Source organism: Dromiciops gliroides, chromosome 5, assembly GCF_019393635.1.
Source record: "Dromiciops gliroides isolate mDroGli1 chromosome 5, mDroGli1.pri, whole genome shotgun sequence".
Taxonomy (NCBI): Eukaryota; Metazoa; Chordata; class Mammalia; order Microbiotheria; family Microbiotheriidae; genus Dromiciops; species Dromiciops gliroides.
Window position 1 is genome coordinate 279,844,419 of NC_057865.1, and position 274,088 is coordinate 280,118,506.

Here is a 274,088-nt window from a genome sequence, read left to right on the forward strand (position 1 = left end):
ATCTAAAATAATAAACTGTAGAGAGGCAGAGTGGAAAAGTGAATGGTGAACAGGCCTTGAAATTAGGAAGACACAATTTGAAATCTCTCCTCTGACACTATCTATGTTGCTGTGGATGAGTCACTCAACCAATCAGGGCTCTAGGTCATTCTCTGCTCTCAGGAAGCTTGCATTCTAATGGATAAAATAGCATATATCGAGTAATACTCACAAGATCAAGATAAAATAGAAGGAAGGTAGCTTCAGTGGTGAAGGCACCAGCAGCCTGAGGCCCTGGGAAAAACCTCATGAAGGAGGTGGTCCTTCGGCTGATCCTGGAAGGATATTAGGGATTCTCAATAATCAGAAGGAGGGAGGGAGAGGATTCCAGGCACGGGAGATAGAGGCATCCCTGAGTCAAACTGGCCAATTAGAGGAGTAATCTCCTCTCTGTTGGAGGCTGTCAGACACAGGTTGGATAACCACTTGTCAGAGACAGATATGAGTCAGAAGTGTGATGTTTCAGCCAGAAATTCTAATGAGGCTTTGGGCTGTACTGAGAGGCAGAACTTCCAGGAACTGGGATCCGATCCTCCCTCTGGACTCGGCTCTGATCAGACCCCATCTGGAGGATTGTGTTCAGCCAGAGCCTCAGGATTTCAGGAGGATGTTGATAAGTTGGAAGGTATCCCAACAAGCAGAAAAGGGCAAGCAGGGTGTCACAGGAAGATCGCTTAAAGGGGCTGGTCATGTTAAGCCTGGGGAAGAGAAGACTTGTGAATGACCCGATAGCTTTTACTCAATTATTTGAAGGTTTGACATATAGAGGAAGGAATGGTGATCTTTTCATTCCTCATTCTGACTTGCTCCTGAAGGCAAAATTAGGAACAGCGGGCAGAAGTTGTAAAGAGGCATGTCGAGCCTTGGTAACAGGAAAACCTTCCAAATCCTTAAAGCTGTCCCAAAGTTGGATGGATTATCTCAAGAGATGTTGCCTGTCTCTGTTTTCTATCATTGTTTCTAAAGTTGCAGAGCTTCAGAGTAGGAAGGAACTTCAGCATGTCATTGTTGGTGGTGGTGGTGGTCCTTTTTTGTGTTTTTGTTTGGTTGGTTGGTTTTTGCAGGGCAATGAGTGTTAGTTGACTTGCCCAGGGTCACACAGCTAGTAAGTGTCAAGTTTCTGAGGCCGAATTTGAACTCAGGTCCTCTTGAATTCAGGGCCAGTGCTTTATCCACTGTGCCACCTAGCGGCCCTTGGTCCTTTGTTTTTGCAGAGGATCACCAGCAAGCTAATCAAATCTAGACTTAGAAGTTATATTCTTTACAACATATACCACAGGTCATCATTTAGTCTTTTTAGTCCCCTCCAAGTGAAAGGGAACCCACCACCTCTCAAGGCAGCCAACTTGGGGACAGCTCTAATCATTGGTTAGCTTTTTTTTTTTTTGTACTCTGAGTCAAAACTTATCTTCTTCAGCAATTATTCCTATTTCTGCACTCTAGGGACAAGCAGAGAAAATTTATCTCTTCTTCTATACAGGAGAGCTTCATGAACTCGAAGATAGCACTTACATTTCCCTCAAACTTCTTTTACCCCAGGCTACTGGTTTCTTCAACAAATCCTTATATGACAGCATGATCCAAAGATGCTTCTCTATCCTGGTCATCCTTATCTGGATTTACCCATATCCTTCCTCAAATGGGATACCTAATACTGAACACATGACTTCATATGCAATCTGTTTAGAGAAGAGTCCAGGAGGATGGTTCATCTTATCATTCCTAGAAGGTATATCTTTCTTAATTCAGCCTAAGATCACATGAGATTTTGGTTACAATATCACACTGTTGAGTAACATTGGGCTTGCAGTCCGCTAAGAACCACAGATCTTTTTTTAGGTAAAAGGTTCTCTAGCCAAGTCTCCCCAATCCTGTATTTGTGAAATTAGCATTTAAAAAATCCAAATGCAAAATTTCACATTCATCCCTATTAAATGTCATCTGTTATCCACATAGTGACCCACTTGTAAATGGTGGAAGGAAGGAAGAAAGGAATAAAAGAGGAAAAGAAGGAAGGAAAGAAGGAAGGAGAGAAAGAAGCAGTATCTATTATGTACAAGGTACTGTACTAAGCACTTTAGAAACATTAGCTTATTTGATCCTCACAACAACCCTGGTAGGTAGATGATATTATTATCCCATTTTACAGTTGAATAAAATGAGGCAGACAGCAGTTAAGTGCCTTGCCTAAGGTCCCATGGCATGTATGTATGTGACATTGGATTTGAACTCGTCTTCCTGACTCCAAGACCCCAGTTTCTATTTGAGTTTGACACCACTAGCTTGAAACTCAAAGAACAAATACAATTAAACATAACACATCCTTTGCCTTGAAAACAGCCTGAGACTTGAACAGGGGGTTATGCGAATACACCTTTTGACTTTTCAAACTATCTTCTTTTTTTTTTTTTTTTTGGTGAGGCAATTGGGGTTAAGTGACTTGCCTAGGGTCACACAGCTATCAAACTATCTTCTAAACACTTAGACTTGGCCCTCAGGAAAATCCCAGAGGGAGCCACCTAAGTAATGAACAGGACTGTGTTAGACTGGGTGGGGTTCCAGTGAGAGCTTAAGCCACTCTCTCCAAGGCATGACAAAGATGTTCCAGGTCTGCTTTCACTTGGTGGAGTGCCATCTTGACTTGCTGGACTGAGTCGAGAATGTTTACACAGCAAGTGAAAGGATCATAGTGGACCAAGAATGGTTTCTGGATCTTCCGAACATATTTCCTACCAGGAAAAAAAAAAAAAAGGGAAGCACAAGGTCGCCCCCACCACCACCACCATGGGCAAACAGAGACTGAAAACACAGAAAATCATAGGTCCATCTGCATATGATATTCGAAAGAAGGAAACAAGCTTTTACTAAATGTATACTATGTGTCAGGCACAGTGCTAAAGTGCTTATACAAATATTATCTCATATAATAATCCTGAGAAGTAGGTACTATTTTTATGTATATTTTATAGTTGAAGAAACTGAGGCAGACAGAGGTTAAGTGTTTTGCCCGGGGTCATACAGTTAGGAAGTGTCTGAGGCTGGATATGTACTCAGGTCTTCCTGACTCCAATTACAGGGCTCCCTCCACTGCTCCATGTGGCTTTTGCAGGGCAAAGACTAGTGGAGCTAGAGTCAGGAAAAATGAATTTAAATCCTGTTTCTGACACTTAATGGTGGTGTAACCTTGGACAAATCACTTAACTGGAACTTTTAATTTTCTCAACTGTAAAATGGAGATGATGGTGGTGGTGGTGGTGGTGGTGATACCTATAATACCCACTTCCAGGGTTATGGGGTATCATATAAAGTTTAAATCTCTGCATAAATGTCAACTCTGATCATCAGGAAATACAGTGGACCTGGGCCTAATCATGACTGTATAAGTAATATCTGGCCTTCTCACTCCATTGGGTTACTACCCTTTGGGGGAGAATGGCTCAGTACATTGACTCTCTATGTTCTTCTACTCTGACCCTAACTCCCTGGTGTGTCCTACAAACCTACTTCTGGCCCACCCAAAAGCCTCTACTCACCGGAGCTTGTCCTTGGCATCTTCCAGACTTTCAGACACAAAATAAGTGGGTTGGAAGACCTGGTCTTGATAGGGCTGGATGGCAGCAACTTCAGGGTCAAACGGCTTGCGTTCTGGCTTGCTTGATAAAGCAGGCTTAAAATCAAAATAAGGAGCAGAGAGAATTGATGAATATGCATTCCAGAGCATGTAGGTCTTGTTTGGTCTCAGGAAGGCTTGGGCTAGAAAGCTCCTTCCTAGATTTACAGCTAGAGGGGACTTTAGAGGTCATTCCATCAATCCCTCCATTTTAAGGCGGAAACTGAAACAAAAATAAGAAAGAGCAAGTGATTTGCCTGTTATCAGACAGGTAACCTTTGATTCCAAATCCACCAATCTTTCCAATGTCCCCCATTCACCAGCTTTCTGGAGGATTTTATGCTGGGTACTATCAGGACTCAACTCTCTCAATCAATCTATTGATCCGAAAGTATTTCCTATGCACTTGTTGTATGCCAGACTCTGTGCTAAACCAGGAAAGGGTTTCTGCCTTTAGTTCTTAGGTTTGTTTTGGTTTCCTATCCCCCTTTAGCAGCCAGTCCGCTGAAGGCACCCAATCCTTTCTAGGAATCAGGTTTCAAAATGTATAAAATAAAACACACGGGAGTACAAAAAAAACCCATTTCTCCAAAATATTGTTTAGAATGTTCATTGACCCCAGGATAACATTTGTCTTGCTTCCCTCTCCCTTGGTATCCTTTTCCTTCTGAATGGAGGGCTGGAGGCTGGATTGCCAAATTCCTCCCAATGCCTTCCTGGACTCTCAGATCACCTGGCTTCATCAGAACAAGATGGCCCTCCCACCTTCTCTCCCCCCCCACCCCTACCCCCACTGGGAACCCCCTGCTATCTCATCCCTCCTCCCCCCACTTTCTTGTCTCCTTTTGTATGCTGTCTTTCCCCAAAGATACACACTAGCTGTGTGACCCTTGGCAAGTCTCATAACCCTGTTTGCCTCAGTTTCCTCATGTGTAAAATGAGCTACAGAAAGAAATGGTGAACTGTTCCAATATCTCTGCCAAGAAAATCCCAAATGGGGTCATGAAGAGTTGGACAGGATGGGAAAAACTACTGAATACCAACTCCCTCTTTAGATTGTAAGCTCGTTGAGGGTAGGGACTGTCTTTTAAATTGTATCACCAATGCTTAATGCCATCATAGGCACTTAATAACCATTTATTGGGTTGAATGTATTAGTATCTAACACAGCAGATGCTGAATAAGTGCTGGTGGATTGATTGATGGACATGGGAGGGGGCTATTTTGTCTTTTGAGGGTAACGTTCTAAGTTGCAGAGATGGTACCTACTTGTGCTGAAAAAGGGAGTTTTCTCCTCTAGGAACTCCTTGCGCCAATGAAATTACATGTGCATTCCCCATCACCTATCCTTATCCTTGGTATTGCCAGTGTTGAGAATAGCACCTTGCATAGCATAGGTGTTTAATGGATACTTATTAAACAGAAATGAATATATGCTCAATACATTTCTTGATAGATTGACATTAGCTTCTCTTTTGGTCACTGGTCACTCTTCTATGGAAAAATCTAGGACCATAATCAAGCTATTCACTCAACAAGCATTTATTACTGTGTCCAGTCACTATGCTAGGACTGGAGACAGAAAAAATGTGAACCAAACCCTGACATCAAAGTGCTTCCATTCTATTCAAAGAATTTGCATTCTCTACTCCATATTCAATAAATGTTTGCTAAGGGGAAAATGGGAAGTATTCAAGTAAGTAGAATTTTTATCTTTTAATTTAAAAAATCCCACTTTAAAAAATTTTAATTAATTTTGAAAAAAAGTTTTCTGGAATGTGTCATATGCAAGAATACTGGAAAACTGTTCAGTGGGGCAACTGTGCTCAGAAATGATTCGGCGGGGGGGGGGGGGGGGCGGGGGGGGGGGCGGGGGGAAGCCATGGAATTTCTTGGCAGTCTCATGGTCTGCTGACCATTTCCCACAAGGAATGACTATATGCATGATAAACCACTAAAGGTCAAAGCCAACCTTCAAAAAAGAGATGGGGCTCCCTCCGTGGACTGCATTTGAACAGAAAAAAAAATCTTTTGGCCTTTTCCATTAATTTTGGGCCAGAGAGAGAGGCACCACTTATCTTTGGACTGGTTCCCATTTGATGCTCAGGGCATTTTGATAATGATAAATAGAATTGAAGCTTCTTGAGGATTGGGACTCCTGCCGCCATCATCATTATCTTTATATTTCCAGCATATTAAGTACCTAGAGAATGATACATAGTAGACACAGCAGATGCTTGGTGAATTGAATTGAATAGCCAGCATAGGGAATGCAGTTGAGGCGACCAAATTGTCTATTTAGCACCACAGTGTTCAGTAGTTTTTATTTAATTCAGAATATAATAATGATGATGATAGATAATAGTAAGTCTTCACATAGTACTTCAAAGGTTCCAAAGGGCTTTACAAATATTATGTTATATGATCCTCACAGCAAACCTCATTGTTATTATTACTATTACCATTATTATCCTCATTTTACAGTTGAGAGAACTGAGGCAAACAGAGGTTAAGTGACTTGCCCAAGGCCACACAGCCAGACAGTATCTGAGGCCAAATTCTTGTGATTGTGGACATAGCTGTTTCTGACTTTGTCACCCAGAGCCATGAGGTTGCAGCTGCTCGGTATATTCTAGGTCTGAGATGTCATTCAGTTTGTCTCAAAGCTCAATAAACAGTTGTCCCAGGGACACACGAAGTACAAGGGAGCAAAAACAGAGACTGGAATGGGAAGCTTCCCTTGCTACTCACTTGCCATGATGCCTCCTCCCCCAGCTCTCTTGCTCTTCCCCTTTCAATGTGTCCATTCACAGCCCTTGCAGAAGGTCTTAGTGACCTTACCCCCTGACCCCAGAGCTCTCTCTGTTTCATCTGCTGTTGATAGGCAGCTTCTGAATGACAGATGAGCTGATGGCCACGTTGGCTGGAGTTGCTGCCTTCATGTCTCTAAAGTGCCAGTGGTGATAACCCCAATATGGTGACATGAACTAAAAAAATAATAATAATAGTGATGTGCTTCAAAATGCCCTATGATATGCGGAGGGCATGGCTGGTCCTCACCTTAAAAGTCCCAAATATGCTTTTCTAATTTCCATTTCTTATGTTTCTTGGCTCTATAATACATCCAACAATCCTGAAATAAGCTGCAAGGGATCATTAAAGAAGGTAGTGTAATCTAGTGGAAAGAGCAACAGCCTTGAGCCCTGAGTTTGAATCCTGTCTTTATCACTTCCTGTTTGCGTGACCTTGGACAAGTCTTTTTACTTTCAGGTGACTTGGTTTTCTGGTATTTAAAAGGATGGATTTGGACTGCCTCGAATCCTTTCTACCTCTAAATATATGATCCTATGATCACAGGTCATTTCCTCCAAGTCCACTGTTTTACCTACAAATAATGAAACTCATGCCCAGCAAGGTGATTTTGTCCAAGGTCAGACAGTGATTAAAGAACAGAGGCAAGTTTTGAACCCAGGACCTTGCCTTCAAACTTGAAGGGCTCCATAGGAAAAGACACACTGTTGTGTCATGAGACTTTGGGTTTCCTTTTCTTCCTTCCATATCCTCATCTCTGTTCTCTGTTATCTTTCTCCTCCTGGTCTTTCCTGACTTTTCTACTCTTTATCTTTCTTTTTGTTACTTGTCAGATTCCTTGATCTCTGGCTTCTCCTTGGCTGAACAAAAGTGTTTCACTGCCTGTCTGCTCTAAATGTCTCCAGCCAATGAGAGGACTGCTTCCTTCTGGACACAAGCTTGACCAATCCCAACTTGTCTTTAACTCTTCTCTGTTTTTCTGCTCTTCTGTCTCTCCCATCCCAACCTCATCAGTTTTTTTTCTTGGTAGATAGTTGTTCAGAATTATTTTGTTCTTGTTAACTCTTTTTGACCCCATTTGGGGTTTTCTTGGCAGAGATACTGGAGCATTTTGCCATTGCCTTCTCTAGCTCATTTTACAGATAAGGAAACTGAGGCAGACAGGGTTAAGTGACTTGTCCAAGGTCACAAAGCTAATATGGGTCTGAGTCCAGATTTGAACTCGGGTCCTCCTGACTACAGGCCTGGTGTTCTATCCACTGCACCACCTAGCTTCACTCAGAATGATTTAGATTTCTGATGCCAAATAAGTGAGAAGTGACTGTTATATTTCTATCAAGACACTTCAGGGGACCATAGTGGAGATGGAAAAGACCCCAGATGCCATCCACTTCAATCTTTTCATTTTACACATGAGAAAAGTGAGTTTCAGGGAGGTTCAATAACTTACCCTAGGTCACAAATGCTGTAAGTGTCAAGGGAGGAGTTAGATTTAGGTCCTTTAAATCCAGAGCTGATGCTCTCTATCTGTAAGGGGAAAGGAAATGCCAGGTGACACAGTGCTCAGCCTGGAGTCAGGAAGACTGGAATTCAAATCTAACCTTACATATTTCTTAGCTGTGTGACCCTGAGCAAGTCATCTTTGTCTGCCTCAGTTTCCTCATCTGTAAAATGAGAATAATAACAGGACCTACCTCCCAGGGTTGTGGTGATGATCAAATGAGATAATATTTGTAAAATGCCTGGCACATAGGAGGCATTATTGAATGCTGCTTCCTTTCCCTTCTTAGGATCAGAGAATTAAAGCTAGAAGGAATCTTCTAGATCTTCTGGCCTAACCTTCTCATATGAATGAGGGAGCTGAGTCCCAGAGAGGGTGACTTGTTCAAGGTCACATAAGTAGTAAGTGGAAGAAGCAAGATTCAAACCCAGTAAAATTTGAAAATAGTTTTTTTTTTCCCCCTTGTGATGAACTTTTGGCCTAAATTGCTTGCTTTCCTTAGGAATTTGATATCAAGACCCTTCAGAATCAAATATATCCAGTTGCTAAATATCTTGTCCTCCTGCTCCTCTCTCTCTCTCTCTCTCTCTCTCTCTCTCTCTCTCTCTCTCTCTCTCTCTCTCTCTCTCTCTGTCTCTCTGTCTCTCTGTGTCTCTTTCTTTGCTTTTCTGTCTCTGTCTCACTCTTTCTGTGTCTCTTTTAATTCCATGAAAGAAACTCAGAGTGACATGGACTCCTGAATAAAACCTTCCATAGCCTTCCCTAATCTCTTTGGGGTCCAAGTAGGGAGACCATGCTATGGGTAAAACTGTATTAGAATGAGGTCCATTAGGTCTTTCCAGTGATCAGCCCCCACTGGATGTGGCCCAGCTCCCCAGCTGCTTTGTACTAAGATCTGCTCAATGGGATCTGTTTATCTCAAGGCTCTAGTGTATTAATAATCCTGTAGAAAGCACTGATCACAGTGATGGTATTTAAAGACCCATGAAGCCCTGGAGGCAGCATTGGGTGACTCACCCAACTATAGGTTCCAAGGCTCTCCTCTGCTCCAAACAGAGCATGGCTGTGGCTAAAGCCTGCCAAGACTGAACTACAGGTCATTAGTTTTTACTCTATGGAGACATGAGACCAGGCTGAGTGTTAAAAGGACATGATAAAGAGGATTTGACAGCAATGGCTAAAATAAAATAAAATAAAGGAGAAAACAGAGAATCTCCCTGGGACTTTGCACATGCAGTTGAAACATGAAAAGGAGGGGGAAAAAATCTCAGGCTCTTGGTTGAGTTGCACTGGAATCTGACATGGACTTATTGCTTTAGAAACATTTTCTAGAGGTTTGGTTACATTGCTTAGATTCTCCCAGTGTGGTGATGAATCTTTCCTGGACATTTTCTGATCCTATTTGCATTTGCATGTGGCTTACATTACTCTGTGAAAGTATGTGTGTGTGCGTCTGTGTCTGTGTGTTAGAAAGAGAGACACACACAGAGTCAGAGACACAGAGTAAAATAGACAGACACATAAAATGGTGGGGGGAACAAACTACAGATGCAAAAATATAGGAAGAGCAGGAAAAGGGAAGGGGAAAAGAAAAGAGAGGGACAGGGACTGGTGTGGAGAGAAAGAAAGTGAATGTGGAGAGAGGGCTTATGTCAGGGAGTGGAAGAAATATAGAGAGATATTTTTCACGATTTTTCAGTATGTGGGTTACACCCTTTTGTTTTTTGTTTTGTTTTGGTTTGGTTTTTTGTGTGAGGCAATTGGGGTTAAGTGACTTGCCCAGGATCACACAGCTAGTAATTGTTAAGTGTCTGAGGCCGGATTTGAACTCAGGTCCTTCTGAATCCAGGGCTGGTGCTCTATCTACTGTGCCACCTAGCTGCCCTGGTACACCCTTTTGTATGTGGGTCCTCAGGAAACTACTCTATGTTAAAGGCACTTTGTGGGGCTTCATCCACTCAAAACAATAATTCACGAATTCCCACTGGCATGTCCCTTTTTAACAGAGGATGCTAGTAGCTCAAAGTAAGGCCATTTAATGGGTTAGTATAATACAAAAAAGTTTCTTCCATAAACTTGGGGAACTCTCTCCCACAGATTCACATGCCATCTGTGAGAGGAGTAAAGATGCATAGGCATTACATATTGGAGATATACATGAGTCCAGGGCAAATAACATGGAGAAACAATTTACACCTCTGACAATGCAGGGCTGTTAATATCTCCTAATAATCTCATCATGCTGCTTTTGAGGGAGCCTTGGAATTGGTCTTTGGGGGGGCTGCTCCCCCACTGAGTGTTACTATATCTATGGTGCTCCCCACCTTCAGCTTTTGTTGTCGCTACTATTAATAGGGCTTCCACTAGAGTACCCATCAGTTGAGGAGTGAGATCTGCTATTTATTTTTCTTCTGGTTTAAAGCCCAGAGACAATGCTAGTCACATTCTTTCTCCATAAGATTTTGCAAATAATTTAATCCTCCTATTTGATGTAGCTTTTGGCTGCCATGCCTCTCAATATGGGAAGGAGGTCAACTAGTTATTGGCTAAGATGATTTCTAATTTCTTTTGGTTTCCAGTTATAAGAATTGATTTATAGTCTAGGAAATGGTAGTATTGTCAGTGTCTGTTGTTTTATCCATTTCCTATGTATCAGAATCAACATCTTATTTAAATGGTCAGGTTAAGGTTGATCCAACTGCAGACTATATTTTGTTAGTTGTGTTCTTTCTTTTAATTTGGCATTTCTTTTTCTTTTTTGTGAGGCAATTGGGGTTAAGTGACTTGCCCAGGATCACACAGCTAGTAAGTGTCTGAGACTGGATTTGAACTCAGGTCCTCCTGAATCCAGGGCCAGTGCTCTATCCACTGTGCCACCTAAGCTGCCCCAAGCATTTCTTTTTCTTTAATAAGTAGTTTAGTGCAGCTCACTATATGCAGATTGCTGATTTGGCCATCAACGACTAGTCATTTTGTATCTCCTAAAATATAATCAACTTTCCTTCTTGTGAAGTTATTTGGTGACTACCATGCCCAGTACCTTCTGACTTTCTTCTTTTTGTTTTGGTTTTGTTTTACAGGGCAATGAGGGTTAAGTGACTTGCCCAGGGTCACACAGCTAGTAAGAGTCAAGTGTCTGAGGCCGGACTTGAACTCAGGTCCTCCTGACTCCAGGGCCAGTGCTCTATCCACTGCGCCACCTAGCTGCCCCCATACATGTTGATTTAATGTTTACACTTCTTTCTACCACCCCATTCTTTGTAATAGATGTTGGTGCTTAGGCTGCAGTTTATCTTCATGGTAGGTTTGTTTTGCTCTTATTTGTTTGTTTTAGCAAATGCCTGTTGTGAGCTCTGCAATTTGAGCTGATCAGCCTCCAGTGAAATGCTGCTTCTTGTTCTATTTGGATGCACAATAAAACCAACACTGCCAAATCTTTTATTGAACCATCCTTCCATTTAGCTGAAACTTCTTAGGGTCCTCCAGTGTCATTTGTAGCAAGGATTTCAAGGTTAGTAAGATTCATTTTCTCCAGTTGATTTTCCCCTTGTTGGTCTCTGCACAAGAACTTCACATTTACAGCATCAGTGGTTCAGATAATGATTATAATAGTCTCGAAACTATCCATATCTTAGCATCCTCTACTCCCACTTTCAAATGATTTGCCATCATTACTGAAGAAACACAGGACTAAGGGATATTTTGTATTTGTCTTTGTTTTGTGAGTGGCTTTGGCCAAAGAATTCATCTTCACCAAATATCCAGCCTCATGGGGATGATCATTTTCATACTTAGTTCTCTTGGACTCCAGGAAGCTTAGATAGTCTGTTACCATGACTGTAGCTGAAGTACTTCCAGCTTGGTAAAGGTGGTCTGAGCTTATATTTGAGGATAGCCTTTTAGGACCAGGCTTACATACTCTCCATGATGAGAAATTGGCATAGAACTCTGGGAGAGGGGCAGCTAGGTGGCGCAGTGGATAGAGCACTGGCCCTGGATTCAGGAAGACCTGAGTTCAAATCAGGCCTCAGACACTTGAGACTTACTAGCTGTGTGACCTTGGGTGAGTCACTTAACCACAATTGACCTACAAAAAAAAAAGAAAGAAAAAAAAAAAGAACTCTGGGAGAGAATTCTGCTTTAAGTATGTAGGATCAATGGATCACAGGATTAGAACTGGAAAGGACGTCAAAGTCCATCTAGTTCACTGCCTCCTCCCCCATTTCACAGCTGAACAAACAAGTTCAGAGAGATTTGCCTAGGGTGACATAGCTAGTAAGTATCTGTGGCAGGATTCAAATTCAGATCTTTCTGACTCCAAGTGTAGCTTCCATTTGGGCAGTAACCCTTACTCATTTGCACATTTTCTCCAGTAGCAAATACTGTACTGGGCTTTGCACATACTTTAACTCTCCAATGGTTCTATGATTTCAATAAATGGGGATACCCTCTCCATTGCTAGAGATTGTGACTAATACATACTTTATGGGGGATCTTCCCCTGATTTGCATTGTGGTAGATGCTATTTGGAATACTGAGAAGTATAAGGTTTGGTTGGCTTTTGCTCTTATGTTGGGCAAATCATCTAAGTGTCACGGGCCTCAGTTTCCCCATCTGTAAAGTGAGAGGGTTGAATCTGATGGCCTCTAACGTCCTTCCCTGATATAAATACATGGTCCTAGGTCATTTGACCTTCTTGGGCCTCAGTTTCCCCTTCTGTCAAATAAGGGGAGGTTGGACTAGATGGCCTCTGAGGTTGCTTGCAACTTTAGATGAAGGATCTTATGAATGGAAGCTCAGAGAAAGGAACCATGGATAAGTCATTTCCTCTCCTTCAACCTGTTTTCTCATCTGTAAAGGGAGGGGATTAGAGTAGATTGTCCCTGAGATCCCTTCCAGATCTAGAGCCATGAGCCAGTAACTTTTAGCTTTAATTGAGTTAGAGATAGTTAATCAGTGAAACATTATCAGTCAATTAACATTCATTTCACATATACTATGTGCCCATCACTAACTGTGACCTCGTTCAAGTCATGAAATTTAAGCCTCAGTCTCCCTATATGGGCAATGGATGTAATAATACTTTTTACTTCCTACCTCACATTATAAAGCACACTTCCATTTTAAGAAAGGCTCTTTGACTTCAATTTATACCCTCAGCATTGATTCTCATATTCCATTGGTTCAAGGGGTTGTGGTCTTGAGCTATTTTTATTCAAAATATAAAACTCCTTTCAGTTAACTGAAGTTCTTTTTAGAAGGAATTAGAGTGATCCCTCAGTAAAAACTGTGATGGAGGCAGCCAGGAGTTCCAGACCCCACTTCTTGGCCCTTCTTGGGCGTACAAAGTCAATGGAGTGCTGGTAAAGGTTTTAACACCTGGCCCTCTAGGGGGAAAATGTATGCCTGACACATGCAGTTTAACCTGAATTACTAACATTTTCTCTATCTCTTTCTTAAGTCTAGACAATCAGCAAGGTAATAAATCAACCCCTGGTTTGTAGCAGTTGCCTATTCCTGAGATATAAATGCTCACACTGAAAATTTAATAATCCATTCTGGCCAGTATGCCCACCTTCAGCTTTAGGTAGCTAATGTTCTCATCATTTATAAAATCTGCCCACTGGAAAGCTTTTATAGCAATCATTTACACTTTAGTATGAATTTAAGCGATGGTATGGAGAGTCTTCACTGGGAACTCCTTGCACCAGTAAAATTATGGGTCCTGCCCTGATCCCTATTGTCATCACTTTTTCCAATTCCTAAATGATGAGTATTATTTCTAAAGTTTTGGATAGGAGAGGGAGAGTAGGCTAAATGGCCTTCTGGAAACTCAACAGGGCTCTGAAAGGCTTCACCCTTATCCCTGACATATTAATATATTATCGATAGGCATAATCTCCTTGGCAATTTCACATGGGATAACCATGGGATATCACAAATTCTGGAAAATCAGAATTAGAAGTGAACCAATGCAATAGAAAGATGACCAGTGGGTACAAGTGGGCACATATCCCCAACAATGCCTCTTGGGCATGAGGCAGCATGAAATATGTCAGCGCAGAAATGTATGATGTAAAAAGGAAGTAGTCTCTTGCTCCATTCCACTTAACTCAATTCAACAAACATTTGCTATACTATGCAACCACAGTGAGTTAAACCCTGGGGATCCAAGGGCAAAAACAAACAAACAGCTCCTGCTTTGAAGGAGCCTTCCCCAGGGAAGCTGTATGTCTCACTCTCTGCTGCACTGGCACCTACAGAATATTAAAAGACCCAGCCCTAGGCCTCCCATTGCTTGGGTCAGTCCTCTGTTGAGAGTTTATGGAAGGACATGAATAAAAATCACATTGGGAAGGAAAACATGGGTGGATTACATTGTGCAACAGCAGTGGGTACCAAGACCTGTAGGAGTATCTCTCACCCTTCACCTCCTTCAGTCTTCATTTCATCATTTTCAAAATGAAAGATTTGGATGAGGTGAAAGAAAAACACATCCCCCTTTAGGAAGCTGTGTGGTTTAGTTTTATTGAAATTCTTGCCCTGGATTTAAAAAATATTCTTTGTTATAAGGGGTTAAAGGCAATACCATTTGGTATAGAGGTATCAAATTCAAATAGAAATGGGGAGCTAAATCATCCATAAGGATCCGTGAGGGATTTATATTGACTTAGAAAATCATATATTAATATTGCCTGTGTTTTACTGTATATTTACTTATTTTGGTAAATATTTCCTAATTACATTTTAGTCTAGGAACTGCAGCATGGTTGACACCTCTGCTGTAATGCATAGAGAGCTGCTCTTAAAGCCAGGAAGACCTGGGTTCAAATCTCATCCCTGATACATTCTTGGTTGCATGAGTCTGGACAAGTGATTTAACCTCTAACTCTTCTAGTCAACTCACTATAAGCTGCAGAAAATGTTCCAAGCTACATTGATAAAGTGAGTTCCCTATGTCAATGAAATCTCAAGTCTAGTTTTTATAATAATCATCATAATAATGGCAATGAGAACAATAACAGATAGCATTTATAGTATTTTAAACTTTGGAACTAGGATAGCTAGGTGGCACCACAGTGCACAGAGTGCCATGCCTGAAGTCACGAATAACCATCATGTTGAATGCAAATATGGTCTCAGACACTTCCTAGCTCTGTGTTCCTGGGCAAGTCACTTAACCCGCTTTGCTTCAGTTTCCTCATCTGTCAAATGAGCTGGAGAAGGAAATGGCACTCCAATTTCCTGGCTAAGAAAACCCCAAATTGGGTCACAAAGACTCAGACAGGACTGAAAATGACTGAATAATAACAACAAAGGTTGACAAAGCTCTTTAAATATATAGAGTTTATCCTTCCAACAGCATTATAGGTACTGTCATCCCCATTTCACAGAAAAATAAAATAAGGCTGGGAGGGTGGGGATCAGCCAGCTGCTAAGTGTCTCAGGCAAGATTCAAACTCACCTCTTCCCAACTCCAAGCTTAGCACTCCATCTACTTATGCTACCTATAAGGGATGGCTCTCTGGGAGAGTCAGGGGAGGGATACATTTTGAAATGGAGGTGATATAGAAAGAAAAGCTAGTAATACAAAATAATATTTTTTACAAAAGAAAAACATCCACTCTTGGGCTTTCTGGGACCTCCTCTGATTGGGCTTGGCTAAGTGGTTAGCTTCATTCCCAGTACAGTAATTCTAATGGGAAAGATTGCAAACATCCCCTTGTATTTTCTGATCCTCTCCATTCTCTTGTACACAATGCCAAGGCCTTGAGAAATAAGATAAGGGGCCTCAGGGAAATCCAGTCCTTCACCAGCAAGAGAATAAACACAGACATTCCAGATTAGAATTGGTCTGTGGCTTTCCAGAACTTTTGATTTCAGAGATTTTTGGACAAAATCATTTGCTATTCAGTGACATTTTTTAAAAAACAGTAATGAGGGCAGCTGCTTGGAGCTTTCTCTTCCCTGACATGTAAAAATGAAAGTCCACTTTAGCACACTTCTCACCACTACCCCCATCTAGTTTCCAAAATGGCAGTTTTTAGCAGGCTCCACACTGCCCTCTAGTGGAAAACCTGAGCAGTTTGAAGGGGTTGGGGAGTTCTCTAGGACAGGAAGGGTTGAAAAGAAACTGGAGAAGGGAAGAAGAGCAATTCCTTCTAGTCACTGATGAATAAATGAGTGATGACTATGGAATGAATGAATGATGAATGAATGAATGAATGAAGCATTTATTGATAATGAATGATGGGAGCAGCTAAGAGTGGGAATGATGAAGGACTCCGACAAGAGAGAGAACACACTTACCATCAGCTCCCCATAAGATGAAAGGAGGCCAGCTCCATAAGCTTTGATAGTCCCATTCTGTTTGCAGAGACCAAACTCCACAGTAAACCAATAGAGCTGATCATGCAAAAGAGAAAAAGAAAATTGTCAGGACCAAGTCTTTCAGGAATAGCATTAAAGAATGCGAAGATACCATGAAATTTTGGAAGATAATTCCAGTGGGAAATGACTCTTTCCATTTCCCTGTGTACTTCTCCCCTTTTGTTTCTACTCTCCTATATACACATCAAATTATAGAGACAGTGTGGCATAGTGGATAAAGTGCCAGACTTGAAGCCAGGAAGACCTGGTGAATTCAAATCCTACTTCAGACTCTTCCCAGTTATGTGACCTTGGCTAAGTCACTTGATCTTACTCTGAGTCTCAATTTCCTTTTCTCTAAAAGGAGGGGATTGAATTAAATGACCCTATTAGGTCCCTTTTAGGTCCAAAACTATGATCTGGACTCATTATTTCATTGGTGGAGGGAAACTTCCAAATTAGGAACCTCCCTTTACATATTCAGCTTGGTACCTTGTCTGAAATTTATAGTCTTAGTTCCCTAGAAGGTGGATCACTCAGAAGTCAGGTGACTTGTCCAGAAGCACACAGCTGATATGTATCAAAGATGGAAATGTCTTGTGCATAATAAATACCTGACAAATGTTTATGAAGTCAAACTGAATAGAATCAAATTCACCCCCATCTGCCTCTAGAGCAGCATGCTTTCTCATGTTTTCTTTACTGTTCGCATGTTTACCTAGCCTCCAGAGTTGGGCTTATTCTTCAGTCCTTTTTTCTCAAGCCCTTTCATTCTTCAAGGACTGGCCTAAATCCTGCTTCTGATGTGGGATGGAATTTGGGGTCAAATTGATTGTGAGTCATCCCAAAAGAATTACAAGACTCAGTGACTCAGTTTCCCATCTGTAAAAAGGATTTGGGGAAGGAAATGACAAAGCATTCTAGAGCCTTTCCCAAAAAATCCCAAAATGGGATCATGAAGGGTCAGACACAACTGAAAAAGCAATGAAAAAACAAATTTATCCTGTATATAGCTTACTTTGTATATATTTGTTTGTGCATTGTCTCCCCCATTAGATTATAAGCACCTTGAGGGCAGGGACTATCTGTTGCCTCTTTTTCTGTCCCCAATGCTTAGCACAGTGTGTGGTACATATTAGGCTCTAAATAAATGTTTACAGAATTGAACTGAAAGATTGAATGTCTTGCCCAATGCCACGCAGGTGGCAAAAGCTGTGGTTCATAAGTTTTTAGATCTAGAGCCAGAATAAACTTTATAAGTCATCTAACCAACTCACTCATTTTAATAGACAAAGAAACAGAGTGAGATGAAGTAACTTGTTCAGCATCACACAGTGGACAAAACCATGCTAGGTAGCTAAGCAGGGCATGTCTGGGCTAAGAGTCAGGAGGACCTGAGTTCAAATCATCATTTGGACACTAGATGTGTGACTCTGAGTGACGGTTACTTAACCTATCGGTCTATTTGTATGTCAACACACTTACGGGGAATTGTGGCGATGTGGTGTTATGCACGGTCTCTGAGTTGAGACTGACTTAGTAACTTCAAAGAATCCATTCAATGTTTTGGTGACCCCAAACAACTTGCTCTGATTGTAAAATGCAGAGATGTCACCCGTCTGCATTGGTAGAGGTAGTTTACTTAACTGGAAGTTTCCTATGTCGATGATATTGTAGGTTTGATCCCTATCCCTATATATTTATATTTGTTCCCCTCTCAAACACATACCCCCACACTTACACACATACACATGATTTTAAATGCCTCATGGCCAGGGACGACTTTATTTTTGCCTTTTCTACTTCTAGATTCCAGCACCATGCCTGGCATATAGTAGGCAGTTAATAATTGCTTGCTGATCAATCACTTTCTCCCCTTGGCTAGACTGTGCCAGGGCCCTGAAGGCCTCTGGCCTCTGCCTATTGCTAACCATAACCTCATTTCTCTGAGTTAAAGTTCACTGCCTGCAAATTCATTTGGGAGCTTCAAGACTCAGGTCACACAGGATGCATTGTACTTGATGGAATGGGCGGCCCAGCAGCAGGCTCACATTTCTTGCCTCTAGTCCTGAGCCAGACTCATGGCTCTAGAGAGAGGGCAGCAAGGTTTTTCCGGTTGGAAGTTGTCTTTTCTGGGTGCCAAGAAAACAGAGTACCACGGAGTCACTACATCCAGGCAACCTCCCCATCTCCCGCAGGGAGTCCTCTGTTGTGGCAGAGTTGTGAGTTGCTAGGCCGGGGATGACCCCATGGAAGTGGGAAGCCAATGGCCCCTGATTGGCCTGGGGAGGAGCTGGGGTGTGTGTGTGTGTGTGTGTGTGTGTGTGTGTGTGTGTGTGTGTGTGTGTGTGTGTTTGTGTGTAGAAGTCCATCTCTCCAGACTTTTCTACAGGGTCTGGCAAAGCTTCTGCAAAGGCTTCCACAGCACAGACCTCATACAAGGTAGGTCCAGCTGCAAACATGGAATGGCTTGGTCAGAACAGATGGCTGAGCTGTGTGGGAGAGAGCAAGTCATCAAATAGCACTTACTGAAGGTAATCTAGTGTTTCTTAATAACAACTAGAAAAAAAAAAAAAGCCTTCTCCACCTGCCTCCAAGCAGAAGGAATGCCAAGTCCGTGTAACTAGGGAGGCATCCATTACACTGGAAACTTATCTGATACTTCTCACTTGCATTCCAGGTCCTAAAATTTTGGTCCCTAGTGAAAGTTGGCTGGGATATCCCAGCATGCACTTGACCAGTGATGTCAGTGACACCTTGGATCCCCAGTAGAATTTAAACCTTATTTGGCCCATAGTGTACATCATTTACACTCCCTAGCTGTGTGACCTTGAAAAAGTAATTTCACCTCCTTAGACCTCAGTTTCTTTCTCTGCAGAGCAAAGGGGGTGCACTTCCTGGCCTTTGAGGTGCATTCCAATTTTAAACATCTGATCCTATAATCCTAAATCACTTCACTTCACCTTATCTGTATTTTGGGTTTTTGTTTGTTTTGTGGTTTTTTGCTGGGCAATGGGGGTTAAGTGACTTGCCCAGGGTCACACAGCTAGTAAGTGTCAAGTGTCTGAGGTCATATTTGAACTCAAGTCCTCCTGAATCCAGGGCTGGTACTCTATCCACTGTGCCACCTCGCTGCCCCCACCTTATCTGTAAAATAAAAAATTGGGGGGAGAGTGGTTGGACTGAATGATCTCTGAGGTCCCAGTCAGTTCTAAATCTCTGGTCCTTTAGTCCTGCTTATTTTCTAGAACAAAATAAAAGGTCTTTTGATAAAAGATATAGCTCAAAGAAAGGGCCAGGGGTGTTTCTTTGGGCCTCAGTTTCGTCATCTGTAAAATGAAAGGTTTGAACTAGATGCCATCTGAAGTCGCTTCTTGTTCTAGCCCCTATGATCTTGTGGTCTCCATAGGTTTCTCCCAACACTAATATTCCTTTGTTCTAATGTGCTTCCCAGCTCTGGTATTCTATGTTCTGTCAGGATGCTGAGATTAAGACTAAGAAATGGGTACATATATGGACCAAATTGCTTGGTTCTCCTCTCGTCTCCAGGCAGCTCCTTTTAGCCCAGTGATCTGTGGGTTCATTGCTCATCAGTCAGATTGATGGAGAAAGTGTGGCTGAATCAGCCAATATCCATCACTTTCTGAGAAGCAACTCAAGCATGTCTCCTGCTTAGAGTGAGTCAGTGGCATTATCAATCAATCTACAAGTGTGTACTGAGCACCTAGCTTCCTGGAGCACAGATCTGGTCCTGGAAGGGACCTGAGAGTTCATGTATCCAACTCTCTCATTTTTCAGAGTCACACAGCTAGCAAATGTCTGAGCTGGGATTTGAATTCAATCTTCCTGACTCCAGGCCCAGTGTTCTATTCATCCCCATTAGACCATTGGATGGGGGTAGGAGGGAGGTAAGGAGGGTGAATTTATTAATTATGAATTTTTAAATCCTTAACAAACACAAACATTTCAATATGCCAAAATTGATAATACTTGAAGAACGAAAGTATATGACAGTGTGTGTGTATGTATGTATCTATATATGTATGTATGCATGTATATATGCCAAAAAGAAGATAGTATAAGAAACTGTGAACTTTTCTTACCCACAACCCTTTTCTAATAGTATATATTAAATTTAACAAATAAAACAGTATACTTTTTTGTCTTCTTTTCTTCCTTCCTCCCTCCCTCCCTCCCTTCCTTTCTTCTTCTTCTCTTCCTTCTTCTTCTTCTTCTTCTTCTTCTTCTTCTTCTTCTTCTTCTTCTTCTTCATCTTCTCTCTCTCTCTCTCTCTCTCTCTCTCTCTCTCTCTCTCTCTCTCTCTCTCTCTCTCTCTTTCTCCCATTCCTGCCTTCCATTTCTATCACCACCCACTAAGTCACCACCCCTGCCTCCAAAACCCTTCATTGTGAGAGAAGATGTACACAGGTTTCTTAAGATGTCATCTTAAGATATGTATTGGCGGGTTGGAAGTTCCTCTCACTTTGAGATTCAATGATTTATATGGCCACAGACACTGCCCACAAGATAAACCAAAGAATCAAAGATGGATGTTTCTTTCTGATTTCCCTTTCCATAGGGAAGGAATCTCAGAAGAGCCCAAAAGTCAATTTGTGTGCCCATTATCTAACACTTGGCTATACACACAGGGGAGTGTAAACAAACATGGTACCTGCTCTTTGACCTTCATGAGGTTACATGGGCATGGGAAGAGGATGCAGCCATTCTGCATCCCTTTTAGGTGATCCCACATGTGACTGTATACTTCATTCCACTGTTCTGCCTCTTGCAAAGTCCTAGTCTCTCATACACCAGCTACTGTTGTCTTGTCTCCCTGTGTGACTATACCCCCAAAGTTACTAAACTGGGCACACTTTTTGACCCATTGATACTTTCACTAGGTCTATACCTGAAAGAAATCAAAGAAATCAGAAAAGGACCCATTTGTACCAAAAGAAAAAATCATAGCATCTCTTTTCATAGTAACAAAAAACTAGAAAGTAAGGGGATACCCATCTATTCCAGAATAGCTAAATAATATATAAATGTGGATTATAATTGTTCTATAAGGAATGTCCAAATGGATAGTTTCAGAGAAAGCTGAGAAGAACTGCATGAACTGATGCAGAGTGATGTGAGCAGAATTAGAACAATTTATATAATAATGACATTATAAGGACGAGTTTGGAAGGTCTGATCGGTGCAATGGTAAATCATGGTTGCAAAATAACTGGATACAAAATGTGCCACCCACCTCCTGATTGAGAGGTGACAGATTTAAGAGGCAGGATGAGGCATGCATTTTGGCCAAGGCCAATGAAGAAATTTGCTTGCTTGGTGAGGTTTTCTGGTTTTCTTAAAAATTTTTTTGTTCTTGTCCATTTGTGGGAGGAGATGATGGGAGGCAGAAAATATAAATGCTTGTTAATGGAAAATAATAATTAAATTAAATTTTAAAAATAAACATATTGGCTACATATAGTCTTAGCAGAGGCAGAAATAGTAAAACACTCCCCCCTGACAAAAATGACTCTATTTATTCCTCTATTATACTAATGGTATTCAGGAAAGGACAACACAGAAAAAATTAATTCTATTTGTCATAAGCCAATGAACAATGAGACTGTGTGATATACTGGATAGAGTACTAGGCTTAGAATGAAGAAGAACTGAGTTCAAATCTTACTTCAGACACTTACTACCAGTATGACCCTGGAAAACTTCTTGGGGCCTTAGTTTTCTCATCTATAAATGAGCTCATTGACCTGTAAGGTTCTTTTCAGCTCTCAATCTATTGTCCTGTGAGTTCTTTCTTTCTATACATAGGTGAATCAACTAGAAATTGGTAATGCCTACTTACTGCGGCCAGTTTCTCAATGTCAATGTCACATGATCCAAGTGATGCAAGTCCAATATCCTGGAGAGGGCAAAAAAGAAAAAGTTATCTTCTTTTTTTAAAAGGATCTTTTCATAAGGCCTTTCTGTTCTAAATTTTCAGTTGTCACTTCAATTCTGAGTTTCCTTTAATCCACATCCCTAAATTATAACTCCTCTGGTCTGTTCTGGTTAGTGTCGACTAGGTCCGGGTGGGAGCAGGAAGTGTGGAAGGTGTCCTGAAGAGTCTGGTAATACAAAGAAAGTGCTACCTAGCAATATGTCATGCCTAATCAGTGTTATTCTGATTATCGAAATGAAGGTTGAGGGAATATATATGACCCAAATGCATGTTCAGAACTGAAATCACAATAATTTAACTCAATATCCCTATCTATAAAATAAAAGACTAGATGAATTCTAAAGTCCCTTCTAAGTTATAACATTTTTTTCCTTTAAAGTCCCTTTCATTTATGACACAATGTCCCAAAGGCCATGCCAGTTTTGACATTCACCAGTTTAAATTCCCTCCTAGGTCTGACATTTTATGTTCTAAGGTCCTTCCCAGGTCTGAAATTCCTAGGTCTAAGTTTGTTCCCAACTCTGACATTCTATGGTCTAAGTTCATTTTCTTTATTCTAACATAAGGACTGAGATATGACAGATTTAAGAGGCAGGATGAGGCATGCATTTTGGCCAAGGCCAATAGGGGAATTTGCCCTTCCTCCTCTCACATCATATGATTCTCCATTTGATTCTCCCAATGTTTGCTATTGAAGTTAACACTCATTTCTAACTGGATATATAAGAACCAACATGGGTTGTAGAGGTGAGGGGGAGGAATATTATTACCTGTGAGAACTGGGCAAATTCTTTGTCTGCTAGCATTGGAATGTGCCCCAACAATTCATGGCAGCAATCTCTGGAGTAATCAAATACCACATGATATATGTGATTTAAATACACAAAAAGATGACCATATAATCAGGTCCTAGAAACATTCTTTAAAATGCAACATACAGAGTAATTAGCCTGTATTTCAATGCCCAAGTGGATCTGTGATCTCATCCTTGTGTATATGTGTTTGTGTGTGTGTGTGTGTGTGTCTGTACTTTCATTGGGGCTGACCCCTTCCCAGCCAGGCCTCTTTATTCTGTGCAAGGGCACAGAGCTACCCATTCTTCTGTAAGCCTTGAAAAAATCTGTGGGTACCAACACTGTACTTTAGTTCTCCATCGTTATCTTGTGTCCTTATGGTGTGAGTGGCTCACTTTTATTTATTATAGAATGTTTCTTGTTTACTATCCTTCATGATATTTGGTGGAAATGATATTGTGTAACTAACACTATTCTAAATTATATTATAGTTATTTGGGCTGTTTTATACACCAAGAGATACATATCTTTGTATTCTAAGGTCTAGTAAAATGCCTCCTACACAGAAGGTGCTTAAGGGAAAATCAGGATAGGAGAGAGAATAAGCGTCCAGCTCTGGAGTCAGGAAGATCCAGGTATAAGTCCCATTTCTGACATCTATAGGATGTGTGAAACTGACTTAGCCATTTAACCTCTTATTGGCCCAGGCAACCCTTTAAGAGAGTGAGTTGTAGAATAATTTGGTAGAGATAGATTAGATAGAGGAAGATGACACAATAGGAGTTTCCCAAGGTAAAGAATCCCAGGTCAGAAGCAGATATAATTATTATGCACAACACAAACATGCATTCATACACACCATACATCTATCTATACATACATCTACCAACAGACCAACCAACATCTATCTACATACAATTAAACAATGAATGAAATTTACTTGTTCTTTTCATTTCATCCATCCAATTATATCATGGTTCTAAAAAGGTAGCTACTATTAAAAGCCCATTTAAATTTAGATAGTTATCGAAAGAAAATCTCTAAACAACCCAAATTATGGATATTTTTAGAATTCTTAAGTTGGTTAGAATTTACTCTTATCATTCTTTCCCTAAGCTACAGCCTGGAGCACAAATGACTGCTCTTGAAAAAAAGCATCCCCCCATATCCCACCTTTCTATTGTTCGTTTGATTTTAAACACCTCTTGCTCTACCCTCTACCACTGTGTGAAATATATATTTCACTTCTTAAGCCAGATGTTTTTTAAGTTGCCAGTTTCCCAACATCCCTTGGGCCAATCAGAGGCCCCCTGGGGTTTCACAGAAGGAGGATTGGGAATGGGAACTCTAGACAGCAGGTCTAGAAGGCTCAGTGATCAACTAGCAACCTCATGGCCAAGGACAGAAGGGTGACTCCTCTCTTGAACCACAGTGTACAGTATCTGTACACATGTGGCCTTGGAGTATAGGCTGTGGTTTGCTTCCCTGCCAGAGGGAGTCTGAAAGAATGCAGAGAAGAGGAAATGAGTCCTTGGTGTCTTCAATCTGACTGCCCTTGGAGAGCTTCCTTCTCCCTGTGGGAGCATCTGCCTTCTAGGTTCCCAGTGTCCTCCTGGTTACTAAAGCCTATTCTTAGGAAAGGAACTGAAATGATTATAAATTTAAGTGAATTTGTTACTTTCTAGAGGTCAATTTCCATCTTATTTGGAAAATAAAAAGCATTGTCCTCAATTTTAAGCACCAGGAAATTTATAATCTTGTATAGGGGAAGAGAGAAGGGAGGTATATGGGATGATGGTAGAGGAATATCCTTGAGCCTTTGAAATAAAACTGTGTAGGTGGTCACCTAGTCTGCCTGTGTGTAAAGAAGACCATCCAGTCACCATCTTACAAACAGCTGCCATTGTGTTTTTCCTAAAGGGTAGATCTGATCATGTCATACTCACACACCCTACTCAATAAATTCCAGTGGCTCCCTCTAACATCAAATAAAAACTCTTCTGTTCTACATTAATGCCCATTACAACCTGATATCTTCCTACCTTTCTAGTATTCTTACACATTACTTCCCTCCACACAGGGCAGCCATAAATTAGATGCCATTTCCCACTTCCATGACTTTGTACTGCTTGTCTCCCATGTCCGTTATGCTCTCCCTATTCACCCCTACCTCTTGGAATTCTTGGGAGCTCTGTCCTGGTTCTCCCAGGTATAAGTGCCTTCCCCTGTAAAATTACCTCTATACTTTGCATAGACAGGTTCCATATAGGCAGATGTAGTATTGTCCTATTAGAATGCAAATATTTTAAGGGTAATCCCTGTTTTTCTTCTGTCTTTATAGTACCAGTCCCTGGCACATGGTAGTTGCTTAATAAATACTTGTTAACTGGATGAAAAAATACCAACTTCTGTACTCTGAATAAGGGAAGACAGGAGGGACATATTCAGAAACAGATGCAATGTAAAAACCAAAGGCATCAATTAAAAAAAATACCAGCTTCTTATGAGAGATTCCATAAACAATGTGTACAGGGACTGGTCCACAGGGAAAACAAGACAACAAAAGCCATTGCATCAGGCAAACCACAAAGCACCACAGGAAGATGACGCCCAGAGAAGATCTTATGGTTCTGGAGAATGCATGGGGGAGGAGGAATGTCTGATGTACTGGGTACTCTGGAATACATGGAAGGCCAGGCTGGCAAGGAAGTCCTGAGCAGACAGTAGTCCTGCAGCTGGTCTTAGTTGAAAGCCAGTTTTCTCTAAGGGCCAGAAAAAAGGAAGAATGAGATTTTTGAGAGGCTACCAGTCAGGGCAGCTAGGTGGCGCCATAGTGGATAATGTGTTTGACTTGGAGTCAGGAAGACTCATCTTCCTGAGTTCAAATCCATCTTCGGACAACTTACAAGTTTGTGACCCTGGGCAAGTCACTTCACTCTGTTTGCCTCTGTTTTCTCATCTGTAAAATGAGGTAGAGAAGTAAATGGAAAACCACTCCAGTATCTCTGTCAGGAAAACCCCAAAGAGTCAAACTTGACTAAAAAATGACTGAGCAACAAAAAACCAGTCAATAGCAGGACTCTGAGCCAACCTCTTGGAAATTCTTTGATAACCTGGCACAGAACCAACTTTGCATCCTGAAAACAGTGATTGAACAAGAAGCAGATAAATGTCAAAATACATAATACTTAGAGTCAGGAAGACCTGAGTTCAAATCTCATCTCTAGGCTAATCATTTAATATCTCTCAGCTTCAGTTCCTTATCTGTAAAATCGGGACAATAAGAGCACCTATTTCACAGTGCTGTTGTGAGGTTCAAATGAGATAATATTTGTAAAGTGCTTTGGAAGACTTAAAGTGCTATATAAATGCTAGCTATTTTTATACAACCAAAGCAAGATGAGAAGCCAAATCTAATCAGGATAAATGTCAGGTTTTATACTAGGGTTCAAAAAATCAGCCACACAAACCCAAGATAAGATAGGTATAGCTAGATGAGTTTATGTAAAAAAGATTTGGATGGGTACATTTTTTTTCTCCATCAGATAGTGAGGATTAAACTTAAAAGTATATTATTCATATATCTCCCTTCCCCTCCAGAGATGTTAAATAAACATCTACCAGCACACCCTGTGTGTATGAATGCAGGCACAATCTATACCTTGGGATATCATCATCTTTGGATTTCTACACCTTGAGGAACAAAGGAGATTACTGTCTTTTTTGTTTAGTAACAAAACTTTCCATACTGTTGAAAAGGCCTATTATTGTTGACAGAAAGAATAAATATATAAGTGGATGTTCATTTGAAAATAGCAGGAGGATGGATCTGGGAAAGAAAGAGAGAGGCAAGGTGGTGATCGGGTCAGTAGGAGGGTGGGGAATGATGGGAAGACGGGCATGGGTAGAGTGATGGTTGCTGGACAAGACTAAAAAAAAGGACTTAACTGGTCCAACCACATTGTCCGTGTGTCCACAAGGCGCCTCTCTCTCTCTCTCTCTCTCTCTCTCTCTCTCTCTCTCTCTCTCTCTCTCTCTCTCTCTCTCTCGGCCTAAGAAAACCTTTGCAGAGAGGACTAAATAAAACAGACTTTTTTTAATGTAAAAAACTTTGCTGGTAATGAGTTCCAGGTGGGTTGCAGAGCAAATTCCCAAATTCAAATAGTTTCCCTAGAAAGAAACAATTGTGTCTGCTTGGACTTCTGTTAACCCCTGAAAGAGAAACTCATAGATGAACCTTCCTGGAATGTCTTGTGGACCAAATGGGTGCATATTCAGTTTGGGGCAGTTCCCAGAATCATGTCTTCCTTACTCCGGAGTCATTTCCAAGGGCTGTTCCAAATGTTGAGCTGGGTTTTAAATTTATTTTTTTGACCTAATTATCTCAGAGATCGCTAATCTCTCTATACATGTTGAGGGCAGTGGAGGCCCACTGGGAGGATCTTGCCCATGACTTATCCTTCTGATATTTCATAATATCCATTTAATGAGAGAATAATTAGTTGGCTCATGAACCAATGTTATGGTCCTGTGCTTTCCATATGCAATGGTAAAATTCAGGCATCGCAGTGGAGTTTATTTTAGGAAATTGTGCTAAGAGATTCATGACTCTGCCTAGAGAAATGATGGGGAGGTTGATTTAAAAAAAAAACTTCCCACATTGACTCTTTGGGCAATTAGTTCATATGCCAATGGTTGAATTTTCTGGCCCAAGGGCTGAGGCTATCAAAAACATGATGAGGAAAAATACAATCAAATTTCCATTTTTATTTAATCTTTCTTCCAGAAAATCACTATAGTATAATGGAAAACATGGTGGATTTGCTCATAAGACCTGAGTTTGAAGGATATTGGTTAGTTTCATTGAAATATCTTAATTTTTTTTTTTGCCTTTCCTTATTGTTGTTTTTTGTTCATTGTTATAAAGGATGACTAGGGAGAGAGAAGCAGGTGGGATATATTTAGATATGAAAGTGATATGAAAATAAAAGTATTAATTTAAAACAAAAACATAGCAGTTCAAATTCTAATTCTAATACTTATTAGATTGTGAACTTTGGGTATATTGCTGGGGTCTTGTAGAGAGAATAGTATATTTATATTGAGAAAGATCTGTGTTTGAATCCTACCCCTGATTCTTACTGTCTGTATGAATTGGGTTAAACATAACTTTTTTTTTTTTTTTGCGGGGCAATGGGGGTTAAGTGACTTGCCCAGGGTCACACAGCTAGTAAGTGTTAGGTGTCTGAGGCCGGATTTGAACTCAGGTACTCCTGAATCCAGGGCCGGTGCTTTAACCACTGTGCCATCTAGCTGCCCCCTAAACATAACTTTTCAAAGCCTCAGTTTCTTCATCTGCAAAAACGCAAATGGTGGGGGATAATATTTGCAACATTATTGTGAGATTTAAATGAGATAATGCATGGGAAAACACTTCATAAACTTTAAAGCATAATGCAAAAGCCAGTTGTTCTCATTATTTTTATGAACTTATTTTTATTACCTTGTTATTTTTATGAACTTAGTTTCCTCATCTGTAAAATGAGAGGGTGGACTATTTGGCCTCTGAGATTCCTTCTAGTTCTAAGTCTGGGAAAGAATGAAGGAAGGAAGAAAGGAAAGAGAGAAAAAGAAAAAAGAAAGAGAAAGTAAGAAAGAGAGGGATGAAGAAAGATGAGAGAGGGAGAAAGAAGGAAGAAAAGGGAAAAATAAAGGGAAGGAGGAAGAAAAGGGAAGAAAGGAAAGAGGGAAGGAGAGAGGGAGGGAGAGAAGGAAAGAATAAAGGGGAAGAAAGAAAGGGAGGGAGGGAAAAAGAGAAGGAAGAAAGGAAGGAGGAAAGGAAAGGGAAGGAAGGAGGGGAAAGAAAGAGAGGGAAGAAGAAAATGGACAGAGGGAAGGAAGGAAGAGGGGGAAAGCTAAAAACAAGAAAGCAAGAAAGAGAACTTAACTTCCAGCATACCTCTGGATCCATTATGCGCAAAGACAGTATTAACTCAGGAAGATTGACCTGGGTCCTGAATTGGGGATGGGAAGGACAGGTAGGGAAAGGGGCATGATCTGGCAGTGACTCAGAGAGGCAGCCAGCAGAGAATGTGGCAACTCCACCATTTGGGACTAGAAAGATGACTCCACAGAGGGTTTGCATCTATGGCCATCACCAACATCTTTAAGCTTACTTGGGTACCTGTTGCTTAAAGTACCTGGGGACAAGCATAATGCCTTGTTTGTTGTGGCATCCCTCTTACCACAGAGCACCCAAATCTGTTTGCTGAATGTATAAGCAGGTATCACAGAATACCAAGCACTGGAAAGCCCAACCAGTCAGGGACACATAAATCCCCAACAAATGGTCCCTACACTTTCCAGTGAGGACTTCCAAATACTGAGAGACTCCTACCTCCCATAGTATCTCATTTCATGTCTGGATGTTTCCAGTTATTAGGAAGTCTTAAAAAAAAACATCAAACCAAAACCAGTCTTTCTGCAATCTCCATCCATTGCTCCAAAGTCTGATCTCTGGAGCCAAGGAGTACAAGGCATTAATCCCTTTCCAAAACACAGTCTTTCCTATATAGGGGTTGGGTTAGATCAGTGGTCTTCAAACACCCATATCAGAAACTTTTGTTTTCGGGGTGGGTATGTTCTAGCTGTGTGCTCACACATTGGGATGGTGGTGGCCATAGATGGAAGCAAGGCTGTGGTCATGGGTTTTTCCCTCTGGTACCTGAGTAGCTGGAGCCTAGATCAGAGTTCTGTTATTTATTCATTCATTTATTTATTCATTTATTCATTCATCCATCCACCTATTATTTATTTCATTAGTTATTCATTCATTTGTTCATTCGTTTATTGATTTATTCATCTATCTATTCATTTATTTATCTGTTTATATATCTTTTAATATTTTTATCCATTTATTTATTTGTTTGTTTGTCTGTTTATTTGTTTGTTTTTTTGGCAGGGCAATGAGAGTTGCCCAGGGCCACACAGCTAGTAAGTTTCAAGTATCAGAGGCTAAATTTGAACTCAGGCCCTCCTGAATCCAGAGCCAGTGTTTTATCCACTGTACCACCTAGCTGCTCCCCCAGAGTTCTGTTATAACTGCCCTGAGGAGCCAAAAACTGGCTCAGGTGAGGGAAGGTTAGATTGGATGGCCTCTAAGCTCCTGTCTATCTCTCTATGATCCAACTCTTCCCTTCTCCAGACTAAACCTCCTTCAATAGCTTTTCACATGACATGGTTTCTAATCCCCTCACCACCATAACCATGCTTTCTGGATCCCTTCCACTTTGTCAGTATCCTTCCTAAATGTTCTTTCTGAAATCTGGTCATCAGAATTTAACAATGAGTCCTCTGGGTGTAGAGGCACACCCTGCTAAGAAAGGATATTTCACCTCCATTTGTGATTTCTGATGTTTTTAGTCGGAGAAAGGCAGGTGCTAGCTGAACCCCTCCCTGTCTCTGTTTCTAAGGAGTATGTTCCCTTCATTCCAACCAAGACTTGCCTCAGGACAAGAGGTTGTGGTCCCCTCTAGCCTCTATGTGAGCTCAGCTCGAGTTTGTTGGTTTCGCAGGTGGATGACTGGCTATGTATTGGAATCAGTTCAGAATTTGCTTTCAACCTAATTTCTTTTTACTCTTTTGAAATCAGCCATGGGTTATTTATTTTTCACTTAGCCAAATTTAGCAACAGCCTCAGGCTCCATCTGGCACCTTCCACTTAAGCTTCTGCAGGACTAGGAGGGAGTTTCCTCTCTAGTTTTTCCTCCTTTAGAAGGGTACATAGGGGCAGCTAGGTGGCGCAGTGGATAGAGCACCGGCCCTGGAGTCAGGAGTACCTGAGTTCAAATCTGGCCTCAGACACTTAACACTTACTAGCTGTGTGACCCTGAGCAAGTCACTTAACCCCAATTGCCTCACTAAAAAAACAACAACAACAAACAAACAAAAAGAAGGCTACATAAACCTATAAGCACTTGGGTAGAGGGGAAAGTTGGGCCCCCACCTTGTAACTTGATGGGGCCCAAGGAGTGTCTCAAAGTGTCATCCTATCCACCTGGCAGCCCCCAGAGTCAGTCCTATTTGCCCACTGGCATAGTACCTTTTATTAACGCCAAATTAATGTCACTATGATTTTTGGAGTTTCTACTCTCAGGTTGGTGTATTAGGCAGAGCATTCCATCCTCCAAGTTACCTGTAATGAATGCCCAGTTCATGCAGGTGTCAAGACATCACCCCATGAAGTCATTGGTCCTGTTCAAAAATGAAGGACAAATAACAGCAATGAATTTCTAAACCAGACATAGCCCTGGGAGCTATCATAACATTTCTTCTGGGGATTTAACTCCTATATGTTTGGTAGCTCCATCTCTGCCACCTTCATTCCTTGTCCTTCTATCCCTGATATGTAGCACAGTGCCTAGCACATAGTAGGCATTTCATTCATGCTTGTCAATCGATTGATCCATTAGGCAAAACTTATGTAAATATATCAGGTGTGGTTTACAATCAAAGCAAAGGAGTGGCCATTATTTTGGTTAAATGTTCTTAATGAACTAGAATCATATTTGTCTGAGTTTCTTTAACTGGTTCTTTGATTTCATTTATGTAGGGAAGTTCCTTTAACAATCAAGGTCAGGGTCAAGGTCAAGCTAGGTGGTGCAGTGGATAATGCATTGGCCCTGGATTCAGGAGGACCTGAGTTCAAATCCAGTCTCAGACACTTGACACTAGCTGTGTGAACGTGGGCAAGTCACTTAACCCCCATTGCCCTACAAAAAAACAAACAAAAAAAAAGCAAAACAAAAAAAACAATCAAGGTCAGTAACTGCTCTACAAGTAAAGTCTTAGACACTTGGGTAGGGTACACAGCCTAGTAAAGTAACATGCCCAGGTCCCTCAGGCAATTCGTGTAAGAATTAGGATGTAAACTTAGGTCTTTCTGATTCCAAGGCTGGTTCTCTAATCACTAGAGGTGTCAGACATAAGGCTAGAAACACTCTCAACTATGGCCCAAGTAAAATTAAGATGTAATTGGGAAATATTTAACAAAATATAATATGACATAGATGATGTTAATATGTGGTTTTCTAAGTCAATATGTCCTGCAGGGATCCTTATGTATGGGCTCAGTGGCTCCATTTCTATTTGAATATGACATCACTGCCATCTATCATGCTTGCCTCTCACTTGCTGTAGTGCTACTCCACTGTGATAGATACATGAATATAATACTTTTATATAATTATATGTGTATATATATATGTATTATATATATTTGTATAATCATATATACTATGTGTGCACACTATATATGTATATATGTATGCATCTATCTATATATCTATCCATCTCTATCTATCCATTCATCCTTCCATCCATCCATCTATCTATCTATCTATCTATCTATCTATCTATCTATCTATCTATCTATCTCACATGAGAAGGACCATCTGTCTTTGCATTGGAATTTGATCTCCCAGAGGGCAAGAGGTTTCAGAATTGTGATGGAGCCTCAAATGATGTAGGAAAGAATGACTTGCCTTTTAAAAATCTGGATACATCCTTGAGTTGAGGTAATTGGTCTTCTGCATAGCCACAATATTCCTCCAATTGCTGAAAAGAATCCAGGTACTCTTTGCAGGCAGAGGTGGGATCGAGAGTACGGAGTTTCCTATAGATTTCTTTCCTGAAAAGAATATTTTTCCTATTACTGGACTATTTATGGTATTTTATCTAACGATAATGATGGCCTGAGTTCAAATCTGGTCTTAGACATACTTACTAGCTGTGCGACCCTGAGCAAGTTACATAACTGTTTGCCTCCGTTTCCCTATTTATAAAATGAGCTGGAGAAGGAAATAGCAAACCACTTCAATATCTTTGCCAAGAAAATGCCAAATGGGTTCATGAAGCATCAGACATAATTCAACAACAATAACGATGATGATGGTGATACATATGTAGACGATACTCACCATATTATCACATTTGGGTGGCTAGGTAGTGCAGTGAATAGAACTTTGGACCTGAGTTCAAATCTGTCCTCAAACACTTATTAGCTGTGTGACCCTGGGCAAGTCAACCCCAAATGCCTTAAACATCCGGGGTCATCTCCAGTCATTTGGATATGTATAGCTTGCCACTGACAAGTGGCTCTGGAGATGGTCCTGGAGGAGAGAGTGGAGTTGGTGGCCTTGCATAGCCTACCCTCACTGAACTTCAACTTAGTGCAAGTCATGACATCACCCTCATGCCATGGTTCTCTTTGAGAACAAAGGACAAACAACAACAATATTATCACATTTGATGGCCACAGGACTTTTTGAGGGAGGTACTGTAAATATGACTTTTACCCCTAGCTCGTTCAACCCTGTCATTTTAAAGATGAGGAAACTAAGGCATAGAAGGTCAGAATAGCTTGTCTGAGATCAAAGGTGAGATTTGAAACCAGGTACCCTGACACTAAAGCCATCTGTCTTTCTCCACAACATCACTGAAAGACTGATAGCTTTGAAGGCAAGCATAAAACCAAGGATGATTTCCATAGTTGATTGCCCATGGATCCAAGGCTCAAACATGATTATCTTTTTTTTATTTTATTATTTTGGTGAGGCAATTGGGGTTAAGTGACTTGCCCAGGGTCACACAGCTAGTAAGTGTCTGAGGCTGGATTTGAACTCAGGTCCTCCTGAATCCAGGGCCGATGCTTATCCACTGTGCCATCTAGCTGCCCCCATGATTATCTTTATACATAAGATATTCTCAAGGGGCAGCTAGGTGGCTCAGTGGATAAAGCACCAGCTCTGGATTCAGGAGGACCTGAGTTCAAATCCAGACTCAGACACTTGATACTTACTAGCTGTGTGACCTTGGGCAAGTCACTTAACCTTCATTGCCCTGCCAAAAAAACAAAACAAACAAAAGACAAACAAAAGATATTCTCATGGCTACATTGAGTGTTCAGATGAGAGAGTGTGGGCAAAGCCCTTTATAAACCATGAGAAAATGCTATGGAAATATTGCCTTTAATTTTGACCATCACCTTGGGGGCTGAGCCAATAACCTCCCCTGTAAAGTGAAGTGGCTGGGTTAGATGACCTGGGATAGGCAGGGAAAATGAGCATAGGGATGGTTTCATTTTTGTCTTTATATGCCCAGCACCTGGCACAGTCCTCGGCACATAGTAACAACTTAGAGATTTAGAGAGGGAAGGAACACATTCAGAGTGATCTCTTCCAAACCTGTCATTTTAGGGTTGGGGAAACTGAGGCCCAGAGAAGATGAAGTAACTTGCCCATGGTCACACACAGCAAATAAATGAGGGGACTAGAGCATGACAGAATGAAGAGAGGGCTGAGTTTGAAGTCAGAGAACCTGGGATTGCATCTCAGCTCGGCTATTTTATTACCCGCATGATGTAGAGAAAGGAACCTAGCATTTCTGGGCCTCAGTTTCCTAATCTGTAAAATGAAAAAGTTAGGGTTGTAGGACTCTAAAGTCCCTTCCAGCTCTAGATCTATGATCTCATTATTTGTAAGAGAATGGTGCTAGACTAAATGAGCTCTAAGGCCTTTTTCATAGCTGACTCTATTCTCCTTTGAGGATTCATTTGTATTTATAGAATGTTGTGGGCAACAAGGGAGGTCATGGGTACCCTGGGAGAGAAGGGTGTGGAAAGAGGAGGCATGGGATAGAAAGCACATAAAGTATAAAGGAGGAAAAACTTCAATGAGTTTCACAGTTTTGCCTCAAGTTGCCCCTGCCTGCAGCCAGCAGTCAGTCCATGCCCACCCAGAATGACTCCTTTAGACATCCCAAAGCTAAAGGAACCCAGCATTCCTTTCTGCTCAAGGGCATCTGGCTAGAGACTCTTGAGCAAGCTCACAGCTGCATTTGGAAGGTTCCCACTGCACACACCGTGTTTCTCTAATTCAAAGGAAACAGGCAATAATGAAATGGCAGGAAGCCTTGTAAAAATGGCTATCCCTCTTCATGCACGGCTCTGGGGTTCTAACTAATTTATAAACATTGTTTTATGAAAAATTGAGATCACTCTTGGAAATGGCTGCAGAAAATGACCTTCTGCTTGTTTTGCTGGTGTATTTTCCCCCCTTCTACAGCTATTGTTGCTAAGGAGGAGATGGCCAGTGTTGGGGAATGACTATCTTTCCATCCTATGTATTTCTTTTGTTACCCTCCCCCCTCTTCCCCTCCACAAAGAAAGAAACTGAGTCAGTCAATGGCTATCTTTAACAGACTAATCCATGTGTGGAGGAGACTGGCTCTCACCCATGGTGCAATTAGGAAAATCACAGAAGGACAAATTCCATTGACCCTTCCAGTCTCTTTTCAGCCTAGAAATCTTTGGGTAAATGTTCCAGCCATGTTTTTCCATGGCTCTTCCTTTTGGTTTTTATAGTGAACTCAAAGGCAAGGTTTCAGTAACAGGGGACTTAGTATCCCAGGGGAGGTTCCTCTTATCAAAGAGACTTGGACACATAGTGTCCAAGGAGGGTCAATACCCTTTTGTTAAGCTAAAGGACACAAGTTCCTGCTCCCAATACCTGGGCAGACATGTACAGGAAAGGAAAGCGCAACAACCCAACAGGAAGTAGGGCTGATTCAGGGAAAAGGTTATTTTCTTGAATTCCTCAGGCCAAGTTATACTTGAAAACTCTTAGGCCATGATTGTCAAGTTTGGTTTGGACTGTGGTCTAGTAAAACGGACAAAGGAAGGAGTAGGGTACAGTAGTGCTGAAACAATATTGCATCTGACATCAGAAGACCCTGGTTGGAATCTTGGTCTCCCTCCTTATAACTTGTGTTACCCAGGGACACTTATGTCACTGAAAACTCATTTTCCTATCTGTACAATTAGTGGTTTAGATGAGATGACCTTTCAGGTTCCTCCCAGACTTAAATCTTATGAAAGATATATTTTCTTTGCTATGAACCAACCAGTTCAAGAGTTAGGGTCACTTCAATGTTTGTGGGGATAGATGAAAACCAGCTAGTCTGTGCACCATGAAAATGGTGTACTGAGAGACAACTTGGCATAGAGGATTGAGAGCCAATGTCAGAGTCCCAGAAGACCTGGGTTCAAATCTTATCTCTGAGCTCATATCAGTTGCATATCTTTGAAAAATTGTTAAACTCTTCAGTGGGGAAAAACATTCTAACATAGATAAATTGCCCATCTGCATCTGGAAAGATTTTTCACACCAGTAATGCCCCACACTGATAGGTGGCAACAGTGTGCTAGGTGTTACAGTGGTAGCATAGAGTTCTGTGCTTGGAATCAGGAGGACCTAAGTCCAAATCTTGCCTCCACCATTTACTAGGAAGTCCTTTATCCCATCTGTGCCTGTTTCCTTACTTATAAAATGAGAGTGTTGGCCTCTATGATTTTTCAGCTCTAAATTTTTGATCCTATTAAATCACATGTGGGGATAGACCTACATATTAAATAACAAAATATTATTTCTCCAATATAATATCCTGTCTGTAACAAATGAAATTCTGATTGGTCTAAGGAGAGGATGTTGAGCTGATATTACAATGCAAGGAGAACTAGATCTCGAGTCAGAGAAGTTAGGTTCAAATATTATCTTAGCAACTTCCAGCCGGTTAGAACTTGGGCGAGTTGTTAAGCCCCTCTGCGTCTGTATCCATATCGGTAAAATGAGGTCATTGGAATTGATGGCTTTGGGGTCAATTTCAGCTCTAAATCTATGTTTCTAGTTCATCAAACCATCAAGGTTTGGAGTTGGAAAGGACTTAAGAAATTACTTAGTTCAACTCTCTTCATTTGCCATTTGGAGAAACTGAGACCAAATGAGAGGAAGTGCTAATGCAAGATCTTGGAATGGAATTTAGACTTGACTTTGGAATCCAAGACTTTTTCTCTATGCCACGTTGCCTCCAACATGTAAAGTGTTAGCCAAGCAGTAGGGTCCCTTTTTCCTATGGGGTCAACCCTTTTAATGGTGTGCCCCTCTCTACCACTGATGCTTAATGTTATTTATTTGTTGATTCATAAGGGATGGACTCAAATAGTCCCAGCCTTGGGGTTGTTTTGGAAGTCAGTTGTTCTGTTCTTCATTCCTTTTTATGGGCATGTTGCAATGCAAGACAGAAGAGTCCAAGGTCTTTCCATAAAGGCCCAAGGAGGGAATTTACACTATGTTACAAGTTCCCCAACCCCACCCCCGGGCTTTGCTGGGGCCATCTCAGGCCCTGATGTAATGTCCATGACCCTCTTCCACAGCCAGAGGATACTACGGTCATAAATTTGAGAGCTAATTTGGGGAAACAATTGATGTAATTGGTCTCTAGGGCTGCTGGGCTGGGCTGTGTAGAGAAGACAGACAGCTGCCTTTCTGAAAAGCCATTCCAGAGGCCATGTGGGGACTAGTTCTTAGTGGACAATAGCTTGTTGGTAGAGGGAAGTAGGAGAGAGCAACAGTGAATTATCCTTGCAGGTAGCTCCTCCAGCCATTTGGTGCCAGTGGGTATACCACATTACGTTGCTAATAGCAGCTCTCTTGTTGTTTTGCAAAGCCTGAGATCAATTGTCCCAAATACCCCCTGTTTTAATAACGAACCACATTTATTTCTATGGTGCTTCATGGCTTATGAAGCATTTTCCTTACAATAGCCCTTTAAAATACTAGAATAGAGAATGGCAATGGAGAGGCAGGATGGCCTGGTGGCTAGAGATCAGGCCTGTGAGTCAGGAAGACTTGGAGTGTGGGGCCTGTCTCTGACTTTAAGGATCCCTGTAATCACAGCTCTCACCTTATATACTGCAAAGTACTTTGGAATCTTGAGATCGCTATGGAAATGGATTATGGGCTCATAGATTTACAATTGACAGGGACTCGAGAGTCCATCTGATCCAAGCACTCTCAACTTTCAGATGAGGAAAGTGAGTAGCCCATGGTCACACAGATGTTAAGTGACTGAACTGGGATTTGAACCCAGAGACCAATTCTCTATCTGCTAAGCTATGCTACCTCGCCATTACTATTTTCTCTACAATTTCCATGACCCATTTCACAGGACTGTCATGAAGAACATGCTTTGTATGTCATAAAACCCTATAGGAATTAGAGTCATTGTTAACATGGCGTGTTTGGGACAGTGCTATAGGTGATAGAGCAATGGACTTTGAGTCCAAAAGACCAGAATTCAGATTCTCTTTTACATCAACTGGGTTCCTCAGTCACTTAATCTTTCTATGCCTCAGTTTCCTCTTCTGTAAAATGATAGGAATGGACTAAATTGCCTCTCAGGTCCTTCATAGCTTTAAATATATGATCCTATAACTCCAAACTCAATGCTCATTTCTATATACTCAGAAACATCTTAAAAGGAGAAAAAATCTACTTAAACTGGCCATATCTACATGATATCAAAAGAAACGGCTTTGATACGTTGCATATACAATTATCCTAATTGCTTGACTGAAGTAAGAGGTGGTTTGTGAACACCAGGTTAAGAACCCCTGATATAGAAGGTACTCTTCCACATTGCAACTTTCCCCATTGCACTTTTGATATATCATGAGTTGGCAAAAGAAATTAAATGGGAATTTGGAGGGAGTTTTGTGGAAGTTGAAGATGCCATATGAAGGCCAGCATATGACAAAGAAAAAGTTTAGAAACAGAAATGCATAATATATATGTATACATGTATGGATGGATGTGTATATGTATGTGTTGTGAGAAAATTATTAATAATAGAGTCAGGCTTGACTTTTCTTAAGGTCAGCCCAGAGTCAGGAAGTTACCTGATTCAAAACCACACCTACCTGAAAGCTTTGTTCCTGCCAGAGGATCTGAACTCTGACCTCAACACTCTTGGACTGCCCTCAAATCCAGTGAACCAATGGATTTCGGTGATGCTGGCCAATTAGCTTGAAGTGTTGTGTAGGGACCACCTCTCTTTCAGACCCGCAGGTAGCTTCCACTCTCACAGGCACAGGAACTTTCTCTTTTTTGGCCTGAGACTCAAATGGAGGTGGTAGGTGCACTCCTGGTTCTATATAGGGCTTCTGAACTTTCTGAACTCCACATGTTCTCTCTTTGCTAACATCTAATATACTTTAATAAATGCTTAATGCCCAAAACTGGTGCGGTAGCCTCTAATTTCTAAGTAACAAATATATTAGAAACCCCAGCTAATTTTCCCTATAATAGGGCCACCACATTTAATTTTACTCATCACATTTTGTGTTTGTGTGTATATTTTATATATATATATATATATATATATATATATATATATATATACATATACATATATATATACACATATATATAAAACTGTATAATATTAGCCCAGATTTTTCAATAAGGTACTGTAAACACCCCATATAATACTAAAAAAGAAAAACATCAGACTTCTCTGGTATGCAGTAAGGGTCAAAAATTTTCACGCACATTTTCTTGATCACCAGGGTGCTGTACCCCTAAGCCCCATGATGTGGAAGGCATAACTATAGTTCCTGATCTGGGTCTTGAAGAAATTATGAGATTTGTTAAGATAGAGGGGAAGATAGAGAGAGAGTACATTCCAGGCATGCAAAGGCACAAAGATACTGGTTGGCATAGAAGAGTAGTGTCACTTTTCAAAGGACCATAGATATTGGAAGGGAACATTGTAATCACCTAGTTTCCCTCCACCACACACACACACACACACACACACACACACACACACACACACACACACACACACACTTTATAGGTGAAGAAAGGGAAGCCCAGAGGGGACAGGGGCTTTGTTCAAGGACAAAGAAACAGGTCAAATACCTATGATTTTATTGATGTGGGAACACCCTTCATTTATGCAAATTACAACTTCTAAATAATGTATAGACTTAGGGAATTGCTTGAAAGGTAGCGAGGTTAAGGGACTTGTCCAGGATCACACAGCTATAATATGGCCAATGCAAGCTTTAATAATAGCTTGCATTTATATGGCATTTTGGGATTTGCAAAGTACTTTATTATGTTATCACATTCAATCCTTACGACAACCCTGTAAAGTGGATACCATTATTATTCCCACTTTACAGATGAGGAAACTGAGGCTGAGGGAGGTTAAGGGTCCTGCCCAGGGATATACAACTTGTGTCAGAGAAGGAGTCTGAAGCCAACTTCCTGACTCCAGGTCCAGTGATTTATACACTAAGTCAGGCTATCCCCATGTGCCCAAAGCCACAGAAGTAATACATTTCAGAGGGGAAGCTAGGTGATGAAGTAGATAAAGTGCCAACCCTGGAGTCAGGAAGACTTATTTTTTGTGAGTTCAAATATGGCCTCAGACACTTACTAGCTGTGTGACCCTGAGCAAATCACTTAGCCCTCTTTGCCTCAGTTTCCTCATTTGTAAAATGAGCAGGAAAAGGAAATGGCAAACCCCTCTAGTATCTTTGCCACAAGAGCCCCAAATGGCATCACAAAGAGTTGGACACGACTGAAAATGATTGAACAACAACAATAAATGTCAGAAGAGGATTCAAATCCAGATCCCCTAATTTTTAATCTAGTGTAATTTCTATTATACTTCAGTTCCTCATTTTGAAAATCAATGTTAAAAAGCCCATTTCAGGGCAGCTAGGTGGCATAGTGGATAGAGCACTGGCCCTGGAGTCAGGAGGACCTGAGTTCAAATCCAGCCTCAGACACTTAACACTTACTAGCTGTGTGACCCTAGGCAAGTCACTTAATCCCAATTGCCTCACACACACACACACACACACACAAACCAAACAAAAAAATATCTCTCTATTTTTTTAGGAGGGGATTATTTTGTTTGTTTGTTTGTTTGGGTTTTTTGCTGGGCAATGAGGGTTAAGTGACCTGCCCAGGGTCACACAGCTAGTAAGTGTCAAGTGTCTGAGGCCGGATTAGAACTCAGGTACTCCTGAATCCAGGGCCAGTGCTTTATCCACTGGGCCACCTAGCTGCCCCAGGGGATTACTTTTTAAAGACATGCAGAGAATCTGAAGCAAAATAGTAAAAAGATGATGGCACATTTACCAAGTAGAAATCTCTTAGGGTGTGTACTTAACACTTTGCAAAGGATCTCCACTTAGGAAACAAAAAGGCAAAGAAATTCCTTAAACAAATTCCCATTTTCTGTTTTGAATTGTTGGAACTGAGATTTTATATCAATAAAGTTCAAAGGACATCGGAATTGCTAGCTTATACAGGTCTCCCATAAGCTGTGACTTCCACGATAGGGATTTGAAGTTTCAAGACTGAGAGGGTTAATTCTTTCCAGTTAACAAAAGAAAAAAAAAAGAAAATCCTCATAACAAATATATAAACAAAACAAATTTTCACACTGGCCATTTAAAAAAAAAATCTGTCTCAATTTGCTTCTGCAATCCCTCATCTCTCTGTCAGGAGGTAGTTAATATATTTCAACATCAATCCTCTGATTAAATGTAAAGTGTGGAGCAGCTAGGTGGTGCAGTGGATAGAGTACCGGCCCTGGATTCAGGAGGACCTAAGTTCAAATCTGACCTCAGACACTTGACACTAGCTGTGTGACCCTGGGCAAGTCACTTAACCCTCATTGCCCTGACCCCCCCCCCAAATATAAAGTGCTTAGCATATTGTCTGGAATATAGAAGGTGCTTAATAAATGCTTGTACCCTTCCTCTTTCTCTGGAATCATGTTTGATCATTGAACCAACCATGATTCTTTAAGTTTTTCCAAGTTGTTTGTTGTGACATTGTTATTATCGCATACATTGTTTTCCTGGTTCAGCTCACTTCAGTCTGCATTAGTTTCTATAAATTTTCCTAGATTTTTTTTTGAGCCATGATCTCCATCATTTCTTACAGCAAAATTTTATGGCATTACATTAATATAACATAATTCATTCATCCATTCCCCAGTTGTTCTTTCACACACACACACACACACACACACAGAGCTGCTATAAATGATTTTGTACATATGAGTTCTTTTCTTTCTTTGATCTCTTTTGGGGCACGGTAGTGCATAGGCATGGTAGTGATATCATTAGGTCGAAGGTTATGCGAAGATGAATAAATTTGGTGATATCCTCATTCTAAATTGTTCTCCATAATGGCTGAATCAATTCACAACTCCAGGGGTTTATTAATGCACCTGCTTTCCCTCAGTCTCTCCACCTGTCATTTTAATTTTTTGTCAAATTTCCCAATATAACGGCTATAAGGTGAAGGCTCAGAGTTACTTTAATTTTCAGTTCTCCAATGATTAATGATTTGAAGCATTTGTCAGTACGGTTCGTTTTTTACCACTTGAGAACTTTCCTTACAGTTTCCTCATCAGGCCAGCAGGTGGAAACAAAGGAAAAACCATCACCAATGTAAGCATAGCAGGATCTTACAAATTGGAAGAGTTTCCCAAAACAGACTATTCACCTCTAAAGAAAGAACTGATATTGATGGAACAGACTGAAGCAGGCTGTTTTTCGCTTTCTTTCGTTTTTTTCTTTGAATCAAGTTTCCTCATACAAAATGACAAATGGGGTAATGTTTTGCATAATCATATATGTATAACCCATATCTGATTGTTTGCTACCTCAGGGAAGGGAGAGGGGAGGGAGGGAAAGAAGGATAAAAACTGGAACCCCAAACTATAAATAAAAATGTTTATTATTTTAAAAAAAGAATACTTTCCAAATAAACAGCTTTTTTTAGATGACCTGCTTAATTAGTAACGAGAACTTAAAATAGTTTAAATGTAACAGCAGACTCACAGATGATAATTCCTTAGAGCAACTTAAACAAATAGAAATCCATCCTAAAGTTTTTTGTTTGTTTGTTTGTTTTTGGTGAGGCAATGAGGGTTAAGTGACTTACCCAGGGTCACACAGCTAGTAAGTGCCAAGTGTCTGAGGCCGGATTTGAACTCAGGTCCTCCTGAATCCAGGGCCAGTGCTTTATCCATTGTTCCAGCTAGCTGCCCCCCAGTAATAAATTTTGGAGGCATCATCCTTTACAAGGAAAAATAAAAACATTACAAAATAGAAATAGGATTCCTTCCAAGTACTGTGTGAAGTATTTTTTTGTATCATTTGGCATGAGAACAGTATCTGATTCATAAAACAACTGAAAAAGAGAGGACTTAGTGATGTAGTACATTTCTTAGGCAGCAAGGTGAACTGCCCCTCCCTCCATTCACCAGTAATCAATCAATCAACATTTATTAAGCACGTACTATATGCCAGAAACTGTTCATTGAGGAAAGAGAGCTTTTAACCTAGCACCACTGGGGGACTGAAAATGGCAAGAACAGGCACATTGTCAACTGCAATCTGTCACCAAGTTCTTTTGTTCTGGCCTTCAAAATGCCTCTCAGGTTTTCTATTTCTTCCCCATTCCCCTTGCCATTAAATCAATCCAGGCCTCTATCACCTTGTTGGAATTCTTCTAATAGGCCCTAGCTAGCTCCTCTCCTTTTCAATCTATCTAACATATGTGTGTGGCACACTACTCTTCATATATGACACTTTCATCACATTGGTTCCTTGCTCAAGAACCTATAATGGTTCCCTATTGCTTTCCATATAAAGTCTCGTCTTATGCTTTGCTTTTAAGATTTTTCATAAATTGATTTTACCAGTCATTCATTTTTCACTACTCCTCAACATGTACCAGCCATAATGGGAAGCCCTGGAGTCCTAGGTTCAAATCCCCTCACAGGTTTATTAGTTGTGTGGCAACGTCATGTAACCCATCTTAGCCTCATTTTCCTCATCTGTGAAATAGGAATAACAAAATCTATAGAATTTGTTTCCTGGGGCCACATTGAAGATTGATTTATATGTGAATGAGAGAATATTTGCAAAGCACTCCAGAACTATCTAAATGCCATTATTATTATTATTATTATTATTATTTTCCACATCAACCAGAGTTTTTCTTGGCCCTGTGCCTTTGCTCAGACTGATTCCCTGGAATGACTTATCTCTTCTTCCCGACTGATCACAAACCATGCAATCAATATGCCACCCCCTGTACAACACCAGAATCCTTTGTCTTTCCTGTTCACCACTGCCCTCTCCCTTGACAAGCATACTGACTACTGCTTTGGAGATATTATCTTAATAAATAATTCAGTTTGACACTCAACATGATTCAATTTGATTCAGTCTGACTCAGAATAATACAACTAGAAAAAAATCTTAAGAGACCTCCAATTCCAACACATTTCACAAATGAGGAAACTGAGACTCAGGCAGGTACTTTGATTAGAACTAGAAGGAACCTTAGAAATAATCTAGTCCAATAATATCATTTTCCATTTGGGGGAAAAAACAAAGACCCAGGGAGATACCTAATACTTAGGCATGTAGAATTTGGAGCGAGAAGCCAATTATTTTTTTACAGGTAAGGGAACTGATTCTCAAAGGGATTTGCCCCAAATGAAATAAATGAATAAAAACTCAAACCCACATCCTTTGACTCCACAGGTCTAATGTTTCCCCCTCTAAATCATGTTGCCTCTCCATCTTCATTTAAATAAGATAGATTTAAAAAAAGATTGTGTGCTCTACTTACTCTCTGTAGTTGAAAGCAAGTTCCATGATTTCTGCCCTTCGTTTCTTGTATTGCAGGTCAGTGTAGCCCTAGAGAAAGAAACGTCTGTTAGAGTAGCCATTTACCAAAAAAAACCCAACCACTTATTGTACAGTGAAGGATGTTTTCCTTTATAGAAATATATCAAGGAGCTCTATAAGATAAGATTTTCAAATTGCTGGGAGTTTTTTGACTGTCAAGCAAGACATTTCCAAAGATCTCTGGATCTGGTGTCATAGTGAATCCTTTGGCACTAGCTAGCAACAACAATGACAAATTTAGTTTTTGATGAATCTACAGATGATCTGCTTCAATAGAATAAAAGCTCCCTGAGGGAAGGAACTCTTTCATATTAATCTTTGGATTACCTGTGCCTATCATAATGCCTGACCACCTGTCTTTTCCAATTCCAGATTATAGGGCATTAAACTTGCATAAAGCCCATAAGAGATAAGTCCCACCCCACCCCCCGAAAAAAAAATTCTAGAATTCGGAGCTAGAAGATACCTTGGAAATTACTTTTTCCAATAGAGGAAAATGTAATTCAGAAAATGTGGGAAGTTGTTCAAAGTTTATTAGAACCTAGATTCTTAAATTGTGGCTCATAACTGAATGTTCCCTATTGGGTTTTTTTGTTGTTTTTTGGGGGGTTTTTTGTGGGGCAATGGGGGTTAAGTGACTTGCCCAGGGTCACACAGCTAGTAAGTGTCAAGTGTCTGAGGCCGGATTTGAACTCAGGTACTCCTGAATCCAGGGCCGGTGCTTTATCCACTGTGCTATCTAGCCGCCCCTGTTCCCTATTATTTTGAATGTGGGGGTCGTGAAAAATTTAGCAACAGCAAAAGGTTATGTCTACCTATTTTATATACCTATATGCCTGGGGTCACATAAAAATTTCTCAGGTGAAACGAGGTCATGAGTGGAAGAAGTTTAAGAAACTCTGTCCTAGATAGCAAATTGCAGAGCAAGCTTTTAAATCCAAGTTCTCTGATTCCAAATTCAATTCTTTTCCTATTACATAATGTTGTCTCTCTTCATACTAAGGCAATGACTATGTAGGAGGACCATGGTGTTGAATGCTTTGACTGAAAAGATAAATCAATTAAGTAACACAACAAGCATGACTTTTTATTAACTAATGGAAGGACTAAGGGCAATGTTATATATCTGGGAATTTCAAACCACCAGTTTTCTAAAAAAGCACCATAAGTCAGTGATGCAAAATGAATTGAGAAATGGGTCCAGGGTACATGGTGGGTGTAAGGTAGCAATATTTGGGGCAGCTAGGTGGTGCAGTGGATAAAGGCCCAGACCTGGATTCAAGAGGACCTGAGTTCAAATCCAGCCTCAGACACTTGACCCTTACTAGCTATGTGACCCTGGGAAAGTCATTTAACCCTCATTGCCCTGCCCCCCCCCAAAAAAAAGCATGAAAAAACCCAAAGGTAACAATATTTGCAATAGTGACATATATTCAACAAGTGGCTTAGAATATATATCTGAGGAAATGGAAAAGGAAATGAGTTGGTCATACATCATCACTATATAGACATACAATCATAGGGTTACAGCATTTTCAGAGAGAGAAGGGACCTCAGAAGACATCTAGACCAACCAGCATTGGAATAAGAATCTTTCCTACGATATACACAGTAAGTAGCAATTCAGCCTTTCCTTGAAGGCCTGTGATGAATGGCAACCCATCACCTTCCAAGACAATCTATTCAACTTTGAAATTACTCTCATTATTTTAAAAGTTTTTCTGATATTTATTCTAACTTTGTCTTTTTGCAACTTCCATTCATCACTCCTATTATTATTTTCTGGGGCAAAACAGCAAGTCTAACCACTCATCTATGGGACATATATTCAAATATTTGAAGATAGCTATCATGTTTTATCTCCACCACAATTCCCAAGTCTTCTCCTAGATAAATATATCCCAATGTTTCAACTGATCCTCATTTAGAACAAACTCTAAGACTCCTTCAACTATAAAAAGAAAGGACAGATCATCCTTAAGTTTCCTTAAATCTTTAGATTGAAGATTCTGTGGTCATATGACTATCCTGCTTATTCTCTTCTGGTCACTTTCAAATTTGTCATTGTCCTCCCTAAACTCTGGAGTCTAAAACTGAAGCTTTAGTGATTCACTCATACCTGTAGAATATAAACAATACTTAGAGGAAGGCCTTTGACCATCATGGATAGACCCTCTGTGAAAGATCTATGCAAAAGCATAAACAATAATTGAACAGAATGAAAAAGCATAGATGAGTTGATATTGACACCATGCTATTAATGAGACACAGCTACATTTAAGAATGAAATTGTTGGGGGCAGCTAGGTGGCACAGTGGATAGAGCACTAGCCCGGGAGTCAGTAGGACCTGAGTTCAAATCTGGCCTCAGACACTTGGCACTTACTAGCTGTGTGACCTTGGGCAAGTCACTTAACCCTCATAGCCCAGAAAAAAAAATAATGAAATTGTTCATTGATTGGTTGTTGTCCTTCATTCTTGAATAGGAGCAAAATGACATCACTATGTTGGGGTCAAGGTACAGCATGTTCTACTGTGGCTGAACAGACCAATATGAGCTTAGAAGTCTTTACCATGGGGTGGGCACAAATAGTACATATGAACATTTAGACGGAGATGTCTCTAAATTGAATGACAGCCTCAAACAGTTCTTATCTATGATAGTACTGTTCAGTTGCAAAGCTCTTTGGAGTTTTGTTGCTGCTGATTTTGTTTTGTTTGTCTTTAAATTTTGTAGAGATAGATTTTATTTTTCTCTTGGTATGAGCTCATTACTTGGTTCTCTCCTGTAGGAAAACATGTGACTCGAGTACATTGTTCAGCACACAGGGTAGAAATGACTACAGAGAACACAAACAGCTATTATTAACAATTGTTGATTTTCCTTTGGAAAATGGAAACACCCAAATTTATTTTTCCTACCAAAATATCTTGCAGAGAATTGCTTTGTAATATACCAAGGAAACCGCTCCAGCAATGGTCAGTGAATTGCACAATGCTGCTAAGCACTGGACATGGAAATATTTTAGACTGATGTTGTCTCCCTCTTTTGGTCTGCCAAGGAAACAGCCTCTTCCTATTCAAATACTTCCTGAATGTTGATTCCTTCCAGCACAGAAACCTCTCTTCTTGGCTAGTTGCATCACCATAAAGTTTGCTGTAGAAAGTCATTTGCAAAATCCTGACTAGTCTCTTGTTGTGTTTTCTTCTAGGATACCCTGATGTGTTAATAGACAGTAAGACAATAGACTCATAGTAAGAAGCAGAATCCAAATTCTAGAAAGAGTTTCTAGAAATGAAACAGTAACCCTATGGATTGGTATTGCTGATGTTTTCTGTACACCAGACTCATACAGTGTTATTGCTAAAAGGGTCTTTAGAGCTGATTTATTCCGACTCCTTTATTTTATAAATGAGGAACTAGAACCCAGAGATATGGAGTGACTTGGCCAAGGTCATATTGTAAGGGGCTAAAATTCTAGCTATACTACCTAAAATCTAATGAGTGGTCGCCAATAAATTATAAGCTTTAGCAAGAGTATTTAAGTGTTTAAGTATTTATTAAAGAGCATTAGGATCAGAGAGAAAGGTAAAAATCTAACTATTTCTAAGAGACCCCATCATCTGACCCACCATGGCGAGGTCAGGAACCAAAAGAGACAGCAACCCTCTGCCAGCATCTACTTCCTACTTTGTGTCCTCCTCCCAGAAATGGGAGACACCTTAAGTTGATTGGCTGGTAGCCTTGATAGACAGTACCCACAAGCAAACATCACTTCCTGATGCCAGGGACCTTGACTGCATGGTATGCCCTCAGAGACCTTCTCCTCATGGCGGAGCTTTTCTACTGTAAGTCTCCAGCAGGTGGCATCATTCCAATCATTACAATATAGATAATTATTGGAAAATATGAGATTAGAACGTAAATAGCCTGTCTTTCATTTCCTATGGCCTTTTCACAGACATTTCAACTCTTTTCCTGAGAAGTTATGCTATTACCCCTTCTCCTCTCTAAAAGAGAGACAGTCTAGCACTTGGATATCTTGACTTTAGTTTGGATATTAATGAAGACGCAATATCATCAGTGTAGACACTGCTTTGATTGGGATAGATAGCCATTCATCCATGCTTTTTTGATTTGCACAATGCTTGTCAATATTCTATCCCAGATCCTCCACAGAGGGTCTATTCAACATGCTGATGGTCTTTATCTAGATCTTTTTACATTCTGTGGTTATTAGTGGACTATAGTGTAATGGTTAATAGAAGACAGCTTCATAATTAGTATAGTTTAAGTAATTCTGCATATGTGTTTTAGGAATGATATTGGTAAGCTGGAGAGTGGCCTTAGAAGACCAGATTGGTTGGCCACATGAACATAGGATAAAAATTTAGGGTTCAGCATGAATATTTATCGTGAATTTTAGACATAAGCTTATATTTCTCTGATGACTTGAAATGCTGTTTCTTTAGAATGCGGACTAGGAAGGATGTTGTTGCCCTTAACAGTATTATGAAAGTTAAGAGTGGGGAGGGTTTGGGGAGAAAGATAATGAGTTCAGTTTTGGACATATTAAGTTTGAGATGTCTACTGGATATCTAATTCAAAATGTCTGAAAGGTAGTTGGAGATATGAGTCTGGAGGTTGTAGCTGGATAAGTATATCTGAGAATCAGCAGCATAGAGATGCTAATTAAATCTATGGGAGCTGATGAGATCACTAAGTATAAAATTAGTATAAAGGGAGAAGAGAAGAGGGCCCAGATAAAACCCAATGGGATCTCTATGGTTAGAGGGCATGACCTGGATGAGGTTCCAGCCAAAGAAACTGAGAATGAACAATCTGATAAGTAGGAAGAGAACCAAGGGAGTGTAGGGTCCCAAAAATCTAAAGAGAAGAGAGTATCAAGGAGAATAGAGTGATCAACAGTATCGAAGGCTGAAGAGAGGTCAAGAAGAATGAGGATCTAGAATAGCCATTGGAGATGGTCTTAGTGGTAAAGGTAGAATCATCCATGATGCCCCAGGAGGTAAGATGCTGATTTAATTTATTGTGCTGTGTGTAGTGAAAAGGCAAGTCAACAAACATTTTTAATTGCTTATTCTATTCCAGGTACTGTGATGTGTGTGAAAAGAGCTTTGGGTTAGGATCATTGGATCACAGAATTAGAGCTATAATGGTCCTTAGAGGCCCTTGAGTTTGAACTCCCTTATTATATACATGAGGAAATTGATGCCTACAGAATTGGGCCTCTTCCTGTCTGTGTGACTTTGGGCAGATCTTTAATGATCTTGGTTATCTGTAAAATTAAGAGTGTTAGACCAGAATCAGGGACTCAGTACGGTTTTTGTATGTCATGGGCCCCTCTGAATATCTGGCTAAATCTATATATCCCTTCTCTGAATAATGTTTTAAATACATATAATAAAATATAGAGAGTTACAAAGGAAGCCAATTATTTTGGGATAAAAATGTATTTTTTCCCATCCAGGTTCAAATTCATGAACCTGCTGAAATCTATCCATGGATCCCTTGAAGATCCATGAACTTCAAGTTAAGAGCCCCTGGACTGGCTAATTTCTAAGGCCCCTTCCAATTCAAAGTTTTATGATTCTGTGGAAATTTATTTTGATTTGGGGACCCTACCTTTAGGCTGAGATTAGAAAGCCTTAGGCCCTCGGTCTCTCCCCCTCCTCCTCAGCTTCAGCTGAGTGAAAAATACCGGTGGGCTATACGAGACGCCAGGTCAGACAGCTGGGGGGGAAAAAAGCCCCCAGCTCCCTCCGACCTGAGCGGAGCTATCTGAAGGATCCCGGATAGCCTGTGTTGAGGCACGTGAAACTTGGAGCGCACCCCACCACCACCACCACCAGCCGTAGCCCTGGCTAGCTTGGTCTGTGGGGGCGAAGGAAGCCCCGAGATTTGAGTGGAGAGAAGAAAAGGCATATATAGACCTGGGAGTCAGACTAGGAGGAGAAGGGCTGACTAGGGGAGACAGACTGGAAGGAGACTCGAGGACGGACTAGATAGAGGGACTAGAGGGGAGCGCGGACAAGGACGGAGCAGAAGACAGACTGACCAGTAGGCAGTGGAGAGCACAGAAGCAGGTCAGCACAGGGTACAGGTTGGAGAAAGTGAAGATTAAGAGGAGTTAGAAGAAAATAGCTGACCAGGGAAAGTGTAACGTGCCCTGAGGCCGGAGGCAGCTAAGGCCCTTATTGTATTCAAGAAGTTCGAAGAAGCGCAGCAGGTGGGAAAGAGACCGCAGGAAAGCAGTCAGGTTGTATTTTATTTCCCTGTATTCCTAATTTGAAATAGTATCTCATAAATAAACTCTGCTTTGATTATTTGGTTAAAAAAAAAAGAAGAACGGGGAGACGGACTAGATGGAAAAGGAGCAAGGACGGACTAGAAAGAAGGGGGGCTGACTAGAAGAGGACAGACTAGAGGAGACTCGAGGACAGACTAGGAGAGAGACTGACTAGAGGGGAGCCCGGACAAGGACGGAGGAGAGTTCGGTTCGGAAAAGGAGAGACGGGTCTGACAAGGTTACAGGCCTTAATACAAACAAGGGAAAGTGTAATGTGCCCTGAGGCCGGAGGCGGCTAAGGCCCTTATTGTATTCAAGAAGTTCGAAGAGCAGCAGGTGCAAAAGAGACCGCAGGAAAGCAGTCAGGTTGTACACTTTATTTCCCTGTATTCCTAATTTGAAATAGTATCTCATAAATAAACTCTGCTTGGATTATTTACTTAAGAGGCTTTTTAATCTTTAGTTTATCAATTTGGGAGTGGAGCAGTGTGGTGGAACTTTATAAACGGCCCATATTAAATTAATGAAGTCAGATAGCCAAATAGTCAAAAGTTCCCAGTTTAGGCCTCCAGTCAGATTAGCCCCCCAAATTAGGCTAGTCATTTAAAATATTTTCACATTTGAATGGAGACCACGAAGGGATTTATGGCCCACTTATAATTTTTCTAAACCTATAATTTTTCATATAATCATAATTTTTCATAAGTCCAGTTATTATAATCTTTCCAGGTTAGTTATAGTTATCAACAATTAATTTTTTACAATTCCACCTTTGGAACTCGATTGTTTCAACATAGTAAACTCAGTTCATTTTAGTGAATCACAGATAATTTTTTTTTACCAGTACTACAGCAAAGATGAAGACATCTTTGTTCAGACCAATTACACTCTACAGAGTTGTGTAGTGGAAGGAGCACTGGACTTGGAACTGGGATACTTGGGTTTCAGACCTCAATGTCATTGACTAGTTTGTTACCTTGGATGAGTCATTTAATTTCTCCAAGCCTCTGTTTTCTCATCTTTAAAATGAATAAAGAAATAACAACAATATCTAGCATTTATATGGTGTTTTAAGGTTTGCTTTACACATGTTATCTAATTTAAACATCATAACAACACTGTGAGAAAGACATTCTTTTTTTCCTTCCCATTTCACAGATGATGAAACAGAGGCTAAAAAAAAATCAAAAGCTTTGCCCAGAAGCACACAGCTATTAAGTGTCTGGGGTGAAATTTCATTTCAGGATTTCTTGACCCTAAGTCCAACACTCTACTCCATCAAGCAGCTTTGATGCCAAATAAACTATGTACTACCTACCTCATGGTGTTGTGAGATGATATTTAAGACTTTGTATATTTTGGATAAAGTTTGGAACATGGAGTCAGTAAGACCTGGCTTCAAATCTCTGATACTTAGGGGCAACTAGGTGGTGCAGTGGATAAAGCACTGTCCTTGGATTCAGGAGGACCTGAGTTCAAATCTGGCCTCAGATACTTGACACTTACTAGCTGTGTGACCCTGGGCAAGTCACTTAACCCCAATTGCCTTGCCAAAAAAAAAAGAAAAAGAAAAAGAAAAAAAAAAGATAGTTAAAACAAATCTCTGATACTTAGTCATTTAACTTCTCTCTGCTTTAGCTGCCTCATTCATAAAATAGGGCAATTAATGCCTGTAATACCAATTTCAGAGTTGCTGTCAAGCTTGCATGAGCTAATGGATGTAAAGTGCCATATAATTCTTAAATCCAAGGACATTAAATCTAAAAGAAAAATTATAAGGTGATGAATTGTACCCAGACCATTTTACTCTGAGCCTCAGTGAAAAAAAGAAGAAATAAGATAAACACAAAACAATGACAATACAGATTCTAAAAGGGGTATTTGACTTACTGGATGATCACAGTTCAAGTTAGGTTCAAACTTGGTAATCAAATGATGGCATTTGTCAAGATCTAGAGTCTTCTTTGGAAACCAGGCGACTGTAAGGAGAAAAAAAAGTAAATGCGCTTTCATCAGAAAGAAAGGGGAGACTTTCTGAATATAGGAGAAAAAAGTCCCAGAAAATAGTAATCTGGATGTTCAAAGACCTAGTGATTATGAGTAATGTAAGGTTTATATGACCAGAATGTTATTTTATATGCTTCTAAATTGGCTATATAACTATCCTTTGGGACAGCAGACTTCTTATATTCAGGAAAATAACTTACACACACACACACACACACACACACACACATATGGAAAGAGAAAGAGACAGACAGACAGGGAGGGAGAGGGAGAGATGGAACTAATGAGCCTACTGGGCTCTTATTCTATTCCCATTCACTGCTTTTTAGCCTGGTCTTTTCCCTATATGTTTTCAACAGATAAAATCTCTTTAGGGATTCCCAAATGATACCTCCAAAGAGTGGTTGAATCTACCTGAGCCAGGAAGGTGAGATCTTTAACAAGAAACCCTCTCAGCATATTTTGGACTTCAACCATGTTTGATGGTGTTTCAGAAACTGATACACACAGAGAGAGACACACACACACACACACACTCTTGAAAAGCACTTTGTAAACTCTCTGTTTTGTATCTATGTTTACATTCAGGTTCCACAAACAGCGATTATTTCTAAACTTTGTGTCTCACCCTTTTTCTCTACCCCTCAGTACCTAGCAGGTATTCTGAGACCCATAAGTAGTAATGTTTTGCCTCAGGGAAATGTGGCACAAAAGAAGCCCCAGGGAAATGGCATTAAATGCCTTCAATTAAATGTTTTAAGACAAATTAATCTGAGGGAGGTCATAGAACATAATTGTGTGGGAAGCTTTGAGTGATGAAAGATATTGAAACAGGATAGGGCAGACTGGGGAAGAGCTCATCTGGAGTGTAGCTCTGTGGTGAGGGGAGCAATGTGCCGGCTGCTTATTCTGACTAATAATTCTTGCTGATAAGGCATTGTCAGTTGCCCCTACTCTGCTGAAGGGCTGCAAGTTTTATCAGTGACCTCTATATGTTGGTGCCCAGCAGGGGAGGGGACAGTAAGCCCTGGTTGCCAAATCCAAGTTATAAAAAATGAACACCTAATAAATGTTTTTAGAATGAAGGAAGGAAAAATATGGTGCTGTGGGAGGAGCCAAATTACAGGAGAGGTGGCCCAAAAAGAGCAGGGGTGGGAGAAAATCCTGGTACCTGTATCTCTAAGTCTGGCATTGCCTGCCTGTGCTGCTGAAGAAAAGTACAGAAACTCCACATACCTTTTTCTTCCCAGTGAATGTTTACATCCTCAGCCACTTTCCTCAAGGAACTGATGAGCAGACTGATGTCCAACTTAGGGATTTCACACCTCATAAAAACTTCCAGATGGTGCAAGGTGTTTTTAGCTTTGGAGGCAGGCCTGGTTTCTAGATGGTGGATGTTAGCCTCAAAGGACTGAAAAGAAGGGAGGAAAAACAGCTGAGAAATTCTGATAGCTGAAAAGAATGACATTTAATAAATATGCATTTACACTAGCCCGGAGAGGGTTGTTGATGATGAAGGTGATGGTGGTGGCAGCGGCGATGATGATACTATCTGTCTGGGTAAAGGTTGAAAGAATTTGAGCTTCTTGCCCATTCCCATGCTCCCTGCCAAGCTTCCTATACCTGCATTTCTATTTGAAAATAGAATATAATGAATAGAAGCAGTTTAAATCCTGTTTCTTTCTCAAGGAAAAGATTCACCTTCTCTCCCTTACCCAGGCTAGCTATATGAAAAAAGTAGATGGAAAAGGAGTCACCATGCATCCTACAGGATGCCAACAATACCTCTCCAGTAACCACTCCACTTCCAAACAGTTCAGGCAGTAGTGACACCTAAACTCAATGAATAGACTTCCATTTCTATGGACCAGAACCCTGCTGAATTTCTTTCATGGGTGAAACTGCTCCACATGGACATAAATGCAAAAGGGAAACTTCCAAGGTTTCTAGTCTCTGGAAGATGGCTCTCTTTCCTAATTGGAGGGAGTAAAGCATTTTCTTTGTTTTCTGCCTCCTCTTCCCCCAAAACACTCAGGTAGGATCATGGAACCCAGCAAAGGAATTTCCCATCCTGTTGAATTCCAACAGGAGGGGCCATGATTATGCTGTGGAAAACATATTCCCATAAGGAATCTCCTTAAAAAGTCCCATCCCCCAAAAAGACCAGAACATTCCAGACAAGCACCTTCCCCTGCCTCTTGAAGGCCTGGGAGCAGGTATTCTAGTTTTTGTGGTGTCTTTCGACCTAGATGCCTAGGAGACAGGAGGGAGCAAAAAGGATAACATAGAGAAGAGGTTCATGAGTGATGGTAGAGTTAACTGGAAAAGAAGATGATATATGGAAGATAGGAAAGGGAAGTGAAATGATACTATTAGAAACTTAATGATGAAAAGTAAGGGGAACTGGAAGACCTTCAAGAAGAGGAGAATGTAGGAGATCAAGAGCTTAACACTCTTCAAGACCTATGCTTATAAGTTTCTTTCTACAATCTAGGACCGTTGACCAAACTGCAGTGAGAATTTTGCAGTCCCTCTAGGTGGAAATAGGTAATATCTCAAAGACTTGGGCAGCCCTTGACAGACTGGCCTTCCCAAGGGAGAAGAGTAGGGTTATCTCAATTCCGCCTTCTTTTCCCTCCCACTTTGCAGCCTGGGGATGGGCACAAGGGTCCCCTGACTCCTCCATGCTGCCATCTTGTCCTTCACTGCCTTTCCTGGGTGGGAAGGAAGAGGAATGGGAGTGGGAAATTTCAGTCTTCATGGAACAGCAACACCTCAGAATTCACTCTGCAGACCCAACGGCTGATCTAGGAGGAGAAGAGAATCTGGTGAAAAGTAGCTCTCCCTGCTTTCTCTCCTCAGCCTGTTTGGGTTGGCTGGGCCCTTGTGGGAAGCTAGAAGGTGAGGACTGTCCTTGGTGCTGAAAGAGAACTGGTGGTGGCGAATGGAATTTATAAGGAGCTCGGCCCCCACACCCAACTACTCAGAGTCAGGCTATGGAGGAGGGAGGTGGGGCTGGGGCATAACTGCTCTGTAGATCTGAAAGTTTCTTTTCATGTTTGTCCCTGTTCCTAGCCTCCCTTTCAGATCCTGGGGCTCTTCAACTTAAAAGAGTTGGGTAATTTGGACTAATCCCCTAAGTCCCAATTATTATTTCTCTGAATCCTCCCCCAAGAGCAGGAATTCTTAACCTTTTTCTGTATCATTGGCCTTTTTCACAGTCTGGTAAAGCTTATGAGCACATTCTCATTATGATGTTTTTAAATACATAAAATTCATGACATGGTTATAAAATAAATCAATTAATTTAGAAAGGCCATCATAAAAATCTTAAAAAAAAACATTTTGCAGAACTAAAATTTTTAAAAAACCCTTTGCTGAATAGAGGGCTATTGAGTTGTTGGAATGGATTACTGTATTCAGTGTGATTCAAATCAATTCAACAATTAGTTGTTGAAATATCTACTACATACCAGATGCTGTGCTAGGTTCTGGTTGTGTGTGTGTGTGTATGGTGGGGGGTGGGGGGGGATGTGGAGAGGTACAAGCAATATAGTCCTTGTCCTCAACATAAATTTTGATCTGGAAGGACTCCTCATTTAGTCCAACCTTCTCCTACCCCACCCCCCATCAGGAAATTGAGCCCTAGGGGGTTTCAATGATTTGTCCAAGGTCAAACAGATAAAGGGGCAGAGACAGAATTCAAATCCATCTTCTCTGACTCTGAATCCAGTACCATATTTCCCCTGCCTCAGCCTTTAGGAGTGCATACCCCTTATGGCTTCTAAACCATAAGAACTAACCATCAGAAGATGTCTTTTGAACTTCTCTGAAGACCTACCCACAAGTTGGACTGCTTTGTCCTCAGGGAACAATTTGTAGCCATATAGCATCATAAAAAACGCATTATGAGCATGTGGAGTATTTGGTGATTGCTTGTGTTCCTAAAATGAAAAGCATTTTCTTAGAAACAAGGCCCTGTAAGTCAATCCAGACTTGCTCCTGAAAACCGACCAATATTGATTTGTATTCTATTGTTGTTGCAGTTTGGGTTTTCTTATGTCACCAGGCATTTGTAGTCAATGATTTCCTTTGACTTAACTTTGTGTGGGTACTTTCTACACCCCTGTCTACCTAAGAATCAGCACCTTGGGCAGCATTAAGCTAGGAAAGACAGTCTGACTGGTGTATCCCAGATTGAGGATTGAAAAACTGGCCCATCTGTCCCTGATGTGATTGAAAATAAATTTTTGAGGGTGTAGAGAGAGGCTAAAATGTGATTATGTTCACATTTGTTCATTTTCAATGCTCTAAGGTAGAGATTTTTAACGTGGGATTTGTGGATTTGTTTTTTTTCCCCAAATGTATTTGATAACTAATTTTCAATATAATTGGCTTCCTTTGTAATTCTGTATATTTTAGTTTATGCATTTAATGATATTATTCTGAGAAGGGGGTCCCTAGGCTTCACCATAATGATAAAGGGACACAAGACATTAAAAAATAGTGTGATTCCCTCCCCTAAGGTAATGTTGGCTTGGGAATTTTTTCAATTGTCACTGTCTAAATCTTTTCAATGCAAAGACAAAACCAAAAATGTTCACACACTGCATATTTACATTATACTAATTTTAGGATTAGGTTTAGAGCTGAAAGGTACCTGAGAGACTATTTAATTCAACCCCCTCATTTTACAGAGGAAACCCAGACTTTACAGACTGGCCCAAGGTCACAAAGCTAGTGGGAAGCAGAGGAGGTAGAATTCAAACCCAGGTTTTCTGACTTCAAATCCAGCACCCTTCCTGCTGTAATATACTGCCTCCCTAAGTAGATTGGCCCTTTCATTCAACTCATTCTTTTGTATTTCCCCTTTGCTTCCCCTTATCTCATTTGCTGAAATATCTTTGGTTTCATTTCTTTTCTTACTTGGTCACCTCGGGCAAAATGTCAGAGCTTTTGGCTCATGGGGCAGTTTGGGCTTAGCTATTTACAAATTGCCTCCTTGTGGTGGAGAATTTCCAGCCCCTTCCCTTACTTCTATTCCCCAGTCCCCACCACTACCTACCTTTCCCTTCCTTCACTGGTTCCTTATCCTGGAAGGTGGATGCGCTGTCCAACGTTCTGAGAGCTTTGTGGAGCCATGGAGATAACTTGAAATAATCATCCAAGCAAACTGGCAAAATTGTCCCCTCCCCAGCCCCCAACCCACCCCCCTCCCAAGCTCCAAGATAAGGATGGCTCCACTCTTCCAGGGGCATTTCAGCCTCTCATTTAGTCTCTTCTTTCTTACCAATGAATGGAGAGAATTGTGAGTCTTAAAGGGCTTCTTTCTAAGGAACTTGTCTCGAATCCTTCTCTCTAGCAGCATTTGAGGACCACTGGAAAGCTTAGCACTGAATGAGACTAATGCCTTTTGATCTCCTCTTACTTTCAGAAAACAGAGAACCTAGATAAAAAATAAAAGGAACTTATTAACCAGCCAGTTACCAGTATTCTCAAAAGGAGAGGATGTGAGAGAATTCAAGCAGGAGGGAATCCGTTAAAAAAATAAACAAGCAAACATTGTGTCTAGGCAAAAGGAAGTGTGTGATCCCTCCCATGCCCACCCCTTTGAATTTCAGAAGACAGAATGTCAGATGGGGAAGGGGTCTTAGTGATAGTCAAGTCCAGCACCCTGATGAAGAAACTGATGATCAGTAAGTTTGTGATTTGACCAAAATCACACAGGTGCTGTGGCAGAGCCAAGATTTCTTCCTAGGTTCTTTGACTTACACACTACTCCAAACCCTCACATTGCCATATATAATTTTTTTTTGGTTATGGAAATTCCCTGAAAGTCTGATCCCTTAGTAATCTTTGGACATTAAAATTGGTTCTCTGCATCTAGCATCATGGAGATGGCTGGAGCCAAAGAAGAAATTAAAAAAAATCAGTTTGGCTTTGCTTCCCTAGTGAGAAACCAAATCTTGTCTTTCAGTGAATCAGTATGTCTCATATGGTTTTTGGAAATTTGGGAATAAAGTAGGGGAAAGCATTCACAAGTGGAACTCAAAGGTTTACACTCCCAGTTATATAGAGCAAGGATTGAAAGATATAAAAAGTTCTGAGATTGTGTTCCCTACCAGGAGGTGAAGTACAAGATGTCTCTATTTATAAAATACCTGAAGTTGTTATAGTTGAAGCTAAGGATGATGCCAGATCGGACATAGGAAAGCTGAGAAGACCCTTGTGGATATCAATGGAGAATGCCAGATGTTCATTGGGAGAGTCCAGAAGCAAGGATATGGAGAGGGTGGAGCTGATTTCCAAAGCTCTCTGTATCACCATTAAGGCTGACATGAGAAGCAAGCAGATCACTGTAGTTGAAAACCCATGAGGTTGGAGTTGGAGTAGATGTCAGAGCACCTGGATTCAAGTTCCTGCTTCTGCTCCTTACTATTTGTAACCTTAGACAAATCACTTTCCTTTCTGAGTCTTAGAGAGTTGAACCATCTAGTCTCTAATGCCTCTTCCAGATCCAAATCTGGGATCTTAAACCGTGCTGGATCCAGTAAGGCTTAATTTCCTTCTGCTTTAATTTGCTTCTGAGAAGAAAAATCAACCCATCCCATTTAAACCTCTTCCTGGTCTATGGTGAAAGGTTAAACCAATTCCAAATTTAAATGAAGATGGGCAGGCACACTCTCTCCTTTTCTTAGAGTCTACCACCACTTGCGTTAGCAACATCCTTCCCTGGACTTAACCTGCAATGGACATTCATTTCCTATCATTCTATTAATTATTCAGTGGATCCTGGGAAGCAGAACTCACCATATTGCATTAATCTCCTTCCAGTGTCTGACATGGAACCTAGTACATGGTAGGTAGTTAATTAATGCCTGTAGATTGCTTATTGATTCAAGATTTATGCAATTCCTGGAATAAGGAACAAGGAACAAATGGCTTTTCATCCAAAGAACTCAAAGCACTTCCTACAATTCATATCACATATTTGTGTATGTATCTTTGTAAAGATTTTCCCCATTAGTCAACTTTAATAAATATAATGATCAGGTTGTTGGTATGATAGAAATTATTTAACATGGCATTTAAAATAAATTATATTAATGTTTCCATGTACACAGTATACTCCTATTTATGTTTATTATGTGATTTTTAAAAAAAGTTACCACCGATACAAAGGTTATATCGCAAGACTATTAAAATTAAGATCTGTCATCTGTGAGAGATTTTAAAAAATACTCCCCAAAACTTACAGATTTTTAATTATATGCATAGCCCAATTTAAATGCAGTCATTTTATGATGGCCCTGTTTAAATATCCGCGTGTGTGTGTGTATGTGTATATATATATATATATATATGGCATGTGTATATATGCGTGTGTATACATATATAACATCTATATGTATGTATATATGCTCTCTCAGAGTGTCCTTTTGATGCTCTGTTTATATATTCTCTTTTGACTGGATTAACTCCCTGTAGGGTGTTCCTCAGGCAGCTAAGTGATGACATGGATAGAGAACTGGGCCTGGAGTTGGGAAGACCAGAGTTCAAATTTCACTTCAGACAATCATTTTTGTATGACCCTAAGCAAGTCACTTAACCTTGCTTGACTCACTTTCCTCATCTGTCAAATGATCTGGAGAAGGAAATGGCAAACCACTCTAGTACCTTTGCCAAGAAAACCCCAAATGGAGTCATGAAGAGTTGGACAGAATTGAAACTCCTCAACAACAACAAGGGAGTTCCTTGTGAGAAACTTTCTCCATTAGTACCTAGAGGTTAAGTAATTTCCACAGAGTCACTCCACCAATAGCTGTCAAAGGGAGGAAGTAAACCCAGCTCTTCTTCAATCCAAGGCCACCTTTTTTACCCACCATTACCATACTGTTTCTAATGAGTATGTAATATGTAGTATATAGCATATAGCTCTTTTTATATAGCTATAGCTCTGTTTGTGTGTGTGTGTATGTATGTACATATATATACACATATCTAGTAAATATAAACTGTAGTTCACATTCCCTTGCAAAGGACATTTTCCTGCAGTTTCTTTATTTCTGTTAGTCTCCTTGCTGTTTTTTCTTCCTTTAAATGTTCAACTTCCTTTTAGGTATGCTTTTCAACCTGAATCATTTTGACCACGTTCAGGACACACCTTTTTTGGTAGTCAGTCTGAAGCTACTTCTTAACAACCTTCCATTTTTCTCTATGTTGTAGGAAATGGATTTGTAGAAGACTTTTATTCAAAAATGGGGCGAACAATCTGCGATCTATGTGCAACACTTGCCCAGCCAGATAAAATAAACAACACCTGCCCTTCTGGGTCAAATATGGAACACATGTTCAGCCAAATAGGAACCAAGGCTTTAACCCTGCTGGCCATCAGAGCTCCCTTAGTTTTAAGAACAGCCTACTTGAGCCATAAGACTCTCTGGGTTGCATTCTTCCAAGGGAACCTGGTGCATTTGGCTTAGTTAAGCTCTGATCCAGATTAAGCTGGTGATCCTTGAAGTTTCCCATAGAAGTTTCTGAGGGCTCTTTGCCCAGGTTTCTTTTTGCTGCTAGAAGCTTGATCTCCCCTGTTTAATACACACACACACACACACACACACACACACACACACACACACACTCACACTCACTGTAACTTTTAGTAAGACTTATTTTTGGTAACCCTTTATGGTTTTCTTTTCCCTGCTGTTCCCACAATTTGAACTCAAGACTTCCATGCACAATATGTATTGAATAGTGTATCAGGACACACTTGTCAAGGATAAGTGGGAAGTAGTGGTAAAGGGAGTGGATCCTACAGGCATTGGATGCAGTCACTGTGTCAATCTACTTCCCTTAATACATTTTTCCTATGTTAAAGGAGCGTTGAGTGTGTGTTATATGGGTGAGTTGAAGTAATAGTGGCAAATGACAATGGTTTCAAAAACGAACATTTTAAAATAATTTTTTAAAAAAGACACACTTTAAAGAATGCAAAGAAAAGATATCGATTCTCCCTGTTACTTTTTCTCTGGAAAATAGTTTATTTGCAAAATACAACCAGTATAGTAATCTCTGTACTTTGATATGACTGTTCTTTTCAACCAGGTTGAATTACAGACATAAAAAAATTACAAGTTGAATTCCCTGATCAACGACACTGTTGCTATCATACAGATACAAATTTTTATCATTTCATATATTTCTTCAGTTATAAAGAACATCCTCAAGTATCTAGGAACTGATTGCTACTGTTGCTAAAAGATCACTCATTTAAGACATTGCTGTAAAATTGAACTTCATACAGTGGGGAAAAACTGGGTACCATTGAAAAGACAGCCATAAGATTTGGATGAGGCTGTATGCCCCAGTGGAATGAGCACTGACTCTGAAGCCAGAGGACCCAGATTCAAATACTGTGCTGGTATTTACTCTGCCGTGGCTTTGGGCATGTTACTGCACATCCATCAGTCTCACTTTCCTCCTGTGTAAAGTGAGGGGGCATGGACTTGCCTGCCTCTGAAGTCCCTCTGGAATATATGACCTATGATCAGCCTACCAGAGAGAACCATGCACTCCATCAATGAGGATGTTCCCTCCAGTGATGTAAATTACACATTGAAAATTCAGAGAAGGCATCCCATCTAGTATGTAATGTTTGTCTATAAAAATTAGCAGTGTCAAAGACTAAAATTTAGTTTAAATTACCTAACAATCTTTTAAATGAAAGGCAAAAAGTCACTTCCTAATGAAGTAGTCTACAACAAAAAATAAAGATCCATAAAGTGCAACCAACTGAAGCTTAAAATTCATACTAATAAGGGCTGATATTTTTTATGAACAAGGTCATTAGAACCCCTAGCATGGGTATTACAAATATTGTTCTCTCTCTGCAGATGTGAGTTTCAGAGATGTTAAGCTATTTTTATGGGATTACATAGCATCAAAGATCAGATTCAGACCCAAATCCATTTGACTCCAACTCCAGCTTTTTCCAACAGCATAGAAAAGTATTGATACCCAATATGACTATATGGTCTTGATTATATGATCACCTTTCAGGTAGGCCAGTATTAAAAAAAATTTTATATAAAGGATTCATGTATCTGACAAGAGAATGGAAGAGATTAACTCTCAGATCCTTTCTAGTTCTGAGATTTGTTTTTGTTTGTTTGTTTTAGTGAGGCAATTGGGGTTAAGTGACTTGCCCAGGGTCACACAGCTAGTAAATGTTAAGTGTCTGAGGCCCGATTTGAACTCGGGTCCTCCTGACTCCAGGGCCAGTGCTCTATCCACTGAGGCACCTAGCTAGCCCGTAGTTCTGAGATTTGAAAGATAAATTCAGTTGATACATTCCGGGGATAAACTTTAATTTTACCTCTAGAACCTATGCCAGACTCTCAGGTCTACAAAAACACTGGAGGAGAAATAGAAAGATGGATAGGAGCATGGCAGTCCCACCTTATATACCATGTAGGATATCATCTTTTTTGGGGGAAGGTGGACAATGAGGGTTGAGTGACTTGCCCAGGGTCACACAGCTAGTAAGTGTCAAGTGTCTGAGTTTGGATTTGAACTCAAGTCCTCCTGAATCCAGGGCCGGTGCTTTATCCAATGTACCACCTAGTTGCCCTGATACCATCTTATATAATAAAGGCACCTTTAGGCCACATTTTAGGGTTCTGTCTCAGATTAATATCATTAGATTCTCCCAGTGTGGTGGAGGCAACTGCTTAAAGATTTGTATACATTTTTGAATCAATATTTTCCCCACACAATGAAACCATGAGGCTATCTAACAAAGGTGTGCCTGATTTCTGTCTTGACTGTTGCCACCATGGGGAGCAGACACCCATTGCAAGTTGTGGATGGTCCAGGACCAAAGCACACAGTGAACTGACTGCTCTAAAAAATGTTTTCAGTCCTTATTGGAAAATCATACTACATAAGGTAAAAGTCTCTCGATCTTCCACGGGAATATTGATCATAGGACAACAAAATGAGAGTGTGTCTATTACAGGGGACTCTCTGTAACAGCACATTTTTAACATGTCTTCATGGTCTTCTGGATTAAAGGAATCATGATCTGGAAGCGATGTTTATTTGAGTAGGAAATTGGGTCAGTTAAGATTCAAATCAGAGCCTGGAAGTTTGATTCTCATACATACATACATTCACACACACATATATGCATATATGTATGTGTGTGCCTGTGACATGTGATTCATCATATATATGCTTTTTATATGTGTATTTATATGCACATAAACATGTGTATACATTCTGTGTTATATGTGTGTGTGTTGTAGTACTTCACATCTGAGCAGAACAAATCTTTCAGGAGTTCATAATCAGGCTGACAAAGTAATAAATCACAGGCCGATAAAATAATAAAGAAGCTGATCTTTACATAAAATTTTAAGGGTTGCAAAGTACTTTGGATATCTTCTCTCAGTTGGACCATATACCAACACTATGAAATCTACATTGGAGAGACAGCCTAGCATATTGGTAAAACCATAGGCTCTAAAGTCAGAGGATTTGGATTCAAATCCCTGATTCTGCTACTTGTCCCTTAGACAAAGAACTTCATCTTTATGGTACTTGGTTTCGTCATCTGTAAAAATGAGCAGGTTAGATAAGATGACCTCTGAAGTCCTTGACAGTGCTAATTTTTTTTTTTTTTTTGGTGAGGCAATTGGGGTTAAGTGACTTACCCAGGGTCACACAGCTAGTAAGTGTTAAGTGTCTGAGGACGGATTTGAACTCAGGTCCTCCTGAATCCAGGGCCAGTGCTCTATTCACTGCGCCACCTAGCTGCCCCAACACTGCTCATTCTAAATTCCTAGGAGGTAAGTACCAATTCTTTCAATCCCATTTTTATGCTTTTCACTCTCCCTGAAATTGGGTGTATGTTTTATATTTCCTTATCTGTGTCCACTTATTTCCTTATCCTCTTGGTGCCTTAGGCAAATCTTCAGGACTTTAAATTTGAGAGTAGATGCTAACTTGCATTGATAGAGGAAGATTTCTCACCTGGGAGTTCCCTATACCAATTAAATTGCTGGTGCCGTCCCTCTCCCCTGCATCACACCTCCCCCCATTAGAATGTAAACTCCTTGGGACAAAGGACTGTTTGGGTTTTGTCCTATAATCTCCAACACCTGACATATGGTAGGTGCTTAATGAAATCATGTTGAATGAAGTTAAATCCAACATTCCTCCATGTGATAGATCAGGGAACTCAGGCCAAGAGGTCAGGGAGAAGTGACTACCACAGGCTTATACAACTATTGAGTGCAAGAGGGAAAATTTTAACCTGGGTCTTGATTAACAAAATCTGTTACTTTTTGCCACTTTGAATAATTGGTATCCTAAATGTATACTAACCTCACTATGAATATGGGAGATCACTAAGCCAAAACTAGACAGGAGAAAGAGGAATGATTTTTTCCCAATCAGAGGATTCAGAAAGGTCAATAGGACAGAATTGTGTGTGCTAGTATGCAGTCATTTCAAATGAAAGGAAATATGTCTAGCTTTTGACTACTTGTAAAAAAAAAATGGACAACTCTGAAGTTTCAAATAGGATAATTCAAGAACACTCTGGACTTCCATGCACATAGTCAGCAAGTTGACACTCCAGAATCTGGCACACATCTTCATTTTATTTTCTGAAGGGCACTGCAGAGGATTCCAAATTCACCTATAAAGCAAAAATACCATGAGCAAGTAAAAAAAATTAGTTATAGATCCCTCATTCAGTCCAACTCACAACTCCCAAACCAATAGAATTAACAAACATTCAGTTTGACTGGTCTCCTAAAAAGAAAGCTCAGTGTAGTTACTAGTTGGTAAACTGAGGCATACTGGACTTCAGATTTCCTGCCCACCTTCTTCCCCAAAGAGCCAATAGAATCATAGGTTTTTAGAATGTGAAGGAACTTTCCATCATTACCAGGAAGAATCAAAATCTGAGTTTGAAATATGGCTCTGTTATCTCATCAAAGCAGGGGGTCCTGCAAGAAATGATGTGTGTAACCCTTCCATTTATGCCCAACCTGCCCTGTCCATGCCTTTACAAATTGTTTCAATAAGGGATCCACCCAACTTGCTCAAGGGACTTCTTTGATTTCTCCTGACATTGGGAGGGCAACAATGGAGAATTCTGGCTGTCCTTCACTCTTGCCACAGCCCATCTTCTGCTCCTGTCAGGGAATTCCTTAATAACATCCTTTATTCTTGTTCTGCTTTGGAGTTCTACTTTAGTTAGAAATTAATAAGTGCTTGTTGACTTGACTTTGTAGCATGATCAACCCATCATGAGCTTCTCTATTGCCCTCTGTGGGATATTCATCTTTAGTTCTTTACAAGTGGTGGTGTTCCAGATGTCTCTGTCATACACCTACACTAACAAATGTCCTTATTGACAAGAGGGACCTTGGCTTTCATGGGAAACTTGGAGTCAGTAAAGGATCTCTATATAATTTTCCAAATGCTATCCAGTCTTCTTTTCCCCTCCCATTAAACTATGGACCCAACTTGTAGTCTGTCCACATGGTCTGTTCCAGATACAGATACTATTGGGCAAACTCTATAGGTATACATCTAAATGGACATTGAAATCTGGAAGCCTCATTCAGATGATTGTTCCAATATGTCAATGGAGGCAGTACTTACTTTAACCCATTTGTGTGTTTTCATCCAGTGTTATTAAGAAGGATGCTAGATTTGGAGCCAAAGTACTTATATTCAAACCTTATCTTTGCTGTTCACTGCTTATGTGACTATGGGCAAGTTATTTAACCTCTCTGGTTAAAGACTTATGATCTTATGATTTTTCCCATGTCTTCCCATAAATTCTCTATAGACAGTCTACTCAACAAACTGAAGAGCTTTATCTAGAGTATTCAAAGGGATCAGTGTAGCACCTGAGCTATCTGTCCGTTCTACCTCCTTCTCCCAATACACTTTTTGTTCCTATATTTTCTAGATGATGTAATTTACAGGAGGAGAGCGGCATGCTGTAGGGGACAAAGATCTGGCCTCACAGCCAACAATCCTGGATTGAGGACCTGCCTTTGACACATACTTGCTCTATGATCCTGAAGACATCAATCACTCAGTCCCTTTTCTCTCCCCCCCACCTTGAACCTTCCCCCCAAAGCATTCTTGGTTATAGAACTAATGCTGATTAGAGAGTTCCACACACTGATGAAATCACAAAAATATTTCATCTCACATCATCACTGGATATGTACTATGGGCCACTTACACCCACTCTTATATCTATCTGTTGCCCTTGGGCCCACCCAAAATTTGGATTCTTCAGAGATCCAGGTGTTATACCAATTGGAGCCAAACAGCATTACTGAGAGGATGCTAGCATCTGAAAGATGTGGCTTATGTAAGGCAGCACGTACGATCATTACCCTCCAGGTGAAATTTCCCAAGGGTAATAAAGCCAGGTTCCCATCTCTTATTCAGTTCTGGGTCCAGTTCATGACCCATTTCCAGAACTTGAATAGGATATATGTTACCCAAGGATTTGCCTATCCAATTCCATTTAGTCTGGACAATAGTATTTGTCATCTACTTGCTTGCTTTTGGTGAGGCCAATTATGTTGATCTCTTTTGAGGTGTCATAGATCATAGGACCATAGATTTTACTTCATATGGGGAAACTGAAGCCCAAGGAAGTTAAGTGACTTGATTGTGAAATCACAGATCCAAGGCTAGAAGGAACCTCACAGGCCATCTTGTTTAACCCCCTCATTTTATATTTGGAGATACTGGGGACTTGGGAGATTTCTTCTTACTGAGGGAAGAAACATTTACCGACATTGATCCAGAGAATTAAAACTTTGAGTTGTTTTCCAGTCATATCTGATTCTCCATGATAGCATTTGGAGTTTTTTAGGCAAAGATACTAGAGTGGCTTGCTACTTCCATCTCTGATTCATTTTACAGATGAAGAAACTGAGGCCAACAGGATTAAGTGACTTGCTTAGGGTCACACAGCTAGTAAGTGTCAAAGGCCAGATTTGAACTAAGGAATATGAGTCTTTATCATTACAGGCCCAACAATCTATATCACCCCATCTAGCTGTCCTCAGAGAACCAAGAGGGTCATTTGAATTTTCTGGTGGATTTCATATAAAATAGTGGAAGATGGGCCAGAGAGAGAAGAAACCCTTAAGTGTCTTCAGAGTTATTCCCAAGGTGGTCAGGCCCTTAATGAGATAGTGCTTGAGTTGGATACAAAAGCGAGGGTGGACAGAAGATAGTAAAGTGATCATGGGTTGGTGTTGGAGAGGAACATAGAGGTCATCAGGCGTCTCACTTTACAGAGGAGAAAACTGAGACCAGAAGTCAAAGCAACTTGCCCAGAATCCCACTGCTAGTAAGAGTCTGAAGTTGCATTTAAAGCCAGGTCTTCTTGAATTCACATCCAAGACTCTATCCACTGTACCACCCATTGCTTCTCAATCAAACTCTTCAGTCAAACTTAGCCGTCTTTCCTTTTTCTGTCTTTCCTAATTGCCCACAAATGGCAAACATCTCCCTGCCCCCTAAGACATGCCCCTTCAGCTGCCATCTAAAGAGAGAGAGAGTCCCAAGGCCACCATTGCTTACAGTTGATGGAGTCTGCCAGGATTTTGAGCTGGTTGGCATTATCCAAAACCTCGATCCTTTGGGTGTAGGGGTCGTAACGCACTGAGAAGGGTCGAGGAATTGTTGAGGCAAAGCTCCTGGAAGCAAAAACAGAAACTTGGGTGGAGGCCAACATTTGAGGGGGAGAATGACTTTAAAAAATAATTAGCGGGGAGAATTTCTTTTCTGTGTTTATTATATACCATCACACCACCTCAAGGACCGCCCAAAGTGACCTACACCTTGAGAGTAAGATCAATTTTATCACTGGAGATTCTAAACCTCCAAAGCCCACAAATCCTTCAGAGGGGCGTGTGTGCGGTCAGATTTCAGATGCTCTGGGAACTTGAATGTAAAAGAAACATATCTTCATTTTTACTACCCTCTAAATTGAAATTTAGTATTTCTTTCCATTATGAAATCAGTCAGCAAACAGTATTCTGAGGAGGGGTCCATAGGCTTCACTAGACTGCCAAGGATGGGGCGGGGGGGGGGGGGCTATGATACAAAAAGAGTTAAGAGCCCTCTTTAAACTGAGGTTGTTAGAAAGCAGACTTACCTCACTTTCTCTTTGGCATCACTGAAGCTCTCAGCCACAAAATACACAGGCTGGAATTCGGTGACAGGGTACTCCTGGATCGCTGTTGTTTCTAGCTCCAGGGGCAAAAGCTTGGGTTTATCAGATAAGCAGTACTGGAAGCCAGAAAGGGAGTTTTTCCTCAATTAATAGTCAATCAACAAACCTTTGCGAACTGCCTACTATATTCCAGGCACTGTACTGAGCAAGAGATGGAATTAGGAAGGGTTTTCCATAGGAGTTGATACATGAACTAAGCCTTCTTAAGCCCTCAGTTAAGCATTTGAAGAGACTGTTGTTGGTCATCCCTCCTTTTCGAAGAGAACCAATGACATCACAGGTTATGTCTTGACTTGGCATGAATTGAATTTTAAGTGAGGCTGAATTGCAAAATGTCATCAGCCTCAGTCTCTCTTCCTAAGCCATAGAAGTATGCTAAGAAAGAAACATATTCCAGCCCATGCAAAAGTCCAGAAGTAGAAGATGGAATTCTGAGTTCTGGAAACAGCAAATTGGCCAATGGGGTGGGAATGTAAAGGTCATGAAGCGGAGTAGCCTAAGACATCTCCCAACTTCCCAAAGTCATAATTACAAGAGAATCCACCCTTCCCTTCTCCATTGCTATCCTGCCCCACCCTCTCACTTCCCCTCTAGTAGGTGGGGGCCATGAAGAGAGCTATAAGTAACCCCCAATGCTTGAGTCTGTGGAATCTGTCATTGGTTCTTGTGGGGCCAAAATTACCCACCTGTAATTCTCCAAATGAGGACAGGAGCCCAGCACCATATGCCTTTATGGAATCACCTTGTTTGCAGAGTCCAAACTCCACAGTAAACCAATATATCTGGAATGGAGAGTTAGGTGAAGGTAATGCCTCATCTCCTCATTCACAAATACACACACAAACACACACACACACACACACACACACATACGACCCTCACAACAATCCTGTGAAGTAGGTGCTATTGTTATCCCTATTTTACATGTGGGGACACTGAGACCCAGAAAGATTAAGTGACTTGCTTATGGTCACCCAGTTAGCAAGTGGCAGCAGTAGTATTTGGTGGGGAGGGGGCAATGAGGGCAAAGTGCTTTATCCACTATGCCACCTAGCTGCTCAGCAGCAGCAGTGTTTGAACCAATATTCTTTTTTTTCTTTTCTTTTTTCTTTTTTTTGCAGAGCAATGAGGGTTAAGTGACTTGCCCAGGGTCACACAGCTAGTAAGTGTCAAGTGTCTGGGGCTAGATTTGAACTCAGGTCCTCCTGAATCCAGGCCTGGTGCTTTAACCACTGCACCACCTAGCTGCCCCTTGAACCAATATTCTTGACTCCAAATCCCAGTACTTTATCTACTATGCCATACTGATTCTTAAAAGTCTCCAAAACAGTCAAGTATTCAAAATTCAAGAGCCTAAGGACTCCTGCTTATGATACTTTAATTGTTTCCTAGTCCAGATGCTCATCTTAAGACCCCACAAAGCTCACATTACCGTTGCAAGTTTCTCGATGTATTCATCAGGGGCACCCAAAGAAGCCAGGCCAATTTCCTAGAATAATAATTTTAAAAGTATGTTATTAGATGCTACAGGTCCATCAGTCAGTTTAAAAAGTCTGTATTGTGTGCAGAGTATCACATTGGGTACAATTCAGGGTGATATAATACATCTCCTGTCTATCCCTTTCTCTTCACTCACCTAGCCCCCTCCCTAGTATAGGCTCCCATCACTTCTCCCCTAGACATTTTCCATAGTCTCCTAATGGATCTATCCAAATTCATTCTCTATCCTTTTCTTTCTTTTTTTGTGTGAGGCAAGTGGGGTTAAGTGACTTGCCCAGGGTCCCACAGCTAGTAAGTGTCAAGTGTCTGAGGTTGGATTTGAACTCAGTTTCTCCTGAGTCCAGGGCTCTCTATCCTTTTCAACCCATCCTCCCTACAGGTGCCAAATTGCTCTCCATAGAACATGAGTCTGATCATGCCTCCCAATTTCTAATTCTACTCCTTTAAGGCAGACTGCTTTATTCATGCTTGTATTATCCATAGCACCTAGCACAGTGCATTGTGTGCAATAGGCACTCAATAAGTGTTTGTTGAATGAATACAGAAATCTATTCCCTTACCTGGGAAAATTGAGCAAAACTCCGATCAGAAAACAATGGAACATGCCCTAACAGCTCATGGCAGATGTCACTGAAAGAAAACAGAGAAGTTATATGTAATTAATGAGCAGCATGGTTTCAGAAAAACCTGGAAAGACTTATATGAACTGATGCAAAGTGAAGTGAAAAGAACTGGGAGAACAATATATATAGTAACAGCAATATTATAATGATGATCAACTGTGAAAGACTTTAGCGACTCTTTTCAAGACAATTCCAAGGACCCATGATGTAAAATGTTACCAGCCTCCAGAGAAAAAGAATTGATAAGACTCTGGGAGCAGATTAAAGCATACTTTTTTCACTTTATGTTTCTTGCTTTTTTATTTTTATTATTTTTTGCAACAAGGTTAATATGTAAATACATTTTGCATGATTTCACATATATAATTGATAATCACATTGCTTGCCTTCTCAAGGAGTGGGGGAAGGGAGAGAGGAAGAGAAAGAATTTGGAACTCAAAATTTATAAAATGAACATTAAATAAATTAACTAAAAGTTAAAGGAATGAAGAAAAGAAGTTTTATGTCTCATTCACAGGCTTCATATGGGGGCAAGAAGAGAGTTGAAGAAAGTGTTCATGGGGCACCTAGGTGGCACAGTGGATAAAGCACCGGCCCTGGATTCAGGAGGACCTGAGTTCAAATCCAGCCTCAGACACTTGACACTTACTAGCTATGTGACCCTGGGCAAGTCACTTAACCCTCATTGCCCAACCAAAAAAAAATATTGAGGCCCAGATGCCTAAAGAAAAAAAGGTATTGGAGATAAGATATAGGTGGATCGGGTGTGTGGCAATAGGTAGGAGTGGGTAGGGTGACTCCCTATCATTCCTTCTGGCATTTAAAGGAAAGAGGCCAAGGGGAGAAGAGAAAAGGAAGCAAACAAACATCTATTAGTGATTACTATGTGCTAAGCACCTGTGCTAAGCACTTTACAAATATGATAGACTGTAAGGTCATAGTCAGCGAGGAAGGGGTGTAGAAACTGAAATTCTGAGATTTAATTTCTAAAGGATCAAAGAATTTAGGCCTAGAGGCCATCTTGGTTCAACTCCCTCACTTTATAGATGACAAAACTAAGGCCCATAGAAAGAAATTGACTTGCCCAAGGTCAAACAGGCAATAATTAGTATCAGAATTTTACACCTGGATCCTTTACCACCAAATCCAGTAAACATTCCACCAACCCAGAATTTATAGCAGTTGGTGGGTAGACTCCAAGATTCCATTCTACCTTGCCCCAGAAAGGAAGTTCAGTTGGCACCATGTAGGGGTCATGCCGAGGATAGAACAAGAACAGACTTGGATACATGTTATTATGGGTTCAATGTATGTACATGGCTTTTTGCATATTGTCTCCCCTACAAAAATGCAAGCTCTTTGAAGGCAGGCACTATGTTTTTGACTTTATAGCCCCTAGGGTTAGCACAGTATCTATCACACAGTAAGCTTTAATAAATGACTGTTGATTGAATGACTGTTCCCTAGGTAGCAAAAATGCCTAGGTACTTCTCAGAATCAGTACATTAATGATCTGGTATTTCCTTGGTGAAGAACCAGTGTACATATGCAGATAGGAACACACTTAGACGTAGGGAGTTGCCAGAGGCTCAGAGTTGAAGTAATTTGCCCAGAGTTGAGTAGCTAATTAAGTGTATAAGGCAAGATTTGAATACAGATCTTCCTGACTCCAAGCCTAGGGCTCCATTTGTTATGTTTGTTCCTCTATAACTTCTCTGAATCAAATAGAAACTTCAAAGTTGGTAGAATATAGCCTTTCTCGTGCCTACTACTTTGGCTGACGCTCATATCATTAGGCAAGTACAAAGTACTCATATATTTATAGTCTGGTCAATTCAATAAGTTACTGACCTGTGATTTTATGGAATAGAAGGACAAAGGGGGGAAGGAGGAAGAAAACACATTTATTAAGTAGCTGCCATGTACTACACTATGCTCAGTTCTTCACAAATATTGTCTCGAACTCACTTTACCAATCAAAGTTAGCACTTTTGCTACAACTCAGAGGGACAGACATGTCTCGGAGGTCTGAAAAGTTGTGATTTGTCCAGAGTCCCACAGACAGTCTCTCTTAGAGCCCTAGGCATCTGAGTGCACACATCAAGGACACCAACAGCTTAGCCATCAGCACGACCAGATCCACCCCAGATATTAATGCCATCAGAAACCACTGGAGAAAAATATAGACAGTGACTACAGTGATGTATATGAAAAGACCGTTCAAAGGAAACCAAACTCTAATTAGAATTGTAAAAAAAAACCAACGTTGGTCCCAGAGAAGAGATAATAAAATATACCTCCTTCCTCTTGGCCAAGAGATAGGACAGGAGTCTACCAAGGCAAGATGTTGCATGTATTGCCAGATCTGGTCACTGTATCCTTGTTTTGGGACAGCAAGGTGGCAAAATGGATAGAGTGCCAGCCCTGGAGTCCGGGGGACCTGAAGTTCAAATCTGGCCCTAGACACTTGCTAGTTATGTGACCCTAGGCAAGTTACTTCATACTGTTTGCCTTAGTTTCTTCAGCTATAAAAAGAGCTAGGGGAGAAAATGGCAAACCAGTCCAGTATCTTTTCCAAGAAAACCCCAAACCGGGATCATGGAGAGTCAGAATGGACTAATGGGGGAGGAGAGAATCATTGTTTACTTAACTGTTTTGTTGGTAGTGATGGTGGGAAGAGGGGAGGGTTCAATTCCCGGAGATGGATAGGGAGGGGTATATCCAGAAATGATTATAATGTAATAATAATGAAACAATAGCAACAACAATAGAAATCAAAGGCAAGAACTCCCAGTTCAGTTCTGTCTAATGGACTCAGGCTATTGCCACACCCGGTCTCCATGGGACTCGGGTCAACTACTCACGGTTCTGGTGTGTACATCGGCTTAGATCCATGTCGGATGTATTGTGTGCAGTGAAAGACCCGAAATGCCAGGCCACCCAGGAAGTCCCTAGAGGACAGCAGACCAGCCACAGGTCGCAGGCGAAATCCAGTGCAGCCTTCAGAAGTTAGAAAAGAAGGGGTGTGACACATAAAACAGAGCTGCTCTGAGCAGGCAAAGGAAGGCTTCCTCAGAGCAATGAATGCATACGTACACACACCCATATACATATATACACATGCATATATATGTGTGTCTATATATGCGCATGTATAGACATGCACATGCATATATATACACCTATGTACATGTGCACGTATACTTATATATGCATTGTGTGCATATACATGTATGCATATTTGCACACCTATGTACACATATACCTATGTGTGTGCACATATGCATAAATATATACTTACATGCATGTACACGTGCACGCACACACCTATCTTTGCTACTCAGTGCTCCTAACCAGGCCAGTCCTCTCAAGTCAGATGTTCAGTTATGTCCAATTCTTCATGATCCCATTTGATGTTTTCTTGGCAAGAGAACTGAGAGTAGTTTGCCATTTCCTTCTCAGCTTATTTTACAGATAAGGAAACTGAGGCAAACAGGGTGAAGTGTCACATTGCTAGTATGTGTCTAAGGCTGAATTTGAACTCGGAAAGAGGAGTCTTCCTGACTCCAGGCCCAGAGCTATATCCACTGTGCCACTTAGCTGCCCCAAGTCAGTATCTTTGCTCAAAACTTCCAAGTACCCTGAACAAATGCTTACACAAGGTCATAGAACTTGATTTGGGAGGGACCTCAGATGCTTTCTATATATTCCTCATTTTACAGATGAAGAAATTGAGCCTCAACCCTTCACATGGTTGTTAAATTAGCAAAGATGAGTAAATCATTCATACTAATATGCTAATCTGACTTAGTAAGACATAACCACTTAAAGTCACAATATCATAAATTTAGAAACAAAAGGGACCTTTGAGAGAGATCATTTAATCCAAACCCTTCAGATGACAAATGGGGAAAAGAAACCATCAAATTTATAAAACTTAATTATAAAACAATTAGCAGGACACATATACTATGTAAATAACAAGGTATGTAAATACCACATAGATAAAAGTAAATTATTAATGAACAAATGTGAACTATAAAGTTATATTAGAGATTTTGAGTTAGGAGCCAAGGGCTCCAAAACCCTCATTTTGCAGATAAGGAAACTGAAAACCAGAGAAATTAAGTGATTTGCCTAAGGCCAACAGGCAAATAAGAGACAGGATTTGAACTTAGGGCCTAAGACTCCCAAGTCACTGCTCTTTCCATTGCAACACATTTTCTCTCCCTTTCAAGATTTATCAAACACTGTCCTCAAAGCAGCCCTTTTAGAAAGATTGTATGTGTATGTATATATATATACACATATGTATCAGTATATACATATATACAATATGTATAAGTATGTTTATATTTATATAGTATTGCCCTCGTATTCATTCAGGTAGGGGATAGAGTGCCAGTCCTGGCATCAGAAAGACTTGAACTCAAATCCTACTTCAGATACTTACTAGCTATGCGACCCTGGGTAAGTCACGTCACCCTGTTTACCTCAGTTTCCTCATCTATAAAATGAGGTGGAGAAGGATATGACAAACCATTTTCTTTGCCAAGAAAACCCCAAATGGGATCACAGAGAGTTGGACACATCTAAACAAACTCTCATATTACAGATTTAAAAAAAAAAGACTCAGTGAGATTTAATAATTTTTCCAAGGTCACAGAAGTAATAAGTGGCAAATATATGATTTGAACCCAGGTTCTATGAGTTAAAATCCAGTATTCTTCCCATGTTTTTACCTTTCCTGGTATTCACATTTTAACAGGAAATTATATCTTAAATTAAAATAATTAAGCTCTAATAACAGAAATTCTGGTCTCAGCAGCAAAGGCAGATAAGAGATATACTTGGGGGTTGGGTAAGCCTTTCCTAGTGTCCCTCAAATTTTCTTCTTTATTAGTATTTATTATTTTAATGAGTTATTTATAAAAACCAATCAAACTTGTTTTGCAACTATTTACATTTAAATAAATGAATTTCAATGCACTAAATGTCTTGACAACTTTTGGGGCAATCCTTCTAGACTTCCATTGGGAACCTTTGATCATGTCTTCTTTATTATTCATTTTTGCTCTTGCATATTCAGTGTGTGTGTGTGTGTGTGTGTGTGTGTGTAAGAAATGTCTTAATCAGGGTATTAATAGGACAAGATCAAGAAACTCTGAAAAGAAAAAGAAGCAAGACATTGTTTCAAAATCATAGTTAGAGACCAGTAAAGTTTCTTTTACAGATTAGTTCAATGGCTTCAGACTATGATCATTTTTAATGCTTTATTAATATTTCCAAAAGAGGGAGGGAGGGTTAGTCTTGTCCCACATTTTTTCTTTGCATTATTTCATAAAGGCCTTTCCGTATGTCTTCATATTATTCATATTGACATAATGTGAGTATTATCACAACTTAACTATTCCTTTAGGGTGGCTTCCAAGTTTTTTTGTAATAGAAATAAGGTTGCCATGAAAAACATTGAGCAGATTTGTGTGTATAAGTGTTTTTGATAAACACTTTCATGTTATGTTCCTAAAAACTGGAATTATGTGGTCAAGAGAATGTTTATTTCTATAACTTTTATTGCATATTGCTCAATTCCTTTTTAATGATATTCCATTTGGCAATATCATCAACAATTAATAAAGTACCTTTTTCTGAGATTCATTGCTTTCATCATTTTTGCAAATGGACGGATGTCAGGTGGCACCTCAAATTTGTTTTCATTTGCATTTCTTTGATGATTACTGAGGTTGAGGCTTTTTGAAGTAATTATTGACAATTTGTGTTTCTTTTTTAATAAATTGCCCTTTCATATCCTTTGACCATGCATCCACTATGGCTGGCAATAATTTGCCTATTTAATAAAATACCAATATTTTAAAAATATTCTCAATTTCTTTTGTCTTTGTTGTGATCATTTCTTCTTCGCTATAATTTTGCTTATTTGTATTTCATCTTTTTATTATTTGCAAATGTTTTGTCACTTTTGTTGACACATATTTTTTTAAAAACCTCTTGCTTCTATTATCAATTATTGTGGTTTTAATTTTCTATTTTTTTCTCTTATTTTTTAAATATCTTTTTACTTTATTCTGTGCTATTGTTTTGCTCCTTTTCTTGTACCCTTAAAGATGGGGTTAATTCATTTATTTTCCCTTTTCTCTATAAATGTAGTCACTTAACAATACAACCTTTATTCTAAACACTGATTTGACTATATAGATATTGACATGGAATTTTTATAATTTTAAAATTAATTTTATTACTTCATTTAAAGTTAGGAAAGATCATGTTATTCCTATTTGAATATATAAAATTCATATCTATTATATTATTAGCAAAAGGAATGGTAGATTTTTTTTTTCTTAAGAGCTTATCCTTCCTACTATTTAGTTGAAATCTGCCCCACACAGAGGCAGAAAGTTTCCTCCTGCTCAGCCCTTACACCCCCCACTCCCTCATCTTACTGAAAGGGTACCTTGCAGGGTGTTGAAAGCATTGGGATATTTTCCCCTCACCCTATAGCTACACTAAAGTAGAGAGGATTCTTCACTTCTTAAAGCTGAGGGATTCTCAGCTTCCTCCCAACTTCTTACTTTTCCAACTGGACCTGGGGAGACATCTAGATCTGCTCACATACCTGAACCTGAGCAAATCTTTCTACCTGGTATACTCCCCTGCAGCAACAGCTCCAGCTTACACCCAAATCAGACTTGCTAGTCCTGCCCCTTCTAACATCTTAATTCCTTATCTGAATATCAAGTAATAAATGTTAAAATTATAACACAAAAGGTACATTTTTATAACATAAGAGACATAAGAGATAAAATTCCCTTAGTAATGAAAATGGAAACATTCATCGATAGGATTGAAGGTATCACAAAGGATAAATTAAATCATAAATTGAATTATATAATAAATACATAAGGTCATTAAAAAGAAATTCACAAAGGAACACACACCCAGATCAAAAAATTTTGAGAAATATTATATAATCATATCCGAAGAGTAAAAGGACAGCACAGGTCTAACCCTCCCCCCATCACTTTACAGTTTACAGAGCACTTCATTGAGAATTAGATGAGACCTTAGAGAGCAGGCCACTGAGTCCAATGCCCTATCTCTATAGTTAAGGAAATGGAAACAGAGAAAGCTTCGTTGGTTTGCTCAGGGGTTGTCCAGGCTCACATAACTGGCAAGCATCTGAGGTGGGATTTAAACTCAGGTCTTCCCATCTCTAAAACCAGGAGCCTGTCTACCAAATCATGATGCCTCTTCTATGGGCATTATCCCCTTCAGTCTGTGGGTACTTCGACCTTATAGAGAACATAGACCTTACAGAGAAAGTGGAATAAGTATATAATTCTCATTTAAGAGGTGAAGACATTGAGATCAAGGAAGTCTAAATGACTTATAGGGGTCACATGGTGAATAGGAAGCAGAGCTAAGATCTGAATCTATTTTCTTTCTCCTCCTCACTCCCTCCTTCCCTCTCTCCCTCCCTTCCTCTTTCTCTCCTCCTTCCTTCTCTTTTTCTTGTTCTCCTCCTTCCTTTTTTCTCACTCCTTCCTTCTCTCTGTCTCTCTCCTCTCTCCCCCTTTCTCTCTCCTCTGTCTCTCTCATTTCTGTCTCTTCCTCCTCTCTCTCCCTTCTCTCTCATTCCCTCTCCTGCCTCTCCTTCTCTCCTTCACTCTCTCTTTGTTTATCTTACACTCGCGCTCACACCCACACACACACACACCCTCAAGTATAGGATAAAGAGGGATATCAAAAGTAGGGATAATCATGAAATTCCAATAACCAAGATTATGCAAATGCACTGACTTTCCCAGAAGACAGTGTCCCACCAATACCTTAGGTAGTAGATAAACTTACTTTGTAGAAACTGAGAAACATCCTCCAGCTGTGGAATGTTGTCTTCTCGAAACCCACAATACTTTTCAGAAGAGGGAAGATGTGGTTGTGCTCATAGCAGCATGAGTTTATATAAAGACTTCAGGGTCTTGAATACCAATGCCCCATGTTTTCTTCTCTTCCTGAGTGTACTCTACTCTTGGGAAAGGCTGTCCACTGTAACAAAGATGTAGAAGATATAGGTATGGATCTGAGGATAATGACAGTCATCAGAAGATAATAGGATCATAGACTCCCATCTAATAGAGAAACTGAGGTCCAGAAAGGTTGTCACTCATTCAAGGTAACACAACTACTAAGTAGCAGAAGCCTGAACTTAGAATTTGAAACCAGTGCTAATGCTTTCCATCAGACCATGGTGGCATCACAGGATCACAGATAAAGTCTACCTCCAACCCATTTTACAGATGAAGAAACTTGAGGCAACACAAAAAGTTTAGTAATTTGTCCAGGGTCACACAAACTAGTAAGTGTCTGAGGAGAATTTGAACCCAGCTCCTCCTGATTCTAAGTCAAAAGCCTTTCCACTATACTATGCTTGTTGTGTGTGATAGCTACTTCATCAGGGAAGCTGTAGGGATTTAAAAGAATGCAGAAAATCTTTTTCTTAGAAAGGTGCTTTAAGCCTAAGGTGCTTCCATCTGGGCCTGGGTCCATGTCCCATGACTCTGACAAAGAATCTGGAAGGATGCTAGCAGCAATCATCTATCCATAGTCAGGTCTGAACTGTTCAATTTCTTTCTTTTTTTTTTAAAGAATGATTCCTATATGGGAAGATGATACATGTAAACTCCTAAGAAGTTGATCATTATTAAGGCAGTTAGAAGGAATCTGCATAAACAGAGGGCACAAGTTTGAGTCAATTATTGTTGGGATTATCTCCAAAAAAAAGAATGTAGAGGTGGGAAAGAGGGATGCACTGGAAGAAGGGAGAAGTAAAATGGGGTGAATTTATAAAGGAGGTATGCAAGGAAGAGCTTTTATAGTGGAGGGCAAAATGAGAGTGGTGGCAGGCAGTGCTTAAACCTCACTTTCATCAGAATTGGTTCAAAGAGGAAAGAACATACACACACACACACAATTGGGTATAGAAATCTATCTTATCCCATTTGGAAGACAAGAGGGGGGAAGAGATAAAAGATGCGGGGGGGGGGGTTGGAGATAAGGGAGAGGGCAGGCTGGGAGAGGCAGTAGTCAGAAGCATAAGAGACTTTTGAGGAGGGATAGGATAAAAAGAGAGCATAAACAAGAAAATGGGATGGAGGGATATACAGTTAGTGATCAAAAATGTGAATGTGAATAGGATGAGCTCATTCATATAATGGAACTGGATAGTAGAACAGATTAGAAACTAGAACCCAACAATATGTTGTGTAAAAGAGATATTCTTGTGGGACAGCAAGATACACACAGAGTTCAAATAAATGGCTGAAGCAAAGTCTATTGTGCTTCAGCTAAAATGAAGAGGGCAGGCAGTGGCAATCAGGATCTTGGACAAAGTAAAAGTAAAATTAGACCCAATTGAAATAGATAATTAGGGGGACTATGTTTTTCTAAAAGGTACCATATACGATGAAGTACTATCAACAAATTTAATAACAAATTTCTCTGATAAAGGTCTCATTTCTCAAATATACAGAGAACTAAGTCAAAATTATAAAAAAATAAGTGTCATTCTCTGATGTAATAGGGTCAAAGGATATGAACAGGCAATTTTCATAATAAGAAATCAAAAGCTATCTATAGTCCTATGAAGAAATATTCTAAATCAGTACTGATTAGAGGAAAAAATTTAACAATTCTGAGGTACCACCTTCACATCCATCAGAAATGACAAATGCTTCAGGGTCTGAGGGAAAATAGGTACACTAATGAAACTTTTGTTGTGAATGGATCCAACCATTTCTGGAGAGCAATTTGGAACTATGCCCAAAGGGCTATAAAAACTGTGTAATACCCTTTGATCCAGCACTACCACTACTAGGATTGTACCCCAAAAAGATCAAAGAAAAAGAAAAAGGGCTTCTATGTACACAAATAGTTATATCAGTTCTTTTGTGTGTGTGTGTGGTAGCAAAGAACTGGAAATTGAGGGGATGCTCATCAATTGGGGAATGGCTAAACAAGGTATAGTATGTGAATGTAATGGAGTACTATTGTGCTAAAAGAAATGACAAGTGGGTGATTTCAGAAAAACATGGCAAGACCTCTATGAACTGATACAAAGTAAAGTAAGAACTGGGATATCATTTTGCACAGTAATAGCAATGTTGTTATGGTGATCAACTGTGAAAAACTTGGCTACTGTGATGCATACAATCATCTAAGATGATTCCAAAGGCCCATGATGAAAAAAAAATGCAGTTCACCTCCAGAGAGAGAATTGATGGACTCTGCCTGCAAATTGAAGTACAATTCTCTCTCTCTCTCTCTCTCTCTCTCTCTCTCTCTCTCTCTCTCTCTCTCTCTCTCTCTCTCTCTCTCTCTCTTCCTCTCTCTCCTCTCTCCCCTCCCTCCCTTCCTCCTCCTTTTCTCTCTCTCTGCTTTTTGTGTATGATATAGCTAGTATGGAAATGTTTTGCATGATTACATGTATAATTGATATCATTGTTGCTTTCTCAATGGGTGGGGGAAGGATGGGAGGGAGAGAATCTTGAACTCAAAATTTGAAAAGAAAAGGAGTGTTTAAATAAATAAATAATGAATAGTATAATAATTATATAATATTAATTTATATTTATATATATATACCTATATATAATCCACCTTAGAAGAGGGGGGATTGAACCCAGGTTTCGGTCCAGAGGAGAAGAAGTGACACATAAAGCACAGAGCTGAGATTCAGAGCCAGGCCATCTGACTTCTGATCCAAACCTCTTTATAGTACCCTACTCTACCCAGACACACCAGCTTCTAGGGCATACCCTTAGGTTTATACCTTTAACCAATTTCCCTATGCTTTCTATATCTACAGGAGCTACTAGATGCCCAAATGGATGAGTGAAAACTCATTTGTTAAGCACCTAAAATGTGCCAAGAATTGTGCTAAGGATTGAGCAAAAACAAGACAATGCAACATCCTATGTTTCTCAAAGAAAGATGTCATATATTCTAGACAGTGTTTAATAACAATGACATATTAAGAAGGAAGTTTAATTATAAAATAAAACTCAAAGAGTTTCTTGGTGGTTCTAAGTTAAACCCCAAATAATCAATAACTCAGAACACCTTAGTTTTTTAAAATGGTTAACAGAAACAGAATCTCAGTGTTAAACTGGATCTCAGAGGTCATCACTCCAAGCTGTAGCTAAGGAGTAACCCCCTATCTTATAACATCCATGAGAAATGGTGTGGCAGCCTCTGTTTAAAGACCTCCAGTTATCAGTGACTTACTTAATTCCCCCAGAAGTTCATTCCCCTTCTAAAGGATTTTAATGGCTATGAATTCCCTCCTCAGATTGAGCCAAAATCAATTTCTCTAAGAATTCTTGACTATATGCTTAGTCTCCTTTTCAATGTCAAGGAAAGCAATCCTCAGCCCCTCTTCCTAATGACAGACTACCAATCTTTAGAAATCAATAACGATGTTCCCTGCCAGTGATGAATTACGATTTTTTTTGAGTTAAGAAATGTAATACAAAAGGCCCCAATTCTCCCAATTCCTCATAAAGCAGCAAATCAGATTTATAAATTCAGGTGGAGCAGAGATAAAGGGGATCCTTCCCACTGTGGTAAAATAATGGAATTTGGCAGATGCCCAGGGTCCGACTTGATGACTTAGTAGTGTTTGAATTGGGTGTGAATGAGAAACTACTAAGTACCCACTGAAAGATGATTCAAGTTTAGCCACACCTGGCCCACCCTGTTAGACCTAGCTTAACTTGGCCAACCCCGAGGAGTGTCCTCAGAGGCTTTGGACTTTGTCATCAACAGGGAACCAGTCTCAGCCACACCACTTGAAGAACCTCCCCTTTTCGGGGAAGGAGAAAAAGGCAGAAAAAGGAACCCCAAGAGGAAGTAGCTCACTCACTGTCTCTCTCTGGCCTTGGAGGAGCATTCGGAGTAGACTAGAGACTGGCTGCTGACTCCCATAGAAATTATGGACCCCTGATGGTGAGTTAATATAATCTAGCTCTTTGAATTAGCTGAGCTGAAAGTGAGTTGGGGTTTTGAGACAGCCTTTGCTAGAGCCAGGGAAATTATCTATTTTTCTCTTTCCCTATTCCCTTGTCTTTGACCTTATTAATTTCACCTTTGCTGTGTATTTAATTCCCATTAATAAAACCTGATTCATTTGTGGAAAAGAGACTGTTAAGCTCCTTTCTTATTGGCCTGGGAGAAATAACTAAAAAAGGCAGTTTGGAGGGGAGTAAGCCCTGAACCTAGAGGTCCCTCATTATTTTCTGAACCCCAATATTATGGCGAGCCATGCAATTAACTCTCCCCATATTAAATCTGGCCCCTACACCACCAAGGGGCTGTCAGATATTTGCCTGAAAGATGTCTGAGTGACCAGAATATTGTGATTCAGTAGAACCTGGGGGGAAAGGGTTGAAGCTTTGTCCAACCACTCTTAATTCTAGTACCTTCCCTCTGTTGATAATTTCCTATATATCCTATACATAGCTTGGTTGTTTATATGTTGATTTTCTTGTTGTTTCCCTCATTAAATTGTGAGCTCCTTGAGGACAAAGATTTCTCTTTTGCCTCTTTTTTTGTATCTCCAGAGCTTGGCACAATGCCTAGCACATAGTAGGTGCTTAATAAATGTTTACTTATTGAAGCATTATGAAATTCTAGAACCTTGGACCTAAAAGGGACCTCAGACCCAGGGTATGAATCCTACCCACAGTATCAGTGTATCACTGGAAAAGTGATTAGAAATATGACCTCAGTCAGGAATACTTGAGTCCAAATGTTGCCTTGAACACATATTCACTGTGAGACTATGGGAAAGTCACTTAATCTTTCAATGGAATGGCTTCGGGTGACTCTAAGTCTATTATAGACTTAGATGTGAATCTGTATCTGTGAAAGGAATTCCCTTGTGGGAAGTTCCCTACACAAATGAAATCATAGGGCTGCTGGTGGGGAGGGGGGTTCAGGGGGTGAATGAGGCAAAAATCTGCTTCATTTAATTAAGATTATAAATGGATTTAGAGGGACAGCTAGGTGGCGCAGTGGATAGAGCACCAGCCCTGGAGTTAGGAGTACCTGAGTTCAAATCCGGCCTCAGACACTTAACACTTACTAGCTGTGTGACCCTGGGCAAGTCACTTAACCCCAATTGCCTCACTAGAAAAAGAAAAAAGAAAAAAAATAAATGGATTTAGAGGTGTCCTTACAAGGGGCAGTTAGGTGGGGCAGTGGATAGAACACTGGACTAGGAATCAAGAAGACTCATCTTCCTGAGTTCAAATCTGGCCTCAGACACTTATTAGCTGTGTGACCCTGGGCAAGTCACTTAACCCTGTTTGCCTCAGTTTCCTCATCTGTCAAATGAAATGGAGAAAGAAATGACAAACCACTCCAATACACATTGCTCTTTCCCCTCCCTAAACTCTCTATAAGCAGTGATGCCAAACTCAAATATGCTGGATACATATTGACTCCTTGAGAGCAGAGACTGTCTCCTTGCATCCTCAATGCCCAGCTCAGAGGAGATGCTTCTGAGGCAATGTGATACAGTGGATACTGAGTTCAAGGTACTGGGTTCAGACTTTACCTCTTATTTACTATGATCTTGGAAAAAGTCAGTCAACCTCCTTGGGCCTCAACTGTAATGAGGGGGTTGGCCACAAAGGTCTCTTCTAGCCATAGAGTTATGATCCTAGTAGATAATTCTTGGATCAGGTAGGTAGGGGGCATATCCAGGGTTTGAAGTCAGGAAGATGAGCCCAAATCCATTCTCAGATACTTACTGGCTGTCTGACCCTGGGAAAGTCATTTAACCTCTCTGCCTCAGTTTCCTCATCTGTAAAATAAGGGGGGGGGCTGCATTTGATGACTTCTAAGTTCCCTTCTCGCTCTAAATCTGTCATTCTATGACCACCCACAATGAAATACTCAAGCTCCAAAATGTTTGCTTTTTCCTCCTCTACATTTTCTTTTAGCTGGAATGAGAAGCAAAGACAGGGGAAATCCCTCTCTTCCCCTCCATTCTCCCCCAAATAAGTCCTACTCTAAAATTTTGTGGGGCATCTGAGGTAGGTGGATGAAATTAGGGCACTGAGTCCCAGTTTACCCCAAGGCCACAAGGGATTCATTATTTGATGCCCAGAATAGAGACCCCCTCTTTTATGTAAATGATTCTCTCCCCTCCTAGATATTTCCCATTGAATGATGTGGAGGAGACCAGAGGGGACGGATTCAGGCTAGAGTCCTTTGTAGTTCGAGATGACAAAGCCTCTACAATTAGCCGACAAAGCAGAGAGGAGAGAGAGCAGGCAGGGGCGCAAGGGGCAATTTCTTTTTGTCTCCCAGCAATTTTTTGATAAATGCTAGTAGCCAAGGCTTGGGACACCCACACTGAAAAAAGGGAAAGGATCCAGTCTCTAGGCAACCATTTCTCAATCGAGGAAAATTAGAGAAGGGGAGGGAACCTTGGGGTTTGTTTTCCTTTATTGCCCAGCTGGGAGGTGATGGACCTACTTACTGTCTGTAGTTGTAGGCAATGCCGGCCAAATTGCTCCCTCCTGGTCGGTACCCGGGATCTTTAAACCCTACAGGAAAGATGCAGCATGTTCAGAATTATAGGATCCTCGTTCTAGACCTGCAAAGAACCTCAAAGGTCTTCTGCTACAACCCGGCATTTTTCAGATGAGGTAACAGAGGCCCAGAGAGAGATGAAGTGACTTGTCCAAGAACACAGGTACTGTGAAGAGCAGAGCTGAGATTTAAACCCAGGTGCTCTGATTCCATATTTCGGAAGAAACAGTATGATGAAGTGTCAAGTAGGAGAGAGAGAGAGAGGGAGGCAGAGAGAGCCAGAGAGACAGAGACAGAGAGACAGAGACAGAGAGAGACAGAGAGCAGAGAGAGACAGATACAGAGAGAGACAGAAAGAGACAGAGAGAGACAGAGAGACAGAGCGAGAGAGAGACAGAGACATACAGAGAGAGACAGAGAGAGAAGGAAAAAGACCGAAGGAAGAGTGAGAACAAGAGCAAGAGTGAGACGCGAGAGTGAGAGAGAAAGGCAACAGTGAGAGAGGGAGAGCGAAAGAGAGAGTGTGTTTAAATAGTAGATAGTGACTATATAAAACCCAGATTTGCCAACATGAGGTAGCTTAGGATAAGTTGAGCTAATCCAGGGAGAGCAAAGAGGGAGAAGATGCCATGTCTAGAGGTGATATACTACTTGTGTGAGTGGGCTTGACCCAGCATTGGGCTACTCATGATGTCCACTCTCATCTCCTTTGCCCAACAAGACATCTTCCTTCAATGGTGTGGCTCAATTCACACTCCTCCCTGAAGCTTCTTAGAGCCTCCTTGCTGGACAATGATGTCCTCTCTAAAATTGGTTAGAGCACATTGTCTGTATCTTTCTTCACTCATGCTACACTTGACTCCATCTCATCCTTATTTATAACATATCACAGCACCACCCCCCCAATTCTTTAAGTATAGCTACTGACCTTTTTTATTATTCACAAAGAGGCTATGTGACATAGTGGATGGTGAGCAAACTTTGAAGTCCAGACAACCTGGGCTGAAATCCACACCGTAGCTCATACCCAGCTATGTGATTCTAGGATAGTCATTGCTCTCAGAGCCAAGGAAATTCTCCAAGTTGGAGTGCTGTCTTGCAGCCATTGAGGGAGATTTCTATGATGGGATTTTTCAGTACTGATGGAAATCATAAGTCCAGAACAAAACTAAATAACATTTTCAAATCCCCCATGTGATGCAGAGAAATTGCTTGATAATGTTGAACTGAATTACAGTTGTGGAACTATAGAAAGCAAGGAGGTTAAAGCAGCCCAGACCCCACATGAGGAACACCAACTTTTCCCTTCCAACCTCCAGACATAGGCTTCCCCTCCCCAATTTATGATAAATATCCCTGCACTCAGCTGCTATTCATGCCTGAGTTTGGGGGTCCAGAGTCAGAGGGATCAGCAAATAACTCTGAAAAGTAGCTAAGGGATCTTTGTGGAGTGTTCTTAGAAGCCTAGAGGACCCCCTGAAAACAATGCGTTAAAGGCAAAATCTATTTTAGCTCAATGTTCTTAAAACTGGTTCTTTCTGAACTATGAACTCAATTCAGGCTCATCACTTCTCATCTGTACTATTGTAAATATCCTCCTAATTGGTCCCTGTATCAACTCTCCCCTTTTCAATCCATTCTCCACATAGTTGCCAAAATTAATATTCCTAAAGCATAGGTGTGACACATATATATCCCCTTCCAACTCAAGAAACTTCAATGGCCCCCTATAACCCTATGATGAAAGGTAAACTCCTCTGACATTTAAGGCCTTCAACAATCTGGTCCCAGACTATCTTTCCAGGCTGGTTTTACTTTATGCCTTCCTCATACATTCTAGCCAAAGTGAAGGAGCAGGACATCTCTAGTCCACAATATGACTCTTATCTCTTTGTCTTTGAACAGGCTCTTCCCTAGGTCTGGAATGTTCATTGGTGAGTTTAACCAAAGTCCTTAGTTCTAAGTGTAATATTTTAGGATGGAAACAGAAAAGCCTGGAAGAGGCCAAGAGAGAAGTAAGCAGGGTGATGAAAGGCTTCATGCCACATGAGAATCATTAAAGGAAGTGGGGATGCTTAATCCAGAGATGAAAAGACTCACTTCAGGGGGGGGGGGAAGAGAGGAGGACATGAGAGTCTTAAAACAGAAGGTTTGTTTTGGGTGGGGCAGATAGGTGGTGCCATAGTGTGCAGAGCACTGGGTCTGGAATCAGGCAGGATTTCACTTATCTTCCTCAGTTCAAATCTGGCCTCTGACTAGCTGTGTGACCCTGGGCAAGTCACTTAACCCTGTTTGTTTCAGTTTCCTCATCTATGAAATGAACTAGAGAAGGAAGTGGCAAACCACTCCTGTATATTGCCAAGAAACCCCAATGGGTTATGGAGAATCATACATGGCTGAAAAAGCAACTAAACAACAAACGAGTCTGCTGGATACTGGAGATTGGAACTAGGACCACCACAATCCTTCCAGTTCCCTGGACTCAAAGATGTCATCTTTGACCCTTCACCATGTCTCTTTCCCAAAAATCAATTGACAAGTCTTTTCATTTCCAACTTTACAAACATTTCCTGAATACTCCCCCTCCTCCCTCTCTGACACTGCCACCACCCTAGTGCTGTCCCTCAGCACCTTGCCACCTGGATTATTGCAAGAGCTGCTGGAGGGTCTGTCTGCCTCAAGTCTCTTCCCACTCCAATCCATTCTGCATTCAGCTGATCTTCCAAAAGTCATGTCATATTCTCCCATTCAATGAACTCTATTACCTCCAGGATCAAATATAAAAATTCTATTTGGCTTACAAAGGTCTTCAATAACCTGGTTTCCCTCTGATCTTTCTAGCCTTTTTACACCTTACTCTCCCCAAATCCCCACATATTCTGTGCTCCAGAAACACTGGCCTTCTTGCTGGTTTTTTTTTTTTAACATTATACTCCATCACTTGACTCCACCATGCCTGGAACTATTTCTTCCATCTCTTCTGCTTCTTATCTTCCCTTGAGTCTTACTCACAGTCTCTATGAAGAACTTTGGAATTGATTACATGACTTGGAGACATGGGCAAAGGACTACCCAGCGTGGTGTTCCTACATCAAAGAAGGTGCTGTGTTCTCTGAGCAAAGCAAAACTGCACTGGTTCAAAAGAAATGTGTCATGTGCAAATTTAGAGACATCTCCACTCCAAATGTTCGCTTGGACCATTTGTGCCCGACCTGTGGTAGAGCCTTCTGAGCTTGTATTGGTCTGATCAGCCACAGTCAGACACACTGTGACTTGGCTCCACATAGTAATATCATTTTGGTCCTCTTTGAGAATAAAGGACAACAACCGACCAACCAGCTAAAGTCTGACCTTCTGCAAGAAGCCTGTTTCTGATCCCCCTTAATGGTAGCGCCTCCCACTGTGTTGAATATATCCAACTTCTCCTGTCTATACTGTTTTCATATGTAGCTATTTGCATGTTGTCTCCTCCCATTAGACTCTGAATTTCTTAAGAGTTCCATGCCCAGTGCTTAGCACAGTCCTTGGCACATAAGAGATGCTTAATAAAATCTTGTTGACCAACACAACAGGTGGAAATTTTTCATGAAATGACAAGCTAGCCAAAGATCAATGCTGTGTCCAAGTAGAGTGAGCTACCATGGGAGATAGTGGGTTCTCCCTCAATGGAGGTTCTTCAAAGAAAGGCTGGATGACCACTTACTGGGAATGTTCTAGAGGGAATCCATGGTCAGAACTAGCCTAGATGTTCTCTGAGGTCCCTTCTTCTCAAGAATCTATGAAGTTTTGCCCTGGATGAGACCCGGGACCTTAACACAGCATTGATATCATGGTTATCTTGGTACATCCAGGGGAAAGAGAAGTCAATCTGCAGTCATAAGACCTGAGGATGAATCCTGCTTCTGCTGTATGACCTGGGCTGAGTGACTTGCCCTCTCTGGACTTCAGTGTCCCCTTCTCTAAAAGGAGGGGCTTGGGCTAGATGATCTCCAATGTCCCCTTCCAGTTGTAAATCTCCAATGGTGTGATCCTATCTTAGGCTGTACCAACCCTTCCAGATCATCACTGTGTCCAATTCCTGCAACATGGAAGACTCTGGCCCAATAAACTTAATGGATGATGATGGCTAGAAAGTGCCTGTCCCTAGCAGGTTCTCTGGCAGAACTTCCTTGGATGCTTCTTACTTCAGAAATATTGGGGTCACTGAAGGACAGAGCAATCAGTTTTGTAGTTCAATGTTATTTTCATTTTAAAAGTTATGGCCACATAAGAAAACAGACAAGCGGCACCTTGGACCATCAGGAAACTTCACACAATGCAGAAAGAACTAAATGTCCTGGGATGGGGAGGTTGTGAAATTGTTTGTTCCAGCAGGGCCCCTTTAGAGAGGCCTCTTGTGACTTAATGGATGGTTTGATGTTTCAGGAGATATTTTTCAACTTTTAGAGACACCCCCCTCCCCCAGCACACACACACAAACATTGAACGACCCCCTCAAACAAGTTCATAGGATCATATGATTGTAGACTTAGGGCTGGTAGGGATGTCAGAGATTGCCTTATACTACAGAGGAGAAAACTGAGGCCCGGAGAGGTGATAGGACCATAGATCTATCTAGAGTTGGAAGGGATCTTAGAGGTTATCTAGTCAAACCCACTCATTTTACAGTGAAGGAAATTGAGGTCCAAAGGGTTTATCAAATTATAGACCTAGAATTAGAAGGGACCTTGGAAGCTACTTAGTCCAACCCCCTCATTTCACAGATGAGGAAATTGAGGCACAGAAAAATGAAGGTCACACATCTAGTAAGTATCTAAGGTGAAATTAGAACCTAGAATCCTCTGATGTCAAAGTCTGTGTTCCTTTTACCATATCACCATACTGGTGATACCTACCTCTGTTCTCTGACAAGTATACTGCATTGAACCTGAGTTCCATCCCCAGCTCTGTTCCTCATTCACTCAGTGTCCTCCTCTGTGAAATGAGGACCATTATTGGTCCTTTTATTGATCATCCTATAGATGATCTCTCTAAAGTCTTTTCCAGTCCCAGAATTTTATGACTCTGATGTTCTGTACTGAGAATACCCACCAGATTTAGTTGAGGATGAAGTGCAATCTTTACAAGAAGAGAGTTGAATCTGGAGACTTGAATAGAATGAAAGGTTTCATTTCCTTGGTTCTGATGACCTCCCCTTCCCTTCCTTTCCTTTAGATATGGCCATCTAACCTTTGCTGAGAACCTACCACCTCCCAAGTCAACCCATTCTACTTTGGGACAGCTCTAATTGTTAGGAAGATTTTCTGACAAATCTACGTGGGCCTTGTGACAGTTTCCATTCATTGTTCCCAGTTCTGCCCTTTGCAGCCCAAGCTGAGTAAGTTCCTTCCACATAGCAGCCCTTCAGATCCTTGACGCCAGCTCTCGTGTCCCCATTTAGTTGCCTCCCTAGGCCTGATTTCCCCTTTCCTTTGGTCAGCAGGAGGACTATTATGCTTCTGTGGGACCCCAGGTCTTCTGTCACCCACAGGGGCTGCAATAAGAAGGGAGTTAGCTGTACTTGGTGAGTGATTAATCACCCTGTCGCCATTTAAACTAATAGCGGCAATTTCAGCAGGCACTGCATGGGGTTTATTTATAATTGCTCCATCTCAATTAAACTAATAGTAGCAATTTGGACTGCACAGCACGGAACTCAGTGTATTTTGACAAGAAAATAAATTGTTGGGGAAGGAGGGGGGAAGGAGCAGGCATATTGCAGTAAGATGCAACATGATTTAAACACACACACACACACACACACACACACATGCAAACACCCCTAAGGTTTTTTGCCATAATTATCACAAGCAATTCATGTAAGAAACTGAACAACCAATCAAACTCCCCCTGCCCTGCCTTTAAAATAAGGAAAATGGGAGAGGAAAAAAACAATTCTGTCTGTTGTTGTTCAATGATGTATGACTCTTTGTGACCCCATTTGAGGTTTTCTAGGCAGAAATACTGGAATGGTTTGTCATTTCCTTCTCCAGCTCATTTTGTAGATAAAGAAACAGAGGCAAACAGGGTTAAGTGACTTTGCCTAGGGTCACAAAACCAGGAAGTGTCTGTGGCTGAATTTGAACTCAAAAACATGAGTGTTCCTGACTCCTGGCCTGGCACTATCTACTATACCACCTAACTTCCCCAACTCTATGAACTCACCATATTAATGTGGCAAGACCAGGACTATCTACTATATGAACTATCCTGCTCTGCTTTAGTCTAAGACAAAGTTAAACCCTTAACAATAGCAAGAGGCGACATTAATTCATGAAAGGTAACAATATCTCATTTTTAAAAATTATTTTAATGATTTGTTGCTAGAATTACATCTAAGAATTAGGTGCCCACTCTGAATATATCTATATCTATATCTATATCTATATCTATATCTATATCTATATCTATATCTATATCTATATCTATATCTATATCTATATCTATATCTATATCTATATCTATATCTATATCTACCTATGGATATCAAATTTTAATGTATTCAAACAATAAGAGAGGCGGTGTGAGGTAATGTTATGGTGTCAAACTTAAAGGGCCACGAGCCATAAGTACATAAGGATCTGTGACCACCACTTATCAACTTAGTGCCAAAATGTAATCTTATCTATGTTTATTTTATTTATGTTTATTTTTATTACTAATATCCTACCACATTTTATATTTTATCTACATTTCATTATTTGTTTGTTTTATAATATTTCCCATTTATGTTTTAATCTGGTTCAGACTATACTTGGGAGTGTTGGGGACCCTGCTGGGCTTTGTGTTTGACACCTCTGGTATAGTAAATAGAGAGACAGATGTGGAATTAGGAAGAGGTTCAAATCTCACCCCCTACTCTTAGAAACTGTAAGATCTCAGGTAAGTCATCATCTTTCTGAATCACATCTGTACTCATCTTTACTCATCTGCAAAATGGGCATAATGGTCCCTATAATACCTACCTCCCAGTGTTGTTGGGAAGCTCAAATGAGATAATGTATGCAAAGAACTTTGCAGACCTTAAAATCCTATAATAATGCCATAAAGTGCTTGAAATGCCCACTATTGTTAAGCATAGGAGGGTTCCCACTTCACCTTAAGGGTGTTTGTGTATGTGTATGCAAAACCTATTCTTTATTTCCTTCACTGCCATGTTTTGTACCCACATTTGTCTTCAGCTCATTATAAGATTATGGCTTTAAATAGCAAATGTATACTAAATATTTGTTGATTGATCAATTGATTGGGAAGCATTCAATGTGATTTTTTAGTGAAAGTTCAGCTTTATCATTTCAGGGAGTTATAGAGAGGTCTGGGGAGTTTGGTAGAATTGGATTCAATAAGAACCAACAGTGGGAAGAGGTATCCTCCCACCCAAAGTAAGCTGATTTAAGCTAAGTACAGTATCATGAACAAAGGAGGTGACAGTCCTACTTCCCTGACTTGTGTTGGCATTTTGTGTTCAGTTGTGGGAACCACAACTTGGGAAGGATAGAGATTACCTTGAGCTTGTCCAAAGGACAGCAATCAAGATAGTGAAGGGCCTTCAGATTATGAGGATCAGAGGAAAGAACTGTGAGCTAAGTGCTATTATTATTTCCCCTCCCCTTTTAAAGATGAAGAAATTGACACAGAAAAATTAAGTGACTGACCCAGAGTCAGGCAACTACAAGGTGTCTGGGGCAGGATTCAAACTCAGGATTTCCTGATTTCAAACCACTCATTCCCTCTGTTGTACCATCTAGCTGACTTAAAGAGGGAGGTTGCAAAGAGTCCAATTTAGGCTTGATGTCAATAAAACTCCCTAAGTGGGAAAGTTCCTCCAAAGGTGGAATGAGTCACCCTGAAAGGGCATATTTTTCCCATTACCAAGGGTCTTCAAGTAAAGACCAGATGACCACCTACTGAAAGTGTGGGAGAAGGTCAGTCTCATGTAGATAAAGTTGGATGAGATGGTCCACTAAGTGTCTTCTGATTCCGATGCCATGAGTCTATGGTATGGTGCAAAGAAAGCTGAACTGGGCTTTAGAGGATCTGGTCAAATCTCTCCTCTGTACTTAACAATCACTTCACCTCTCTGGACCTCAGTTTTCTCATCTGTAAAATGAGAGGCCTCAACTAGAGCCCCTCTAAGCTCCCCATCCAAAGCCTCTGACATCCAGAACAGGACTTGGCAAAGGGATAGTTACTCTCTTCTCTCCCTTTCATTTCTCACACTGGGTCAGGAGTGCGCAGAAGGCTGGGAAAGCTCTTTAACCTCCACGCAGAGAACAAACCCCTCTCCAAGTCCCTGACCTAGAGGCCCCAATATGAAATATAAGTCATGCTCCAGCTGCCAAGACTCAGGGACGGGGTGTGAGGGCGGGGTGGGGATGGGAAGAGAGATCATATCCAACACAACAGAGATCTCGGAACAGGGGGTCCTTTTGGAAAGAACACTCCTGGTTCCCGGGCTAGGGTTTGTTTCCATTTCACACATTATAGCCAGGGCCACATGCTCGTGTGTGAAGGGGCCCTGGGGAGGCTGAGAAACACCCAAGAGGGTTTGCCTTGTCCTTGGACTGCATTCCCAGGGCCTGACAAACAAATCACAGGAACATCATGAGCCTGCCGCCTACTCTTTGTGGGGGGAGTCAGTGTACCTGATAAATTTTATTTTTTACAATAAAATATTCATGGTCCTCAGAGGCCAGGGGAGTCAAAGATGCTCATTGGACTTTATTATTATTATTAAAGAAAGGCCAATGAGATTTCCAACTAACCACATCTGTACCCTGGGTAACATGAAGGTTACCAGAGGAAATTATGGCATGGGATCCTTGAGAATACTTCAATTTCCCATCCCTACCCCCAACAAGTGAGAGAGGATATTCTAGAGGATGAGCATGTGAAAGAGGAGCAAACTGAAGCATTAGGGGAACTGGGAACCAGAAGCAAAAATGTACCCTAGATAAGAGTTGGGATTCAGACTAATCGTAGTGTATAATAGGGCATGAAATCATAGGAACATCACTCTAGGGCTGGAAAGGACTTCACAGGTCTTTGGGTCCAACCTTCTCATTTTCACACGTGAAGAAACTGAGGGAGGATAGGATTTGAACAAGACTGAATGGAGGATCAGCTCTGAATGGGCTTGGACAATTGAGTTCCTTCCTCTCTCTGGGACACATTTTTCTTGTATAAACAATGAAAGGAGAAATTGGATTAGTTAAACTCTAATGTCCCTTCTAGCTCTAAAATTTATTCAGTGCCTGGCACATAGTATATATTGATTGATCTTTCAAAGAAATCTAATCAAGGACAGGATTAGATTGGGTGATGGTTTCCTCTCCCATCAATAACTTCATATAGATTGAGGGGATAAAGAACCTCCTCATTGATTTGGCTAAAAAGCACCCATGATGTCTGGTGACTGGCATGAGTTCTTGCTCTTAGCTGTTCCCTTTTTATTCATTTCTTGGAATAATACAAGAAATATCAACTTTCCCATTGACCACTGGATGAAGAATTGTGGATCAAGGCTCACTGACCTTGCTATTCCTCACACTCTCAACTCCCAGCATTTGCCCTGGCTGTAGCTCATGCCTGGAGCTCTCTCCTTCTTCGCCTCCACCTCTTGGCTTCCTTGGCTTCTTCCTTCAAGTCTTCAGTGTCCCACCTTCTGCAAGATGCCTTTCTCGGTCCTCTGTAGTCTTAACACCTTCCCTATGTTCATTACTCCTAATTTCTCATCTGTAGCTTATTTTCTACATAATTTTTTTGCTTGTTGAGTTCTTTGAGAGCACAGAAGATCTTTTGCCTTTCTTTGTATCTCTTGTACTTAGCATAGTACCTGGTACATAGTAGATGCATAATAAATGCTAGTTGACTGACTTACAACTGGCCCCTTGTCTGTTACTGCATCAACTCTGATCCACAACATTCTGAGTATATGTGAGAAACGTGTCTAGAGACAAGGCATCCTGGGAAAACTATGCTGGGAGGGGGATCCTATACATTCACTGAGCTAAAACCTCATTTGGGGGCTCATCACCAGACTGTGAATATAAATGAAAAATCTGAGTTTCTAGACTCATTTTCAGGGCTGACTTAAGCATTTTTCCCCTTCTCGAAGTTATTTCCTTCTGTTGGATGAGAGAAACGTGACCCTTTGCTTTCTTAAGTAAATTTTAAGGAATCTGGAAGCAGTCAGAACAAAAGAGGTTTTATTATAGTGTTTTAAACTATTTGAAAACAAACAAAAAACTCAACTCAAGTCCCACCTTCCACATCAAGGGTTTTGAACTGTTTTTGTGCCATGGACAAGTATGATGAAATGGATAGACCTCTTCCTCAGAGTATTATTTTTAAATAAGAAGGCAATATTAAATTTCACTTTGTTGTTGAGTCATTTCAGTTGTGTCCGACTCTACATGACCCCATTTGGGGTTTTCTTGGCAGAGATACTGGAGTGGTTTGCCATTTCACTCTCCAGCTCATTTTAAATGAGGAAAGTGAGTCAAATGGGGTTCAATGACTTGCCCAGGATCACACAGCTCAGAAGTGTCTAAGGCCAAATTTGAATTCAAGGAAGATGAGTCTTCCTGACTCCTGTCCCAGCAATTTATACACTGTGCTACTTAGCTGCCCAAATTTCACTTAGACGTTAATGAAAACAAAGTCGTTATTTTTCCTATCCAAATTCATGGACCCCCTGAAATCTCTCTATGGACTATAGATCTCAGATTAAGCCTTTCCTGGTTTCCCTTCAGCAGATAGTGCCCTCTCTCCTCTAAAAGCACCTGGTATTTATTTTGCATATATATATATATATATACACATACATACACACACACACACACACATATATATATATATGTGCCTGTTGTCTCCTTCAATAAAATGAAAACTTCTTGATAGATAAATTGTTAGATTGTTTCCTTTATCTCTTTGGGTCTTCAATGTCTAGCATATCCTGGGAGTTTCAATGCTAACTGGCTGATTGATTGACCTCTGAGATTCTTTCCAACTCTGATATTCTGAAATAGTTCCCTCTGCTCACAAATACATCAACAAACAGGCTAACAATATATTTACAAGATATGTGGTGCATTTGAACCAACACACACACACAGACACAAGTCACAAAATAGTCAAAGCAACTCTCTATTCCTCTTTGCTGGGTCTCCATCTTCTAGGGACCGACATGAGCTTCTAGACTTCATTAAATTATAGATTTTAATCTGAAAGGGACATTAGAAGTCATAGAATCCAACCCTTTTGCTTTACAGGTGGGAAAAATGAAACACAAAAGAAATAAAGAGTCTTGGAAATAGTAAGTGGTAGTGCCAGAATTTGAACTCAGGCCTTCTGGTTTTCATTCCCCTAAGAGGAAAATGCTTGAAGCTGTCAGAGAGTCCCTTAATTCCCTTTTTTCTTGGTGACACTGATGTCCCCAGGCACTCATATTGTTCACTTTATAGTACTGCTTTGAGTCAGAGTCCTAGAGAAAGCATTTGGTAGTGATAGAAAGTTGAATTCCCTTATTTTACAGAGGAAGAAAGAGAGATATGAAAAGATAAAAGTTTGAAAAGAAGAAAGGAAAGGAAAGGAAAGGAAAGGAAAGGAAAGGAAAGGAAAGGAAAGGAAAGGAAGGAAAGGAAAGGAAAGGAAAGGAAAGGAAAGGAAAGGAAAAGGAAAGGAAAGGAAAGGAAAGGAAAGAAAGGAAAGGAAAGGAAAGGAAAGGAAAGGAAAGGAAAGGAAAGGAAAGGAAAGGAAAGGAAAGGAAAGGAAAGGAGAGGGAGTAAGGAAGAAGGAGAGGAGGAAAGGTAAGGAAGAAAGGGAGAAGGGGAGGAGGAAAGGGAAGGAAGGAAGGAAGGAAGGAAGGAAGGAAGGAAGGAAGGAAGGAAGGAAGGAAGGAAGGAAGGAAGGAAGGAAGGAAGGAAGGAAGTGTCATGGGGTGCAGAGCACCCCAGAAGTTCTCTGGGGCACATCAAGGAATCTTCTCCTTGAGAAACTAAACCAGAGGACAGATACCCTAGAGAGATAAGCAGAACCAGTTTGGACTGAGCTAGCTTTGGAACCTCCACCCTTCATTCTTGTCTCCCTTACCCCTGGGGAGATAAATTTGCATGTGGCTGAGGCCTTTGTGTCCTGAAGAGAGATCTGTAGCCACCCACCCAATTCCTCTAGTCACTACCAGTGGGGAATGGTCCTCCATTCCTCACCCAATTCCCCCAGCTACCACCAGTGGGGGATGGTCCTCCCTCACTAAAGGAACTTTCCACAGTCAAATGGTTACCCCTCCCCCCCATCAGTCCTCTATAAAAGTACCTGCCAGTCTCCTGCTCGAGGAGATTGGTACTTCTGAGCCAAGTGCTTTGTGCCCATCTCCCCATGAGAAGTCCAAGGATTTTTTTCATGGTTTCCCTTCCCCTGCTTCCCTTCCCTTGCCCCTAAATAAACTACCACCTCATTCTAACTACTTTTGTGTGCAAGAGGATGTAATTCTTTAAAGAGGAATTCCTAAGAACCCCAACCCCAAAACCCATACCCCATTTCCCCCATTACAGAAGGAAGGAAGGAAGGAAGGAAGAAAAAGAGGGAGTGAAGAAGAGAAGGAAGTACTCAACTTACTGGGTGATCTGCATCCAATTCAGCCCCATAGCTGAGAATCTGGTTGGCAAATCTATCAAGCTCCTGGATTGTTCTTGGGAACCATGGCACTGCAACATAGAAAGGTAAATATTTCTTTCAATTCATCCTCTAGACTTTAATAGGTAGGGCATGGCCAAAGGAGATTGAAAACCTTGTCATATCAATCATTCATGAAAGCAGGGACACTGATAACCCCTATCCATGAACACTACAAAAATGTGTGATATTGGTCTTGAAAGCCTGTTAGAGTTTCTTTTTCCAAGCAGATATCCTTTAATAAATGCTTTTCTTAATCTAATATTACAATTCCCCTATTGATGTCTCATTCTTCTGCTTCATCATAGCATAATGCAATCCTGGGCTCCTGGGAGATATTCTTATGGTAAACTAATTAGAAACTGGGAAGGCTTTTAGTATAGTATAGTCATCCAAGAACCATCCTACCTAAGTGCAGAGAAGAGCCTGAACAGGAAGGAATCTGGCTATGGGGAGACGAATTTGGGAGCCATAGCAACTAAGAAAGAACCTAGAACTTAAAGGAGGAGTCATTAACATGGGATCATAGATTTATAGAGAAACAAGATTTTAGAGGTCAATGAGTCCACCTCCCTCATCTTATAGAAGAGGAAACTAAGGATCAGAGAGGTTAAGTTACTTTTCTGAGATCACACAGCCAGTAAATGCCTAAGGCAAAATTTGAACTCAGAACTTCCTGGCTCCATGTCCAGTATTCTTCCTATTACACCACAATGCCTTTTCTTACCAATAGAACCCTGTATCTTTTCTTTTTTTTCTTATTTAGAATTTTATTTTCCCCCATTTACATGTAAAAACAATTTTTAATGTCCATTTTAAAAACTTTATATTCCAAATTCTCTTCCTCCCTCCCTCCCCAACCCCCCCCTCTAAGAATGCAAGCAATTCAATATAAGTTATATATGTATAGTCATGCAAAACATTTCCATATTAGTCAGGTTGTGAAAGAAAACAGACAAAAAAAACTTAAGAAAAAGAAACTTTAAAAAATTATGCTTCAATTTGTATTCAGACACCATCAGTTCTTTCTCTGGATTTGGATTGAATTTTTCATAAGTCCTCCAGAGTTGTCTTGGATCATTGCACTGCTGAAAATAGCTAAGTCATTCACAGCTGATCATCTTACAATATTGCTGTTACTTTGTATGCAGTACATTTCACTTTGCATCAGCTCGTAAGTTTTTCCAGATTTTTCTGAGAGCATCCTGCTCATCATTTCTTATAGCACAATAGTGCTCCATCACAATCTCATCTCACAATTTCTTCAGCCATTCCCCAATTGATGGGCATCTCCTCAATTTCAAATTCAACTTTTTGGTTTTTTATTTCTTTTTGTATACCAACCTAGTAGTAGTATTACTAGGTAAAAGAATATGCATGGTTTTATAGCCCTTTGGCCATAGTTCCAAATTGCTCCACCAACAGTGTATTAATGTCTCATTTTCCCCATACCCCCCTACAACATTTGTCATTTTCCTCTGCTGTACTATTATTCAATCCAATAGGTATGAGGTAGTGCCCCAGAATTGTTTTGACTTGCATATTTCTAATCAATAATGAGTTAGATCATTTTTTCATATGTTTATAGATAGCTTTGATTATTTTATCTGAAAACTTCATGTCTTTTGATCTTTTATCAATTGGGGAATGGCTCTTATTTTGATAAATTTGACTCAGTTCTCAATGTGTTTAAGAAATGAGACCTTTGTCAAACCAACTTACTTCAAAATTTTTTCATAGTTACTATTGCTTAACTGTATTTCCCTCCATCCAATTCCCTCCCCATTACACTTACTCTATTCTCTATCTCTTTTCATCCAGTCCCTCCTCAAAAGTGTTTTGTCTCTGACTGCTCCTTCCCCCAATCTTCCCTCACTTCTATCAACCTCCCCCCATTTCCTTATCCCCTTTCCCTCCTACTTTTCTGCAGGGTAAGATATATTACTATACCCAATTGAGTGTGTATATTATTCCCTCTTTGAGCCAATTCTGATGAGAGTAAGGTTCACTCAGTCCCTAGCACCTTCCCCCATCTTCCCCTCCACTATATAAGCTTTTTCTTGCTTCTTTAATGTGAGATACTTTACCCCATTCCACCTCTCCTTTTCTCTTTCTCCCACAGTATTCCCCTCTCACCCCTTAATTTTATTTTTTAAATATGTCATGCCATCATATTCAACTCACACCTGTTCCCTCTATCTAAATATACTCCATCTAGCTGCCTTAATAATGAGAAAGTTCTTCTAAGTTACCAAGTATCATCTTCCCATGTAGGAATGTAAACAGTTTAATCTTTTAATATCCCTCATGATTTCTTTTTCCTGTTTATCTTTTTATGCTTCTCTAGAGTCTTGTATCTGAAAGTCAAATTTTCTATTCAGCTCAGGTCCTTTTCATCAAGAATGCCTGAAAGTCATTTTTTCATTTAAATCCCATTTTCCCCCTGAAGGATTATATTTAGTTTTGCTGGGTAGGTGATTATTGGTTTTAATACCAGTTCCTTTGCCCTCTGTAACATAATATTCCAAGCCCTCCAATCCTTTAATGTAGAAGCTGCTAGATCTTGTGCTATCCTGACTGTGACTCCACAATACTTTGACTGGCTGCTTGCAATATTTTCAACTTGACCTGGGAGCTCTGGAATTTGGCTATAATATTTCTGGGAGTTTTCATTTTGGGATTTTTTTTTCAGGAGGCGAATAGTGGATTCTTTCAATTTCTATTTTACCTTCTGGTTCTCGAATATCAGGGCGATTTTCTCTGACAATTTCTTGAAAGATGATGTCTAGGCTTTTTTTTTTTTGATCATGGCTTTCAGGTAGTCCAATAATTTTCAGATTATCTCTCCTGGATATATTTTCCAAGTCAGATGTTTTTCCATTGAGATATTTCACATTGCCTTCTATGTTTTCATTCTTTTGGTTTTACTTTATTGCTTCTTGATTTCTCATAAAGTCATTAGCTTCCATTTGCTCAATCATAATTTTTAAGGGGTTATTTTCTTCAGAGAACTTTTGTATCTCCTTTTCCATTTGGCCAATTCAGCTTTTCAAAGCATTCTTTTCCTCATTGGCTTTTTGTACCTCTTTTGCTATTTGGCCTAGTCTGGTTCTTTTTGGTTTTGTTTTTTGTTTGTTTTTTGGGGGCAATGGGGGTTAAGTGACTTGCCCAGGGTCACACAGCTAGTAAGTGTCAAGTGTCTGAGGCTGGATTTGAACTCAGGTACTCCTGAATCCAGGGCCGGTGCTTTATCCACTGCACCACCTAGCTGCCCCCTAGTCTGGTTTTTAAGATATTATTTTCTTCAGTATTTTTTGTGTCTCCTTTACCAAGCTGTTGACTTTTTTTTCATGTTTTTCTTGCATTACTCTCATTTCTCTTTCCATTTTTTCCTCTACCTCTCTTACTTTATTTTCAAAGTCCTTTTTGAGTGCTTCTATGGTCTGAGACCAATTCATAGTTTTCTTGGAAGCTTTGGATGTAGGAGCTTTGACTTTGTTATCTTCTTCTGAGGGTGCATTTTTATCTTCCTTGTTGCCATAGGAACTTTCTATGGTCAACATTTTTTTCTGTTTGCTCAATTTCCAGCCTATTTCTCAGCTTTCAAAGTGGAGCACTGCTTCCGGGGTGTAGGGCACACTGTCCCAAGCTTCAGGGGGGTTGAGTAGCTGTTTTCAGAGATACTTCTAGGAATTTGTAAGCTTTTAGTTCTTCCAAGGTTGTATGATTTAAGGAGAGGTATATTTACTACTCTCCTGGCCTGTGCTCTGGTCTGCAAGCAACCACAGGCCTGCTATTCTGCCCTAGAACTATGAACAAAGTCTTGCTCTCCTGTGGCTGCAAACTCTGGTGTGCTTGTACTCCTCCCCTACCTGGGACTACCACCCAATACTGTGACCTGGATCCAAGTATGGGCAATACAACAGAGTCCTGCCTCAGTGCTAGCAAAGGGATCCCTATAATCTCCTTCTTGCCAATTATTTGACCCCCTTGCTGTCTGTGAATGGAGTTTCATAAGCAGTTGCTGCTGCTGCTGCTGATTCAGAGGTTCTTGAGATCTGCTCCTGGTTTCCTGGGGTTTGGTCTGCACTGCTGCAGCCTGTGCTGGGCTGCACTCCACTCTTACCCCTGTTCAACAGACCTTTCATGCCCAGCTTCTAAGGTGTTACTGGCTAGAAAATTATTTCAACGTGTCTTTTTGTGGGTTCTGTTGCTCCAGGAATTGTCTTGTGGCATTATTTGAAGGTATTTGGAAGCTTCTCGGGGAGAGCTCAGGCAAGTCACTTTCCTCTCCTATCTTGGCTCCACCCCCACCCCCAGAAACCTTTATTTTTTCAACATAATTCAATTTCCTCATTTTACGGATGAGGAAATAGAGATACTAGTGGTGAAGTGATTTTCCTAACGCCACATAGTTTATAAGTGGTAAATCCAGGAACTTCTAAAGCTAAATGTAGGGTTAATCAAGCTCTGGAGCCAGGCATTCAAGGCTCTCCACCATCTGGCTCATTCTACCTAGCAAACTTTATTTCCCAGTATAACTCAATAGAACACCTCCCTTTATGTTTTCGTTGCCCCCCTTTAATTATCTCCCTCTCTTCTCTCCTTCCCCCAACACCTATGTCCATTTCACACCCTAAGTTCCTACCTTCAAGCATTATGGCATGATGGGAAAATGGCTGCATTCATAATCAGAGAATCAGGGTTCAAAACCCCCCTCTACTACTTTCTTTCTTTCTTTTTTTTTTGCAGAGCAATGAGGATTAAGTGACTTGTCCAGGGTCACACAGCTAGTAAATATCAAGTTTCTGAGGCCAGATTTGAACTCAGGTCCTCCTGAATCCAGGGCCTACGTTTTATCCACTGTACCACCTAGCTGCCCCCTTCTACTTTCTATCTGCAAGTTATCTTACTTTTCTGGGCCTCTTCCAAAAAATGAAGAGGTTGGACAAGATGGGCTCAGAGAGAAATTCCAAAGCTATAATCCTTTGCCCACTCTTCTCTGCTTTTCCCAATTCTGTGGATCCTTCAGGAATCATATCAAGTCCTACTTTCTTCATGAAGTCTTCCTTGATTGTTTTAGTCCATCATGATCTCCCCTGTCCCAAAATCATGGTGTTCAAAAGAAAGACCCACTTACTATCCATGTGACCTTGGTCAAATTAATAATCCTTCCTCAGTTTCCTCCTTTGTAAAATGAAGGGGTTGGACTAGATGACCTCTGAGATTCCTTCCAGTTCTAATAGTCTATGATTCTATGATTTTATAAGTGAGATGGAAATATTCACTCTGTTCACCCGTGGGACCTTGGACAAGTCACTTCCTCTCCTGAGCCTCAGTTTCCTCATCTGTAACATTAGTGGGTTGGTTTGGATGGCTTCTGGTGTCTTTTCCAGCCCTATTAGCCTATGGTCCTTCCAGCCCTAAATATGTCCTCTGCCTCTAGGTTCAATGTGCTTTGTTCAGTCATTTTTCAGTTGTTTTCAGTCACGTCTGACTCTTTGTGATCCCATTTGGCATTTTCTTGACAGAGATGTTAGAGTAGTTTGCCATTAACTTCTCCAGTTCATTTTACAGATGAGGAAACTGAGGCAAACAGGGTTAAGTGACTGGCTTAGGGTCATACAGATAGTAATTGTGAAACTGAATTTGAATTTATCTCCAGGCCAGGCACTCTATCCACTGTGCCACCTGGTTGTACCTGTACATATGTGGTCAAAGGAAGGGCCCAAGGGATATATAGATTAGCATGAGGCCTGGGATTTTGTTTGTTTGTTTGCAGGGCAGTGAGGGTTAAGTGACTTGCCCAGGGTCACACAGCTAGTGTCAAGTGTCTGAGCCCAGATTTGAACTCAGGTCCTCCTGAATCCAGGGCCGGTGCTTTATCCATTGCGCCACCTAGCTGCCCTTTGAGGTCTGGGATTAAGTCTGCTAAAGTATAACCTATACACTGTTGACTATTCTGTCCTTCCATAGCACTTAAAGCATTGCACTTGGATTATGAAAAACCTAGGTTCAAATCCTGCCTTTCATACTTGTTAGTTGTGAGACCATGGACAAGTAGCAGTCTTTTAAGCCTCAGTTTCTTCATCTGTTAAGTGCGAATAATAATACCTGTAGCACTTAGAGAGTTATTGAGGTTCATATGAGATAATATACACAAAGCACTTAAAATACCATATAAGTCAAGTTTAATTATTGTTGTTATTAAAGGGTATAATGAAAGTCACATAAGGATGTTAGGATCAGAGATCTAGAATTGGAAGGGACCTTGGAAGAAATCTAGTTTAACCTCTTCATTTTACAGCAGGGGAAACTGAGGCTCAAAAGACTCCTGGCACAATGAATGCCAGCTGTAGAGCTGTAGAGCTGTGGAGCCAGTAAGACCAAGGTTGGAAGCCATCTAACCTAACCCCCTCATTTTATAATGAAGAGAACTAAGACCCAGACCGGGAAAGTGATTTGTCCAAAGTCACAACTAGGAAGTGATTGATATTTGCTTTAAAAGTAAGACATGGGGGCAGCTAGGTGGCACAGTGGTTAAAGCACCGACCCTGGATTCAGGAGGACCTGAGTTCAAATCTGGACTCAGACACTTGACACTAGCTGTGTGACCCTGGGCAAGTCACCCCCATTGCCCCACAAAAATAAAATTAAATTAAAAAAAAAAAAGTAAGACATGTATGTTCAGAAATTGCTCAAAAGAACATGCCTCTGTTTCTTCATCTGTAAAATGAAACAATTGAGCCAGATGGTCTCCACTTCTAAATCCTATGATTCTGAGTATATTGCACTTATGATTGGGAGATCCCTTTCATCTAAAGCTATGATCCCATGCAAGCTCAGGTGAGATAAGGCTTTGGGGTGCCTGGAGCTGGGGAGCTGTGGTTTCTTCACACAAATAATCATCATTGCATCTAAAGCATGTTAGAAGGGAAATGCCTTGGACAGCAGAAAGGACATTTGGCTTCTCCCCTCTTCCAATCATGGGATCCTCCTCACTGAGTCTTAGAAAAGAGCATTGGTGACATCTAGTGGCCAAATAACTGAGGCTGATGCTTCCTTGGCATTGGTGGCCTTAAGACCTAAGCACAATGCATAGATGTGTTGTTAAAGAGACAAATGTTAATCAAAAAGGTATTTAGGGGACATTAAATTTAAAATATCTTCCACAGAGCTAGGAATATTATATGCTATATTAGTTAACTCCTGAACTTACAGAAATAAGCTACACCATCAAAAAAATAATAATTGGGGCAGTTAGGTGGCACAATGGATAAAGCACCGGCCCTGGATTCAGGAGGACCTGAGTTCTAATCTGGCCTCAGACACTTGACACTTACTAGCTGTGTGACCCTGAGCAAGTCACTTAACTTTCATTGCCCCACCAAAAAAACAAACAAAAATTGCTAGCATTTAAATATGGGAAGCAAGGGGGCGCCAAAGTGCACATGAGCACCAGTCCTGGGGTCTGAAAGACTCATCTTCATGTTCAAATCTCTCCTCAGACACTTATTAGCTAGGTGATCCTGGGGAAGTCACTTACCCCTGTTTGCCTCAGTTTCCTAATCTGTAAAATGACCCAGAGAAGAAAATGGCAAACCATTCTAGTATCTTTGCCAAGAAAACCCCACATGGGGTCACAAAGAGTTGGACACAACTGGGAAAAAAGCATTTAAAATGAAAGCATTTAAATAGAACTTTAAGGTTCACAAAGCATTTTACAAATGTTATCTCTTTTTATTATCCTTACAACAACCCTGGGAGATAGAAGCCATTATTATTCCCATTTTAAGATGAGGGAACTGAGGCAGGCAGAAGTTAAGTGACTTATCCAGGGCCACACAGCCAATAAGTGTCTGAGGCAGGATTTGAACTTACTGGACTTGACAGGTAATTTTCTTGGTATAGGGAGCTCCCAATATGCAAATCCCCTTTATCTATGCAGATTGGTATCTGCCCTGCAGTTTATAGTCTTAGAGGGTTTATTGGGGGGCACTAACAGATGAAGTTAGGTGTAGGAAGACTAGAAAGGTTGGGAAGACCTTCAAATAACAAGTAACTTTGTATTTTATGCTGAAAGGAATAAACTGGAGTTATTGATGGACTGACATGATCAAACCTGCACTCTAGGAAAATCCCTTTGCAACCTAGGGGAGGATGGATTTGATTTGATTTGAGACAGGGAGACCAGCCAGAAGTCTGCTGTAGTACTCCAGGAAAGTGATGAAGACCTGAACAAGATGGTGGCGATGGGAGCAGAGAGAAGGGACAGAACAAGATTTAGAAACTGATATAACCCCCGATAACTCTTAGGAGTGACTAGCTGGCAAAGGTATTATCAACATTTTACCAATTAGGAAACTGAGGCCCAGAAGGGGTGAAATGATCTTCCCATATTCACATGGGAATGTATTAACTGGCATGTGTTGTTGTATAATTTCAGTCATGTCTGAGTCTTTGTGACCCGTAACGATTGGAATGACGCCACCTGCTGGAGACTTACTGTAGAAGAGTTCCACCCATGAAGTGAAGGTCTTTGAGGGCAAGACCAGGAGTCTTTTCTTTGGTGGGAGGAAGTGACGCGGGCGAGTGGGAGGAGGAAGGAAGAGACTGAGCGCCAGTCTGGCGCTCAGTCTCGCGCTCTTTCCTGAGGACGCTGGTGGAGCGGGGAGCTAGAAATGTGCTCTCCCTTTAATAGATAGGAATCTAGGCCTTTTCTTCTCTCTTTACCAAACTCTTATTCTCCTTAATAAATGCTTAAAAGTCTAACTCTTGCTAAAGCTTATAATTTACTGGCGACCACTCATTGGATATTTTAGACAGACTAGCTAGGATTTTAGCCCTAAACAGACCCCATTTAGGGTTTTCTTGGCAATATATTGGAGTGGTTTGCCATTTCCTTCTCCATCTCATTTTACCAATGAGGAAACTGAGGCACACAGGGTTAAGTGACTTGCCCAGGGTCACAGAGCTAAGAATTTTGTCTTTGAAGGTGTCTTGGAACTCAGGTCTTCCTCACTCCAGGGTTTGTGCTCTATCTATCGCACCATGTAGCTGCCCATGTGTTAAAGCAGGCTATAAAACCAGGTTTTCTGACATCAAGTCTGAGCTGCTTAAGCAAATCCCTTGATACTGTGAACTCTTACTATGAATATGGAGCACAAGCCGAGGGCAGAAACTGTCTTTTTTTCTGTGTATCCCGGGCACCCAGCATAGTCACTGGCACATAGACGGCATTTAATAGATGCTTACTAAATTGAATGAGCCATTTAATATTGACAAGGTCACTGGACTGGAAATCAGGACCAAGCTATATTCCAGCCTCCCCATGGCTACTAATTAGCTGTGTGAAGTTGGTCAAATCATTTCCCTTCTCTGGGGCTCAGTTTTCTTCTCTGTAAAATGAGGGGATTGGACTCAATGATATGGAAGAACTCTTTCTGCTCTGCTAGCTTATGAATTTAGACAATATCTCTTGATAGCCATGGGAAGGATTAAAAGAATCCGGGAAAGAGGATACTTCAAGGATATTAATGATTCAGCTCTAGTACAGTATAGTAAAAAGGTCCCTGTCTCTGGAGTCAGGGAATTTGACTTGGGTTCAAGTCCTCCTGAATCCAAGGCCAGTGCTGCCCTAGCTTCTTTTACTGTGTGTTGTAACCCCACATGGGGTCATGTAACAATGGGGGGGTTGCAAAACATTTGGCAACAGTAAAAGGTTATGATTACCTATTTTATATGCCTACATACCGTGGGTCATGTAAAAATTTCTGGGGCAAACATGGGTCACAAGTGGAAAAAGTTTGAGGAGCCCTAATCTATGCTCTCTCCTGCAAAAAGAAGGGAAAATAATGTCCAAAAGGCCATTTTAGTGGCCTATTTGTTATTCCCCAAATGGACACTAGATGGCAGCAGAAGAAAGAAAGTTAGAACTGTAGGAGATGGGACCAGAACTGTTGAATGAAAATCCAGATGTGTACTTATAAAACATCGAACAATTTACTTTAGAGCTAGATGGGATCTTCTAGATTTTCTCATCCAAGGGTGTTAGAATAGAATATGAAGTTAGGAGAGACCTGGGTTCAAAACTCACCTCTAACATTGGCTATTTGACCCAACAGGAAAGATTTTATTGCTGAATCTGTTTCTATATCCGTCAAATGGGAATGATAATATCCATAGTTCTTGCTACCCAGACTTGTTGTGAAGAACTAATCAAATAATGAATGTGAGGCATCTTGTAAACTTTGAAGTCTTATATAAATGTTATTGTTATCATATATGTTGTTCTTATCCTCATTTTCAGAGGGGAATATGGCAACCCAAGGAAAGGAGAGCTAAAAAGTGACTTTTGTGAGCCTATGATAGTTTGTTGTATCCTGACCATTGAGTATCTCCTATTTGTATTTAAATCCTTAGCACAAAGCAGAGTCCCATGTACATAGTAGGTGCCTGAAAAATCCCTGTGATTAACTGATAAAAACAGGAAGAATTTGAAATAGCTCAGAAAGGATTCAGACCACAGAGGTTAAACAAAATTGTTTCTTTCCACCCTATCCCCAACTCAGTAACTTCTTTGTCATCACAGTCTCAGCCAAGATTTGGTCCAATGAGGTTGTTATTATTGTTCAGTCATTTCAGTCAAGTCTGACTCTTCGTGACCCCATTTGGAGTTTTCTTGGCAGAAATACTGGAATGGTTTCTAATTTCCTTCTCCAGCTCATTGGATGAGGAAAGTGAGGTCAAAAGGGTTAAGTGACTTGCCCAAGGTCCCACCGCTAGTAAGTGTCTGAGGCCAGATTTGAACTCATGAAGACAAGTCTTTGTGATTCTACACTCTATCTACTATACCACTTAGCTGTCCCCAAGACACACTATCCCTAGGTTTAAGGCAATATGTCCAGGCAGTCCCTTTTAAAATTCCCATTATATGGGAGGGATTAAGTAATGGGGATTAGTGTTTCTCATTATAATCAGCATCAGTGTGGATTCTTTTTTTTTTTAATTAACAAGCTGTCTACCTCAAAAACAGGGGTCTGAAGAAGAAGCCACAAGCCAAGTAAATTTGGGTTTAGAGTGGGGAGAAGTTGTAAACATGGGATATTACCTAAGTCTGCATTTGAACTCAGGTCTTCCTCCCTCCAGGGTCAGAACTCTATCTACTTGTGCCTACACACACACACACACACACACACACACACACACACACACAGGCTCATCAGATAAAGAGAGAAGGTATGATGATGGTGGTGGTGGTGATTACAATATCAACAATAATAAATAGACAGCTTTTATATAGCACTTTACGGTTTGTAGGGTGCTTTAAATAAGCAATCTTATTTGATCTATCCCTGTTTGACCAATGGGGGCAGCTAGGTGGCACGGTGGATAGAGTGCTGGGCCTGGAGTCAGAAAGACTCATCTTCCTGAGTTCAAAAATGATCTTAGGCACTTACTAATCATGTGACCCTGGGCAAGTTATTTCACCCTGTTTGCCTCAGTTTCTTTATCTGTACAATGAGCTGAAAAAGGAAATGGCAAACTTCTCTAATATCTTTGCCAGGAAAACTCCAAAAGGGGTCACTAAGACTGAGACACATTTTTTTTTTTTTGTGGGGCAATGAGGGTTAAGTGACTTGCCCAGGGTCACACAGGTAGTAGGTGTCAAGTGTCTGAGGCCGGATTTGAATTCAGGTCCTCCTGAATCCAGGGCTGGTGATTTATCCACTGTACCTCCTAGCTGCCCTCAAGACACAATTTTAAAAAACAGCCTGAAAGCATTTATATTGAACTTTACAATCAGGGGAACCATGAATGTATTACTTAACCAGGTTAGTTAAACCAATAAAATTACAAATATCAACTAAAACTAAAACATTGTTATAAACTCAATAATAATCCTGAACATACATAGATTTACTTATGCTTTATATTTTTCTAAGCACTTTCCCTTTTTATCATCTCAATTGAGCCTCGATATAGGCCTGTAAGAGAAGAAGGCATTACTATACCCATTTGACAGATAAAGAAAATGAGGTTTAGAAAGATCACACTGATTTTTCCAAAGTTACCAAGCTACCTATGTGACCTTGAGCAAGTCACTTTCTGGCAGATTAAGTATCAGAGAAGGCAGAATTCTGGACTTCCGAACTAAGAACCTTCCCATTCATTTCTACTTCCCAGTCTTCCCAACAAAAGAAAATACAAGCAAGCCCTCTTCAAGGGGACAGCCTAAACCTGAGGTCTCCAAGGGTTTGAGGCAAGTCCCCTGGGATAGTTCCAGGTACCCCAGTAGTTTTTTTTCTGGAATGAGAAAGGGGCTGGATTTTTAACATTCTGTCTATTTCCCAATTTATTGTCCAAATGTCCCCCTTGTCCCAAGGGATTAAGCCCTCTTCCTTTCTCAGTCTTATACTGCTATTGAGACTGACCCCAGCAACTTCCCAGGCAACTGCTTTAAAAAAAGAAAAATTAGTTCATCAAATCAAATTAGCTCATTAATGATTTTTTTTAATGGCTTCTTGGTCCATAGGTCTTGCCTGGGCCTGATTCCCCAGCCTGGCTGTCTCCCTGCTCTCAAGTTAATGAGTGACCACCCCAGGCTCAGGCAACAGAGAGTCTCTGTAAAGTAACAAAGGGCCCAGGCGGGCTGATAATTAATAAATATTGATTTGGCTCTAGGAGGAGCAAAGGCATTTAAAGGTTGGCCCTGGACACTCACTTTTCGGTCCCATTCATGTAGGGTCAAGTGGGAGTGCTTGTACTCAGAGTCATTCCGCCCCCCAAAAAAACCCAAGTCTGTGCAAAAAGGCTAGGTCAATTTGCAACTAAAGTCACCTTCAGGCTTGTTAAATCAAGAGCAGATCAAGGTCCAGGTTGGTTGGATTCTAACCAGCCCCCAATAACCCTAGCCAACACCAACCAGCCTGACCCACCCCTTACACCCTCTCCCCTGCCCCCAACTACTCCATAACCTTTGTCTCTAGCCTGTCTCAGTAAAAAGCAATAAATCCTCCATTTTGTTGGACTGAAATAGAATAACATTTTAATTCTCTCTTCCCGGGGCTCCTGGATGTCTCCTCTGAGTCAATGGGCCTCCCAAGACCATCATGAAGGGTATCATTGTGTACGCTGAGCCAGACTATCTCAAGTCCCTAAGGGGCAGACTGGCCCACTGGGTGGCTTCTCCATTGTTGTCTAAACACCCGAGGGAGCTTAGATAACACAACTGTATTTGGTCCCAAGTACATGAAAAATAGCTAAGTGGCTGCCATTTTAAGAGGGTTTGAGGCCTCATTGATGGAGACAGTATTTGTACAGCAACAAGGAATGTGGAGTAATGGAAAGAAGGAAATACAAAGAATTGGGAGGATTAGGTCTTAATGCCAGTTTGGCTACTAAGTAGCTGAGTAATCTTGGGAAAGTCATATCATCACTGTGTACCTCAGTTTCCTTTTGGCCAAATGGGTAGATCAAACAAGATCACATATGGAAGTACTTTGCAAAACTTAAAGAATTCTAGAAAAACTTTCTATTTATTATAGTTATTATTGTCATCATTACCATTTTTTATCATCATGTTCATTATTATTATACTTGCCCTCTCTAATATCTGAATGGACTCTTGTGTATGTAGGCGGCCCAAGTGGATCTAGTGCTGGCCCTAGAGTTAGGAAGACCTGAGTTCAAACCCAGCCTCAGACATTTATTAGCCATGTGACCCTGAGCAAGTCACTTAGCCTCTCTTTGCCTCAGTTTCCTCATCTGAAAAATAGGGATAATAATGGCACCTACCTAATGGGATTGTTGTGAGGATCAAATGAAATTATGATTGTAAAGCATTTAGAACAGTGCCTGGCACATAGTAGGAGCTATATGAATGTTGGCTATTTCTCTCTCTCTTTCTCTCTCTCTTTTTTTTTTTTTGCACAGGGCGATGAGGGTTAAGTGACTTGCCCAAGGTCATACAGCTAGTAAGTGTCAAGTGTCTGAGGCCAGATTTGAACTCAGGTCCTCCTGAATCCAGGGCCAGTGTTTTATCCACTGTGCCACCTAGCTGCCTCCAGCTATTACTCTTAAAAAGAGATGAGGGGCGGCTAGATAGCACAGTGGATAAAGCACCGGCCCTGGATTCAGGAGTACCTGAGTTCAAATCTGGCCTCAGACACTTGACACTTACTAGCTGTGTGACCCTGGGCAAGTCACTTAACCCCCATTGCCCCACAAACAAACAAACAAAAAGAGATGAGCACATAAAAAGTCACAAGAATTTTTTGTTTGTTTTTTTTCACATGAGATAACATAGAGAACTTATGCTGTGTTAGAGGCATAGTCAAGGCATGTCATTCATCTAATTTGCAGGAAATGCAGTGTAGTAGAAAGAAATTAGTAGTCGAAGGACCTGGGTTGAAATACCAACTCTGTGTGACCTTGGATGAATCCCCTCATTGCCTCATTTCTCCAGCTCCAAGATCCCCTGGGTACTCCATCATATTTCCCCCATATATGAGGGTTCATTTCTGTCTCATTTATACTATAATTATAGCCTGGTCTTTTATGATCTCCATGGGCTGGAAGCCAATTGACAGCAGGTATTTCTTACACCATCAGTGAATGGCACCATTAGGGCCCCTGCATCTCCTCTTCTTCACCTTCCAACATCACCCTTCTTCTAATACCCATATTCCCCCTATTTACAGTGGTTATTCATATACACATTTCTTTTGCCCTATGAGCCATATACGCAAAGAGAAAATCATTTTTCTTCCTAAAGTACAGGCCTGACCAATACGGGATCACACAATCACAGGATCTGAGCATTGAAAAGAACCCCAATGACTATAGAGTCCAATCCAGATACAAAAGGAACACCAATAAGTGATTATTCAGCTTCTGTTTGGAGACTCCCAAGGAAAGAAAACATGCCTCTCTACAGGAAGCCATTCCATTTTGTGACAGTTCTAGTTGTCAGGGAGTTTTTTCATGACATCCAGTCTCAATTTTCCTTCTAACCTCCACCCTGGTTGGAGGGTTTGGATCTCCCTGGTTCTACCCTCTAAGGTTAAACAAAACAAATTTAATTGGTCTTCAATGTAGCAGCCCTTGAAAATCACACCACTTTTTATCTCAAGAACCTTCAGTGGCTCCCTATTCCCCCAAGGATAAAACATAAATTCCTGCTGGGCATCTAGAATGTTTCACCACCTGGTCCTCATTGATCTTTCATGACATTCAAATATTATCTCATTTGGTCCTCACAATAACCCTGGAAATTGAGGGCTAGTACCACCCCCATTTTAGAGTCGAGGAAACTGAGGGAAACAGAGATTAAGTGACTTCCCCAGAGTCACACAGCTATTGAGTATCTGAGACTAGATTTGAACTCAGGTCTTCCTGTATTCAGACCCTGTGCTCTATCTCCTTAGCTGTCTCTGCTCCATCACTTAGCTGTCTCTGCAGAGTCCAATGAGGACCCAGCCTTGAACCATAAACTGATGTGGTAGCAGAGATACCAAATCCTATGAGCGAGGAAGAGAACCATGGATCAGCTACATGACTCCCAGAAGTCAACTTTGTAGGAACTCTAAGGAGAAAAGGTACTCTACATGAATGGGACCAAAAACTGAATGCAGCAATTACCTTGAATCTACTCTCCCAAAGGAGTGAGTCAGGCAGTAGAGAGAAGATGGTGCCCCTGATTTGAGGAGCTGTTTCTGGATTGAAGTCTTTGCTATAACTTCTCAGGAAATATCTGTTTGTAAAAGTTAACTGATGGCAACCAGTTCATTCATGGGAAGTAGCAATTGGTCTATTGTTATTAGAGGGAACACAAAGGTTACTCATGAGTGATACTAGAAAGATACCCCTCTCCTGTCTCTCAGATATACCCCAGGAACTCTGAGAGAGGGAGCAGCAGTCTTGCTCTGGGGACCCAACAAATTAGTCTGAGTTTGGATTGTGGGATAATGAATTTAGAGAATTTAGAGGACTCCTTTTGTGGATGAGGCTATTGGGTCATAAAGACATAAAATGACTTGGGTCAATAGCGTTTGAGGTAAAAAAAAAAAACAACTGGTAAGTTGAACCCTAACTCCACTTCTGGAGTGAGAGGTGGGTTCAGATCCTGCCTCTGATGTTTACTCCCTTCGTGACTTTGGGTGAATTGATTCATAACCCCTGGGCCTCAGTTAAATCATCTGTAATATGAGAGAATTGATCTAGATGACCTCTAGATAGCACATGGCTTCTAAGATTCTCTCCATCTCTAAATCTCTCATTCGGAACCCCTTATCTTTGCTCCAGTTAAAACTGAGCTCATCTTCTCTATGTCCCACATCACTCAAAATGGCAACCACATGGGGATACTGATAGGAAGTCCAAAAGTGTCCATGTGAGCCCTCGGTTCTGATATTTACAAATCTGGGTGGCCTTCAGCAAGTCCCATTAGCTCTGTGGGCCTCAGTTTTGTCATTGATGAAACATCAAATGATTTCCTAAAGTATCCCTTCTGCATTTTGGCCTGATGCAAAAGAAGCTTCAGAACAAACCATTCCTTGCTCCCAGAAAATTCTGCCTTTATGATTTCCCCACCTCCCAGTCCAGAACATCCTATTATTCTGGACCCAGGCCTGACACCCCACCAAGCCCCCTTTCATCATCCCGGCCCTAGCAACCCCCTTCCCAGCTCAAGTCCATTTGCCCTCAGAAAGTCATTCCAAACAGCAATCTCCTTCCAAATCTAAGATCATAAATCTACTTCCAGGCACAATGCCCTGTCTGTCTTTCTCCTGATGGCTGCGATCTGTCTCTATGTTGGAATGTCCCCCTCCCCATCCTGCCCACCCCCCACCTCAATGTAATGTCATGGAGAGCACTCAAAGGGATAGGTAAGAGGATTAAGAGATGAGTTGATGGAAGATATTAATGCTCTTTTATGTTGTTTTGAGGAAGGATTTGAGATCATCAAGGAAGAAGAGGCAGGGGGAGGACAACCTCAAGGTTTCAAAGCCTCTCTGGGCTCAAATCCTATTAAACTCATGTCGGCCTCTTAAGGATGCATGGAGAAGGTTGGGGCTTCTTTAACATGTTGCTGTAATTAACCTGGCTTAAGCGGGTTTTGGGGGCGGGGAACTTTAGCAATTAAAAACCTAAACTTTTCATTTTCTATCATCCATATGGCCCTTTGAACCATTGAGGGGACAGAATGAAGGCTGGGCCAGCTTAACTGACTCAAGGGATTCAGAGCGTCCAGTTAAACACACCCCAGGCCCTGCTTCTGAACTCTGGAGGCCTTGGATTTAATGGGAATTTTGGTTAGAGGAGCTGAGACCTGCTTCAGTCTGTTTGGAGAGAAATGAACTCGTTCTTGAGCTCTGCACAAAAAACAACTTTTCAAACATCCCAAGAAAGTTTCCCTGTTTAGAAAAGACCCCCACCCCAATACCTGCCAAACTCCCTGGAATCCTGCACCTGGGGATTCATAAGACCCAGAGCAAAGATTCTTCAACTTGTTTGCAGGATTGTCCCCTTTGATGGCCTGGCAAAAGCTAAGGATCCCTTCTTAGAATTAAATTTTGAACTCAGGTCTTCCTGACTCTAGGCCCAGTGTGCTCTGTCCACTGAATCACCTGAGTTGATGTGTTGGTTAATCTTATAGAACTGCTCCCCCTACACACACACACACCTTTTCTTTATTTTTTACTCTCAGTTATAAGAAATAGGCTGTTATAAGGTAAGGGAGGGGGATGATATCTTCAGAAATAAAAGTGATAAAAATATATATCAGTAAATAATATGCAAAGGAGAGGGTTGGTGAAGAGAAGGTACCTTAAAGGTCTAGCCCAGCCTTATTTAACAAATGGGGGAAACAAGGTCCAGAGAGGTTGTATTCAGAACCCTCAGCCAAGGACCACCATGGTGACCCAATGGGATAGCTCCTTGAACAGATGAATGATAGTTTAAATAACACTTCTGTCCTTATTAGAGAGGCTAATGAATGGAAGCTACTGTCGGGCACCCACAACAGTGGACTTGGGTGTACTTTCTTATATCTGAACATAGGGGAAGACTCTGGGAAAGCGCTGACAACAGCCATCCCTCAATAGCTGAAAACTGAACTCAGACAGGCAAGGCGAGTCAAAAAAAGCTTTGGTTTTGGAGTCAGGGTCCCTGGGTTCAAATCCAGATTCTACTACTCACTCGTAACCTCTCTGTACCTCAGTCTACTCATCTGCCAAATGATGAGGTTAGGACTGGTGTCCTCTACCTCAGTCTACTCATCTGCCAAATGATGAGGTTAGGACTGGTGTCCTCTGAGGTCCTTCCTAGCTTTAACTCTATGATACTGTTTGTCATTGCATTTCAATTTTATGAAATGATAACTGAGATTAATTCTAGAACTCTAAGCTATTGATGACATAAAACACCGATTTAAAAAATGGTGGATGTCTGCCACATGGGGATGGTCCCACCTGCTGTATCCACCCTCACAGGATGGGTATAAGGATCAAATGAGATAATGACCTCAGGAAATGCGAGCTATCTGTTTTGTTTTATTTTGTGTCCAGACCCATGAGAAGGAAACTTCCCACAATGCAGCTCCTTCTACCAATGTATAACAAGTCCTCCTCTGTGATAGAGCCTTTCCCACTAATGGTACCTTCCATCACTTTGTGTGTATCTTGTATTGATCTATTTATTGATATGCTGGGTTGTTACAATGTGAGCTCCTTAGGGGCTCAGATGGGGTTTTCTTTTTCTTTGTATCCCCAGAATTGAGCACTGAGCCTCTGCACATTGTAAATATATGATAAATACTTGTTGATTGACTGATTGATTTAGTTTCCTGGGGCAATGAGAGGTTATATAGCTTGCCATGGGGCACATAACCAGTATATGTTAGAAATGAGACTTGAACCTTGGTCTTACTGGTTCCATGTCTGGTTCATTATCCACTGTGCTAGGACTGCCAGTAGCAGCAGCAGCAGCAGCAGCAGCAGCAGCAGCAGCAGCAGCAGCAGCAGCAGCAGCAGCAGCAGTAGTAGTAGTAGTAGTGGTAGTAGTAGTAGTAGTAGTAGTAGTAGTAGTAGTAGCAGCAACAGTAGTAGTCGTAGTAGCAGTAGTAGTAGTAATAGTAGTAGCAGTAGTAGTAGCAGCAGCAGCAGCAGAAGCAGTAGTAGTAGTAGTAGTAGTAGTAGTAGTAGTAGCAGTAGTAGTAGTAGCAATAGTAGTAGTAGTAGTGGTAGTAGCAGTAGTAGCAGCAGCAGCAGCAGCAGTAGTAGTAGTAGTAGTAGCAGTAGTAGTAGTAGTAGTAGCAGTAGTAGTAGTAGTAGTAGTAGTAGTAGTAGCAGTAGTAGCAGCAGCAGCAGTAGCAGTAGTAGTAGTAGTAGTAGCAGTAGTAGCAGCAGCACCACCACCACCACCGCCACTGCTGCTGCTACTACTACGACTACTACTATTACGATTGAGCACACAGCACCTGGCACATGGTAAGAACTTTAAAAATAGTTTGTGGATTGGTTTATTGATTATTACTCTACAATTTTCTTTCCAACACATTGCTTCCTTAGGACTGTCAAAAGGTAATATTGTAGAGAGGAAAAAATATTGATCTCCAAGTCAGATGCAGGCAAGGTTTGTATCCTGGGCACAATAGTATGACCTAAATGACCTTAGGCAAGTCATTACACCTGAGCCTCAGTTTCCCCATTATAATAGTAGGATAATAATTTTTTTACTAACAATAATATCTAGCTTTTATTAAGCACTTTAAGGTTTAGAGCAATAGATATATGTGCTCTTTTTCAATCCTCACAACAACTATAGGAGGAAAGTGCTAATATTACCATTTTATAATTGAGGAAATTGAGGCAGGCAAAGGTAAAATGACTTTCCCAGGGTCACATAGCCCTTAAGTGTTTGAAGTAGGATTTGAACTCAGGACTTCCAGGCTCCAAGTCCAGTGAGTTTAGCCACTTTACCACCAAGTCAACTACATCACAGAATAGTTACAAGGGATGAGATTTGTAAAACTTAAGCAATTATAGAAATATGAGGCATCATTATCAATAGAGTATGGCAGAAGTTGTTTCCTTTCTGTCTTTGTATCTGCATTGCCTAGCACTGTGCCTGATCCATGTAGATGTTTAATAAATGTCTGTTCAGTTGAATTTATAAGACCATCTACCATCATTGTTTACCATAATAAATGCTCAGTCCCACTTCTGGAAAACTCTTGTTTTCTATTGCCTTGTAGAAAACCAGTCTTCCTTACTCCCTTTGCCCTCCCATGGGATGTGTACTGAGGCTTAGAGGTGACATACAGGGTGAAGATCTTCAGAGAAGGATGGAAGGGTCTGCCTCCCACTCCCTAGGTGACCTTGGGAAAATCATAGAATAAGATTTAGAGCTGGAAGAGATCTTCAAGATCATTGAGTCCAACACCCTAATTTTACAGATGAAGAAATTGAGAACTAGAAAGGTAAAATTACTTTTCCAAGGTCACAAAGCTAGTGACAGAGCTGGGGTTCAAACTCAGTTCTTAATCTAGTATTTTTTGTGAGACAGTGGGCTGCCTCCCCTTAATTCCTGTGAAACTGCCCAAAAGCTTAGGTGTTACCCAATGTCTTACACAAAATAAGACAATAAGCTCAAAATGGAATATGGGACCTAAATATTAAAGGCCACCCCATCAAAAACAATTTTAAAAAACTAGATAAGTCAACTTTCACAGCTATGCCTACAGGAAAAAAATCTTAAATAAACAAGAGATAAAGACTATAATGCAAGATAAAATAGATCATTTTGAATGAATGAAATTGTGAAGCATTTATCTGAATAAAATCAATGCACCTAGTCATAAAAAGGGAAGCTGTTGATTGGGAAATGTGTGTGTGTGTGTGTGTGTGTGTGTGTGTATGCATCAAATATCTCTAAGGGCTTGCCAAGATATATACAAAAATACCACATCTCTGGGGTTCAGTCTCCTCATTTGTAACATAAGAAAATTGTACTAAATGATCCCCAAGGTTCCTTTCAGCTCTAATTCATACGAAATAAGTAGCTATGTATCTTCTGGGTCCATTGTGGCTGTACACAGACAGGGGCTATTACAGATACATCTCTTTACCCAGTGGTCTTGTTCACTTTTTTTTTTCATCTTTTTCACTTTAACTAGACTTCCTTCTTTTTCTTCCTTCCTCTTCCCCACTCCAAAAGACCCTCTATAACATAACACCTTCCTGGGCTCCCCTGGAGGCTGGCTGGCTGCTTGTCATTTGTCTTGATTTCCTGCTCAAGTGTTCTGGCCATTCCCAGACTCCACCTGCTCCAACCAGAGCCAGAGAGGCTATTGGATGAGATGAGCCCTTTGTACTTCCTGGCCTGGGGCTCCAGTTAAGAGCAGGTGGTCAGGCAAGTGGGGCATGGAAGTCATCAGGGACCCAGCCATGAGCTTTGACAGAGGAGAAAAGAAGCAAGATGTAGCTTGATCTTACTAGGCACTGATGCATCCTACCTCCCAAAGACCTGAACCCTTCACCCTCATCTGCCCCCCACATGGCTCAAAGCCTTTTAATATCTTCCCAGCCACCCTTAGGCAATGAGGTAGCAACTGTCAGTCACCAAGGAATTTATACCCTTGCCTTAGTCATTCTTTTCAGAGGAAATAGAGATTAAATGGAAAGAGCACAGAGTTTGGGAGCCCCAAAACCTCCACTGGATTCTTGCTCCTGCTATTGACTACCTGTAAAACATTGGGCAAATCACTTAACTTCTAGGTTCACCAGTTTCCTCATCTTTAATATGAGAGATATGGGGGTGAGGGAGAATCAGAGCTTGAGACCAAATCATTCTGGGTTTTGTTTGTTTGGTTTGTTTTGGTTTGTTTTTTTGCTGGGAGGCAATGAGGGTTAAGTGACTTGCCCAGTCATGCAGTTAGTAAGTGTCAAGTGTCTGAGACCAGATTTGAACTCAGGTCCTCCTGAATCTAGGGCTAGTGTTTTATCCACTGCACCACCTAACTGCCCAGAGACCAAATCATTCTTACCATAAGCTTTAAAATTTTTTTAATTACCATATTTCAACATCATTAGCTTCCTTCTTAATCCTTTGTATTTCATTTATTTTATTCATTTAAAAGCTTTATTCTCATAAAGGGTTTGTAAATTTCACTCAGCTGCCAAAGCGATCCATGATATCCACACAAAAGTTGAAAACCCCTGGATTAAATGATCTCCTGCTCCAAATCTCTTATCCTATTGGGGTAGATTTTTTTAGGAAGCCATTTAATTAGCATTATTAGAACGTTTCATATATGCATAGTAAAGTAGTAAAGAAATACAGAGTTGCATTGTAAAAGGTTTGTCTTCTTCCTGTATACTGTGTCAGCACATTAAAACATTATTTTCAGCCTTATGGACCTTTGGGGGCTGGAGGAGAGCTGGATTTGGAGTGAGAAATTAGGGTAAAATTCCAGCTTGCCACTTATAACCTGTGTGACCTTGGGTAAGTCACTTTCTTTCTCTGAGACTCAGTTACCTCTTCTGTAAAATGAGAGGATTGGAGAACATGGACTCTGAGTCGCCTTCCAGGTTTAAATCTGTGCATCTATGACTCTCCTGATTTTGTTTCAAGGTCTTCATGGTCCCATTAAAAGTTTATACTGAGAAAGAGCTTGGATTTAGAAATGGAACTGAGAGAAAATTATGCAAATTGGATTGACCTTGCAGCCCTGAAATATAATATCCCTTTGAGCCTCTAAGCTATTCAATTACATAAGGAATGAAACCACTGCACCTGGTTGATAGAAGACTTGGGTTCAGTTCCAGGCATACCACTTACTAGCTGTGTGATCATGGAGAAATCAATTAACCATTTTGAGGCTCAGTTTCTTTATTAGTAAAATGGTTCTAATAATAAATCAACTGTTGTTGTTTGTCCTTTGTTCTCAAAGAAGACCATGATAGATGTCATGACTTACAATGAATTGGATTTAAGTGAGGAACAGCAGTGCAAAGTCACCAGCCTCACTCTCTCCTCTGGATTCATCTGGGTCCAATGGCAAGATATATTACTTATCAGGACAACTGGAGATGACCCCAGATGTTTAAGGCAATTGGGGTTAAGTGAGTTGCCAGGGTCACACAGCTAGTAAGTGTCTGAGGTCAGATTTGAACTTAGGTGCTTCCAACTTCAGGGCCGGTGCTTTGTCCACTGTGCCACTTAGCTGACCACTATAAATATTTATTAAATGCCTATGTGATAAAATAATGGGATTTAGCAGATGCCCAGGGGTCCCACCTGATTGATTTAGTATTGTTTGAATTGGGTGAGAATGAGAAACTAAGTACCTACTTAAGGGTGATTGGATGGGGACCACAACTGGCTGGCCCTGAGTGTTGTTCTCAGAGGCAGTGTACTACTGACATTATCAAGAGACCATTCTCAACCAATCAGCTTGAAGGACCTCCCCTTTGGGGGAGGGAGAGAGGAACTAGGAAGAGAACACTCACTCACAGGTGAGAAATAGGCACATGGAGAGGAACAGAGAACAGGAGGGCCCCTCTTAGTCATTCAGACACCAGCTTGGTGGTGAGAGATTTCACATGGGCTGCTAGGAAAGGAAATTGGTTTCTTTCTCTCTGGCTATACCAAATTAGATCTAAGCTAGGATTTCCATGCTATAAGGAATCTGTTCTCAATCTCTCTCTCTCTCTCTCTCTCTCTCTCTCTCTCTCTCTCTCTCTCTCTCTCTCTCTTCACTAACTTATAATATATATTTTAATAAATCCTTAAAAGCCTAGACTCTTGCTGAATTTATCAGTGATTTTAGCCAGCTTCCCCCCCTCCAAAAAAAAAAAAAACTTGAGGGGAGCAGATTAGGACCCACATTTAGGTTTTGAACAACACACCTACTATGAGCCAAGCACAGTGCTCAGTGCTGGGGATACAAAGAGAGGTCAAAAACAGTCCCTACCCTCTAGGAGCTTACAATCTAATAGCTATCATTATGAAGATCAAAGGAGATAACGTACTTTACTTATACAGTTCCGATATCCCACATCCTCAGTAGAACTCCTTAAAGTAAACTCCTAAAGTCATCACAGAGCAAACAATACCTTGTACATACATAGTAAGTGCTTAACAAATGCTTGTTAAATTACTGTTGTTATTGTTTAGCATTTCTATTAAGGGAACCCTTCACTCCACCTCTCTCTTAGTCACTCCATGGATTCTATTGTTGTTGTTTGATCTTTTCAGTCCTGCCTGACTCTTCATGACCCCATTTGGGGTTTTCTTGGTAGAGATACTAGATTTTGCCATTTCCTTCTCCAGCTCGTTTTACAGATGAGAAAATGGAGCCAAACAGGGTTAAGTGATTTGTCCGGAGTCACACAGCTAATAAGTGTCTGAGGCCAGATTTGAGCCCAAGTCCTCCTGACTCCAGGGCCAGTCCTCCATCCACTACACCACCTAGCTCTTTCACATATTATATAGTAGAAAATATAATACTATGAAATATCTATATGTGCATATAATTATATACAGGATATCCCCAAAGTCTTAATGCTGTTTTAAACTTAAACAAGATTAAAATCAGCTTCCTCTTTTCTTTTCCTTCTTCCTTAAAGCTTTAGTAAAACAGCACTAAAATTTTGGGGATATTGTTTATATAGATCCCTGGGCTCTCCCCCATTAGAATTGAAGATTCTTGAGATTCTTGAGAGAAATAAATGTTTCATGGTTTGTACTTATACTGCCTGCCCCTAGCACAGTACCTGGCATGCAGTAGGTGCTTTATGAATGCTTGCTGTAAAAGAAAATCTAGAGATAAAATTAATTTAGATCTGGAGGGGACCAAAAAACTCATCTGGTATAAAACCCCTTCATTTTTACAGATGAGAAAACTGAGGCTTAGGAAGGGTTATGACTTGTCCAAAGTCATTCAGGTAGTAAATAGCAGGGTTAGGATTCAAATCAAGGCTTTATCCACTGTGCCACCCAGCTGCCCCCTAACTTTGATTTTTTAAAAGAAAACAAGTCTCAGAAATCAGGTTGTTATTAGGTAGGACTTCATGGCCTCATGAAACACACATGAATCTGACCTGTGTCTTTCTTCTTCTCCCGGGAAAGCTCATGGACAGTGGCACCGATTTCATGTCTCAAGCTCCTGATGAGGTCATCAAGAGCAGGGACACTCCGATTGTCTAGGTTGGTGAAGAACTCATACTCATCTTTGTTTAGAAGGGAAGGTCTGGATTCAATATGGGTCAGATTTACATCATTCTCCTAAGAGAGGAGAAAACCAAACAAAGAATGGGAGGTTGAAACACTTTGTAGCTGGTACCAAAACAGGCTGAAAAAAGGCCCATACCCCTTTCCCACAACAATAATCTTTAGGGAATTCCAAACTCTTCCAACAAAAGTGATTTTCATTTTATCTTGAGATCTTTTTTTTTCCTCCCTTAAAACCAAAATATTAAACTAAGTCCTGAAAATGAGTCAAAAGTAATTTGGTAAAAAAAAAAAAAAAATCTTAGCATTGAAACATTGAGTTTTGGGTTTTTGTTGTTGTTTGTTTTTGATTTAGTGAGGCAATTGGGGTTAAGTGACTTGCCCAGGGTCACACAGCTAGTAAGTGTCAAGTGTCCTGAGGCCAAATCTGAACTCAGGTCCTCCTGACTCCAGGATTGGTGCTCTATCCACTGAACACCTAGCTACCCTGAAACATTAAGATCTTAAGTTAGTCCAAAATGTTGGGCCATTGTAGAATAATATAACCTATGATCTATGGAGGTGGTGGTAGGTAGCCTGACTTATCAGCCCTTTGAAATTCTGCTGGGTGGTCTGGAATCATGAAAATTCACCTATGCTAATATACTATACGACAGATTGGATGTATGATCAGAGTACCTGGATTCAAATGTCACCAATGACACTACATTTGTTTTAGAAAGCTCCCCATAGCCACAGCTCTCTTTGTAGCTCTTCTAGGGAAGTCCATTGGAAGGTGGAAAAAGTGAGAGGGACTCCTGCTAAATCTCCTCTCCCATCAACATCCCATACCAACCAGCCACCCTACATGAAATAACTTCCAAATGGGGTCCAAAGGAGGGTTTCTAAAAGAATCCAGCCTTGGTTCTTTTCCTGATGAACTGACTTGTTGATTGGTCAGATTAGCCTGTATTCTTTCTGGGTCAGCAAAAGATTAATTCTTTTGGCACAGAGATGACTATCCTCAATTTGGGAGTTAGTAGCATAGAGCTGAGGGTCATTTCTTTCTTGGAGGCTCTGCCTAGAAACTTATCTACATGCTATACTTTTTGGATTTCATTGTTAATTACTCTCTCTCACCATATTTTTTTTTTAGTGAGGCAATTGGGGTTAAGTGACTTGCCCAGGGTCACACAGCTAGTAAGTGTTAAGTGTCTGAGGCAGGATTTGAACTCAGGTACTCCTGACTCCAGGGCTGGTGCTCTATCCACTGCGCCATCTAGCTGCCCCCTCACCATATATTTTTGATGAAATGGAATACAGTTGAAGGGAAACATCTATGTATCTATCTGAAAAAAAAGCTAAAATAACCATTGCAATTAAGCAATTAATTTTATAATATTTTGCAAAGTAGTGATTCATCTCAGAATAAAAGGAAGGGGTAAAGAAAAACCCTTTATTAATGATCTATATATCCAGAATCATAGAATCTCAATCAGTTAGAAGGTCCCTTTCTAATCTCTCACTATCTGAACTGTACTATCCCTAACTAATCATTGCTCAACCTCTCTCTGAACACTTTCAGTGACAGGATATTCATTCTTTTATAAAGTAGCACATTTTATTTTTGGAGAAGTGTTAGAACGTTCATGAAAACCTGGAAAGACTTATATGAATTGATGCTAAGTGAAATGTGCAGAACCAAGAGAACACTGTACACAGTATCAACAATATTGTGTGATGATCTACTGTGATAGACTTAACTCTTCTCATGAATACAATGATCTAAGACAATGCCAAAAGACTTATGGTGGAAAATGCTTTTCACCTTCAGAAAAAGAACTAAGAAATCTAGGTAACCTAGGTGGTACAGTGGATAAAGCACCAGCCCTGGATTCAGGAAGACCTGAGTTCAAATCTGGCCTCAGACACTTGATACTTACTAGCTGGATGACCCTGAGCAAGTCACAACCCCAATTGCCTCACAATTTTTAAAAAAAGGAACTAAGGAATCTGAATGTAGATTGAAGCATACATTTTTCACTTTTGTTGTTGCAGTTTTGTTCTTGTTCTTGTTGATTCTTTCTTGTGTTATTTTTTCCTTTTGTTCTGATTCTTCTCTTACAACATGACCAATGTAGAAATAGGTTTAACACGATTGTAATGTATTGCTTGCTGTCCTTTGGAAGGGGGAGGGAAGAGAGTGGGGGGAAATTTGGAACTCAAAAAAAATCTCTACATGTAATTGGAAAAAATTTAAAATTTTTAAAAATTTTTAAAAATTTAAAAAAAATTTTAAAAATAAAGTTCACTAAAACTATGAGTTGGAAAATTCTAAGTAGAATGTTGAAGGGTTATGGAGAGACAAGTACACTAATATTCTTTTGGTGGAGCTATGACTTGGTGTAACAATCCTGGGAAGCAACTTGGAATTTTACTAGAAAAATGACAAAATCGGCATATCCTTTGGCCCAGAGATCCTAGCGCCAGGCATATACATCAAAGAGGTTGAAGGTAGAAAGGAAAGTTATATATCCACCAAAATATTCATAGCAACAATTTTGTGGCAGAAAAGATATAGAAAAAAAAAACAGATGCCCATTGGGGAATAGTTAAACAAATTGTAGTGCATAAGAAAGTTACTGTTCATACCATAAAAATAAAGATTATGAAGAATTTAGAGAAGTATGGGAAAATCTTTATGAACTGAGCTGATTGAAGGAAGTAGAACCAATAATAAATATACAAAATGATTATAACAATGTAAATAAAGACAACTAGACACTTTGAACCAACACGAACACTTTGACCAAGTATTGGTCATGATGAAGCTTGTCTCTTCCTTCTTTGCAGAGGTGGGAAAGATAGACTATTGCACATGCTGGGAGATCTAATGGGTTCCTTGGTTGTATTGAACTACATTTATTTCCTCTCCTTTTTCATTCTGTATTACAGGGGAAAACTCACTGGTTAAGGAATGGAGTTTTATTTGGAAATGAAAGTGGCATCAATTTTTTAAAAAACTTAAAATGTACATCCCAGCTAAGATATTTGTTTTGTTCTTGGTCAATGTCAAAACAGAACAAGTATCTGGCAGGGTTCTTACCTCAAATAGACGCAAGACTTTGGCCAGTGCCCCAACTTCTTCTTTGAGAGAGAAGATCAGGGATATTACACCATTCTGGTTAGCATTTTCCCCAATATAACTGGTTCCCTGTGGAGTTAAACAGAAATAAAACTATTAAATTGCTTTTATCCAAAACCTAAATAATTCATTCCTTTTCTCAAAGCCTTGGAGACCATGAACAGGTACACTTATCATATGAACAGCTAGAATGTACTATTCAAAAGGGAAAGGTGTTTGTGGAAGGAAAGTATAGCCTATGACAAAATAAACAACAGTATCCATAAGGGAAAAATTTACATTTAATCATACCAAGTATAGAGGTGTTAGAGTCAGGAGGACCTGGGTTCAAATCCTGTTCCTGGCACATACTAGCTCTGTGATCCTGGGTTAATCAGCATAACTTCTCTATTTCTCTAGGCAACTCTCTAAGAATGCAAACCATATTTTCCCATATTAATTGATGAGATGAATTTCTACTACTTGGGTTTCCCCATTCCAATGAAAGCAAACATTAGGACTACCACCATCATCATCTTCACCACCATCATCATTATCTCCATCACAACAACAACATAAAATATTCATACCAAGCTGAGGCAGCACAATTTTGAGGTTAGAATGCTGAAGTGGGAGTCAGAAAGACCTTTCTTCATAAGATACTGTGATCCTAGAAGAAGATCTAGACCTTAGTACTTTCTAATCTAATCTCTCATTTTATAGCCGAGGAACTGAGATCCAGAGAGATTAATTAAAGTCACATAGGTAGGAAGCAGCAGACTCAAACTCAAGTCTTGAGGCGGAACTGAACAGGCTGAAGATTGGGAAGGTTAAGGGCCTCAAACAGATGTCTCACCATCCTCTACTGGAGTGTACGCCCTCAGGGGTTGGCCCTTTCAACCGCTGGACTCCTACACTGGGATGACTCCATGCTGATTGGTGAGTGCTGAACATAGCCTGCTACATCTAAGCGGTCATAGTCAAGCTTCTCTTTAGTTTAAGTTTAGTCAATTTTTAGTCATATCCAACTCTCTATGACCCCATTTTGGGTTTTCTTGGCAGAGATACTGGAGTGGTTTGCCATTTCCTTCTCCAGCTCATTTTACAGATGAGAAACTGCGACAGACAGGGTCAAATGACTTGCCCAGGGTCACACAGCTAATAAGGTTCTGAGGCCAGATTTGAGCCCAAGTCCTCCTGACTCCAGGGGCAGTACTCTATCCATTATGCCACCTAGGAACTTGTAAGTGGTCTGATCCAGAGCAAAATATGTTTGTTGTTTCCCCTGGGCTGAGCTCTTTAAGTTCTTGCGCTGGGCTTGGGTCTGAGCAAGTGGAGATGCTGTTGGACTCTGCCCCTCTCAGCCAGCTAGAAATGTCTGCTAGTTTTGAGAGGCAGAATTGTAGGTCCCCCTTTGGTCTGAGATTCCTGTCTTAGTTATTCCTCTGCAGGTTGGGGTAAATGCTGCGAGAGATACCCTGTTCTGGTCTAAGGTCCGAGCCACGCCACTATTGCTGCTTCTGATCCCCCTTCTTCCCTAGGACACAGCCCAGGGCCTCCCTGCCCTCAAACCACTCACGAACTACTGTCCTGAATGAGTCCCCTTATCAGTCCTACCTGGAACTATGACCCAGAACTGGATAATGGGCAACTAAGCTTCTAGTTGGCCAGTGTCCTGCCCTGGTATGGATCTTGAAAAAGAATTTATTAAGTACCTACTGCATGCTAAGCACTGTGCTAGAGGCTGGGGAAACAAAAAAGGAAGTGAAGTCATTCCTACTCTCAGGGAGCTTACAGTCTACATGGGGTGGGGAAATAGCTCTCAAACCCAGGGTTTTCTCCAGGGAATGATAAGGAAGCATAGCAGGGTTTTGTGTGTGTATATGTGTGTGAGGGGGTGGTGTACAAAATATATGAAAAATAATTTGAGGATGGGAAGGCACTCACCCCTAGAGAGGATTAAGATAGTAAGTAATATCTGAACCAAGTCTTACATGAAGCTCTAGGGATTCCAAGAGCTGAAGAGGGAGAGAATTCCAGACATAAAGAAGTCCACAAAGAAGCAGGAGTGTAAGAGGAACAACAATTTGGCCATTTTTACTAAAACACAAAATGTATGAAGGGTAACAACTGGTCAAAAACCTGGAAAGGGACCCTAGAGCCAATCTGGGAAAGATTTTAAATGCCCAATGGAGGAGTTTAAGTTTTACTCTAAAGGTGAGAGGGAGCCATGGAATCTTCTTGAGAAAGAGAATGGCATGATCAGATGTGAGGTTTAGGAAGATCTACTTGACAGCAGAACCATGGTCATCTTATAAGCAAGTTCTTAGCAGTCCTGTTCTATCAGCTTAGAGGAAAAATGGTCAGGTAGAACATTGCAAAGTTAAATACCATAACCAATACAGCACTTCATGGATATTGCTGACCATCAGGACAACATTCATTCTTCATTGAAAACAAAGGTTTACTTTACATAGGGCTTACCTTGAGACAGTAGAAAACATCATGGAAGGATCTGCCAATAATATAGTTTTCAAGGGATTCAGGTTTTAGAGCTGGAAGTTACGATGTACCGATGAGGAAACTGAGACCCCTTTGTTCCTTTGCTCTAAGCTTATGTCCAGCTACCAAATGGCCTCTCTCTCCCTAAATACATCCTCCTTCTGACCTCACTATTTGTCAGGAGAAACACCATTTCTCAGTCCCATGTTTAAAAAGAAAGAAAGAAACAAAGAAACAAACCAAAACCTTCAGTGTTACTTTTGACTCTTCTTTCTTCCTCACCTCTCATGTCCATTGAGTTATCAATTCCCATAAATTAACCCTCCACAACACTTATCCTCTATACTAACCATCCCTCTGGATTATGTCCTCATGCTTCCAAGTCATTGTTCACATTGTTTTTAGGGCTGATAGTTCTATAAAGATCTTGTCATGTTATTCTTCTGCTCAAAAATTTTCAGTGCCTCCCAATTACTAGACATGAAGGACCTCTATAATCTGGCACAACCCTACTTTTCCAGTTTCATCTCATATGATAATCCTTCATGCACTTAATACTCCCAACAAACTGATGTATTTTCCCTGAATTTCCCACTTCCAAGCCTTTATTTTCAATATTTCCTCTGTCTGGAATACTCTTTTTTTCTAACCCTAACCCTAAATTGTTAAATTTAAATACTTCTTAAGCCCATTTCAGATGTTACCACCTTCAGAAAGTTTTACCTGATCCAAAAAAATGGTAATAATTTCTCTTTCAAATGAAATCCACCTTTCTTTTGGGACAGGGTCTAACCGGGGAACAATTTCTCCCTCTACCAAGTGATCTTCTCCAGTTCTTCCACATGAAAGAGCCAAAGCTACCTAGGAGTGGTGGGAGTAAATGGGGGGGAATCCCTTGCCAGTCCTGCAGTTCTACCCACCTGGGAGCTTCTCCTGTCAAACCCGATGCAGCCCACAGAGGTAGTGGACATGACTGGTCCTCCTCCAAGGCTAGCTCTGGCAGAGTCAAGGGCTTCTGGAAGCTAGGGCCAGAGGAGACTAGCTTTGCTATGACAGTCCAGGGCAAAGGTATTTCAACTCCACAGGAGGAGTAGGCGTTGTCCTGCGTAAGAGGTCGAGCCCCAGCCTCTCCCCCTCTTCCCCACCTCTGCTTCTCCTCCCCCCACTCTCATTTCTGCCTTTACCCCATCCCCCCTCTTTCCAAACCTGCCCTATCACAGGCTCTCCTCCTTCCCACCCCCTCCTCCACCTCCCTCTCCTCCTCCATCCTCCCTCCCTCCCAGAGCTGCCCATCCCCCTGGAGGAGGGAGCTCCATGCACCATAGGAGGATACTGGTTTCCTAATGGAAAACCCTGGGTGAGAATCCTACCTCCTATCTTTCTGCTTGTTCAACCCTGGGCAACCTCTAAGGAGGATCTTTCCATTTCTGAATCATGGACTTAGTGCCAAAAGGGACTTGAAGGGCTATTTTGTTTGGCAATAGGGGAAACCAAGTCCCAGAGACATATTGTGGGAGGGGCATTTCAATGTGCCTTTATTGAGTTTACTTGGTTTTTTTAATCATAAAAGTGTTTTTTATTATCTTCCAGTTACATGTAAAGATAGTTTCATTTGTTCATTCATTTGTCTGGGTTTTTTCTGTTTTCTTTTGTTTTGGTTTTTGCTCTGGACAATGAGGGTTAAGTCACTTGAGCAGGGTCACACAGCTAGTAAATATCAAGTGTCGGAGGCCAGATTTAAACTCAGGTCCTCCTGAATACAGGGCTGGTGCTTTATCCACTGCAACACCTAGCTGCCCCCTAAAGATAGTTTTCAACATTTGTTTTCATAAGATCTTTGAGTTTCAAATTTTTCTCCCTCCCTGCCTTCCTTACCCCCTCCCCAAGACAGAAAATAGTCTGATATAAGTTATATGTGTACAATCACGTTAAACACATTTCTGTATTAGTCATGTTGTGAAAGAAGAATCAGAACAAAAGGGAAAACCTCAATAAAGAAAAAAATACCAAAAGTAGAAACAGTATGGTTCAATCTGCATTCAGAATCCATAGTTTTTTTTTTCTGGATGTGGAGAACATTTTCCATCATGAGTTCTTTGGAATTTCCAAAGACATTATTTTACTTGCTCAAGGTCACATAGGTAGTAAGTGGAAAAGCTGGGAGATAATGTCTTCCAACCTGGCCCATGAACCAGCCCAACCAGAAGGAAAATATAGGACCCCCTGTGAATTCCTCTCCAGTGTAAACAGCCCTGTGAATTCATCTGCAGAGTAAATAGTCCTTCCAGTAAGCATCCTAGAATGGGACCCTTAGAAATCATCTTGTTTTCCTCATTTTAACCAAAAGAAATCCCAGCAGCAGAGGAGGGATGCAAAACCAGGCCCTCTGACTGGTGTTCCAGGTATCTTTCCAAGGCAATGAGCTTTCATGCTGTTTAACTTGACTTCCACTTAAGTATAACAAAACCCAGTTGTGATAACTGGGCTGAGCTGAGGTCAAAGATCTTAGCAGCAACTGAGTTTCTGGAGAAACTTGTTGTTATTCACTTGTTTATGGTTCTGTCTGACTCTTGGTGACCCCATTTGTAGTTTTTCTTGGCAGAGGATACTGGAGTGATTTAGCATTTCCTTCTCCAGCTCATTTGACAGATGAGGAAAACTGAGGGAAACAAGGTGAAGTGACTTGTCCAGGGTCACACAGCTAGTAAGTGTCTGAGGGCCAGATTTGAACTCAGAAAGATGGGTCTTCCTGACTCCAGGCTAGCATTCCACTGACTTTTAAACAGAAGTCCTCATTTCAAAATGCTGGCTTTTGCTACCTCTGTGCCACTTTAGACAAATCATTTCAACTCTCGGGCCTCGGGTTCTTTCATCTTTGAAATTTCCAATCCCAGACTCAGAGCTGGAAGGAACCTGAAAATTCAACTAGTCCACACATCCCCACTTTGACAGATGAAGAAACCAAGGCCTGAAAAGTAAGGTGATTTACCCACAAAGGTTAAAGTGCTCAGTAAATAATGATAGCTTACTATTGGGTAGGTAGGTACTACAGTGGGTAGAGCACAGAGTGGGGAGGAAGGAGGGATGGGGTTACACAGCTAGTAATTATCTGAGGGAAGGTTTGAACTCAGTTCCTGCTGTTTCTAGGATCAGTGTTCTAGCCATTGTACCACCCAGCTGATCCATTTTATTTGAATTTTCTTTTGGAGACCTGCATTCAAATCCAGAAGATTAACTGTCCTCTTCACCTCTGCCTCAGTTTCCTCATCTCTAAAATAGAGATAATAAGACTCAGGGTTATTGTGAGCATACAGTGAGAAAGTATTTGTAGATTGTAAATCTTAAAGCACTCTATAACTCATCTTCTGTTGTTGTTGTCCTTGTTGCTATCACCATCAGAGTTAGTTGTTTTGGGAACCAGGAAATCTCCACCCTGCCCCCCTTTTACTTCTTATCAAGCTCCTTCCATGATTGGTCATTTTTAGCACCAATTTCCCCCTCAGATCACTCCTCATTTGACATCTGTTGTCAACAAGGCAAGATAAGAAATATTTATTAAGCACCTGCTGAGTTCCAGGAAATGTGCCTCTTAGCCTTGGCCATACCAAGAAAGGCAAACAGTTCCTGCCCTGCCCTCGAGGAGCTCCTAGTTTAATGTAGACAACATATAAACACCTGCATACAAATAGAGGGAATGAGGAAAAGCTTCAGGGAGATGAGATTTTTGCTGGGACCTGAAGAAAGTCAAATCACGAGATAGCATGTCAGCTGATTTTTGTTTCTGGATTTGTTTTTGAAAGCTGCTATTAGAAACAATCTTTTACCTTACTTGAATGGGATGTGGCATGTTCTTTAACTGGGGTAATATTTGTTTAAGGATCTCGCAGAATTAACAGGCTGATCATTCTCCATGAACTACTATTGACTGTCCTTGGCATTTTCAAACAATATGTGTCACAGCAGTTCCAAGATTAATTTTGACCACTTCCTGCAATTTAGCAAAAAGACTTGGCTTTGCCGGTGATGATATGGTAATATAAATGTTGTTAAAAATGTTTTCATATACACAAGAGGTGTTGCAGTAGAGTATCTAGTTTGTGATCAATAAGATCTAAATTAGAATCATGCCTCTGACTGTGTGACCTTAGGCAAGTCACAGCACCTCTAAACATCCTAATCTGTGAAATGGGGAGTTGAACTAAGTAGCCTCTACAGTCCTTTCTAGATCTATGTCTATGGTTCTATGATCCCTCTCTAGATATCGATTTTCCTCATTTATAAAAGGATGGAGGTGCAGCTAGGTGAGTACAGTGGATAAAGCACCGGCCTTGGATCAGGAGCATCCTGCTGCCTTCAAATACCGGCCCAGACATTTGACACTTACCTAGCTGTGTGACCCTAGGCAAGTCACTTAGACTCCTCATTGCCCCGCCAAACAAGAAAAGAATAAAGAAAAGGATGGTTGGGAAAGAGTGGTCTCGAGATCCCTTAGGGATTAGCAACTAATAATAGCTAGCATTTGTATAACCACTCTAATGTCTTGCACAAAGCATTTTGTAAATATTACCTCATTTACTCTTCACCAACAACCCTGGAGAGGTAGGTGCTATCAATCACCACCACCACCATCATCACCCCCATTTTAATTACCTGGAGAAGAAACCCGAAGCCAGACAAGGTTAAGTGATTTGCCCAGGGTTGGATTTGAGAGCTCTGGTTGCCCAGACTCCAAATGCAGTGCTTGCATCACCTAGCTGACAACCTAAGCTGGACTGCAGGTCCATCTCTAGGTCTATGAGCCTATCATTGAAGCAATTCAAGGATATTCTATTGCTGAAGAAACCTCTATAAAGAAGATATGAGAGCTACCAGAAGCAACTGTAGTTTAATGGATAGAGAGCTGGTCTTGGAACTGGGAAGTCCTAGATTCGAATTTTGCCTCTGACACATATCAGCTGTGTGAAGCTGGGAATGTCACATCCTCTCAGTGTTTATAAATTGTAAAGATGCCAACTTGAATTGATTGGAGTTTCCTATATCAATGAAATCATGGGCCCATACAGTCTCTATCCCTCAGAGTCATCATTCTCATTTATTTTGTAAAGAAATGAAACTGACAATTCCCCCAAAAGCTCACCTTCTAAATAAATAGAACAGAATACATCCAGCTCCATCTCTTGGCCCTAGCTTCTTTGTAGTGCTTAGGGGAAAGGTAGGGAGAACAAGAGAAGGATCTTGTGGCAAGAGCCCCTATATCACTTTACTTTCTTCCCTTGGATTTTTCATATTCTTTTCATTCTTGCTTTTTAAACTGAAGCCCTTCTCTTGGTTTTTTGTTTTGTTTTGGTTTTTGTCTTTTTTTGGTGAGGCAATTAGGGTTAAGTGACTTGCCCAGGGTCACACAGCTAGTAAGTGTTAAGTGTCTGAGGCCATATTTGGACTCAGGTCCTCCTGACTTCAGGGCCAGTGCTCTATCCACTGTGCCACCTAGCTGCCCCCCTTCTCTTGTTTCTTTAAGGAGCATGTCATTATCCCTGGTAGTCCCAGAGAATCGTTAGGAGCTCCTGGCACCTCAAGGCATCTGTCTTTGCATTACCTCCATTTTTCTTCCTCTCAAAGGATAGGAGCAGAGGGAAAACAAGGGATAAGCAACAGACAGCCCATATGTTCCACTGTTGTCTAAATATTATCAAGACAACTTGAGAAGTCCCCCCACCCTAACCCCAGTCAATATTGACTTGACCCTTGTCATAGACTTAGGAGAGTGGATCTAGGTGGAAAGGAAACTTGAGTGTCATAGTGCATCATTCAAAGGAATACCCTTATTAATGAGAGCACAGATCTGCTGTAGTCTTTTTTTTTTTTGCTGTAGTCTTCAATCAGTCAATCAAGCAACCCTTATTATGTACCTACTGTATGCAACTACTCCATTCTAGTATAATGCCAGAGAAGCAGAATAGGAAAATAGATAGAGAGACAGTCACAGAGTAAGGGCCATTCAATCAACAATTATTTATTAACTGACTAATAATATGCCAAGTACTATCCTAGGTGCTAGGGATACAAATACAAAGAATAAAACAATTCTTATTCTCTAAAAGACCTGGGTTCAAGTCCTGCCCCTGACATATACTGGCTATGTGACAGCTTCTCAGTGCCCCCAGGAACCCTAAAAATGACAAATTGCATAACAGATAGAGAGCCCCAGTGAGGAATTCCTTATACCAATGCATCCGGTCTTACAGAATTTGTCTGTTATGTTGAAAGGGTAAGTGACTTGTCCAGGGCCACATAATCAGTAGATATGTCAGGACCTCCTGTTTCAGAAATAGGCTCTCTATGTTCTAGGTCAGGGCTTCTTAAGCCTTTTCCACTCCCAACCCCTTTTTACTCCAAGAAATTTTTACTCACCCCCAGGTATATAGGTATAAAAAACAGGCATACAAATCAAACATTTAACTGCCATATTTTTCGTGATCCCCACAATCAGTTATAGACCCTACCCACCATTTAAGAAACTTTGCTCTAGGTCATGTCACTTTTCAGTGCTTAATAGTATCTGCTGAATTGAAATTGAAATGAATTGAATTGAGGAAGCCAGGTGGCCATTAGATAGAGCACTGGGCCTGGAGTCAGGAAGACCCAGGTTCAAATCTAGTTTCAGACAATTACGGGCCATATGCATGATACTGAGCAAACCAGTTCACCTCTGTTTTCTCATTTTCCTCAACTGTAAAACAGAAATGGCAATTACACCAGCCCCACAGGGTTATTGTGAGGATGGCATGAGATAATTTTTGTAAAGTACTTAGCACATTTCCTGGCACTTAGTAAGTGCTTGAAGGAGAACTGAATTGAATAAATGTGAATGGAGGTACCAATCAAGAATTGGAATCCAGGTCTCCCTCTATGAGGACCCATGAATTGTCTTATTGGCAGGAAATCGGCAGGGCAGGGATGGTAATGATGCAAGCTGATGGTTTGTGTATGTGGCAATACAAAGTGGACCTGGCTGAGACTTCAAACTGACTTTGAAGTCAAAACTGTCCCAGTCAGTGTATGTTTTTAATAAATGTTTAAAGGTCAGATTTTTTTTACTGCTCTCCTTACTTGGGATGAAGAAATAAAGGAAATCTAGTGTTTTGTTGTTATTATTTTTTTTAATAATGTTTTGGTCCACATTGGCTTCAAGTTTTCCTGGGCTTAATGATATCTAGCTAGACAGTATTATCACCCATCATGAACAGAAAACTTCTATTTTTCAAATCATAAGAATTCATTTGTTTTTCTCCTTTTAAAAAAGACAGTTGCTGGAGAATGGATTCAAGAGGACTTTCCCTTAAATGAGTGATGATGTGGTACCATGCAGAATACCTCACTTTGGATTCAAATCCTTTCTCAGTTGATAACTAGCCGTGTGAAACCACAATAATTTCTTAACCTCTCTGAGCCTCAGTTTCCCCATCTGTAAAAGGGGGATGATATTAACATCTATCTAATTGGGTTTTCATGAGAATCAAATGAGGTAATATCTGTAAAGTGCCTTGTAAACATTAATGTGCTGCATAAATGTAAGTTTTTCTTATTAACAATAATAATTACTTCCTAGTAAAGTCAGTTCATCTTAACATACAAGAGAAAGGGTATTCCCAGGGATGTGAAGTAAACCAAACTGGGTATTGCCACCTTCCTGCTATCAGATACCAAAGGGGTTTCAATCCCATGATTCCCATGCATGGAAACAAATTTCCTTCTATGGAAAGAAAAGACCTGGGTTTGTGTCCCAGCTCTGCCACTCCCAACAGGACCCTGGGAGAAGGAATGTTGGACAGCTAACTGTCAAGTAAATGGGCATGGGGGTCCCTCATGTTTGATGGGGAGAGGCACATCCTCTTGAATGTCAGTGGGTGGTTCAGGCCACCAGGCAGAATTTTTAGTGATTTTAGAGAATTTTTAGTTCTCTCTTTTGTGATTCCCCCACTCCTTTCCAAATTAAAAAAAAATACAGCTCGACTCATGAGTCCTTAATTTCCCTCTGGGATAGCCTAGTTAAAGGTTTTTAACCTTTTTGTCAGTTTGGTTCAGACTCCTCTGAATAATGTTTTAAATGCATAAAATGAAATATCAGACATTACAGAGGAAACCAATTATTTTGAAATGGTTATCAAAATATTTGTTAATCAATCAATCAATATTTATTAAGTGTATACTATGTGCCAGACACTATGATAAGTGCATTTTTTTAAAGTCCATGGATCCCTAGTTAAGAACCCTTAGAAGGAGTTTTAACTCAAAGTCAAGGATAAATTCCAGGATTTTCATCCAATTATTACTGGGCAGGTAGGGAAAATGTTCAAACCTGCTTTCCAAAAGGCTCCATTTATTAATCTTTCTACAATATCTGCTTGCACTATGGAGTAGAAGGGAAAAAACTCTGTCTCTGGAATCTAAAGTCTTGGGTTCAAATCTTTCTTCTGATGTTTACTATCTGTGTGACCTGGAGCAAGTTGCTTCCCCTCTTTGATCCTCAGTTTCCCCAATTGTAAAATAAGAGAATTGGACTAAAGCACCTTAAGGGTTATTCCTAGCTTTGAATCTATGATCATATAATAGTTCCCCCTGTAACAGGGAATTGGCCAATGGGATTCCCATCTCTAGAGTAAACACAATACATTTTGCTTGTGACCAGCCCATGTGAACTAAGCTAAAAGACCTTATGGAAACATGTCATGAGGAGCAATGGAAGGGCCCTGTTCCCTAATTCAGAGCAGACATGCACAGGTATTCTGATGGTTTCTAGTCCATGTGCCTTGTGACGAAGAGGAGCCTTTGTTGGTTGGATGATGAATAAGAAATGAAATGGCAGACAAATGAATTTCAATGGGGATAGAAGGGGAAAGTAAACAATTTGGAACCTCTTTTCCTGCCTGGGTGGTTTGAGTGAGGAAAACATTATGTAAGTCTTTGGGAGGGGAGAAAGGTTGGCTCCTACCAGGGCCAGCATTTGAGCTATGAATACAGGCTCTTTATATCTTGGGGTCTTATTTTTCTTGATATTAGGTATGAGAATCATTGAAATCATCAGTGGGGTATCTAGACTCTAACTCTTGGAATCTATGCTGGATTTCACTACCAGCCAAGTCAACTAAGATGCCAGGGCATCTCTGAGGCTCAGGATCCAGCCCAGCAGTGACTAAATAGACATGACCTAGAAGGGAGGGACTCTGGCAGCTCTGCCAAATTTGATAATGAATTTGGTAGGACAAATGTTCATAACAGCTATTTTAAATTTGAGTCTACTTTACCCCCCCCCTCCCAACTTTGCGTTTAGGAGCATGTGACCTAGGGAAATTATGTATCCAAGTTCACTCTCTTCAGGGATGTGTTGTAGTTTTTGCTATATTTTCTCAGTAAATATCCCTTGGTAAGAGTTAAATGATATCAACCAGTTAAATATACTAGTATACTAATCACTGCTGGCTAACATTAAGGAGAATACAGCGGAATAAGGGTTCAAAGTGATGGCATTAGAGAAAAATTTCACTGGTTTGAGGGTAACTCTAGCATCTTGATGGGGAGAACTTGACTCATGAGTGAGAGTGGGAGTGGGGAGAAGGATCCCCCATTTTTATAGAGGCAACATTGTAATCTCCAAAGAATACAAAGACCTCAAGGAGAAAAGTCATACCTTGTAACTTCAGGATTTCACCTAGTGCCTAACAGTGCTGGCAATAGCAAGTACTCACTAAAAAATGTGCTAACTTGACTAGAGTACAAATCGATTGCATCAAGGCAAGCTAGAATCAGGACAATGAATCATGATTATTAGCAGAGAAATAACCTCATCATAGTCTTCTATTCCAAAGGGAATTTGGACTGGGCAAGGTAAAATAAACATTGTCAATAGGGAGTTGCAACCCAAGTTCAATAACTGGATAGCTGTCCCCAAATTTGGCATCCCATCTCCAGCCTTTGTGCCTTTATACAGGTTGTCTTGTGTGCTTGGCACACACTCCTTCCTTACCTCTGTGTTCTAGAATCACTAGGTCTCTTTGAGGTTTGATTCAGATACACCCTCCTATGGGAAACTGTTCCCAATTCTAACAATTACTAGTCATCTCTTTCCTCAACTTACTTTCTAAGTCAAGTTAAGTGGAGTCGATGTGCTTGAAGTTGCTAGTGTACTAATCATTGGGTGCTCATTATGTGTCATACCCTATGCTAAGTGCCAGGGATACAAATCTAAGGAAAAAAGATAGTCCTTGACCTCAAGCTTACATTCTTTTTTAAAATTTCATAACAGTATTTTATTATTTTCCAGTTACATGTAAAGATAGTTTTCAAAATGTTTTCATAGCATTTTTAATTCCAAATTTTTCTCCCACCCTCCCTTCCCTCCCCCCTCCCCAAGATGGAAAGCAATCTGATATAGGTTATATATGTACAATCACATTAAACATATTTCTGCATTAGTCATATTGTGAAAGAAGAATCAGAGCACAAGGAAAAAACCTCAAAAAATAAGGAAAAAAACAGTCAAAAGTAGAAACAGTATGGTTCAATCTGCATTCATAATCCACAGTTCTTTTTTCTGGATCTTAAGAACATTTTCTATACTGAGTTCTTTGAAACTGTTTTGTATCATTGCACTGCTGAAAAGAGCCAAGTCTATCACCATCGTTCATCACACATTGTTGCTGTTACTGTGTACAATGTTCTCCTGGTTCTGCTCCTCTCAGTCAGCATCAGTTCATGTAAGTCCTTCCAGGTTTCTCTGAGCTCCTCCTGCTCATTGTTTCTTACAGCACAATAGTATTCCATTATATTAGTATACCACAACTTGCTTAGCCATTCCCCAGCTGATGGGCATTCCCTTGATTTCCAATTCTTTGCCACCACAAAGAGAGCTGTCAAGTTTACATTCTTATGGAGGAAGACAATACTCAAGTAGAGGTGAGCTGTGGATGAGTGGCATGGTACCTGAATGGTACTACTAATGGTAGTAAAAAGTATTCAGGAGAGCCAGGAGTAAAGCCTGGAGAGCAATGATGGCATAAAGATGTCTGGCCTGGGTCCTTCCTTAAAAGAGAAGTTCTTGGAGGAAATAAGCAATCATAGAAAAGAGTTGCAGGGCAGAAGTAGGCTCCAGGATAAGAAGGCTGCTGGGAAATCTTGGAGAAGTCATTCTAATTGTGTCATTAATTACATCTAATTAAGTCATTCTAATTATCAGGCAACCTAAAGCTTCAGAGGCTTACTGCTGGCCACTTATAAAGCCAGGATCCAGAACAAAGGATCAAGGTAGGCTTCTCAATAGCACCACCTAGAGAAAATTGTCCTTGACTTTATTCTTATCTTTCTTTTGCATTGGAGACCCAAAGGAGGGAGGGGAGAAAGCAGGATGGCTGTTGAGAAACAGCAACAACAGTGGACACTAAATGGATTCACAGAGAGTCAGACATAACTGAAATGACACAACAACAACAACAACAACCTGGCTGCCCTTGGTAAGTTTAAGTCAACAGACCCAGGCCAACAACATTCCAAGGCATTCATAGAACTGGTAGATGCAACTGTTAAGCCATTGTCAGGGAAATTAGAAAAACAATACTGAATAGAAGAACTGCATGCAGCAAGATTCAACACTGGTAATGTCCAGAATGGATTATTAAGGAATAGTGTGTAAGAACTAAGAGAGGAAAACAATGATGACTAAAGGTCAACATGGATTCTTCAAGAATAAGTTACACCAAGGGCTGGGTGGTGCAGTAGATAAAGCACTAGCCCTGGAGTCAGGAGGACCTGTGTTCAAATCCAGCCTCAGATACTTAATAGCTGTGTAATGCTGGGTAAGTCACTTAACCCGTACTGCCTAAAAAAAAAATTTTTTAAGAATTGTAAAACAACTAATCTCATTTCCTTTTTTGAAAAGGTTGCTAAAATAGTACATAAATTGAATGCCATGGGAAAATGTACTTGGACTTTATTTAGTAAGATATTTGACAAAATTTCTCAGGATGTTCTTGTGGATGATATGGAGGTATGTGAATAGTACAGTCAGGTCTATTCAGAGCAGTGATTGATGTCATCTCTCAGAGTCTAGAGTTAGGTGATCAGGAACTGAAACCCAGGTCCCAGAATCTGCTCCCCAAATTTGTGCTGTGATGGTCTCTGTTCTAATTGATGGCTTGGATGAAGGCACTGACAATAGTACAATTATCAAATTTGTAGAAGACACAAAGTTACAAGGGAGAGCCAACAATACATTAGATGACAGTTTCAGGATCCAAAAAGACCTTGATAGGCCAAACCAATGGGCAGACCTATTGAGATAGAATTTAGCAGCAATAAACATAGAGCCTGGGATTAATGCTAAAACTATCCTAGAAGCCATGATGTCAGAGACAGGACTTTTCCTATATCAAAGAGGAAATCTGTGAAGCCATTTTGTGTAGCACAACTTCTCCTTGGTCTTGATAAATATTTGAAGGGCCACATTGCTCCCTTGCACCAGTCCTGTTTCCAACCCAGTCCTCACAGCCATCATCTTAGAATGAGTTTAAAAAGCTTTTCTTGAGACCATAGAAAAGGAAAAGGACCCACATGTACAAAAAATATTTATAGCAGCTCTTTTTGTGGTGGCAAAGAATTGGAAATCAAGGGAATACCCATAAGCTGGGGGATGGCTAAACAAGTTGTGGTATACTAATATAATGGAATACTATTGTGCTATAAGAAACGATGAGCAGGAGGAGTTCAGAGAAACCTGGAAGGACTTACATGAACTGATGCTGACTGAGAGGAGCAGAACCAGGAGAACATTGTACACAGTAACAGCAACATTGTGTGATGAACAATGGTGACAGACTTGGCTCTTTTCAGCAGTGCAATGATACAAAACAGTTTCAAAGAACTCAGTATAGAAAATGTTCTTAACATCTAGAAAAAAGAACTGTGAATTATGAATGCAGATTGAACCATACTGTTTCTACTTTTGGACTGGGTTTTTTTTTCTTTCTTTTTTGAGGTTTTTCCCTTGTGCTCTGATTCTTCTTTCACAGAATGACTAGTGTGGAAATGTGCTTAATATGATTGTGCATATACAGCCTATATCAGATTGCTTTCCATCTTGGGGAGGAAGGAGGGAAGAGAGAGTGGGAGAAAGAAAATTGGAACTAAAAATCCTGTGAAGACAAATGCTGAAAGCTATCCTTATATGTACCTGGAACATAATCAAATACTTTTTTTAAAAAAGAGCTTTTGTTTTCTATTCTGACCAAAAATTCTGAGGGTCTTCCCCTTCCAGATTTATATTTCTGTGATATAAATTGAACCATCTTTTGTCTCAACCCTTACCCAGTCCTTAGTCTTTGAATAGGCATGACATCTGACAAACTGAAAAGCCAAGGTCATTCATTGCATGCTGGCCATTGCCAGTCTTTACCTTTGCCTGGCCACTGGACTTCAATGACTCTAGAGGAGAGAGTGAGGGTGATGACTTTGTACAGCTCTGCCCTACTCATATCCAATTCATGACATCACCCTCGTGATATCCTATGTCCTCTTCCAAAATGAAGGATGAACAACAAAACACAAACAAAACATAGCCATCATCCAGGAAAACAACTACTATAGAGAAGAAGTCAGCCATCCTCACCAATTGCCAACCAGATACCACCTACAAGCTAAGTTAACCTAGCTCTAGCATCAAGGCACCCTGAAGGAAAGTCTGGTGGCAACATGTACCAGGCAAGTTAAAACACCACCACTACCTTGGCCACCATTTTCCCTTGGAATCTAATGGAGACAGGCCAGGACCCTGAACCTGAGAACCTTAGGAATAGTAATGTTTTTAGATCAGTGTCCTGAGTCATCATTCTGAGAAGCAAGACCTATAGAGATACACCTGGCAAATGCCTTTATAGGTGCACTAGCCACAGCTACTGAAGACCCAGAAAAAAAGATTTCTTGCCACCAAAGTCCTTGGCACTGTCAAATGATTCAACATAAATAACAGATTTAATTTAATCAGTGGAAAGGAATTAAGGGAGAGGCCTTACAATCTTCCTTGTTGCTTTGCCCCAAACACCATGGGACCTTTCCATCAACTTGTAACTTGCATTGTTTCTGTGTCATTTTCTCCATTAGAAGGGAAGCTCCTTGAGGTTAGGGACTGTCATATTCTTCCATGTACATCCCCAGTGCTTAGCACACCGATTGGCACATAGTGAAAGCTTAGTAAATGCTTTCTTTATTCATTAAAAGTAATCAAGTGCACTGCTAGATGGCACAGTGGTTTAAAGGCACCGGCCCTGGATTCAGGAGTACCTGAGTTCAAAATCCCGACCCCTCAGAACTGACACTTACTAGCTGTGTGACCTGGCAAGTCACTTAACCCCCATTGCCTGCAGAAAAAAAGAAAGAAAGAAAGACAGAAAAAGAAAAAAAGTAATCAAGTGCACAAGTAGACAAAAAGATTACATCAAATATCAGGGGATTTTAGAGAACTTTAGGCTCAATATGAGTCAACAGTGTTGTATTGCACCATCACCCTCTCCATTGCTCAATATTACACTGCGATGAATAAGGATATCATATTTAGAAGTAGGGAAGGTGATATTCCCACTGTACTCTGCATCTACTAGAGGTCACCTGTAATGCTGCGATTCAGTTCTGGGCGAGTATATTTCAGGAAGACTATTGACAAGAGTGTGCTGATAAATGTTTAACATTCCACTCTCCAAAAAAGCAGAAGACACTTTAAAATTTAATCTGCATTGTGTAACATTATCTGCATCACTTTCTTAAATCATTAACAATTGATTAAACAGTGAATCAAGACCTGATTTGCCTATTTTCAGAGGTATAAAAGTGCCTCACACTGAAAATTTAACAAAAAATTAATCAGCTATATGAACTGGCTCTAGTGCAATCCCTGCATCATTTTGACAAATCGCAGAAATAGCTGAAGAGAGTAAAATGTATAGTGTAACCAAAGGGCAAGGGAGAGACATAGGGTAGCACTACAGTATATTAGGCTATGTAGGTTTAGGTGTATCATGCAGGGTGGATAGAGTATCACATTTTGGGGCGGCAGAAAAATCTAGGTTCAAAATAGACACAAACTGTGTGGACCCCTAGTCAAGTCATTTGACTTCTCTGAGTCTCAGTTTCCTCTTCTGTAAAATGGGGATAATAATAGCACCCTACCTGATTGGCTTGTTATAAGAATCAAAACAAAATAAACTGAGATTATACAAACATACACACCATATAAATGCCATTTCTAATTATGATTACTACTCATAACATGTATATGAGAAATAGAATGAAAATATACCTAGGAAATGGATGTAGATCAGAAAAGAGCTGGTCTGGACATATACCAGAGGAAAGAATGACAATTAAGATCGGTGTATGTATTAATAAAGGGCATTAACAAATCATTATGTGTGCCAACCACTATAGAAGTCATTGAAGAAACAAAAATCAAGAGGATTCTTACCCTCAGAAGAAATTAGTATTTGGATGGGGAAGAGAATACACATTGGGGAGCCATGGCCAGTGGATGAGCTCTTTGGTCATGGGGGGGCACAGAGATTGTGATTGGAGTCAGAAGGGCCAATGATTAAATACTCTTTCCTTGAATGGTGCCTTTGATTTGATTATTGTTCCCATAGCTATAAAGAATGTTTGTGGGAAGCATTTTGAAAGCACACTTATTAAGATGGCAGTATATTAGGTTGAGGTCAGGATAGAAATGTGGAACTATCACCAGTCAAAAAGCCTAGGGCATGAGGTGGAGTCAGGTTCGAGGCTGAGTCAAGGGAGCATATTATAAAGATAGCCAGAGAGCATCAAGCATTGTTCATCTGGATACCTACAGATTATTATTGGATTTTAAGTAATTGGGAGGCCTCAGGGTTTGGAGGGGATTCCTTATGGATGATTTATGAGAAAACATGGACAAAGGGAAAGCACGAGAAAGTGGGTGGTGGAACTGTACTACTACAGGGAACCCACACATGGATGAGGTCTTGGATTCATCAAAGTGTGGATGAAAAAACTGACAAACTGAAGTGTCTAGATTAGGGTGATCACAGCAATGAGAGGTCTGGAGACCATGACTTATGAGTAGTGTTAAGTACTTAGACTGAAAAAAAGTCTGAGGGAAGACATGATAGAGTATTTTAGAAGCTATCATATAAAAGAGGGTTTGTGTAGAATGAAGAATAGTGAGTTCCTCATTCTTCAAGAAGCAGATAAAAGCTTGATATCGTCTAAAAGGAAAGGCCTTGTGCATAGAGAGCTGGAGGAAAGCCTGGGTTTCATGGGCTAACTCTGACATGGGCCCAGATGACCCTGGACATTTCTCTAAGGTGATAAATAGTTTAAAAGTTGCCAACCATGACCTACTTTAGTGGAAGGTTTCCTCCCTTATATATAGTTCCGCTCCACCAATGAAATAATAGATTCAGTGCAGAAACAAAAGATTAGAAAATGTAATGGACTATCTGAAGGGACAGAGATTTGCCATCACTGGAGTGACTTAACCATAAGTTAAAGTTCAGAGGTCTACGTTTTACCAATGCAGTCAGCAGGAACAAGGAATGCTCTTCCTGACTCTCCCAGAGGATGACCATATCTCTGGGTTCACATTGCCAGTTCATTAAAAGACCACTTTAGGGGCAGTTAAGGTGGCGAAGGTGGATAGAGGCTCTGGCCCTGGAGTCAGGAGGACCTGAGTTCAATCCTGGTCTCAGGACACTTAACACTCACTAGCTGTGTGACCCTAGGGCAAGTCAATTAACCCCAATTGCCTCACCAAAAAAAGAAAAAAAGAAAGATACACTCTATTCCCTAGCTGAGTTGAACTCTAAGGACTTTCTCTGGGGCCTTAGGCTGCCATTCCAGATTCACCCTATAAAGGGAAACCTAAATCCCAGAGTCCCCTCTTTCATAATTCACCCAAATGACAGGCCATTGAGTCCTAGAAGGTCAAAACAGCCATGTTCCAGTGGGACTTGATAAAATCGGTAGCCCACATTATTGGAAAAATTCACTATTCTGGTCCCTACATACCCATTGACTACAGTCCACCCAGGTCCAACCTCCCTCACCATTTAATTCTAGAACATGGCACAGCTTTGTTTATATATGCCTACTTTTCTCCTTGCCCTCATCCTGATTCTCCCTATAGACCACTCCATCCACCTGCCATCCTAAAGCATTCCCAAAGCCCCTCAACCCAGTCTTTTGCCATCTGTCAGATCCTTAAATGGCTCTGTAGCACCACCTACTGGTGCATAGCAACATCTCAAGATCCAATAGTGAACAGACAGGCATGACATTTATGGTTGTTTTATATTGTATTATAAGATTATAGATATAGATCAGGAAGGGATCTCAAAGCCCACCTACTTCAACCCCTTCTTTTACATTTGAGGAAACAGAGGTGGGGGGGGTGATTTCCCCAAGGTCAAACACCCAGGACTATAGGTCTAGAGCTGGTACTGCAACCTCTCATTTTACAAATAAGGAAACTGAGGTACAGAAGGGGTAAGTAACTTCCCTGAGGCCACAACACTAGGATCACATGCTGTACCCTATGCCTGAAACTCAAACCCTCCTCACTTCAGACTCTGAGAATCCCTGGCCCCCATGAAAGCCCATTTCAAGTGCCATATTTCAAGTGACACTTCCAACATGAGGCATTTTCTGATCCCTACAAGTGCCCTGACTCATGATCAATCTAATTTTGTCTGTTCCTCTTGGCCTAATTTTTTCTGCCTCATTGATTTACCAAATAGAAAGTCTGGGATAGTAGACAAAGAGCTGGCCTGGGACTAGGGTTCAAATCCTATCAATGACACATATTATTATATTGTAAGCTTTTTTTTTTTTAAAGATTGTAAGCTTCTTGATGACAGAGAATGTTTTTCTTTTTCCTGTTTGTATCCCCAATGCTTAGCACAGTGCCTAGCACATAAAAGGCACTTAAAAATGCTCATTGACTGTCTGACTTTGTGTGTATTTGATCTTGATTTTTCTGTGGACGTGTTTCTTTCCTCCCAGTAGAATGTAAGCTTCCTAAGGGCAGGAGGTGTTTTGTATTGCTTTGTATCCTGTATACCTAGCACAGTGTCTGGAACATGGTGATACTTAATAACAAAATACTTTTGAATCTGTTTCAACTGTAAAAGTTGGGTTATTTCTTAGGTAACATGACAAAATAGAAGGAAGAAGACAAGCATTTATTAAGTTCCTATTATGTGCCAAGCAGTGTGCTAAGCACCTTACAATTGCTATCTCATTTGGTCCTCCTAAAAGCCCTAGAGTTAGGTGCTATTATTATCTCCCATTTAACATACACTTGAGATAACTGAGGAAGATAGAAGTTGTGATTTGCCCAATGTCACATGGTAAGTATCTGTAGTAGGATTTGAATTCATATTTTCCTGACTATAGGCTCAATGAGTACTCTATTCCCTGTGTGTATAGTTACTGTTCTTATATTGCAATTTACCATCTTTATTGGGGAGAAAGGATGATATATTGTGGATTCTTGACTCTGTGTGTGTGTGTGTGTGTGTGTGTGTGTGTCACAAACCACTCTATGGCATTATTGTGACTGCTCTGGGAAACTCATATTTTTTTAAAATACATCAGATAAAATACATATAATTACAAAGGAAATTAAGTCTATTGAAATACAGTTATTCAAATATTTTTTGAACAATTTCAGCGACCCCAGGTTAAGAACACCTGGAGTATTAGAGAGTATGCTACACCTGAGAGCAGACAGATGGTTAGAGGAAGAAGAGGACTAGGACAGGGGATACACAGAGAAACATCCAAATACATTTATGCAAGGAAATGGGGCTTCCCATCCTTCAGAGCCCAGCTGATATCCTACGGAAATTTGGGAAGAAGGCACTCCTGGGAATAAGGACAACATAGCAGCAGGATCAATTGGCAAAGGCCAATTGAGATCAATGTTGTCTATATAGAACAGGTCAGTGGAGAACCATAATGGATGATGCATTAGAATGACAGTCTCTGGACCAATTTAGCAAGAATACACCTCTTTGGGGGCAGCTAGGTGGCTCAGTGATAGAGTACCGGCTCTGGAGTCAGGAGTACCTGAGTTCAAATCTGGCCTCAGACACTTAACACTTACTAGCTGTGTGACCCTGGGCAAGTCACTTAACCGCAATTGCCTCACTAAAAAAAAAAAAAAAAAGAAAGAATACGCCTCTCCTTTCTACCCTCATTCCCCTCTCCAACCCTTAGTGGTGAAGTCCTAGGAGAAAGTCTAAGTAGCCCCACTACAGTTAAACCTTGCTATTAGGAACTTTTGCCTTACTGGGTTCAAAGAATATGCCTTGGGGTGTTGATTTGAAAAGGATCTGTTGAGTCAAAACGGAATATTGTTTATGGATCTGATTTACCCAAAGAGTAAAGAGATAGCTTTCAGAGCCATCCATGAACTAACCCTATTTTCCCTTCCTTATTTTATGTCAAGTGGCGGTCTCCGTGGTCACAAATGAATACTCCCTCTGAATGCAGATCAAAGTACGGTATTTTTCACTTTCTTTTTTGTCTGTGTTTTCTTTCATAATATGACTAATATATAAATATGTTTTCCATGATTGCACATGTATAACCTATATCAAATCACTTGCCATCTCAGGGAGAGGAGAGGGAAGGAGAGAACTGGGAACTCAAGATTTTTTTTAAATGAATGTTAAAAATTGTTCTTACATGTAATTGGGGATGAACAAAATATTATTCAATCTGAAAAAATAGTCCATGTGTCAGCTTCTGAACAAGCTTCAGAAATTTGAAATTTAGGGACATATATATGTATATGTATATATGGGCATGTATATATATATGGGCATATATATGGTAAAAATATAAAATAATATATGTATAGAAATATAATCTTTTTTGAGTAAATTTTACACATCAATTCATCAGTAATTTTCTTTTGGTCTTCCTAAATGATGTATAAGCACACTCCCATTTTTCTTACATTAATTCTATTTTTTCTTTGTTTCTGTAATGTATGTATAGGGTGTTCATCTACCACCTATTCTATCACTGCTCTCACCTAGGTCACATGGACAACTTCTTACTCTCTGAGTTTGTCTGGTTTACTACAAACTGCTTTCATACTGTTGGGGCTAGGTTCCGAGGGCAGGGCAATGAGGGTTAAGTGACTTGCCCAGGGTCACACAGCTAGTAAGTGTCAAGTATCTGAGGCTAGATTTGAACTCAGGTCCTCCTGCTTTTGATTACATTTAAATTCTCTTTGGGTCCTAGGAGAATGGATTCCTCCTACTGGCCATTTTAGTTTAAAAGCCTCCATTGATTTATTTCTGTTTATGTAAATTAGCCACTTACAATTTGTAGGTCTTAAACATAGCTATTTATTTAGCAATGAATAAAAGAAATAATTATATCACAGACCACTCATGTTAGAACAAGTGCATTAATAAGAAAATGCATCATAATTCATCCATAAACCTGGGTCATAATCTCTTACTAATGTACTCATTTTATATAGGAGAAGTGGGCACATATTTGGACTAACCTTCCAAGGAGGTAACTCACAATTCTAGAACCATAACTTCAATGTCCATTGAAGGTCAAAACCATATCCTCAGTGTCCTTTTTAGGTCTCAGGAATTATCCAAATGAAGGTCTTTGTTGGTCTAGAACCCTATCTTCAATGCCCTCTTTCAGTCTCAGGAATTATCCAAAGAAAGTCTTTGTTGAACATATGCTTCCACTGCTAAGATAACTTGATCCATGATGTGTGTGATTAATTACTACCCAATGGGTGTCGTCTTAGCTATCTAGATAATATGATGAGTGATTTCTGTGCTTCTAGATGATTCAGATGGAAACACTACTCAATTATAACTTTAGTACCCATCACCTCAGGCTTAGAAGGTTAAATCTGTACTCTGTCTTTGTCCGACTATCTGTCTCCCTCTGTCTCCCCCTTTCATTTTTTGTCCAATATATTCTGTAATTCTTAGATCTTTCATAATTTCATTTTTTACAGTATAATAACTTTCCATCATATTCATCTGCCATTATTTGTTCAGCCATACCCCAATTGATTAGCATTCATTTTGTATCCAGTTCTTTGCTGTAACCAAAAGAGCCGGTATAATTTTCCTTGGCATATATACATCCTTTCCTTCTGACTCTGACCACTTATGGTATATAGTCATTAATGGGATCACTAGGTCCAGGGATATGCACAGTTTAGTAAATTTTTTATATAAATGCAAATTGTTTTTTAAATGGTTGGATCATTTCATAGCTCTACCAACAATGCATTAATTACTTGACTTGTTTTCCCACAGACTCTCCAACAATTAACATTTTGCTTTTTTAAAAAAGTATTATCAGTCTGGTGGATGTGAAGCAGGACTTCCGTGTTGTTTTAATTTGCATTTTACTTATTATTCATGATTTGGACCATCTTTTCATAAGATTGTTGATAACTTGTGCTTCTTTTGAAGGTGTCTTGTACCATTTTGGGGCAGCTAGCTGGTACAGTAGATAAAGCATGGGCCCTATAGTAAGAAGGACCTGATACTTACTAGCTGTGTTAGCCTGGGCAAGTCACTTAACCTCAATTGCCTTAAACATCCTGGACCATCTCCAATCATCCTGATGTCTATCTTGCCCCTGGACACAGATGGCTCTGGAGGAGAGAGTGAGGTTGGTCGCTTTGCACAGCCCTACCTCACTTAAATCCAATTCAGTGCAAGTCATGACATCAGCTGGATGACATGCTCCTCTTTGAGAATGAAAGACAAACAACGACAGTTGTACCATTTGTCTACTGAGGGATTACTCTTTTTCTTATATTTCTGGTATCAATTCCATATATATCTCAGATGCCAGAACTTTATTAGAGAAATTTGCTGGAATTTTTTTTCTTCATTCACTACTTCCCTTTCTATTTTAATTATTGGCTTTTCTTATGTAAATGATTTTGAATGTAATCAAAATTGTCTATTTAATAATTTATTATCTCTGTCCTTTGATAAAAAAAACTGTCTCTAGTTGTGAAATATATCCCTTTTCCTTATACTTTAATTTGTTTATATCTAGGTCATGTAACCATATGGACATTATTGTTATATATGGTATAGAATGGTCTAAACCTATTTTCCACTAGGCTGCTTTTCAGTTTTCTCAGCAATTTTTGGAAATAGAGAATCCTTACCCCAGTAGTTGATGTCTTTGGATTGATCAAACAGTAAGATACTATGATCCATTGATTTAGAATCTAATTTTTTCTATTGATCCAACTTAACAAATGCTAAATAGTTTGGGGCATTTACTACTTTGAGATCTGGTACTATACTTAGTCTATTTGGATTTTTCTTGATACTAATGACTAGTTGCTAGAACACTATTCATTAGCTTTCTCATGTTTTATTTTAATTTTGGAATAAAAGTTTACCTACATTGTTATAGGATGTTCTGCAAATTGACCTAATCAGAATAAAGAATTTGGATATTTTCATCGAATAAAAAATTATGTCAAAATGAAAATAGTTTTGTTGAACGACGGAAAATGATGACAATTTAACATATGCTCCTTAACCTGGAGGAGTTGATACATATTGAGTCAATATTTCAGACCAAATAACTAGGGGGCTAATCAAATTGAGGTAGCATGGAAGGAATTAACAATGAACTTAGAATCAGAAAACTTGAATTTGGATCCTGACACTGCTACTTACTCGGCATGTCACTTGGATGTTTCTCTTTATGGCTTCAGTTTGTTCAGTTGTGAAAGTGAGGAAATTTGGATTCAATTACTTTTAAGGGTCCAGAATTCCGGTCTAAATCTATGATCCTGTGAATTTATAGTGTGTCACTTTAAAAATGTTTATGATCGGGGGCAGCTAGGTGGCGAAGTAGATAGAGCACTGGTCTTGGATTCAGGAGGACCTGAGTTCAAATAAAGCCTCAGACACTTGACACTTATTAGCTGTGTGACCCTGGGCAAGTCACTTAACCCTCATTGCCCTGACAAATATAAAAAAACAAATAAAGAAAAGTGTTTATGATCTGACTACACATGTATAACTTATACTGAATTGCTTAAGTTCTTAAGAGGGGGTCAGGAGGGAGGGAGAAAGAGAATTTTTGTGCTAGGTGGCACAGTGGTTAAAGCACTGGGCCTAGACTCAGGAGCACCTGAGTTCAAATTTGACTTCAGACACTTGACACTTACTAGCTATGTGACCCTGGGCAAGTCAATTAACCCTCATCGCCCTGACTTAAAAAAAAAAATGTGATCTCTTGGGGACCCTTTCCAGGGGCCTGGAAGATCAAAACCATTTTCAAAATAATATTAAAAATTTAAATTGCAATATGGTAAATAATAATAATCCATGTAAATCAAAGCTCTGTGGAGATGCCCTCAAAATTTTAAGAGTATAAAGGGACCTTCAAAGCAAAAAGTTTGAGAACTGTTGGTGTGGTATACTGAACTGGAAGTCAAGAGAACTGAGTTCTGTCTGCCTCCCCCTGCATTACTTACTAATTTTTAAATTATGGGCCATTCATCAAGTAACTGAAACCCTCCAGGCCTCAGCTGCCTCATATGTAAAATGTATCTAATGATTTATATGCTCTCAAGGGGCTGGAAGACAGGGATGGAGCTAGAAGGACCACACAGACCATCCCTTCCAACCTCATCATTTTACATAGGAGGGTGCAAAGACACAGGGAGATCAATTTACTTTCCCAGTATCAAGTTAGCAAGTTTTAGGGCTGGGATTTGAATCTAGATTTTCTGATCCTGGAGTCCTGATCTTTCCGCAGCTTAGCACTTGAGTAGCAAATTGTCTTCCCTTCAGTCCTTGTCTTATTTGGGCAACACAACAACCCAGTGGGCTAGATGGTAAAGATGTTACCCTTCCCTTTTTATGGATGAGGCAACCAAGGCTCACGGAGATTAAGTGACTTCCCCAGGAACGCAAAGCCAGTATTAGAAGTAGATTGCAATGCAACATCTTTCTGACTTCAAGCCATACTGCCTTGCCACATTTGATTGCTTAAGTTCCATTCCAGGCTAAGGACTATATGATCCTGTCTGTGATTCTAAACTGTCAAGCCAGAGTTCCTTTTTATTTTTTCATAGAGAGAAGGGAGATGAAGATAAGGACAAGGACAAAGCAAGAAAGGGAGGGAGGGAGAGAGACAGATACAGAGACACATGTAGAGAGATGGAGTGACAGGAACAGAGAGGAAAGGAAGAGGAAGAGAGGGAAATAGAGAAAGAGGAAGGGAAAAGAAAAGAGGGGGGAAAGAAAGGAAGAGAAAGAGAGGGGAAAAGAGGAGAAAAAAGAAAGTGAGAGAGAAAAAGAGAGGAAGAGGAAAAGGAAGAGAGAGGAAAGGAAGAGAGAAGGAAAAGAGAGGGGGAAAGAAAGGGAATGAGACAGAAAAAGAGTGAGAAAGAGGGATAGAGAGAGGAAGAAGAGGAAGAGAGAAAGGAGGGGAGAGGAATAGAAACACTACTTCTGGAGTCCACCTAAGTCCAAATCCTACTTCTGGTGCTGACAGTTTATGTCTCAGTTTTTCCAACTGTCATGTAGTAAAGGGAAAATATCGAACTGGATGGCCTCTTTCAGCTCTAGATCTATGATCCTTTGAGGTTTAGAGAAAGGAAATGGTCTGCCCAAAGTCAGATAGTACATCACAATAAATGTCAGAGCCCCTCCGAAATGAAATCATTCACAAAAAGCAGTCTTCCCGAGAGGTTACATCTTCCAAGCGCTACCGCAAATAGTCGGTAGGTGGTGCACGTACATAAGATGTTTTAAAAGACTCCTGTTTTTCCTTAGCCCAGGATTTTTTTTTAAATGGGGATAGGAGGAGGGAAGATTTGGGAGGAGGAATGAGGGAGAAGACAGGGAAGCCCCAGTAATCCAATTAATCAATGCAAATTTAGTGGTGACAATAGGGGCTTCCAGTCGTCCTGCACCTGGATCAGCCAGCACCTGCCCTTGGGCTCTGGCCGCACAAAGCGTGACCCGATTCATAGCAACGCCTTTAAGCTGCTCCACTCTCCAGGTAGTCAATGGTCATTAAGCAAAAGCTTGGGTCGTTTACTGCCGATATTTTCCTTAAAGGGGGGCCGAAGGATGGCTGGAGATGATGTTTCTCTTGGAGCCGAACTCAATGTGTGGTGACGCTTATCAGGCAGAATTGTTAAGGTCCTTTGTAGAAAAGTGGAACCAATAAAAGGGGGGGTCTGTTTGCCCTTTAGGGGCCTAAGCCGCTCCCCACTGATGTCTTTTTCGGGATTCAGAGGGAAAATTCAAATGAAAGGGTCTCTTCCTCACCCTTCATTATTTTCCTTTGTATTCTCCGCGCCGGGCACATAGTAGGCTCTTTATATTGCTGGTTAATTGATTGTGTATGATACACTTTTGTAAAAAGCTTAGGATCCCCAAACTTTGAAGGATTTGGCCTGGATTTGATCCTGTCACTTACATGGTTGGAATTTCAGAACCCATGTTAATTTAGATAAACCCATATCACTCTTCAGATAAAGAAACTGACTTCAATGACTTAGCCAACTTCACACAAGTAGAGAAGCTTCAGAGGCAAAGGAAGGACTTGAACCCCGACTTTCTGGTTTTCTACATTCGAGAATAGTCTTTCTCTCCCCTGTAGTATGGAGCCTACGGACCAGATTTGGCTTCCAAAACCCATTTGTTAATAGTTGATTGGCAAAGAGCTAAGTTTTGAAAAGACGCTCTCCTCTGGATGCGCTCCCTTATTACTCTGCAGATATTTCTGTGTGACCTGCAAATGCTCCACTACCTAAGCTAGACTCACAGAATGGGGTAGGAGTGGAGAGATAGTCCGAGAATTTAATGAGGGCCTGATCAGCTTGCCTCAGTCTCCAAGGTACAGAGGTTAAGTGCTAAGGGTAGCCTGCTTCCTTTCCAACCTGTTGGATGAGTAAATATTTCCCTATTCCTCGCAGACAACGGAGATGGCGTGGGGTGCGATGTGCGTGTATGGGACAGGGGTGGTGTGGGGGTGGGGTGCGATGATTTATCGCCGAAGCCGTTCTCTCTTTGCGCCGCAAGGAGTCGGGCTGCGATCAGACTTTGGGGGAGACGATGATGGACACAGGACACGTGGCCACACAATGGGGACACACGACTGACCTCAGCCACTTCGGCAAACTGCCCCTGCCCTTTTGAAGGAGGCGGAAGCATTCCAGGAGACACTGGGGCCCCGACACCCATCGCGTTCTGTCCCCACCCACCCACCCTCCCAAATCCTCTCTTCCCAACACAAATACTAAAAACACCTCCAGACCAGCCTCCAACACCCAGTTCGCATCCAACCAGGGGCGCAAGGGCCAGACAGCCCTGGAGGTCTCTTTCAACCAATCTAGATTGCCCCTGAGGTGGAAACTTTAAAGCGCGAGGAAGCTGCCTAGCCTAGGTGCACGATTTTACCCGGGGCTAGTATTTCAAGAGTCAACGGTTTACCTCTAGGAAGCTCTAATTAGGCAAGGCATTTGTGACGTCATAAAGCTGGCTGGACCTTTGAAAGCCCCTGAAAGAGAGAAAGGATGTAAGAGGAGGGATTTCGACGAGGATGGGCGACGGCGGGGGTGGGGGTGGGGGGTTGTGTAGAGAGGGTACGGGTAGGGTAAAAGAAAGGCTGGCGTAGGGGGATGCATGGAGGAGGGTGTTGAAAAGTTGTTCATCAGCCGTGTCTGTTCTGAGTGCACAGTCGTGTGTGTGTGTGTGTGTGTGTGTGTGTGTGTGTGTGTGTGTGGTGAGCGGAAGGGTGGGGGGAGTTGTAGGACTTTTCTTCTCCCCGGCCTATATGCAAACTGTCACTTCAGGTTAGCTTGAGACCTTATCTAGCTCATTAGCATGAGCTGTGTCTAATGTGCTTAAAACCTCTAATTATTTATTATGCCCTAATGGAGTGGCTGGGGACACTGGTGTGGCACCTCGAAAACTGGCATTTCTGTGGAACAAAAGGGTCCATTCCAACCTGAAATCCCTAGAATCCTCTAGGAGCTGTGGTCCCAGCATGGCATGAACCCTTCTCTGATCATGACGCGGGGAAGGCGGGGAGGGGGAGACACTGGCGTGGCCCCACTGAAATTGGCATTTCTGTGGAAGAAAAGAGCCTATGCCAACCCCGATCCCCGGAATCATCAAGACACCCTAGTCTCTCTGATCATGGTGTGTGTGTGTGTGTGTGTGTGTGTGTGTGTGTCGGGGGGGCTTTAATTATTTGGGGGGGGTGCAAGTCTCAGATCATTTGGGTGGGAGGACGAGAGAGGGAAGATGGGGGATGTCGGGGATACTAGGGTTGCGCTCGTATCTGGTAAGACTTTCCACCAAGGATGTGAAGTTAACCAGGTTCGAGGCGCTCGCTCCCTTCCCTATTTTCAGTAAGAGCTCCCAAGTCTTTACATTCCTAAACCCAAGCTCAGTTTGCAAAAGGGTTCGAAGATGCAAAGTGTTGGAAATTTTAAAATATGGAGGCAGATTATCTAACTTTAGGTCGCCGGGGTGAGGGGGCCGTTTAGAGAAAGAAATCAGTGAGTATGAGGAGTCGGATCGGTTGGCTAATAAAGTCCTTTTACTGTGTTAAAAAGACGATCAGTGAAGTTTGAAAAAGCCCACTTCACTAAAAGTCCAGGCACATACACACACATACACACAAACCCTGCTTTATTCAGAAAACAGTTTCAAAATAAGTTAACCTCTGTAGGTCCCCCCCCCTCCATGCCGCCTATTCCTCCCTCCCTCCCTCTCCCCCTTTCGACTCTTGTTTTGTTTCTCCGCGTTGTGCCAACTATTTTTATCTTTATTCCTGCTATTTCTCCCTTTCCATTCATTCTCTTTTTTTGTGTGTGTGGCTGCAGTCTGCTGCGCTTCTCCTTACCACCCACTGCACGCTCTCTCCTGTGGCTGAGGTGTTTCTATACAAACCTCAGCGTCCAGTTGTCATATTAATTATTACACTGAGTAATGACTGAAATAGTCAAAATAAGGGGAGACTCGAGAGCGCTTTTTCTCGCTGCTCAAAGATTCTGCAAAGACGCCCTACAACAAAGCACTAATTGGTCCCCAGAAATACTCTGACAAGGCATGGAAGATAGGTTTCATAAAGCCTGGCAATTGTGAAGGGGGGAAAGATCTTTGAATAGACCCCACGCTTCTATTCTAAACTCTCTTGCTGAGCAAAAAATGGACTGCTCCTTGAATACTGGCCTAGGCCTGAATGCTCTACCCAGCAGAGAAAAAAATGCAGCATTTATTGTAAGTTTTTTTTTTTCTCCTCCAGCTATTCATGTGTTCTATGTGGAGAATCAGCTGGATTTGTTTACTATAAAAGACCTTTACTTTATTTTCACTCTTGGGGGGTGGTGGAGGTGGTGGGGAGGGGGCAAGGGAGGTGGAAGGGGGAGAGAAACATGTGCCTGGACCTAAGCAACTAGCCTACTGTAATAAAAATAGAGTGTAACAAATCCTACAGAAGTTTAGAATGTATTGATTCTTTCAAGATCTATATAGATTAACGACTTTCGTTATGCTTTTCCTAGGGAGGAATTTAATCATAATGTAAATGGGTCTTTAAGAAAAGGGGGCCCGAGTTAGCCAAATAAGGAGAACTTCAAAAGAACTCTCAAGGGTGGCTGCAAATTACCTCCCCTTCCTCCTCTCCAAAAAGAGAGAGAGAGAAGAAGAAAAAACACTACAATAAAATAAGGACAATTCCAGCTTTTTTTGTTTAGTTTTTAGGGGTTTTCTTTTCTTTTCTTTCTTTTTCTAAGAGACAGACTGGAGAGATTTGTTAGAATTAAGAATTCCCAAATGCAGGTGCGCTGCAGCGGGTTTGGACAACTGAGACGTGTGCGTGTTTCCCCCCTGTGTCTGTTCCTAGGGAGTTTTTTACTCTATCCCAGACGCGAGAATAGACCAAGTTCAGCGCAGCCCATCATGCGAAAGGACCTCGCTTCCCAAAGGTTTTCGAACGTTTCCAAGTTAATGTCTGAAGACTAAGTTCTAGGATTCAAAAACAGACCGAGTTTGGGGGAGCCGAATCACAAGTTCTCTTCTTCCTAGTGCAGGAAAGAGCCTGTGGTCATTGATACTGGGAGAGTTCCCCAACTGAGATTTCAGTGGAAATTATTTTCCAACTTCTGCAGCTCCTTGGGTAAAATAGGACCATTTTCTCCTGGGTTTGCTCCCCAAGCCCAGACAATTTAAATCTGAAAGATCCCTCTGAACTCTATTAATTTTTTGTTTGTTTGTTTTACTATTGAGTATCAAGTTAAAATCAGGAACAGAGATATTTCAAAAATCTAGAGTCGATTTTTCTATCAGACTAAATCCAGCAATGGAGATTCTAAAGGTCCCCCCCCACCCCCAGTTTTCACAGATTTGTTTTTTCTTCTTAGATTTTTCATAAAATCACACTTTGAACAGGGAGGCCTCCTTTTGGCCTAAAGAATTTTTTGTTCTGGTTTCTTATAGTGCCTACTAAGTTGGAATCTTCTCTGGATTAGGGATCAGGTGTAAGGCCCCCAAGGTCTGTCACCCACTAGCTGTGGGACACTGGGCACATGACTGCGACTTTGGGACTCAGTTTACTGCTCCTTCAAAAGGAGATAGCCATCATGCTCACTTTGGACATCTGGGAAGTCTTTTGTTACCTCCCCTCAAGTCCCCAAGATCAGGCATGGGGAAGCACTCTAGTGCTTTACACATGTAAGCTTTTGTGATTTCAATTTTCCCCATAACTATGTTCTCAAAGCTGGGGGTAGGGTGGGGTGGTTGTGTGGAGGTCATCTCTCAGACTGTTGGAGACATAAAGGGCCAGTGATTCTTCCTGTAGTTTGGAAGCCTTGTGCTATATAACTACATAGGTATATCATGTTTGTCATTTTTTTTAAGCCACAGCTATCTGAATTCTTCACATAGGCATAAAATGAAAATTCACCACTTACTGAGTACTTTGCTTTTCCTTTTCCTTGTCACAACTGCAGGGTTAGCCTTAAGTCAGATCCCACCCAGGTGTCCTACTCTCAGGAAAGGGAACACCCTTCTCAACTTTCTCTGGGCCAAAATATTCCTCCAGGACTTTGGCCAGAACCAATCCTAGCTGGTGGCACTTGGATCAAGTGAAAGGTAGTATGTGTTTCAGAGTAAATATCCCCCAGCCTGTTTCAATAGATAAAGGACAGGATTTCATACCAGAGAGCCTGAAAAAATCTTGGAGATTAACTCTCATTTCCCTCATTTGGAAAGGGGGGGGGAGAGGTAAGTGTTGGAGGGAGTGTTAAGGGGGACCAGAAAGGTTTAGTAATTTATCCACGGTCACACAGCAGGCCAATCCTCTGATCCAGGCTTCCAGATTTCCATTCCAGTATTCTCACCGCTATCATTGTCCATTACTATGGAAGGAATGCTGGGTTTAGAATCAAAGAGCCTGTATTTCAATCCTAGTTCACTAGTTTACTATCTTGAAGACCTTGGGCAAGTCATTTAACCTTAATGGGTTTCTGTTCTTCTTCTGGAAAATGAGAAACTTAGCCTAATTGAATTTTAAGTACTATTTTCATCTTTAGCACTGTAATCTCTGCTTTGCAATGTTGGGTCCTTCTACATCATCTATCTAGACATGGGTTGCTTTATATAAAAGCAAAGGATGCTTTTCTCTGTCTCTCTCACAGGCCCCAGGTTTGTGTTTCTTCCTATTCCTCTTAATGTCACTTAAAAACAGTGAAAATTACCTATATGCAGTCATTCATGCTTTTAACAGTCCTTAGCACACAGTAAAAACTTAATAAGTATTTTGTTCAAAATTCATTCGTACCCTACCATATTCTATGAGCTCCCTCCCAAACTATGTGGTGCAGTGGTGAGAGCTGCTAGGCCTGGAGTCAGGAAGACCTGAGTACAAATCCAACCCCAGATACTTACTAGCTGTATGACCCTGACCAAGTCACTTAACCTCTGATGTCCTCAGTTTCCTAAACTGTAAAATGGCAATAATAATAATAACACCTTCCCAAGGTAGCTGGTTGGCAAAACCAGAATGGCTCCTAAAAGACAGCAAGCAGAAAAATGTCCAGCAGACCCCAAATAGTCTTCCCCCCCCTTTTTTTTTGCTGGACAATGAGGGTTAAGTGACTTGCCCAGGTCACACAGCTAGTAAGTGTCAACTGCCTGAGGCTGGATTTGAACTCAGGTACTCCTGAATCCAGGGCCGGTGCTTTATCCACTTTGCCACCTAGCTGCCCTCTGAATAGTCTTAAGTGGGTGTCAAGGTGACAAAGAGATCAGGAAGCCAGAAACAAGCTCAGGTTTACCAACATTTTGCCCAGAGCTATTCCCAGAGCTCCACTTTCCAGCTGATTTAGGGGAGGTGGAATTATTTTGATGAAAAGCTGGGTGTCCACAGTTTTCAAAAGTGGGAAAAACATCGACAGGTTCAAATGAATAACTGTAAAAGTATTGGCTAATTGTGTTGGAGCTGAAACACGGTGGATAGAAAGCCGATCTTGTAGCCACAGAGACTTAGATTCAAGACCCACCCTTGACATATGATCTTGAGCAAGGGAGTCAGGAAGACCTGAGTTCAAATATGACCTTGGACAATTAGTAAATGTGGTTGACCCTCAGCAAGTCACTGAATCCTATTCATCTCCATTTCCTTATCTGGAAAAGGAAATGGTGAACCACTCCAGTATCTCTGCCAAGAAAACTCCAAATTGGGGAATGATAGTACCTACTTCCCAGCATTGTCATGAGGAGATAATAATTACAAAGCACTTAGCATAATGCCTGGCACATAGTCAGCACTATAGAAATGTTAGCTATTACACTGTTGTAACTCAGTGTCCCAGATAAGAAAAGCGAATTTATGATCAGGCACCCAGCAAGTGACTGATGTGGACCGCTAGTTTGTTCGTTTTTTCAGTCCATGGCTAATCCCTCTATCCATGCCACCCTGCTTCTCAATGCCTTAACTTTTACTCTCTAAAAATTATTGTAAGTTGCAAAGAAGTCTCATTAATAATCTTTTCCTCATCCAAGAGGTCATTGTATCAATGATATCACGGGTCTGGTCCCTTTGCCCATATTTTCTCATTTTATCCTCTCAATGATCTTGTGAGGCATTCCTATATTTACAGATGTGGAAACGGAGGCTTGGGGAAATCAAGGTTTTGTGGGGGAGATAGTTGTGTTGTTGTTGTTTTGTTGGTTTGTTTTGTTTTGTTTGTCCAAGGTCTTCTGAGACCAAGTCTTCCTGACTCCAAGCCCTGTCTTACAAAGTTGGAAAACTTTGAGAGTGACAGAGAGTTGTAAACCTCAAAATTCCGGATGCAAAGTGCTTTGCAAACCTTAAAGCCATATGTGCGTATAGACACACGTGTCTCTTCCATCTACATTATGTAAGTGTAAAGGAACTTCGAAGTGTCCTTCCAGCTGGGGCCAGGAAATTACCCCCAGTGTCTTTGCAAGGTCGGGATCTTTTTGGCGGTTAATAGGGATCGCTATTAAACCTACGGAGTCAAATGAGTTTTGAAATCCCTGGAAAACAAGGACAACGGAGAGCACAGAACCTTCCCAGAAAAAAGAGGCCTTTGGAATATAAGCAGTGAATTTAACCTTTTGAACTGAGAGGAGGCCAGGCGCCTATCTGTGTTAAGTCCTGGCTGGCTCGGAAAGGCATGATGGCGTGGCTGGCTTCCCTGGAGGTGAGAAGGGTACCTCACCTGTCTGACTCTTTCTTTCAAAGATCCAGACCGCAGTGTGGGGCGCAAACGCCTGCGTCAGTCCCCGGGCTTTCTCGAAGACTAAAAAGGGGGGGCGTAGATTTGGGGGGAATAAAACAGAAAACATGCCCTTTTCACGCTGGGTCCTTCTAGAGATCTGCTTGGCTGTGATTCATCCCTGGAGACACCTTGCTCCTAGGGGAAATTTTGCGTGTGCATGTGTGTGAAATGTGTCTGAGCCCTAGACTATGGGGAACTGAAGGAAGTGTTCTGTGCTTTAAGTAACAACCAGGCTTTACTAGAATACTCCCGGCCTTCGTTTATTGGACTTTATAGAACAGTCGAACAGGGTACGATGCTCGGCGCCAAGTAGGCTTGGCTGGCTTCCTGAGGCCTGAGAGGGAAGAAGGAAGGGGCACCACCGCTGTTAATGTGGGCAAATGGGTGATTTCGTTGGTTTAGGAAACTCCTTCCACCAAAGTTCACTGACAACAACTGAGCAACTTAAAGAGGTAGAGAAAGTGTTATTGATGGGTGAATCCCCTTTGTGGTGCTGGGAGCTGGTTTACCTCGGAGTCACTGGTCGAGGCCTGCCTCGGGCACAGCGGCTGTGTGACCTTGGACAATGTAAGTAGCAGCTTCGGGCCAATCCCAATAGGTTTGCTTCTGGTACGCGGACAGAGGAAAAGAAAAGAAAAGAAAAGAAAGAGGAAAAGAGGGAAGGGCCAAAAATTTTATTTCTGCAAGGGACTTCACTGGTCACCCAGTCGGCCCTCCTTTTATTACAGATGAGAAAGCAGAGGATCATAAAGACGAAGTGACTTGTACAGGATTATAAATCGGTAAGTAAGGTGCTGGTGGTAGGATTCGAACTCATTATAAAACCAATCCTCTTTTCATTACACCACTGGATAAGATAAGAGTGTGGTCAGATGGTTCCTGCATTTTTTTAAGTACTCCATTCTGAGTCTCTGGGAACTAAGTGGAGCCCAGTTCCGGAGAGGGGATATGGTATTATTTTAACTAAAGAAGTGTGTTGTAGCAGACGTGAAGGATTGGAGGGGCGGGGCGGGGGGGGGGGGGCGGTGGCGCCATTTACAGACCTTAATGCCACTGGGAAGCATAAAGATTATTAAAAGACAGCCCTTCCATCTTCCACAGAAGCACGACCTGGACTTAATTCTTCCCCTACCTTACATGCCCGCTGCCCAGAGAAAATTGCTGCCTTTGGGAAAACCTGCTGTGCCCAGGTTAGCAGCTCAAATGGGAAGAAGCCACGTAGCTTGAGCAAATACGATTGGGGCAATTATTCGGATAATTCCTCGCCCTCTGTACCCACGAATGCAGACTGGCTGGGCGGGCTGAATTCACCTGACTGACTGACTGACTGACTGACTGACTGACTGACTGACTGACTGACTGACTGCTGCTCTGTTCTCCACTTCCATTTTCACTGAGTAGGCAGAGCCACAAAGTGGTTGTCATCTTGCTTTCTCCCACCTCGAACTATATCGCCCCTCCTAAAAGCCCTCCTTCCCCAAAGCACCTCGGTCTCCGAGATTCTTTTGGGAGCAGTTAGCCCACCGGGAGGAGTTGTCTCTGCCCCGCCCAGGGTCCTGTCTCCCATCCTTCCAGATGCGCAATCTGCACCAGCAGGAAGACTCTGCGGGGAAAGGGGGTGGGGGGGTGGGGAGAGAATACTCGTGGGGAATAGATGGGACCGCCTTCGAAAGTGTTGGTTGTTGGAATCACTTAATGACGAGTAGACTGCTTCCAGTTTCCTGTCATGTCTTGAAAGAAGGGGCGTACGCCGGGGATTCCGGGCGGCGAATTCCCTGCTTGCTGCACCAAGGCTGGGATGAGATCTTTCCCTAGCTTTCCCTAGCTTCTCTGTCTTCAAGAAATCAGAGAGAGAGAGAGAGAGAGAGAGAGAGAGAGAGAGAGAGAGAGAGAGAGAGATAGCCAGGCTCATATGGACTTGGGTCCTTCGCCTCTCACACATCTTTCTCTCTTCCTGTCCTCTCCTCACCCCATCCTAGCCCACCCGAAGGTTCTGAGGTTTTCGTGGCCAGACTGAGACAATCTCTGGAGAAGCCCCTCCGGCTGTGCTTTCAGCCTACACCTCTTCCCCCAAAGGCCTGACTCACTCCGCTCTCGCCCAGCACAAGCAGCTAAGTGATGCCTGTGCCCCCTCTCCCCTACACCCCCAAATCTCTTTTCCAGGCACATATCTTCCAGCCCGGACTATATAACGCATTTCACCTAAATCCACACCCACTCCTGTCTCATACAGCACCGAAATTCCTGCAGAAAATACCCATGAGGCGAAGAGGAGGGAGGTGGCTCTGAGCGAGTACACTAAACTCCTCTGCCTTCTCCCTCCCCCGAAACATCTTCCCTAACTTTACTTCTTTGCTCCATCTCTGCTCCGGATGGTGCCTGCGATGTCTTTTCTCTAGAACCCTCCAAATAATCCTTTACCAAACACAGGATCCCGTTCAACAACGCCCCTGGTAGACCTGCTCCTCCTCTTTCCAGGTTCTCCCCCCGCCCCCACCTTCCAAGCAGCCACCCCCGACTCCTGCCCGGCCCCACTCCCCCAGCTGTTTATTCAGCGCTCTGCGCGGCACGCGCCAGGCGCACGCACTGCAACAACAAACCTGGTGAATGGAGAGTTTGCAAGGGATCGGGCGGCGCGAGGGCTGAGGGCCGGGGCGGGGAGGGGGGCCAAGAAGGGGGGGAGGGGAGAGGAGTTTGGGGAGTGGGTGGGAGGAGGGAGGGAGGGAAGGAGGAGGGGGTGGAGTGGGGGCCGGAGTTGCTGCTGCTGCTGCTGCTGCTGCTGTTGCAAGCAGTGGGAGTGGGGGGCGAGGCGGGGCCAAGGAGAGCGCGTGGGGCTGTGTGTCCCATTGAAAAGGCGGCCGCACTCCGGACCGTGAGCACTCACTTCAAGCCAGGGAACGTGGAAGGCGCCAGGGGAGGGAGAGCGAGGAAAAATAAAAGAGAAAGAGAGAAATAAAAAGGGGGCCAGAGCACGACTGCAAGAAGCAGAGGAGACCTAGCAAGGGAGTGAAGGAAGCTCTCGGGGGAGAGAGAGGGGGGCGAGAAGGCGAGACAAGCAGAAGCAAGGAGAGGGGCGAGCAGGAGCAGGAGCAGGCTCCTCACCCGCTTGCCTTTTTTTTTTTTTTTTTTGCAAGAAGGAGCGGCTAGCGGCAGCCTCACACGCGAGCGCCACGCGAGGCTCCCGAAGCCAACCCGCAAAGGGAGGAGGGGAGGGAGAAGGAGGAGGAGCGGTGGGAGGCGGAGGAAAGCCATTGCCACCTTCCATTCCCCCACCCTCAGAGCCTCCCTCTCTTTTTTTCTTTTTCTTTCTTTCTTTCTTTCTTCTTTTTTTTAAACTTCGCTCCAGACCCCTTCCCTTCTGTCCCTTTCCTCTCCTGCTTTGCCCCCGACGTCTCCGCTTTCCCTCCTCCCCGCGCATCCCCTCCTCTCCATCCCTCCCTCTCCCGGCTTCCCCGTCTCCTGGCGGCCCATGGAGAGCCCCTCCAAGATGGAAAGCAGCGGGGTCAGCCAGCAGCCTCCTCCCCCGCCGCCGCCGCCGCAGCCCCAGCCCCAGCCGCCGCCCCAGCCCCAGCCCCAGCCCCAGCCCCAGCCGCAGCCGCAGCCGCAGCCGCTGCCGCCGCCGCCGCCGCAGCCCTTCCTGCAGCCCGCCGCCTGCTTCTTCGCGGCAGCGGCGGCGGCGGCGGCAGCGGCTGCGGCGGCCGCCCAGAGCGCGCAGCAGCCGCCCCAGCCCCCGCAGCAGCAGCAACAGCAGCAACAGCAGCAGCAGCAGCAGCAGCAGCAGCTGAGCCCGGCCGATGGCCAAGCCTCGGGGGGCGGTCACAAGGCAGCGCCAAAGCAAGTGAAGCGGCCGCGCTCGTCGTCGCCGGAGCTGATGCGCTGCAAGCGGCGCCTCAACTTCAGCGGCTTCGGCTACAGCCTGCCGCAGCAGCAGCCGGCCGCCGTGGCCCGGCGCAACGAACGCGAGCGCAACCGCGTCAAGCTGGTCAACCTGGGCTTCGCCACGCTGCGCGAGCACGTCCCCAACGGCGCGGCCAACAAGAAGATGAGCAAGGTGGAGACGCTGCGCTCGGCCGTCGAGTACATCCGCGCGCTGCAGCAGCTGCTGGACGAGCACGACGCGGTGAGCGCAGCCTTCCAGGCCGGCGTGCTGTCGCCCACCATCTCCCCCAACTACTCCAACGACTTGAACTCCATGGCCGGCTCGCCGGTCTCGTCCTACTCGTCCGACGAGGGTTCTTACGACCCGCTCAGTCCAGAGGAGCAAGAACTTCTGGACTTTACAAACTGGTTCTGAACGCCTCCTGCAGCCCAGGCCCGAGGGAAAGCAAACTTTTGGAGCAGGCAAGTTGTGTGTGTGTGTGTGTGTGTGTGTGTGTGTGTGTGTGTGTGTTGAGGGGGGGGGGCGGTGTCTTCTCATTTCCATCCCTTCCCTATGCACCACCTCGGCATGTATGTGTACAGGTCGGGGGAAGGGGGGGGGCTCCAATAAGGTTTTGTTGCGTTTGTGTGTCTGTGTTAAGGGAGAGAAGAGCGCGTGGCATCTGTATCCCTCCCCCTCCCATCCCTGATGTGTGTCTGTGTGCAAAGGCGAGGGGACCCTCCAATAAGGTGCGCGTGTGCGTGTGTGGGGGGGGGGCGTACTTTTCATCTCCATCGCTTCCCTTCTCATCAACTCTGCGTGTGTGTGTGTGTGTGTGTTGAGCCAGACAACTTCTAGCTAGATGGACTGGAGCGCTTCTCGGACATTTGTGGCGGAGGATGAGTGGTGGAGGGACCCGCTGCCGAGGCTAAGGGGGAGGAGTGAAGAGGGCGTGGGCTGGGAAGGGTGGGTTGCTGCTGCCTGTGTGGCAGTGCTTAGCTGGGCCGCCTAGTGAAGGAAGAGCCTTTGAAGAACAGCAGAAGCTGAGGCCCTGGGTGCATCCATCTGCCTCTGTCCCCCCTCTGCCTCTCCCTGCGCCCGGCCCCCCTACTGGATCTCATCAGCCGAGTCTCCACACTGACCTCTCCTGTTGTTGTCATGTTACAGGGTGACCGGAGAGAACCTGCCTCTTTAGCATTTTCTTTTCTCCGGGAGGAAGAAGACGAAATCCAGCCCTCTCCCCTTTCCTCCCCCAAACAACACGCAAACAAACAAAAAGCAACGCCGTGGCTTCAGTTGCGTATCTTCACCTCCCCGAGAGGCCATGAAGTACAGCTCTGTACTGCGCTAGTGTCTTTGCACCTCGCTTCCTGAAGAGGAGGATGAACATTGACTTAGGGGCCTCTGTTTTGGGGGGCGGGGTGTGTGTGCAGAGAAGCCTATGAGCTGCTCAGTGGCAATGGAGTCAGAAGAGGGGGGAATAGCACATTTTTATCGTATACATATGAACGGTAACATCCAAGCCTAGAGCCTAAAGTTCCCCCCCCCCATGACACCCCCTTCCCAAACCCATCTCCCAAAGTACACTTCTTAATCCATCAGGAATGGGTGGCGGGACTTTCCTCCTTGACTCGCTACGGACCTACATTTACTTCCCCCATCAGTTCGTCTGCAATGAAAGTATGCTGTATTCAGAGTCCTTTGAAATCATCCTCTCCTAGTCCCCCTTCCCCCTCCTGACTCAGACCTCCCCCCTTCCTTGACATCTTTTCTACCGTATTCATCTTAAAATGCTTCCAATCTTTTGTGAATTTTTTTTATTATGAAAAAAAATCTATTTGTATCTATCCTAACCAGTTTGGGGATATATTAAGATATTTTTGTATATAAGAGAGAAAGAAAGAGAGAGAGAAAAGAGATTTATAGAAGTTTTGTACAAATGTTTTAAAATGTGTATATCTTGATACCTTACTTAATATGTGATGCTTATTACCTCTGCCTGTTTTAGATCAGTAGTCACCACCACAACTGCCATGTTTTGTAATTGGTTGTGTAAAGGACCCTCCTTACAGGTGGGGCGGAGAAGCTGCCGGATGTACTTTAGCACCAATGTGTCTTACTTTATAGAAACTTTGTTAATGTATTAATAATGTTAAACCCTGTTGGAGGAGGGGACAAAGTTTATGCAGCTATTGTCCAAACGCAAAAAAAAAAATGGTAGCCATTGGTTTTCCTATCGCTGCCTTGTTTTGGGAGAACTGAAAACCACTGCCTATTTTTCTTACTGTTTTATTACAAACTTACAAAGTTCCTGTATAACCCTGTTTTATACAAACTAGTTTCGTAATAAAACTTTTTGTTTTTGTTTTTGTTTTTTGCTTTTTTTAAAGAAAATGATCCATCCAATGTCTCTGGGAAGTTATTGGACAGGACATCTCCACGCCTATGGGCTGGAGCAATGGGAATGGAAGGGAAGGGGCTGGGGTGGATAAGCTAGATGGTACAAAACATGTTAAGTGGCAGAGATGACAAAGATAAGTATTAGTACAGCCTTGGTCAATATGTTGTCCCTGTGATGAATGTAAGAGCAAAAGATAGCTAGTAACAGTTGTGTTCTTGCACATTCTGCAAACGTGCACGCACACACACAAGAGAATAGGGGATGATTAATAGCTCCATTGTCCTTGAGTGAAATCACTGCACGTTCAATAATTCCCCGAAAAGAATAAGCTTGGAAAACAGGGCGCTCCATCCCACACTTTCCATCCCTCTCCAGTGCTTCTAACTTCTCATTGTGTCTCCAGTGAATCGCTCTATGAAATGTAGAGAGAAAGGCTAAGGGGAGGAGAGGGGAACCCTGTGGTAAAAACAAGCTTTCTTGTTTAGGGTGTGGCTCCCCCCTCCCACTCCCCCCCCCCATAGCAAACACACACTTTCTCTTTTCTAGCCTTTGCACAATGACGTTAAACCGCAGATAGATTTGCTGCAGTTCAGAGAATTCCTGGAAAGGGGGAGGGGTGTGAGATGAGAAAGGGGGAGGTCCAAGGGATTGAAATTAAATAAATAAGGCAGAAGAGAAGTAATGTGAGGCAAATTAGAAACACTGATGTAGCTAAGGCTATGGCTCTGTCCAAATAACGTGATCCGTGTGCAAAAATCCCCAATTACCAAGTTTCAAAAAGAATTTGGTTGTGGATTTTATTTCTTGCTTTCTTTTTTCCCCTTTCATTTCTCTTTCCTTTTTTCTTTTTTCTTTCTTTTCTTTCTTTCTTTTTTCTTTTTCTTTTTGGCTAGTCTGCTTGTTGTCAGTTAGCAGGGACGTGACTGGAATCCAAGCCTGTTTTCGCCTGGCTACTTGCTTGCCTTCTGCATTACTTGCAAATTCAGTTTGCGTGCATGAAGCCAAGCGGAAAGGAGAACGCAAAATGCATCTTACAAAACCCAACAAAGAGCGCAGAGCCAGCGTGTCTTACAGAGTTAAAAAGAAAAAAAAAATCTTGCCTGTGTTTGTGCATCCAGCTCTATCGTTGATTCGCACCAATAATGCTACACACATAGATAGACAGGGATATTTTAGGCCGCCAGGCAATGAGCACTCTGAAGTTTCATGGCATTCTCAGAAGTGGTCTTCTTTAGGATGCACTCAGGCCTTTCAGAAACAAACGATCAACGGTGATTAAAATGGGGGGGGGGGAGAGCAGGCAATTCTCCATCTTCATAAATAACCACAGCCTGAGAAAGCTCTGGGCCAGTTTCAAGATTATTGACGAAAATAAGGACAGTGTAATGCTTCCTTCATGTTCATGTTTGGGAAATGAATCTCTCCTCTCCTCTCCTCTCCTCTCCTCTCCTCTCCTCTCCTCTCCTCTCCTCTCCTCTCCTCTCCTCTCCTCTCCTCTCCTCTCCTCTCCTCTCCTCTCCTCTCCTCTCCTCTCCTCTCCTCTCCTCTCTCTCCTCTCCTCCTTTCTCTCCTTTCTTTTCTTCTCTTTTCTTCTCCTTTCTCCTTCTCCCTTCCCCTCATTTCCCCTCTTCTACTCTACTTTCCCTTTCTCTCCTGTCCCTTTCCCTCCCCTCTCCTTCCTTCTCCTCTTCTTCCTCTCCTGTTCTCTCTTCTCACCTCTGTTCTTTCTCTCCTTCTTTCTCTCCAAGCCCCCTTCCCCCAACTCCCTCACAAGTTTACAGATAAGGTATGCAAAAGAAAGTGTAGCTAGTAATTTATGGCTATGAATATAACATTAGGATAGTGTTTCACTGCGTACAAAGGGAATTTTCTCTTCCTTGTGTAGACAGGTGTTCTTTTGCTCACTTCTGAATGGTAAATATTCAGCCCTCATTAAAGTCCAGGGAAAGTTACGCCGTGGTTGGCCACAATGTGTAAGGCAAACTCGGGAAATTCACAAAAACACACACACACACACACACACACACACACACACACACAATTTTGCCGAAGATAGGAAAGGGCAAACCAGGATTGGGGTAAATCTCATTACATCTGCTCTAATCGCTTAGCAACACAAAGCCTTTTCTTGTATCAGGAGGGAGAGGCATTCATGGCGCCCTGACAAGCAGTATTCAGCCAGCATTAGTAAACCCCATAAATCAGAGGCTTCTATTGGGTGCCCGGGGACTTTTTAAAGCTGCATTGGGCTAGCAGAGAGATGCAAAACATAGACACAGGGACTAGTGCATTCTTTCTCTACTCCCATTTTCTTTTGGAAGGGGTGGTGTATGTATGTTGGGGTGGAGGAGGGGTTGTAACATAAACTGGTTGATCAACCAATATAAAATTACAACTTGAAAGCAATTTTTTTTTATTCTTGTTCCAAGAGGGATGCCTACTAACCATTAAGTTTGGGGATTTACATGTTCCAGTGTTGAAAGGGGGATGGGGAGGGGAATTATATATATATATATATATATATATATATATATATATATATATATATATATATATATACACACACACTCACACACACACATATAAACTATTGCCTCAGCCACGGAATCCAATATCAGAAACGAACATGGAGTTGGTGGGGGAGGACATTGAAGCCAGATATCTTGTTCATATGGCCAAACTCTTGGGTTGGGTAGGGGGAGCTGCCTCAAGTTCAACCCATGGAATGGGGTGGGGGCCCAGCATCAAATAAATGAATTAGCAGTCCTGATTCAGAGAAAAAGAGACAGAGAGACAGAGAGGGAGAGACAGAGACAGAGAGATACATAGAGAGACAGAGATACACACACACACACACACACACACACACACACACACAGCCAGCCACTGAATAAGGGTGCAGGTTGACCTTGTGGCAAGCATGATTTCCATTCTAATAATCGCATCTGCCTCAAGCTCATGAGGAAACCAAGGAAGAAAGCTTTCCCCTCTCATTGGATTCATTGGGCCAATAACATTGATCTTTGTGGGTAGACTGGAACACACCCCAGAACCAACATTGGGAACTTAGAATGTTCCAGATGGAAGGAACTTCAACAATATAATACTCCACCGACCTCAATACTTATAAAGTTTGCAATGTCCTGTGTTCACAACAACCCTAAAGGGGTAGGTAGTGAGTTGTACATTTGACAAAGTAACTAAGAGGCCCTAGAACTAGAATCATAGCACCTGTATTCAAACCCCACCTCTTATACTTTTATGACTTTGGACAAGTCAATTCACCTACTTATGTCTCAATTTCCTTATCTGTAAATTGATGGGGTTCAGCTAAAAGACTTTGGACACCCTCCTAGATCTCTGATTGATCTCTTAGATACTGAAATTCAGAATAAGTAAGTGATTGATCCAGCCACCCAGCTAATGTAGTAGCTGGGGCTTAAAATCAGGTCTCTGGACTCCAAATTCAGTTCAATTTCAACCTGTCTTAGGCAGAGGTACTCATAGAAAATTAATTGAGACCAGGTTAAGCATTACTGGGAGATAACACTCTAGTTACTTTCTAAAGCCCAATCTATTCCAATGGACAGTCTTTGCTATATCTAGGGGCCCTGGGCCTCAGGAGAAGAGCAATGCACTACCCAATTAAGCCCTTCTAACAAAGAAAGCCATTAAGGCATTCATCAAATAATAATAACTGACATTTATATAGTGCTTTAGAGTTTGCAAAGCTGCTCCACACATATAATCTCATCTGCACCTCAGAAGTTCATGGCAGTCAACACAGGTATCAACATCCCCATTTTCTGGATGAGGAAACAATTTTTGAGAGGTAAGGTGATATACCAAAGGTCACACAGATAGTAATCATTCAGTCAATGAGCTTTTATGTCTGGACCACTGTCAGGTATTGAAGATAACAAATACAAAAGAGAAAGAATGCTGAGCCTCAAGCAGCTTAGATTTTAGGGATCTGAACCAGGGTCTTGCTGACCCCAAGTCCAGTACTCTGTAGGTGAAAAATGATTCTATCAAAGACTGGAGGGGCATCTTTTGGGCTGGCAAGCCCCCTACCCTTTCTCTTCTCCCGCTCTCAATTTTTTGTTTTGTTTTCAACTCCATCTATATTTAAAGTGAGGTCCACTGTCCTCCAAAAACAGCTAATGACCAGATTTTAATCACTTTCCAGAACCTCCTCCTCCTCCTCTCTCCCTCTTTCCCTCTTTCCCTCACGGCGTCTGATTAGAGCTCACTCAGAGAGCTCAGAATAGGAATGAAGGTGAGGGGTCAAGAAATCACACGGAAGACCCGGACGCGGGCGGGAGGAATGCGGTGGATTCTTGTTTCATATTCGTTTTTCTTTTCTAAATATTCGTTTTTAAGTACAAGCACAAAAGGCTTGGCTCCTATGCAGGTTGGAGTAATATTCCTTCTTTTGTAGGCAAGATCAGATGGCTACAAAGGGGGGTTTGTAGGTTAAGGGCAGGAAGCAAGTTGTATTGCAGAGCCTAGGGACCAGAGCGCGTGTCAAGCTTAATGATTTATTCAAACTATATACTATCCCAGCTGGTCTCCAGCTCTGATTGGTTGGAGGCATGCGTCCACTGTCAGCTGCGTGCGCCCAGACTCTACGGTGAGCTAAGTGGGCCAGGGCAACTGCCCGGGCTACCTGACTCCGAGGGAGGAGAAAAGAGCTAGGCTAAGGGGAAAGGAAGAGAGGGAATTGGAGGGGGGGGAGAGAGGTGGGGGAATGAGGGAGGGAGGGAGGGAGGGAGGGACGGAGGGACGGAGGGAGGGAGATAGAGACAGACAGACAGACAGATTCAGAGACAGATAGAGAGATGAAAAAGGTGAGGTAGGAAGAGGAAAAGAGTGAAAACGTGATTAGATGAAGAGAAAGGAGGAAAGAGGAGGAAAAGGCTAGAGGGAGAGAAAGGGAAGATAAATAGGTGTGGGATGGGAAGAGGAAGAAAGAGCAAACAGGACAGAGATCATAGGGAAAATGAATGGGGGAGAAGAGGGAAGAAGGGTTGGGGGAGGAAGAAAGATCTTTGGAGAGATAAAGGAGAAAGAAGGAGAAGGAGACACTGGCAGAAAGCAATTAGGAGAGAAGTGGGGGTTAAGAAGGATGGAGAGAATGAGGGAGAGGAATACTGTCAGGAGAGGGGGACAGTTGGTGGGAGAACAGAGAAAAAGCACAGAAAAGAAAGAATATAGGCAAGAAGCAGGCGCTCCTTCTCAGAAGGCAAAATGTGAGATCATCAACTGAAACTAGAGCCCGAATAAAGCGAACACCCAGGCACCCAGCACTGTACAAAGCCTCTTTTGAGGAGGCTCTGGGCCCACTGATGGCAGGAGGCAGCAGTAACTTGGGGCAGAGTCCAAGCCTTGCTCTTTGAATGAGTCACCCTCGGGGAAGTGAATGGGGTGGGGGGCAGTGAGAGACGCAGAGAGAGACAGACACACAGAGAGAGACACAGAGACACACAGAGACACAGAGACACAGAGAGTCAGAGATAGACAGAGACAGAAGATAAACACAGACACAAAGAGACAGGAGTTTGACAGGGACAAAAGGCCCCCACCTGCCAAAAGCAGAAGCCCTTAGGTAACACTGACTTGAGCCCGAAAGCAAGCTCGAAGCTGGCTCTTGGTAGAGAGATCCAAATCCAGACTGTTAGTACTGAGAGCAGCATTGCCATTAGCGGTGTATTTTTGAATTCTAATTCTAGCACATTTGGTACCTTCTGCTTTTTACATTCCTTCTCCTCCTCCCTTCCACTCCATCTCCTTCTTTCTTCCCTTCCAAACCCTGTCCCTCTCTCCTCTCCATCTCTTTCCCTCTTCCTCTCCTTCTCCTTTCTCTCCCTTCATTCCCTCTCCTTCCTCGTCTCTCTCCCTTCTCTCTCTCCCTTCCCTCTCTCCCTCCTCTTCTTCTTCCCCTGTCCTACTCCCTCTCCTCTCTGCTCCTTCTCCCTTCCCCTTTTCTGGTCCTCCCTCTCCTCCTATTACTACAATAATCCTCCAATATAGTCCAGTTATATCGCAACTCCAGTCACGGAGTCCTTTGGAAAAGGGGAAGTGTGTGCATGTGGTGGGTGGAAGGGGAGGTTTGAATGAAGGGCATCTTTTTTTTTTCAGTGTGTGTTTCAATACAAAGGGCTCCCAAACCTCCTTCTCCTACAAAAGACAAACTGAGGGAAAGGGAGGGGAACGTTTGCATGCCTTGAATTTGCAGGGTTGCTTGGGTTTTGTGTGTTTGCTGTTTTTCCCCCCTTGAATCAATTTTCAGAATGCTACCCCTAACACCATGCCAATGGCCAGAGGCTGAGCTGAACTCATCACTCCTGTGCCAGTGAGCCCCCCTCCCCACCATCCCCTGCCCATTGCCCAACTCTGAAGCCCAGTTATCTTTTAACAGGGGGAAAAACAGCTAGCCTGCTAGCGGAGTTGCCAGCAGAGCCTTTTGAGAAAGGGAGCCAGGCTAGACTTCTGATCGGACTCAAAGGTTAGTTAAAAGACAAAACCAGTTGAAGTCTTCATGAATAAGCTACATTTCAATGCCCCACTACTTTGTAATGCTGCTTGCCTAAGTCAGAATTTCACAGAAAAGGCCGAGAAGAAAAGCGTGCACAATTAGGGATCGCCTGTCAGAAAACATTAACGCCTTCCTCTCCCAGCCTGTCAAGCTCACTGAAAATAAAAACTGCCAAGGCGAATTGTCCCCCCACCCTCTGACATGCTGGGGGAGGAGGGAGGCAAGTCTCCTCTCCACACTGCACAGGTCCATCTTGGGAGGAGGCAGGCAGGCTCACTCAGGGGCAGCTTCACGGAAAGACTCTCCTCCCTGGCCCCTGGCCCCTCCAGCTCCCACTATTGTTTTGTGAGATGCTTCTAGGAGAGAGGGCTCCCCAGGACTGCTCTGGCAGAAATACTTTCAAGACCTCTGCAAACAGCCTAGAATTCCTCCTGTATGTTATCCTGGTACACTGAAAAGAATCAAATGAGGCATGTTTCCTGGTTTAAAATCCCACCTCAGATATTTGATAACCCTGTGACCTCCTTTAAATTCCCTTGGCCTCAGTTTCCACATCTGTAAAATAAAGGGTTGGAACTAAATGACCTCTGAGGCTTCTTCCTAGTCTAGATTTATGATCCCACTGCTATTTCTTAGTACTTGGGGTGGGGCGGCGATCACTTCACCTCATCTTTCAAATGAAGAGTTTGGATTAGATGACCCTCTTGAGAGGTCAATCCCTTTCAGTCCAAATCTATGATCCCTTGGTCTTTTGGATAGAGCTATAGATATAGGCACAGCTATAGATCCTGTCTGGATAAAATAACTCAGCTCACCACTAAACAAAAATATAGCTTCTTTGTCTTCTAAAATCTGTGCATTCATGAGTATTGTCTCCTTCACTTTCTTTTCATTTGATTCAACAGTTAGTTAGTCAGTGTCTTCATTGTGCTAGGTCTTGGAGACACAGCTGGGAAATAGGTCCTGCCTTCCAGGAGATTCCATGATGGGGATGGGGGGGGGGAGTTGTGCTTAGCTCTGGAGCAGGAAGGAGCCTCAGAAGCCATCTAGTTCAACCTTCTCAATTTACAGATGGAGAAACTGAGGCATAGAGAAGGAAGTGATTTGCTCCAGCTCTAAGTGTTTTCATGTTGTTCCAGAGAATAATCCTGGTTCTTGTGTTGTAAGTTCTTTGTCTTTCACTTGTTTCTCTTCCTCTCCAATCTTGTCTCTGCCCTTTCCTGCTCTCTCAAAGGACCTGGAATAAAATGTCACCTCTGATGCTTATTACCTGTATGACTTTGGCCAAATTACTTAACCTCTCAAGGCCCCAGTTTCCTCTTCTGTAAAATGGGAAGCTTGAACTCCATGGAGTTTATTTTGTATTAATTTAAAATTCTGAACTGTCCCCATCCCTTCCTTCTCACCCTGCACTAGAGAAGGCCACCATTTGACACATAGATAGATGGATGGATGGATGGATGGATGGATGGATAGATGATAGAGATAGATGACCATAGATATAGTATATACATATATATGTATCTCTATATCTATTTCTATATGTATTAACCTAGATATATGTATATAATTATATCTCTATCTATATCAATTTCTATCTATATCCACCCATCCATCCGTCCATCCATCCATCTATCTATCTATCTATCTAAAAACCACACCATGCAAACTTTTATTTATTAGTTCTTTCTCCGAAGATGGAGAAAGGCCTTCAGAGGACCTTTGTAGTTGATTTTAGTATTTATAATACTCAGAATAACTTAGTCATTCACAGTTGTTCTTCAAACAATATTGTTGTTACTGTACACAGCATTCTTTTGGTTCTGCTCATTTCGCTCTTCGTTATTTCATGAAAGCTTGCTTTCTTGCATATGAGTTTTCAGACTTTCTCATTTGAATCCACTTCTTCCACAGTAGGCACTGTGTCTTTAAATTTTTTTTCTCTTACTCTCTACTCCCACATGTGCCCTTTCCTGCCCTCTCCCAGAATCCTAGCACACCTAAGTATGCTTTTCATACTACAAGTAGAGCAGGGAGGTGGCTTTTTATGGCACAAAAAGGATTTTAAAGCTTCCTTTGGATTTTATATGAAAGCATGACAATTTCAGAAAGTATTCAAAATAAAGGAAACTTCCCCTCACATATTCTGATGAATGGGAGCATAAGATTGAGTCATCTAACCTAAGTCTGCCTCAGTTTCTCTTATGTAAAAGGTGCTTATCTCCCAGGTTGTTGTGAGAATAAACTGAGCCAATATTTGTAAAGTGCTTTTCAAGTTTTAAATCTCTATATGGAGATGATGGGGATGGTACCGATGGAGAAAAGGGGATAAAAACTTAGTCACATATCATCTTCACTTTCTATATTTGTACAAAGAGAGGGCTGAACTTTCATCTCTAAATATAGTCAGCTAGGTTCTGCAGTGGGTAGGAGGATGGACCTAGAGTCAGGAAGATCGGAGTTCAAAAACAGTCTACCTGTATAACTCTTGGCAAGCCATCAAATTGGGTCTGCCTTATTTTTACAAATGAGGATTATAATAGTACCTACCTCCCAGGGTTGTGGGTGAGGATAAAAATTAGACAGTATTTGGTGTAGTGAATAAAGTATAAAGCCCAAGTTTAAATCCAGCTTTGGATACTTTACAGCTTTGCAGCCCTGGACAAGACACTCTGCCTCAGTTTCCTCATCTGTAAAATATGGATGATGATGATGATGATAATAATAATAATAATTGTGCCTACCTCCCAGGATGGTTGTGAGGATCAAATGAGATAATTGGAAATGGCCTAGTACACTGTCTAGTGAATAGTTGAGTGTTATATACTTGTTGTTGTTATCACCACCACCACCACCACCACCACCATCATTAGACATCTTTTGGGCACAGTGGATAGAGCAGTGGCCTTGGAGTCAGGAGGACCTGAGTTCAAATCCAGCCTCAGACACTTGACACTTACCAGCTGTATGACCCAATTGCCTCAAACATCCGAGGCCATCTCCAATCATCCTGATGTCTATCTTGCCACTGGACCCAGATGGATCTAGAGGAGAGAGTGAGGCTGGTGACCTTGCACAGCCCTCCCTCACTTAAATCCAATTCACTGCAAGTCATGACATCACCTCCTGATGTTCTAAGTCCTCTTTGAGAATGAAGGACAAACAGCAACAATTATTATCATTATGCTTTTCAACTCTTAAAGTAGTGTTTTGATTCACACTACTATCATCCCTGTGTATATTGTCCTCTTGGTTCTGATTTATTCTCTTTCATCAGTTCATCAGACTTCTTATGATTCTCTGAATCCTCCATATTATTTTTACAGTGCAATAGCCATCCGCTTTATTTCTAGTTTTCTGCTAATAAAAAGTGACGTTATAAATATTTCATTCTATAAAGGGGCTTTCTGTCTTTGATCTTGAAGAGGTATATGTCTAAGTATAATCACTAGACCAAAGGTTTCCTCAACCCTTTTAGCCCAGGCAACTGTGATGTCATTTCTCCTACCTGTCACTGCTAAATTTCTGGAAAAAGCTTTCTACAAAAAATGCCTCCCTTTCTTCACCACCCACTCTCTGCCAAGCCCCATGCCGTCTGGTTTCTGTCTCCATTGCTCCACAGAAACTGTTCTCTCAGAGGTCACCAATGACCTCCTAATTGCCAAATCCAATGTCCTTTGTTTTTTTCTTCAGACCTTTTCCTCCTTGACCTCCCTGCCATTTTTGACACTGTTGAACACTGCCCACACCCCCTGTCTCCTTCCATGGCTTCTGAGACACCATGTCTCTTCTTAACCCTTTAGGTATTCCTGCTATCTTTCCTTTACTGTCTCCCTGTCCTATTCCCAACCTCTTCAAGTGTAATTTCCCCAAAGTTCTCTCTTTGGCCTTCTTCTCTTCTTTCTTGTTAAGCTTTTCCTTGATAATCTCCTTCATACCCATGGCTTCACCAATGCTCTCTAGGCATATGAGTTCTAAATGCATCATGGGATCAGAGAACCTGGGTTCCAATCCTGTCTCTCACTACTGACCTGTGTGACCCTGGCCAACTCATTTCATTTCCTTGGACCTCACTTTCCCTCATTTGTAAAACTGAAGGGTCCAGACTAGATATACTTTGATGCTCCATCCAGTTCTAGATCCGTGATTCCATATTTGAATTTGATCAGGAGTCTGTTTAATTAGCATTGTCTAAAATATATTTGACCTTTCCTTGCCCAACAGTACAATTTTCCTATCTTAGCTTTCCACAAAAACAACAGCAATAAGGAAGTGATGGTGACAATAGTAGTAATGAGAACATCAATAATTGATAGTACCCTAGAGGGAGAAGGAAAATGCCTATTTTAATGAAGATTGAAATTTGGATTTGATTTTTAAAAGGAAGTAATTTCTGAGGGAATCTGTATTGGCTACTTGTTCAGTCATGTCTGACTCTCTGTGACTCTATTTGGGGTTTTCTTGGCAAAGATACTGTAGTGGTTTGCCATTTTCTTCTCCAGCTCATTTTACAAATGAGGAAATTGAGGCAAAGAGACTTGCCCAGGGTCATGTGACTAGTAGGCATCTGAGGTTGGATTTGAACTTTAGAAGGATGAGTTTTCCTGACTCCAGGCCTGGCACTCTACCCACTAAGCAGCATACCTGATCCTACAGTATTGGCTACAATATGAATCAAACACTGCCATATGGCTCAGCTAGGCTTGCTTCTACTTTCAGGTAACAAACAATGCATCTCTAAGTATTGAGGAAATTTCCAAAAGAAAAATAAGTCCACCTGTTCAGAAAATAAAGATAGTCAAGAAAGACAAGTGGAGAAGCATTAATAAGCCTGGAAACTCACCTCACTCTCTCTTTTTTTTTTTTTTTTAGTGAGGCAATTGGGGTTAAGGGACTTGCCCAGGGTCACACAGCTAGTAAGTGTTAAGTGTCTGAGGCAGGATTTGAACTCAGGTACTCCTGACTCCAGGGCCAGTGCTCTATCCACTGCGCCACCTAGCTGCCCCCTCACCTCACTCTTGAGGGGCTGGAGGCCTTGGCATTGAAGAGAGTGTAGGATTTGTGTAATTGATCAACCGATTACCAACCACTGCTCTTTTTGAAATGAAGGGAGTATTGTGGTCCCAAAGGGAGCTTATTTCTAGAGGGGGAATGGGAGAGAGAGAGAGAGAGAGAGAGAGAGAGAGAGAGAGAGAGAGAGAGAGAGAGAGAGAGAGGGAGAGGGAGAAAGAGACAGAGAGACAGAGACAGAGACAGAGACAGAGAGAGGAAGAGAGAGATGGGAGATGGTGGGAGGAGGGGGTAGAATTTCCCCCCTAATTTTTCCTTGCTACAGTGTCCCCTCATAGTCAGTCACAGATTCAAAGTTTTATAGATGAAGAGACCCTGCAGATTCAATTCACCTCCCTCATTTTACAAATGAGAAAACAGGCCCAGAGAGAAGAAGTGACACAGGCTCACAAATATAGAGCTAGAAAAGACCTTAGAGTCAGTCAATCCACTAGCATTTGTTAAGTACCTAGGATGTGCCAGGAGAGGTGCTAAGTAGTGCAGCTCAGTGTCCAAGTGAATAGATTGCTGAGCCTGGAGTCAGGAAGACCTGAGTTCAAATGCAGCCTCAGATACTTCCTTGCTCTTTGTGATCCTGGATAAGCCACTTCATCCCTATTTGCCTTGGTATCCTCAACTGTAAAATGGGAATGACATTAGCACCAACCTCCTGAAGTTGTCCTGAGGCAGGATTCAAACTTAGGCATTCCTAGCTGAAGCCACCAGGAAAGGCTTCATGCAGGAACAACAGGGCTTGTGATGCATCTCCAAGGGTGTCAAATGATGAATCAGAGGGGGAAAAAGTATGGAAAGAGGAAGACAGAGGCTAATGTCTCCCATGGCACTACAAGCTATAGTAGGCTAAACAGAGAAAGAAAAGACTTTGAGATTCCATCTCTATCTCCCTCCTTTTATGTATGTATGTATCTATGTATCTATTTATTCATTTATATATATATATTTATTTATTCATTTATTCTATCTATTTACTTATTCATTCATTCATTCATTTGTTTATTTATTGGGGGCAATGAGAGTTAAGTGACTAGCCCAGGGTCACATTGCTAGTAAGTGACAGGTGTCTGATATCACATTTGAACTCAGGTCCTCCTGAATCCAGTGCTGGTGCTTTATTCACTGTGCCGTCTAGCTGCCCCCGCCTCCCATCTCTCCTTTTAAATTTTACTTCCAAACTCTGATTCTGTTCTTCCACCTCTTTACCAAGTGAAGCTCCAGTGAGTATATGCCTGGCTTGAATGGTGTCATGAAGTTATTAAGTCAATCCTAACTTCCAAGACTTGGCAAAATGAAAAGAGAATGGGGGGCAGCTAGGTGGCGCAGTGGATAGAGTGCCGGCCCTGGAGTCAGGAGGACCTGAGTTCAAATCCAGCCTCAGACACTTGACACTTGCTAGCTGTGTGACCCTGGGCAAGTCACTTAACCCCAATTGCCTCACTAAAGAGAGAGAGAGAGAGAGAGAGAGAGAGAGAGAGAGAGAGAGAATGGGCCTGGGTTCAAATCCTATCTTTGATGCTTACTGTCTGTGTGACCTTTGGTAAGTTACTTGACCTCTGCCTCAGTTTCCTTATCTGTAAAATGATATGATTGATTGGACCAGATGGCTTGTGATGACTCTTCCAACTTTAAATCTATGATCCTAGGGGCAGCTAGGTGGTGCAGTGGATAGAGGTCCAGCCCTGGAGTCAGGAGTCAGGAGTACCTGAGTTCAAATCTGGCCTCAGACACTTAACACTTACTAGCTGTGTGACCCTGGGCAAGTCACTTAACCCCAATTGCCTCACTAAAAAAAAATCTACGATCCTATGTAACTTGCAAACCACCACCCATGACGTTTTACATCCATCTGAGCACCTCCATTTTCTCATTGGTAAAAATGGGAGCTGGATTAGATGACTTCTCAGGATCTTCTCTGAAGATGAGTCAGTCACATTTGGGAAAAGAGCTGTCTTTCAGTTTCTCCAGGTTGCCTCCATTTCAGAGGCTTCTAAATAAAGATAATGAGGATGGATGGAGAGCATGGGGAAATTGAAAAGGACATGGGATATGATCCTGGAAGACCTGAATCTGAGGCTCTGACATCCACCAGCCATTTGAATTTGGGAAATTTATTTAATTTCTCTGATCCTCAGTTTCTTCATCAGTAAAGTGGGCATAGATAATGCTTGTACTCTTTACCTCATAAAGCTACTGTGAGGAAGACGTTCTATAAGTCATGGAGACTTTAGGAGTGTGAGTATTTAGATGAAGAAAAAAGGTTATTTGATATAGCATTAAAAAAAAAAAAGATCTTCTACTGGTACAGGATCTCTCTCTACTTTAGGTTCCATAGCCCAGTTCCTGGCACACAGTAGACAATTAACAAATGTTTATTTCTTAATTGATTGTTGTTGTTCAATTGCTTTCAGTCTTGCCTGACTCTCTGTAACCCCATTTGGTGTTTTCTTGGCAAAGATACTGGAGTGGTTTGCCATTTTCTTCTCCAGCTCATTTGACAGATGAGGAAACTGAGACAAACAGGGTTAAATGACTTGTCCAGGATCACACAGCTAGTGTTTGAGTCCAGATTTGAACTCATGAAGATGAGTCTTCTTGAACAGACCAGGTGCTCTATGCACTGTGGCGCCACCTAGCTGCCTATTGATTGACTGTCCAAGTTTCAAAGTAGACCCTCGGTGGGATGTCCTTCCATGCCTCATCCTAATGTGTGAATGACTTCTGTTCAATAGACCACAAGCTTTGAGTAGGTCCCATCAAGTGAGAAAAGCTACGAATGTGGGTCCAGGGATGGACTCTGTGTACTCATTGTCCAAAGAGCAATTTAGAAACAATATCAGATAGACTGACAGCTGATAGATTTTGAGGTCACAGTCACTCTGAAGACCCCTGACTGAGTCTTGCCATTTACCACTGCTTATACCCTCAATACTTTGGGGGCTTTTTATTCCCCCTGCATCTGAACTTCCTTTTTGGAAAAAAAATGCTGTTCCCTCAGATAGATCGTGACCTTCTTGAGGGGAGGGATGATATTTTTGCCTTTCTTTGTATCTCCATCACTTAGCATAATGCCTAGTATATATTAAGCATTTAATAAATGCTAATTGGTTAGATAACTGACCAAACCTAGCTTCTGATGCTCACTAGCTGTATCACCCTAAGCAAGTCATTTAAATACACTCAGCCTCAGTTTTTTATCTATAAAATGAGGAAATTCAACTCACTGACCTCTCAGGTTCCCTCTTTTTTTTTTTTTTTTTTTTTTAGTGAGGCAATTGGGGTTAAGTGACTTGCCCAGGGTCACACAGCTAGTAAGTGTTAAGTGTCTGAGGCCGGATTTGAACTCAGGTACTCCTGACTCCAGGGCCGGTGCTCTATCCACTGAGCCATCTATCTGCCCCTCAGGTTCCCTCTTAATTTTACAGATGGGCAAATCGAGGCTTAGAGGTAAGTCATTTGCCCACACCTACACAAAGAGCAAGTGGTAGAGGTGAGATTTGAATCCAGGTCCTCCAGAGCAAGGACTCACTCCATTTCTTATATTGTAGACAGTAGGCTCTTAATAAATGTTTGTTGAATTGAGTTTTGTACATAGTGGATTTTTGTTTGTCTTTTTTTGGGGGGGGCAGTGAGGGTTAAGTGACTTGCCCAGGGTCACACGGCTAGCAAGTGTCAAGTGTCTGAGGTCAGATTTGAACTCAGGTCCTCCTGAATCCAGGGCTAGTGCTTTATCCACTGTGCCACCTAGCTGCCCCCCATAGTGGATTCTTAATAAATGTTTGTTGAATTGAAGCAGTACAACTGATTCCTCTTCCTTTAATCCAATCACATTCACCCAGAGTTCCCCACACAAAGGAACAATTTGGGGGGCATGTTTGAGGGAATTCTAAGCAGCCCAGAACACTGCCTATGGCAGTCATTTAATAAATGTTTGTCGAATTGAAATGAACTAGAAAGCCTGACTCCAGAGTCGGTGCATAAAGAGAAAGCTTTTTCTTCCTGTATAAGGTTTCTGGATGAAGTCCCATCACAGTGACAAATAGGGCATCACATTTTAGCTTGTAATTATCATTAATTTCATCACTGTGTTGAAACGACTATCATACTGTTACATATTTAATTATTGGTTTCATTTGGAAAGGGTTTAAAATGCAAGATTGGGGAATGAAGTGGCTTGGAAGGCTCCTTGATTATGCACAAGTTTAAAGAGCCCAGCCTTATTGTATTGCAGGTTGCCTCCTACAGTCTGCTGATACACAAGATGCTTTGTAAAATGTGTCCTGTCTTCTCTGTAGATCCATTCTTGACTTAGCACGTAGTCGCATCAGAAGGATTCGGTCTGTAGGATGAGTCCTGGGGTGCTGACAGCCTCCTCTCTGTTTATTCTCTTTGTTATCTTCCGTGGGGGATGAAAATGCATATTTCTGCATTTTGAGAAATCCTTTTCTTTGAAAAAGGGTGTCAGGGTACCACAGGTGTAAGAGAAGTCCACAGACCCTCAAGACCAGTTGTTGGAAGGGTGTGCGTCCTATTCATTTTCATTCAGTTCATATTTTTTTTATTTTGTCCTGGAAGCCACCCCCACCCCTCTTTTAAAGAAAACCCATTCACTATTTTTTTTTTTAAAGAAAATGTATACAAATTCAATGTGTGTGTGTGGGTTTTGGGTGGGCTGTGGAAATTGATTTACGAGTCATCCACGTTTCTCTTTTCTTGCCATCTCTCGCTTGAGTGGTTTGTAGGCCCCGGCCCTTTCTTTCACTCGAGGAGAATAAGGTTGTCTATGGAAGAGGTCAGCATTTCAAATTGGCAAGGTTCAACTTCACAAATGACATAGAACTGACAAGAAAAGAGAGAGGTTTGGAGGTCATGGACTGCATGGGTCTCGCTTAGGATTTCTGCTTTGTGATGGGTCCGGGCACCAAAATGAATTAAATAACGGACTTAAGGACTATTGAGAGAGGACTGAATGCAAATCAAAGATAAGGAGAAGTTTTCTTTCCTAAAAGGGGAATGATTTTTTTTTCTTTTTTCTCTTCAGTCCATATCTACACAGGCAAGGTCTGCATGTTAAACATGATTTAGCTGGCATTATGCTAGGGGTCTTTCATCAGGTTTCTGCAAGCGATTGCCTATCTTGGCCTATGATTAATGATCTGCTGTGCAATTTGGAGACCATAATGACTCGACAATCCCCACACAAACTATACAGTCACATTCCTTTTACAGATTTGCCAAGCTGTTACCAAGGGGCCCGGAGCCTCAGCCGGATTGCTGGAGAGATAGCAGTACATTTCGGCAAATGCCATTCCCGGCCCTTATCTTGCCGAGAAGTGTGATGGGCAGCAAGCTTATTTACAAAATCCCGAGCCCAGATTTCCCTGGCTCTTTATTTCAGCCCAGATTATCAAAACAAAACAAAACAAAACAATATTTAAGATCTTTCTTTTTAAGAAAGAAAAGATCTTGCTACATGGTCTCCCAGCGATTATGTGGACAAAATACTTTGTTTCCAAATTTTGAATCGGGTTCATTGAGACCTAATGCTATTGATGAGACACAAAAGCGGAGAGTGATTTTCGAAAGGGAGAAAAAAAAATTACGCTGGCATAAAGAAAAGTAGGAGCCCCTTCAGGGGATGTTGTTTTTGACTGTGGATTTGAATTCATTAGAAAATGTACCTGCATGCCTTAATGGAAAAGCCCTCGTGTACTGGACAAGAAACTGGGGCCTGGAGCAAGTCCCTTCCCTGCTGTGGGCCTCAGTGCCTGGCTTTGTAAAATGAAGAAACTGGATGAGATGATCTCTAAATTGCCTTCCAGATGGAAAAAAATGCATTCTTCTTTGATGGGGCTTCAGCTTTCTTTGGTATCGGCTACTCAGGCAACATGGCTACAAACTTTTCAAGGAAAGGTTAACATAAAGATTTCTACTAATAGGCCACTAGAGCATTTCCAAGTGACCTTTGATTTCTGTTTTGTTTTAGAAGATAGAATTGTCTGGGTTGGATTCATAAAAATAAGATGAAAGTCAAAAGGTTTCCAAAAATGCATTGCAACCCTGTGACCTATAAATCAATTCTAGACCATTTGGACAATTAACAGATGGATGCTTTGGCTGGCATTCCAAACACTGGACAATGCCATTTGCATGTCTTTTTTTCACCCTTTGTGTTAAAGTATTTTAAAGCCAAGGTCGCAGCATGGCAGAACCTCTGTAGTCTACAGAGGAACACAAAGGTGAAAGAAATTTTATCCTGGGTGAACTTGGGTTAAAATCTGTCTGTCTCATTTGGATTTAGCAGTAAGTGCTAGTATAAACTAAGGCTAAATTGAAAAGCAATCTCTCTATCTCCCTCCCTCCCTCCCTCCCTCCCTTTCCTCCTCCTCCTCCTCCTCCTTCTTCTTCTCCTCTCTGTTTCTCTCTGTCTCTGTCACCTCTCTTGTTTCTTCCCTCTCTCTCCCTCCCTGCCTCTCTGCTCTCTTTTTCCTCCTACCTCCTCTTATTATCCTTCTTTTCTCTCTTTCACTTTTTTCTCTCACTTTCTTCTTTTCCTTTTCTCCTTCTCTTTGGTTTCCTCTCCTCTTCTCTCTTCTCCTCTCCTCTCTTCTATCTTTCCCTCTCACTCTCTTCCCTCTTATTTCCCCCCTCTTTCCTTCTCTCCCTTTCCTCCCTCCTATTCCTTCCCTCTTTCCTCTCATCTCTTCCCTCTTCTTTGATACATACCAGCTGTGGAACTTTCGATAAATCACTTAAGCTCTGTATCTCTGGAAACTTTCTAAAGCTAAGAGACAGTGATGATCTGCTTTGGTAAAGGAAGTTCTCACAGGGATCTCCCTGTCCTATCCAAACAAACAAACAAAACCCCCACCAAAATGACCAAATCTATCTTCCTAGAGCTAATGGATTGGTTCAGAGAAACCTAGGTTGGAATCCTGCCTCTGACACTTCTCAGCTGTATGACCCTAGACAAATCATTTAATCACCCTCAGACCCCACTTCCTCACCCATAAAATGAGCATAAAATATTTAGGACACTTATTTCCCAGAGTTAACTGGGGAAAAACACTTCATAAAACATTATGTAGTGTTATTTCAAAAAGCTAAATAAGATTAATAATAAATAAAATAAGTGAAAGGAATTTTTTAATAGAAAAAGGTATTTTCCATAAGTTGGGTGATATTTGTTTTATTATGTTCAAAGCCTAAGATGGCTATTTATAAAATGTGATAAGAGCAAAGAAATTCTCTTAGAAAGAAATTTTGTATGATTTTGAAAAATCACATTGGGCTTTTTCATTTCTCTTACCTGTGAGATTGCCTCTCGTTATTTCATTATCCTTCAAGGGTCATTATTGGTATAAAATTTTTTTCATTCTTTACTCCCTTCCCATAACATTTGTCCTCCCACCCAACTCCATGCTTTCCAAACTATTTTCTTTTTTAAATTTTCTTTTCTTTTTAATTTATGGAATAAAACAAGCATTTCCACAACATGTTATAATAAAAAAGTGATTGTGCATGAAACTGTAAATCTATTATGTACAATTTGCTATTTCTCTTAAATATATAATAAAGTTAGATCATTTAAATTTCTTTCCGTGCCTGCTTCTAGACCATTTCTGCCTTATAAATATCCTCCCTAAAATGTAGTACTTAGAACCAGAGAAAGCAGGATCACAGAAAGAGTTACCAGTGAACATTGGAAGTGATCAAGCATAACCCTATCATTTTACTGAAAAGTTAAGTGACTTACCCAAAGCCATTCTGCTAGTAATGTTGGAAGCTGGATGTGAACCTATTTCTCTAACTCCAGAGGGAGTGCTCTTTCTACTGCTCCATATTGACCAGGGTGGATGGCAGTGGGACTCATACTATTAATAACAGAGTTATTATAATACTGTAGCTTCCTGGGTTCAAGTTTGACCCTTTCTCTAAACTGTCCTTCACAAAGCTGTCAAACTGATATTCCTAAAGGACAAGGACCATGTTCTGACCAAGTTAAAACCATGTTCAATAAACTGCAGTGGCTCCCTATTACCTCTAAGATGAAAAACAAATTTCTTCTGTTTGGCGCTTAAAGCCCTTTGAAACTTGACCCCCAATTAACTTTTTCCATATTATTATAACATTCCTCCTCTTCACTAACTCTACAGTCAGCCACAGCTGGACTTCTTGCTCTTCCTGACACACAAGATTCCTTCTTCTGTCTGTTTCACACAGGTTGTTTCCTGCGTGAGTAGAATGTTCTCCCTTCAGCTCTGCTTCTTAGAGATCCTTCAAAGAGAAGATGTTTAGGGATCAGGAAATGTCATTGGTTCTGGAGGTATTTGTGGGTAATGATCATGATGCAAAAAAAAAAAAAAAGAAAGAAAGAGAAGGGCATTGATGATTTTTTTAAATATACAAAAGGGGACAGAAAGAAGATCAGAAGGGGATACCAACAAAGTTGGGGCAGTTTGGGTCCTATTCTGTTCAATTTCATAGAACCTTCAAATAAACTATATGTAACATAAGTTGGAAATTTCACTTTTGATCTTTTTTTTTGTAATTTGTAAAAATATATCATAAAAAAATCCCTCAGCTGACACAGTGCCTTCCACAGAAGACCTTTCCTGATACCCTCAGCTGCTAGTGCTTCCTTCTCAAATTAACTTATTTTTATTTTGTCTGATGTTAATTTCCAATTGGGGAAGGGGCTGGATCAGTCATGGAAAAGCCTCTCTTTCATGGGAGAAGATACATGGGAATGGCATGAAATGCTAGTCTTCTAGCAAGTATGCTTTGTGTACAGGTCCCCCATACTGGCTGTGTGACCTTGGACAAGTCACTTAAAATCTCAGTTCTTTTAGGCACCTCTCCAAGGGTATAAGTTTCAGAGAAGGTGCTGAGCTGCACTGATAGAGGGAGTTTCCTCATCCAGGAATTAGTTCTCTTATTCAGAGAAATCCCAGGGCCAGTCCTACTCCCTTTATTTTATAATGAATATAATATAATACAATATAATGTAATATAATATAGTGTAACATAACAATGTAACACAACACAATACAATGTAATATGATACAACATAATATCATATAATACAATATAACAAAATATGATACAATACAACATAATATATAATACAATATAACAAAATATAACAACACAACATAGTATAGTATATAGTCTAGTATCGTATGGTGTGGTGGGATGTCATGTGATCCAATATATATTATAATGTGACATGATGTGATATGATGTGACGTAACATAATGTCTCCCCCAATAGAACATAAACACCTTGAAGGCTGAGATTTTGTCATTTTTGTCTTTATACCATCAGTATCAACACACTGTCAAGCACACAGTAGATGCTTAATAAATGATTTTAATTCAGGCAACATGGAACACCAAGACAGTGTTTTACCACTAGGCCTATTTAAAAATTCTTCTCTTGTCTCTTTATGGAAATATCATGTTTGTTCTCTTGTTGGGCAAAGACCAGAGTGCTAGATTTGGAGGGAGAAAGTACAACTTCAAATCTCAACTCTGACACTTAGCATCTGTGTGACTTTGGGCAAGTCATTTGGACAAATCTCTGAACTTGAGTTTCCTCATATAAAAAATGAAAAGGTTGGACTAGATGGTTTCTGAGGTCCCTTAAAGCTCTGGATCACTGATCCTAAGTGTTTTTGTTTTGTTTTAAAAGAAAAAAATGGTAGGGGGAAGGTAGTTCAGTGGATAGAGCACTGGCCCTGAAGGAAATGAGTTGAAGTCCAGCCTCAGACACTTGACATTATCTGTGTGATCCTGGGCAAGTCACTCAAACCTGATTGCCTTGTAAAAAAAATGAAGAAAGAGAGAAAGAAAGAGAGAAAGAAAGAAAGAAAGAAAGAAAGAAAGAAAGAAAGAAAGAAAGAAAGAAAGAAAGAAAGAAGGAAGGAAAGAAAGAAAGAAGGAAAGAAAGAAAGAAGGAAAGAAAGGAAAGAAGGAAGGAAGGAAGAATAGAAAAGAAAAAGAAATAAAAGAAGAGAAAAAGAAAAAGAGAGAAAAATGGTAGTGTGAGCAAATGTGATGTCCTTAATCTGAGGCACTTTTGATGCAGAAATGAAAAGCTGTGTTTAAAAACTAAAGAAAGTGGGGCAGCTAGGTAGCACAGTAGATAAAGCACCAGCCCTGGATTCAGGAGGACCTGTGTTCAAATCTGGCCCCAGACACTTGTCACTTGCTAGCTGTGTGACCCTGGTCAAGTCACTTAACCCCAATTGCCCTGCAAAAAAAAGAAAAGAAAAGAAAAAAAGAAAAAAAAGAAGCAAAGAGGACAGTTTGAGGGCAGAAGACAGATAGATGACACAATGTAGCAGACATCTAGAACAGACAGAGATTTCTGGTATCTGAGGAGTAGCATACTCTTCAAAGACAGGCTACACACAGTTCTTTGTCTGAGATGATCACCCAGCACCTCTGTTACATTTCCTAGGGAATCACATTAATGTTGGCATTGATTTAAATAGGTATGGATAGCTGCCTGGAGTCAAGGGCAGAGGTCAGAGTCATCATCTCTCCATTAGTGTACACCTCGACTGTCTTGTCAACCTTGGTTCTCTGTTGGTCATGACCAAGGAGAGAATAATGAATGTGCTTGGCTTTCAGGGTCTGCTGCTAGAAACCAAGAGCCATCCTCCTATGGATTGTCTGATCAGAGACAAGAGTGAAAAAGATGAAGAGGGTATGTCCATCTGTCTCAACAGAAAGGAAGGATTGCCTGAAGTTTCCATCAGTTGTCAATTTCTGAGATTCTATTTCAAAACTGTTCTACTCTGGAGGTTTTAGACCAATGTACAAGTTGGGCAATGATGATCTCCTGTGTTTGACCCAGTTCCATTGTGTTGATCCTACATGAACTAAAATGACTGAAATGATCTAAGGAACTGTAGGCCCCTTGATTCAGATGTGTTAGAGAAAGACTTCCAAGAAAGGTTTTGCTCAGAAATGCTGAGAATAACCCTGGGTCTGATTTAAAGCTGCAAGGGACCTTAGAGTCCACCTCATTAATTTTATAGGTGACCGAACTGAGGCAGGCAAAGCTTAAATTACTTGACCAAGGTCATACAGCTAAGAGCATAGGACCACAGACCTGGAGTTGGACAGGACTCCAGAGGTCAGCCAATTCAACTTTCATTTTACAGATGAGGAAACTGAGATTCAGAGATGTGAAGTGAGTTAAATGCCCAAAGTCATATAATAATGGAGGCAAGATTCAAACCCAAACCCTCTGACTTCAAATCCAGGGCTCTTCCATGCTTAGACACGTAGCAAAAAATGAAAACAAAAACATCTCTTTTATTAGGGGTCTAGGGTTATATCCTCTTTCAGTGACCTCATCAGTTGCCACGGGTACAGCTCCTTGTTTCTATGCAGATATGGCTCAGATTTACATAATGAAGTCCTAGGGTCTCTCCTAAGCAGCCCCCATCACTCTCTGTTGGGCATTTACCACAGAGGGCCCCATAGACATCTCAAACTCAAAACATCCCAAGTGGACTTTATCATCTCCCCATAACCCTCCCCTCCTCTAAACTTTTGTGTCCAGCATGCTCTTTATACAATATTCCACTTCCTGTGTTTTATGAACAAAACAAACCAGTTTCCTCATTTTTCCTCCATTTCCTATCTCCATGCTTTGTCTCAGACAACACCCCATGTCTGACATGCTATCCCTTCTCAACTTAGTCTCAAAGAATCCCTCTCTTTCTTCATGACCCAACATGAGCACTACTTTCTACATGGAGCTAGTGCCCTCCCTCCCAAACTACCTTGGGTGTATTCTGTATATATTTTGTACATCTACACATTCTACTTAATTGCCTTGTATTTAATTCCCCTTTACTTATTTGATTTTATTTATTCTCTTTCTATTTATCCTGTCTCTGGGAGGGACAGTGTGGTATAGTAGGTGGAAGAATTGGCCTTGGAACCAGAAAGGCTTGGGTTCAAATCTAGCTCAGAAGCATACCAGATTGGATGACACTGAACCCCTCAGTGCTCTAGACAATTCTTTAGGACTATAAATTTCAGAGAAGATGGACCTGGAGTCAGGAAAATCTGATTTCAAATCTAGTTGTGATGCTGAGAAAGTGACAACCTCTGCCTCAGTTCCCTCAATTGGAAAATGGGGTTAATAATAATAACTCCCAGGGTTGGTGTGAGTACCAAATTAGATAATATTTTTAAAGTTCTTTGCAAACTTTAAATCACTATATAAATGCTAGTTGTTGTTGTTGTTATAATATCATCACAGGTCTAACAGCTAATCATTTATATGTATTAAGTACATATTTATATAATCATTTAGCTTTGTGAATATAAGTGCACAGGGTATGGGCATATCTTGTTGTATTGTGTTCTGCATTACTGTGCTTTGCAGATATTGCATTTTTTTAAACAAATTGACAGTTCCTTTGTGCGTCCTTCCTCAACACCTAGCACAGAGCTGTGAGTGTTGATGGAGAGTACCGTCATTTTTCCAGTTCACCCGTGTTCACCACCTCATCTTGTCTTCCTCTGGTTCACCCATTGGGTATAGACCCAAACAATCACCAAGTCTACCTGCCCAAACTATCTTGCATCCATCCTTGTCTCTACTCGCACAGCTATACCCCATCCCAACTTGAGCCCTTCGGAATCATAGAATATCAGAGGAGAAAGCGACCTTAGAGAGAATGTCATCCAAATCCCCTTCATCTTTCACATGAAGATTTATTGAGGTCACACATCTAGGCAAAAGCAGAAGTGGATCATAGCTTTAGAGTTAGGAGGGACCCTGAAGATCAGGGATTTCGATCTTCATAACATTTTCCCAGGGGAAGAAACTGAAGCCCAGAGAGGAGGAGGGGTTACACAGCAAGCAAGAGACAGAGCAGGGATTTCCCCCTCTCTTCTCCCCCCCCTTACCCCTACCTTCTGATTCCTGAGCCAGGGCTGTTTCTGTCACACTACACTGCTTGGCACCTCCCTGAAAGGTCCTACTTTGCACCCCATCCCCATCTCCAGCACTCCCTCCCGTTGCCTACAACTCTGTTGTGTATTTCCAAAATTAGAATCACTCTTCCGGAATGAAGCTCGGCATCTCCTGGAGTCTCTGTTGGCAAACCTTCAAGGACTATAGAAATGCAATGCAGGGGTGAGGGCAGGGGGAGGGCTTAATGTCACACATTAAGCTATTAGCATCCATTAACACCTTATCACCATTAACACCTGGTCCTAGTCATTTAGTGGTTATTTGAATGCCAGCAATTTAGCAGGACCCTGAGGGAATGAGGTACATTTTGATTGTGAAGAGAGAAAGAATGGAGCACAACCTGGGAGGACAAGCAGTCTATGTGAGTAAAGTATTTTGAGTTACAAATAGGAACCATAAAGACAGTAGTATTTATATAGCACTTTAAGTCTTAGTCATTTTCCAGTTCTGTCTAGCTCTTCATGACCCCACTGGAAAATTTCTTAGCAAAGATACTGGAGTGGTTTACCATTTCCTTTTCTAGTTCATTTGTCAGATGAGGAAACTGAGGCAAAGAGGGTGAAATGACTTGACCAGAATCACCCAGCTAGGAAGTGTCTGAGGTCATATTCAAACTCAGGTCTCCCTAACTCAAAGGCCAGCACTATCCGCTGCACTTCATAGCTGCCTGCCTTAAGCCTTGCCAAGGGTGTTATATAGATGAACCTCACAATAACTGGGGTTCAGAGAGTTTAAGTGACTTGACCAAGGCTACAGCTCATATCCATCAGTCAGGATTCACCCAAACATTTGCCAGATGCAGACATGGGGACAAAGGTGCCACAGATAGGATCATTCCCTTTTTTTCAGATGAGGAAACTGAGGCTCAGACAGGTCACAGCTAGTAATTTTCAGTCAGGAGTCAAACTGACACCTGCTGTATGAAACCTTCTTTCTCCCTGAATGAATATTGGCTCTGGAATCGGGAGACTTGGATTCAGCTTTGAGCTCAAATGGTGAATAGGTGTGTGTCTTGGGCAAATTACACAACCTGTTTGGGTTTCAGTTCCTGTAAAATGATTAGGTTGAGTTAGGTGGCCTCCAAGGTCCCTGATAGTATCAAACCCAGCTCTCCAAGGCAAGAACTCCTCCCAACAAACCAACCATTTCTTTAGCATATGATTTTTACCCCCATTGTTTACACCTTCAAGTTACAGAATATTTGCAAACTTCAGGTGTCTCTTGTACTGAGAGGAAGCATGACACAGAGGATGGAGGACTGAACTTGGAGGCAGTAAAGCCTGAAGTAAAATCCCTCAGACACTGGCTCTGTGTCCCTGAACAAGTAATTTGTTTTTGTGCTTCAGTTTCTTGATCTGTAATATGTGGATTATAATAGTACCTACCTCACATGATTGTTGTGAGGCTCAAATGATCTTATGGAGGTAAATAAAGGATTTTGCAACCCCAAAATAACACCATAACTGAGAGTTATTGTTTTCATTAGTGTATTGGGAGGGACTAGTAAGGCAACATTGCCTTCCTTTTCTTCCTCACCAATTACTATTACACATCTCAAGCCCACAGGTAAGGCTAGGCAACTGATAGCTCAGAGTTCTGTTTCTGCATCAAGGTGGACTTGCTCTGGAATCTTGAACAAATTGTTTAACTTTTAAGAATCTCTGCTGTTTCTTAACTAAGAGGGGAATAGCAGAACCTCAGCTATCCTGGATCACTTAGGATGGTCCCAGATAGCTGGACTGAAAGAGCCTCCTATGATACTGTACTAATTGATTGATTTCCTCATTGTGTAATGGATAGGGTGCTGGCCTCTGAGGCAGGAAGATCTGGGTTCAAGCCTCATCTCTCTCTCTCTCTCTCTCTCTCTCTCTCTCTCTCTCTCTCTCTCTCTCTCTCTCTCTCACACACACACACACACACACACATGTGTATATGTATATAAGTGCATATCTACGCATAGATGCACATATATTCACATGCATGCAGTTCACATGTGTGGGTATGTGTGCACACAACACATGTGTATGTGTATATATAAGTGCCTAAACACATAAAATACATATACAGCATGCACATGCATATTTAGATGTCTATATGCATGTATATATGGGCCTATAGAAACATATGTTTATGCATTCAATATATATGCATACATGTATGTGGATATACATATAACTATCTGATTATAGAGAGTCACATGGCTATATAAATATATAAGCTTTCTACCTATATAAGGTCACACAGGCTACACATATGTGTATATGTGTATACAGGCATACCTCAGAGATATTCCAGGTTCAGGTCTAGACCACTGCAATAAAGTGAATATCACAATAAGGGGAGTCACATGAGTTTTTTGGTTTCCCAGTGCATATAAAAGTTTTATTTACACTGTGCTGTAGTCTATTGAGTGTGCAATAGTATCATGTCTCTGGAAACAATGTATGTGCCTTAATTTTAAAATACTTTATAGCTAAGAAATGCTAACCATCATCTGATCCTTCAGTACTAATTTTTTTGCCAGTGGGGGCTCTTGTCTCAAGACAACAATGAAGTTTGCTGCATCGATTGACTCTTCCTTTCACTTGAACACTTAGAGGCCATTACAGGGTTATTAATTGGCCTAATTTGAATATTGTTGTGTCTTAAGAGATAGGGAGGCACCAGGAGAAGGACAGGGACAGGGACAGCTGCCTGCTGTGTCAAGCAGTCAGAACACACATATAAGTTCACTGTCTTATATGGATGTGGTTCACGACTCCCAGAACAATGACAATAGTAACAACAAAGATCACTGATCACAGATCACTGTTAACAGACATAAGAATAATAATGAAAATGTTTGAAATATTGTTAGAATTTTAAAAATGTGACCCAAAGACACAACATTAGTGCATTCTGTGGGAAAAATAGCACCAACAGATTTGCTGGATGCTGGTTTGCTTGCCACAAAACTTCAATTTGTTTTTTTAAAAAACGAATATTTGCAATAAAGTAAAATGCTATAAAATGAAGTATGTGCGTGTATGCATGTATGTGTGTGTACACACACACACATATATACATATATATATGTACCTATATTCTATATTACTCATATGTGTATATAAAAATGTCTGTGGGGGTATGTGTACATTCATGGGTATGGGTGGGCATCCTACGTGACCCTGGGCAAGTCACTTCACCTCTCAGGGGCCCAGACAACTCTCTAAAACGATGAGTTAGAAATAAGATGTCAACCTTCATTGGTAGAGGGAACTTCTCTGCTGGGGGTTCCCCATGAAATCACAGTTCTATCCCACCCTCCCCCCAAATAAAGAATAAATCTATAATGACATTTTCAGATAAAAGGCTGTTTGGAGAGCTAAAGCACCAAAACTATGAAAGCTGAGAGTTTAAAGGTCACATAGTTCAACCTCAATTTATAGACTAGGAAGGAAAAGTGACTTGTCTAGGGCCACACATTTTGGCAAAGTCAGGGTTTCCAAATCAAAGTGTCATAATATACTTTGTATTATGTAGTCACAGACTGATTTCTTCTTTTTTTAAGGGGAAAAGGGGTCTAGTTTAACTGTGAATTGAATTTGTATGCCAAGCGAACTCCAGTTAAAAGACAGTTAATGCTCATAGAAATGAGTTTCACAGAAGCAACTGACTTGATTTAGAGCTGCCATTGATGATGGGAGCCAGCACTTTTATATCAAATCTCCATAGGCTAATCAGGAAACCCCCTTTTCCCTTCCTATCCCCACCTCCATCATTAGTCTTATATTGGAGAGAACATCCCAAAGACCAGCTCTCTGCTCAGGTTCACCCGAGAAGGTAAGTGAAGAGAAGGAAAAGAAGCTATGGGCTGTTGGAACATCGATTGAGTTGGAAGGAAGCTTCCCAAGCCTCCCCGCCTGGAACCACTCAGGGATCTAGGAAGCCATTTTGGTCTGATCCTTGCTGGGTTTCAGATTTCCAGAATTCTTCCCCCCTCTCTCCCTACTTCAATTCAAATTCCTGTTAATATATTTTCTTACTCTTTTAGAATGTAAATTCCTTTAGGTTAGGGGCTCTTTAGATAAGATCAAAGCTGAGAACAGGCTTTGGCATGTTGTTGTTGTTTTCCTTCAGACTGGAAGAGGACCAAAATGTTATCGATGTCGGGGTCAATGTACAGTGTATCTGATTGTGGCTGATCAGAGCACCATGAGCTTGCAAGGTTCTACCACAGGTCAGACTCAAATAGTCCTTAAGAACATTTGGAATGGAGATGTCTCTAACTTTGTGCATCTAACTTTTCTTTTGAGCCACTGATTGAGTTACTTGCACAATGTAAACACTTAATACATGTTTTATCCATCCGTCTGTCTGTCTTTAGATCTACTTATCTATCTATCTATTCATCTGGCCAGCTGACCATCTGAGTTTCTGGCTGTCTGTCCATCTGTCTGTCTTCCTTCCTATTTTTCTATCCATCTAGTCTAACCCTTTCATTCTGGAGTTGAGGAAATGGAGGCCCACAGCAGTTATGACTCACCCAAGATCACAGAGGCAGCAGAGTCAAGACGACCCTAGGGCCTCTGATTCTGATTCCACCTTCTTGCCAACAATCTACACTTCCTCTCATATATGGCTCAATTGAGATAAGCTATGGAAAGCTTTTGAAAACCTTCAAATGACATATGTGACAGCTATTCCTGTAGACTGTGAGCTGCCCAAGCATGGAGACCAATTTACTTTCCATTTTATCTTTGTATCCAGAGTCTAGCATTGTTTGTTGTGTGTTGTAGCTTCTGAATAAATGGTTGTTGAAAGAATAAGCAAATGAATGATAAAGAATTTATTAAGCACATAGTAAACTGTGTTCCATGTGATATGCTAAGTGCCAGGCATACAAATGAATAAATGAGTGAATAAAAAACCACTTATTAAGCACTTACTATGTACCAGGCACCAAGCTAATCATTGGAGCCACAGATGAATAAATGAACGAAGAAACATTTATTAAGCACATACTATGTGCCAGATGGGCATGCAAATGATTGATCGAAAAGCTGAGAAAGTATTTATCAAGTATTTACTATTGTTCTAAGCACTAAGGGGTGAAAAAGAATTGTTGCTAGGAAGAGAAGACCAATTAAGGTAATTGTATTGGATGGAACACTGGACTTGGAGTCAGCAACACTCAAATCCAGCCTTAGACACTATCCACTACTCTTCCTGGGCTTCGTTTTTTTTCCTCTATAAAATGACCATCTTGGACAGCCCCAAATCCATGATTCTGTGAAGAGTAAACTATTGGAGAGTTCAATCAATATGTAAGATGGCAGAAATGTGAAATCTTTCTAGCTGAGTTTGATGGGGAGAAAATGTTCTTTTCCTTCAGCAATTACATCAGAAATTTCTAAGTTGTACCAATCAAAGATATGAGGGCATTACTGGCAATGAAGTCTCAGAGCAGAAATGATTGACCAGTTGACTTGAATCCTATTGGACCAGAAGTGGAAGTAATGGGTGGTAATTGAAGAGGGGGACTTTCAAAATTAGAGCTATTCCAGCATCAGCTGGGTTGACTTTGAAGGTAGTTCCCTTGATACCTTAATGGGGAAGTTGAGGGTACTACTTGTTAGAGGAGATCCCAGGAGCTCCCCCAGCTACTTGTTTAAGGATGATGTTCTTTTTCAGGTTTGGGATGGATTGGATAGCCACCAAGGGAAGCTAAGCACCCTTTCATGTTGGATACTACATGAGCTCTTGATAAACTTCTCATCAGAGTAGGGCAACCTTAGGATTCCAAAGGCAACTGTTCTTCAGGGATGGGGCAGCTGATATAAAGGGTCCACCAAAGGAGAGGGCAGGCATACTGTATTAAGTCAACTTCAAATGGTATAACCTTCTGGACATACCATAAAGCAACATCAGTAAGATTAGCCTGGTGTTTGTCAATCAGAAAGGATGCCCAAAACACCTGGGTTCAGCCTCAGAAACTGACTAATTTTAACAAAGGCTTTGGGGAAAATATGACTGGGTGAATGATGAAATAATTAGCAGAATGGTAGAGCTGGAAGTGACTTTCTAGCTTATCCTGTTTAGCCACTTCATTTTGTTAGTTAGAGGTTGAAGATTTAGTTTGGAGAAGAAAACTCTTGGTTGGAGCACTAAGTACAGAAAGCTATGATACAGAAGAAAAGATTGAGCTTGTTCTTCTTGGTCCCAGAGGGCAGACCTATGAACACTGGGCAGAAGTTGCAAAGGAAAACAATTAGGCTGAATGGATCCTAGGAGCTTTGATTTAGAGCTGGGAAGGACCTTAGATTCCATTAAAGCCCAAACCCCTCATTTGGGATGAGGAAACTTGAAGCCTCCTTCTCAGCAAGTATCACCATCCAAAAGTGGAATAGGTAGTGGATTCCCCTGAATGGATCTTTATAGCAAAGGCTGGATGATAATTTGTAGAGGGAATTCTTCTTTAGGTATGGGATGAACTAAATGGTCTTTAAAGGCTCTCCAACTGTGATTAATAATGTATACAAAGCATGGGGGAAAAGAACATTGATTAAGTATCTTTAAGCAGCACCAACACTTGCAATATGAATAGCATTTATTTTCAGAAATATAATGTTCAACAATGATGGGCATAGGGGCGGCTAGGTGGCACAGTGGATAAAGCACCAGCCCTGGAGTCGGGAGTACCTGAGTTCAAATCCGGCCTCAGACATTTCACACTTACTAACTGCGTGACCCTGGGCAAGTCACTTAACCCCCATTGCCCCCCCCCAAATGATGGCCATTAAAATGTGCATATGTATGTACATGAGTATAGCTACCATTTTTATACATTTACATTTTATCTATTTCCAAACCATCATTCCATCATTCTGTGTGTGTGTGTGTGTGTGTGTGTATGAGTGTAAAATATAGTTGGAATAGACCTTAGAGGTGAAACAGGCTAAACTACCTCACTTTGAAAGGTTGAATGACTGATAGTTGTGTGTATCTTAGAGTGTTGTGCAAACAAGCAAGGGACTAGCCACTACCTCTTTCTGGCTCCCACCCTTGGGGGCATGCCACTCCTTTTTAGCTTTTAATTTTGCATTCCCCTTCATCATGGCCTGTTTCCAGTCATTCTCTTGGATTTGCCTTTGGGGGAAAGGGTTTTCCTTTTAAAACTGCCACCAGGTGTCTGGAGAAAAAAAAAACACCACTTCACATAAGCTAACTCCCTTTCCACTTCTCATCCAAAAGTATCAAGAAAGAAAATCTTTCTTTCTCCTGGGTACCTCTCCCTCCACCAGCTCTAAGGACACACACATACATACTAGCAATTCAATGGTTAACTAAGTCTTTGACTTAGGGCTCTGAAATATACTCACCCACAACCCCCCCCCCCCCCCGTAAAATTTCTTTAGGGTGGAGGTAGCTAATTCTGCAGAGGCTAAAAAAGTAGCAGTGCCTGGGTTCCCAGTGCTCTCACTCCCCTCTCTTCTATGATTATTTTAGTCCCCCACTCTGATCTTTCTCCTCTCTTAAGACTTCTCTGGGGCATCTAGGTGGCTCAGTGGATAAAGCACCAGCCCTGGATTCAGGAATACCTGAGTTCAAATCTGGCCTCAGACACTTGACACTTACTAGCTGTGTGACCCTGGGCAAGTCACTTAACTCCCATTTCCCCACCAAAAAAAAAAAAAAAAGACTTCTCTATCTCACTAGAAATCTTATAAAAACAAATGTTGAACACTATCTCTACATGTAACTGGAAAATAATAAAATACTTTTATGATCTAAAAAAGGTTAGAATTGTTTTTACTAGTAATTGGAAAAACTATTAAATTATTTCTAAAAATAAAAAAGAATATATATATATATACATATATATGCATACATATATATATATAGGCCATAGTTATAACAGGTTAGAAGTTATGTATAGAACCAATCATGCTATTTATTTGCTCAAAAATCATAGTTTTCTTCCCTATGAAATAAAGTTCAGTCTCTTTTGCTTGATAAAAAAAGACTCCTCCATTTCTCTTCCTTAGGACAGGACAGAAGCCAACTGTCAGTTACAGTTTCATAGATCTACATGGGCTAAAGTAGATAAACACTGGGGAATTTCTATTCTCTAGCAGACACTAGCCTCCAATGTCCTGTTACTTTTATCTCTATATTTGTCTGAATCTGTGATTTCATCTGGATAGGGCACACCCAGTGTAAAAATTCCTTAGCAAACATCTATAACTCAGAGTGTTAGAGAGTTACCTGGGGCACTGAGAAATTAAGTGACCGGCTCCAGGGTCACAATACCAGCTCCTGTCACAGGCAGGACTTGATCCCCGGTGTCTTCTTCATCTTCAGTCTGCCCTTCTCTGTACTTTTATGTATGTATGTATATGTATATGTGTGTATATACGTATCTGTGTATATAAACAGATATTCAATCATTTGCTTGTTATAACACATATGCTTATGTGCATATAGAATTATATGAACATTTTAATATGAATATGAATAAATATGAACATTTTATAACTTCAAAGATCTAAAATTTCATCAGTATGGATTGCTAGCTAGTTGGAAAGATGAATCACATTGTGGTCAACTTTGTGATAGTCTTTCAAAATTGAGCTAGGTTGGTCCTTAAACAACATACCTACCCACCACTGAATATATTTTCTCTGTGTGTCTTTCCTCTCTATCTCTATCTCTCTGTGTTGCTCTGTATCCTGTCTGTCCTGTCTTTTTCTCTTCTCTCTCACATATTTCTTTCTCTGTCAGTCTCTTTCTGTACATCTGTTTCTCTCTTCCTTTCTCTTTCTCCCTTTCCCTTTTCTGTCTCTGTTGCTCTGTTCTGTTCATTAGAAATGTTTAAATGACCGGTTTTGGCATCACTATTTCTACTTCCCCTGTCGTTCCTTATTCCCTTCTCAATTAAAAACTGATAGGGAAAAAAATGTATAATAAACAGCAGCCAAATCTACAGGCATCACCATAGTGGTCCAGTCCAAAACCATATCTTTTTCTGAACCTTGAGTCCACCACCTGGATTGATGCTATCTCCTTTTCACATTCCCTAACCTCTTCAATTATTCTTATAACTCTTTGTCTGATCCTTCTTTGCTTTCTCTTATCCCTATATGCACATATTGTGTCCCTCCCCACAGTGGATCAAAAACTCCTTGATTTGGGTATAGGCAGTACACTCCATTATTGGTCCTATTGGCTAATGTGTTGGCCAGAGTTCTTAGATCGTTCAAAGTTCTTATTCTTTACAATATTCTTGTCTGAATTGTTTACCTAATTCTGTTCACTTCCCTTTGCATCAGTTCATAAAACCTAGGATTCTCTGAAATTGCCCTTTCCATTATTTGTCATAATAATATTTCATTGCTTTTACAATTGGACCAACCATTCCTCAATTAATAGGTACCTCCCCCTTTGATTCCATTGCTCAGAATCAGGAAGTTTGTTTCAATTGTAGCTCTTCTTTTCCTGGAATTATCATCATTCTTTACTTTTGCTTCCTATCCCTGCTTGTTTCTCCATTGAGTGGGATCTATTTCCAAGCCATACTCCGCGTGTGTGTGTGTGTGTGTGTGTGTGTGTGTGTGTGTGTGTGTAAGTGTGTGCTATGCATATATATTCTACCCTCCTTTGCTTGGTTCAGACATGAGGTTCATCTGATACCTACTTCCACCACATATATTTACTCTTCGCAGATCCCAATCACAAGAAATAGAAAGTTCTACTCCCTTCTTCTTCCCTTCTATCCTAGTGTATTCTTTTGTTTTTGTTTTTGTTTGTTTGTTTGGGTTTTTTGCAGGGCAATGAGGGTTAAGTGACTTGCCCAGGGTCACACAGCTAGTAAGTGTCAAGTGTCTGAGGCCAGATTTGAACTCAGGCCCTCCTGAATCCAGGGCCAGTCCTTTATCCACTATGCCACCTAGCTGCCCCTATCCTAGGCCATTCTTTTTACCTCCTCTTTTTCTTTCTTCAAAACCTCAAAATAGAACCAATTTGCCTCCAATGTTCTCTGTTTTTCTTATTTAACTCCCTCAACACCCTTTGGGGACATCGAGGTTCTGAAGGGAAATTTGTTTTTCCCCTTAAAATGCTATAAATAGATAATACATACATCATACAGTAAAATCAATTTACCTTTCTAAGTTTCTCTTGATTTGTGTTTCTATTTCAAAGTTCCCAGAATCTTTCAGTTCAGGGATCTTTCAATAAAGAGAATATGGAACTTTTATGTACATATTCTGTCCTCAAATAGAATGTAAGGTCCTTGAAGGCAGGGCCAGGGCTAGCTTTTCTTTGTGTTCTTGGGCTTATTGCTATGCCTTCCACATAGGAGATGGTATCAGCCATACACTGGAAAGAGCCCCAGGTCTATAGTCAGGTGACCTGGGCTTAAATTCCATCTCCATTCCTTCCTACTCTTGTGACCTGCAAGTCACTTAATCTCCCTAGATTTAATCATCTCTAAAAATGGAAGGCTTGAACTAGATGACCCCTAAGGTTGTCTTCCTTCCAACCTTAAGTCTAAGACACTATGGAATATTTGTTGAATTGAACCAAACACACCTTCCACATCCTAAAAAATGCACCCTTCTGTAGCTTTCGTTGCTCATTGTCCAACCACAACTCTGTGAAAACATGTGCACCCACCTTTGTGTAACATCTCCTGCATCAGATGGAGTTCTCAGCAAGCTTCCCTCCCTGGCTAGGGTTGTCAGGGCTCTGGTGGGCTGCCTGAGAAGCTGCAGGCCTTCTGACATGCTGCTCATTAGCCCTGAACGAGCCAGTACAATGTCTGACCTGCAGAGGCTCTGCCATTCTGCATTTGTTCCAAGTCATCACATGTGCTGGGTCCCTATTACGAGCTGGCTGGAGTTACTGAGTGAAAGGCAAAGTGTCTCTCAAAGAATTCCCTTATGCTCTTTTTTTCAGGTGCCCATTCTGCAGTCCATGTTTAATAGGCCTTTAAGACATTTGTATGGCTCCTGCCCAGAACTAAAAGGGGGAGTAAAAAGAGACTAAACAGTGTCAGACCCCAGGGATTGCTCATTTGGAAATGAACCCTGCCATCCTCCATCTCCATCATTTGTTTCTCTTCATTCCTACATTCTCCATTCTCTGTACCCCAAGCATGTGTCCACACCTTGGGATCTTGTTCTCCTGATTGGTGATGCCTCTATGACCACTATTTCAAGAAAAACCCTTCATCCCCACCTCTCTAGCAACCCTCCCCCTTGCCAGCTCTCCTACCCATTCTTGTGCCCAAATACTGAAACTGTGAACCGTGACCAAATCAAATCTGCCACTGTTCCTGGATAGGGTGTGTCTATCACTGCCCTGTGGCCCACTCAAAATGCCAGTAACTTTCTGAACTAAAGTTCCATTACCTGCTCCCCCTTCTCCTTTTTGTATTACTCTCATCATACAAGTTGAAAACTGAAGAATATTCCTACAAGTTTCCTTTCTGCCCTCACTATCTTGTATTGGGACAGAATTTTGTGCTATCTGAATACTCAAAAGTCATCCATCATCCTCCCTCCTTCCCACACATCAAAACAGTTCACGTTGGATAGGTCCACAGAGAAAATCAAACATTCACTAAGGCATAAATAGGAGACAGACATGAAAAAAGCAATGGCTGGAGGCAGAGGACATGAGTTCAAATCCTATTTCTGAAGTTTAATACTTAACCTTCCTGGATCTTGATTTCCTTGTATGTAAGGTGAGAGGGTTCACTCATTGGCCTCTAAGGTCTCTTCTAAATTTAGGCCTATGGTCTTATGATCATAACTTCAGTTTCCTAATTTGTAAAAATGAGGGGCTGGATTAAGTACCCTCTGAATTCCCTCCCAGTTCTAGGTCTATGACCCTAGGCATCATTTTTCCCCATTTCTAACATAAGGGGATTGGAATAGATGACCTTTAATGTCCCTTCTAGCTCAAAATCCTATGATCCTGCCACCTACCCACTTCATAAATGGATGCCGCTATAGACCACAAACCTCCAAGAGGAAAAATGCTAGACTGAGAAATGATTGGGCTTCTATCAGCTCTTCTACCAGCTATCAATATGACCTTGAGTAATTCTTTTCATCTCCTTTGTTTCTTCATTTGTAAAAAGTGAGGAGTTTGCTCTGTATGATAATATGATCCCTTCTATTCTAGGATTCTATATTCTTAACCTAGAATTAGAATTAACCTAGAATTCTTAATCCAGAATTCCAGGATTCTATGTTTTTAACCTTTCTTTTGGTGGGGTGAGGGGAGGGTTCATAGACCTCTTAGACAGCCTAGTAAAGCCTATGGACCCTTTATTAATAAATATTTCTACATGCATCAAATACACACAGCCATATATATGTTACAAAGGAAACCAATTATAGTGACCTAATTATCTATATATCTATATCTATATCTCTACATATATTTGCACACATACATATATACATATTGTACAGACATATAGGTATGCATGAAACCTCTAGGTCATGTCCTGGGATACATGTATAAGCATAAAAAAACAGAACAAAGAAAAAGGAACAAGACTCATGGGCTGGTTTTTGTTGTTGTTGGTTTTGTTCATTTTGTTGTTTTTTTAAAATCAGATGTTGGACTTCTTGTAGACATCAGCCTGGAAAGAGGTACACCAGTGAGTACAAATACTAAGTGGTTTTCCTAAAATGTGGGTCTGATCACATCACTTCCCTGTTGAATAAACCCTCTTGGTTCTGTGTTACCTCCAGGGTCAAGTACAAATGCTGCCATTGGCTTTTTGAAGACCTTTCTAAACTGGCTCCCACCTACCTTTCTAGCCTCATTAAGTATTACTCCATGCACTCTGTGCTCCCTCTGGCCAAACTGGCCTCTCACTGTTTCTTCTTCTCTCTTCCCCATGACATTGCACTGGATGTCCTACAATGCTCTCCTTCCTCACCTCTCCTTCTTGGAGACTCTATTGTACTTCAAAGCTCAGAAGAAGGGATACCTTTTACCTGGGATCTTCCTTGACCGTACAGCTTCTAAATACCTTGCCACCAAAAAATCACCTTGTATGTATTTCTTTTGTATCAACTTGTACATGAGCATTCTCCCTCCCTCCTGATAGACTACAAACTCCTTGAAACCAGGATCTGGATCATTTGTGTAGCCTCAAAGCCTAACACAGTGCTTGGCACACAGTAAGAGCCTGATAAGGAAATGCTTGTTGATTAATGATTACCCATTCAATGTTAGTGGGAACTCCCATTCCTAGATCCCAGCTTGCAAACAGTCATCTTTCATGAGTATTACACAGGAAGTATAGGGACCAACTAATAGGTCAGTCCTTAGTAGATGGGTTTAAGACTCAGGGACAGATATGGACAAAATAGACAACAAAAAGATTACTTCAAAGGTCTATTATTTTGTCCTTCCACCTACAGAGTTATTAAGCCTGCTACATAGTGTTTAAATCTTGCTATGGCTCCCACTTTCCCTTCCCCTCCCCTCCCCTCCTCTCCTCTCTTCTGTTTCTTTTTTCTTGCCCTTTTTTTCTCCTCTCTCCCCTTCTGCCTCTTCCTTCCTCTCTTTCATTCTTTCTGTCTTTTCCTTTCTCTTTTTTCTCTCTTTCTCCCTTATTTTCCCTCTTTTTCACCTTTTCTTTCTTCCTTCCTTTCTTTCTCTTTCATTCACCTGAGAGAAACAGTGTGAGGTGCAGATTATAAGTGTGTGAAAAAATAAATGTATTTTTTAAAAGACCAGCTGTCACCTAAGAGATCAATGAACACAAATAAAAATTGGGATCTCAAGGTGCCTCATGGTGACCACTGCAGGCCACTTTGGATTCATTTTCATTTTTTGTTGTTGTGTTTTTTGGGGGGGTTTTTGTGTGTGGTGGGGTTTTTTTTGGCCTCACTGGGCCTCCTACTCTGGTTTTCACCTGTTTTGGGGGAGTCTCTGGGTCCTAGGAAGTTTCAACTCATTTCCTCTGGCATCAGAATGCACCTGAGGTCTCCCAAGCATTTCTAGATCCATTCATGGGAATGTGAGTTTCATGTCTCAAAAGATACTTCCTCCCTGAGGCCCCTTTTGATGCCTCAGTTGCTCTGCTATACCTATGCTTTTGTATGTACATAAATGCTATATAGATGATAGCTCTAGAACCGGAAGGGCCCTCACAGCTTGTCTTGTCCAACTCTCTCATTTTTTAGAGGAGGAAGCTGAGGAAAGTCAAGTGACTTGCCCAGTGTCACACAGGAAACAATCATCTGAGGTGGGATTTGAACCCAGGTCTTCTGACCCCCAGGGTCAATCTCATTCCCTCATACTACACTGCCTCAGATGTCATTTCCTTATAGAATGTGAAATCCTTGAGAGTAGAATCTGCTTTGTTTATGTCTTTTAGGTCATTTTTTTACCCCATGAAAAACAGTCCCTGGCACAGAGTAGATGACTAATAAATGCTTACTGATCCATTGTAGCACAGAGTGACCTTGGTACCTTGATGATTAGTTATAACAGTGGAGTTTCAACTCTGTCAGATGCAACTAGTCAGTCAGTAACAAACATTTATTAAGCACCTTTTATATACCAGGCACTGTGCTAAGCAAAGGGGGGTAAAAAAGGAAGGCAAAAGGCCCTATCTCAGAGAACTTAGATTCTAATATAAACAAACAGGTTCCTAAAAAGCTATCTAGACTGTAGAGGGAAGGTGACATGAGGGGGAGAGGCTGCTGGGCTAGAAAGACTCCAAGTTTGGTCCCAACAATGAATAAGCCCTGTTGTTTTCCTTCTGAATACCCAGCCAGCCGTCCTCACCATCAGAAGTCTGTCTGGCCCTGAGTGATGACACAGAAATTCAGGAAGACTGCTGAGAAGGCTTGTGCCATACATTGGCACATGGGGTACCCAGGTCTAGGAACTCACAAGTAGGGATCTTAGACCATCTGGTCTCTATGGTTCCATGGGAAAAGCCTAGGCTCTGGCGTCAGAGGCGGGGCACAAAACAAGCACTTAGTAAGTAGAAGGTGATTCCAGAGGCCCTTCCTACTGCCAGGAATTAGCTCAAGAGATAGGAAGGTGGTCATGACTTTGAATGGGAGGTGGAAAATGCTGGCACTGGAGTAAGAAGGTTGGAGCCCCAACTCTTGGCATTTCCTACCGACTTTTCGCAAGTCTCTCAGAGCCTCGGCTTCTTTATTTATACAATTGGTCTTAGGTGGTGAATGTAGAGGTAGATCCGAGTTATAAAGAAGGGATGAAAGCAGAAGAGGAACTCAGTTCCAGATGGGAGTTTGAGTTTGAAGAGGGACGAAGGAACCCAGATTTCGGGAGGGTCTTCACTTGAACAAGGGGAACCACATTACAGCACAGGGAGAACTGGAACCAATCTAAACGTTGGAATCAAGTTTTTTAGAAGTGTGGTCGGAACCACGAGGAGAATATGGGCAAGAGGGTCTGAATCCGGAGGGGAAAGGGTTAGAGGAGATCTGCGTTGTGAAGGCGGGAGGGTAAGTCAAGTCAGGAAGGGAGGGTCTGAACCATCCGGTGGAGAGAGGAGCTAGGATGCAGAACGTGTGTGGAGAAGGCTAAGTTAAGTCATGGGGTCGGGGGATGGAGTGTGAACGTGGAAGGGATGGGGAACCTGGTTATATGGGGAGGGGGTTAGTATATGCAGAGTGAAGGGCAGCCAGGTTGAAAATAACTGGGGAAGGGGCCCTGTTGACGAGGTGTGACTGGTCCAGGAGCTCCGGGGCTACCCCCTCCCCCCTCTCCGCGCCCTTGCCGCCGCTGTGGCCACCGCCACGGCCGCCGCTGCCTCACTCTCCCAGGCCCAAGCAGCAGCACGCGTTCGGGGAGCCCGGGGAACAGTGGCCGCCCCAGGGAGAGGCGTTGGCGGCCGCAGCCGCGGCGGCGGTCGGGCTTCAGCGTTGCTAGGGGCTACCTGGTAACGGGCCACAATAGGCCCTTTGGGAGAATCCAGGGCAAACAGTGACCGTGGTAATGGGGTGGGCTTCGGGGAGCCCCCGGGCCTGCGAGAGCGGCCCCTCCTCCGAGCAGCCCTGGGCACTGCGCGATGTTCCGGAAATTCCCCGCACAAAGCCCCATTCAATGGGAGGAGGGCCAATGCGTGTGCTTTTGGGGGTGGGGGTAGGGGTGGGGGTGGGGTAAGGGGGGAAGATGGGGCGGGGAAGCAAGCGGGGGTGGGGAGCGGCGCTGCCAAAAAAAAAAAAAAAACCAACACAAAACCCACACCACCCGACCCTCAAGTTTTCTTTTTTCTTTTCTTTTCCCTGGCCCCTTTTGCAAAGAAAGACTAGAAAAGAGGCCCAGAAAGTGCTGTTTGTAAAAAGGGAGAGGAGGAGGAGGAGGAGGAGAGAGAGGGAGAGAGAGGGAGAGAGAGGGAGAGAGAGAGAGAGAGAGAGAGAGAGAGGGAGGGAGGGAGGGAGGGAGGGAGAGAGAGAGAGAGAGAGAGAGAGAGAGAGAGAGAGAGAGAGAGAGAGAGAGAGAGAGAGAGAGAGAGAGAGAGAGAGAGAAGAAACTGAAAAGGTTCCGAAACGAGGCATAAAGGCGGACGGGGAACGCCCCGTGAATTTTGAACAGAGAGCAGAAAAGCAACCCGAAAAAGCAATTAGTAATGGCACTTGTAAATGGAGAGGAGGCTCTAGGGAGAGAAGGACGGGGAAGAGGGGAGGGGCAGGGCTGCGGAGTGAGGCGATGGGCCGGGAGGACAGGACGTGGCGGGGGGGAGACAGGGGGAGAGGATGAAAGGGGCCACAGGCTGATGGAAGGTGGGGAAGAGGGGGGAGAAGTAAGGGGGAGTAAGGGATGAGAAAGTAGTGGTCTAAGGAGGAGGAGTAAAGGGGTGAAGGGGAGGGAGTTTGGGAATAAGGGTGGGAGATAAAGGGGACACGGGGGTGGAAGTGAGGGCTGAGGGAGAGGAATGATGGGATGTAGGATGATAATGGGAGATGGGAACAGGGGTGAAAGGTAAGGGGAGATGGGAGGTGGAGAACTGAGGGAGAGGCGGTGGGAGAACTAGGAGCAATGGAGCGTGGCTGGTAGAAAGTGGGAAACGGGGTGATGATTAAAGGGGGAACCGGAGTCTAAAGCCAGGAATTCGGAGAATGGGGTAGCAGGAGGGCCAGGAGAGTGTAGCCAAGGAACAAGAGCTGCATAGGCACATGATTAAAGGAGGATTGGGGGCGTTTGAAGGTGGGGAGAGAAGTAGGGGCAGAAGGGATGGGAGATGAACGATAAGGACAGAGCTGATCGGATCAGGATGAGAGGATAAAAACCAAGGGAACTGCTGGAATGGAAATGGGGGATAAGAGTGAGGGGAAGTGGGAATTAGGTTAGGGTGGGAGGGCGACGGGAGACAGAAGGGGACAGTGGAGTCTGGGAGGGACATGTTAAGGCAGAGAAGTGAGGAAAGCTAGAATAATGGAAGTTTATGAAGTGGAGGAGAAGAGTGAATGGAATGAGAAGTAAGGATTAGGAACTCTTCTAATTCCAAATCTGGGCCGCTCACATGCTCCTGTCTACAATCACATAAGACTTCGCAATGAAACATTCCCTCTCCGGTCCCCCAACTTGTCTTCGATATTTTAATACTATACACCCAGGGGTAGAACATTCTTAAGACGTGGGGAATCCTCTTCTGATTCTCCTTTTAAAGAAAGACCTTGTTGTTGGTATTCCAGGGTGTCACCTCTCCAGCTTGTCAATAACTGCTCAAAAACCTCCGGCTTGGGCAGGAAACTTCCTGGTAGGTAGGGGATCGTATGCTAATGAATCCTTATACTGTGCCTGGCACATAGTAGGTACTTAATGTTTATTGACTAATGCAGCAGAAAGTGTGCTGCTTTTGATCCCAGGAGACCTGAATTTAAATTTAAATTTAAATTTCTGTTCTGCCCCCCAACTAGTACTAGGATCCTTTCTCCACTAGTCACTTGACCGCTCTGAATTTTATTTCTCTGCATAATTGGAAGACTCCCAATAAAGCTATCTATCTCACTAGCATATTTCTTTGTGTTATTTAAAGGTTTTGTGATTTTAAAATGAAATTCAAGTGACATGGGAATTCCTTTCACTGAGACAAATTGACAATGACCCATTTATTAGTAGAAAAGACCTGGAGAGTTGGCCATGGCAAACAGAGTCTTAAAAATTTGCATAGTGTCGAACACAGTATCTAAGGCAGGAATCAGTAGATCTTGGGGAGTTCAAGGCTTCTGGTTCAAATCACTTAATCTCCCTGGACCTCAGTTTCTTCATCTATAAAATGACAGGATTCAAGAGAGAGCCTATGCGGTTACTTTCCCCCTCTAGATGGAAGATCCCATGATCCTTTGTGGCTGGGTCACTTCGAAGTTAATAAACTTGTTCAGGATTGCACAGTTAGTGTCTGAAGCAGGATTTGAACCCAGGCACTCTATCCATTAGTCCATGCTATTATGTAAATCTTGAAGTCTTATGGAAATATAATTTGTCATTATCTTATAGTTTGTAAATGAGAAATGTTCCACACAGACAATAACAATACATTGAAGAGAGAAGCTATAGCTATACTTTTAAGCAACAAACTTAAAAAAACCCCCAGCAACCCAAAAACTGCACAAAGAGACTCCCAGTATCACATACCAACCTCTTTTCCCACTCTTCATAAAGAAGTGTTTATAGTGATATCAATCAAGTTCATGATAATGGTGAAGAAAAAATTACTCATTTTTACATAGCAATTTTGGGGTTACAAAGCATTTTGAAAAAAAGAATCAAAATAATAATTAACATTTATTTAAAATGTAAGAATTCACAAATTGTTTTCCATAGAGTCACATTTGATCTCCATAACCACTCTCTGAGGTAATTGGTTTCATTATTCCTATTTTACAGATGGGAAAAGCTGAGGTTAGGAGATGTTAAGGGCCACAATACTAGTAAGTATTCAAGGCAGGATTCAAACTGAGATCATTCTTTCTGATGAGATAGTGGGAGCAGTGATGTGTTTGAGCCAACTTGAACTGGCCAGGGAGCTGATTTTTTCATTTTTTAGAGTGGGCATTTACACCTTGAAGATTGGCAAACTCTAGAAGTCAAGGCGATTTATTATTTTGTTGATCTCTAGACATCATCATGATAATAGCTACCATTTACATAGTGGGTTGATGTGCCAGACACTGGGCTAAGTACTTTACAATTATTACTTCACTTAAGAAAGTGATGGAGAAAATGTCAATAGCTCAGAGTAAGCTTAAAAGTGTGATGCTATTTAAAAAAAAAATTTCCCAGAGAACTAGTTATTAGACACCAGCGCATCCCTGGAACTGGAGCACACAGAGAATCCAGCAGAAAGACTGCATAATTCTTGAATGTATGTGCCTTGGGTCTGGGACAACCATGGGAAGTCCCAGTGTATTTTGATGGAATGGAGAAGTGGGATTGATAGAATGGCTCAGAGGCACCCAATGCCCAATGACTGTGAGAGAAGAAAAGAGAAGAGAGCCAGCAAATTAGCTCTCTACCCATCCCACTGCTTCGACAATGTGTAACATTTCTGCTCAAACACCCTCCTCGGCTGCTCTAAAGATAATAATTTCGCATTGCCAGCCAAATGGGTACACCAACAATTATCTGTATTCCTACTGTGTCACAGCATCAACTGATAATCAAGAGAATTATGTGCCAGTTGAAAGTAGATTTAAATAAACAGACGCTAAATGGAAGCCAGTAATAGATGTACCAAAATAGTCTAGGCAAGGGAACGCTAGCCTAAATAAATAGCTGTTTAGTCTTAGTGAAGACTAGAGAATTTTAGGCCGCAGGTGTTTGGAGTTCAATGTCAGGAACAGTCTGCTGGCTTTTTACCCAGATCAACAGGGTCTAATAGTGTTTGTTAGGTCAGTGAATAAGACCTGGATTCCAATCCTGATTTTTTCTGTGTGACCCAGAACAAACAATTTAACCTTTCTCGGCTTCAGTTTCCTCTTCTGTAAAATTAAACACAATGGCCTCTAAAGTCCTTTATAGCTCTAAAGTCTATCCCCCAAGAGAAATAATGAATCAGCAAGCATTTATTTAGTGCTATGAACAAGAAAAGAGGGCCAACAAATGAGCTCTCTACCCAACACACTGCACTAACAATGCATAACATTTTAAAATGTTTGTTGATATAAAGACAAATGTGAGACAGCCCCCTTGAAAGGCTTAAATTTAAATGGTGAAGACACCTAAAGGGGAATGGTGTCTAGGAAAGATGTTTTTTTATAGGAAGTCACAGGGATTGTGAATGGAAACAGAGCACAATCTTCCCAGTATTGCTGGCAGTATCGGTGATCATTTCTACATAATCCATGGAAATATTTCCATGCTTTTTTTGTATTCTTTCTTTCTTTCTTTCTTTCTTTCTTTCTTTCTTTCTTTCTTTCTTTCTTTCTTTCTTTCTTTCTTTCTCTCTCTCTCTCTCTCTCTTCCTTCCTTCCTTCCTTCCTATCTATCTATCTATCTATCTATCTATCTATCTATCTATCTATCTATCTATCTATCTATCTATCTATCATATCTATTGTATCTTATAGTATAGTTATCTCACATTACATTCTTCAGCATGATTTGGTTGGTCATTCTTCAGTTGACAGGCATCAACTTAATTTCCAGTTCTTTGCTACCTCAAAAAGCACTGAAATAGGGTCCAATTCATTGTTCCCCAGTTATGTCTGTCCAAGATCTATGCACTGATAGACTAGATTTATGGATTGTCCAATGGCACATGACAGTGTAGATGCTAGGCATTCTTTCTCCACTTGGTTTTTTCCAGGTTGGATAATGATGCTGAATTCTTAGGAATGACTGTAGATCTCATTTAGGAGGGTCAGTAGTTACATGATACAGACAGCACAATGTCAACCCAAAGTGGTAGCATCTTTTCATTATATTGAAATGTGAGCTCCATGAGAACAAGGGCTATTTTAATTTTCGTTGCATCTATAGCACTTAGGACAGTACCTGGTAAGTGCTTGGGGACTGGTTGATGAATTGATGTGAAGGACCTTCACAGTCCTGGAAAGTCCTTTTCAGTTGGGACTCTACCCTGGGCCTTCATGGCCATAGGAAACATCTTTTGTCAGCATATGTCCCCCTATTTTATTTGTGCTTGATATGAATAATAAGGGGGTCATAAATACTTTATTACATCTTGTACATATGAAACAAACACCTCTGATGAATAAAGAGGAAGAAAACAGGCTGCCTTTCATAAATGTGTTTTATAACAGAGCATATCCTTACAGTCATGCAATTGAATGAAAGTTACAGAGGGTATTTGCACTCACTGTGCTTATTGTTGTTGATTATGAAAAAAAAAATGTTTGATTCAGCATCCTAGGAAGGTGATGCTCATGCACTGTTGAATTGAATTAAAATAGCTGACATCATCTTCTCTGAGGGGGAGAGAGCTTCTGACAGATACCAGGAGGCTGGAGGAGGTGAAACGGGCTCCCTTTCTTTTCACAGCAGACAAAGGAAGGGAGTTCTCTGAGGATAGATCCAGAAGCCTGTTAACCAATCCCTAGAGAGTAATGGTTGAACCCCAGTAAGAGAACTCAAGGCACTGAGCATCTGGGATTGATCTCTTTTTCTATCCTCCTTCCTTCCTTCCTTCTTCCCTCCCTCCCTCCTCTCCCTCTGTCTCTCTCCCTTCCTTCCTTCCTTCCTTCCTTCCTTCCTTCCTTCCTTCCTTCCTTCCTTCCTTCCTTCCTTCCTTCCTTCCTTCTTTCTTTCTTTCTTTCTTTCTTTCTTTCTTTTTCTTTCTTCCTTTCTTTCTTCCTTTCTGTTCTCTCTTCCTTCCCAAAGTGGCAAGAGCCCAGATGGTTACCATATTAGTAGAGATTTGTTTTATAATTAATAATAAGCTATCAACTGCCATTAACATCTAGCAGAGGACAGGGACCAGAAGGAAAGGAACATGGGGCAGCAAAATTTCCATAGGGAGCAGGAATAAGAAAAAGTGTCAGAGTATAAGTACTGGCCAGACCAATGGGATAATGAAGTGGGCATCTAAGGAGGATTTTCTATGGTATATTTGTTGGTAGTAAGCATTTATTATTAATTAATACCAGTCAAGTATTGATCACATGTCTCCCTAACTGCTCGTGGTCTCAGGCCTTCAGACCTACATTGTCCTAAGAGGAAGAGCAAGCACCAAGAGAGAGCCTAGAGAGCGAGGCAAGAGAGCTCTGTGGTGTATTTATAGGAGGACTTGGACAAAATTCATACATAATGGGAAGGCAGGAATGGGCTGTGGTCTTCATTATAGATGACCACACCAGTGACATGACAGATCTATAGAAGTATTCAACCAAGATTTGGTCAGTAGCCAGAAAAGATCTTTTTTTGGAACTTCACACTGTCCTCCATCATGTAATTGATACCTTCAGTTTCTGTTGTATAACAGTAAGTTTGTTAAGCATGTCATCTATAGGTTCATTCAAGTCATTGGTAAATATGTGAAGGAGAACTTGGATGAAGAAGAAAATTCTGGGCCTTCTACTTGGTACCTTTCTCCAGATAAACTTTGATATATTCATCACCATATTTTGGATCAGGTAATTGAGCTACTTCCTTACCTAGTTTCTACATCCCCATGTTATTTACAAAGATAACATCTGGAGGTATCCCTGGATCTCTTGAGTTAGCTTCCGCTGTGGACAGCTCTCCACCATAACTAGTGTTTTTTGTATTGGAAAAAGCCAAATTCAATGGTGTCTGACAGTCTGAGAAGAGGAATGTGGTAGGTGCTACTAACCCACAGTTGATTGAGGCCAGCTTTGATATTAACTAGTTGTTTATGACTGACTTTTTGGTGAATATGTAGTTCAATATGATACTTCTACCTCCCACAGGGTCAGCACTTTCCTTCCAGGTCAGTCAATGATTTATTATGTCTGACATAGATCCACAGACCTGAAAATGACATTGAGATACAGTGAAGTCTTGATTTGTGTAAAAATGAACGAAGCAATACGGTCATATTATTTGAATTTTCACTGCATATTTTCCCTGGGCTGGAATCAATGACTATACTTTATGTAATTATAACTTCAAATAGTGTGAATTCAAATCCATGAAATCACTACATGGGATTTTACTACTTGAAATAATTGGGACCTAGACATATCAGCTAGCTCATCCCTCACCCCCTAGAAACAAACCCTAATCAAATAGTCACAAAATGTTAGCTAACTTTTATCATAACCATAATTACCAAAGATAGTAATGGAACATTCAAGGGACCAATGGTGACTTTCCTTGTTCAAAGTCATTCAGTCATATAGTATAAGTGAGAAACCTACTCTAGCCACAATTTTTCTAGGCTTTATGATGCCACTGAAGTGGGAGCTCAACTATCTAGATTTGGTGAAAGTTGTGATAGTTATTGACGTAGATTGTGATGTAGATTGTCTTAGGAATATTCTGAAGATCATATGGCAGCACAAGATACCAGACACTGAGGTCTTCTCTCAAACTAAACTGCCAAACATTCAAACTCTACTGCAGAGAGTGCAACTCCAATGGTTTGGCCACATTGTACAATGTACAATGACAAATGTGCACTTGCCTAAAAGACTGTTTTATGGAAAACTCACTAAAGGTAAGTGCTCACATGGTGGTCAGAAGGAGTACTATAAGGGCACTTTCGAGGTCTTTCTTAAGAACTTTGGAATTGATGGAATGACATGGAAGACACTGGCACAGGACTGCCCAGCATGGCATGCCCTCATCAGAGAAGGTGCTGTGCTCTATGAGCAAAGTAAAATTGAAGCAGCTCAAAGGAAATGCAAGATGCACAAATTTAGAGAATCCAACCCAAATATTCACGTGGATTATTTGTGCCTGACCTGTGGTAGAGCATTCCAAGCCTGTATTGGCCTGACCAGCCATAGTCAGATACACTGTAACTTGATTCTAACATGGTGATGTCATTTTGGTCCTCTTCGAGAATGAAAGACAACAACCAATGATCCAACCAATGATGTATATTGTGATTATGATGTTACAGATTGTGACACCTAAGCCTGCTCATTCTGTACAAATCTCATCCTTGCCTTACCACAATGTCACCATGGAATCTTCACATGACTACTAAATAGCAGAATCAAGATTTCAAGTCAGATCCAACTCCAATACTCAATAAGTTCAGTATTCTTTCTAACATACCACACTATCCTGTATGAAATATAGCCTCTAAATCTAAAACAGTGAAGTATTGCATAGTAAGGATAGCTAGGTGGCACAATGGACAAAGTACTAGGCCTCAAGTCAGGAAGACTCCTCTTCCTGATTTCAAATCTGGCTTCAGACACTTACTAGTCGTATGACACTGGGGTGAGTCCCTTCATCCTAGTTTGTCTCAGTTTCCTCATCTGTAAAATGAGCTGCAGAAGGAAATGGCCAACCACCAGTATCTTTGCCAAGAAAATTGTAAATGGGATCATGAAGAGTCAGATCTGACTGAAACAACTAAATACAAAATACCATAATAATTCAAGAGGTTTGGGTTTTGTATCCAATTCCCCACAAAATTATCTTCTTCATTGCAGGTGACTAATAACTGTTTCTTTGGTTGAATTGAAGTGTTATTTTTTTTTTTGGTAGGCAGGGCAATGAGGGTTAAGTGACTTGCCCAGGGTCACACAGCTAGTAAGTGTCAAGTGTTTGAAGATGGATTTGAACTCAGGTCCTCCTGAATCCAGGGCTGGTGCTTTATCCACTGCACCACATAGCTGCCCCCTGAAGTGTTATTTTTAAAGTACACATGATTTCATCAAATTTGGGAGCTTACACAGGTTCGTTTACCAATGGAGATTGGCACCTTTTCTATAGCCAGGCTTATAGAGTTACCTGGGGACACAAGAAGGTTTAGTTACTTGCTGAGGGTCACAAAGCAGTATGCATCAGAGTTGGGACTTGAACTCAAGTGTCCTTGACCCCGAGGCCAGCAATCTAATATGTCACAATATGTAGTATAACAAGAGGCAATATATAATAAATTACCCAAATAAATGATGTAGCTCATGCTTTATATTAGGCTTTAGCATTGCGAAGATGTATTCTTACACCTGATCTTCAACACCATTGAAGTGCAAATATCATTATTTCATTTTGACATATTAAAAAACTGAAACTAAGAGAGGTTAAAAGAGGTGGCCAAAGTCAACTGAAGGCCTTCTTCTAGTTCAATTGATACCTGAATGAAATTCACTGCCACATTATAGGAAAATATCCAGTGATGGGAAACCCACTGACTACTGGGCCAGCCCCAAAGTCTTTGGGATAGCTCAAAGTTATGAAGTGTTCCTTACTTATGGCTGAATTCTCCCTCTCTGAACCTTTTGTCAATAGCTCTTAGGATCTTAGATTTAGAGCTGGAAGGAATTTTGAGGTGATCTCATTTTGCTGTTAAGGAAACTGAGGCATAAAGAGATTAAGGGACTCATCAAAGGTCACACAGGTAGTAGAGGCTTTGGATTTGAACCCAAATCCTTGGGCTCTAAATTCCATACTGTGCCTGTAGGTGAGGAAACTGAGGTACAAGGATCAAAGGATCCTAGAGATGTCACCTATTTACTCCCTCAATTCAGCTGAGAAAACTGAGAATCAGAGAGGATAAGTGAAATTTAACCAAGGTTATACACATAGTAAATAGTAGAATTTAGATTCCAACCTAGCTCTTTAATGTAGCATCATTCGAGACAAAGAGAATGATTATGCATACAGATTCAAACCAGCACCAAACAGGCCCCGGAGTTTGGGATTAGGGAGACTTCTTTTATTTACTTTGGTCCAAAAGCCCTTATCTGGATCAAATGAGAAAATTTACAGGAAGAACTTTGAAATCTTCAAAGTACTATGGAAATATCAGATATTTCTGTAATTAGGGAAGGCCTTGTAAAAATTAGACCAACTAGTCAGGGAAATGGAAGCAATATATTGCAATGGAAAGAACACTGATGGTGAAGTTCTGGGTCTTGCATTTGAATCCTGCTTCTTACTATCTGTCTGACTTTGAACAAGTTACTTGACCTCTCTGGGCCTCAGTTATGCATCTGTCAAATGAGGAGATTGTATTAGATGACATAAGAGATCCCTTCCACCTCTAGATTCATGATCTGTCATCATGTTATCTTTGATAACAAAGGCATCTGCTCCCACTGCAGTATGAAAGTGGAGGTGGGGGATGACTCTATAGCTAAGATCTAAAAGGGAAAAAGAAATGCTCATTTCCTTTAAAAAAAAAGTTGGATATATCATTACTTTGTCAGAATCACAACTTAGATTTTGTTTAACAAAAGTCACAACCCACCCAATAATTTATCTGTTAAACTATCATTAGAATTCCAGGAGGTGAGATTAAATTTTCTGATGACATTTAGAAGTCTTCTGAGTATAGATGATACTTAGGATATGATTTTATGATCACCTTCACTTTAAGGAAGTTAAATTATATGATCACATTTCAGTACCATAGACAGCACAATTCTTTTAAAAGACTTGTTTCTATTATCTCATGATAAAAAGTGAATGTTTTGTTTTCTATATTTAGTCTCCCGCAGTACCTTTCCTCTCTGATATGATTAGGCCAAAAAAGGGGGACCTGAAAAAATTATGGAAACATAACTTTTGCTTTGTCCTTAGCTATCTTTTATTCATTTTTGTCTAATAGACATTGGCCTGGAGCTAACATGTCAGGAAATGACAAAGTGAATTGAACTCTAGATTTCTCACAAATTCTTCCTTCAGTATTTTCTTGTTGCTTAGAAAGGAGTCTTGATTTAAGATAGTTTGCATGTATGTTTAAGAAAATGAGAGAGATGGAGAAAGAGAGAGGGGAAGAGAGAGGGAGGGATAGAGGGAGGGAGGGAGATAGAGACAGAGACAGAGAGACAGAGAGGGAAGGAGAGAGAGGGAGGGAGGGAGGGAGGGAGGGAGGGAGAGAGAGAGAGAGAGAGAGAGAGAGAGAGAGAGAGAGAGAGAGAGAGAGAGAGAGAGAGAGAGAGAGAGAGAGATTACTCTCCTTTCCAATTTTAGGTTAGGGCTTAAGCATTTTTGATCTAGGGAGAAAAAGATGAGGTAACTGCTGAAAGCAGTTCACTGTGTTAGGTTCCCAAAGTGTTGGAGGTGGTAGCAGCCTTCCCTAAATAGGAGGGAGGGAGAAAGAAGAAAGTCGGGGGTTGAGAGGCAGATGGGAATTGAATCATAAAATCCTTGAGTTGGAAAAGGATATCAGAGGGCAGCTAGTTCACCTCCCACTTTAAGCATGAATTGTCTTAAAAATATCCCAGCTGAGTGTTTGTCCAGTCTTCACTATAAGATCTCTAATGTTTGAATACCCACTACCAAGAGAGTGTTGTGCTGTGGCTAAAGTCCTGCTCTTGTAATAAGGCAGATCTGAGTTCAAATTCTACCTCCAACACTAGTTGCATGACCACAGTCAACTCACTTAATTTCTCTGAGGCCCACTTCCTTTATTAAATTTAACAAATGAGGATAATGAAACCTCACAGGGTTGTTTTGAGATGCCAACAAAATAATCATTTTTAAGTGCTTTGTAAGCCTTAAATCTTATAAAATTTCAGTTATTGTTATGGCTTAATAAGGGACTTTATTCCCTTTCTCTATTATTTGAATTTCCAAGAAACAGTTTCTTATATTGCTTTTAAAGAGTGACTTTCACTGGTTACTCTAGGGCTAAAAGGGATAAATCAATTCAGCAAGCATTTATTAAACTTCTGTTGTTTGCTAGGAAATTACAGTTGATCAGCAAAGATTTATTAAGCATTACAATATGCAGTCACTACACTAAGTGCTGGGCATAAAAAAAGAGAAAAAATGTTCCTGCCCTCAAAGAGCTTATATTCTAATGGGGAAGAACACCTGTAAATAATTAGATAAACAGAAAATATATAGAGAGTCTGTGGGAGGAAATCTCAGATGGGAAGGCACTAGCAGCTAGGGAGGACCAGCAAAGACCTCTTACAGAAGGAGCCAAGTCTTTTTTAAAAATACTATTTTATCCCCTCCCCCCCCCCCAGTTACACATAAAGATAATTTTTAGGATCCAAGTCTTGGAGAAAACCAGGGAACCTAAGAGGTAAATAATAATAAATAAGGCAAAAAAGCAGTCCAGGCATGAAGGAGGGATCAGATTGCATGTGAGAAATTGCAAAATCCCTCCTGACAAATAAAGTCCTATTTTCTACAAAAAGATCAATAACATTATAAAAGTCCGGAGTGGTCTGCCATTTTGTTCTCCAGCACAGAGACAGAAGGGGGAATGTTATGCTTGAGGGACAGAAAGTAGGTCTATATAGCAGAATCAAAGAACATGCAGAAGAGAGTAAAGTGTAGGTAGGAAAGGCAGGAAGTAGCCAGCTTATATAGAATTTTGAATGAAAAACAGAACATTTTGAATTTTATCTTGGTAATAATAGGAAGCCACTGTAATTTATTGAGTGAGTGAGTGTGTGTGTGTGTGTGTGTGTGTTGACACTACCTGATTTTTCCAGAAAATCACTTTAACAGTAGCAGAGAGAAGGTTGGGCTGGCATGGGAGGAGAATTGGGATAAGATTAGTTAGTCCTGGTGAAAGCTAATGGAGAGTATGAATTGGTATTGGTTGTGTGAATGGGGTTAAGAGACTGGATTGGAGTGATGTTGTGAAAGTAGAAAAAAGATGGTTTAGCAATATATTGGTTATGTGGGGTTAATGAGAAGGAGCCATCAATAATGATGCTGGCCTTGTGAGCCTGGGTAACCTCAAAGATGATGGTGTCCTTTTTTTTACTAGGAAAATTTGGAAGAAGGAACTGTCTCTATCTTTGAGGAGACTTCATTCTCATGGGAGAAAGAGCATCCAAAGTTTGTCTGGAGTAATAAAGGGAACACTGGGGGATCCTATAGGACATAGTCCTTGAGCAGAGCTTTGAAGGGAGGTTGGAAAAGTCCAAGGGGCAGAAATGTGGAGGGAATGATTTCCAGGAATGGAAAACAGAGAAATGGAAGGTGGAATGACATAGATTAGGAAAACAGGACACTTTGGCTAGAATGCTGCATGTATGGAGAGGGAACCATGTGTAATGAGCCTGGAAAACCAGTCTGGAGATGGATTGTGAATGGATCAACCACCCATAGTCACACAGCTGATGATTAATTAATAAATTGATCAATCTACAACCATTTATATGTTGGATACTAGTCTAGTTACTTGGAATACAAATACAATGAATGAATCAATTGCTAATTTCAGGGGGTCTTATATTTTAATGAATATATGACAGATAATGTCATGTAGTGGGTCACAGCTCACTTTGGAGTCAGGAAGACTGAGATTCAAATCCTGCCTTTGATACAAACCATTTGTGTGACCTTTGACCATTGATTTCACTTTTCAGAATTCCAGACAAATCTCTCAGCTTATATGTTTTGGGTTCATTGCTGATCTGCTTCAATAAAGGGAGTTTTCAAAATGGGAGTATCCTATAAAGATGAATTCACAGCTCTCAATCCTTTTATTTAATCTCTCTCTCCATCTATTCATCTATCTATCTATCTATCTATCTATCTATCTATCTATCTATCTATCTATCTATGGGTCTATCATCTATCTACTTTTTAATTACAAAGTACATTTACACATGCCATGGGGAGTAGAGTCTCTCTTTGTCATTTTAGCATGCACTCTAAAATAGAGAACACATAAGCACTCATGTGCATGCTTAAAAAAAAAGATGACCTACATATGAGATATTACAGTAGGGCATTAAAATGAAAAATTCAGCACCCTTTTCCCAATTAACGTGAGCCCATCTATGATTTCAGCCTTCCATTTGGAATAAAAGTCTGGTAATAATTGGAGCCCAGAGTCATTCAGCATCATGCTTCAATCTGAAAATAATTGTTTTTGCCCAATTATGAATCTGCATTTTCTTGTGTCTTCCTGGAATATTATGAATGGAGAATGCTTTCTCATTAAGATAACTCACCCTCTTCAATATTAAGGGAAAATGAAGAGTAGCACAAAAGTACTTCTACCCTTTGATGGGCTGATGGGGTTTGATGGGGTTTCCAAAAAGGCTCAGATTGCTGTCATGGGAAAAGCTTTATGGATTTATAATTTATTTGAGATGGAAAAACAGCCCCGTCTATATAAATGCACTAGTCCCTCCTAGCCTTAAAACAAAACAAAAGAACAAAAATTCTTAGTTTAAACATATTTGGGATCATTCTTTGATTTGTGTAGGGGTTATTTTGTTGGAGACCTTGAAGTGATATAACACATGAGATCTACCTGCAGTATGTCAACTACTTGAATGTAGGGATCTTTAATAATTTTTTACTCTATCTATTAAACTAACAAGTATGGGATTTGGAGAAAACTGCATAGCTATATTGAACCAACTAGATGCCATAAAGTGTCATCACAATGCATAAAGAATAATAATTGAGAAACCTAAAAGTTCACAAGAGAGACAAATCTAAGAAACCATTAGTAAACCACATGATTTTACACACACACACACACACACACACAGAGACTTTAGGAAACAAGGAAGATAAACATGAATTCTTCTTCTTCTTCTTCTTTTTTTTTTTTTTTGGTGAGGCAATTGGGGTTAAGTGACTTGCCCAGGGTCACACAGCTAGTAAGTGTCACATGTCTGAGGCCAGATTTGAACTCAGGTCCTCCTGACTTCAGGGCACATGAATTCTAAATGGGGGTGGGGATTCAATTTTAGTTATCACTGAAAGTTGGTATTATGAAATGGATATCAATGATATGGCTCTCAATGGGCATATCTTTGGTTGAGGAGAAAAAGAAGCAATCTTATCATTGTCACAGGCTATAGACCACTCAGTTTGAAAGAAGGAATATATGAGGAGATCAGAAAATAGATCCTAAGTCTGCCACAGAAGCATCTCTTCTAATGATGGGAGACTTCAATAATTCAGACATTGGCAGAAAGTAGACTAGACATCTTCATGCAAGAAAGTTACTTTGACCTCACAGGTATCATGGAAACTTGTGGCAACAGGAATTATAAGGGGAATATGGCTACAGAAAGATATATCATTCAAAAGGAACAGATTAGGTCAAAGTAGGATTATACATTAAGAATACCAGATGGGGAGGATGTAAAAAGAATGGTAGTCGGTATTTAAACATGACTGAAATAACTGAACACTAACAACAATGGTTTAGATGGTTGCTGACATCCTTTCCAACTCTAGGGTTTGTGATTCAGTGATATGTGTTTTGGGGTATCTGTGTCTGCGTGTGTTTGTGTCTATGTTGGCATTTATTTGTATGTTTGAGGGTGTATGTATGTGCATGTTTCTGGATGAGTGCGTGTATGTCCCTTCTACACAGACATCTTTCGATAATGCATCACTGTGGGATGGAGATGACTCTGGGTTGCTGACTGCTAATCTCAGAGGGAGCAAGACCTATCAGGCCTGGAAAAATTATAAACCTGCTCCCGGTGTTAGCCTATGGTTTGAGAAGTGACCTTGCTCAGATCAAAGGCTTACAAGACCTGAGGGGAGGCTTCAGGGGAAGACCTTTGTATTACAGCAATGCCCTCTTTCCAAATTTAGAAGAGATGCTATTGAAGATGTCAGAAAGCATGTCCACTCTAATGAAATCACTGATCTAGGAAGTCTGTAGAATGTGAATTTATATGGACACCTACATACTCATAATCTAGAAATGTACATGCTAGGTCCAAAAATCCCCTTCCACACATTTAGTTAAGCTTTGGTAAAAACCTTTCATTATCCCTGGTAGAAACACTATACGGGTTATTGTAAATTGCTACTTTTGAAGCAAGGTAATTTTTGTCCCTTAATAATATACCTGGGAAACTACACATTGGTATTTTTCAATTTACCACTACTTCTGGCCATGTAATTTCAACACAATGATGAGTGATATGTTCCAACACCTGGATAGAAAGTGATTCCTAATTATATATGCGTGAATGCATAGATGTATTTATGCATTAATATATACACGTATATACATATATGAATGTGTTGTACATGTGTGGGTTTAGGTATAGGTGTGTGCACACACATGTGTGTATACACACCTATACCTGAACTCACATATGTGTGTATTCATATATGGACATCTGAGATGCAGTTAGGCAGCACAGTGAACAGAGAGCTGATCTTAGATCTAGGAAGACATGGATTCAAGTGCCACTTGTGATCTGTACTTATTGTGTGATCCTGGGCAAGTCATTTAGCCTCTAAGTGCTCTAGGCAACTCTCAAAGACAGTAAGTTGTAGAAAAGGTGCCAATCAGCACTGGCAGAGAGTGTTGACTTACTGGGAATTTCCCCATGAACCTATGAAACCCCAGGTCTACTCAATTTCTTGCATCTCTATCCATATAGGCACACACATATGCATGTACAGATGCTTGTGTATACGTGCACATGCATAATAGATCATACATGCATACATACGTGCATTTAGTATTTGAGTGAGGTCAGATTAAACAACCTTTGCTGTCCAGATGGTCAGAAACTTTGTATTTCATAATGATTGGATTGGAAGGTTGAATTTACTGGGTGGGTGGGGGAGCGGGGGGAGAGGCAGGGAATACATAGGTAAGTAAGACAAAATAATCACATCCTGGAAAACACATTTACCTGAATGACAGACAGAGGCAGGTGCACACTCTTTCAAAAAAAAGAAACCGTGGGGAAGCAGAGACTTAGCAGAGACCAACCATCTGCTGGGAGGGGAGGGGGAAGAGATAATTTAAGTCTTCAAGTTAATACTGTAAAAATCTCCTGAGTCTATGCTGATAAATGGTTCAGATTACAGTGGGGAGGAGGGAGTGTCAATACATCAATATGGGACCACTAACAACTTCTCTCAGATCCCTTGAGGGAAGAAAGTGGTCTTGTAATTGTATTAACCTATCTCAAACCTAAGTCCATTACCCCTGCAACAAACCAATTCTTCCTTTAAAAAGCAGTCCTGGCAAATTGAAAAGGCATTTCTCTATTCTGTGGGCCCATGAACGTTACTCTATTGAACCTGGTTTTACTTAATGAAAACTCAGACGCACATCCCCAAGAATGAATGGTGCTCCTCTCATACTTGTTAAGGTGGTAACCAAGCCTGAATTATTACAGAACTACAAAGAAAACAAGCTCTCTAGTTTTATTTGAAACACAGGCTACATATAATCATAGGTTTAAATCCTGAAAAGTAGCATAGAGATCACAGTCAACAAGTCCACAAGCATTTATTAAACACTTAGTATATGCCAGGTACTATGTTAAGCACTGGGAACAAAAATACAATTAAAAAGGAAGTCCGGGGCAGCTAGGTGGCGCAGTGGATAGAGCACTGGTCTTGGAGTCGGGTGTACCTGAGTTCAAATCCAGCCTCAGACACTTAACACTTACTAGTTGTGTGACCCTGGGCAAGTCACTTAACCCCAATTGCCTCACTAAAAAAAATAAAAAAAAAAAAGAAAGTCTGTCCCCTCAAAGAGCTTATATTCTTATAGAAAAAGACAACACATTAAAGGAAGTGGAAAAAGTGTGTATGGGGTGGGGTGGAGGTGGGGGTTGGATGAAGAAAGCAACCATGCAGAAAAATAATGGAGAAAGAATTCTAAAGAGTCAAATGTGGAATCCAGAGAAGAAAGGATGAGTGAATATGGCTGGCCTGGGTATTGTGCTTAAAATGGAAGATTATAGATAGAGATATGGAAAGGACCTTAAGGGTCATCTAGTCTGACCCCCTAATTTTGTGGATAAGGAAATTAAGTAGCAATCACTCCAATATCTCTGCCAAGGAAACCCCAAATGGCATTGCAAAGAGCTGGACATGACTGAAAAATGATCGAACAAGTAGCAAAGGCAGGGTTTGAACCCAGGGAATCCAGGTACTATTTTCACTGAACCCCACTGTCAAACATCTAGAACAGCTACTCTTAACCTTTTTTGTGTCTAGCAGTCTGATAAAGCTTAAGGGACTCTTCTCAAAAGAAAGGTTTTAAATGCATGTACAATGTATAGGATAAGAAAGGAAACCAATTATGTTGAAACAGAGTTGTTAATTTTTTTTTTAATTCATGGGCCTTAGGTTAAGAACACCCACTCTAATGATCATTTGCTAAGAAAGGAATAGGGAAGGGTGATGAACAGCAGCAGGAAAAGAAGAGATGAGAGTGGTTCCTCTCAACAACACTCCAAAGCAGAATGCCCATTTCTTTAACCCTGGTTCTTCTAAAGTATGTTCATTATCCTAGAAAAGAGGTTTTTAACCTTTTTATTTTGTATCATGGGCCCCTTGGGCAGTCTGGTGAAGCATATGGACCTCTTCTCAAAAATATTTTAAATTCATAAAACAAAATACAAAGAATTATAAGGAAACCAATTGGAGTGACATACAACTATCAAAGTACGTTTTTAGAAACCACCAAATTCATGTACCCGAGGTTAAGATTCCTTAATTCTAGAACAACATCTTGATTTTACTTTTGAGGAAATTGAGACCATGACAGGCAATTGACTTGCCTGAGATCACACATATTATTTAGGATTCAAAACCAGTTCTTCTGACTCCAACTCTTTCCACTACCCTATACTACTTTTATTTTATTTTTTAAGATGGGCTGGGTCTGTAATGGCAAATGAAAGAGGGAAGTAGTGATATTTTTAATTCTCAGGGATGTGTGGGGACCAATTTTTAATTGGGGAGTGTTAGCTAAGGGGCTCGCTGCAATATTGGGGCAAGGAAGGAGACCAGCAGCCTCCCTCAAAACAGAACAGGATTTATTTTAACAAGAACAAACTTAAAAAAACACACACAAATAGGATCAGTAGGATCAAGGGAAAGGAAATAAAATGGGGAAAGGGAAATTATACAACCTGAAAAAAATACCACCACCCAGGAATCATCTCAGAATACACAGCTCTGCTCCTGTCTCCTTCTAGCTTCCAGCTAGAATGGGGGGGAGGGGAACTTCCTTCCTCCTAGCACACTCCACACAGCCCCCAGCCAATTGGATGGCCGCTATGACAGTCACATGACTGCCCTCACTAGGCTTCCACTCATTATCATTTTGCCAGGCCAATGTATGCAGTCAGCGAGTGGTGATGACGTGAGGTGCCAGCACCATGGCAACGGCTACAACCAGTGGGTGGAGCAAGTTCGGTTACTGAGAAGGGAAATGACTTGCCCATAGTCATGCAGCCAGGGTGGGTCAGAGGCAGGACTTGAATGCAGAGCTTCCTAACTCAGAAACCAGCTCTCTATCCATCACAACTTGTTCCCTCTTTTCATCTAGTACATGGTAAGCACTTTAAAGTGTTTGTTGTATTGTGTTGTGTTGTATTGCATATATACTGAGATATACTATATATTGTATAAATACTATATACACAGTACATAGTATAGCTGTTGTTTGTCCTTCATTCTTGAAGAGGACCATGACATCTGGGTGATGTCATGACTTTCTATGCAAGGTGAACAACCTCACTCTCTCATTCAGAGCCATCCAGTAGCAAGATATACCTCAGGACAACTAAAGATGGCCCCAGATGTTTAAGGCAATTGGGGTTAAGTGACTTGCCCAGGGTCACACAGGTAGTAGTGTCAAGTATCTGAGGTGATAGTTGAATTCGGGTCCTGCAACTTCAGGACCAGTGCTCTATCCACTATGCTACCTAGCTGTCCCAGTATAGTATATATACTCTGTGTGTGTATACACACACACACACACACACACAATACATATATACATATACATACGCATATATGTTGTGTGTATATATGTGTGTGGTATATATGTGTATTTGTATGAGTGCTTGGCATTGTATATGTAGTATATACTATTTAATATATAGTGTGTATATATATGTATGTGTGTGTATGTAAATGGTTTAAATATTTTTCCTTACTCTTCATCCCCTTCTAAAAACCCCTCCCTTATCCTATCCCCTTGCCCTCCTATTTCTTTGTCAGTTAAGACTTTTATATATTTGTCATTGCTGTTATTCCCTCTTTAACCCAGTTCTGATGAGAATAACATTCTAGCACTACCAGCCCTCCACCCCACCTCCTACCTCTACTATAACAGTTCTACTCATGCCTCATTTGTATGAGATAATTGCTCCATTTTACTTCTCCTGGCCTAATTTTTATTTTTTGGGATCATCCCATCATTCTCAGCACAACCCCAAGCCTTTGATCTATGTATACTTTTTCAAACTACCCAAGTAATGATAATATTCTTAAGGGTTACAGATGTTTTCCCATATGAGAAGTAAATATTTTGGCCTTATTAAATCCCTCATAATTGGTCTTTAATGTTTACCTTCTTATATTTCTCCTGAATCTAGTAGGTCAAATTTTCTATTTATTTCTGGACTTTTCTCCTCAAATACTTAAAAGTCTTTTAATTCATTTTCAATTCTTTTTTCTATTACACTCAGCTTGGGTGGGTAATTTATTCTTGGTTGCAAAACTAGCCCCATTTGCTCTTGGGAATATAATATTCCATACTCTACAGTCTTTTAACAAGGAATCTGCTAAATCTTGTGTTATCTTGACTGTAGCTCCACGGTATTAAGATTTTTCTAGTTGCTTGTAGTATTTTCTCTTTGACCTGGGGGCTTCAAAACTTAACTATGATGTTCCTATGAGTTTTTACTTTGGGATCTTTTTCAGGTGGTGACTAGTAGAATTTTTCAATTTTAATTTTACCTTCTAGTTCTAAAACTTCAGGGCAATTTTCCTTAATAATTTTCCCAAAATATAGTCTCCAGACTCTTTTTTTTTTAAATCATAACTTTCAGTTAGTCCAAAAATTCTTATATTGCCTTTCCTCCATTTTTGCTTCAGGTCAATTATTTTTCTAATGAGATGTTTCACAGTCTCTCCTATTTTTTCATTATTTTGATTTTGTTTTATTTCTTGGTGTCTCATGAACTGCTTCTTGCATAATTCTAATTTTAAGGAATTTTTTCTTCTGTAAGTTTTTGGATCTCTTTTTTCAATTGGTTGACTTTCTTTTCATAATTTTCTTGATTTTTTTTCTTGCATTACTTTTGCCCCTTAATTTTTCCTCTACCCCTTTTATTTGATTTTTAAAGACCTTTTAAAGCTCATTCAAGAACTCCTTTTGGGCTTGTGAGCATTTTGACTTTTTTTTTCATTTGAAGCAGAAGTAGCTGCTTTAACTTCATTATCTACTGCATTTGAACCCAGATCTTCTCTATCCCCATGGTAGCTATCTATGGCCAGGTTCTTTCTCTTTTGCTTACTCATTTTAGTGGTTTATTTGTGTTTGTTAACATTGTGTTAGAGCCAGGCTCTAGTGATGAGGTGTGGTGTATGAAGTCTCAAGCTTTGGGTTTTTCCTGTTGTTGTTTTCTGAACATTATCTGGGGGCCTGACCTCAGGTACTCCTCTCCATCTCTGAGCCATCACCAGGGCCCCAAGCAATGCCACCACTATTGCTCCCTCTCTCTGTGGTCCTTCCCAGGGCTGCAAGTTTCAGCTCACCATTATGCCTTGGAACCAAAACCAGGGACCCTGATCTCCTGATGCTGTCCCTCTGCAACTACACTGACCAGCATGTGCTTACACAGCCTGGGACCATATGGTCAGTGTGCCTGGGCCTCAAGTATGCCCAGCCCCAGTGAAGGGCCCTCTAATCTTCCCTCGGTCAGCTGTTCAAACCCCACACTGTATGTGGGGTGAAGGTTTCTGAAGCTCAGGCTGCCTCTGACTAAGCTGCTCCCAGGGCTTGTTTGTTGACTCAGAATATGCCTAGAGTTATCTGCCTTCAATCAGGCCAAACCGCCATTCCTAGAGGCCAGGTTTTCCCAAAATTTCTCCCAAGTTGTCTTAGGAGGATAACTGCTTTATTTCTCTCAAAGTTCACTTTGAGACATTATTTTAAATTGTGGGGGAATTTTGGAGAGTCAGGTATTTCCCGCATTATTCTACCATCTTCCCAGAACCCTCACATATATGTAAAGTACATATATGTATGTATATATATATGTATATGTATATATATATGTATAAACTGTTTCCATGTATATAGACATATACACATACATATGTGTATATGTATATGTATATATATATTGTGTATATGGAAAGAAGAGGGAGAGTGAGAGGAAGAGAGATACAGGGAGAAAGGGAAAGCAGAGAGAGAGAGGGAGAGAGAGAGAGAGAGAGGGAGAGAATTATTAAGCTCTATCTATGGGCTAAACACTATGCTAAGTGGGGGATATAAAGAAAGGAAATATTTGATCCCTTGCTCATCCTGTGGGACTCTCCGCCAGTTCTCCCATATATTTGTCACAGTGAGTCCACTCAATGGACTATGGGAGCTTTTTTGTTTTTTGCTTTGGAAGTGCAGTGGTACAGCCAGGGTTCAATTTATTTCAACTCTATTTGTCAGGCAGACTGGGGCACTAACAGAAGACAGAAACCATCTATCAACATCCTCCTGAAAGGGGATTCTTCCAGCATAGAACATATAGAAGTCTTTATATGATAGGGCACTGAATGGACTGAAGTTACCAGCCCTTCATCCATGTGGCTTTTACTGCACTGTGTCACTGGACCTAATAGCATTTACCAGGTAAATGGAATCAATTGTCTTGTTGTTGATCTTCCAGACTATAGAGGGGAGATTTCAGCAATGATAAAAGGCTGCAAGTTTGGCTGCTGAATTTTGCCTAAGGGGAGATCTACTTTGAAAACCTAAAGTGCTAGACAAGTGTGAGATATTATTGTTTAGTAAGATGAACTATGAGCTAATTGAGCTAACTATGAGCTAATCCATGTTCTAAAATCATTTGAAATTTTTGAGTGAGGAGATTGTTATAACTGGCTGAACTGGACTATTTGCTATTTTCTATTAATAAAAAAAATCCATCTCCTACATCCCTGCTTCTGCAAAGAGTGTTTCACACCCCTAAATGCTCTCCCTCCTCATCCCTACCTCTTAGGATCCCTAGTGCTTGTCAAGGCTTAGGTTGAATTACCTCCTACATGAGACCTTTATAAAATCCTGCTAATGGTTAGTGCTTTTCCTGTACCACTGTGTGGTATAGTGGGTAGAGAGCTGAACTCTGAATCAAGAAGATCTGGGTTCAAATCTCACTTCACATAGATACTGAATCAAGTTGGCTTCTTCTCTAGGTACAAATTCTCTAATACTAGAAGTTGGCAGAGAAAGTACTTGGTAGGAGTTCAAAGGAAACCATATTTGAATAAGAAATGTCTTCATGTACATGCATATATATGTATGAATAAATATGTATATATGTGCATGTATATTTATGCTATGCATATATTCATATATGACTCATATATACACATGGGAACAATAGCTCCCCTCTGGTAAAAAAATATAAAGTACATCTATCTATATTATATATAACACTATATTGTATATGGTTTATATATAATATTCTATATTCTATAACAATAATGTATAACTGATATATGATACATTTATGTTATGCAAGTATTATATTATATCATATCATATACCTCATATCATCTTATATCATCATATCATATTACTCATAGATCCTCTCCAGTTAAATATAAACTTGTGGAAGGCAGGAACTAGCTTCATTCTTAAATCTTTCTATCATCTATAGCTAGGATAGTTAGTGCCTGGTCCATAGAACTTAATAAATGCTTGCTGCATTAAATTGAATTTTAGCCAGGACACACTCCAGAATATATTAGGAGTAAGCAAGGAACAGTCATGCTATATTTTGATCTACCAGGTTTGATCACAGCTGGAATGCTCTGTTCACCTTGTTTTTGGAACATCATCCCTTTCACATATAGGTGACATGCCTTCCTGCCACTGACATGCCTTCCAGTTCTGAAATTCTCTAGTTTGTGAATGTGTTTTTTTTCTGTAATCACAGAATAGTACATTTAGAGATGGATAGGAACTTTCAGGTCACCAAGGCTAGCTCCTTTATTTTGTAGTTGAAAAAACTGATAGAGTGGTTAAGTGACTTCACCATGGTCTTACAGATAATCAGTGGCAGTCAGAATTTCAACCCAGAACTTCTGACTCCAAGTCCAAACAGGATTCTTTCCACTGTGCCACCTTAGATTTTCAGGGGGAAGTACCTTAGAGGGTCATCTACTCTGACCCTTTAGTTTTATAGATGAGAAAATTGAAACAGGGAACAGTTCCATAAGATGGGACATTATTGTATAGTTAGATTTCTGAAGATGGGCAGCATGGTTCAGGGAAAAGAGCACTGTATTTGGAGTTAGAAAACTTAGTTCAAAGCCTGCCTCTCACACTAACTGCATGTGTGACCCTGGGCAAGTCAATTTTTTTTTTGTGAGGCAATTGGGGTTAAGTGACTTGCCCAGGGTCACACAGCTAGTAAGCGTCAAGTGTCTGAGGTCGCATTTGAACTCAGGTCCTCCCGAATCCAGGGCCTGTGCCCAATCCACTGTACAATCTACCTGCCCCTGCAAGTCAATTTTTAAAAAATTAAATAAAAATTAAAGCACCTACTATGTGTAAGGAAGACACTTTTACTAGGTATGGGGGATACATGACATGAAATAGCTTGAGGATCTCATAGGAACATGAGATCATAACACATAAAACCAGAGTAAAGAAGACTTGAGGTTGAATCTCACCTCAGAAATATACTAGCTGTGTGACCCTGAGCAAGTCACTTAAACTCTGTTAACCTCAGTTTTATAATCTATAAAATGGGGATAAAAATATTACTTACTTCATAAAGTTGTGAAAATCAAATAAGATAATGTATGTAAGGTGCTTCACAACACTTAAATCACTATATAAATGGTAGTTATTATTATTATTATCATTATCATTATCAACATGTGTTCATTATGTTCCTAATATATACCAGGCACTGTACTAAGTGATGTGGATACAAAGAATGAAATAATTCATACTTTCCAGGACCTTTGTGGAAATAACACAAGACTAGGAATCAGGAAACCTGGGTTCCATCCTGTGCTGGCTCTGTCAATTAACTGACTAGGTGACTTGAGCAAAATCACTGACTTTTTCTACCCTTCAATTTCTTCACCTGGAAAGTTATTATTAGTTATTTATTATTATGGTTATTAAAAGTTAATCATTATTAATATTAAGCTTATTTGTATTATTTAATTTTAAGCACCACCCACTCTGACTCTAAAACCCAGTGGATTTCAGGTGTGTCTGTGTGCATTTAGGTAATGCCAGATATTCTGAGATGCTCACTGCCTGAATGAATTTATTCTTAGGGTGGGGCTAGTCAAAAGAGCAGTAGGGAATCAATCAAGGTACTTTATTTAGCACCTACTAGCTGTCAGATACTTGTCTAAGTTCTGGGGATAGAAATGAATGAGTGAATGAATCAATCAATCAATCAATGTAAAAGCACTTATTAAATGCTTTTTAATGTATCTAACTATTGCTTACCTGGGGAGAATGGCTGTGGGGGAAGCAGACTGGCAGGATGGATCTAATCTCATATAAATATCATGGTCTTCTAGGAGGATGCAAGATAGACACACTTGCCCAACCATGTTGTTAATGTATATACAAAGGATAGGGGTGGACAACACTGCCCATTGACTCACTCTAGTCATCTACCAGGCAAACTTCCCTTGGAAAAATTATGGGATGTGCCAGATGCTCAGGAAAGGCAACAAGTTTCAAGTAACCCTTATAGACTGGTGGTTGTTGTAGAGGGTGGGGTGAGGATGGCAATAAGGTGATAAAGGAAGGATCTAAAAACACTGTGTCATGGTGAGAGGGATAGAGGTGGGTCACAAAAGGTCATAGGATTGGGGCAGCTAGGTGGCACAGTGGATAAAGCACCGTCCTTGGATTCAGGAGGACCTGAGTTCAAATCCTGTCTCAGACACTTGACACTTACTAGCTGTGTGACCTTGGTCAAGTCACTTAACCCTCATTGCCCCCCCCCCAAAAGTCATAGGGTCATATATTTAGAGTTGGAAGACAACATAGAGGCCATTGGGTCCAAACCCTTTATTGTATAGATGAGAGTCTAAAACTCAGAAGAGATGAAGTGACTTACCTGAGGTCACACATGTAGGAAATAGGTAGTAAGTAAGAGTGCTGGTATTCAAACCAGCATATTCTGTCTATAACTTATCTATGCATAGTTATTTGTATGCCCTCTTCTTTAACGAGACTGTAAGCTCCTTGAAGTCAGTACTGTCTTTTTTCCTTTCTTCATATCTCCATCACTCAGCAAAGTGCCTCATACATAGTAGGCACTTAATATTTATTGACTCACCAAGGAGCTTTAACTTCAAATGCAACATTTTTTTCCTTCCCATCACTCGTGTTCACTGAAGAGGATGGAGGAAGAATGTACAAAGGGTGAGCCATGTGACACCTCAAAATACCCAATTAAAACTCTTAGTTGCTATGTTACTTACTCACAGACCCCTGGCTTCTAAAGGAGGGGATAGAGGAAGGCTGTGACTGGAAAAAAGTTTTGAGAACTAACAGGTTATTTGTATATTGGACTGTTGTTTGTGATCCTTTAATTGACTTAGTTGTGCCAGTCTGAGAGGAAGAATTTGCCCTTTGGAGAATTACTGAAGTCAGAAAAGTTACATGTCAGCAGTGAAAATGGATCTCCTGTGGGGCAGCTAGATGGCGCAGTGGATAGAGCTCTGGCCCTGGATTCAAGAGTACCTGAGTTCAAATCCAACCTCAGACACTTAACACTTACTAGCTGTGTGACCCTGGGCAAGTCACTTAACCCCAATTGCCTGACCAAAAAAAAAAAGAAAAAGAAAAGAAAAAGAAAATGGATCTCCTGAAATTGCTTTTCTGCTTCATTGGCATGAACAGTTTCCTTACCTAGAGCTCCCTATGCTACAGAAATCATAGGTTTGAACTTTTAGATAAATCTTTAAAACTTGGGAGAAATATTTGTATTGGACCAAGAGCAGTGGTTTCCATTTATTGGCCTAGAGGTCTTTGATACCAAACAGTGATGAATCACAGTCATTGGCTTGTTTCAAAAAGCCTGTGAGTCCTGAATGTGGAGGGAGAAGGAAGAGGAGAAGGAAGAGAAGGTGGAAGAGAGCAATTCAGATTCTATGGAAATTTCTCTTCTCTGTGTCTTAGCCCTGGCTGCCCATGCCTGGAACACCATCTGTGTTCACACACACACACACACACACACACACACACACACACACACACAACGTGCATGCGTGTATGTATATAAGTATGTATGTGTATATATACACATACATGTATGTATATATTTACATACATATATTACATGTAACTATCAAGGTCTGTGTGTTCTCCTTCCTTAGAATATAAGTTCCCTGAGAATTAGTTTCTTCTTTGTATTCACACCCCCCACACCAAGTATAGCAGATATCTCATAAGCTCTTAAATAAATGCTTTTTAATTGACTGATTGTCCATGGTTTCCTCATAACAGCCCTTTCAGGTAGGGGCACAGAATCCTATACTCGTTTTGTAGACCAGAAAACTGAAATCAAATGATTTAGTCAAAGTCACACAGCTACTTAAAGTGCCATTGTTAGGGGAAAGGTTGAGGTTGCAAAAGAAAACCTTTCCATCTTAATAAATGGTGAGAAACAACCTACCCTACTGTCGCATTCATGTAGAGAGCATTTATATATTATTATCTTTTCATCCAGGCCTGACCACCCTGTGCTATTCTGTCCATGTTCTCCCAACTTTCTAATGTATATCAACTTACTTTTGGTCAATTAATTAACAGTATTAATTATATATGTATATATATATATGTAGTATATGTGTACATGTGTGTGTATATATAGCTATTATAATTAAAAGTATTTATTAAATACCCAAGTGCCTGACACTGCTTGGCACAAGACATACAAAGAACAAAAAAAAAAAGAAACAGTCTATCAGAGAAAGGATGTGTTCAGTGGAAAGAATACTAGATTTAGAATCAGAGGTCCTAGTTTGAATTCCAACTTTATCACTTTTTATCTGTGTAACCATGGACTCTCTAAGCCTCAGTTTCCTCCTTCATAAAATAAGGACAGTTGGATCACACGACCTCCAATGCTCCTTCCAACTCTAGATCTATTATCTTATTCTAACCTAGCATACCTTTAAAATACCCACAGATGAGGTTGTTGTTATTTTTACCTTTGTTTTGTTTTGGTTTTTGGTGAGGCAATTGGGGTTAAGTGACTTGCCCAGGGTCACACAGCTAGTAAGTGTTAAGTTTCTGAGGCCGGATTTGAACTCAGGTCCTCCTGAATCCAGGGCCAGTGCTCTATCCACTGTGCCACCTAGCTGCCCCTGTTGTTATTTTTAAAGGAAGAAAGTGAGTTCCATTTATCATCTGAGCTAACCAGATAGGAAAACAAAATTAAAGGAAGAGAAAGTAAAACATGATTCTACCTACAGTTGTTAATTTTTTAGCACTGGCCTGTGGGTATTTCCTGAAGGATGCCTGCAAAGTCAGAGGGACAAGAGTGTTTCTCCACCTAAGGCAATACCTGGTATGGAGATGCTATCCAAAGCCTTGGGGAGGTAAGTAACCAGAGATGTTCTATGACACAGAGTTTATCAGTATGGTTACTGATGTGACTATGAAATGGAGTGGGGGTTTTTCCTCTTCTCTAGGATACTGAGTTAACTCATCTTCACTGAATAAACCAAGATCAAATGCAAAATAGTAGTTTGGGGAATCTGTGGGGGTCAATTTAGGAGATAAAAAGAAGTCATCACTTACTTATCTGTTCTCATTATTGTTATTGAGACATTTCAAACTCTGTGACTCCATTTGGGGTTTTCTTGGCAAAGATACTGGAGTGGTTTGCCATTACCTTCTCCAGTTCATTTTACAAATGAAGAAACTGAGGCCAACAGGGTTAAGAGACTTGCCCAGGATCACACAGTATCTGAGCCTAGATTTGAACTCATGAAGATGCCTTTCTGTTTCCATGTCCAGTACTCTATTCACTGTACCACCTAGCTGCCCCCATTGTTCTCATTATGGTCTCTAAATGTGGGAATGAGAATGAAGATGACTGCAGTGAAGAAGCAGAATACGATGATGATACCTAGCATTTATATAGAGCTTCAAGATTTGCAAAGCACTTTTGATATATCATCTTATTCTCACAACAACTCATTTTACTTGTGAGAAAATGAAGGTTCAAAAAGATTGAATGGCTTGCCCATGGTGAGCTGGGTTTAGGTTCAATGGGAAAGTGGTGATTCGAGCCCAGAGGAGGCAACAAGGTGGAACAGAATGAGCCCTGGAATCTGAGTCAGAATACCCAGCTATGAATTCTAGCTTTGTCATTCACAACATGGATGACTTTAATAAGTTGCTTTGCTTCTCTGTGCCTCTGTTTCTCCATCTGTAAAAATGAGGGAGTTGTTCTCACTGAGCTCTAACGCCCTCTTTCAACACCATGTCCTGTGATCTTATGACTGCCACCCAGCCAAGAAAGTTACCTACGGGGTTCTTGAGAGTGGATCCCCTCATGTTTTCCCTCCTCCCGGGGGTAAGTGATCACAGGATTAGAAAGAGGAACAAAGGGACAGCTAGGTGGTACAGTGGATAGAGTACCAGCTCTGGAGTCAGGAGTACCTGAGTTCAAATCTGACCTCAGATGATTGACACTTATTAGCTGTGTGACCCTGGGCAAGTCACTTAACCCCAATTGCCTCACCAAAAAAAAAAAAAAAAAAAGAAAAGAAAAGAAAAAAAGAAAGAGGAACAAAGCATGGTCACATCACTACAGCCAGAGTCCCCACCTTGGGAATGTACTGTAACCCCAGCATCTTCTACTTGTGCTCCTCATTGGCCTTCCAGACAAGCAGAAGCTGCTCCCTGGGGATGCTTTTGGTCTGAGGCTCAGCATTTTGGGTCACAAAACCTCTGCTGGGGTGGGGGGAGAAGGAAGCTATCAAAGGCTAGATTGGCTCTCCTCTCCCTCCCCCACCTCATGGTCAGCTGCCTTGCCTCCTCTTAATTTTCCCTAACCCTGTCAGCCCCTACTCCCAGCTAGCTGATTGGCAGCAGTAATCCTGTCTGCTGGCTGGCTCCCCATTCAGAGCATTATGCAAATAGCCCCAACCTTAGCATTTCAGCCCCATTCAGGGCCCGAAGACAACACACTTTTCATTAGCATTTCAAGTGCCAGGGCTGAAAAAGGGGAATGGACAACTTTTTTTTCCCCTGCTAGATCCTTTAGGAGCCTGGAAAATGTCTGTTTTTCATCCCTCTGCATGCATCAGTGTTAGACTCGGACTTCAGAGTGACCCACTGACTGACCTCAGGGGGCAAGGGGGTGGGTGGGGGGAAGCATTCATCGGAATTCTTATACATACACATAGAAGAGGAGGGCCTAAAATTCATCACAGAAATGAGGTGACAAAGATGAAGGGAATCTGGTCTCAGTTCTGGGGCTGAGGGATTTCAATCAAGGGTTTATGCCTTGCTGCCCACCCACTCCCATTCCTATACCCCTTCCTTGGACCTCAATTTCCTAATCCATTAAAACAGGCACGGTGGAGATGACCTTACCCTTAAGGCACTTAGAAGAGCTTGTCGATGGTCCCCAGGGTCTAGCTAAAATGGTGTCTAAGGTGCCAGCCCTACAGATCTCTTGGATATAGCTAAGGTCACAAGTTCAACCCCTTCATGGGTCAGTTAGTTTGGCTACGACCCTCAGCGACAGCCCTAGGCTGGGGAGTTCACAAAGTGTGGGTCCTCCATCACAAGGAGAAGTGATTGTGGACGGAAGAAAGCTAATTCATTTCTGTTACTCAGGCACCTCTTTCCCAGCGAGATGGCACCTGGAGTACCGTGTTTAATTCTGGGCATTGTAATGATAATAGCTAACATTTATAAAATGCTTTGAGGTTTACAAAGCGCTTTATATGTCTTATCTCATTTGATTACAACAGCCATTTGAAGAAATAAATTCCATTCCTATCCCCATTTTAGGAATAGGGAAACCGAGATGGATGGAGGTTAAATGAATTGCCCAGGACTACACAACTAGTAAGTGTCTTATCCTGGATTTGAATTCAGGTCTTCCTGACTCCAAGTCCCACATCCCATCTACCTGGCAACTTGTGAAGGGGCATCAACACCGTGAAACAAAGTAGGATGATTACAGGGCCAGTGTAAAGAATGCTGTATTTGGGTCATGCTTGGAATGTGGGTTCTACTCTTAGAACTTAGGTGGCTTTGAATAGATCAGTTCCTCTCTTGGGGTTTCAGTTTCCTCCATAATATTCTCAAGTCAAGATATCACCCTCGTGTTATTGGTCCTCTGAGAATGAAGGATGAACAACAATATTCTCCTACTCATCTAACTACTCCTCAATCTCCTTTGTTCATCTTTGTCCAGGTCATGTCTGCTAAAAAGTAGTGGGGGTGTTCTCAGGGCTCTGTCCTGGACTCTATTCTCATCCCTTTATTTGATTCACCTTGGTGATTTTGTCAGCACCCATGGCTTCAATTATCATCTGTATGCTAATAGCTTTCAGATCTACTTATCTAGCCATAATCACCAGACACATCTCTGACCATTCAACATCTCAAACTGAATGCCCAGTAGACATCTTAAACTTCACATATTCAAAACCATTATCTTTTCCTCCAAACCCTCCCCACTGTTGAATTTGTTTACTATTGTCTAGGGGACCACCATCCTTCTGATCACTCAGACTCCCAGCCTAGGGATCATCCTCAACTCCTCATTCTCTTTCACTCCCATCTGTTGTCAAGGCCTGGTGATGACGCCTTCATATCTCTCATATGTGCCCCCATCTCTCCTCTGGTACTTCTTTCACCCTGGGGAAGGCCCTTATCATCTTGTGCCTGGTATATTGCATTAGCTTGCTGGTTGGTCTCCCTGCTTCAAATTTCTCCCCCCTTGAGTCTATTCTTCACTTCACTGTCAAATTAATCTTTCTAAATCATAGGTCTGACCATGTAATCCCCTATTCAGAGGCTTCCTATCACCTCCAGGACACTCCTTTATTTGTCATTCAAAGCCCTTCATGACCTGCTCCTCCCCCCACCTTTCTAGTATTCTTACATCTTATTCTCATTCATATACTCTGCTATCCAATGGTCTCCCTGTTGTTCCTCAAACAGCACTCCATCCTAGGCATTTTCACTGGCTGTCCCATGCCTGGAATACTTCTCCCCATATTTTCTTCTTGGCTTGCCCAGTTTCCATCCAATATCAGCTAAATCCCCACCTTCTACAGGAAGCCTTTCCTGATTCTTCTTAGAGCCAGTGCCTTCCTTCTATTGATTATCTCTAATTGATTGTGTATGTCTCTTGTTTGTACATAGTTGTTTGCATGTTGTTTCCACCACTATCACCACCATCACCACCCCTATTAAACTGTGTGCTCTTTGAGAGCACTGGTCTGTGCTCTTTTCTTTTTGCCTTTCTTTTGTATGCCCAGAGCTCAGCACAGTGCCTGACATAGACTAGACACTTGTTTCAATAGCTTCTGACTCTTTGCGACCCCATTTAGAGTTTTCTTGGCAAAGATACTGGAGTGGTTTGCCACTTTCTTCTCCAGCTCATTTTATAGATGAGGAAATTGAGGCAAACAGAATTAAGTGACTTGCCCAGATTCACAAAGCTAGTGATGTCTGATTTGAACTCAGGTCTTCCTGACTCCAGGACTAGTGCTCAATCCACTGTGCCATATGGCTGCCCCAGTAGACACTTAATAAATGCTTATTAACTATCTGTAATTCTGAGGGATATTAGATGACCTCTGAAGTCCCCTGTAGCTGTAGATTAACTCCCTTAACCTCTCTGGGCTTCAATTTAGAGTCAAGAGTCGGCCCAGGTCCTCTGACTTCAAGCCCAGCATTCTTTCCATGACACCATGTTGCCAAAAGTTCCCTGGTGGGATATTAATGTAAACTCTTCTAAGAAGATGATAACCTTTTAGTCTGTCTTAAAGGCTCCCTGGGAAAACCTAAGACTCTTAGGTAAATAAGAAGCAAGATTCTTTTCCTTTTATGTTAAATCTCTCATTATGGAATCACACATCCAGAAATGGAAGGGACCCCAAAAATCTAGTCCATTTTACAGTTGAGGAAACTGAGGCCTAAGGAAGATAAGTGACTTATCCTAGTCCCACAGGTTGCAAGCATCCAGCTCCTCTGACCCCAGAATTGGGAATCTTACCGAACAGCATGATCTAGTTGGACAATGATTCAGAAGGTCTTCAAGTGAATCTCAGCTATGTAACTTATTAGCAATCTGACCCTGAACAAGTCACTTAGCTTCTGAACCTTGGTTTGGTCATCTGTAAATTGGGGGTTACATCCTACCTTACATGGTCATGTCAAGGATAGCAGAGTTGCAAACCATGGCTTAAATAAAGAGCTGGCTTCAACATCAGAAGGACCTGGATTCAAGTCTGCTTCTGATTGGACACATGTAGGCTGTGTGGCGGTGGGCAAATCCCTTAATATCCAGTTCCTCCAGCAACACTTTTTGACTCAATGGATAAATAGGTGCCCATCTCCTTTGGAAGAGGGAGTGCCCACACTAGGAATTTCTCCTACCCATGAAATCTCCCTCCATTGATGAGGTCACAGGTTGAGGCAAGCTACTATGATCATAGCAGATTTGCTCCAAGGAGACCATGGAAGCCAAACCTATCCTTTGTTGCCACACTGCTAATCTTTATTCTGCCTTTATTTCTTCAATTTCCTTGTCCCACTGTTGCCTCCTAAAGCATACATACCACTTTCCCAGGATTGCAGCAAGCCCTGAAGTGCAGCATCAACAAATTTCCCTGGAGTTGTCACCTCAGGCCCCATCCCAAGCAACTTGACCTCAGTATGGTATTCTCTATTCAATAGGATAGCTTCCAGATGGCTGATGTCAGATGAGGAAACCCCGTTGTCAGTATGCCGGGCTCCTGGAAACCAGAGATGACAGTGTTATAATTACAACTTAGGTCAACTATCTCTCCAGCCCTAATGTGTCATTCTGTCTGGTGAACAAAAATATGATTTTGACTTTCAAAGATGGAGTCTACCCCTTTAAAAATCACTTGAGGGCTTTTAATGAGAGTATGCTTCATTTAATCATGATTGACAGGATCTTAGTATCAGAGCTACAAAGGGATTTCAGAGGCTGTTTGTGGAGTCCAACCTCCTCATTTTATAGATGGGGAAACTGAGGCAGAAATTGCTCAAAGTCACCAAGGCTGTGTCCTTGAGAGCCAGAAGGAGCCTAGGGGTCATCTAGTCCCTCCCTTTCATTATAGAGTTGAGGAAATTGACACCCAAGGAGGTGGTGCTTTGTCCATTTAAGATCACATAGGGGGGGCGGCTAGGTGGCGCAGTGGATAGAGCACCGGCCCTGGAGTCAGGAGTACCTGAGTTCAAATCCGGCCTCAGACACTTAACACTTACTAGCTGTGTGACCCTGGGCAAGTCACTTAACCCCAATTGCCTCACTAAAAAAAAAAAAAAAAAAAAAAAAAAAAAAAAAAAAAGATCACATAGGGAATAATTTGGGGAGTTAGGAAGGGAGAAATTCATAGAATTTAATTTAATTCAATTCAATAAGCATATATTTAGCATGTACCATGAAGTATCTACAGTGCTAGGAAACAGTCCCTGCCCTCAAGGGGCTTACATGCTACCACAACCATAGACTTAGAGCTGAAAGGAACTTTAGACATAAGCCCCCTTCATGTTACAGGTGAGGAATCTGAAGACAAAGAGAGGTTAAAAAACTTGTCCAGGGTCACATAGACAGGAAGGATCAGAGCTGAGATTTGAACTCAGGTCTATCCTATTCCAAAATCTGTGCTCTTTTGACTGTTCTGAGCTGCCTTCTACTCTTAGTGTGCATTTTAGAGACAAAATAATGGAATAAGTTAGGGCAGCTAGGTAGTACAGTGGTTAGAACCCTGGCCCTGCAGTCAGGAAGACCTGAGTTCAAATCTGACCTCAGACACTTGCTAGCTGTGTGACCCTGGACAAGTCACTTAATCTTTTTTCTTCAATTTCCTCATCTGTAAAATGAGAAGGAAATGGCAAACCACTCCAGTATTTTTGCCAAGAAAACCCCAAATGGGGGCGTGAAAAGTTGAACACAACCAGAATGACTCAACAACAACAAATGGATTGTTAAAAATTTATCTATTTCGGGGCAGCTAGGTGGCGCAGTGGATAGAGCACTGGCCCTGGAGTCAGGAGTACCTGGGTTCAAATCCAGCCTCAGACACTTAATACTTACTAGCTGTGTGACCCTGGGCAAGTCACTTAACCCCAATTGCCTCACTAAAAAAAAAAAAAATCCTCATGAAAAATGTATCTATTTCCCCATGTGTTTGAATGCATAATGTTTTGAATAATGATAATCCCCAAATATATGACCTGTCCCCAAAATTAAATTATAGCATCATACATGTAGAGTTGGAGAGAACCTTAGAAAATATCTAGTGTGATACCCCCTCACCCCTTGTTTAACAGGAGAAAACTGAAGGTCAGAGAGATTGACTTGCATAAAAGCAGTAAATTCACCTTGAAAGAATACACACATACACATACACATACACACAACTCACCATGAAAATTATTTACAAGGAAGAAAAAAACCACATCTAGAGTATTAAAAATATTTGCTAAATATATAGGTGTGTGTATATATTTACTGTGAAAATTAAAAAAAAAACTTTTTCTAATCCTATCAAGATGACAGGACCATAGGATTAAAAAGGGACCTCAGAGAGAGGTGTTATTAATTTTTCTAATAACTGCTATTTGCCTTCACACTTTCATTTTCTCTTTATTCTCTATCTATGGGGTTGAGTATGTTTAAAGGCCAAAATAAAGTTTGTACAAGCCAGAGGAAATATGATGTGATGGAAAGAAGTCTTGGTCTGGACCTGACATCTTGGCTCTATCACTTACTAGCTATGGACTGTGGAGGAATCACAGCTTCTCTGGGCCTCAGTTCCCCCATCTGTAAAATGAGGTTGGACTATATGGGCTCTGGGGTCCCTTCTAGATCTAAACTCTTGCTTTGTATATTTGTTTGCATATTATTTCTCCCATTAGATTGTAAGATCCTTGAGGGCAGGGACAGTATTTTGCCTCTTTTTGTATCTTTAGCACTTAGCACAGTGCCTGGCACATCGTAGGCACTTAGTAAATATTGATTAATTGATTGATTGATTGATTCTATAACTCCTTTGGGCCTCAGTTTATCTTTTGTAATAAAATCAAGGTGTTAGACTAAATGGCTTCTGAGGTCCCCTCTATCCAGGAGCCCATGATCTTACAGTCTGATTTGTCCAGACCTTTCAAGCACAGATGTGCTGGGAGATTCAGGCAATCTCCATCCATGGTTGGATCCACATTTGCTTTGGTTGGCTCCCCCAGCATAGCTTTTGTTTCCACCCACGGTATTATTGGTTAGAACACTCAAAGACGTGATGTTTAAAATAGAAAGCCACCTGCCAAACAGGGAGCTAGAACAGGTTGCTAATATGACAGTTTTTAAAGGTGTGAAACTTAAGGGATTTTTTTTTCTGACTGAGACATTTGGGGCAATTATTTTTTCCTTATAGTTATCCACTCAGGAGCTAACAAACAATGAAGTTGCCCTTAGTTTTCCTTCTCAGGAAAGGTTTACAGAAAGAGATGATTCTACAGCTCCCCAGGGCATGAACACATAAATATAGCTTCTTGTCTTTCTTTTTTTGGTCCATTTCTTGATGTGTCTGATCACAAATAAAAACCTACTGAGTCTCTCCTTGGCCCTCCACTCATCTAGTGTACCTTCCCACCTATGAATGAATTACACAAAAACCTTCAGGATATTTCCAAATTGGCCATGGGGGCGGAGCAGGATAAAGATAATTTTTAAGTGAGGTAAAGGTTTTAAAAATTCTCCTCAAGTGTCTGAAACCCCAGAAAAAAATAATAGCTGACAAAAAGTGTAGTAGTGTGTTACAGGGGAAAGAGCCCTGGTTCGGAAAGCAATAAGACCTGGATTCAAGTCCCACTTCTGATACATCCTGTGTGATCACTTTATGTCTCTGGGCCTGTTTTCTGTAATATGAAGGGGTTCGACAAGATGACCTCTGAGGTCTCTTCACAGGGTCACTCTGACCCTAAATAACAATCCCACACATATACGCACAGGTAATATCAAATGGAGGAGATAGCATGTGGAAATAAGATATACAAGATCAATAAGGAGTAAATGGAAAGTGACCTTGGTGGGAAGGAACCTAGAAGCTGGGGTGGGGGGGCGTTAGGAAAGACTTCCTGCAGGAGGTGGTTCTTGAGGTCAGAGACAGGAAATGATTTGTCCATGATCCCAAAGACAATGAGCACCAGAAGAGAGATAATGAATTCTAGTCTTGCTTGATTCCAAGTCCAGCATTTATAGCCACTCGGTCCCCAGGCGGACCCAACTCATGGAGATTAAGGGCATCAGACTCTTGTTCTGGCTTACAGCAGACCACAAACATGATAATTAGGGCTTCCACCTGGCCAGTGGGCAGAGGAGAGCATCAGTATCACAATGAGGAACGGCCTAGCTCACCATTCCTACATCGACTTGAAAACCTCACCTGTAGCTGGGATTGTTTGCACGTTCTGTTGAATTGAATGGAATTGAATTCCAAACAGCTGAGGTTTGAGGAGGCTTTCTATAAATTCACCAGTGGGCTAATTTCCACCTTTTTTTTCCCTCACCGGTCCCTAAATAGGTCCTGGTGAGTCACCTGATTGCACTGGACCTAGAGAAACGGTGCATACATTCCTGCATCTAAGTCTTTAAGTGATAAATCAAGCGATAGAGGTCAGGCCCAAGAAAGATGTGGTCAGCAGGCCTCCCTGTAGCCAGAGTCTGCTGGGAAGCTTCTTGTTTACAGGTAGCTATCCAGTAAAGAGTGTACTAATATTTTCCCAGTATAAAGATCATTCTGCCTTCGCTTCAGCCATCATCCTCATCTTCTTCTACAGCTCCCCCACCCTGGAAATCTTGGGTTCTGGTAAGGGCTTGTGTGTGTGTGTGTGTGTGTGTGTGTGTGTGTGTGTGTGTGTGTGTGTAGAGATACATAGTATGTATATTATATATATATACACACACACACATATGTATTTATTTATCTATTTATTTGCTGAGCCTGTGATCGATCTCTCTCTCTCTCTCTCTCTCTCTCTCTCTCTCTCTCTCTCTCTCTCTCTCTCTCTCTCTCTCTCTCTCTCTCTCTCTCCCTTTCTCAGTCACTCTGTCTCCAATCCTCTCTTCTCTTGCTCACTGTTTCTCTATGTGTCTTTGTTTCTCTTGACAACACCATCAGGTTATACCTCATAGTGTTGTTGAGAGAATCAAATGGGGCAATTCACAGCTAGTGAATGCCCGAATTTGCGACAAAAGTGTTAACTGCTATCATTATCATTTTTATTATTAGCTTGTATCTGGAAAGGTCCTTAGAGGTCATCTAGTCCAATTGATTTATTTATAGGAGAGGAAACTGAGGTGCAGAGAAGTTAGATGACTTGACCAAGGTTATGTAATCAAGAGAAGCGGGCTTTGAACCCAGTTCTCTTTCCAATTTACTTGCCTTTTTTCCTTCCTTCCCTCCTTCCTTCCTTCCTTCCTTCCTTCCTTCCTTCCTTCCTTCCTTCCTTCCTTCCTTCCTCCTTCCTTCCTTCCTTCCTTCCTTCCTTCCCTCCTTCCCTCCTTCCCTCCTTCCCTCCTTCCCTCCTTCCCTCCTTCCCTCCTTCCCTCCTTCCCTCCTTCCCTCCTTCCCTCCTTCCCTCCTTCCCTCCTTCCCTCCTTCCTTCCTTCCTGCCCTCCTTCCCTTTTAACCTTCACTCCACATATCAGTTACTGGTTGGTTCTATTGTTGCTTTCAAATTTTCTTGACTAGAAATTGGTGACTTTTCTGAAAACTGGGAATTCACTTCAAATCAATAAATATATTTTAAGCACCTACTATGTGCCAAACAAAGGTCACTATTACACTGTGAATCCAGTGACAGAAATGTAATAGTCTCTGTTCTCAAGGAGTTTACAATCTGAGAGAACACAGCAGGTACATAAATAGTTAAATATAACATGCAGAGTCTATACAAAATAATTTTCAGAGGAAGGCAGGAAGGGGCTCTCACAGGAGGCGGCCTTGGGCTGTGTAAGGAAGGAAGCTGGAAAGTGACTTGACAGGAAAGTAAGGAAAGGGACTTCTGTATAGGAGACCACTGGTACAGAATCATGGAAGTAGGAGAAATAATGTTGTGTAGGGGAAAGAGCCAGCAGGCCAGTTTAATGGGAATGGAGAATGAGGGAAGGGGACTCATATTTCACAAAGCCTGGAGAAGTAGGGAGAAAGCCTGGTTGTGGAGTATTAAAAGGCTACGCTGAAGAGTTTTTATTTTATGCTAAAGGTAATAGGGAGCCACTGATGATTTTTGAGGGGGAGGGGGCAAAAATGTACCTTCCTCGGATCTGTATTGCAGGCATATCACTTGGGCAGCTGTGTGGAGGATGGTTTGGGGAGAGGGGGAGACTGGAGACAGAGGGACCAATTAGGGACCTCCTTCTTCCTCCTCCCCCCTTCTTCCAGCTGCAACTTTCCCAATGGCTTTAAAAGAGGGGAGTGGGGGAGGAGAAGCTCTCTCTCCAAAGGAGAAGCTAAGTCCCAGCTTTGAACGTTCAAGGAGTACAGCACAACGCCCATTAGTGTTTGGAATATTTAATGATCTCAGTGTCAGCTTGATAAATGTTAAATACGAAGATTAGATCTTTAAATGAAGAAGAATAGTGTCTGCATTTATCGTATGGAGGGGGGTGGACCACAATAAAGGCTGTCACTCTTTCTAAACTGATCACTTGGGGTGGGGGTGGGGGTGGGGGGCTGTGTCTCCTTTGATTAACTCTGCCTCACACAATGCCAGGGGCAGCCAGGCTTCAACAGATATTAGGTGACTGTGGTGATGGAGGGGGAAGGGAGGGACCCAGGGGCACCACCAGTGAGTGAGCTGGTCTAACTGAAAGAGAGTTATACAACTCTAGAAACCCCAGGGCCCAGGGCAGCCCATGAGAGGACGTTTTCAGGCCACTGTTTTCTTGGCCTGAAAAAAAAATGTGTGTAAGTTTCCATTTGTAAGATCACTTAGTCCGGACCCCCTCGGTTTACAAGAAAAAAATTTGAGGATGAAAATAGGCTCATAGGAGCAACAACTGGCTAGGGCCCCTAACCTTTGACTCATGGTTTGGGTCTCCATAGATTAGCACTCTGGACTTTAGGTAAGAAGAGAAGCCAGAAGCGTTTATTAAGCATCTGCCATATGCTAAGGATGGTGTCAGAGGTCCAGACGAAGCATAACAAGAATGGAAAACCATCTCTGCAGCTCAAGGAGCTTACATATATACTTAGATCTTTTAAAAAAAAGTTTTCTTTATACCTTGATTTGTTGTTTAATTTTCTGGTAGTCAGGAAAACAAATCATAGACACTGATTCATTAAACTCCCTCAATTTTCTCATCTGTAACATGAAGGGATTAGGCTACTTTGCCTCTAACATCCTTTCCAGCTCTGGATCTATGACCTTCTATACCACAGGTATCACAGTAACACTCCCAAGTAAGACACAAAGTGAATTAAAATGTAATTGGGAAATATTTGACAAAAAAATAAAAATACAATAAAATGTAGATAATGTTAATTTGTGGTTTTCTAAGCCAATATGCTGCCCACAGGGTCCTTATATATAGTTTTGAAGCTTACCTCCTTTCTATTTGATCTTGACCTCACAGTTGATGAATTTCTTAATCTACCTAGCTACTAGTATCCTTATATTTATTGCATTCATTCCAACCCTTTGTGGCCCCATTTGGGGTTTTCTTGGTAGAGATGCTGGAACGGTTTGCCGTTTCCTTGTCCAGTTTATATTACAGATGAAGAAACTGAGATAAACAGGATTAAGTGATTTACCTGGGGTTACACAGCTAGTGAATGTCTGAGGCTGGATTTGAACTAAGGTCTTCCTAACTCCAGGCCCAGCATTCTATCCCCTATGCCATTTAGCTGCTAATATAATATAATATGATATGATATGATGCAATATAATATAATAATATCTTGCAAAATGTAAAGTCCTATATAAGTGCTAATTATCATTATTGTTATTGTTGTAACCTTGTTTAAGAGCTTTAAACCATGTGGAGTGAGTACCCAAGCTGATCTCTGAAAGGGAAGGGTAGCAGCGGGGTGGATGTGTGGGTGGGGGTGATCATGACTCCTCTCTTCAATGATTGCTGTCTCCATGCCCTGCCTGGCAATCCTATTCAATCCAATACCCCCAGGATCCTGTGGCATGGACAGCCTCTTCCAGGGCCCACTTTTCCCTCTCTGCCCTTTACCATGGGAAGCTACCATGGGAAGGAAAGGCAAGGCAAATCAACAAACATTTATTAAACGGCAGGCACTGTGCTAGGTGCTAGGAATATAGAGGCAAAACAAAGTCCCTGCTTTAAGAAGTTCCACCATGGGTTCTGGATGGACTCTGGAGATGGACCACCATCTTTCTCCCAATTGCAATTGCACCTCTGCTTGGGCTATAGCAAGCCCCATTTCCCAACTGGTTTTGCCCCAGATGAAAGAATTCCCACTGACTCCAATTGTATATTCCATAAAGCAAAGCATCCAGAATTGTATTTGCTGCACTACATTTAGGGCAGCCTGGTGACCAAGAAGAAGGTATGGTTATTTTTACCGTGAATTGACTCTTTGAGAGTTAGCCATGTGCCAGTCAGGATACTTCGTTAAGTTGTGTATTGTGTGAGTTTAAGTACACATAAGATGGGTCATCCATAACTGACGGATGGCTAGTTTTCATACAGAGACATTCTCCTTTCTTGCCAATGTGATTTTGTCCCTGTTGAAAAATTCAGGCATGGGCTTTGTCCAAAAGGGACACTGACATACTATACTGGGCTTTGACATCTTATACCATACATTAAACCTCTGTGGGTGAACTTCAAACAATTCAGCTATAGGAATGTAGATCTGCTTTGAAAACTGAGGTCAATCTGGGTCTGCTTCTTTGTGTTGTATTTAGAGGAACCGAAAACATCTGTTAGTACATCTTGGTCCTCTCTCTCTCTCTCTCTCTCTCTCTCTCTCTCTCTCTCTCTCTCTCTCTCTCTCTCTCTCTCTCTCTCTCCCCCCTTCCTTCCTTCCTCCCTCCCTCCCTTCCTTCCTTCCCTAAGAGAGTATCTGGAGGGGCAGGTAGGTGGCACAGTGGATAAAGCCCTGGCCCTGGATTCAGAAGGACCTGAGTTCAAATCTAGACTCAGACACTTGACGCATACTAGCTGTGTGACCCTGGGCAAGTCACTTAACCCTCATTGCCTTGCAAAAACAACCCCAAAAAACAAAAACCAAACCAACAAAAAAAGAGAGCATCTGTAACAGAGTTTCATTCTTCTCAAAGCAGGTTACATGACCTGTGGTGTTACAACTGAGGACTTCTAAAAAGGAACTAATGTGAAATAGGTTTCATGAACGTGTCTATCCCAGCACTCTTTGGGGGTACAAATAAGCAAGTGTTTCATTCAAAATGAAACTAAGGACTCGGTTCTGTCCCTGGTGTCCAAGTAGGGGTAGCCAAAGGAAAATTTGAATACTAGTTAGAAAGATAGAAACATAACGTACTAAGCTGGAGAGTGTCTAGTCCAGTTACATTGTTTTATAAATGAGGTAACTGAGGCCTAGAGAAGTTAATTAATTGACTTGAACAAAGACATACCAGCTGGTATGTAACATATCAATCCCAGGTTTTCTTATTTGTAATCAAGTACTCTCTCCAATTTACAAACAAAAAATCAAAGATATTAGTAGATGCCAAAATTGTGACTACGAATAGGAAACATTAATATATATATTTAACATGCAATGTTGTCACCTCAGTATACTAAACAACTCCTTTCTACAGACACGCATCCTTGCAATCTTGTAATTGTTTGTCTTTAGTGCTTGAAGAGGACCAGGACTTCGGGAGATGGTGTCATGACTTACACTGAATTGGATTTAAGTGTGGGAAGGCTGTGCAAAGTCACCAGCCTCACTTTCTCTTCCGGAGCCATCTGGGTGCAGTGGCAAGATATAAATTAAGTTGACTGGAGATGGCCCCCAATGTTTGAGGCAATTGGGGTTAAGAGACTTGCCCAGGGTCACACAGCTAGTAAGTGTCTGAGACCAGATTTGAACTCAGGAAGATGAGTTTTCTTGACTCCAAGCCGCTCTCTATGCACTAGGGCACTGCCTAACTGACCCTGGAGCTGGAGGACCTAGGTTCAAATCCCAGCCCTCCTCGGTAATATCTGTGTCATTTGGAACAAGTCTCCTAGCCCATCTGAGAGTCCATTTTCTCATCTTACACATGAGGGGTTTGGACTATGTGACATCTCAAGTTTTTTCTATCCCTCAGTCTATAACCTCATGGTCCTATAAACCAGTAATATCCTACTCAAATAGAATCAAACTGTACACAAGGATTCTTGTGGGCTGCAGATTGACTTAGAAAACCATACATTGACATTATCTATGTCATATTTTATTTTTATTTATTTTGTTAAATATTTCCCAATTACATTTTAATCTGGTTCAGCAGCATCCAGGAGTATTGTAGCCAAAGCTTAAGTTTTGGCTATAAACAACCAAAAAATTATACACACACATGTATACACATATGTGTGTATGTATATATATACAGACATGTATATGCACATATGTATGTATATATATGTCTGTCTAGTTGCCATAAGCAATCATAAAACATTATAATCAAATCTTACTATGAAGTTGTGAAACCCTATTAACAACTTCATCCTGACTATTGCCTATTTATAGTACTTAGAACATTGATCTTAGAGGATAAATTAACTGCCCCTTTGAGCACTTGTTTGTTTAACATGGTGTTTAGGGAAAATCAATTAGTTAACTCTACAGAGGGCTTAGAAAAGACAGGAATACTTCCCTACATCCAGTCTTTGCCACATTTTGTCAGTTCTATTTCCATGACATTTCTCACTCCCCTCCCTTTTGCACATTCACACATGACTACCACCCTAGGTCAGGTCCTTATCACCTCTAACCTAGACTCCCATAGTAGCCTCTGACTTAGTTATCCAACCATTATCCAGCATCTTCCCTCTATAATCCATCCTCCATGGAGTATGGAGGCCAAATAATCTTCCTAAAGCATAACTCTGACCTTACTCCCACCCATGGCCAAGAACTTTCAGTGCCTTATTCAACATTAACCTCTGGGAGAATATATCAACTTTTCAGCTTTTTTTCTGGAACTCTTCACAGTTGGGCTCCAGCTTACTGCCCATGATTCCCCTTCATGCACTATTTTTATATAATCAAACTGGCTTGCTTGCTCTTCCTTATCTTTGGCATTACACCTCCCACCTTGGTTATTGTTGCACTGTCTGTCTCCCAGTTAATAGGTCACCTCCTATGGGAAACAAGTAGATCAGAAAAGGTCATGAAGGAGAATCATGGGATCACTGATTAGAGCTAGAATGGACCTCAAGAACTATCTAATCCAACTCCTTCATTTTAGAAATAAGGTAACTGAGGCGTAAGGAAGTTAAGTGTTTTGCCCAAAGCAACACAGATAGCAAATCTCAGAGGGAGGATTTAAACTCAGATTCTGTGAATGTGGAGCTATTGCTCTTACCACCTCATTTCAGCTGGATTCTAAACGAATTAAAATTGTAGCTAGAAACCCAAAGGAGGGAAGTGGGTGGATCCACATTTTAGGAGGGCATTTGGTTTTTCTGTATAAAAGAATTCTAGGTTTTAATGTCATTGCAGATTCCAATTATTTTTTCATGACTGGTTATTTGTATACATAGTGCAAAGTTGAATCTCAATTGTATACCTGTATTAATTCTTTTCTTTAGTTTTTTTAATTTTTATTTTTTAATTAATTAATTTATTTTCCATTACATGTAAAGATAGTTCTCAACTTTTGTTTTTACAAGCTTTCCAATTTCAGATTTTTCTCCCTCCCTCCCCTCCCTCCCCCCTCCCCTAGACAGCAGGTAATCTGATATAGGTTATATATATACATACACACACATAATAACAATCCTATTTCTGCATTAGTCATGTTATAAGAGAAAAATCAGAGCAATGATGAAAAACCTCAAAATAGAAAAAACAACAGCACCAAAAACAAAAGAAATAGTATGGTTCATTCAGCATCTATACTCCGCAGTTCTTTTTTTTTTTCCTTGGATTTGGAGATCCTCTTCTATCATGAGTTCCCTGGAACTCTTCTGTACCATTGCATTGGTGAGAAGAATATAGTCCATCACAGTAGATCAACACTCAATGTTGATGATACTGTGTACAATGTTCTTCTGGTTCTGCTCATCTCACTCATCATCAGCCCACGCAAGACCCTAGGAGGGCATTTCTGGAGTATACACATCTCATATGGAACACGGTGATTTGTCAGTGGAAGGTGGGAACATGGGAAATAGATGAAGGTAATTCATGGACTTTCTAAAAGAGTAAAACAATGTCACAGAACAGCTTTCCGTTTGATTATTAATTATTATTATCATTTGTTATTCAAGGTAGACCTCAGTTTTGCTTTTTGACCATGAGTCCATTGAAAATGGAGATCCAGAGATGGTCTCTTCTAGTTTGAAGTGCATCCACCATAGACCTTTGACTAATAATGATATAATTTTTCTTCTAGATGTTGGCATATGGATGTGGACACACCCTTCCCAGAGCTTCTCCCTTCAGTAAAGCTCCCTTCGGACAGTTATTTGCAGATTCAAGGTACCAATTTACCTGAATCAATCAATCAATCAACACATTTATTAAATAGCTGCCATGTTAGAACACTGGTCTTAGTCTCAGGAAGACTGGAGTTCAAGTAATTCCCTTTGAAACCCAGTAAGTGGTTGATGTTTGTTGGGTGACCTTGAGCAGTTCACTTAGCTTCTCAGGGATCAGGGCACCTCTCTGTCTCTCTTTCTTTTGGTGAGGTCGTTGGAGTTAAGTGACTTGTCCAGGGTTACACAGCTAGTAAGTGTCAAGTGTCTAAGGCCAGATTTGAACTCAGGTCCTCCTGACTCCAGGGCCGGTGCTCTATTCACTGCGCCACCTAGCTGCCCCAGGGCCCCTCTCTTAAGACCGAACATTGCAAAGAAGGTGCTGACCTGCATTGGTAAAGAGTTTCCTCATGAGATCACTGGCCTAGTCCTGATCTTCATCCCAGCTATTGCTAGACACTATCTTTGGTGTCAGGGATACATGGACCAGAGTGAAAATAATCCATGCCCTGGAGAAGTTTATCATATAAGTGGGGGGAAATGGTGATGATGGCTAGCATGTACATAGCACCTACTATGTGCTAATATGTCATTTTATCCTTATGACAACCCAAGGAGGACATGTTATTATTATCCCTGTATTACAGATTAAGAAAGTGAGTCAGGCAGAGGTGAAGTGACTTGCTCTGGGTCGCACAACTGGTAAGAGGCCAAGTTTGAACTCAAATGGTCCTGACTTTAGATTCAGCACTCTATTCACTAATGCCACCTAGCTGGCTAAGTGACTTTCCTAGGGTCACACAGACAGAGGGTGTCAGACGTGGAAAATGGATGGATGTATCTGAGGCAGAGCTTGAAAGAGGGTTTTCAAACACCAAGGTTACTTCTCACCCACTTCACCACTTTGTCTCTAACTTGTGTATATAGGAAGATATAAAATAGTTACAAGGGTTTTTTTGGGGGGAAGCATTAGCAATTGGGGGGATCAGGAAAAGTCTTGCATAGATACATGCCCCTTGTGTGTCTTTGGGTGGTAGAAGATCTGTAAAAAGGATTTTACCTAGGATTCAAAGTTCCTTATTTCTACTTTAATCCAGGTATATTATCTCAACTGAATCTCATTTTTACTATTAATTAATGTACTTAATTTACTATTAATTAAAAACCAAATGGACACTCAGGTCATTACTTTTTTGTTTGTTTGTTTTGTTTTGTTTTGCAACAGCCATGACTTTCAATGAAAGATCGTAAGGTATGGAGAATTACAGTAGTAGATATAGCTTTAAGGAATGCTGAGCGCTCTACAAAAACCTTGTTGAAGCTAATTTTTTGTTATTTTAAAATAGTAATAAAAGCCAGTTAAATACTTGAGTGCATGTCAGTGAAGGAATAGAAAGCACCTTCAGAGATGCATTGGACTATTTCACAGTTGAAATATACAAGATGCTTTAAAGTTTGTAGAGCCCTTGATTGATGTCTTGTTGGAACTCGATTTATATAATTTAATTATGATGATGATGATTAATAATTAATAATAACAATAGCAACTTTAGCAAAGGATAAGAAACCATTTTCTGAACCTAAAAGCACAAAATCTCCAATCCCCCTAGCAAACAGATCACAGCCAACTCCAGACCACCTGAAAGTATCCCATAGTCACTCTACTTTTGAATTCAGGAGTTCTACTTCCAAGTTCCTTGTGATTAATTCTAAACAACGGTGCCCACTTAAAACGGTCATTAGCTTTTGATTTTGTCTACATGAAATCAATTCGCCTTTTCTCTTTCACCTTTTATTAGAAAAGAAATGATTTCTTTTTCTCCTCTCCCCCAGCCCACCTCCCTAAATATGAGCTCATTCAAACTTGTACTCTCCTTTATTTCTCCAACACACAGGTCACAAGGAGAAGTACTGGGGGAAAAAATTTAAAAAAGATTTCAGAAAGCACAATTCTTTTGCCTGCTGCAAAATTATTCTAATGAAAAGATTTTTTTTGGGGGGGGAAGAAGGACAATTAAGGTCGACCTCCTTTGCTCAAATTAAAGAAAAAAAAATGCAGTGTAATGAAGACTCTGACTCCTTCCTCTAATTTTACAAGTTCAATAGTAATCTAACCATGCCATTCATTTACAGAAACCATTAATTTTCCTATGTGGCTGAAAGTAGACGGCCTCAGCTTTCATTCTCTTACTTTTCCCCCTCGCTTACTCTTTGTGTGTGCACCTGCTCAGACCCTTTAGCATCCCATCTGTAAAACTTTGGGTAATCCTCTGGCACTAACCCTGGTGTGATAATACGTGGGTTATTCAGCGGCCTAATTACAAAGGACAACACAGATAAAACATTTCAGTCCTTGGTTTTTAAGGGCCCACTGGCTGATTTTGCCAAGATCCTAGGTGAACGTTCTCCAAAACGCGTAAGAATTAAAACCAATCTTAATTTGTCCAATGACACAAAACTCAGGGGCCTTAGAGCAGGCTCTTTTGCTGATTAGTTGTCTGGGATGGATGCCACATTCCTTTCTCCTCCACTACCCCTCCCTTTCCTAAAAGTGCTACTTGCCATCTATTTGTGTTTTTAGATCATGGTGAATTAGAAACAAATATATTTTGAAAGTAAAGTTATTTGTTATAATAAATAATACTCCTGGCATATAGGTCCTTGGGATCATAGGTCTAGAGTTGGAAGGGGCCTCAGAGGCAAATGACTTCATGTTATAGAGACTGAAAAGGGGCTCAGGGAGGTTAATTCCAAAGTGCACAGTGAAAGGATTGACCAAGGTGAAAAAAAGTACTATCAGAAGTGGGATCTGAACTCAGCTCCCCCTAACACCTAACTTAATAAATGTTTGTTGAATTAAATTGTATCATAAATGAGAAGGAGCATGATACAGTGGATAAAGCAGCTTTACCAGGAATTGGGAAGACCTGAATCTGCTCACACACCGGCTATAGCAACCTTGCTAAGCGAATTAACCTTTTGGTGCCTTATACAACTCCAAAAATACTTCACTCTTCCCTAGTTAGTGGTGAAGTTGATAGAGAGATGAACCTGAAGTCAGGAAGACCTGAGTTCAAATCTGAACTTAAATATTTGCTAGCTGTGAGACCCTGGGCAAGTCACTTAACCCTCATTGCCCCGAAAAGAAAAAGAAAAAAGCACTTAGTTTGGTGTCTGGCATAGAGCAAGCTTTATATAAAAGCTTATTCCCTTTCCTTCCCTTATCCTTTCATTGTGCCCTTTGGAGTATCCATTGTAGTGTATATGAATGTTGAATTAAATAAGTCATTAGAGGCAACTTGGTGTAATGGATAGAATTGGTTACTGAATTATGAAGAGCCGGATTCAAATACTGACTTGACATGTAATGTCTATGCTATTCTGAGCAAGTTATTAAGCCCTCCAGTGCCCCAAGGAAACTCTTTAAGACTATAGGTGGCAGAGCTGATGCCAATTTACATCAATGAAGGGAATTTCTTTGGATTCTCTACATGGATGAGGTCACGGATCTGAACACACTTTCCCTTCCCAACTTTCTAAATAAAAACCCTATATCCTTAAGATCATTAGAAATTCTTTACCCCTGCTTGGTATAGAGGACAGAGTGCTAGATTCGAGTCAGGAGGACCTGAGTTTGACTGTCTCTAACACTAAGTAGTATCCAACCCTAGCTCACATTAACCTTAACCCAGGGCAAGAGCTGCATGGCTACTAAATGTCTGAAGTGAGATTTGAACTCGAGATTTCCTGATTCAAAGTCCAGCATTCTGAAGCACCATGTTACCTAAATGCCTCCAATCCTATGATCTTTTTTGGGGTGGGGGCAGGGCAATGAGGGTTAAGTGACTCGCCAAAGGTCACACAGATAGTAAGTGTCAAGTGTCTCAGGCCAGAGTTGAACTCAGGTCCTCCTGAATCCAGGGCCAGTGCTTTATCCGTTATCTTTTTCAGAGCAAGGGAAGCAAGCCATGCCTCGGATTCTGGAAAACAGCTCTGCTGTCCCCATTTAAGTGAACTGTAGATTGTCAAACTTGGAAACTTCCTGAGGGGGGTCAAGGGGAGAAATTAATTTTATTGACTTGGGTATGAGCAAAGAAAAACAAGCTTGATTGACTCTGCTGGCTTCAGATGGGCAAGCAAGGGGCTTAGTTCTAATTGGTGGCAGGCCTCACTAGGGACATTGCCTCAGTACAGATAAGCCTCCCTCTGTCTGAGGACTTAACTGAACCCCTTTGATCTAGAAATCTGGATTTCTGGCACCAAGAGAAAGCCTTGTGAATGCTCTGGTACTTCCTGATGGGGAGGGGAAGGAACAGCATCTCTCTGGTGTGTTTGGGGGAGTTGGAGGTGGAGGGGGAGGTTCAGACAGTCCTGGAAAACCTCCACACCATGTTCCCAATTCTTTTCTCCTTGAGCTTGGAACCTGGGGGGTATTTAGAGTGAAACTTAATACATATGTTTCTGATTCCCTTACACCCGCCCGCCCTCATCCAAAACGGTGTTTTGTAAGAGCCATTTGATATCCAAGATGCTTTCTGAGTCTTCTCTAAGCCTTTTATTTTTGCATCATGAAATCTCTTCTTTTCTTTTCTTTTCTTTTTTCTTTTCTCTCCCCTCTCTCCTCTCTCTCTCCCTTCCTTATTTCCTCTCTTTCTTAGAACTCAGCATAATTTCAGGCCAGGAAGGCTTAATTTTAATTCTAAAGGTCACACTATCAAAGTCAGGACAAGGCCTAAAATTGGCAAAAAAAATTTTACCCCTTTTCCCATTACCATTTGTTCTAATTCTGACTCTGGTGAAAGCCCCAGTAAGGCCTGTCTTATGGCATACTCCAAGAGAGAAAATGATGGGCTTAGTGTCACTGATGAGCCCAGAAAAATGGAATCTCCTTGAAGGCAGGAGCTATTTTATGCTTAACTCTTTCCCTCCAATAACTATGATTAATTTGTTTTTTTTTTAGTTCTCTAAGTAAAACATCACATCATCTCCAAAAGGTGATAATTCTGTTTCTTCCTTGCCAGTGCTTATTCCCGCAATTTCTTTTTCTCGTCGCCTTGCTTTAGTTAGCATTTCTAGCACCATTTCAAACAACAGCAGTGAGAATGGACATCCTTACTACATAGCAGGTGCCTAAAAAGTGTTTTTGGATTGAATGGGTATAATAATGGCAGTATAGTCTGACAAATGGAGAGAGAGCCTTGAAATTAGAAAGACTTGGGTTTTAGTCCCATTTCTGTATACTGGCTGTGTTACTCTGGGCAAGTCATTCTATTTTCCAGTACTTACGGGCAACTCTCTGAGACTAAATTGCAGAGCAGGTGCCCACATGCATTGGTTATTTTAGATGAGCTTTCCCTGCACCAATAAAATCACAGGTCCAAATTGAAAAAAAAAATCTCATAAATGAGATTATAGTTAGCTCTGGGCTTTCATATATATTAATTAATTAGTAACCCCCTCAGAACAGAATTGTGCCTATTTAATAGATGAGAAAACTGAGGCTCAGGGAAGTGATATGACTTATTTGTCACTTTCCACCTTTGTCAGAGAATCAATTAATCCACAAGCATTGATTAAGTACCCAATTCCCTATTTAGAGATAAGGAAATAAACTCCCAAAGAGGTTGTGACTTGCTCAAGGTCATGAAGGTGGTAAATATTTAAGGTGGAATTTGAATCCAGGTGCTGTGATTTCAGTCAGTATTCTTTCCACTTTGATTGGAGGCCAAGAGCATTTCTCCTTTTTTCTTCCAATTATTTAAATCTCTCATTATTTCTTTAAAGAGTATTTTGTAACTCTATTCATATAGTTTCTGTGTGTCTTAGTAGGTACACTACCAATTATTCTGTATGTCATGTACTTATTTTAAGTGGGATTTTTTTTTTATCTCTTCCTGGTGGATTTTGTTGCTATTACATAGAAATGTTAATTTGTGTGTGTGTGTGTGTGTGTGTGTGTGTGTGTATTTAGTTTACTTCCTGAAACTTTGTTTAAGTTATTATTTCAATTAATTTTAGTTGACTCTCCAAAGTTTTCTAAGTAAACTATCATATAATCTGCAAAAATTTATCATTTGTTTCGCCTTTGCCTATGCTCATTCTCTCTCTTTCTCTTGTGTTTTTCTAATAGCTATCGTTTCTAGCTTTGTAGCAAATAGTATGGTGATAATGGACTGACTTTACTCTTGATCTTATTGGAAATATCTCTAGTTTATCCTCATTACACATGTAACATGTATTCTCTCGGCATCTCTCCCTGAACAATGATGTCACACCTGCCTGTTGAGACTACCTGAGTGGTTGGGGTATCTCTTCTCTACTGACATTCACTTGAGTACCCAACAACTGTCTTAAGTGGGTGTGACTTGCTCCCTGATTTCATTTAACTACCACTTTATATCAATTACCTTTTACAAAGTGATGTTTACAATAATAGAAGTACAAATATTCCTCTTCTCCCTAATAGTTGCTAGGGGGGAGGGGACATATGCTCCCCAATACCAACTTGGTCCCTCAGGGAGTAGACTCAAAACTTAAACTCAGTTTCTCTAAAGCATTGTTTCCACCAAATTCAAGTCCAAAGAAGGTATTTCTCTAGACCGAGTCCTCATCCCAACCTCCACTGGGGTGGGATCCCAAAGGTAATTCCTAGAAGTCACTCCTTGATTTTCAGGGTGTCAGTGCTGGGTTGACTACAAAATATAGCTTGGAATATAGCACCTGAATTCTCGTGGTTTACTATTCCTACCTTTCACAACTCCCAAGGCCAGAGACTCTAGTGTATTTCATTCCAAAGAGAAAAGAAAAATGGCAAATGCCTTTTTTAATACCTCTGAAGCTAATCAAAGACTCTCTTCACTGTATTGCCAACCAGAACCAATTACAGAATGCCTATGCATGCGCCAAAGAAACTTACAGCACTTCCCTTCCACATCATTACTATTCTTCTTAGAAGCAAGTTTCAAGCATTCTCTCCATAAAGAGGTTGAAAAAACCAAGCAAGCTGATAGGTTTGACTCAAGCTCCAGACCCCCCACCCCTACACAGATCATGCTAGTTCTTGGTTTTAGAGAAATGGTAGTTACTATATTATGGAAAGGTTCGTTCATTCCTATGTTTTCTAGTTTGTTTTTAATAGAAATGGGCATTGTCAAAAGCTTTATGCATCGATTGGTGTAACAATATGATTTTTGTTTCTCTTGTTATTAATATGGTCTATTATGTTTATACTTTTCCTAATATGGAACCAATCCTGCACTCCATAGGTTGCTTTTTATTCTTCTTAAACTGCCTCTAGGGGAGCTTCAAATGACTGCTTTGTGGGCCATGCCTCAGCTGAGGTACTTCCATCCCATTTTGCAGATGGAGAAACCGATCCTTGGCCAAATAAACTAAAGCAGCGCTAACCTCCAGAAACATAGTCACAAAGTTTTAAGGCAGCTCAGTGGCCACATGTCCCAACCATACCTGAACAAGAATCCCCTTTAGAAAATCCCCTATAAGTGATCATGCAGCTTCCCCTTGAAGGTCCCTAGGGGTTGGGGATTCTGCCCATTCTGCTTTAGAAAAGCTCCAGTTCTTTGGAAATTTCTTCTTCCTTTGAGCTCAAATCTACCTTGCTACAGTTTGCACCCTTTCTTCTTCACTCTGCCCTGTGAGGAAAAGTAAGACATATGTCATAGGAAAAAGATGACAGAGAAGAGCGGTTTTCTGAGACCTGATTTTACGAGGGTCTTAATTTGCCTAGGAAGAAAGTTCTGAGTTGATGGACAAAAGTGCTGACTTTTGCTTTTTGGTCGTTCACAAAAACAGTAACAGTTTCCAGAGATGACTTCATTAATGACTTAGTGATGACTTAATAACATTTCTGTAAAAAGCCCCCAGATAGATCCAGAGAATGGAAGGGATCTGCCCAAAGCCACGGGATCATAACTTTAGAGCTGAAAGAGACCATGGAGAGAGATACATGACTAATAAGTAGCCAAGACAGATTTGAACCTTGGAGTTCTCTGACTCCAAATCTAGTCCTTTTCCCACTATGCCACACATAACATGGGGCAGGTAGGTGATATAGTGAATAGAGTTCTGGGCCTGGAGTCAGGAAGACCTGAGCTCAAATCTGGCCTCAGACACTTACTAGCTGATTGACCCTGGTCAAGTCACTTAACTCCATTTGCTTCAGTTTCCTTATATGTTTGTTTGTTATTTGTACTTCATTCTTGAAGAGGACAATGGCATCCAGATGATGTCATGACTTGCACTGAACAGGATTTAAGTGAGGGAGGGCTGTGCAAGGTCACCAACCTCACTCTCTCCTCCGGAGCCATCTGGGTCTGGTGGCAGGATATATATCAGGATGATGGGAGATGGCTCCAGAGATTTTAAGGCAATTGGGGTTAAGTGACTTGCCCAGGATCACATAGCTGTTTGAACTGAGGTCCTTCTGACTCCAAAGCCAGTGCTCTATCCACTGAACCACTTAGCTGCCCTCTCATATGTAAAATGAGCTGGAGAAGGAAATGGCAAACCAGTCCAATATCTTTGCCAAGAAAACCCAAATGGAGTCACGAAGAGTCAGACATAACTGAAAAATGACTGAACAACAGTAATAACAATGCATATGAGATCACGGGGTTATTAGAGACCATGAAGCCTCTCTGCCCATTTGGCAGATAAGGAAACTGAGGCAGATGGAGAAAGTGATTTGTGCAGGATCACATAGCCAGTAAGTGCCTGAGATGGGATATGATTTGGAATCACCTTGACTCCCCATCCCCTGTCCTATCCATGTTTGTCCCCCTTTTTCCTTAGGGTACCATGGTTTCTATTTCATTTCAGTTAAGCACCTAATATGTGCCAGGTACTAGACCAGGTATTGGGAACATAAAAACCAAACTGCATGCCTGTAGTCAAGGAATTTACATTGTACTGAGGCTGGGGATAGACCATATCCTCATGGAAGGAAATACAAGAGGGAGTGCTGGGGGAATCAGAGAAGGCCTCTTGGCAGAGGTGGCTCCTGATCAATGCCTTTAAGGAATATAGAGATTCTAATGAGGCAGAGATAAGGAGGGAGAACGTTCTCAGACAAGATGATTGTTATGATGTTTCTGCAAAGGACCATGTTCTGAAGTACTTTCTCCTATAAACCAGTCCTACCACAAGGGTCCTGTTATAATAAGTATGCAGAATAGGGGGCAGCTAGGTGGTGCAGTGGATAGAGCACCAGCCCTGGAGTCAGGAGTACCTGAGTTCAAATCCGGCCTCAGACACTGAACACTTACTAGCTGTGTGACCCTGGGCAAGTCACTTAACCCCAATTGCCTCCCTAAAAAAAAGGAAAAAAAATAAGCGTGCAGAATAATTGCTAAGCACTTCTGATCCTGAACTAGTGAATGATTAATGCCTGGCACTATGATCAAAAAGTTCTAAGTCTCATAGGTAGATCATATAATGCCCACCTTTAATTCATTGTATCATGGCATAATGGGAAAGGGCCATGGATTGGAAGTCATCTGTCCTTTGTTCAAATCCAAGCCTGATTCCTTACCTGTAGACTGAGCTGGAGGTAGTGAGTTATTTCTCTCTAGGCCTCATTTTCTTCCACTCTAAAATGGGAGCTTTGGACTAGATTTTAAGTCTAGAACTAGAAGAGACCTCAGAGGCCAATGTAGTCCAACTATCTCATTTTGTTGGGGAGGAAGCAGTTGGCCTGGAGACACTGAGCCACTTGACCAATGTCCCACAGCTGGAATTTCAACCTGAGTCTTCTGATTTCAAGTCCAATGCACTTTCCAGTTCACTACTTTCATCTCACATTACAGATGGAGACACCAACTCTTGCTCAAATATGCTAGAGTGGCATTAGCTCTAGGTGGTTCAGTGGATAGAGTGCCAGGCCTTAGAGTCAGAAGGACCCGAGTTCAAATCTGACCTCAGACACTTATTAGCTACATGACCCTAGGCAAATCTCTTAATCCTCTTTACCTCCATTTACTAATCTGTAAAATGAGTTGGAGAAGGAAATGGCAAACCACTCAAGTATCTGTCAGGAAAACCCCAAATGGGGTCACAAAGAGTCAGACATGACTGAAAAATGACTCAACCACAACAAAAGCATAAACTCTACAGCTCATTTCCATGTTGTGTCTCCAACTCTATTACATTTTTAAAAAAATTCTCCCAAATGACCTTGAGACTCTCTAAGTATTTGGCTTTTTTTTAAAAAAGGGGGAATTGGATCATAGAGATTTTTCATTCAATGCAAAACAAAAACTCATCTATTGAACCTTCTGCAAAACATAGAAGGGTCGGGCAAAACAGTAGAGATTGATACTGGGAAACTGAAGTGAGATTCTCTTGCTCACTTAGAACATCAGACCGTACTTTTACTCCCTAGCTCAAATGTTTCTAAGTCGAATCCTCCTGATTTACTCAAAGAACCAGAGATTAAAGGTCTCTTTTACGTAAGGGGAAGAGAACAAACATTTATGAAGTGCCTACTATGAACCAGGTATGGTAGTAAGTGCTTCACAAAGATCTCATCTGATCTTCACAACAGCTCTATCAGTTAAATGCTTTTATTCTTATTCCGATTTTTCAGCTGAAGAAACTAACATCTCAACATTCACAACTTTACCTGGGCAGTGGAAATTTAAAGACCACATGGTTCCCCTTGAAGAATAAACCTCTCTCCAGGTAACCTCGGCCAATATTACTTCCTATGTCTATTGTGTAATTCATTTTATTTGTGTTCACATTTACTTGGTACCAACCAATTAGAGAGAAGGCATTTGGGAAGCCAGATTTAGCACAAAATGGGTAAATTTATAACCTAAAGAACAAAACAGGGGCAGCTAGATGGCGCAGTAGAGAGAGCACCGGCCCTGGACTCAGGAATACCTGAGTTCAAATCCGGCCTCAGACACTTAACACTTACTAGCTGTGTGACCTTGGGGAAGTCACTTAACACCAATTGCCTCACCAAAAAAATAAAAAAAATTTAAAAAGAACAAAACAAAAGGCAGCTTTACTTATTAGCAGGTCCTCTGGTAAGTCATTCACTTTCAGTTTTCTGAGAAGCAATGTGCTCTAGTTCATAGGGTGCCATACTAGGTGAATACAAGGGAGACCTGAGATACCTAGTAGTTGTATAGCCCTGGGCTTAATCTGTTAACACAGGCATTTTGTTTGTTTGGTTGTTTGTTTGGGGTTTTGGGGGTTTTTTTTTTTGCAGGCAATGGGGGTTAAGTGACTTGCCCAGGGTCACACAGCTAGTAAGTGTCAAGTGTCTGAGGTCGGATTTGAACTCAGATACTCCTGAATCCAGGGCCGGTGCTTTAACCACTGCGCCATCTAGCTGCCCCAACACAGGCATTTTGAGACTCAGTTTCCTTCATCTGTAAAATGGAGATAATAATAGCAGTTACTTCACAGGGTTCTTTTAAGGGTCAATTGATATAACACATGTAAAGTGTGTTAAGCATATAAAGTGATCAGTGAGATGAAGTAATCATGCCAGCAATTCCTATTTCCTAATTGGGAGGAAGAATATGTTGGATTAGATACACTGAAATGTCCCTTCCATCTTGAAAACCATGATCTTATGACAAAAGCACCAAAGTACAGCAATAGAGTAAATCCTTAGAAAAGATATCTGTAAGGACCTAAAATCTAATGCGTTAAATTAGAAAACGTATAGCACCAAGCTTTGGGCATTAAGTATTTATTAAAGTATATTAGGGGTTAGTAAAGAGAAACATGTGGATGAAGTATGAGATTTGCCTGCTCTCCCTATCCTGCCTGTCTCTGCCGCCAAGCCCCCGTCTGGCAATGCAAAGGCCTTGCTCCTCCCAGAAGCCTCCTGAGAAACTGGAAATAGGGCCATCTACACACACACACACACACACACACACACACACAGAGCTCCAAGCTAATTTTATCTAGGCATGGAGTCAAGAAGACGTGAGTTCAGATCCAGGTTCAGACACTACATACTACTCATACACTAGCTGTGTGACCCTGGCAAGTCACTTAGCCCTGTTTGCCTCAGTTTCCTCATTTGTAAAATGACTTGGAGAAGGAAATGTCAAACCAATGCAGTGTCTTTGCCAAGAAACCCCCAGATGGGGTCACAGAGAGTCAGGCATGAATGAAATGATTTAACAACAAAAATCACCAGTGGTATTTTTCTTTCCTGAGACTTTGATTTCTCTGAGAGAAATTTGTAAGGGTGGACATTTGAGCTAATAACTAAAGGAGAATTTTTTTTTTTTTTTGCGGGGCAATGGGGGTCAAGTGACTTGCCCAGGGTCTCACGCAGCTAGTAAGTGTCAAGTGTCTGAGGCCGGATTTGAACTCAGGTACTCCTGAATCCAGGGCTGGTGCTTTATCCACTGCACCACCTAGCTGCCCCTAAAGGAGAAAAATTTTAGGGAAATATAATAAGACTATAGATCTAGAGTTGGCTGAGACTTCAGAGGCCTTCTAGTTCCAACACCATATTTTATGGTTGAGAAAACTCAGGCTCAGGGACAAATGACTAATCCATGGTCACACAGCAGAGCCAAGATCTGAACCCATGTCAGAGATTTAAAGATATAAATGACCTCAAAGGCCTTATTTTACAGAGAAGGAAACTGAGGCTCAGCAAGCCCTCCAGGGGAAGGAGTTCCCAGGGTCAGTTTCATCATAAGCCCATACAATACACACCAATGTGAAAACGTAGCAACATATAATTATTTTTAACATAAAAGTATTTTATTATTTTCTAGTTACATGTAGAGATAGTTTTCAACATTTTATTTTTTATAAGATTTCTAGTTTCAAATTTTCTCCCTCCCTCCCCCCTTCTCAAAACAGCAAGCAATCTGATATAGGTAACATATGATTATTGACTTTGAGTTGGAAGGGACCTCAAGCCATGGGGTCCAACTATCTGATTTTACAGATGAAGAAACTGAGGCTGAGCTAGGGTAAGTGCTTTGCCCAAGGTCACACATCAGAGGTGAAATTTGATGTCAAACTACCCGAGTGACCTTGGGCAAGTCCCTTACCCTTTCCAGGCCTCAGTTCCTCCACTGTAAGATGATTGGGTGGGACTCCATGGCCTTTAAGGGCCTTTTCTATCTCTGGATCTAGGATCCTGGCATCCCATGAACTCAGGCCATCTGACTCCAAAGCCAGGGCTCTTTCCACTGAACCACACTGTCTAAGAGAAGAAGATTCCATTCCTGGATTTAGTTGATCTATGACTAACCTCAGCTGAATGACTCAACATGCTTCTCCAGAAGTTTCTTCCTGAAATTGATCCCTACTTGGGAGAAATGTGTTCTTCTCTAGTATGAGACAATGGGGACTCCTGATGAATTATTTTAAGAATTACTAGAATTATAGTCTCCTAAGATTTGCGAAGTATTTTATTTACCTGATGTTAACAGTCAATGCTAGACACTACACTAAGCTCTGGGAATAGCTCCTCTCCTCAAGAAGCTTACAATTCACTGGGTTATTAAGACAATACAAAAAAGGAGGCTGAAAGGGGTTGTGGGAGATCTCCAGGGGGTACTGCTGAGTAGCAATGACGAATTCAACTGGAAAGAAAGTTCTGAAGGGCAGCTAGGTGGCACAGTGGATAAAGGACTGGCCCTGGATATTCAGGAGGACCTGAGTTCAAATCCAGCCTCAGACACTTAACACTTACTAGCTGTGTGACCCTGGGCAAGTCACTTAAACCTCATTGCCTCACCCCCCAAAATAGTTCTGGGTACTTGTGGGCATCATTCATTCTATCTTGGAGAGATGAAGTGATTTTCCCAGATCACACAGCTAATGCCACAGGTGGGAGTTGAGTCCAGGATTTCTCTCCTCCAATTCCAGCACTCTATTCGCTACAACACCTTTCATCTCCCATGAAATGACTACCAAATGCACAATTTGGATGGAAATTATACTTGCCAGAATAAATTATGAAAAAGTGTCAGATCTGGAGTTGGGGGGCCTTGGATCAAATCCCCCTTCTGCTACCTACCAGCTGCGTGACTTTGAGAAAGTTCCTTGAACTCTCTTGGCATCGGATCTATCCTACAGAAAATGAAGGCATTTGACTTTCTGAGTTCCCTCCTAGCTCAGATCTATGTGCTGGGGATATGTATGAGATTCAGACAGAGCCTGGCTAGTGCAATGACCCACGGCAAAGAAGTGTTGTCTTACTGGGAACTTTGACCTTAGGTCCTTGGCGGGGCGGAGGGTAGGTAGGAAGGAAGAGGGAAGGATGAAGAAAGCTCAAAGATCTTGAGTTTGTTTTTTAAAAAAAAAAAAACTAAGACATTCATTTTTTAAAAATTGTGAGTTCCAAATTCTTTCTTTCCAGCCTTTCCCTCACTCCTTGAGAAGGCAAGCAATATGATATCAATTATACATGTGAAATCATGCAAAACATATTTCCATGTTAGCCATGTTGCCAAAAAAAAGGCAAGAAAAATAAAGCGAAAAAAGTCTGCTTCAATCTGCACTCAGAGTTCATCTGTTCTCTCTCTGGAGATGGACAGCATTTTTTATCATGGGTCCTCTGGAAGTGTCTTGGATCGATCAGAGTAGCCAAGTCTTTCACAGCTGATCCTAGCACGATAATATTGCCATTACTGTGTGTCACATCCTTCTGGTTCTGCTCACTTCAATTTGCAATAGATTTTAGAGTTCTAAGGGACCCTCAGAAGTGATTTCATCTGCTACCCTCACTTTACAGGGCAGAAAGCTGAGGATCAGAGAGATGAAGTGACTTCTCCAGAGTCTTAGGATCAGATATTTAGAGCCCCAAAGGACCTCGGAGGATGCCTAAACCATCCACCTTCATTTTTACAGAGCAGGAAACTGAGGTTTCCAGAGGAGGAGAGTGACTCAACCCCAAGTGACACACTTAACAGTGTCAGAGGAATTGTGACTCAAATCAGGGGCCATCTTTCCCCAAATCCAATTCCCTTTAAAAAAAAAAAAAAGGTTTCTAAATGCCTAGCAGGAAAGGTACAAAAGCTCAGCCAATCCATTACAGCAGAGCCGGGGGTCGGTGGGGGGGGGGTCGGGGGAAGGAAGCCTGAGGCCTCCAGACAATGACAGCCCAAAGCTGGACTTGAGCAGTTTATGATTTGAGAAAGACTGGCTTCATTCAGACCAGTGAGCAACTTTTTTTTTCCCTCACAGGGGAGGGGCAGGGGGGGGGCAGAGATTGGAGTGGGAGAGGGGGTGGGGAGATGGTGGTGGAGGGAAATCTTCATGTGAGACAGACAGTAATGTCCTTATTCATGCTGTAAGCCGGCCGGCCCACTTCAGCAGCCAGTCTTCACAATACCCCCAAGTGTAAAAAAAAAATACAAAAAACCCACTTGCTTCCCCTCTTTTTTATATGAGTATTGACATTCTTGTGCTGCATTAGGAGAGCTAAATTAGCTTCCAGTTCTAAGAATTTTTGAATCTATAGCCAGTAATTATTGGCATTCAGGGCTACAAAAGAGGAAAACAAAGCCAGCAAATTCTAGCACATTCATGTGGGATTGGGAGCTGAATTAGGATGCTCACACCCCATTGAATGATCAGCCCCCTATTAGAGCCTTATTAAAATGGTAATGATTATATGCCAGATATAGGCAGGCAGCCGCACCTGTCAGAAACTCGCCCGATGACTCTGTTCATTCAAATGTCTGCCTCTTGAATCAGTCTCAGGTTTACTTCTCTGTGAAGTTTTTTTTTTACCCCCCCTCCCCATTCTCTTTCTTTGCTTAAACAAGAAAAGATACAAGAACAAATAGTTCCTTTGGGGGTCAGGGAGCACTTTCTCTGCTTTTCTTACTACACCTTCTGCCCATTTTTGGTTTGGGGAGTTTGGTGGGGTGAGGGGAGCAGTGGGGCAGACGATCTCTGGGTTTGGGTGGGATGAGGAAAAGGAAGGGAAGGAAAAGTAAATTCTCTTGTAGAAGAAAAACATCCAACGCTCTACTTTTAGGAGATTGAGTAAAGGAAATGCAAATCCATCATTCATCTAGTAACTGGGATTAGGGTATAGACAGAATGCATGAAGAATGGTCAAAGAAATGCATTCCTGTTAATGGTGTAATGATAACCCTTGGGATGGAAAGCAGGGGGGGTTTATCTGGGGGTCCAGGAACTTTAAACAAATAGGTGATATTTTAATATCAATTTTCTTTATAATTCTAGGTATTTTATTTTCTGCATTTAAAAACATTCTGAGAATGGGTCCCTAGGCTTCCCCAGACTGCCTGAGGGGGGCCAAGACACACAAAAATGTTAAGAACTGCGACTTTAAATGGAATTCTGCAGTTGTCCCCACCCCCTTCTTGAGAAGGAAAATGTGGGGCTACTCTCTTCTTACTCAAAGCCTCCAGGCATTTGGGTTTAAAGATGAAGATAAATTTTTGTCAAGAAATGTCATAGATAACAGTTAACTGGAGTTTCCCTCAAAGGGCTAAAGTCCATGAAGAGCAGAGAATCCAGATCCTATCCTTAGCATGAACTCTCTCTTAAATGATTTCATTTGTGAGTTTGTCAGAGGCCACAGCATACAAGAAAGCCTCTGGAGGAGACCGGGGAGGTTGGAAGTCATCAGTGGCATTGGTGACAGATGCTGTGTCAGGAAAGGGATTGAAACACTTGGGAAGACAGAAGGATGCTTCATTCTCAAAAGAAGAACATATTTTTTTTGTTTGTTTTTATTGGGGAAAGAATAGCATTCCGGGGTTCCTGGAATTTCTTGGGGGGCATCCCAAAGGATGGTGGTTTGTCATACATAGTATCTGTTAGATGGAAGAGATGCCGCTCATCCAGAGTGTGTGGAAGCACCAGTAGCCAAAGGAAATGCAAGATTTGTGGGGGAGGTGCTGGTGTAGCAGGCAAATGTAATACAAAGGATCATAGGATTTTAAATGGAAAAGGGCCTTGAAGGCCATCCTCAACAAGTGGTCTAAGGCTACTTCTCTAGTAGAGAGAAGTTGGAGGCAGGGAGACCTGAGTTCAAGTCCTATTTGTGACACATATTAGATGTGACCAAAACAAGTTGTTTAATCTCTCAATGCCCCATGGCAACTCTCCAAGACTATGAGTTACCAAGAGTCAGAAGGAGGGAGTTTCTATACATCATAACATCAGGTTGAGAGGAGGAGAAAAAGAGGGCTGAGGGAAAAGAAAAAGGGAGAGGGAGGAGGAAAAAGAGAATTCTCACGTGTATTAAATTGGATTTATTCTCAAAGGATCTTGATAGGAAGACCCTTGATCAAGCTATCCCTCAATAAAAATTTAAGCATCTACTGTGTATCAGGCAGTGTGTATGGGGAGGGAGGGAGGGAGAGAGAGAAAGAGAGAGAGGGAGAGAGAGAGAGTGCACATTTATCAACTGTACACTATGTTCAGAGTGCTAAGCACTGGGAATACAAATACAAGCCAAAATTCTTTTTAAAAGTTCCTACCTTCATGGAGTTTATATTCTAATTGGGGAATACAAACTGTCAAAGGTGTGTGAGAACAGGCAGTTAGTTAGCAAGGTGATATTGTTCAGAGGGTCAGGAGCAGAGAGGTAGGAGAGAAGTTAGCGTGAATGATTGGGGTGCTATATGAAACAATCATCCTGGGCAAGAAACTCAACCATCCGAAGATTATTTATCTACAAGTTGTTTCTCCTATTAGAATGGAAGGCCAGGGCAGCTAGGTGGAGCAGTGGATAAAGCACTGGCCTTGGATTCAGGAGGACCTGAGTTCAAATCCAGCCTCGGATACTTGACACTTAACTAGTTGTGTGACCCTAGGCAAGTCACTTAACCCTCATTGCCCTGCAAAAAAAAACAACAAAAAAAACAAAAACAAAAATGGAAGGCCCTTGAGGGCAAGGATTGTTTTGCTCATTTCTTTGTAAGACTAGGACCTAATATAGGACAACTCCCTTCACCCTCCCTATTGGAAGCAAACTTCTCAGCATCCTCCATGAGCAGAGTTTGAATCAGCTGAGCAAGCCAAAGGGGTCTTTGGAAGCACTAGACTCCAGTCACATTTTCCTCTGGGCTTTTCTCATCATCCTCCAAACTTTTTCATGTTCAGGCCGGTAGGCTTTTCACCCTGGAGATGCCTGACATCCCCCTGACATCTTCTCTTCTGATGGAATGTGCGTTATTGTGACTACTGGATGATAGAATTGGTGCTCAAAATGTGTTTAAAAGACTAAACATGTAACCTCTCCATTTGATAAAAAATGCCTTTAGTTCTGCAGCTCGGTAGGGTGATCCTTTGTTCCAAAAACCTGCACGTGCTAGAGGGGATTTAGCACTAATGGATCTCATTGATCCTCTGCTTCCATTCTCTGAATGTTGAAAGTCTTCTTTCCTTTCAAGCCCAACATGGTGGCATCTTCTCCACAAAGTCTTCCTGCTTCTATAGGAACCCTCTCGGCTCCTATCCCCCTCCTCCACCAACCCATATCCTTAGAATGCAAGTGATCTCTCTCTCTCTCTCTCCTCAAATGTCTAAAATGTTCAGCCTGATCCTCTCCCTTTTCCTTTTTCTTTTCATAGAACATAACATTTTAGAGTTGGAAGGCACCCCAGAGATTCAGTACCTTTATTTTACAACTGAGTTAAAGTGAGGCCCAGAGTGATTAAGTGATTTGCCATGGGTTGTTTAGGGGCAAGGCTTAAGTCCAGGTCTTCATAACTCACTGTTCAGCACTGTACTCACTGCCTCTCAAAGTATGTCAGCTGTACTTGGAACCAAGAGAGCTGGATT

The 274,088-nt window shown here is 41.2% G+C and overlaps 2 protein-coding genes and 1 pseudogene across 2 annotated transcripts; 1 reads left to right on the forward strand and 2 right to left on the reverse strand.

Moving 5' to 3' along the window:
• Positions 1–2,608: 2,608 nt before the first annotated feature.
• On the reverse strand, positions 2,609–55,790 carry LOC122729410 (annotated as a pseudogene).
• Positions 55,791–62,049: 6,259 nt separating this feature from the next.
• PAH (phenylalanine hydroxylase) lies at positions 62,050–130,681 on the reverse strand. The gene is given in 17 exon segments (XM_043966590.1): positions 62,050–65,735; positions 68,666–68,781; positions 69,243–69,376; positions 70,007–70,102; positions 70,753–70,809; positions 71,381–71,450; positions 74,308–74,443; positions 79,313–79,381; positions 79,384–79,418; positions 79,420–79,451; positions 79,453–79,507; positions 86,007–86,073; position 98,170; positions 98,717–98,805; positions 123,880–124,063; positions 127,095–127,202; positions 130,535–130,681. Coding segments are annotated over 17 exon segments (1,344 nt in total). The 5' UTR covers positions 130,586–130,681; the 3' UTR covers positions 62,050–65,691.
• Positions 130,682–165,324: 34,643 nt separating this feature from the next.
• On the forward strand, positions 165,325–168,723 carry ASCL1 (achaete-scute family bHLH transcription factor 1). The gene is made up of 2 exons (XM_043965194.1): positions 165,325–166,836; positions 167,522–168,723. Exon 1 carries the CDS (start codon positions 165,965–165,967, stop codon positions 166,787–166,789), a length of 825 nt encoding a protein of 274 aa, XP_043821129.1. The 5' UTR covers positions 165,325–165,964; the 3' UTR covers positions 166,790–166,836; positions 167,522–168,723.
• Positions 168,724–274,088: the final 105,365 nt, after the last annotated feature.

Bases quoted from the DNA above. Each gene is read 5' to 3' on its own strand.
- ASCL1 (XM_043965194.1), top strand. From the start codon at position 165,965: ATGGAGAGCCCCTCCAAGATGGAAAGCAGCGGGGTCAGCCAGCAGCCT.